Here is a 288,358-nt window from a genome sequence, read left to right on the forward strand (position 1 = left end):
TTTATTTAAGGGGTAACATTATTCTAGAGCCAGAAAAAGAGACCTATATCTTTGATGATTTATTTTGAGAAAATGAAATATAGACTAGGATTTCTTTTTGGAGGAATTATTAATTATACATATTGAAGTGTGGAAATTTTTTTTTTAATTATATAACAAAATGGCGGCGGTAAATTTTATATTCAAAATCAGGGTGTCTAATGGTCAGGGAAAAGTCAGGGAAAAGTGAGGGAATTTTTTTCTCAATCCTTGTTAAACACCCTGAAAATCGACAATTTTTTTACGGCCAGAAAGGTTTCTTGAAAAGTTTAAGTCCTGGAACAAAAAGTAAAGAAATTTTACAAACTAAATACTATAAACTTTGGAACTACATACAGATTTTTTAATTTGATGTAAACTTTATTTTTTATAAACAATTTACTTTTTGGGAGCGTTCACAAATGATGTCACGTTTTTTGGAGTAGGTACTAAACGTGACACAATGTATTTTTACATGTAAAATTGCATGAAATTGCGTGACAGGGGGGAGGGGGAGTCTAAAATCCCGAAAAATTGGATGACATCATTTGTGAACGCTCTCTTTATTCTTTGGCAAAAAATCGATTATTGTACTCAAAATGTGCGCCATTTTTACAAAAATTGATATATAAAAAGCCCTTATGCACTTCCAAAGTATATATTATATAGATTGATAGCGACCAGGGCCGAATTTATTTACAGGTGATTTTCCGTCGTTTGAGGGACAAGGAAGGATTTATCGGATTTGTGTGACCTTAGGACAAGGACAGGAATACCGGCGTCTCAGCTGACGAATTCGTTACAAGCAGATATGATATTATTTCATTCGTTTACCGGCGTGCTTTTGAGAATGTTCGTTTACGCGAAAGTGTGTAATTTCTTTGGTGGTTTTTAATAAAGAGGTGTTAGTTAATTTTGTGTTTTATTGTGGTGTTGTTAAGAGTATTTGAACCTCTTCCACAGGGAATATTTCTATTGGCGTCGCTGGTAAATTGTTTCACATTTTCTCTCTGTTTTTCAACGTCTAAGCATCAGCGTCGTCTTGGCGGGAAAGTTCCACATCTTTGAGGAAGTATTGTTTCGTTGGTGTTGTTGTTAGTCGAGTTGTTTGGGTAAAATTACAGGAAAGCGAACTAACGAACGGATTAGATGCTCGTATTAAAAATATTATTTTTAATTAAAATATCCGGTCGCAAGATCATGAAAACAAAGGTTTTCTGTTCCATTTTGTTATAAAATTTAAAATAAAAATTTTTTTCTACACTTCAATATGTATTTAACGAACCCTCCAAAAAGAAAACCTCTTCCTTTTTTCATTTTCCCAAAATAAATCATCAAAGATATAGGTCTCTTTTTCTGGCTCTAGAGTGATGTTACCCCTTAAATAAAACAATTTTTTTGAAGAAGAATAAAAGTTCTATATAAATGTTATAGTTTCTATAAAAGTTTAATAAAAATTATAATGTTGAATAATTTTAATTTCGTGTAATCCTGAAGAAGATGAAAATTCAACTTGTAAAATTGTTATTATTTATCCTATATTATCTAGTTGTCATTTATTTAAATGTTGAATTTTTCAAAAGGTAAGTTATTAAAATATTTATGTTATGCAAAACTTTATTTTCTCGAACCTTTATTAACTCAAATGACCATAAAATATATTTTTTAATATTATTTTATCAATGTTATTTGACAGAATGTTTACTGTAACAAATGTTAATTGCAAATAATGTTTTCCGGGATTTTTGGAAAATCTACGACAAAAAATACAAAATCAATGCTTTCCCCGCCTTAGATCCTCTTAAAATCTTTTTTAAATGGCTTCTGATATTAAAATAAATAATTATCAAAAGAAAAAATTGCTTCCAAGTCAAAAAAATTAATTAAACAAAATAATTAAAATAAATTAACAATTTACTTGAAATTTCGGGATTTTCGGAAAATCTGTGACAAAAAAAATTCAAATTCACTGCATTCCCTGCCTTACATCCTCTTGAAATTTTTTTAAAATGGTTTCTGACATTAAAATAAATAATCGTCAAAAGAAAAAAATTGCTTTCAAGGCAAAGAAACAATAATTTTGTTTTTAGTTGAAATTTCGAGATTTTTGAAAAACTGTCACAAAATTACTGGCCGGAGGTTTAGACTCAGCTGTGTTATGCAGCAAAACGTCCGGCTAGACAGTATCCGGACGAATTTATTGCGTCCGGCTAACAGTATCCGGACAAATTTTTTTATCCGGCTAGTCGGACGTATAGACGCAGGGTATAAAATATTCAAAAATTAAAAAAAGTCATAAGGAAAAAATTAAGTTTGATTATATTGAAATTACAGAATTTTTTCTTAGAATTTTGAAATTATATAATTTGACAAATGGAACCTTGAACAATATTGCAATTGCGGAAGCTACACCAGCGTAACCACATCCGATAATAACAATTTTGACACGTTGACCCGGGAGAATTTGCTCATGTTGTCTGTTTAGTAAAACTGTTGTTGTGTTTCCGGTATTTTCAGTTAATTTCTTCTTCACATCACCCATAATTTTTTATTTAAAAAATATATTTATTTCAAGAACAATTTAAATTTTATATTTAAATTAACAAAATTTTGTTTCATAAATACTTATTAACCCTAATTAATTAAATTTCATATTTTATTATTTCTCACCATTTATGTTGGTTATATTGTCAATCTGACAGTAACTACAAAATTTTGTTTTTTTTCCTCTGAAAAAAGAAGTCGAATAATTTTGAAATTCTCTATTTGTAAAGGAAAGGAAAATTTTTGTATATTTAAAAAATTTTACAATTTTTTCAAATGGAATGTTTAGTAGAATAATTAAAATTATTACCTAATTAATTAATTACTGCGCACCACAATTATTTATTTATTAAAACCAATACATTAGAAAATTTCCCAGAACAATTTTCCAATAAAAAATTTTCTTTTTATGAAATTTTTACCAGAATAATTAAAATTATTATCTCATTAATTAATTACTGCATATACCAATTATTCAGAAAACTTTTTGCACACAAAAATTTTTACGTTTTCAAAAACGATTAATTCGAAAATTGTTTACCAGTAAACAGTAAATTTTTTTCATGAGAAAAAGATTTATTTAAAAACAACGGGGATTTTTTTTCGAGAAAAAGATGAGTTGTATGAAGATTATGTACAACCAAAAAAAAAATAAATAAAGAAATCGACAAGCTTTCCGGCTCCGTGGTAAAGGCCGTTAGCATGTTAATTTTATAGCTTCATTACGCACTTGTGTTTTTCATTATACACTTAATTCTAATGAAGTGAGATAAGTGAGGCTACCAACCAAGTTTTGCGTAAACCCCATTTACGTATAATGGTTCTCTCTCCCTCTCTGCTTTTTTTTTTCTTTTAAGATAATTAGAATATCTTCGATTCCCGCATTTTCTCAGATGCCGGAAAAGAATAAAAAATTATCCAATAACGAGCAACCTCAAACACCATAGGAAATTGTTCCATAAAAACAAATTTTTATCGACAAAATGTAATTTTCAAGTGATAACATCTCTCGGCCAAGATTTCATTTGAATTCAAATTAATTAGAGATTTTTAAGCGAGACATTATTTTTTATTTCTACTACAGAAAAATGAGAAACAAAAAAACAGCCGAGTGATTATAAAAATACATTGGCGACGAATTTTTTTCTTTTCAGAAATATATGCGATAAATGTCCTATTATTTTATTTCAAGAAATTTTAAACCATACAATTTTTTTATTTTTAAAATTCTGTAAATAATAAAATAAATTAAATTTTTTTTATTTCAATTTTTCGTTAAATGAAGGTAAATTTAATTAATTCATTTTATCAATTTCATTAATTTTATTAATGAAATAAATAATTTTTTATTTGTTTATAATAAAATTTGTATTTTTTCACGTTTAATTTAATTTAATTTTCAGAAATAAAATTTAAAAATCGGGAGAATATTTTCAAAATAATAAAATATATACTCAAAAGTAGTGGGTATGATTTACATAAATTTTAAAAAAGATGTAAAAAGCGAAAAAGGAAAAATATAAAAATAAAGGTTATAAAAATAGTAGGAAATAGAGAAACAATATTTTTTTTGCTCGCAAAAGGAAAATCATCCCTCTGCTTGTTCCACAAGAATGACTTCCGATTCGTCTTCTTGTAGAATTCCACATTCTCTAATGGTAGAGCGAATTTCATCGGCGCATTTTTGTAGAGCATTTTTCTCCTCGTCCGACAATTTTTGTTTAACAGTCTGAAGAATTCCTTCCCTTCCAATCACGCAAGGTATTGACATAAAAATATCCTTGTCCGTTCCGTGGGCGCAACTCTAATGAAAAATTATTATTAGAAAAAAATCCAATAACCATAATTATTTATTGTTGTCGTTTAAACAATTAAAAAAAGTAAATAAATAAGTGAATAATGAAAAAATAAAAAAAAATACTACACGGAAAAAAAAAGTACGTGAATTTTTCATTGACTCGGTACTTGACTTTTGGATACGACACAAAATACTAAAAACAGTCTAGTACTTTTGCATGAGAGTTTCAAAAGCAGTCAATGAAAATTTCTAGTACCTTGCTTGAGAATTTCATTGACTTTCAAAAAAACTGTAAAATAAAAAAAATAATTTCCACTTGTTCACACCGTTTTTCTGAAATTCACTCATTCATTCACATATTTGGATAATTAATCACACAAACAAAGAACAATTATTGTATCACTTTTCGACGTTCGTCAACACTTATGAACTAACCTATAACACACACATATATTCGCGTATAACTTAAATATAAACACACACTTAACACTTAAAAGTACGTATCGAATTGTTCTTATATACCACATGGTGACATTTTTCACGACTTCTGAGATATGCTATTTCACTGAAAACTGAGACTTACATAACATTCTGTTTTGTGAGAAACACAAAACAAAAAATATTTTTTTGAAAGTCAATTCTTGAAGACAAATATATATTAACACTATTTGTTTTTCATAAAATAATAGTATATTCACATCTGAAATTAACACAAATGGAAACAGACGATCAGCTGGCATTTACCTTGGGTAGAAACGCGCAACGCACACTGCGCATGCTCTACAGAATTTTCAAGCGCAGTCAACTAATCTTTCACGTACTTTATAAAACTGAACAAATGACTTTTCGTTAAAATTTAAAAAACACTGTTGCCCATACTAGTACTAAAATAACTCTAGGACTTTTCTATATTTTCTAATAAAAAGTATATGATACAGCCTTGTACTTTGTGTTCTATCCAAAAGTCAAGCACTTTCAAGGAAGGATTCACGTACTTTTTTTTTCCGTGTAAATAAATAAATAAATCTTAATAAAAAAAGAACAATAAATCGACAAAAATGAAAAGCGAATTAAAATAAAAAAAAATAAATAAATACATTTAGAGCAAAGAGAAACAAAAATAACAAAATCGTATAAAAGTAAAAAAATTAATAACCTTAATATACGTGGAAGCCGGAAGTACGACTCGGGTATTTCTGAGAATTGCATCGACAATTTCAGCAGTGCAGAAACCGAGTCCCCATGAATTTGGTCCTTTCAAACCCTTTTGTTGATTAAGTGTACTGCCACTATATTATAAAGTCACAAAAAAAACAAAAAAAAAAAAATAAAAAGAAATATTAAAAAAGAAGAAACAAAAACCGGAATAACTGGAATGTTCACAGAGACTCAATGGCTTAATTTCACTTTCTTACATATATTGTATATGTGTATAAAATAAAAAATGACTAACCACTCATTCACCGTGGTGCCGATCTCGTACCATTTTTCAGGGTCATCCTTTTCACCCATCTTTGGATTAATGTCCCGCAGCTTCATACCGGCTACATTAACGCTCGACCACACAGGAACTATAATTTACAATAATCGCAGAAATTTATTGAAGGAATAAATTAAAAAGAACATCTCACTGTATGGCCTTTCCAAAAGGATAAAATTAATTGGCCAATGTTTTCCCCAAAAAATTACCACCTGTGAGACTTTATCTGTTTAAATATCTGATTAAATTAGACGCACTTTTTTCTTTTACTTTACACTAAATTCAAATCTAATACTTTTTCAAATATTTCAAATTTCAATATTTTTAAAGGATCAATGGAATATTATTTTTAATATTCGAAATAATTATTATTATCTAGTCCCTGAAAATTGAAGTATATAATAAAAATTCTGCTACTATTTCAGTGGATATTTTTGCTTTCGATTTTTTTTTTGAATATTCTCAGAGAATATTTATAAAATATTCCAAACGAATATTTATGTAAAATACTTGAAAAGAATATTTCTATAAAATGTCGCAAAATCCTCAAAACTACGTCAAACACAAAGTCCCATTTCCTTTTTCCGCTAGAGGAAGGAACAATATCAACCATATTGCGACCGGATCGAATTTTAAAGTATCAAACCAATTTTTTTTTCTTGTTAATTTTTTTTTTGCTATTTAATATCTGCACACAATGTAACCTTATGCTCTTTTGCATCGCACGAGGACAACAACTCTCAAATGGCACATATATGTATCGGAGAGAACCAGAAGCAAAACTTCATTACATTTATGACAGGAAATTAATGGACTTGGCTTTATGAAATTTATTGAAGTTATTTGCGCTTGTATTATAACTAATTTATCCGATTGGCTCTGCAAAAGTGCATGTCTCAAAATTGCGTTCATATATACAATATATATAGGTAACATATAATTGAAATCTGTGAAACAAGTGATTTACACTAATTGGCCGCGGAAGCGATAATAATTTTACACTAAACGGTAGTAATATCAACTAGTGTTTAATATAACTTCATTTCATCATTTACTTCCATCACTGAAACTCATTTATTAATACAAGTATTTTTTCTTTATTAGTTTTTGGGAACATTCATTAATCATAAAAAAAGGAAAAACCGTTTCTCCTCTACCGTTGGAATTATCCAATTTAACTTTTGCTTATTATTATTATTATTATTACCTATTATTATTATTTGTATAAGAATTATTTTTTAATAAAAAAAATTAAGGAAAAAACAATTATTGTAATAATTATTTTTTAGTAAAAGAAATTAAGGATAAAATGATTATTAATAACTAGCCAAAAAAACGCGCGAGAGTAGTTTCTCATTCCCCAGTAGCACGTACACCTAGAGAAATGATTTATTTGATTTAAATAAAATTTATTTCAAACAAATAAAAAAGGATATTTGTCACAGAACCAACTAAACTTTTATTTAGCTCAAATAATATTTTTTATTTGAATTAATATATTTCGTTTAAATATCCATTTTTATTTAAATGAAAAAAATTTTATATTTTCTTTAAATATATTTTATATTTAGAGCAAATAAAAAACATTTTTCATTTTAATACATAAATCCTGTAAGCATTCTGAAATATTAAAATTCACTTATAACCTTCAAATAAATTTAACAATCACAATCACTAATGGAACTTTTAATATTCATTAAAATAAATGTTTATTTTTATAAGAATATTTGTTAAATAAAGTCAGATTTTCTTATTGTTAGTCATTTTACTTTACTTTTTCACTTCATATGTAAAAGTCCACTGTCACATTGTTCTCACAAAATCTCAAATAAGACACTAAAATGTAAATGAAATCACATACAAATCTGTTACTTTGTACTAATTAAAATTTTCACTTAAAAAGAAAAATTCTGTACTTAAATTAATTAAATTTGTTAACTATTTATGATGAATAAACCTCTTATACTTATACGCGTTAAACTGTAAAAAGCAAAACATCTTATTGTTTTACTATAGCAATGCAATATGCGCAGGCGTCTACTTATAAGTCAAACAAACATTTATTTGAATCAAATATATTTTTTATTTGCTACAAATATACTATTTCATAAACTGCAAATATATTTCTTTATTTTAGATTAATTAGTGCATTTATTTGAAATAAATATTAGTTTATTTATTTTAAATAAAATATTTATTTGCAACAAATAAATTTTTCTTAAATATATACACTTTTAGTTAAAATAAATAACTTTTTTCTATGGGCGTAATATTACAGCAATATTGAGAATACTGCCTTAACATTACCAATATTGTCTCAATGTTGCTGGAATGTTCCCAACATTACGTGCTACTGGGGTTCTGATTTCAATATAGATAATTACACTGAAAAAAATGATATTGTCGATTCCCTAGTAGAAATTTGTCCTATAGTTATTATAAAGGAACTGTCCAGTCGCGCTTGAAATTGTCTAGTTAATTTACAAGCCAACTGGCTAATAACTGGAATGGAGTGTCACGCTTTTTTCATCAAGTTATTATCTAGCCCAACTTTATAAATTCTGGTCAACGGTTCTGTAGAAAAACTAGACAAATTAATTCTTTTGAAATACTGAAAATTTGTTTAATATTAAGATTTACTGTAGTTAACACATTTATTTCATGCAATTAATATAAAATTTCTATTTAGCACCAAAGAAATTCAATAAAAAATATTTTTGGAAAATTTCTGTATGCATTATAATATATACATAATAAATGGAATAGAATAAAAAATTATATAATATTTTATAATTTTCTAACTAATAAGTGAATTATCGTAACTAAAATACGAAAAAGAGAGAAATGATTAAGAGAAAGAAAAAATATACAAAAGAGAAAAAATATATAAGAAAGAGAAAATAAAAAAATGAAAAAATATAAAAGAAGAGAAAAATGTACAAAAAGAGAAAATAAAAAAAAATATATACAAAAAGGGAAAAAAATATAAAGAGCAAAAAAAATATTAATTTTCCTTTACCAGAATGCTTTCCTTGGGCCCCAATATTCATACAGTTAATAGAGTTGTTTGCCAAGCCAAATTTCTGAGCCAAATGATATTGAAATCTGACACTGTCTATTAGGGTCCCAGTGCCGAGGATTCGACAGTGTGGAAATTTCGACAGCTTCCAGGCAATATAGGACATAACTTCAATCGGCTGTGTCACCACTACAATCACTGTTTTTGGACACCATTTCGCTACTCCCGGAATGATTTTCTTAAATATTTGCCAATTTTTTTCCACATTTGGCTCGTCGCCCGGCGCCGGATCGCCTACTGCGATAATCACCACTGCTGATTCTTTGATCATCCCAATCTCTGCAACCATCATGAATCATTTGAGCTTCTGCTGTATTACAGCATAATCAAATCGTAAGTCAGAAATGAATTCTTAATTATCAAAATATGCCCGAGTGCAAAATTATTTTTACTTTTTTTTCTTACCATTTTTGTATTTTTACATTTTTATTTTCTTATTCTTACAAAGAATTTGTTTTAATATTTTCAAAGCTCCGATGGAATATATATTTTTTTTGCAGAAAAATTTGAAAAGTACGGCAAATTATTATATTTTCAAATGAATGTTCCGCGAGTAATTTGAATAAAAAAATAATTTGTGCCGCCAAAAGGGAAATAAATGTGCAAAAAAAATTGTTTCTCGCATGCAAAATTTTATTTACAATGTAGAAGTATTAACAATTTCTTTTTTCAGTAAAAAAAAAGAACTTTTATGCCCAGCTGTAGGTGTGAAATATTAGTACCTTATTATATCGGTGAGAAATCACGAGAAACAGGAAGAAAGGGACAATTTGAAATTTTATGTTTACGGATTTTCCGTCTAGTTTATAAAACAAAACACTAGGGAGAGAAAAGAAGAAGAAGAAAGAGAGAGAAAGAGTGGGAGGAGAGAATATATAAAAAAGCGTGTAAAATAGCTTCCGAGAAGAACCTGCTTTAAAAAATTAGCCTCGAAAATTACACCACACACATCCTTTTTCTCACACGGCCGGATATAATCTGCGATTGATCTTGAAAACATTATTTAAAAAATTTTTTTCCTTCTAACTTTCGGAAGCTTTAATCACACTTTTGTTTGACATTTTACGATCGTATATACGCGCACATTGAATTGAGAGAGAAACCCCCCCCCCCTTCCCCCCTCAGCTAAAAGGTGTTGACTAACATTTTAATTTCTCTGGAAAAACTTGTTCCTTTCCATAGTATAAAAATACTCGACTCTTGTTTTGCGGATGAGATTTCTATCAATTTTTAAATCGTAAAAAAGTCACCGAATCTGTTTTTTTATGGATGTTGATCTTGAGAAAGATACAATTTTTTTTTCTTTTAAAATGATTAAGAAATTTTTGTTCTCGTTGACAGGGAACAATATTTATTTCATAAACACTCGGGGCAAATGTTTGTGAATTTATTTTAAATTATTATCAGATTTGAAGGAAGAGAGATCGATAAATTTTTCTTTTCGTTAATTAATTGAAATGTCTTAATTATTTATTTATTGTAGTTATTTATTATTTTTTAATTTAATTTTAATTTATTTGTAGAAATTAATTTTGTTTTTTTATGAAAATTATAATTTTAATTTTTAATTTTTATAGTGCAAAGAACAAAAAAAAGATAGATGATAAATAAATTATTTTTTGAGCTACAAAAACAGAAAGAATAAACAGTTAGATTAATGTTCTAACAATATTCTTGATTTAAGGTAAAAAATAAGATAATTCGAATACGATAATTAATATAGGAACAAAGAGTTTATAACTGTAAGTAAAAATATATATAGTTGATATGCTTTCTACTTTTTAAATTACTTTTTAATGAGGCTCAACAATATAACCGTCTTGTCTTATCCTCTTTATGTTCCACTTTTGAAAATTAGAAAAAAATATTTTTTATTAAGTTAACAATCTTCATTTTTTTATCATTTTCCAAAATTTGTCATGGATTGAGAAATTTTTTTAATCTCCAAATACGGAAAAATTATTCTGTTGTAAATTCTTTAACTTAAAAGTTCATTAATCACATGATTAATTAATCTTCTTAATGAATAATTATATTTTTTGATAAAATAAATAATCAAGAAAATAATAATTTTGCCGAGAAAAATTAAAAATCAGTGAGATAAAAATTCACACAAGTTTTTGATGAAACAATGCGCAAAAAAAAGAACACATGCGGAAACGCCCTAGTAGAAATTTGTCATGGAGCCACTCGATTGTTCAAGTTACTGGACAGTTTTTGTCACGGACGCTGATTCTAAGCGGACTAGTAAATAACTGTAAAGTTACTGACCAACGCTCTTCGTCAAAGATTCAAGTTGAATTTGATATCGGCTAGACATAACTTCTGTCTAGTTTTTATAATGTTACTTTAAAGTAGGGAAGACTGGGGTAAACCCGCTCACTTTTTTTCAGATCGGCTAAAATCTAGGAAATTATTCTCTAAATCCAAGTTAATTTATATCATTTGAAAGCTTATGATTTCTACTAAAAAAATAAAAAAGAGTTTTTGATTTATCTTTTTTAGTTTTACTTAGAGAAACTTTTTAATAAACATATACCAAATTTCGAAATCACAATTTTCCAGGGTAAACCCGCTCACTTTATCTTTTCAAGACGGAACAGTTTTATTTTTTAAATATTAAAGTTCATCTTATTCCCGTCTTAAGTATAATTTATTATTGATAATTTATGAGTTATATAAACAATTCTATAAACAACAAATTGGTTTAATAAATAATGAACATAGATTTCATGAATTACAACTATGGATTTAAATAGTGTTATATTTTATTAAGAGAAAGTGAAATGTAGTTACAATTTTGGTTTTAATAAGTCATAAATTGTGTTATTGTTGAAATATAATACGTGAAATTATTTTATTCTAAATTTTAAATTTAAAACTAAGTGAGCGGCTTTACCCCGACTTCAGGTGAGCGACTTTAACCCGAGTGTATTCCTCACATTTCAGAATAAATTTAATTAAATCTTTTTAAAATAAGACAAAACTATATATGTACTTCGATGAAGGACATCCAATAGCAACAAAAAAATTTGCCAGATAAATTAAGACTCAAAAATAATGATCGAAAAACTTAAAAATCCAAAATACGTTTTTCTTCAGACACCTCTAAAAACATTTGATGGTCTCTGATTCTGTGTTGAATTCATGAAACTAAACGAAAGTTCGTTAATATAAGTTGAATGTTAAGTACTATTCACAGTACCAATATCTCCATCTTAAGTTGAGTTCATAGCGTAAAATCGCTAGTGAGCGGGTTTACCCCAGTCTCCCCTACTCCTAGAAATTATAGTTCTAAGTTTGTCGTGTCGGTGCAATAATGTCTAATAACTAGACAGCTCGACTGATTATTTGCTAGAGATAAATTTGTTCTTATTCTTTCCAATATTTTAAAACTTTTCATTTTAATTTGTTATTAATTAAAAATATAATTAATTTATTATTATAAATTAATAATATTAATTAATAAAATTAATTAATAATATTAATAATTAATAAAATTAATTAATAATATTAATAATTAATAAAATAAATTAATAATATTAATTAATAAAATAAATTAATAATATTAATTAATAAAATTAATTAATAAATATTTACAATCATTTATAATAAATATAAAAATAATAAAATTGAGCGGCCGGATCGTAGAAGGTCCGTTTTCGAAATATTTTGGAAAAACTGTTTTTTTGAAAACTGTAAATTTAATGACATTTTTCACTTCAACTCGCGATATTTCAGACAATTTTAAAAATTTTTCAATGAAACAAAAATGAAAATACGTCTTAAGGTATTCTACGAATGATAAAAAAAGAAAAAAGTGGTTTTCTTTATAAACAAAATTGTTATTAATTTTTTTCTTTATTAATGTAAAAATCACGAACTACAATCTTCACGGCTCTCGTTTAACGGGCGAATTTTGAGTAACAGAGAACTTTCAGTGAGAAAGTTGTTCATTATGATCCAAAAAAGTTTTCTGGAAAATAACAAGGTTAATAATTAATTAGTGTCGAAATGGTAAATGTTTAAAGTTGCTAGCGACCAAACGCATAGCACGCGCCACTGGCCATAACCTATGAAACAACACTCCCAAGCAACTATGGCGAGTGACGCGTGCTATGCGTTTGGTCGCTAGCAACTTTAAACATTTACCATTTCGACACTAATTAATTATTAACCTTGTTATTTTCCAGAAAACTTTTTTGGATCATAATGAACAACTTTCTCACTGAAAGTTCTCTGTTACTCAAAATTCGCCCGTTAAACGAGAGCCGTGAAGATTGTAGTTCGTGATTTTTACATTAATAAAGAAAAAAATTAATAACAATTTTCTTTATAAAGAAAACCACTTTTTTCTTTTTTTATCATTCGTAGAATACCTTAAGACGTATTTTCATTTTTGTTTCATTGAAAAATGTTTAAAATTTATTGTCTGAAATATCGCGAGTTGAAGTGAAAAATGTAATTAAATTTACAGTTTTCAAAAAAACAGTTTTTCTAAAATATTTCGAAAACGGTAATAGATAGAAAAAAATTTCATAAGAAAAAAAGATGCGGAATGAAATTTTCTATAAGGATGTGTATTTAAAATATTTAAATTCAGAAGTTGAATTTTGAGTGTTCAGGGGACTTAGATTTCGCTCGAGAAAAATTTACGTGCCCTTCTACGATCCGGCCGCTCAATTAGTTAAAAATTAATTTTTTTAAATTCCATTTTAGTTTAATTATAATTTACTATTAATTAAAAATTTAATGAATTTATTCTTATTAATTAATAATTAATTAATCATATTAAATAATAAAATTAATTAATAAATATTTATAATAATTTATAATAAATTAATAAAAATAATTAAGAATTTAATTACAGTTATCAATTTATTTATTAATTGTTAACGTTGCAAATTAAATTACTAAAAAGTTATAATAATTAAAAAATCATCTAAAATGTTTTATTACATAGAAAATATTAAAAGTATATACCAATGCTTAAAATCTCTAGTTACGGCACTGAACTGAAACATATGTGCAGTGGTTATTAATTCTCAGTATCCATTGCGTTGAACGGCCGAGTGCGTTAAGCGGTGCGACTTTAGTCCAGCGGGACCCGGGTTCGCTCCCCGTTACCCCCCAAGATTTTTTCGGTGAAATTGCGTTATCGTTTTAAGGTTTATATAGATTATAATTGTTTATACTAATAAAAACTATTTGTTTCACACTGAGACAAAAGAGGGCGCGTTACAGCACATTTTCGATTCATGTTGCGCGACTCAACCCTGAATTTTTCTACACACTTTCTGGGGCGTGCAGCACGCCCCCAAGAGCGTGTAATACGCTTCATGCTGATTCCACACTTACCCAGCGATCCGCTTTTCCGTGGCGCTTTGCGTGAGATAGAAAAAGACAGAGACTATCTCTATCTTTTTCTGTCTCACGCGAAGCGCCACGGAAAAGCGGAGCGACTGGGTAAGTGTGGAATCAGCATCAAGGAGAGTCCAGAATAGAGTCGAACGCGCTGATACCCAGGCGGAAATTTCCAACCGGCGCGGATCCTAGCCCGTACTGACGCCGGTGTAACTGTACTGGCTCGGAACCGCCTGCCAATCGAATGTGAACGGGCATTCTACCGAATAGTGACTAGGCCAGGAACGCGCTGGCAACCGGCTCGGAACTGGCATTCTATCGCCCGCTGACCGGCCGGGAGAAGCCGTTCCGTGTATAATTCAACCGGCTGGGACCTGGCACTCTACCGACCGTGGATTTTTCATTCAATAGCCAGCCGAGCGCTGGCATTCTACCGACTGACAACCGGATCGGATCCAAATGATAATTTCAACAAATATCAATAAAAAAAATAATAATTAATTGCAAAAGATAAATACTAATGACAATTCATTGACAGTTCACTTTACACATTTTTTTTATTTTTTTATACACTTAAACGCAATTTTTTATTACATACACATTTGAAAAATCCTAACGCTTGGAGGTACGAACCTACGCCTAACCGAATATTTACGCACCGAAATCTCGCACGCTAACCACTATGCTACGCTCGTATGGGACTCTCAAATCTTAAATACTCTCAAGTGTCACAAGCTGAAATAAAACTTGTCGAATAACTACGCGTCAATGCTACAGCTATATTTTTATTATTATATAATATATTAAATAATTGTATCTCAATATAATAATATTGAACATAATAATATTAATAATTTTAATTAATATCACAATAATAATAAATTTATTATTATTGAGATATTATTAATTAACATTAATATTATTGAGAATTAATAATAAATTATTAACATGAATATTAATATTTATTAATATTTATTAATATTAATAATTTATTATTAATTCTCAATAATATTAATTAATAATATCTCAATAATAATAAATTTATATTAATAGTATAAATTTATTTATAATAATTATAAAGTATAAGTGCACAACAAATTTTTTTAATCGTTTAATTTTGAAAAAAGTCTCAATAAATAATTACTTAATATTTTGATTAAATTCATTTATTAATTAATCATTATTTTCTAAAATAATGCAATTAATTATTGTAATAATTATTTAGTTATGACACATTTATTGAAAATAAATTTATAATCTGATTTATAATGTGACAATAAATGACGACATCGGCAGTCGGATCCGGCCCAGCACCGAGCCAGTACAGACTTAACATATCCGTCATTCTTCCGACGCCGCAGAAGAATAAGATCCGCCGGCGGAAGAAATCCAGTACCGAGCCGGTACTGACAATAGTGGGAAGACGGTTCCGACAGTCGGAGCATAACACTGTGTGACAAAATAAAAAAAGTTGCCTGCACTTTTATAGAGACCTAGTATAAGTTGTAGGTCTAGTAAAACTATGAACAATGATGTGTGAGAAATTTCCCAAACACCCCCAAAATTTAATTTTAGGGGCAAAAAACCGTTTTTTGCGTATTCATGTAAAGAATTACTCGTAACTTCCGTAATTTTCAACCGATTTTTAAAATTGTTCTTTTATTTAAAAGGGGATAAGCACACCTTTTTAACCGTGTATTGCTCGTTTACTCAAAGTAAAAATTGACAAATCCACAGTTAAAAATATTTGCTATTTATCGATTTTCATTCCATTTTTTTATCTTTAACGAGGTATTTAGAATAATATTCGAATTTACAGATTCTTTTCATAATAATTTCTTAAAAGTATACTTAATTCTGCGTAAAATGAGTATTTTTTGAAAACATTTTAATACAAATTGAGGGAGATACGTGAATTTAAAGATTTAAAAATTTTTTCTCCAAAGTTATAAATATTTCAATTTTGCTGTGAAATTTACATCAGGGCACTTTAAATTTTGTGTTCACTAAATTTAATTGATTAACTAAAACGGCATGCATGTCAAACTTGTTTTTGATAGATTTAAATAAAGACAGAGTCCGTATCGAGAGGGAGAGTCCGGTTAAATTTTAACTTTTCTATATTTATATTGTTTAAGTGTGTCAATGTTTTTCAAACATTATTTAGGATTCAAATCTATTCTATATTATCAAAATTAATAAAATTATTCAGTATTGCGAAAAAAGCATATGAAAAGTTTGACAATAAAAAATAATTTAAAAATCTGGTAGAAGTTCAAATTTATATTTTTCGAAATTTTAAGGCATTCTTATATAAATTGTCAAATAATTATCTGTTATTCTTTATTTGAAGATTATAGAATAGATTTTAATCCTAAATAAAGTTTGAAAAACATTAGACACACTTAAATAATATAAATATAGAAAAATTAAAATTTAACCGGACCCCCCTCTAAATACGGATTCTGTCTTTATTTAAATCTATTAAAAACAAGTTTGACATGCATACCGTTTTAGATAATCAATTAAATTTAGTGAACACAAAATTTAAAATGCCCTGGTGTAAATTTCACAGCAAAATTGAAATATTTGTAACTTTGAAGAAAAAATTTTAAAATCTTTAAATTCACGTATCTCCCTCAATTTGTATTAAAATGTTTTCAAAAAATACTCATTTTACGCAGAATTAAGTATACTTTTAAGAAATTATTATGAAAAGAATCTGTAAATTCGAATATTATTCTAAAAACCTCGTTAAAGTTGAAAAAATGGAATGAAAATCGATAAATCGCAAATATTTTCAACTGTGGATTTGTCAATTTTTACTTTGAGTAAACGAGCAATACACGGTTAAAAAGGTGTGCTTTTCCCCTTTCAAATAAAAGAACAATTTTGAAAATCGGTTGAAAATTACGGAAGTTACGAGTAATTCTTTACATGAATACGCAAAAAACGGTTTTTGCCCCTAAAATTAAATTTTGGGGGTGTTTGGGAAATTTCAAACATACTACACGGAGAGAAAAAACAAGGCTTTTCCCTGTGACTTCAATTCATGCCTTTTTTCAGGTAGCAGTTTCACCGGATTTCCCGATGAATTTCTTGCGTTTAGCGGTTATGCCATGCCTTAGCCCCTATTGGCCTTAGCTGGTTGCAAGAATCTCACCGGGAAAACCCGTGAGCGTCCTGCATTTTTACTGTGATAATTTTCACGCGTTAAATGCATATTTTTTCATAGGGAAAAGCCTTGTTTTTTCTCTCCGTGTACTTGTTTCAGTTTTTCAAGATGAACAAGTTAGAATAGGTCCGATTTAAAGTGCCATTTTAATGTCACACAGTGTAATCTGTACCGCGCCGGTTGCTTTTTCAGATCCGAATCGGTACAGACCGTCGGTACTTGCGGTCTGTACGGGCGCGGATCCCAGCCGGTTGTAAATTCCGACATTCGTCCGACTTTTCCGCCTGGGTAGTAACGCGCTCGTCCATATGGAATACATAGGAGGAGCGCGTTAGTATCAGCGCGTTCATACCGACGTCGACTCTATTCTGGACTCTCCTTCAAATACAGCTCGCCTCGACTCAGGGGTCCGCTGCACGCCCCAGAAAAGTGTCTAGCAGAACACAGGGTTGAGTCGCGCAACATGAATCGAAAATGTGCTGCAACGCGCCCTCTTTTTTCTCAGTGCAGTGTTATTGTTAATAATAGTGCATTAAAAAAATGAAAGTTGTTTGAAAACAGTATATATTTAGGATATTCGAATTTAGAATTTTTTTTAATTGAATTAAAAATCAAAAAGTAATGTAGAAAATTACATGTAATAATTTACTATTTATATTATTTTTGTATAATAATTCAACTAATTAATTAAAAATTATAAAATATTATATATGTAATTTTTTATTCTATTCCATTTATTATGTATATATTATAATGGATACAGAAATTTTCCAAAAATATTTTTTATTGAATTTCTTTGGTGCTAAATAGAAATTTTATATTAATTGCATGAAATAAATATGTTAACTACAGTAAATCCTAATATTAAACAAATTTTCAGTATTTTAAAAGAATTAATTTGTCTAGTTTTTCTACAGAACCGTTGACCAGAATTTATAAAGTTGGGCTAGATAATAACTTGATGAAAAAAGGGTGACACTCCATTCCAGTTATTAGCCAGTTGGCTTGTAAAGTAACTAGACAATTTCAAGCGCGACTGGACAGTTCCTTTATAATAACTAGGACAAATTTCTACTAGGGCGTTATACACGGAGAAAATTTATTCCTGAAATTTTACTGAATTTAGTTCGGTAAAACTGGGATGAAGTGTCAAAACAGTAATTTTTCAAGAACTAGACTGTAAAAGAAATTGCATTGAAAAATAATGTAAAAATCATAAAGCTCACGATACATGTATTAGCGCTTCACTTACAGTTCGGTAAAACGTAAGCCAAGTGCTCGCTACATTCATATTTATTGAATAGTTCGGTAAAACGTAAGATAAAGTCTTCGGTAAAACTGACGAGTTGCAATTTACTGAAAGGTCGGTAAAACTTGAAGAACAAAAATAAAAAATAATGTTACTTCAGTAGATCTATATTAATACTGCCGTAACTCTCAATTTACCTACTTTAATCACTACCTAAACCCCCTACAATTGTTTACGAACAAATACTAATTGATACACCTGCCTACAGTACATTCTAAACGCATACACTAATACACACATCGCACGCTTTACATTAATGCTTCAGAAAGTTTCAACTGTCCTTATATATTAATCTCAATTTTATTTCACCGCTTGTGAGAAAGATTCAAATTAATAAACTATCGTTGTACAAAATTAAAAATTATTTATATTAATGAATCATTTCTAACTATATTCAAGGTCAATTTATGAAATATTTTTAAATTATGTTTTTATTATTATAAAGAAAAATGTTTAAATTTGTATTTAATGGAATAAAACAATAATTTATGAAAATCCTTATTATTCTCAAATTTTTATGTTTAAAATTAAAAATATACATATTAAAAGTGCAAGTTGGAAATTATTAAATTAATTAATAGAAAATTAATCTTTCTGAAATATTAAATAATAATTGTGAGGTATTAAAAAGCGAAAAGGAAATAAGCAAGTAAGCAAATAAGGAATAAAGTAAGCAAGAAGGAAATAAGCAAGTAAGAAAGTAAGCAAATAAGAAAGTAAGTAATCAAGAAGGAAATGAGCAAGTAAGCAAAGTAAGCAAGGAGGAAATAAGCAAAGTAAGCAAGAAGGAAATAAGAAAGTAAGCAAGCAAGCATATAAGGAAGTAAGTAAGCAAAAAGGAAACAAGCAAGTACACGGAAAAAAAAAGTACGTGAAATTTTCATTGACTCGGTACTTGACTTTTGGATACGACACAAAATACTAAAAACAGTCTAGTACTTTTGCATGAGAGTTTCAAAAGCAGTCAATGAAAATTTCTAGTACCTTGCTTGAGAATTTCATTGACTTTCAAAAAAATTGTAAAATAAAAAAAATAATTTCCACTTGTTCACACAGTTTTTCTGAAATTCACTCATTCATTCACATATTTTGATAATTAATCACACAAACAAAGAACAATTATTGTATCACTTTTCGACGTTCGTCAACACTTATGAACTAACCTATAACACACACATATATTCGCGTATAACTTAAATATAAACACACACTTAACACTTAAAAGTACGTATCAAATTGTTCTTATATACCACATGGTGAAATTTTTCACGACTTCTGAGACATGCTATTTCACTGAAAACTGAGACTTACATAACATTCTGTTTTGTGAGAAACACAAAACAAAAAATATTTTTTTGAAAGTCAATTCTTGAAGACAAATATATATTAACACTATTTGTTTTTCATAAAATAATAGTATATTCACATCTGAAATTAACACAAACGGAAACAGACGATCAGCTGGCATTTACCTTGGGTAGAAACGCGCAACGCACACTGCGCATGCTCTACAGAATTTTCAAGCGCAGTCAACTAATCTTTCACGTACTTTATAAAACTGAACAAATGACTTTTCGTTAAAATGTAAAAAACACTGTTGCCCATACTAGTACTAGAATAACTCTAGGACTTTTCTATATTTTCTAATAAAAAGTATATGGAACAGCCTTGTATTTTGTGTCCTATCCAAAATTCAAGCACTTTCAAGGAAGGATTCACGTACTTTTTTTTCCGTGTAAGCAAGAAGGAAATTAGGAAGTAAGCAAATAAGTAGGTAAGCAAGTAAGCAAGAAAGAAATAAGTAAGTAAGTATGCAAATAAGAAAGTAAGCTAGTAAGCAAGCAAGTTATTTCCTTTTTGCTTACTTGCTTACCTACTTATTTACTTACTTACATACTTACTTATATGTTTAATTGATAACTTATTTATTTCCTTTTTGCTTACTTACTTATGTTTACTTGCTTACTTACTTGCTTACTTACTTACTATTATTCATGTTTAATTAAAATGAATAAATTATATGTTAAAAAAATAAGTATGTTATTGCTATTTTATATTTTCTTTTTATATGATTTGAAAGCATTTATTACATATTTGGCAATTAATAAGTGTTTAAAATAATTAATTAATTGAATTTTAATTTAAATAATAATAAAATGATTATTAATTAAGTCTAAATAAGTTGGAAAAATCAACTATTAGTGTGAAAGTCTTTCATTTGACTGCGGGACACTTGAAATAAATTATTTTAATCCAGAAAACTAAAACTTTAGGCAAGTCAAGGAAGTTTTACCGAACTATTCCTGAAAACTAACACTTTCGGCAAGTCAAGAAAGTTTTACCGAACTATTCCTGAAACGTTAGTGCCCATCAAGGAGGTATTTATTTAATTTACATTAAACGTTCAGTTTCAATTTTTTTTCAACTTTTACAGTACTAGTTCTTAAGAAATAAAGATATCACATTAGATTTTAAATATTGTTACCGAAAAAATAATATAAAAATTATTAAAAATTACGATTATGCTACTATATCCCAACTTTATTGAAAAATTCGGTAAAATATAAGGAACAAATTTTCTCCGTGTACAAGACAAGGAATTATATTCACGTGTAAAAATTTTTTTTTCGAAAAGAAGCGAATACGAAAGTTTTCAACACAGATGTTCCATGTGACTTTTGTACGAAATAATGTCGGCATGGTAAATGGCGCTTACATCCTTTAATAGTTCCTCCACCCTTGCATATAATCTTTCGCATGAATATTTAATATTTTTCATCGGTCAGTGAATCACAAATGCTTTCGAGCGTTTTTTTTTACTTGGGTCGTGGGTTGGTCTAACCCTAACGCAAGTGGCGGCGATTCAACATCGCGATAAATAAATACTCGAAATTTACGAACCAGCCCGGAAAAAGCGACGGAAACATCCGCCGTCCGCGTGCCTGCACGCGGCTCAACAACTCCAAGATGTAAGGAGATGATTAAAAGGATTTCGAGTCCTTCACATACGACTCTTTTCTCTCTCTCTCTCTCTTTTCTCTACTTTACGATCTACCCTCATTCTCCCACACTCTCACTCTGCAGCCAAATTTTTATTTTTTTTGGATACCCTCGTTGACAGGGAATTCGCGCATAAATTGCAAAAAAAATGACGCAGGCAAAAAAGAAAAAGAGAAGTTCGATCACTGAATTTATCGTTGATCTAGAAAAAAGTAGCGGGCCATCAGTCACAATTTATCAATTTGAGATTTCTGGAGTCTCGTAAGTCCAGAATGAAATGTGAGACAATGAATTCCAGTTGAACGCGCTTCTACCCAGGAGGAAAAGTCGGACGAATGTCGGATTATACAACCGCCTGGGATCCACGCCCGTACGGACCGCCAGCACCGATGGTCTGTACCGATTCGGATCCTAAAATGCAACCGGCGCGGAACAGATTAGGCTCCGACTTTTGGATCCGCCTTTCTACTTTCGTCAGTACTGGCGCGGTACTGGATTTGTTCCGCCTGCAGATTTCATTCTTCTACGCGCGTCGGAAGAATGACGGATGTTAGGTCTGTACTGGCTCGGTGCTGGGGCGGATCCGACTGCGGATCTCGTCATTTATTGTTATAGTTTACATTATCAGTATAATCATAAATTTATTTTATTATTATAATTAATTATTACAATAACTAATTGCATTTATTATAATATTATTATTAGTTAACCAATAAATAAATTAATAGTATTCATGCAAAGGAAGAATATAAGAAACTTAATTTTTTCATTATATATATAAAAATCCAACTTTATTAATGTGCAATTAAATAAATAATTTTTAATAAATAATATATTAATTTGAAAGAAGTAAAATATATTTAACTTGAAAGAAAATGTGATCAATATATTATAATGCCTACAATAAATAACATATTAAATACAATATATAAAAAAGAGATTATTATTAATTAATTTATTATTAATTAATTAATAATCTCTTTTTAATTTAAACAATATATTAAGTTATTATTTATTGACACTTTGCTGCAAATTAAATAATTAAAAAAATGTGTTGTGCATTAAAATTTTATTCAATTTAATACTATTACTTATATGTTATAAATTGTTTTGCAGTGAAGTTATGTTCATATTATTCGATATATTATGTAATAAAATATTAAAAAACATAATAATAAAAATAACATTTTTTTTTAAACGAAATATTGAAATATTCATAAATACACATTCAGTAAAGTATTGAAAATATACCGGTATTACATCAGTTCGTATTTCCAAATTGCCTATTGCCGCGTAGTATTTTTACAATTTTTATTTTAGCTAGTGAGACTTGAAAGCATTTAAGGTTTGAGAGTTCCATGCGAGCGTAGCATAGTGGTTAGCGTGCGAGATTTCGGTGCGTAAATATTCGGTTAGGCGTAGGTTCGTACCCCCAAGCGTTAGGATTTTTCAAATGTGTATGTAATAAAAAATTGCGTTTAAGTGTATAAAGAAATAAAAAAATGTGTAAAGTGAACTGTCAATGAATTGTCATCCGTATTTATCTTTTGCAATTAATTATTATTTTTTATTAATATTTGTTGAAATTATCATTTTGATCCGAGCCGGTTGTCAGGCGGTAGAATGCCAGCATTGCCAGCGCACATCTGGCTAGGAAATGAAAGATCCGCAGTCGGTACAGTGCCGGGTCCCAGCCGGTTGAATTATACACGGAACGGCTTCTCCCGGCCGGTCAGCGGGCGGTAGAATGCCAGTTCCGAGACGGATGGCCAGCCAGCTCCTGGCCAAGTCATCTTTTGGTAGAATACCAGTTCTCGGGCGGTAGGCAGGCGGTTCCCAGCCAGTACCACTACTCCGGCGTCGGTACAGGCGAGGATCCGCGCCGGTTGGAAATTTCCCACTGGGTACAAGCAGATTCTATAGTTCAGATCTTTGGTTTTTAAAAATTGCCATTTTGACATTCATATTTTGATTCAAAAAAAGGGAAGAAAAATAAAAAAAGTAGGTGAAAAGAACGCTTTTTTCTCCTTTTTTAGGGTTCCGTACACCGTAGGTGAGACTCTTGCGTCCGTAGCCAAATCGTGCACCCCCCCCCCTAGTGGCTAAACTATTTAACCTGAAGAGCTCAAATTTGGTCCAGATATGTCACAGGTCTCCTCAGAGGTGGGCAGGTTATTCTAAAATGTAACGCTACAAACTTGGTGGGGAGTTGTTCTAAATGACTTCCAGATTCCAAATTTTCAAACCGATAAATCGTACCTGATCCTCTTTTCGAATCATCTTTTTTACAGATAGTCGGAAACTTAAAAATGTATTATCTTAATGTGGGAGCTTTGATTCAGAAGACTGCTGATTTTTCGTTATTAAAAATTTTATAGACCAAGATTTTATAGATAATTATGTTCATGATTTTGAGAAAAATGGGGATAGGGGAGAGTGGGGCAAGACGGGGTACTCAAGGTTTAAACCGCAAAAAAACGAAAATTTTCGAATACATATTTTATTATTTTATTTAATAACCATCTTTGGGAATCAGTCTTTAGTAATAAAGAAGAACAAAGGCCATCTGTTTCTTAAAAAATCATAAAATTAATAATATGAAAAAAATTGCAAATCTCCCCATCTTGACCCACCGGCGCGGTACTAAAAAAGCAACCTATTTCTGTCGACAAATTTTACAAGTAAAGGTTGCATCTTCATCTTCGTCATCGACACTAGCACAACTGCACAAAGCCCATTGGCCGCAGACAGAACAAGCAGCCCAGCCTTAATTTGAGTCTAAATAATAACCATTACAATTTATAGAGACAAGGTGTATTTTCCACTTTACCATCTCTAATTATTAATTTAACCTGACAAGCTTTTTTTTTCTTTTTGGTCACTCTTATTTTATTCAGTCTTGATTTAAGTAGTTTTCTTAACTTCCCTTATTTCTCTTTTCTTTTGCTTCATTTGTGTACCCCATTTTGCCCCACTCTTCCCTACCCTATCTTGCCTGCACCTACGAAATTGAATAAAATGATTAATTACTACAATTTACGATTCAACAAAGAAAAAAACATATGCTTCCCTTTTTCTGTAACCCTTGCCAGTTATAAAATTTTTTATGTAGTTCATTAACCGTTATTATTAAATAATAAACACCTCCTAAAAAAAGTGAAAAATTCACAAGAAAATCGTCGAAAACAGTTTTTTAGTAAAACAGGTAAAAGATTTGTTCTCATGGCTTTTAGGTTTTGTAAACAAAAAACTATCGTCTCGGTGCAGTATTATGTAAAATATAATCGCGATTGGTTAATTCGTTTGTGAAATAGGGCCGGTACCCCGTCTTGCCCCACTCTCCCCTATAAGTCCCAAAAATCACTTTTTAGTTTTTGTAAATACAACTGTTTTAAAAAATGATTGGATTGGTTTAAAATTTGTTACTCGCGGGGTTTCGGGGTCGCTGATTGCGAATATGATTTCAAAATAAAAAAATCTGTGGACAAATTCCTAATCAGCGACCCCGAAATCCCGCGAGTAACGAGTTTCAGGCAAATTGAATCGATTTTTAAAAGTCGATCGCCATATTGGATCAAACATTTTGAGTTTTAAAAATCTGACGTCATATTCGTAATCAGCGATCCCGAAAACCCCCAAGTAACAAATTCTTAGCGAATCCAATCATTTTTTAAAATAGTTGTATTTAGGTCAATTTGTATGCAGGACAACTGTTAAAAAATCAATTTTGACAGTTAATTTAGTTTGCTGTTGGCAATATCGCTATATTTTCGAAAAGTAGAGGGTTTAAGCTTTAATTTAACTCATATGACAAGTCTCTAGCACGTCGGATTTACCTAGTAGAAATTTTCAAAAACTACTAAGAAATGATTTTTGGGTATTTTACCCCCAATTTTCTCAAAATCCTGACGTGATGGGAGGTTTTTGTTAAATGTTAATTCGGATTTAGCGCACCAAAAGCTTCGGTAAATGACTTCTCGATCTCAGACAACGGAAATTTTTATTTTTTTGCAGGCTTCTGAAATTATATATATATATATGTTACCGGCAAAGTATGTAATCAGGCATTTTATAAAATACCTAGGCAGTATATAAAATGCCTGTCTGTCTCAGGCAATGTGTATAAAAAAAAGATTTTCTATACATTGCCTAGGCATTATATAAAATGCCCACTAGACTTTAGGCAAAGTATAAAATTTAGTTTTATTTCAAATAATATACATTTTTCTGTTATAAAAATATTAACTTTCTTTTGTAATTTATTTGTTACAACACGGCATACTTGAATGACATTTCGACTGACACTGGACCTTATTTTTTATGCATAAATATTTGTTGCTTTGACAGTTTTTTACAAGAACATTTTACAAAACCTTGGCCTGTTCCTTTTTCTCGGTAGCTTTAACATTATTAACATCACTTATCAACTGCTTATACCGTTCGTCTGATAAAAATATACTGTTTTTTGCCATTGCATTTTTAATTTTAGAAAATTCGGAAAAAATCTATCCCTTGTCACTGAAACATTTCCTATTTCTGCACTCATTTTAAGTTCAAATTTATGTTTCTGCGACTGATTACCTCAAAATGTGAGAATTGACTGACAAAATTTGTATTTTCTGTTAATTAAGTATTATTCTTAAGAGTTAGAAATATTGAACTTCATTGTATAAAATTACTCACTGCTAACATGCAGCTATGTAAACATAGCTAAAATACTTATTGTTATATACTTATTATTTTCTATTTGTAATAGAAAAATCGTGGAAAGTGTTTATAGAAAAAGGTAGACGTTTCAAGCTGCTGAGACTATTATATACTTTACCTTATGCTCGATGGGCATTTTATAAAATACCTAGGAATTTTATAAAATGCCTAGGCAATATATGAAAAAATAATTTAATTATATACATTGCCTGAAATGGACAGGCTTTTTATATACTGCCTAGGCATTTTATAAAATGCCTGGATTTCATACTTTGCCGGTAACATATATATATATTCATATATGTAGCACTTTAACATGTGACAGACGTGTCCAAATTCAAAATATCAAAAAGTTTCTTGAAGAAGAGACAATTCGGAACCATAATTGTCTGTAAAAACTTTGTCTAAAAAATTTTTAGTAACGAAAAATCAGCAGTCTTCTGAATCAAAGCTTCCACATTGAGATAATAAATTTTTCAAGTTTCCGACTATCTGTATAAGAGATAATTCGAAAAGAGGATCAGGTACGATTTATCGGTTTGAAAATTTGGAATCTGAAAGTCATTTAGAACAACTCCCCACCAAGTTTGTAGCGTTACATTTTAGAATAACCTGCCCACCTCTGAGGAGACTTGTGATGTATTTTCACTCGTATAGATTACAGGAAAAATATAGCGAATGTGATTGGAGGTGATGGTCATAGCGTTGTCAAGGAAAAACTAAAAAAAATTTTTTTCCTAATTTTTACATTATTTGACCTATTGAGCTGAAAATTGGTATACTAGTGTATTATTACAGTCTGACAACAACAAAATTATTTTAAAAACTTTTTTAAAAAAAATTTTCTTTAGTTAAAACACGTGGAATTAAATATTTTAAGGAATAAGAGTGAAATTTTAAGAGAATAAATGAGAGATTGTTTTCTCCTTTTAATTTCTTAACTAAAAATAAAAAAAATTGGACAAGTGCGAGTCAAAATCCTAATTATCTTTATAAATAACAAAATTCTTCCTCACTCTCTAAATCTGAATCAGTGAAATTTGACTGAGAATCAGTGACTCTATTCTCGCGATTTGAATCAGTGGAATTTCACTGAAAAACAGTTAAAAATAACTGAAATTTCAGTCATTTTCCACTAATTCGCCAATTAAAAAACTACTGAAAATTTCTGTCACACATATTGAAAATTTCAGTTATTTTTTAATTGGCCAATCAGTGAAAAATGACTAAAATTTTAATCATTTTTAACTGATCTTCAGTGAAACTTCACTGATTTAAATCGCGAGAATAGAGTCACTGATTCTCAGTCAAATTTCACTGATACAGATGTAGAGAGCAAAGTTAAATTATTTTCAAAAATGTCAACATAAAATTCTTGTCCTAATTTTAATTATTTTCAAAAATTTTTCTCATTTCAATGATTTTTAATATCTACTATTTTAATAAAATTTCCCAAAAGGAATTTAATTATTTAAAAAATATTTTAATAAAATTGTACGCAAACATTTCATTATTTTCATAAATAATAAAAATTTCACAGGAATTCAATTATCTACAAATTTTTAATAAATTTCTTCGTAATAATTCAATTATATTTTCATAAAAAATAATTTAAAATTGTAAAAAATAATAATTGAATTGAAATGAAGAAAATAATCATGAAAAAATTACAGTCACAATATTGTTATAATATAAAATAATGATTTTATCACTCGGTCATCTTTAATTGTCATAAAACATGAAGAAATCGTTCACTCCGAGTCTTCAACTCGAAGCAATCGATATAACAATAATTTTAAAAGTTGTTTAATTTCAAAAACATTTGAATTTGAAATAATATTTAAGAAAATTTTTTCCCTTTATTTTGGGACTATTCAAGTATTACGTAAGCATTTAAGGGGGTGGGGGGGGGTCTAGCTATTGCTTATTTTCATTAGAAAAAATGGCGCTAATGCATATAAAAAATCTTACGATGGGGGAGGGGAGGTCTAAAAACCTAAAAAATATGCTTACGTAATACTTGAATGGCCCCTTTAAAAATTTTTAAAAAGTTTCAATTTCATTTTCAATTAAAATTTCTAATTGACAAATAGAAATCATAAACATTATTTTCCTTTTTTATAAAAAAACTTTGAATTTTATTAAAGCAATTGTAATTACACACAAAAAAAAATATGGTAAATTTGACTACCTTTTTACTATTTCCTGTATAGTTTCTATAGGCGCCCGTAACATTATTTAGTAAAATGAACTATGACAGAATAGTTAGTCTAACTGTAAAATATAGTAATAAATACCATTTTTACAGTAAATTTAACTACTAAAACAGTTATCTTAACTATTTGTTGTTAGTCATACTAACTGCTTCATTTAGTTGCAGTAACTAAATTCTCATAGTTCCTATAGGCGCCCGTAACAAATTGTAGTTGTAACAACTGTAAAAAATAGTTAAATTAACTATTTAAAGTAGTAAAATGAAATTATTTATTTGTTTTTTATTATTATTGAGGTCCATTTTTTTACATTTTCTCTTACCTATTTTTGTTCATATATAATTTATATATTAAATTCTTATACACCTAACAGAGAAAAATCCCCAAACGCCGGGGATTGAACGCACGACCCTAACATTCGCAAACCGATAACCTAACCACCTAACCACGCTCGCACGCTACGATGACTGACATTTTACTTTAGGACATTCTTCTTAGATTCAGTCATAATAACTACTCCGTTTAGTTGCAGTAACTAATTTTTTAAGCTCAAAGACTTAGTTGAAATGTAGCCAGCATATGATTTTAAATGACTCAACGATAGTGCAGTAGTTAAAAGTTCTGTTGAAAATAGTTATTTTCAGAATTTCTGTAGTAAAATTATCCACTTTTTACTAGTTATAAAAAATTAAAGTTACTATTTTCATATAGAAAAAATAACATAAAAATTGTTACTTTTATGACTTTTGTAGTTATAAAAATAAATGTTTCTTACCACCATAGAGATAAATTATTAAAAGCTAGTAAGAATTGGTTCTTTTAACTACATTAAACACAAAAATAACAAATTCCAGCGGTTGTTCTTACTCTTTGGAACAGTAAATTTTAATTTATTTTGCAAATAGCAAGAAATGGATATTTCTACTACAGAAATTCCGAAAATAACTATTTTTAACAGTACTTTTAACTACTGCACTATTGTTGAGTTATTCACAATCATAACGTGTAGTAGTAATTTTAACTACATAAAACCTACTATTCAATTTTAGTTCCACTAACTATGGAAGTTTAGTTAAAATGCTGCTGAATATGGTAGTTTTAACTATATTTTTTTAACTGCACATATGTGGATGCTTTTACCACTCACGTTTTTTCTCTGTAGAAAAAAATGATCTTTTCAACTGCATAAATAGTAAAAATAACTATTTTCAACAATTGATTTTACTATATGAAAACAGTAAATTTCTTTCTTTCTCTGCAACTAGTAAGAAATAGTTGTTTTAACTACATAAATCATAAAAGTAACAACTTTCAGAGGTTGTATTTACTGTATAAAAACAGTAAGTCTCATTTTGTTTGCAACTAATACAAAATAGTTATTTTTGCTACCACAATAGTAAAATTAACTATTTTTAACAGTAGTTTTTACTACTACAGTATAGTTGAGCCATTTACAAGCATCTGTTAGTTATTTCAACTACGTAAAGTAGTTATTTTAACTACATAAAACCAACTACTTCATTTTGGTTCCACTAACTGAGGAAGTGTAGTTAAAATGCTGCTGAATATGGTAGTTTTAACTACTTTTTTTCTAACTACACAAATGTGGTTGTTTTTACCATTCGCATTTTTTTCTGTGTAAAAAATAGAAATAATATGCAAATTATTTCGCCTTATGAAAATTGAGAATTTTCTACAAAAATATTAAGAAACGGGAAAATGTACTGTTTTTCTCGCACCAAGAAAAGAATCAGTTTGTGAACAATATTCTTATTGAGAAATAAAAATTATGCATAAAATGGGTATATTTCCTACTTCTTAATCAAAATTTTTTAACATTTAACAATTTTCTAGTATTTTTTATAAATAAAAAGGAGAATAATTTGCATAATAATTTAGATCAGTCAAACAAAATTTTTTATAAAAAAATTATGTAAAAAACACAATTTATTTGTTAAGGGAGCGTTTACAAATGATGTCACGCAATTTTTGGATATTTTCGACCCCCCCCCCCTCCCCCTTGTCACGCAATTTTTGCAATTTTACATGAGAAAAATACATTGTGTCACGTTTAGTAAGACCCCCCCCTACCCCAATAGCGTGACATCATTTGTGAACGCTTCCTAATAATTTTTAAAAAATTTTTTAATTTCAAATATTATTTTATTATAAATAATGAAACAATACCTGCATATTTTCGATTTGTCAAACAATATTTTTTAAAGAAAAAAAAAACAAAAGCATACACAAAAACTAATTTCAAAGTGTGGACAGACAGAATTAATCAAATACGAAAATTAGTAGATATAGTTAATTAATAGGAGTTAAAAATAAATTTTTTTTGGTTAAATTGCACATTTTGATGATAGGGGAGACTGGGGCGAAAAGTTAAATTGTGAAAACAGTTAAAATTCATTATCTTTAGAACGGAAATAGTTAGAGCATTGCAATTTTAACTGTAGAAGGGTGTTATCACCCTAAATAAATGTCCGGAGTTATGTGACATTTTGCTAATTTTTGTGGTGTCCATATTTAAATTTTTTTTTCACCCTACTCTTGAAAATTTTTTCGTAAAAGAAAATATCAACTTTTAAGTATATTTTTTGCATTTATTCTCACCGCGATTTTTTTACTTCATTATTTGGGGCCCTGAAGAGATACCTAAAGGTATTTGCTAAATATCTTTAGTCAGATTTTTTATATTTGTTGTTAAAACCAAAAACGCACCCTGGGGCGAAGTGTTAAATAATGGGTGGGAAGAAAAGTTGAATGTATTTTTACATGTTATTAAAAAATTTTTTTTTAGTTTTCGTTTTTTTGGGTTTACTTGTTTAAAAATGATTTATTTGACATTAGGCAAGTACTCTATCAAAAAACAAGACCGCTCACGTGAAATAAACCAAAAAATTTTTTTTTTTTGAAATTTCAATTTATTAACTTTATAACTATTCTAAAGCTTTTGTTAAGTAAACAAAGATCTTTTCTTAACTAAATTACTTGTTTACGTATACTTTAACTTATCTACTACTTAACACCTATCAGAAAATAGTTTTAGTAGGCTAAAAATACAATTTAACTTTTTGCCCCAGCCATTTAACTTTTCGCCCCAGTCTCCCCTAATAGCAATAATTATTAATAATAATTACAATTAAGTTAATTAAATTAATAAGGGGCCATTCAAGTATTACGTAAGCATATTTTTGAGGTTTTTAGACCCCCCCTCCCCCATCGTAAGATTTTTTATATGCATTAGCGTGGAAGGGAAGAGGGAGGAATTTAAATAAAAGAGGGAAAAAAATGTCTCGTACGAGAAAAACAATTGATTTGCACGAACATTTCATACTCACAGCTTACTTAGAACGGTAAATGCATACCTTTGGTCCCGATAACTAAAGGATTTCCTAGGAAGATACTAGCATGTCTTATGTCCTCAGCCTCAGCCTCAACCTTCTCCTTGTTCTTGTCCACCAAAACGATCTCACTCGCTATTCTCTGTTCAACATTTTATTATACATCATGATCAACAACATTTGCCAACACACAAATATACTGTTAACTATGAATATTTCTCTAAAATTAAATTTATTTTGCAACGAAATAGACCAAAAAAATATTTTACAAAATATATTTTCGCAACGATAAAGATTGGAATATTCCAATTAATTTTTCCGAATATTCGAATAAATACCTAGTTGAAAAATAGTAGGAAAAATATTACAAATTTTTAAAATAGTTTTTCCAGGAATATTTGCAAATATTTGAAATTATAATGTTCAATGAGATTTTTAGAGCATATTGCAAATTCAAATTCAAGAAATACTGAATAATATTTTGAAAAATATATTTAGTTTTTTTTGCTTTTTGGAAATTCAAAATTGCTTTTCGTGGTAAATATAAAAATATTCTTGTATATTATATGAAAAAAAGCATGGAATGTGTTCTTTCCTGATGAATATATGCACAAGATTTTGTATTAAATTACCCTCATCAAAATAGCAATGGCGCAAGCCATTCCCACGTTTCCGGCACCAATGATGGAAACCTTAAGTTTGTGTGGGTAAGTTTCACATGGTCCTAATTGCGAACTTATTAATGCATTCTTTGTCGTCGTTGTCACAGTCTCAGAGTGTGCAATCTAAAAGGAGAAAAAAATAGAACAAGAAGACATTAAATTCATATGGCGAGTTTTAATTTTGCTTTAGAAACTGGAAACTTGAAAAAAAAATTATTTCTATTAAAATTTGGAAATATTTATTCCTATGGTAACTTGGGAATATTTATTCCTTCAGAAATTAATGAATATTTATTCCTTTAGAAATTAATGAATATTAATTCCCATTTTCCTTAGAAATTATTTTAGAATATTAATTATCCTTGAAAATTGTGGAATATTTATTATATTTCAAAAAATCAAGGAATATTTATATACTAAGTAATAATAAAATAATATTAGAAACTAAATCAATAATAAATAGAATAAAAAATATTAAATGAATAAAAAACAAAATAGTAATAATTTATTTATATAGAATATTTGTTAATAATAATAATAATAATAATAAGTAGCTGATTTCTCACCCACTTCTTTAAATAAAATTATCAATTTTAAAAATAATAGAACGTAAAAATTTTTAATTCAATTTTTTTTAAAAAAAATAAAATATGAATTGGAATATATGCTTTTAACTTTTAATATTATTATAATTATAATAATCATATATTCTGACATAGAGAATTCAGGAAAAAGTCACGAATTTTTATTAAAAGTACTAAAAAATATTTAATTTTTAGAATTCATAAGAAAATTCTGAATTTTTGTATATTTTTTCTTGACTCATAAACTATAAAATTACCACGAATTCTAATGGGTGATTTGCACGTAACTGTAATATTTGACAGGGTCACAGAAAACACATTCAAAATAAAAAATTTTTGCTTTGGTATGGATACATTTCACAGGTATATATAAAACCTATTCGCAACCACAAATATGTACAAATAGATATTATAATTTTTGATGAATTGCGGAATTCCCTCCAAAATTTCAGCTCCGTGGCGTGTCCGTGTTTTTTAAAATTTTAAGTTAAAATTCAGAAATTTTATTGAAAACGCCGAAACTGGAAACGAGAATTTTTGTAATATGAATTATGTATATCGTTCCGGTACAAAAGGTCCAAACTAAAAGATCCAAACTAAAAGATCCAAAAAATTAAAAATCCAAAAGTACAAAAAGTCCAAACAAAAAAAAATATATTTTTTATTGACATATCTTTATGTTATTTGACCTCAGGAGTTCAAAAATGATATTTTTAAAAAATGTCATTCCGTATGTGTTTTAGACGCATTTTTTGGGCCCGAATTGAATATTTTTCGTCCATATTAACCGGAGGTATTAAACTTTTAAAAATCTAAAACTTTGGAAACACCATTTACATATTTAAAGAATTATACATATTTTGGACAATTTGCAATTTTGGACTTTTTGTACTCTTGTATTTTTTGTACTTTGGATAAATAAATTTTTGGACCTTATGGATTGGACCTTTTGTCTTGGATCTTTTGGATTGGATCTTTTGTACCCCAATCATGTATATATATAGGTAAACAATTTGTACATATAATGCATCTTCTAATACTTCTTATAAAATTATAAAATGTAAAATAGTTTTGTCCACAAATTTTTTCAATTTTGTAATAAGATTTTTTTCCCTATAATTTAACTGTTTATGGCACATTTTAATGTTATCTGAGAATTACAATCTAAAATAAGATCCATTAGCAACAAATATCAGTAAAAAAAAAGGTTCAAAAATTGGAAGTTCTACACTCAAAATCAATTTTTTTGTAAAAATGTGAAGGTCACAAAAAAAGTGATCAGTACCGTGGTATTACTATTCTTTTAATCTAAACACTCTCTGTTGAAATTATTACGATTTTTTGAAGATTACAATATAGAAACAAATTATCTGCCCAAAGAAAAGAATTATTTTGCAGAATTGTCGGAGTTAGGTTAGTTTAAATGTCAAATTTCAGCTCCGTGGTGTCACATAAAATATCAGCTCCGTGGCGTACAGTGTGAAGGTGCAAATTCATGGATCAACAGTTGCTACAATAATACATATTATAGAAAAGGACAGACATAGTTGAAATAGTTTTAAAACTAATTTGAAAAACTTATAAATATTAATTAAAGTTAATTTTTTGCCGTTATGTTCCTCACCGGTTGAAGTTTTAATCGTTTTAAGGATTTTAATTAAATTATTTTTGGTTTTTTGACAAAGAAGTTCTTTTTAATAATTTAATTTATTAAATATACCTCGTACATAAAGTAGCCCCAGTTGACGGCAGTATTATTCAATGCATATCCCAGGCGGAAAAGTCGGACGAATGTCGGAATTTACAACCGGCTGGGATCCGCGCCCGTACAGACCGCAAGTACCGACGGTCTGTACCGATTCGGATCTGAAAAAGCAACCGGCGCGGTACAGATTATGCTCCGACTGTCGGAACCGTCTTCCCACTATTGTCAGTACCGGCTCGGTACTGGATTTCTTCCGCCGGCGGATCTTATTCTTCTGCGGCGTCGGAAGAATGACGGATATGTTTAGTCTGTACTGGCTCGGTGCTGGGCCGGATCCGACTGCGGATGTCGTCATTTATTGTCACATTATAAATCACATTATAAATTTATTTTCAATAAATGTGTCATAACTAAATAATTATTACAATAATTAATTGCATTATTTTAGAAAATAATGATTAATTAATAAATGAATTTAATCAAAATATTAAGTAATTATTTATTGAGACTTTTTTCAAAATTAAACAATTAAAAAAATTTGTTGTGCACTTATACTTTATAATTATTATAAATAAATTTATACTATTAATATAAATTTATTATTATTGAGATATTATTAATTAATATTATTGAGAATTAATAATAAATTATTAATATTAATAAATATTAATATTCATGTTAATAATTTATTATTAATTCTCAATAATATTAATGTTAATTAATAATATCTCAATGATAATAAATTTATTATTATTGTGATATTAATTAAAATTATTAATATTATTATGTTCAATATTATTATATTGAGATATAATTATTTAATATATTATATAATAATAAAAATATAGCTGTAGCATTGACGCGTAGTTATTCGACAAGTTTTATTTCAGCTTGTGACACTTGAGAGTATTTAAGATTTGAGAGTCCCATGCGAGCGTAGCATAGTGGTTAGCGTGCGAGATTTCGGTGCGTAAATATTCGGTTAGGCGTAGGTTCGTACCTCCAAGCGTTAGGATTTTTCAAATGTGTATGTAATAAAAAATTGCGTTTAAGTGTATAAAAAACTAAAAAAAATGTGTAAAGTGAACTGTCAATGAATTGTCATTAGTATTTATCTTTTGCAATTAATTATTATTTTTTTTATTGATATTTGTTGAAATTATCATTTGGATCCGATCCGGTTGTCAGTCGGTAGAATGCCAGCGCTCGGCTGGCTATTAAATGAAAAATCCGCGGTCGGTAGAGTGCCAGATCCCAGCCGGTTGAATTATACACGGAACGGCTTCTCCCGGCCGGTCAGCGGGCGGTAGAATGCCAGTTCCGAGCCGGTTGCCAGCGCGCTCCTGGCCTAGTCACTATTCGGTAGAATGCCCGTTCACATTCGATTGGCAGGCGGTTCCGAGCCAGTACAGTTACACCGGCGTCAGTACGGGCTAGGACCCGCGCCGGTTGGAAATTTCCGCCTGGGAAGGGTGGTCAGCTCCGTGGCAGCAAATTTTCGAAAATTTGTTATAATTTTTTTATAATTATAGCTGTAGTAAAACCGTTCAAATTACAACTATATTATGCCCTAATGATGAGGAAAAGTGATATTTAACATTAAAAAAACAAATTTTTTTTTCTTTTAAAACTGATCTTAAAATTGCACAGTTACGTGAAAATCACCCTAATACAAAACCTTCAATTTTTTCAATTTCTGACAACAATTTTTTTTAAATAACTTAAATATTGAACAACTATCATAAAATAAATAAAATATTTAATGAATAATTTTACTTAAATATTTCAAAATTAATTCAATTTTAAAAGAGTTGCGTTTACAATTTTCATAAATAAATGAACTTCAAACGGTTTCAATTTGAAATTTTATAAAATTTTAATGTTGAATGAATTTAATTAGAAATTTTAATCAACTTAAATTTTTGAAAAATTTAATAATTCAAAACCTTCTGAAATTAGTTAAATTTGTCAATATGTATTTAAATAATTATTAAAAATAATGGATTCATAGAAGAATTTTAGTTGAAAACACTAAAAAAATTGTATTTTGAAGAAGTCCTCTATATTATATTAAGTTAAAGAATGACCGACCGACCGACTCACACCTCTTTCTATTCTGTCTAACATCTATTAGAATACTTCACTCACAAACATGTTCAAAAAACATATATAACATATATATGTATATCTTTTAAAAACAATATTAACACAAATGTATACATATTCACAAATCACGCATGCGCAGTAATGTTATATCAATGTCAGGCATGCGCAGTAGTGTTCTGTCAATGTCACGCATGCGCAGTAGGGTGTCCCAAAAAAATAAAAAGTTTTTTTTTATTGGGTCTCATCCCCTAAAAATCTTTCAATTTGTGTAAAAATAAGAACACAATATTTGGAAATAAAAAATTTTAATATTAACCCGTGGTTCAGAGCCTTTGGACCATAAAAGCGTTAAAAATTTAGTGTTTTTTCATTTTTAACATAAATATAAATGTAAAAATATAATGATTAGGGTGTCATTGTAAAGATAATTAAATTACCTTTCGATCCATATGTCATAGTATAAGATTCAATGAAAATTAAGAGTGTTACAGTTGATTAAAGATCAAATTTCATGAAAATTTTGATGATTTTTAGACACTTAAGTAACTAGTACTTTCTTCACATTAAACAGTAAAAAATATTTAGATTTTAATTTTTTTATTGAGAGTCTGTAACATTACAAAAATCCGTAATTTAATCGTCGATTAAATTCGTCTCAAAATCCGTTACCCGATTTTGAGACGAATTCGATCGACTTTTATGAAGTTCTCCGACATTTTGAAATTTGAAAAACTGACATTGGACTCTAAATCAGCGACTTCAGTATTTTTTTATCACTGATTTTAGTAAATTTAGTGGTTATATCTAAATTTATTGTTTCAATTTTTGCTCCAAATGTTGAAGGAATGATAAGAATAAAAAAAATAGTTTCGTTCACTAAATCTAGTGTATAATTGTCATTTTCAATCAAATCGAGGTCCACAAGGGCTAAAAATTTTCGTAATGTTACAGACTCTCAATAAAAAAATTAAAACCTAAATATTTTTTACTGTTTAATGTAAAAAAGTACAAGTTACTTGAGTGTCTAAAAAATAAAAATCATCAAAATTTTCATGAAATTTAATCTTTAATCGACTGTAACACTCTTAATTTTCATTGAATCTTATACTATGACATATGGATCAAAAGGTAATTTAATTATCTTTACAATGACACCCTGTTCATTATATTTTGACATTTATATTTATGTTAAAAATGAAAAAACACTACATTTTTAGCGTTTTTATGGTTCAAAGGCTCTGAACCACGGGTTAATATTAAAATTTTTTATTTCCAAATATTGTGTTCTTATTTTTACACAATTTGAAAGAATTTTAGGGGATGAGACCCAATAAAAAAAAAACTTTTTATTTTTTTGGGACACCCTAATGCGCAGTAATGTTCTGCCAATGTTACGCATGCGCAGTAGTGCTCTATCAATGTCAGGCATGCGCAGTAGTGTTCTATCAATATTAGGCATGCGCAGTAGTGTTCTATCAATGTAACGCATGCGCAGTAGTGTTATATCAGTGTTAGGCATGCGCAGTAGTGTTCTATGGATATCAGGCATGGGCAGTGGGGTTCTATGAATATCAGGCATGCGCAGTAGTTTTCTATGAATATCAAGCATGCGCGCAAATCACCCACACATGTATACTCACACAGATACACTAATCAGAAGTACAACTATATTGTCTAGACTTGCACAAACCCAAAGTCTAGACAAATTTGTCGTAACAATATTGTTACAATATTGGTGACGGTGACGTGCGTAAGAATGTAACATTGTGTCACGTTTAGTAGAGACCCTCCACCCTCCCCCAAAAAACGTTACATCATTTATGAACGCTCCCTTGCAAATATCTTGCAAAGTATTAAAAATTTTGTAAAACTTTTTGGCACACTTATTTAGGACCCTACCCAACGGGAAGTTGCCAATGGTAACGATTGGTTCAATAATGGGCCATGCTTGGTGCCCAATGGTTTTTTCTTGGCAAAACAATTGGCAACCATCATTGGACCATCAATGGTTTAAACTTGGGATGATCACGCTACTGCCAATGATCGGTAGCCAAGCATCGGGCCAATATTAGTTTCCAAGGAATTGCCAAGGAAACAAAATCGATTTTCAAAAGCTTGATTTTTTATTGGCAGCCAACAAAAAACCAAGGTTTTGAAAATTGATTTTTTTCAATTATTAATTAAAATTTATTTTTAAAAAATAAAATTTTCAAAATTTTATTTAAAAAAAATATATTTTTTAAAAATATATATTTTTTAAATTAATAGAACATATTAATTTAATTTTTCACCTCTGGTAAAACAAAGGTGAAAGACTGATAAAAATTCCCTCACCGTATCTCACAGTGGAGGGATGACTGTGAATGTCTTTGCGAGAGAGGAGCAGGTACTTATAGAGCCAGTGAAACAGGTCACAAGCGAGAAGAAATCACTAGTATGCACTCTGGCGGCGCTTGTCGGAAGTGGCGCAACGTTGGTGGCCAAGCGCTGTGTCGATAATGTCAGGATATGCATGCGCGCCAGAAAACAGTTCCGACAAGCGCCGCCAGAGTGCATGCCAGTGATTTCTTCTCGCTTGTGACCTGTTTCACTGGCTCTATAAGTACCTGCTCCTCTCTCGCAAAGACATTCACAGTCATCCCTCCACTGTAAGATACGGTGAGGGAATTTTTATCAGTCTTTCACCTTTGTTTTACCTTGGTTTTATGTTGGCTGCCAATAAAAAATCAAGCTTTTGAAAATCGATTTTGTTTCCTTGGCAATTCCTTGGCAACTAATATTGGCCCAATGCTTGGCTACCGATCATTGGCAGTAGCGTGATCATCCCAAGTTTAAACCATTGGTGGTCCAATGATGGTTGCCATTAATGTTCTAATAATGGAACGGAGTTCGCCAAGCATGGCCCATTATTGAACCAATCGTTTACTTCCCATTGGGTAGAGATGCACGACGAGACTCTGTCCTTTCATAAAAGAAAAGAGATGAAAATATAACATCAATTGTTTTCATTGTTTTTCTCGCGAGATTCTCGGTTTTTCGAGACGAGACTCGCTCGCAATGCATCACTACCATTGGGTAAACACTATCAAATTACAAAGTACCCATGTAGCACGGAATATAACCTTAAATTAAAGGGAATATTGCATTTCATATTTGGAATATTCCAGTGAATGTTCCAGAGATCTTCAAGTAATATTAAAATGTCCGCCGCACAGGAATATTCCAAGATAACATTTGGGGAATGTTCCACGGTAATATCGAAGTAATATTCCAGGATGATGTTGAAGGAATGTTCCACCGTAATATTAATGGAGTATTCCAAGGTGATGTTGAGGGAATGTTCCCAGATAATATCCCAGTAAAAAAAATTCGATACACGGACCGCGGAGTTCGTATACCAGCTCGGTAGCTTGTATGAGAAATATGAAAAATCTCGCATACGAGCCTTTTCCGTAATGAGAAGTGTATAGATGCTTGTATACGAGGTGACTTTTAAAGCATTTTTATTAATGTAACACTATTTTAAAGTAAATGTAGATAATAGAAATGAATTATCTCATCTAAAACAAAGCTAAATTCATAAGGGAAATGAAGTTTTAAGAAAAAAAGAATAATTTTGTTCAAAAAATTTATTTACACTGAAAAAAGGTTAAAATTTGATAATTCCTTGTTACTCTTACTTACCGACATTAGATATTTCTCGGATGCGGTAAGCACGATTTTGTATTAAATTTAATTATTTTATATAAGAACATTTATATAATAAATAAATAATAATATATTATTAATTAGTAATGAAGAAAAACTTATTTATTCTACCGCTAATACAAAATCGTGCTTACTGCATCCGAGAAATATCTAATGTCGGTAAGTAAGAGTAACAAGGAATTATCAAATTCTAACCTTTTTTCAGTGTGAATAAATTTTTTGAACAAAATTATCCTTTTTTTCTTAAAACTTCATTTCCCTTATGAATTTAGCTTTGTTTTAGATGAGATAATTCATTTCTATTATCTACATTTACTTTAAAATAGTGTTACATTAATAAAAATGCTTTAAAAGTCACCTCGTATACAAGCATCTATACACTTCTCATTACGGAAAAGGCTCGTATAATTTCACATATTTCTCATACGAGCTACCGAGCTCGTATACGAACTCCGCGGTCCGTGTATCGAATTTTTTTTACTGGGATGAAATATGTTGAAAACGAACATTGAATTCGTTTTTACTAAAGAAAGAAGAAAAAGAGAAAAAAAGTCAAATTTTTTCAAAGTACGAAATTTTTGAATAATTCCAGGGAATATTCTGGGAATATTCCCTTAATATTCATTCAACATTACCTTGGAATATTCCATTAATATTACGGTGGAACACTGCCTCAACATCATTCTGGAATATTACTTCGAAATTACCGTAGAACATTCCCTCAATGTTATTTTTGGAATATTCCTGTGGGGCAGACATTTTAATATTACTTTAAGATCCCTGGAACATTCCACTAGAATATTGCGAATATGAAATGTAACATTCTCTTCATTTTAAGGTTATATTCCGTGCTGCTTGGGTATAAGCAAAACCAAAATTTCGTCGGTGCATAGAGCCATGGAACGCCCCATATAGCATTTTAAGATGATTCACATTTTTGACAAGTTAAAACCTACGATATTGGCTGGTTTTAATAAAAAATTTAGGGGGAAATGGATCAAAAGTACTAAAAGATGGGCAAATATTATTTTTGAAATATCTTTTTTAGTAAAGACAAGGGAAAATGTTTTTTTTGAGTTTTCGTTCACTGAAAAAAAAGTTCATTGAATCAAGTAAATGCATTTTCTTGACCTAATTTACTTGAAACAAACCCATATTTTCTTATTAGAAGAAAATTTATTTTCTTGTGTCTTGTGTCAATCATTTTTTTATTTCCTTTAAAGCAACCGTTTATTTCATCCAACACCCACAGTCTTGAGCCAAGAAAATGGGAAGATTAATATAAGTTAATAATTGTTTCAACTCAATTAAAAATTATTTTGTTTCAAAGAAATATTATTATTAAGTTATCTGACAGTGGAAACGTGAAATAAATTAAACGAATAGCAGCACCGCACCTAGAAACCGTAAGAAATTAAGTTCCGCCATAATCATATACGTTATAGTTTGATGTAACGCATTTTTAAGATCACAAACCAAAAAAGAAGTCGCTCTTACAATGAGTAAAGTGATTCGGAAGTGTAAAAGTAGTGTAAAATTTAAGTTTTAAAAGGAAACTTATTTTTTTCCTACTACTTTGGACATTGAAATTGATTGTCTTAGTTTAATTAAGTGATAATTTTGACTCAAAAAAAAATTGTGGTGGCTGCCATAAAAAGTTGCATATCACCATGAGTGGACCACTGTTTATTACCATGAGTGGACTGTCTGTTTTTTATATTTTTAATGTCAGTTTACCATTTTTATGGAAATTAATTAACAATAAATAGGTTTGAAACTATGTTTTATGTTCTTTATTAATTTTTTTGGGATTTTGATGTGATATGTGCCAAAATTATTAAAAATGGTTTCACTTGTAAACATTTCGACACAATCATGGTCTGAAGCTGCATAAGCATAAATTTTGTTTCAATATATCAGAAATATTAAATACATTAAAGAATTTAGAATAGGGGAGACAAATTTATCTCTAGCAAATAATCAGTCGAGCTGTCTAGTTATTAGACATTATTGCATCGACACGACAAACTTAGAACTATAATTTCTAGGAGTAGGGGAGACTGGGGTAAACCCGCTCACTAGCGATTTTACGCTATGAACTCAACTTAAGATAGAGATATTGGTACTGTGAATAGTAACTTAACATTCAACTGATATTAACGAACTTTCGTTTAGTTTCATGAATTCAACACAGAATCAGAGACGATCAAATGTTTTTAGAGGTGTCAGAAAAAAACGTATTTTGGATTTTTAAGTTTTTCGATCATTATTTTTGAGTCTTAATTTATCTGGCAAATTTTTTTTGTTGCTATTGGATGTCCTTCATCGAAGTACATATATATAGTTTTGTCTTATTTTAAAAAGATTTAATTAAATTTATTCTGAAATGTGAGGAATACACTCGGGTTAAAGTCGCTCACCTGAAGTCGGGGTAAAGCCGCTCACTTAGTTTTAAATTTAAAATTTGGAATAAAATAATTTCACGTATTATATTTCAACAATAACACAATTTATGACTTATTAAAACCAAAATTGTAACTACATTTCACTTTCTCTTAATAAAATATAACACTATTTAAATCCATAGCTGTAATTCATGAAATCTATGTTCATTATTTATTAAACCAATTTGTTGTTTATAGAATTGTTTATATAACTCATAAATTATCAATAATAAATCATACTTAAGACGGGAATAAGACGAACTTTAATATTTAAAAAATAAAACTGTTCCGTCTTGAAAAGATAAAGTGAGCGGGTTTACCCTGGAAAATTGTGCACGGAAGGAAAAAGTCCGTCAATCATTAATAGACTAGTATATTACTTTGAGACGGGACACAAAATCATTGAATGGATAACATACTTTGAGTCACAATCAGTGAAGAGTTGCTTGCTAAAATTTAGAAAACTGTCATCAATATATAAAACTCGTTCACTAAAATTTAGAAAACTGTCTATTAAATTTTCTATGACTATCAAAAGCATTCAAAAAATTCAACTTCTTTCAGAATTATCCCTAATTTTAGACACTATTTGGTACAGAATGAACACATTTTTTTCGTTGCACAGTTCCGATATTTTATTTACACTCTTAGACGCTTTAGACCAACACATTTTCCAACACATTTTCGCACTTATAATAACTACACGTAGAAACGCACACTTATAACACTTTAAGTTTAGAAGCAAACTGTTCTTATATACCAAATAACAAAATTTTTCACAACTTGTGAGAAATGATTTTGCACTAATAACTACTTTTTAATTAGCGAGAAATATAAAAGAAAATACATTTTCATCGAGGTCAATTTCTAGACGCAATTCAACTGCAAATTGTTAGTTAAGTTAAATATTCACATTACACATAATAGTATATAGGGATATGTATAGCAGACAGCAAAAACACATGGACTATAGAGAAACCGGAAGAAATGCGCATCGGTACACTGCGCAACAATGCGCTAGTGAAGAGCGCCGATTTAGAATACGAGTCAACTAACGTTTCACAAACTTTCACTAATGATTCGTAAACATTCAAACAGCCATTGATAACAATTCAGCATTAAATCTAAAACAATTGGTCACATACTGGCATTCTAATCAATCCATGACTCGTTTTCAATCGTTAAGTAAAGTTAAGCAACCATCAACGGAAAAAGAGTCCCGTCTCAAAGTAATATACTAATCCATTAATGGTTGACGGACTTTTTCTTTCCGTGATGATTTCGAAATTTGGTATATGTTTATTAAAAAGTTTCTCTAAGTAAAACTAAAAAAGATAAATCAAAAACTCTTTTTTATTTTTTTAGTAGAAATCATAAGCTTTCAAATGATATAAATTAACTTGGATTTAGAGAATAATGTCCTAGATTTTAGCCGATCTGAAAAAAAGTGAGCGGGTTTACCCCAGTCTCCCCTAACTTTTACAATTTTTTAGGAGTGGAATGAATAGAATAGAAACCTCCGATTAATTTGCTTTCATAAAGAATTTTTTGGAAAAAAAAGCTTAGGCGGTCCACTCAAGGTGAAATTACCGTATATTTCTCTTGAATTAAAAAATTTAATTTTTTATTTGAATTAGTCATAAAATTCTTAAAACAAATCATTCTTTTGTTTCCTTTAACAAAGTTTTTACTTAATTCAACGCTCATATAATCTTGATTCAAGAAAATACGAAGGTTAACATAAGTAAATATTTGTTTCAAGTGATTAAAAATTACATTGAATTAATCCCATATTTAATTGAAGAAAGAAATTCATTTTCTTGTGTCAGGGCAGTTCCATATGAGAAGCAAATGGTAGATCACCGATTTTTCTTAAAGTTAGTAATTTTGTAGTACTTGGGGTACTAAATAACTGTTCCAAACAGTTTTGCAAAAAAAATTTTTTTTGCAAGATATTTAGATTTGAAAAATCGGAAACTGAAAAAAATGACTTTTTTTGAGCATTTTTATTTCGAAAACTATTGATTCTACAAGAAAAAGTCATTTATTCAAAATTGTAGGTAAAATGTCAATTTTTTATTTAAAATTTTTTATTTTTTTTTTTAAAGCAAAGGACATCATGGAATTTTTTAGAAAAATTATTTTCTCAAAATTTGAGTCTTCCTTAATAAGTGGTTAAAGGGCATAGCGGAGTAAGCATGCAAAATCTGCCCCCGCTCAAAAAAATTTGAAATTCTTGTTACATGTTGGCAACATTAAGATAAAATTTTTCACCAAATATTTTTTCAAAAAATGTATTTTTGTAAGAGTTATGGAGGGGGAAAGAAAAATCAAAAATTTGTTATTTCTCAAAAACCACTGGATCCATTTTAATAAAATTTATATGTGTTTTATAAATTCATAAGAGGAATTTAAAAAAAAAATTTCAAAAAGTTTTGCCCGAAAAAAAACCCAAAAAAAAATTTTTTACTTTTCAAAAAAAATATTTTTGGTCTTATTTTAGAGATACTACTTTGGAATTTTTACAGAAAATTGTCCTACATATGTACTTTTAAGAAATATTTTTGTCGATTTTTTTAATTGGGTACCACATAGTTAAAAAAATTAAAATCCTAGGTGGCGCATCATTCCGGCTAAAGCACAATGTACCAAGTCATTTTGAATTTTGAAAATTTAATATTACATTCGTACTAAGTGACCCCAGAAACGCATAATTACTAAATTTCAAGGAAATTTAAAAATAATCAGTTACTGGATACATTGTGCTGCAGCCGGAATGATGCGCCACCTAGGATTTTAATTTTTTTAACTATGTGGTACCCAATTAGAAAAATCGACAAAAATATTTCGTAAAAGAACACATTTAGGAGAATTTTCTGTACAAATTCCAAAGTAGTATCTCCAACATAAGACTAAAATTTTTTTTTTGAAAATTAAAAAAAAATTTTTTTGGGGTTTTTTTCAGTCAAAATTAAAAAAATTTTTTTTTAAATTCCTCTTATTAATTTATAAAACACATATAAATTTCATTAAAATCGATCTAGTGGTTTTCGAGAAAAAACAAATTTTTGATTTTTCTTTCCCCCTCCATAACTCTTACAAAAATACATTTTTTGAAAAAATATTTGGTGAAAAATTTTATCTTAATGTTGCCAACATGTAACAAGAAATTCAAATTTTTTTGAGCGGGGGCAGATTTTGCATGCTTACTCCGCTAGGCCCTTCTTAAAGAAGTGATTTTTGATGTTTTTGAGAAAAAAATTTTTGAAGTTTGCGCTACGAGTTTTTGTGCGTTGCGCTAACTAAGCAGCGCCTATATCAGTGTATTTTAAAAGATGATATGACCTTTACTGCTCGCCCCTAATACATTTATTAATTATATACGTATATATTATTATTATAAACAGTTTAACAATATATTTTTAACTTTTTTATAAACATTATTTTCCTTTTTTAACCCATTAATGCCCATGCACTGAGAAAACTGGAGGATTGGACTAAACATTTGGAGGGACTAATTGTTCATATTTGAGAGTTTACTATTGGAAAACAATCTAAATACTTATTCAAATACACCATTGACAGATATTCGTGCCATTTCTCTTGTAGGGAAAATGAGTTTATAACAGAAGGACAAATTAACCATCTTGAGACATCCCTTCCTTATCCGGCGCGAAATGAATAAATATGGCAACCTAACCCCCAAAATTAAATACATAAAATGTCAGAAAAATAATTTCGCGCGCATCAGATCGTACACATTTTCTGCGCAACTTTTAACCCTCAGATATAATGGGAGAGAATATACAAGTAGATTTCCATTATCAATTCAAAAGGGTATAGCGGAATAAGAATGGAAAATCTGCCTTTGCTCCAAAAAAGTTTAAATTATCACTAAAAGTTGGTACTAATGAGATAAAAATTTCCACCAAATATTTTTTTAAAAAATGCATTTTTACAGGAGCTATGGAGGGGGAAAGCAAAATCAAAAAATTGATTTTTCTCGAAAACGGCTCAACCGATTTTAATTTTAAAAATATGTTTTTTTGTAGAATCAAAAGACGAATTATAACAAAAATACTCGAAAAATTTTTGCCCAAAAAACCCGGAAAATTTTTTTTTGAAATTTTGAAAATTTTTTTTAACAGGGTTATTGCAGAGGTACCACTTTTGAAATGTGACAAAAATATCTCTTAAAGTGTCTACTTTAACATATAATTTTTTTAGATTTTTAAATTTGGTGTGAAATATTGAAAAAAATTGACAACCGAGAACTTCATTGTAGCATGTGCGTAATTTGGCTTAAGAAATAAAATAGTTTTTATAAACCATTCCATAAAAATCAATCTGCATAGTCATAATAAAGTAGACACTTTTAGAGACACTTTTGTCACATTTCAAAAGTGATACCTCTGCAATAAGCCTGTTAAAAAATTTTTTCAAAATTTCAAAAATTTTTTTTCCGGGTTTTTTTGGGCAAAAATTTTTTGAGTCTTTTTTTTATAATTCGTCTTTTGATTCTATAAAAAAACATATTTTTAAAATTAAAATCGGTTGAGCCGTTTTCGAGAAAAATCAATTTTTTGATTTTGCTTTCCCCCTCCATAACTCCTGTAAAAATGTATTTTTTCAAAAAATATTTGGTGGAAATTTTCATCTCATTAGTACCAACTTTTAGTAATAATTAAAACTTTTTTGGAGCAAAGGTAGATTTTCCATTCTTATTCCGCTATAGAGTAGAAGGGGGTAATGTAGTGCACTGGCTTTACTGACTAAACGAATGAATGGAATTAATTGTCGTTGGTATGGTAGGTTTAAAGTATCAAAGTATATTAATGTATATCATTTTGGCTTTATTGTGCTTCTCCTAAAAGAAGTTGTGGCGTCACTTTAAAAACACTAGATTTCGAAACCATATTTCCGTTTTTTAGTGACTTGAAGAAAATGTAAGGCTCGTTAAAAAATTATCAGGAAAGTGCTTTTTCCATGTAAAATTGACTTCTGAACACAAATTTAGTATTGTTTTGACGTTTAATTTTGTTTTTATTGAGATATTGAAGTCAACGTGAAGAAAGTGCTTGAGGGCATTGTAGTGCACGGGGTTGGGGGCAATGTAGTGAAATTATACAGAGGACCATAAATATGTGTTATTTAACTATGTTTGCTTTTTGCAAATTTTTGCAGTTTTCTTTCAGTTTCAACTAACGCAGAAGCAAAGAAATCTCTAGTTTATAGTGCTGTCCACGAGACGAGATGATACCATGCAAAGTCTCGATCTTGTCTCGGTTTTTACATGCAAAGTCTCGTCTCGTGGGCATCACTGCTAGTTTATAGTTTTTTTAAGTTTCTTATGTTCCTACTATCATATCTAATAAAATAAAATCGTTTATAATATATTCTCTGCTTTTTATTTCACTAATAAAGTGGTGCACTACATTGCCCCCTTCTACTCTACCCCTTATTTTAGAAGGACTATTTAACTCTCTTCATAAGCAAAGGAAACATACACTTTTTGAACCTCTGAATTTGACTCCCCTAGTAGTAGAAAAATTTGGTGGCGCTAGCATGGTGCCACTCTTGCGTTCCATTGCGCTGTAGTGGCGCTGAAAGCATTTGAAACACTTTTTTAGTCTAGCGCCTTTCTCGCATTCTGCTCGCAGTGCTAGAATGAACATAACCTCACTTGCCAAAACTTTATTTGGCGAATTAAAAAATGATTCCTATGTCATTTCTTTTGCCGAATATAATTAAAAAAATTGTGTACATATAAAAAACATTTACTAATTATCTGCCTACAATGAAGTTTTAACGTATTTGAAGAGTTAATACACGTTTCGTTTAAGTTATGGTAAGATTTTAATTCAGAAAACGGCAACCTTTTCTTAATCCCAAGCCTAATCAAAATTTTGATCATTATTTGCTGTATAAAATTGTTTTTCAAATATGGAAATTTTAAGAATAAATTATTATTAAATTTCCATTAAAAATTATTTATTTCTTTACAGTAACAGTGTCAAAAATAGTTACACATGTTAAACATTGAAATTAAAATTTTTGAAATTAACCAATTTCTTTTATAATAATAATAAAAATTGCAAAAATTAAGTTCCTATTTAAAATCAGTAAATCTTTTCTGTCAGGTGAATTAAAAATAAAGAAAAAATAAATCCAGTTTGAGGTTATGTTTTCTAATTCAAATGGAGAAAAATTAATAATATATTTGATCCATCAAAAAGTATTTATTGTTACTCTTGGTGATAAATCGTTAGATTAATTACTTAAAATATATTTAAAAATTTTCTTGGAGGTTGAATAAAACATTCATATACTAAAAATTCTATTATAAATAAGTGTATAAATTAACGAATGAACAATAAATTTATAATGCAATATTAATTTATGTTTAAATTTAATACAATTACAAATATATAAATACTTACAATCCTTTAATATATATTGTTTTTAAATGCGACAATATTCTACAAGCAAAAATTTCCTTTTACTTTAAAAAAAAAAACAAACACCTTTGACACTTTATGCAACAGAAATTTGAGGTTATGTTGCATTCTAGCGGAAAGTGCTCGCGCCATGCAAGGCGCTAGAAGTCGTCGGCGAGAAAAACTACCATGCAAATTCCAGTGGTGGCGCTAGCATATATCTAGGCTTCCATTAAATTTTTCTACCTGGGCTCCAGTTTTCTCAGTGTGGGCGCAGGAACGCATATATAAAAAGTAACTATTGGGATCCTGGCATAGGGTCTAATAATAATTTTTGACGTTAAAAATTAAAAAAACATTTTTTTAAATAATTTGTTATAAACAAATGAAGAAAAACTGATTTTCATAAAAAACTGATAGCGCCATTCGATTCGACGCAAAAAACTACTACGAGAACGTATATTACATAATTTAAAAAAAAATTTTGTTGTAAAAATGTTATAAACAATTAGCCTGCATTTATACTGTATGAGGAAGAAAGATCGTTTTTGAAGTAAAAAATTTTTTTAAACAAAATTAGTTTAATTAGGAGAGTGTTTGACGTTAAAAATTTTTTAAACAAAATTTTTACCTGAAAAACGATCCTTTTACCTCATACAGTATAAATGCAGTCTAATTGTATATAACATTTTTACAACAATATGTCTTTTTTTTTTAAATTATGTAATATACGTTCTCGTAGTAGTTTTTTGCGTCCAATCGAATGGCGCAATCAGTTTTTTATGAAAATCAATTTTTCTTCATTTGTTTATAACAAATTGTTTAAAAAAATTTTTTTTTTAATTTTTAACGTCAAAAATTAATATTAGACCCTATGCCAGGATCCCAATAGTTACTTTTTATATATGCGTTCTTGTGCCCATGGGCATTAATGGGTTAAAAAAGGAAAATAATGTTTATAAAAAAGTTAAAAATATATTGTTAAACCCCAAGTGCGAAATGCCAAGACTGCAAAAACGGCCCATCATTGGTCAAGTAATGTCTGCCGAGAATTGGCAGTAGTTACTGGGCCATTACTGGTGTTCAAAACGTCCCATTGATGGGCCAATGATGGCGCCGATGGTCAGATTTTCAAATTTTTTAAGACTGGGTAAGCTCTCGGACCAATAATGGCACATTCACGGCAAAGTTGATCAATCTTTAATGGCAAAATTCAATTGCCAGTGATGTGACGAAGATCGGACCATTAATGGCACTTTAATGGCAAAAATTTTATGTCTTTGATGGCAAATTATAATTGCCAGAATTGGGGCGTAGCTTGGCTCAACAATGGCACATTCACGGCAAAGTTGATCAATCTTTAATGACAATATTCAATTGCCAGTGATGTGACGAAGATCGGCCGATTAATGGCACATTAGTGGCACTTTAATGGCAAAAATTTTGTGTCTTTGATGGCAAATTACAATTGCCAGAATTGGGACGTAGCTTGGCCCAGGAATGGCACATTAATGTCTATCATTTTGTATCTATGAAGGCAGATTATAATTGCCAACATTAGGACGTAGCTCGGCCCAATAATGGCACAGTATCGGCCAGTGTAGTGTAGCTTATAAGAACCCTTTTGCTTCCTCGACTTCACGTCAGAGTAGCAGAGTGGTCAGAGTGTTAGGCTGTGGTGCATCAGGTTCAGGTATCGATCCCCGCGAGCGGTAAGAATTTTTCAAATATTTGTAAGTTTGCATTTAATTTAGGGAAATAAGCTGTATAAATATTATAAATTAATTAGTTAATTAAATAACAAATATAATTTTTTTAATTTTGTCAATACTGGGGAGTAATGGCAGCCAATAATGGGCCATTAATGTTTACCGAGAATCAACGGATAATTGGCTGCCAACGGCCTACCGCGGTTAACCTCCCAACAGTCGGGCCACTATTGTCTGCCAAGAGTAGGCACTGACTATGCCGTCACTGGGCCAGTTTTGGGCCGTTTTTAATTTCGCACTTGGGACTGTTTATAATAATAATATATACGTATATAATTAATAAATGTATTAGGGACGAGTAGTAAAGGTCATATCATCTTTTAAAATACACTGATATAGGCGCTGCTTAGTTAGCGCAACGCACAAAAACTCGAAGCGCAAAATTCAAAAATTGTTTCCTCAAAAACATCAAACATCGCTTCTTTAAAAATTTAACCACTTATTAAGGAAGGTTCAAATTTTGAGAAAATAATTTTTCTAGAAAATTCCATGATGTCCTTTGCTTTTTTTTAACAATAAAAAATTATTGTTTAAACAAATTATTGAAAAATTAATTTTTCTTAACTTTTTTTTAATATTATAAAAATTGACATTTTCCCTACAATTTTGAATAAATGACTTTTTCTTGTAGAATCAATAGTTTTCAAAATAAAAATTCTCAAAAAAGTCATTTTTTCAGTTTCCAATTTTTCAAATCTAAATATCTTGCAAAAAAATTTTTTTTTTGCAAAACTGTTTTGCACAGTTATTTAGTACCCCAAGTACTACAAAATTACTAACTTTAAAAAAAATCGGTGATCCACCATTTGCTTTTCGTATGGAACTGCCCGTCAAGTAATTATTAGCATTGAACAGAATTCTTGAATTAACAATTCAGTATTTGGCGGAACTAAACATGTTATTATTTCAACCAAATATTTTACTTATCCGAAGTACTAAAAAGTATTGAATCTAGAATATTGTCTGGAGAATTCATGTTTCTTGAATCGAATCATTTTATTTATTTGCTTTGAAACTTTTTTTTACTTAACACAATGCCGGTGTTCTTGATCCAACAAAATATTTTTCTTCAAATGGTTATGCAACTTAAATATCAGTTTTTTAAAACTGTCCATTGAGGCTAGGATGGTATAGTGGTAGCTTTACATTTTAAAAATTGTATATTTTTCAATTTTTTACAAATTCGCTCATGCGATATCTTTTTTTTTCACTGAAGACACAAAATAATACAAAAAATGTAGCAATTTATTGTGACTAAAAAATAAAGAAACATTGTTAATAGAATTTTATATTAGGACGAAAACGAATCATCGACGAATCTACGGCAAATTTTGTCTGTTCGATAGGAAAAAAATACTTGTTTAATAACCAAGACATGTAAAAACATGTGATTACGACGCTCTTTTTTTTAATTGTTTATTGCGTTACGTTGTACCAATTTTATGGATGTTATAAAAATAAATCAAAAAAAAAAGGTATAGTGGTAGCGTGACGGCTTCTGGTGCGTGCAACCCGGGTTCAATTCCTCCGACCGTGGAAAATTTTCTTTCAAGGTATATTTGTTGTATTTGGGTCAGGCTTAGCCAAACGGATCGGATAAATTTAATTTTTTTTTAATGAAATATCTTTTATTCTCATCTTTATGTGACAAAAATAATGTCATAAAAAATTTAAAGCAAAAAAAAATTTTTGTTATAGTTATTAACAATTAAAGTTTTTAACAATATTACCCAGGTGCGATGTTTTGGTCGGCCCATAGTTGGGCCAACTTTTACAAAGTCGGACCAACTTCTCGTGCCAGAGGTTGGGCCAACCATACAGATGATAACGGTTCGCCGTCTAATGGCGACGATGGTTGGCCCGACAACTCATAAGGAAGTTGGCCCAACTTACATATGTTGCATATGTTGTGCCAACTATATACATTTCAATGGTTGGTCCAAAGACTGACGCCAAAGTATGCACAACTTTAGATGCGTAAGTTGGGCCAACCACAATTTTCAAAGTTTGGCCAACTTCAACAGGCAAAGGTAAAGAATTATTAAAAAACTAAATTATTTAAACAATTAACAGGTTATTATTAGCGGGAACATTAGATATAACCTTTACCTATTATTATTAAACACAATCTCATACATACATTTTCGAAAATATCTAACGCTCGCTGGGATCGAACACCTAACCTAACGCACCGAAGACTTATACACTGACCACTCCCAGGCGGAAAAGTCGGACGAATGTCGGAATTTACAACCGGCTGGGATCCGCGCCCGTACAGACCGCAAGTACCGACGGTCTGTACCGATTCGGATCTGAAAAAGCAACCGGCGCGGTACAGATTATGCTCCGACTGTCGGAACCGTCTTCCCACTATTGTCAGTACCGGCTCGGTACTGGATTTCTTCCGCCGGCGGATCTTATTCTTCTGCGGCGTCGGAAGAATGACGGATATGTTTAGTCTGTACTGGCTCGGTGCTGGGCCGGATCCGACTGCGGATGTCGTCATTTATTGTCACATTATAAATCACATTATAAATTTATTTTCAATAAATGTGTCATAACTAAATAATTATTACAATAATTAATTGCATTATGTTAGAAAATACAAAATAATGATTAATTAATAAATGAATTTAATCAAAATAGCGTGCGAGATTTCGGTGCGTAAATATTCGGTTAGGCGTAGGTTCGTACCTCCAAGCGTTAGGATTTTTCAAATGTGTATGTAATAAAAAATTGCGTTTAAGTGTATAAAAAAATGTGTAAAGTGAACTGTCAATGAATTGTCATTAGTATTTATCTTTTGCAATTAATTATTATTTTTTGTATTGATATTTGTTGAAATTATCATTTGGATCCGACCCGGTTGTCAGTCGGTAGAATGCCAGCGCTCAGCTGGCTATTAAATGAAAAATCCGCGGTCGGTAGAGTGCCAGATCCCAGCCGGTTGAATTATACACGGAACGGCTTCTCCCGGCCGGTCAGCGGGCGGTAGAATGCCAGTTCCGAGCCGGTTGCCAGCGCGTTCCTGGCCTAGTCACTATTCGGTAGAATGCCCGTTCACATTCGGTTGGCAGGCGGTTCCGAGCCAGTACAGTTACACCGGCGTCAGTACGGGCTAGGATCCGCGCCAGTTGGAAATTTCCGCCTGGGCTACGCTACGCTCACATGGGAGTGCATAACGCAAAATCAAAATGTATATTAAAGCTGCAACCGTCGGGCCAACCGTGGCCCAGAGTTCGGCCGACCAAGAAAGTTTAAGTCATTTAAACTGCATTTGACATAGTTTTGCCAACCGTCGGGCCAACCGTGGCCCAGAGTTCGGCCAACCAAGAAAGTTTAAGTCATTTAAACTGCATTTGACAAAGTTTTGCCAACCGTCGGGCCAACCGTGGCCCAGAGTTCGGCCGACCAAAATAATGTAAGTCAATTAAACTGCGTTTCACAAAGTTTTGCCAACCGTCGGGCCAACCGTGGCCCAGAGTTTGGCCGACCAAGAAAGTTTAAGTCAATGAAACTGCGTTTCTAGAGTTTTGCCAACCGTTGGGCCAACCGTGGCCCAGAGTTCAGTCGACCAAAAAACTATAAGTCAATTACACTGCTTTTCTTGAGTTTTGCCAACCGTCGGGCCAACCGTGGCCCAGAGTTCGACCAACCGAAACTGAAAGTCTTTTAAACTACGTTTGGATGAGTTGTGCCAAACTTTGTCGCCAAAGTTGGCCCGACGGTTGGTTAAACTCTGCATTTAATGGTTGGCTTGCAAAGTCGGGCCAACTGTGGGCACTAGTACTTGTCAAAGTTGGGCAAACTCTGGCAACCAAAACTTCGCTTGCCAAAGTTAGGCCAACCTTGGGCCAACCTTCAAACTCTGGCGGCCAACCTAAATTCGCACCTGGGTAAATGAAAATTTTTTTTTCTTGATTTCTTTTTAACCGATTTTAAAACAAAATCTAGATTTCAAAATTCTAGGCTTTTTCCAGTATTAATAAGTATTAATAAGTATTAATAAGAATTAAAGTTGCGCAAAATTAATTTGAAAATATTAAAGTCTTTCTTCTTTGAATTTTACTCGGGCCAATATGTAAAATTTAAATATTTATAAAAGCAATAATCAATAATAAAAGCAATCAGACCATTAACTTTATTTTAATGTGCATTCACATTTTTTTAGAATATTTTTAATGTATAAAAACATTATTAATCATCGTGAAGTAATTTTAACTTAAACGGAAGACAAAATTTAAACATTTTTATCACATATAAAACGGAGGTCAAAAAATTTTTTAAATGCACATAATGATAGAAAAAACATTGTATTTTCTGGCACTGTTTTTAAAAAATTTCTAAGAGTTTGAAAAAAACCATAAAAATTTAGTTTTCTTATAGAACTCCTATTGGAGACATGTTAAAAAGACTTTAAAGATGAAATTATTTTAGCCATTGTATAAATTTAGTTAAATAAAATTGTTTAATTTTTTTAATGATAAGTAAGTGCTAAATTTTTTCTATGAAAATGGTTAATAATATTATCAGAGAGTAGATTTTATAAAATTAATCGAGATATCAAAAATGTCACTTTCAGAAGAATCAGCCATAATTAGCCCATTGAAGTCATGTCTAAATTAAATAATTTTCATCTTCAAACTTTGTTCAAAATCTTGAACAAAAAGCAACTGGTAACAAAAAATTTTGACAATCGTAAAAAGATATAAAATCCTATTTTTCACAGTTTTAGTCAATAATTAAAAAGAAAAATTAAATTAATTTAATTTAGTCAATAATTAAAAAAAAATTAAATTAATTTAAAGAGAAGATAACATGGAAAAGGAAAATTGCATGTTAACATTTTTAAAGAAAAATAACATGTTGAATGAAATTTTTCTTAATATCTTTCATTAACCCAAAAAAATTCCAGAAATTCGTTCAAATTCCATGCTATTTCCAGGTTTTCCATACTCTTTTTCAATTTCCATGCTATTTCTAGGTTTTCCAGGTTGTGTGGCAACCATGTAAAAACAAAATAGGCGTTTTTTTCGTCTTAAAGCGTAGAATTTAGAAATATATTTTGTTTAAAAAAATTTTTATTTTTTATTGTTTTTGCTTCCTCATAGAGGAAGGATTGTATTAGCAAAATTTTCAATTGTGATTTTTTGACATATTTATAAATCTTTTTTCGTTATACCTAATCTTTTAGTACTTTATGTACGAATGGGCACTGCCCGTATAAATGTTCTAAATAAATAAAAAAAAAATTTCGACATATTTTGACCTCCGAAGTCCAAAAAACGGATTTTAAAGATATGTACCGATGTGTGTGTGTGTGTGTGTGCTAACATTACATTTGCCTCAATATCTCAGAACGAGAAAGAACTAAAGGCCTCAATTTCTTTTAAATTGTAGGTCTCCCCGGGGGACATAAAATGAGAGTATTTTCATCCCGATTCATAAAGTTTAACTATATTTTTCTTGCATTTTTCATTTTGTAAAAAAACGTTTTTTGGCCATAACTTAAAAAAAATGTTGCACCTATAAATGTTTTTCTTTAGTTTTGTTGAGTTTTTTCAGACGCATCTTTTGAGCCTTCATTGAACATTTTTCGTTTATATTAGCCAGAGATATTAAAGTTTTAAAAATCTAAATTTTTCGAAAATAACACTTTTTTGAAAATTTTGTTGAAAAATATAAAAGAAACTTTAAAAGTTTCATTACCAACTTGTAGAGCATTAAAAAAGGCTTCGAGTGACCTATTTTTAAACCTGATTCGGTCAAAAATTATGGAATTATTGGTATTTGAAAAATCAAAAATTGTGGAAAATATAATTTTGTCAACATTCTTGTTTATGATTGTGTAATTATTAAACTATTATAACCATCTTATAGAATATATAAAAACATATTTTTTGGACCAAGATTTAATGATTTTTAACTCTTTTATAAAAATTAATTCTTATATTTCAATTATTATTATTTCTATGAGAAAGCAAAGTGTTCATGAAATGAACACCAAAATTATAAAAATGTACCACTTGGCAGCGGTTTTTAAATTATTTAATTATAACATTATAATAAAAAACAGTCTTCTTCACGCTATACGTAAAATTAAAAAATACTATCGTATTCTGCATACATTTTTGAGTAATAAACAATTGAGAAAAAATGGCCCGCTAATAGAAATAAGTTATTTCTATAAAAATAAAAAAAAAAAAATAAAAAAAAAAAAATAAATAAAAAAAAAAAAAAAAAAAAAATGATAAAAATCATGATTTTTTAAAAAAAATCAAAACAATCCGATTTTTTTTATTTAAATCGGATTTTTTTGATTTAAATCATTTTTTTTAAATATTTAAAATATTTCATTATTTAAGTAGTTCCAAGGTGGCCACATGTCAGTAAAGTCAGTAAAGTCAGGGAAATGTCAGGGAAAAAAATATTTTGTCAGTAAAGTCAGAGAAATGTCAGGGAAAAAATATTTTGTCAGTAAAGTCAGGGAAATGTCAGGAAAAAAATTTTTTGTCAGTAAAGTCAGGGAAATGTCAGGAAAAATTTTTTTGTCAGGGCAATTAAAGAAGAAGGGAAATGTCAGGAAAAAAATTTTTTTGTTAGTAAAGTCAGGGAAATGTCAGGAAAAATTTTTTTGTCAGGGCAATTAAAGAAATTAAGACGGTCATGCAATACATTTTTTGCTCTAAACAAAAAAATTTTTGTCAGGTAAATTCGTTGTTATGTCAGTAGAATGTCAGGGAAATTGATAAAGTCAATCTTGCGGCCACCCTGAGTTCGTTTTTTTAATATTAAAAATGATAAAATTAATAATAAAATAGGGTAGATGGAAAATTTCATTTTAAGAATTCTCTGACACATCCTGACTAATTTTTCGGTTTCTCTGATTAATAAATTTTTAAATTATTTAATATTCAGCATTGATAATTAAAAATGTAATAATGCTTTTTAAGTTATAATTTTATTTATAAAGAAAAACATAAGATAATTAAAAATTGTTTGTTACAAAAAATATTAATGTGTTTAAAACTTTTATTATAAAAAAAGTTAATGCAAATTTACAATTAAAATCGTACTCAATAAGTTATATAACCGCCAATGCCCGTTTTCTCAAATATTATACAAAAGAGTCTAAATACAAAAACTAAATTGACATTTATCAAAGTTTTTAAATTTGTATTTTTTTTCGTTTAAAATTTCCTAACTTTTCCCTGAACAAAAAAATTCTATGATTTCCAGTTTTTCCCTAATTTGAGTCAAATAAACAAAACTAATAATTATGATATTCATTATATTATCTCTGAATGTATTCTTTTTTATTTTTTTTTAATATAAAACTTTAAACAAAAATACTAATTTTGCAAACTTTTCTGTTTCTAATGAAAGTTTGATTTAAATCATGATTTTAATGGCAAGATTTAAATCAAGATTTAAATCATGATTTAAATCAAGTTGATTTAAATCATTGCAGCCCTGGAAATAACAATATTAAATTATTTTTGTCGCCGTGTAAGCCGTTTTGATGGAGTTCGCTGCCGCTGCGCTGTTTTTGCGTTATACATCAAGTTTAAATTTAAGGTTCTTTTGTTTTTTTTTTAATGTTTGTCTGCGCTGCGATGGTAGTGAACACCATCAAAACGACTTACACGGCGACAAAAATAATTTAATATTGTTATTTCTATTAGCGGGCCATTTTTTTCTCAATTGTTTATTACTCAAAAATGTATGCAGAATACGATAGTATTTTTTAATTTTACGTATAGCGTAAAGAAGACTGTTTTTTATTATAATGTTATAAATAAATAATTTAAAAAACAATAGAAAATAAACATTTTTTTAAACAAAATATATTTTTAAATTCTATACGCTTTAAGACGAAAAAAACGCCTATTTTGTTTTTAAAATCGGTTAAAAAGAACTCAAGAAAAAAATATTTTCATTTAATATTGTTAAAAACTTTATTTGTTAATAACTATAACAAAAATTTTTTTTTGCTTTAAATTTTTTATGACATTATTTTCGTCACATAAAGATGAGAATAAAAGATATTTCATTAAAAAAAAATTTTTTGAATTTATCCGATCCGTTTGGCTAAGCCTGACCCATTTGTGTCAAGAATTATTTAAATGTAAATATATGTATATGTAAAATAACAATTATTTAATTATTTAAATAAAAAATATAAATGTTAATTAATTAAATAATAAAAATGTTTGACCTAAGTATTAGAAAAGATAGGATGGAGGTAATTCAAGTAAATAATTTACTTGTATTGAGAAAATATTTTTTTAATTGAAATCTATAAATATTCTCAAATCAAGAAAATATTTTCTCGGTCAGAGAACATATTTTCTTGATTTGCTACATAAATGATTTCGAATTAATATATTCTGCATTTCTTACGTGCTACTTAATTTCTTGCCCAGTGGGAAATTTGCAACCGGCGCGGATCCTCGCCTGTACCGACGCCGGAGTAGTGGTACTGGCTGGGAACCGCCTGCCTACCGCCCGAGAACTGGTATTCTACCAAAAGATGACTTGGCCAGGAGCTGGCTGGCCATCCATCCCGGAACTGGCATTCTACCGCCCGGTAACCGGCCGCGAAGAGCCGTTCCGTGTATAATTCAACCGGCTGGGACCCGGCACTGTACCGACTGCGGATCTTTCATTTCCTAGCCAGATGTGCGCTGGCAATGCTGGCATTCTACCGCCTGACAACCGGCTCGGATCAAAATGATAATTTCAACAAATATCAATAAAAAAATATTAATTAATTGCAAAAGATAAATACTGATAACAATTCATTGATAGTTCACTTTACACATTTTTTTATACACTTAACGGTATTTTTTTATATTCACATTTGAAAAATCCTAACGCTTGGGGGTACGAACCTACGCCTAACCGAATATTTACGCACCGAAATCACGCACGCTAACTAACGCCACTATGCTACGCTCGCATGGAACTCTCAAATCTTAAATGCTTTCAAGTCTCACTAGCTAAAATGAACATTGTAAAATTACTACGCGGCAATAGGTAATTTGGAAATACGAACTGATGTAATACCGGTATATTTTCAATACTTTACTGAATGTGTATTTATGAATATTTCAATATTTCGTTTAAAAAAAAGTGTTATATTTTTATTATTATGTTTTTTAATATTTTATTACATAATATAACGAATAATATGAACATAACTTCACTGCAAAACAATTTATAACATATAAGTAATAGTATTAAATTGAATAAAATTTTAATGCACAACACATTTTTTTAATTATTTAATTTGCAGAAAAGTGTCAATAAATAATTACTTAATATATTGTTTAAATTAAAAAGAGATTATTAATTAATTAATAATAAATTAATTAATAATAATCTCTTTTTTATATATTGTATTTAATATGTTATGTATTGTAGGCATTATAATATATTGATCACATTTTCTTTCAAGTTAAATATATTTTACTTCTTTCAAATTAATATATTATTTATTAAAAATTATTTATTTAATTGCACATTAATAAAGTTGGATTTTTATATATATAATGAAAAAATTAAGTTTCTTATATTCTTCCTTTGCATGAATACTATTAATTTATTTATTGGTTAACTAATAATAATATTATATAATAAATGCAATTAGTTATTGTAATAATTAATTATAATAATAAAATAAATTTATGATTATACTGATAATGTGAACTATAACAATAAATGACGAGATCCGCAGTCGGATCCGCCCCAGCACCGAGCCAGTACAGACCTAACATCCGTCATTCTTCCGACGCGCGTAGAAGAATGAAATCTGCAGGCGGAACAAATCCAGTACCGCGCCAGTACTGGCGAAAGTAGAAAGGCGGATCCAAAAGTCGGAGCCTAATCTGTTCCGCGCCGGTTGCATTTTAGGATCCGAATCGGTACAGACCATCGGTGCTGGCGGTCCGTACGGGCGCGGATCCCAGGCGGTTGTATAATCCGACATTCGTCCGACTTTTCCTCCTGGGTGATAGAACTCCATATTTTCTTGGATCTGTTCTTGTATCTGTTCTTCTCACAAAATAAATGTTTTCTTCATCTAAATCTTGAATTGCTTGAACGAACGTCACAAAAAATTGAATGAATAAAATAATTCAATGGACTATAATATATATTCTTAGAATAAGAAAATATTTTATTCATTTAATATATTTTATTCAAAACAAGTATGTAATCCCCGCTTTCTCGGCGCGTTTTTGAGACGCAAAGTATGCCTTTACTTCAAGCAGCAGTTTTACGGTCCTAGGACGGTAAAGACTACTTTCTCGTCCTAGGACCGTAAAACTACTACTTGAAGCAAAGCCATGCTTTCCCTCTCAAAACGCACCGAGTAACCGCGGATTACATTCTCGTTTTGTATAAAATGTCGTGTGTACCTCGGACGCACGCATTTCTCGTCCTCGTTGCACAATGTACTATTATATTTCGTACAAGTCGATTAACTTCTTGGTCGAGTTCCATATTTTCTTGAATCAAGAATATATGTTCTTCTCCCAAATATACTATGTCAAGAAAATCGTTTTCTTAAATCAATACTATAATAGTCTTGGCCGTATTCAATGCCACGATTTGCTTCAATAAAGAAAAATTTTCTTGGTTCAATACTGTACTATAGAGCCATAAAAATGTCGTGCCCTGTATGTTCATGGGCTCTATAGGGCCATCGGAAAAAAAGACATTTAAATGTTAACGAATCTGGCTAAAAATCTTTACTCGGGGGTTTTCGGGGTCGCTGAATCCAAATCCGTTGTCGAAAATTCAAAATTCAAAATGGCGGCTTTAAAATAGCGCTCAAAAAAATTTTAAGTTAACGAATCTGTTTGAAAATGCCTACTCGGGGGTTTTCGAGGTCGCTGATTCCAAATCCGTGGTCAAAAATTCAAAATTTAAGATGGCAGCTTTAAAAAGTCGACAAAAAAAATGTTTAAGTTAACGAATTCGTTAACTTTTCAATTTTTTTGGTCGATATTTTGAAGCCGCCATTTTGAATTTTGACTTTTCGACCACGGATTTTGAATCAGTGACCTCAAAAACATATAATATGACAATATCATGATTTATAAAAAAAAAAATTTTTTGAACACTTATGGCACAAAAACTTTATTTTCACTCGATTGTGAACGGGTTAAAATTCGTCGAAAAATTCTATTATTTAAAATTGTTAATAAAATTCTTTATAAGAATTAAATTTTAAGAAACATTCAATTATTCAATAAATAATTTACTTCTATATTTAAATAATTAAATTCTAGTAGAATTTTCTAATAAAAATTGATTTAAAAATTAATTTTAGTTTAAATTTTCAATATTAATAGAATATGAAAATAATTTTTAAGAAATTACAGTAACAATATTCTTAAAATATAAAATAATGATTTTAACACTCGATCCTCTTTAATTATTGTAAAACATGAAAAATGTTTTTCTTCCTAAAAGAAAAAAATGAGTTTGTAAACAATACTGTTATTGACAAATAAAAATTATGGATAAAATGGGTATATTTTCTACTTCTTAATCAAAATTTTTTAACAATTAAAAATTTTCTAGTATTTTTTATAAATAAAAAGGAGAATAATTTGCATAATAATTTAGATCAGTCAAACGAGATTTGTTATATAAAAAAGCATATAACAAACAAAATGGGTACCTATATTTTATTTTCAATATAAATATTTTTAAAAAATTTTTAAATAATTTACGATAAGATTTTAAAATTTTTTAAATAAAATTTCATTTTTAACAATGTATGTATCGATCAATTTTTTTCAAAATTTTTTGTAAGATACTAGCACTAAATTAACAATTTTTAAGCCTTGTCCGATCGTGGGCAAACGATGGGATCTATTTATTTAAAATTTTTTAATTTTTATATACACAGTGAAAAAAGTAAGTCTAACTTGTCATTTGACCAAATCACAATTTTACACAGAAAGAAGGTTAAGTTTGGAGAGACTCAGTCTGAAAACACATTTTCTGAAAACTACGCGTGAAAACAAAACTTTTCATTATAAAAACGTCCAATTTGATCAATTTTTGACCGAGTTATGAGCATTTAAAAAGAAAATTTACGTAAAAAACGTCATTTTTCAAAAATCTGTATCTCCTGAACCGCTTTATGAAAAAATTTGAAAAAAATCAAGGTAACTTATTTCAAAGAGTACTAAAAGAAAAAAAATGTTAAAAAAAATTTGAGATGCAAAAGCAAAATAATTTCTGATTTGGCCTGGAATGCCGCATTTATTATAAATGATTATAGTATTTTATTATAAATCATGAAACAATACCTGCATATTTTCGATTTGTCGAACAATATTTTTTAAAGAAAAAAATATCAAAAGCATACACAGAAACTAACTTCAAACTGCGGACAGAATGAATGGAAGAATACGGAGATTAATATATAGTAATAATAATTATTATTAATATGATTATTATAATTACAATAATTATAAAAGGAAAAACATATTTAAAAATGCAACAAAATAGGTTAAAACATAAATATTTATAATAAAAACATGTTTAGTGTCAAATTTGAAAAATAGAAATTAGTTCGTGAAAGTGGTGTAAAAACTAGTTTTCTCTGATTAAAATAAAAATGAGAAAAAAAAATACACGTTCATTTTAATATTGAAACTGATTAAAATTGACTTGTGTGAATCATTAGTTACATCAGTGTCAGGAAGTCCACAGTCGCTATCACTATTGAGTTTGGAATTTTCTGCTACTACATTTTTCGTCTCGTCAACCATGTTGTTTGAAATTCTCAAATTGGACGAATGCTCGATGACAGTTTTAAATCATTAAGGAGATCATTAATTCCCGTTTCACAAGACGGTTTTCAAAGCTTAGGAGAGAGAGAGAGGAGAAGCTTTATAATGACAGCTCCTCTTCTCTATATACCTTCAACTCCTCTCTCTGATCACTTAAAGCACCTTGAAGATAGGCTCTCATCGATCTAATACACACACTAATACCATATCTCTCTCTCTCTCTCTCTCTCTCTCTCTCTCTCTCTCTCTCTCTCTCTCTCTCTCTCTTTTTTTTTTAAATTCTGATGAATGATATTTTATTATATGTACATGTACACAACACTTGCAATTCATTCATAAATTCTTACCTCATTAGAAATAACAGATTGAAATTCATCGTTAATTAATTTTGCGTTTTTTTAAATTTAATTAATTTTGCTCACTGTGAAAAATTTTATAGGGAATTAAATAAATAAAAAATATTTAATTGCGAAATATTTTCTTTTTGCGTAATTAAATTGACGCATTGAAATTCGCATTGTAAGTCCGTATTCTATTTAGACAAATAAATAAAAAGCGAAAAAAATTTTTTTAATAAAAATATAGGTAGGAGAGACTGGGGCGAAAGGTTAAACTGTGGAAACAGTTAAAATTCGTTATCTTTCGAACGAAAATAGTTAGAGAAATTTTAATTATAGAAGGGTGTTATCACTCTAAATAAATGTCCAGAGTTATGTGACATTCTGTTCATTTTTGTGGTGTCTATATTTAAAGTTTGTTTTCACCCTACTTTTGAGAATTTTTTCGTAAAAGAAAATATCAACTTTTAAGTATATTTTTTACATTTATTCTCATCGCGATTTTCTTAGGTCCTTATTTGGGTCCCCTGAAGAGATTCCTTAAGATATTTGCTAAATATCTTTAGTCAGATTTTTTATATTTGTTGTTGAAGCCAAAAATGCACCCTGGGGCGAAAAGTTAAATGTATTTTTACATGTTAAAAATGTTTTTACATTTTTCGTTTTTTTTGGGTTTATTTGTTTAAAAATTATTTATTTGACATTGGGCAAGTACTCTGTCAAAAAACAAAACCGTTCACGTAAAATAAACCAAAAATAATTTTTTTTTTGAAATTTTAATTTTTTAACTTTATAACTGTTCTAAAGCTTTTGTTAAATAAACACATATATTTTATTAACTAAATTACTTGTTTACGTATACTTTAACTTATCTACTACTTAACACCTATCAGAAAATAGTTTTAGTAGGCTGGAAATAGAATTTAACATTTCGCCCCAGCATGGGGCAAAAAGTAAAAAAACAAAATTTTCAAAAATAGACAAAACGTGTATTTTATGCGAAAATATCAGAAACTTTTTTATTGAAAGTTGTAGAGGACAAGTTGCCCTACAATATTGATATATAAATATTTGCATCTAAGCGGATTATATTGTCTAAAAAAATCATTTATGCAAAATTTAACCTTTCGCCTCAGTCTCCCCTAAATAAACAAATTTAAATACATAAAAGAAAATAATGTAGGAAATTTATAATTAATAAATTTTATAAATAATATAATAATATAAATAATTGTAAATTTTTTAATTTACATTATAAAATAATATTTTCAATTAAAAATTTACTGTTCATTCATTAATTACTTTTTGAATGTTAATTTATACACTGAAAAAAATATATTTATGGTACTGCCATAAATATGTCCAATTCTCACATATTATGTTGGTGGATATGGAACAGCCATACGCAGTGTAGAACAGCCATATGTATGTGAGAGACAGTAATATATATGTGGAGAACAGCAATACTGTATTTTAAGAACAGAAATACAGTATTGCTGTTTCAGCTATACGTCCTAACCATACTCGTATGACAAAATCGACAATATCATTTTTTTCAGTGTAGAAACTAAATTTAGTTTTCAAATTTTAGTAAATTATTTACTCGAGAAAATTTAGTCCGAAATAGAAGAAAAACAAAACTTATAATTACTACTTAGATAAAAAATTTTTATTATAATATTCTAATTAAAAACGATTTTTTGGACGAAATAAAGAGAAATTTCAAAAGTAACGGTAAATTCATGAATGAATCAGTAACGAAAAATGAAAAAACGAAAATATTCATATGTATATAGATGTATATTATTAATATAATATTAAAAATTAAAATTTAATAAGATACAATTAAATTAATATCTACATGTTTAAAAGTATATTGTCAATGAAAACGGTACTTCAGAGATAGTTAGAAATAGATTTATCGTTATGGGAACCCAATTCCTTCTTGTTTCAACTGTCTATAACGAGTTTCCTTCTAATTTATTATTCTCAAAAAATCGTGTTCAACATTATCATGTATACCTTTGCTAAGATATATACATATGGGCAATTCCAGGTCAGATTTCAGTTCACATTTTAGATTTGACCAAAACAATTTTTTTTTCATTCTTTAGTGAAAAAAAATGGATACGTATTTTTTTATTTTTTTTTTGGTGCCCAAATTTCCGAATTACGAATTTTTGAAATTTTGACTTTTGAAAAGTAGTCATTTTTTAAATGGCCTACAACTTGAAAATTATTGAATTTACAAAAATTTCGTTAAGACAAAAAAAGTTCAATTTTTGTTCAACTTTTAAATGCTGTTAAAAAATTTTCTTTTTTTTAAATTTTTCTTAAAAAAATAAAAAAAATTTATAAACAAATTAATTTTTTTTAAATTTGGACGTTTAAAAAAAAATTTTTTTTTTAAAGAAAAACATAGCTGGCAATGATAAGAATAGTTTGCAAAATGTTTCAGAGTGGTCTTCTTGAATTTGATGGTTAAAATAAATTTTTAATTTTGGCGTGCAAGTTTTACGCGCGCTGCACTGTGCACGTTTTTTGAAATTTTTTGAAAAAAATTAAAATTTTTCAAAATCCATACGATTGATTATTTATTATCGTAAGAAAAGCATATAAAAAATTTGATAACGAAAAATTATAAAAAATGTGGAATTAGTTGAATTTTTTAAAAACTACTAGTAAACTTTGAACCATTCAAAAATGACCATTTTTAGGGGTATCAACATTTTTTTTACATTTTTTCAGTTACCTTAAATCATATTACACTATAGAAAATTAATAAAAGTAATTTTTAACTGATTTACAATTTTTATTTATTTTTTAAAAAATTTGATTTTTCAAAAAAATTAAAATTTTTGAAAAATACAAAATTTTTGAAAATCCATATGATTGATTGTTCAGAATTATGAAATAATTATATATCAAAATCGGCAATGACAATTAATAAAAATTACGAGAGAAATTCAAATTTTTATTTTTTGAAAATTTTGATATTTATTTAAAAATTTTTTTTAACTTATTAAATATTTTTAATTTTTTGAAGCATATTATAATTTAAAATACGAAAACTTGTTAGAAAAATTAATATTAACCACCTATAAACAACAAAAATTTAGATGAGTTGAAATTTCACCGGTCCCTCCCCTTAAGTTAGTAAAACGTGCACAGTGCATCGCGCGTAAAACTTGCACGCCGAAATTAAAAATTTATTTTAACTATCAAATTCAAGAAGACCACTCTGAAACATTTTGCAAACTATTCTTATCATTGCCAGCTATGTTTTTCTTAAAAAAAAATTTTTTTTTTAAAACGTCCAAATTTAAAAAAAATTAATTTGTTTATAAAAATTTTTTATTTTTTTAAGAAAAATTAAAAAAAAAAAAAAATTTTTTTAACAGCATTTAAAAGTTGAACAAAAACTGAACTTTTTTTGTCTTAACGAAATTTTTGTAAATCCAATAATTTTCAAGTTGTAGGCCATTTAAAAAATGTCTACTTTTCAAAAGTCAAAATTTCAAAAATTCGTAACTCGGAAATTTGGGCACCAAAAAAAAAAATAAAAAAATACGTATCCATTTTTTTTCACTGAAGAATGAAAAAAAATTGTTTTGGCCAAATTTAAAATGTGAACTGAAATCTGACGTGGAATTGCCCATATGTACAGAAAAAATATATTCAAGACTAAATTTGTCCCTGCGTATTTCATTATACGATTCAATTTTTGAAATGAAATATTTTCAACATTTTTTTTTTGTACTTTACTGTGGAATTATTATTAATAATAAATATTTATGGAAAATGTTTATAAGAAAAATGTATTATTTTGAAATTATTTATTTATTTATTTCTAGAGAAATTATTATTTATAATCAAATATTATAATAAAAATGTTTATTAATAAATAAATAATTAAATAATACCTATAAGAAAATATTTATTGATAAATATTCATTAGAAATATTTTAAGAAAAATATTTTCAATATTCCCAGAGAAATTATTTAGAATATTTCTAAAAATTATCTATAAAAATTATTTTTAAAAACTATTTCTTATATTAAATATCTATAAAAAATATTTATAATAGCTATTTATTAATAAATATTTATATAATTTGCTAATTGAAATTTTTCTTGTACTACAGATTATATAATTATAATTATAATTTTCTCACTCTAGAAAAATATTTATCTTTTTATTTATTTTTAATTGTTAATTATTTGTTTATTTAATTTTATAATTAAATTAAAAAACGAAAGAAACTTTATAATTGTAAAATTAATTGTAAAATAATATTTTGCTGAGTCTAGAAAAAATAAATAAGTTATAGAATAGAAAAAAATGTATATAATTAGCTAAAATAAAAAAAAGAATTATGTTCAAAAATTTGCGGGTCAAAAAATAAAAAGCAAGCGTTATAATTGAAAATTATTCGAAAAATGGCAAAAGTGAAGGATTTGCAATTAATAACTTCTAATTTCCGACATTTTTTCTTAATAACGGTTTTTAAATATAGGTCTCTGAATTTTTTTTTCCTGCTACAATATGCCACATATAGAGTATTTTCTGCATCTGTGAGTTTTATTTCAAATTAGCCGCAGGTAGGCTTCTGAGCATATACATATATAAGTATACGAATACATAACTCGGGTTTGGGTAACATATTGGTACAAAACAGTGCCTTAATGGTGGTCATACACGCCTTGAAAAATTGGTCTACCTGGCGTTCGGCATGGAGAAAAATGCTTCCATTGCCTTCCAGCATTTCTTCATTTTTTTTGTTTTGCTTTTTTTCTCTTTTTGAATACCGAAACTTTTGATGATAATATTTAAAAGACATGATGTCATATTTAATGCTATGCTGTTTTTTCTTGCAAAATGAGCGCACGTGTGCAAAAAATTAGTATCCATAATTTCCATTCTAATTAATGAGACGCATGCTTATTCCCGAAATCTTTTTTGACCAAAAAACTATTTGACATAAAACTACTTAACTTAAAATTCACATAATATGCACATTATTTGACATAAATTTCATTGTACACAAAAACCATTTAACATAAATATCATTTGTCATAGAATTCATTAAACAGAAATATTATGTTACATAAAACTCAGATAACTTAATTCACATTTGACATAAAAATTATGTAACATAAATTTCTATTGACATAAAAATCATTTAACATAAATTTCTTTTGCCATAAAATTCATTTAACGTAATTCTCATTTGACATAAATATCATTAGACATAAAATTAGCTTGACATAAATTTCATTTGACGTGAATATCATTCAACATAATTATTATTTAACGTAAAATTAAATTTATATAAATTTCATTTAGCATAAATTCCATTTAACATAATTCTCATTTGGCATAAAATTTACTTGACATAAATTTCATTTCGTATAAATCCCATTTAACATAATTTTCATTTGACATAAAGTTCACTTGATATAAATTTCATTTGACGGATAACTCATTACACATAATTCTCATTTGACAAAAAATTCAGTTGTTATAGATTTTATTTTACATAAAGATCATTTGACATGGAAATATAGGCGCGAATTTCAAAATTGGCGAATCACAATGTTGTTGATAATATCTAATTGGTTACTTTTAAAATTTGCGCCGATATTGTTATGTAAAATGTAATTTGTGTAAAATGATTTTTATGTCAAATGAGAATTTTGTTGAATGACTTTTATGACAAATGAGAATTGTGTTAAATGTCTTTTATGTCAAGTGAACTTTATGTCAAATGAAAATTATGTTAAATGGGATTTATACCAAATGAAATTTATGTCAAGTAAATTTTATGCCAAATGAGAATTATGTTAAATGGAATTTATGCTAAATGAAATTTATATAAATTTAATTTTACGTTAAATAATAATTATGTTAAATGATATTCACGTCTTGACATAAATGAAATTTATGTCAAGCTAATTTTATGTCTAATGATATTTATGTCAAATGAGAATTACGTTAAATGACATTTATGCCAAATGAAATTGATGTCAAATGAATTTTATAACAAATAAAATTTAAGTTAAATGAATTTTATGTCAAAAGAAATTTATGTTAAATGATTTTTATGTCAATAGAAATTTATGTTACATAATTTTTATGTCAAATGGGAATTAAGTTATTAGAGTTTTATGTAACATAATATTTTTATTTAATGAATTCTATGACAAATGATTTTCAAAATTATGTTTCACTATTTTTAAAAACATTGCTCTACGTTAATTATGTAATTTATTATTAAATATTTCAATTATTTGTTTGTAATAATAAATTAATATACTTAAATCTGTACACATAGTAACAAAACAATAATAACAACAATAATAATAATAATGATAAACTAATAATAATAACAATAAATAAAGAGTTTAAATTAGGGGAGACTGGGGCTAAATGTTAAATTTTGCAAAAACATTTTTTTCTAGGCAATAAATCCGCTTAGATGCAAATAATATGTATAGTTCAATATTGTAGAGTAACTTGTTCTCAACAACTTTCAATAAAAAAGTTTCTAATATTTTCGCGTAAAATACATGTTTTGTCCTTTTTTGAAAATTTTGTTTTTTTACCTTTTCGTCTCATGCTGGGGCTAAATGTTAAATTCTATTTCTAGCCTACTAGAGTGGTCTTCTTTTTTACCAAGTAGTTGCCTAATGTCAAATAAATAATTTTTAAACATAAAAACACGAAAAATTAAAAAAAAACATGGAAAAATGCACTTAACATTTAGCCCCAGGGTGCGTTTTTAACTTTAACAACAAATATACAAAATCTGACTAAAAATATTTAGCAAATTCCTTAAGGTACTTCTTCAGGGGAACAAAAAAAGTACCCAAATAAATTGTGATTAAGAATAAATTCAAAAAATATACTTAAAAGTTGGAATTTTCTTCTACGTAAAAATTTACAAATCTTCGGTTAAAACACAAATGTGTTATGAACACCACAAAAATAAACAGAATGTCACTCAACTACGGACATTTATTTAGAAAAGGTAAGAGCCTTCTACACTGAAAAAAAAAGTATTGAACCAAGAAAATTTTTCTTGGTTGAAGCAAATCGTGGGATTGAATACGGCCAAGACTATTATAAAGTATTGATTCAAGAAAACGATTTTCTTGACATAGGATATTTGGGAGAAGAACATATATTCTAGATCCAAGAAAATATGTAATTCGACCAAGAAGTTAGTCTTCTTATACGAAGTATGAAATGTATTAAATGAATAAAATATTTTCTTGTTCTAAGAATATATATAGTTAATTGAATTATTTTATTTGATTCATTCAATTTTTTGTAACGTTCGTTCAAGTAATTCAAGATTTAAATGAAGAAAACATTTATTTTGTGAGAAGAACAGATATTCTTGATCCAAGAAAATATGGAATTCGATCAAGAAATTAAGTAGCATGTAAGAAATGCAGAATATATTAATTCAAAATCATTTAGGGTAAATGCACTAGTAGTCGGACACTTAAGGATACAATCTTAAATTATGCTTTTTTCTTGAAATAGCAAATATCTACTGTGTTTATAAGCACATTATTAATTAAAGGAGTTCTTCAGGATTAAAAATCATATAAATTTGTTACAAATAGTTGAGTATTTAATAAAATATAAACATTTTAATAAAAAATTACGAATGCTTTAGTAGTCGGACACTTTTTCCCCTTGTTTCTATAGTCGGACATCTGTCAGATATTTTGGATTTATAAAGTAAAACAGATAATTTTTTAATTGTTATCTGCTGGAAAATGGAATTAAAGCAAATTAGAAGTTATTAATATAATATTTAAACCCTACAAGTTTTAATATTTATGATTAATTATCAACAAAACTTTGTGCCACTCATCGCGCTACTCGAAAATGGTTGTATCTATAGTCGGACACCATGATTTTTAAAACATTAAATAAAATATTTCTTGTTTAATTATTTTCGAAAATAACACTATTTTAATAAAATATAAACTTCACACAATCGTCTAGTATACTTTTTAAAGTAATTATCACAATGCATTATTATTTATTTGACAAAAAACACGAAAGTGTCCGACTACTAGTACTGTCCGACTATACCCGCACTTACCCTATGTATCAAATCAAGAAAGTATGTTCTCTGTCCAAGAAAATATTTTCTTGATTTGAGAAAATTTATAGATTTCAATCAAAAAAATACTTTCTCAATGCAAGTAAATTATTTACTTAAATTACCCCCCCCCCTACCCCCATCACATCTTTTCTAATACTTAGGTTAAACATTTTTATTATTTAATTAATTAACATTTATATTTTTTATTTAAATAATTAAATAATTGTTATTTTACATATATATTTACATTTAATTATTACTTAACACAAATACAACAAATATACCTTGAAAGAAAATTTTTCACGGTCGGAGGAATTGAACTCGGGTTGCACGCACCAGAAGCCGTCACGCTACCGCTATGCCATCCTAGCCTCAATGGACAGTTTTCAAAAACTGATATTTAAGTTGCATATACATTTGAAGAAAAATATTTTCTTGGATCAAGAATACCGGCATTGCGTTAAGTAAAAAAAAGTTTCAAAGCAAATAAATAAAATGATTCGATTCAAGAAACATAAATTCTCCACACAATACTTTATTATTTCGCTTAAGAACATGATATTCTAGATTCAATACTTTTTGGTACTTCGGAAAAGTAAAATATTTGGTTGAAATAATTACATATTGAGTTCTGACAAATACTAAATTGTTAATTCAATAATTCTGTTCAATGCTAATAATTACTTGACACAAGAAAATGAATTTCTTTCTTCAAATAAATATGGGATTAATTGAATATAATTTTTAATCAACTTGAAACAAATATTTACTTATATTAACCTTCGTATTTTCTTGAATCAGGATTATATGAGCGTTGAATTAAGTTAAAACTTTTTTAAAGGAAACAAAAGAATGATTTTATTCAAGATCTTACACTTAATTGAATTGAATAAATAAAATATTTCATTCCAGAAAATATAACATTCTCGCAAGAAATTAATGATTTTGAAACATGAGAATATAGAAATGCTTCAAGTAAAAGAAATGCTTAGATTAATTAATATTTCTTTGAAACAAAATAAATTTTAATTGAGTTGAAACAATTATTAACTCCCGTGTAGAAATTGCAATGTGGCACTGGTAGGGGCCGTATAAGTTTTCCCTTTTAATATTAGGGGCCGAATAAGGCAAATTGCTGGGGACCTCACCAGTTTCGTTACGCAAAAGGTAATAGGGCCCGACAGTGGAAAATTAATGTGGCCCCAAACAAGGGCCTAACAGGACCCCTATCAAAGCCCTACTAATTACAAATGACCGCCTACTTAAAAAACCCTGGTTTTTATTCATTTTTGACTATTTCTTGTAGTTCCAGGAGGCGTAAATAATTAGGAAGATGAGTAAATAATTATCATAAATTAATATCATAATTCTAACATTAATTATCATAGCTCCTGGAGGCCCCAATAAAAAACGTAGTTGAAACAACTATAAAAAACAATTAAATTAATTATATAAAGTAGGTAGTAAACTGAAATTATTTATTTATTTATTTATTTATGTTTAATAATTGTTTAATTTCGTTTTCTAACCTTTTTTCCTACGTACTTTTGTTTATTTTACCTCATATATTTATGTAATACAAATACATCTAACAGAGAAAAAATTCCTAAACGCCGGGAATTGAACCCACGACCCTAATATTCGCAAACCGATAATCTAACCACCTAACCACGCTCGCACGCTACAATGACTTCCTTAATACTTGAGGACATTTATGTTCACATTAATTATTAATTTACAAAAAATAATGTCTCTATCAGTAATTAAAACTTGTTACTCAAGGGTTTTTGGAGTCGCTGATTACGAATCTGAAGTCATTTTTTAGACATTCAAAATGGCGGATCCAATATGGCGGTCAAAATTCAAATTTGATCAGATTCGCATGACACTTGTTACTCGGGGGTTTTTGTCGTCGCTGATTAAGAATCTGATGTTACTTTTTAAAAATTCAAAATGGCGGATCCAGTATGGCGGTCAAAATTCAAATTTGATCAGATTCGCATGACACTTGTTACTCGGGGGTTTTTGTCGTCGCTGATTAAGAATCTGATGTTACTTTTTCAAAATTCAAAATGGCGGATCCAGTATGGCGGTCAAAATTCAAATTTGATCAGATTCGCATGAAACTTGTTACTCGGGGGTTTTTGTCGTCGCTGATTAAGAATCTGATGTCACTTTTACAAATTCAAAATGGCGGTTCCAATATGGCGGAAAAATTTTTAATTTGACGCAGTTTTCTTAAAAATTGTGACTCGGGGATTTTTAGGGTCGCTGACTACGAATCAGAAGTCACTTTTTACGAATTAAAAATGGCTGTTTCAATATGGCGGAAAAAATTCAAATTTGATCAGATTCACATAAAACTTGTTATTTGGGGTTTTTTGAGATCGCTATTTACAAATTTGAAGTCACTTTTAAGAAATTCTTGCTTTCACTAATCTATAATGTAAATAATTTATTATTTTTACAAGTTTTAAGCGAATTGGATCATATTTAAATATTTTATTATCTATTTTGGATCCGACATTTTGAATTTTTAAAAAGTGATATTAGATTCGTAATCAGCGACTCCAAAAACCCGTGAGTAACAAGTTTTTTGACAATCTATTTTGGATCCGACATTTTGAATTTTAAAAAGTAAAATCAGCTTCGTAATCAGCGACTCTAAAAACCCCCGGCTTACAAATATTATTCGAATCTGATCACATTTTTAATTTTGACCGCCATATTGGATCCGCCATTTTGAAATGTTTAAAAATGACTTCAGATTTGTAATCAGCGAGCCTTATTCCTCTGACTGGGACCGATGAAAGAGATTTACTTCGCGTGCCACATTAATAAACAAATTGTTTAAATAAACTAAAATGTTGCAAGGAGCTATTTTTTTAATTTTTTAAAAATATAAATTCATAATAATGAATAACTAATTAATAATTATAATATACTATAATATAATAATATATAGTAGTTGAATAAACTGAGACTAACAATTTGATTGTATAATAGTAGACGCAAAATAATAAAAAATAATTAATTAAACTTTTAATATTAGGGACCGTATTTGTTCTGTTTGGGACCCTTATAAGGGAATTACTTCGCGTGCCATATTATATTTGAAAATGTGGAATTCGGTCTCATCAATCGGGCCGTATTAGGCCCTGATAGGGAAAACGATATAATTTTTTGTTGGGGAAAACTGTTACGGGCCACAAAAGAGCCCTATTATTATCAGGGACTATAATGGCAATTTCTACACGGGCTTGTATTAATCTTTTCATTTTCTTGGCTCAAGACTATGGGTGTTGGATGAAATAAATAGTTGCTTTAAAGGAAATAAAAAAATTATTTGACTCAAGATACCAAATGACTTAAGGTAAATTACTTGACGTGAGAACATGATATTCTTGATTCGATACTTTTTCGAGACTTGGCGCATGTAAAACAGTTCGTTTGAAACAGTAAGATATTTACTTATGTCAAACCCATATTTTCTTATTTCAATAACTTTGATCAATGCTCAAAATTACTTGACACAAGAAAATAAATTTCTTCCAATAAGAAAATATGGGTTTGTTTCAAATAAATCAGGTCAAGAAAATGCATTTACTTGATTCAATGAACTTTTTTTTCAGTGTATAGTCAAAATTGCAATGCTCTAACTATTTCCGTTCGAAAGATAATGAATTTTAATTTTTTTGAGAGTTTAACATTTAGCCCCAGTCTCCCCTGTTTATAACAAAATTTTGTAAAAATATGCAGAATATTTTAGTGAAATTGGACTAAATAAAATAAAATTTTTAAAAGTATTAATTAATTTAATTACATATAAATTAATGTAAATATCCTTGCAGAAAAAAGTATAATCAACCTGCACTCTAAATCTGAATCAGTGAAAATTTCACTGATTTCAATTCAGTGACCCAGTTTTCTTTTATGAATCAGTGGAATTTCACTGACAATCAGTGGTTTTTACTGATTCTCAGTAAAATCCCACTGATGAATTAAAGAAAACTGGGCCACTGAATTGAAATCAGTGAAATTTTCACTGATTCAGATTTAGAGTGTGATCAGTGGGGTCCAGATGTGGCCCTGATGTGGTTTTTTTTAAATATTTATGTCTAAAATTATTTATTATTTTAATAATGGAAAAAAAATTTAATTTTAAAATAATAATAGGAAATTGTTTGTTTTTGTTTTTAAATATTATTTTTAATAATACAAAATTATTATTTAAACTCATATTTAAAAACAAAATATTTTTTTGTTATTAAAATCTATAGGTAATAATTTTATATTATTTAAAATAATATTTTTAAATAAAAACAAACAATTTTCTGTTATTAAAATGTATAAATAAGTTTTTAATGCGTGAGAAATAAGTATTAAAAAGATCCACATCAGGGCCTTATCAGGGCCACAACTGGGCCCCACTAATCAGGTTGGCTATACTTTTTTCTGCAAGGGTATTTACATTAATTTATGTAATTAAATTAATTAATACTTTTAAAAATTTTATTTTATTTTGATGGTAAAAATAATCCAATTTTAATAAGATATACTTCATATGTTCAGAAAATTTTTTTTATAAATAATTTAAAATCACAATATTTTGTTATTATTATTATTATTATTATTATTATTATTATTATTATTATTATTAATATTAATAATAATATTACTATTATTATTATTATTAAGTGTATAGCTTTAAATGTATTAATTTATTATTAAATAATACAGTCCGAACATTCAAATGGTACTTTGAGTTGAATAACTCCCAAGCTTGCGTGGCTGTGCGGTTAGTGTATTCGACTTGCGTCCTCGAGGTCTAGGGTTCGATTCCCAGTGCGTGCGATATTTTTCCGTTTTAGTTTTAAGTGTTTTTGTGTACAATGTATGTTAAGAATGTAAAGCGAAATGTAGATTTAAGGAATAATAATGATTTATTAATTATTAATTATAGTGATAGTAATAGTAATAATAAATTAATCAAAAACTTGGTTTGTTAAAATTAGTAAAAAAAAGTTGAATAAACTCAAAAAGTATTTTTTTTAAATTAAATGCAAGTAGAATAAATACAGAATAATTATTATTTGTAATGTTTTAACAAATAAATTAATTACTAATTAATTATTAGGGGAACATAGTCTAGGTCGGCCACCTTTTTGACTTTTGTTTATAACTTTTTTTTAAAAATGAATTTGGACAATTGAAGTATATGGTTGGAAAGTCCTGTTTAATAGGAACATTTTTTCTGTACAAAGTAAATTGACAGGTTTAAAAATGAAAAAGTTATAAAGATTTAAAAAAAAAAAAATTTGTAGTCCAGGTTAGCCATTACAGTCAAGGTCGGCCATGTTTAAAATTCAAAGGGCATTAATCGTTAAAAAATAAAATAACATGTTTGGAGTTACGGAAAATTGATTCTTTATTGTTTACAGTTTGTAACTTAATGAAATAACAAAATAATAACAATAAACAATATAAAAAAATAAATATAAATAAAAAAAAGTTTTGCACTAAAATATTAATAAAATTAAATAAAAATATTAATAAGATGATCAATTATATTATGAGTTATACAGAATTGCAGTTTTTGCAAATGAAGTAGCTCGTCCTCAACTTTGCGCATTTTAAACACATAGTGGCCGACCTTGACAGTAAGTAACATTACCGAATTGTTGTAAACAAAAAGAAATACGTTTCGGGATTCGATTTTTTACTTTGTTTTCCTTTCAACCATGAGTCCCACAAATTTTCTGCATACTTGCCTTGACGATTCAATTTGTTTTTTATCTTTTATTAATGGTTTTTCACATTATGCACAAAACTTTTTTTGAGCTTTTTTTGTACCGACGTCACAGAAAACACAATTTTCGATTTTCCGAAAATGTAATTGAACAAAAAGTTAGGTTTCACTAAGACAAGCTTCGACAAAAATGCGCGTAGGTGGCGCTAGTGAACTTGACAAAAAAACGCGAGTGGCCTACCTAGACAGTAGGCCAACCTTGACTACATTCCCCTACTTATTAATTAATAATTTATTTTTATTATTATTTATAATAGGTTTTAATAGTTTTTCTATTAATAGTAGGTTTAATTATTGTAGTTTTAATTTTCATAGTAGGTTTGTTTAAAATTAATAAATATTAAAACTAATATTTAAAAGAAAACATCGTTCCGTTATTAAAATGCATAAATAATTTGATACTTTTAGAAATGAATATTTAAAAAAATCAAATCAGGGCCAAATCAGGGCCACATCAGGGCCCTACTAGGGATCATCCTATCTGGCCCTGATCAGGTTAGGCGTTTCGTCCCAGGTGTGGCACGGATCGGATTGCCTGATCAGGGCCATATTTACCCCTATCAGGGCCTGATCGGCGCCATACCAAAATTTCTGCACGGGAAATTAGGTTAATATATAGAAAATTTATGTAGAATGGTTATGCTTAATCCAAAAAAAGTATTTCTCGGGGACTCTTGTCGAAGTGCGTAAGGCCAATAGGGCAGGAGTATAAACAATAAAAAAAAAAAAAGTTTTAATATCTCAGTATCATTCAGACTTACAATTATTGAATCAAAGATGAGAAAAAAATAGGGATACGTTAGAAGTAATAAATTGAATTAAAATAAATTAAACTAAATTTTTAATAATAGAATTAAATAACTTTACTTATTGCATTTAACATTTTACAAGTGGTAATTTTTTAATAATTTTTTATTCATAGTAAGAAGTATAATAGTATTTTAATAACCAAATTATTGTTTAAATTGAAGTTTAAATTTTGTTTATAATTTTAATTTGTTTAAATAATTTATTATATATTAAAATTAAACAATTATGTTTAATTATTATTAAATTTAATAAAAATAAAAAATGAATAACTGAAAAGTGAAATATTAATTTTTTTCAATAAATTTTTATTTATAAACATTCACAAACTTTTTTTATAATTTTTTTCAAGTTTATGTCAAAAAAGCAATGTTGGCAAAGAGCGTTGTGAACAATTTTTCTATACTCAGCCAGCACTTGCCGCCGTGGCTTATCCAAGCTTTGGCGAAACAAAAATTCTGTACTGCTCCAGCACTAATCCCCTGTGGAGTTAAAATTTTTTTACAGTATATAGAACTTTAGTAAGAAAAACCAAATGAACAAAAAAGTAAGAAACCAAAAAAGAAAACAAAGAACAAAACATAGAAGAAAAAAGGAAAAAACAAAAAAGGAGAAAACAAAAATACAAAAAAAAGAAATAAAAACAAAGCAGAAGAAAAAACGAGAAAAGGAAAAAACAAAAAAGGATAAAAAAAGAAGAAAAGACAAAAAAAGGAGAAAAGAACAAAATAAAAGAAAAATCAAATAGTATGGAAAAAATAAAAAAGGAGAAATTAAAAAAAAATTAAGATCAGAAAAGAACAAAATAAAACAAGGAGAAAACAAAGAAAAGAAGTAAAAACAAAAAAAGAAAAAACAAAAAATTGAGAAAATAAAAGAAAGAGAGGAAAACAAAGAAAAGAAGAAATAAGAAAATGCCAAAAAACCCAAAAGGACAAATTCCTCAGTTCTGATTGTAATTTTTTCTTGTCAATAAATACCAATAAAAGACAGGAAATTATTTTTAAAAACTATTTCCCAGGCGCGAAAGACCAATGCTGACGATGGATTGAAGATTTATTGAGCCTTGAACGCCCAGCCTGGGTAACCCAGTGTTGAAGCAGTCTTTATACCACTGTCACTCAATGTTGATTCAGCATTGGACACCAATGTTCGTTCCATGCTCGATTCAAGACTCGGTCAATCTTCGTGAGTGAAGCTCGAACATCTGATCTTAATTCAAGCCTGAATCAATCTTGACAGTTTATTTATTGACATGTGCACTTAAAAATATTAAATATAAATATTTATAAATTAATTAATATTAAAATATTTTTTATGATAATTTTGTATACTATTTAAAAATTATTATTATTATTAAGATATCAAGTGGTAAATAAATATTAATATTTATTTAGTGTATAATATTTATATTAATTATTAATTTATTAATAATAATAATAATAATAATAATAATTATTATTATTATTATTAGGTATTATTATTATTATTATTATTATTATAAGAATAATAATAATTATTATTATTATATTATTTATTATTAGATATTATTAATTATATAAGATTCATATAAATAAAGTTAAATTATATATTATTTTTTTTCTTGCTCAGTGTCAAATTATTGTTTTCAAAGTCCAAGAGTTTCGTTTGTCTGAAAAATTTTCAGTAAAAAAATGTTCATTAGTGTGTAATAAATATTTATGCCTAGTAGTTGTACACTAGGATCAACTGTTTAGTAAATATTATCAAAAAACTATTTTTTGTCAAACGCGTGCGACTAAATGCAAATAACCTTGAGACTTTAGCATTGCCAACTCAAGAGTTGAGTTGGTAATGCTGGAGTTTCAAGGTTATTTGTGTTTAGCTGCGCGTGTTTGCTAAAAAATATTTTTTTGATAATATTTACTAAACAGTTAATCCTAGTGTAAAAACTACTAAGCATAAATATTTATCACTACCTAATGAACATTTTTTTCACTAATAATTTTTCAGATAAACAGTCATAATTTTTCAAAGATAAATATCTTTGAAAATAATAATTTGACACTGTACAAGAAAAAAAATAATATATATAATTTAACTTATAAAATTATCATAAAAAATATTTTAATATTAAAAAATTTATAAATATTTATATTTAATATTGTTCAGTGCACACGGTAATAAAAAGAAAGTGAATATTCTATCAAGATTGACCGAGTCTTTAATCGAGCATGGGACGAACATTGGTGTCCCATGCTGAACAAATATTGAGTGACGCGCCGTATATACAGAATATACGGCGCTGGCATTGAAATAGTAGATTAGGCGAGGTGCCTTCCAGCCTTCTGTGGCCGAGCGGTTTAAATGCGTGCGTTGAGAACTTCCGGTATGCGTTAGGGGCGGGGTACGTGAGTTTCGATCCCACATGCGAGCGAATATTTTTCATTCTTTGTTTTAAGCGTTTATATATAATAATAAATTTGTGTGTTGTGCTGTGAATAAAAAATGTGAATATGTTTGTAAATAATATTAAAAAGTCTGCTGAAAAATCGAGAAAAAAATGTACCGATTAACAGAAAAATTGTTTTCTTTTACTAAAATTATTTTTTTAATATTACTATTTTAAATGACATTTACTGTTAGTAATATATTATTTATATGAAAATGATATAATTATTATAATAGTAACTTAATGCCATTAAATTAACAAACGCATATAATATGAATAAAAATAATAACAATAATATTCATTACTATTATAATAATAATAATAATTATTATTATTATTAATATTATTATTAATATTATATACAATTCATATATTCGTATTATATTGAATGGGCGCGAGAGACGCGTAAATTTGGGAACAGTGGAAGCAGCCTTGTTTCAGTCCTGCATTAGGGTTCCGCAGCATTGATTGAACATTGAACGCGAATCTTCAACAAGGACTGGAGCGTCAGTCTTAAATAAGTGTTACATTATAGCTAGAAACAACCTTCGTTCCGCCGTCCCACCAAGGCTTGATCAATGTTGACCAAGCCTCAACGAAGGTTCCGTAAAGCCTGAATCCACCGTCAGTTCTCACCTGGGTTGTTATTAAATATCTATAAAAATATTCATAATAGCTATTTATTAATAAATATTTATATAATTTGCTAATTGAAATTTTTCTTGTACTATAGATTATATAATTTTCTTACTCTAGAAAAATATTTATCTTTTTATTTATTTATAATTCTTAATTATTTGTTAATTTAGTTTTATAATAAAATTAGAAAACGAAAGAAACTTTATAATTATAAAATTAATTGTAAAATAATATTTTGCTCAGACAAAAGAAGAAGAAATAATAAAATAGGAGAGAAAATATAAATAGATGAAAACAAAAAGTCGAGAAAATAAAAGAAAAAGAGGAAAACAAAAAAAGAAGAAATAAGAAAATTCCAAAAAAACCAAAAAGGACAAATTCCTCAGTTCTGATTGTAATTTTTTCTTGTTAATAAATACGAATAAAAGACAGGAAATGAAAATACATGAAAAATAACCGCCGTGAATAAAATGAGAATGAAATTTTGGTAATTTCTTTATTTAAAACATTCTGGGCGTGAAAAAATAAGTACTTTAAACACCATAAGATGCAATTTCGAACTTGCTTTTTCAATTTTTTTTTATTGTTGTATCTCCATTTGCTTGAGATTCAGGCCAAAGAAATATTGGGAGAGTTATAGCGATCGATCTTCCAGGTGTCCAGCGGTTACAACATACACTTGCGCTCAACTGTTATGGACATTTTGCTCGGATACAATTTTTTTCCCTCTACATGATAAGGCGTACGCATTAATCATTGAAAGTTTTAAATATTCACGAAAGTCGTTTATTGATTCTGATTTCAAAATAATATTTTTTTGTTATTTCTTGATTTTTTTCTCTGTCAAACAACAAGACAGATTGAACAATTAAAATGTCTTTTTCTTTTAGAAGAAAAAGATATAAAAATTTTTCTTTTTTGTTATATATATATATATATATATGGGGCATTCCACGACAAATCAGAAATTATTTTGCTTTTGCATCTCAAATTTTTTTTTAACATTTTTTTTCTTTCAGTACTCTTTGAAATAAGTTACCTTGATTTTTTTCAAATTTTTTCATAAAGCGGTTCAGGAGATACAGATTTTTGAAAAATGACGTTCTTTCCCAATGGGAAATTTACAACTGGCGTAGTACTGCGCCAGCACTGGCAGCACTGGCGGCAAGGCTGAGAGCCAGCACTGGCATGGCACTGGGATGATAACGCCGTCCGGCGCTGCCGAAGTACTGTCTGTCAGTGCTGCCAGACAGCGCTGGCGCAGCATTGGACCAGTGCTGGCTGAGAATATTGCCGCAATAAATGCCGTATTGTTATTAATTAGTCGTAAATTCATAATTATAAATAATTTAACAGCAAAATGGTAAATAATATTAATAAATAGTTATTATTCATAAAATATTTCTCTTCTTAAAGAAATTGTATTAAAGATGGAGACTAGCAATGGATATAGTAAATGAAGTAGAAAAAAATTGTTTATAACATTTAAAAATTAAATAATAAACAATTACAGTAAGTGTGCATTAGATTTTCATATTTTAGTACCTAACGATTGGAACCTAGAAATATCGCAAACCTATGAAAATAAACCAAATTTCTGACGAGGGGAATCGAACCTACGACCTACGGACTAACAGACTAACGCTCTAACCACTATGCTAACGACACGTGTATACAGTAAAGTATTAATATCTCAGTATCATTCAGACATACAATTATTGAGTCAAAGATGAGAAAAAAATAGGGATACGTTAGAAATAATAAATTAAAATAAATTTTTAATAATTAAATTAAATTACTTTACTTATTGCATTTAACATTTTACGTAATTCTTAAATTACGTGGTAATTTTTTAATAATTTTTTATTCATAGTAAGAAGTATAATAGTATTTTAATAGGAACCAAATTATTATTGAGATTAAAGTTTAAATTTTGTTTATAATTTTAATTTGTTTAAATAATTTATTATTTACAAAATTAGAGAATTGTGTTAAATTGTTATTATTAAATTTAATAAGAATAAAAAATGAACAACTGAAAAGTAAAATATTAATTTTTTCAATAAATTTATGTTTATAAACATTCATAAACTTTTTTTATAATTTTTTTCAAGTTTATGTCAAAAAAGCAATGTTAGCAAAGATCGTCGTGAACAATTTTTCTATACTCAGCCAGCACTTGCCGCCGTGGCTTGTCCAAGCTTTGGCGAAACAAAAATTCTGTACTGCGCCAGCACTAATTGTCGAGGCTCGGCTAGAATACGCCAAACAATCGTCTGAGTACTAAGCCAGTGGTGAACATCGGCACTACACTGGCATTTCCCATTGGGTTACGTAAATTTTTTTTAATGCTTATACAAAGTAAGTTGATTGGTTTTAAAATGAAAAAGTTATAAAGATTTAAAAAAAAAATTTGTAGTCCAGGTTGGCCCTTACAGTCAAGGTCGGAAAATGTTTGAAATTCAAAGGGCATTACCGTTAAAAAATAAAATAACATTTTTAGCGTTATGAAAAATGTATCCTTTATTGTTTACAACTTGTTAAGAGTTACAAATACAAAAAACAAAAAAGTAAAACGTTATTGTTATAAAAAAACTAACTTAATGAAATAATAAATGAACAAAATTTACAGGATTTTTTTTTCTAATATCTTTGGCAAAATGTGTGAGTATGTGTGTGTACCAATGTTTTTTTGCATATTTATTAAAAGTATCTGTCAAATTCATGTATTGTACCCAGGTAGAAATTGACGACCGGGATGGTACCGGCCCGGTACAAACGGCGGATTATAAGTGCCGGGGCGGTACCGGCATAAGACCGTAATTTTTACCGGCTCGGTACCGGCAAATTGCCGGATGATAACTACGGCAGGTATCCGGCAACCGTACCGGGCCGGCACTAATAAATATCTGACGCAGTACCGGGCCGGCACTAATATTCAACCGGTGCGGTACCGGGCCAGTATTTGTATTTCTAATTTATTTTAATTCAATTTAAATTATTAAAAATAAATAAATAGTAATTATAAATAATAATAACCGCCCTATTCACCGGTTAAATACCGGGCCGGCACCAATAAGCAACCTACTCGGTATTAATATAATTGCCGGCACAACTAACTAATTAATTTATTATTAATAATTAAATTAATAAATTAATTAATAAATTAATTTTCAAATTTTTTTTCTTTTCTTTAATTCTTTTTCTGATAGTTTAACATTGGCAAACAACCGGGAGGACACTGGGTTAGTACTAATATTTTTGTCGGCAAAACTTCTGTGCCAGTAGAAAGCATTAAGTAAATTTTTGTGCTGGGCCGGTGCTGGGCCGGCACAAATATTATCACCAGCAAATCTCCTTCGGTGGTATAAAAACAGAAGTAAATTATAGTACCAGGCCGGTGATACGCCGGTGCTGGGCCGGTACAAATATTATCACCTGCAAATCTCCTTCAGCGGTATAAAAACAGAAGTAAATTATAGTACCGGGCCGGTGCTACGCCGGTGCTATGCCGGTACAAATATTATCACCGGCAAATCTCCTTCGGCGGTATAAAAACAGAAGTAAATTATAGTACCGGGCCGGTGCTGGGCCAGATATTTTTAATCAACCGGCCCGGTAAACACTACCAGTACCGGTAGAAATCCACATTTTCACAGGGCCGGTACTGGGCCAGTATTTATTTCATATCCGGCCCGGTACCTTTTTGCCGGTACCGGCATATGTCCGACTTTACAACCGGTTCGGTACCATGCCGGTCGTTAGTGCTGGCACACCTCCAACTTTTCTGCCTGGGTAAATGGTGGTCCGACCAAGAAGACTAGAGACAGGAGGACCAACTCGCCTGCATTTTCATAGAGATTCATAGATTCATTCTTGATTCTGTGACAAATGATTTTAAAAAGATTAAATGTAATGCCACAAAAAATAATGTATACAATTACAAACACAGAAAAAAACTGAACTCAAAATGAGTCGGAAAAGTGACTCATTATGAGCTGCAACAAAAATGATTAGGGCAGATGGCGCCACATTCTATGTCATTTAACATGGACTCATTTTGAGTTGCAACAAAAATGAGTCCAAGTTTTTTCTGTGAATGTAAAATCAGAAAGATAATAATTGATTAATCAGGAATTAATATAAGCCACATCCCAGGCGGAAATTTCCAACCGGCGCGGATCCTAGCCCGTACTGACGCCGGTGTAACTGTACTGGCTGGGAACCGCCTGCCAACCGAATGTGAACGGGCATTCTACCGAATAGTGACTAGGCCAGGAACGCGCTGGCAACCGGCTCGGAACTGGCATTCTACCGCCCGCTGACCGGCCGGGAGAAGCCGTTCCGTGTATAATTCAACCGGCTGGGACCTGGCACTCTACCGACCGTGGATTTTTCATTTAATAGCCAGCCGAGCTTAAATACTCTCAAGTGTCACAAGCTGAAATGAAACTTGTCGAATAACTACGCGTCAATGCTACAGCTATATTTTTATTATTATATAATATATTAAATAATTGTATCTCAATATAATAATATTGAACATAATAATATTAATAATTTTAATTAATATCACAATAATAATAAATTTATTATCATTGAGATATTATTAATTAACATTAATATTATTGAAAATTAATAATAAATTATTAACATGAATATTAATATTTATTAATATTTATTAATATTAATAATTTATTATTAATTCTCAATAATATTAATTAATAATATCTCAATAATAATAAATTTATATTAATAGTATAAATTTATTTATAATAATTATAAACTATAAGTGCACAACAAATTTTTTTAATTGTTTAATTTTGAAAAAACTCTTAATAAATAATTACTTAATATTTTGATTAAATTCATTTATTAATTAATTATTATTTTCTAAAATAATGCAATTAATTATTGTAATAATTATTTAGTTATGACACATTTATTAAAAATAAATTTATAATGTGATTTATAATGTGACAATAAATGAAGACATCCGCAGTCGGATCCGGCCCAGCACCGAGCCAGTACAGACTTAACATATCCGTCATTCTTCCGACGCCGCAGAAGAATAAGATCCGCCGGCGGAAGAAATCCAGTACCGAGCCGGTACTGACAATAGTGGGAAGACGGATCCGACAGTCGGAGCATAATCTGTACCGCGCCGGTTGCTTTTTCAGATCCGAATCGGTACAGACCGTCGGTACTTGCGGTCTGTACGGGCGCGGATTCCAGCCGGTGTTAGTGAAATAATAATACAAAGTACATTTGAACGATTCGCGGTTATTTTATTTTCAGTGGAGCCACCTAGTGCTCAATTTTAATTACGTTGAATGTTTCACAAAGTCGCGTACTGACGCTACCGACGTTGCCTCGTGCTCTTTTGTTCTTTTATATTTACATACTCATTCATTTAATATATCTGCTCTTTTCTTTCTAAAATAAATTGCTGTGTCGTTATTGTGTTTCCCTACGTCCTGCTCAACAGCCGGTTGTAAATTCCGACATTCGTCCGACTTTTCCGCCTGGGATAACTTATATTACAATAATATGTACAATTAATAAGTAACAAATCGAGAAACATTCCTCTTTTGGAGGTTATGATTAACCTCAAATACGATTCTATAACAGAAATAAATAAAATTACAGCAGTAATATAACTGTTAAATACACTTTTTACATTTTTTGTAAAAATTTTGTATTGAAAATATTAAGTACTTTTCTCTTTTAATAATAACCAAAAAGACTTAGTTTTTTATAATAAACAAACTTGCTGCTGTCAGATAGAATATATATATATACCCAAGTAGAAATGTAATACTGGCATAGTACTGATCTTGTACTGACTGCCAGTATTGCAGTACTGACTCCAGTACTAAGTCAGTACTGGGAAAACCCTGGCTGGTAACGCTGTCCAGTACTGATTTTTACCGGCGGTCAGTATAAGCTCCTTATTTAATTATTAAAGCATGGGGAGTAATTTATTGAATACTAATAATTATTATTAGTATTAATTATTATTAATTAATTATTAGAATTCCTTTTATTAAAATAAGTTTAAAAAAAATATTTTTCTTATTTTTTCATTATTTATTTAAATCTTATTTATTTAAATTAATGACTAAATTATTATTATTACTGGTTATTAATTATTCAAACTTATACTTTATGTAACACTGTTAGGAATTATACACAAAACACTTAAAACTAAGACGGAAAAATATCGCACGCACGGGGGACCGAACCCTAGACCTCGAGGACGCAAGTCGAATACACATACCGCATAGCCACGCAAGCTCGGGAGTTATCTCGCATAAACTTCCTTTTGAATTGTGGGACCGATATATACAGTGCTTTAATAATAAATCCACTGCATATTATATTTATTTCAAGAAAAATTATTATACATATATCTTTATATACATTTTATCAAGTCATTATGTAGTAATTAATAGATACATCATAATAATATGGTAAAAATTATTAATATAATTATTTATTTATTATTTATAATCTAATTATTTATTAAAATAATAATAAAAAAAAATTTATTTAAGAAAAATTTTTGTTAAATAAATAAATAAAAATATATATACAGCTTTAAAAAATAAAATTTTTTTTATTATTAATAATACGTAATAATTCTAAAAATAATTAATTAATAATAATTTATTATTATATTATTAAAATATATCTATTAGTTAATAATAAATTAATAAAATGTTTGATATTATTGTTGATGAATAATGTTTTTACAAATCTTTGCAAATATTTTAATTGTTAATAAATCAAAAGATGTTTAATGTTTAATTACATTATAACAAATTTTGATTGTTTTTTTAACTCCTTCGCAGTACTGATTTAGTGTTAAGCCAGTTTTCTGCCAGTACTGATTTTAGAACTTTTCTAACTCCGACATAGTACTGATTCGGTTTTGGAGTCAGTATACTCCCAGTACTGATCAGGTTCCGAAAGTCAGTACCGACGGTCAGTACTGAGTCAGTACCATGTCGGTGTTTAACTCCGTCCTAACTCCGGACATTTCTACTTGGGTATAGTTATGCATGGGTTGAATGCGCAGAAGACTAGTGCGCCTCTGGGTAGTACGCCCAGTCGTATACGTTAAAATCGGGACCATCGGAAATACTCGAGTTGATCCTCCTGTCTCTAGTCTTCTTGCTTGGGTCCGACCTTGACAAAATGCACCATTGTCGAATTGTTCTAACCAAGAAGAGATACGTTTCTGGATTCGATTTTTCACTTTGTTTTTTCTTCAACCATGAGTCCCACAATACTTCTGCGCATGCTTGCCTTAACGATTCCATGTTTTTTTTATATTTTATTAATGGTTTTTCACATGATGCACAAAACTTGTTTTCATCTTTTTTTGTACCGAGGTCATAAAAAACACTACATTTAATTTTCCGAAAATGTAATTGAACAAAAAGTTAGGTGTCACTAAAACAAGTTTCGCCATGCATGCGCGTAGGTGGCGCTAGTGAACTTGTCCAAAAAATCGCAAATGGCTTATCTAGACAGTGGTCCAACCTCGACTATACTCCCCTATATTGTTTATGCACGTGTTGTTTTACTGCTATTAGAATCTGAGGGAGGTGTGAAAAAAAATAAATAAGAAAAAATTAAATAACTAGAAATAAATGAAAAGAATAAAATAAATACAATTTTGGATATATTCTACTGAATTCTATTATGCAAAAATAAAAATAAATTAAAAACAAAATAAATAAAATATAAAACGTATAAAAAAATAGGTAAAAAAGCCCTGGAATATTGCTCTAAAAGAATTTCTTTTCTTCTTCTTCTTTTTGGATGGGGCTTAGTTTGGAGCACAGTGGTGCCATTACGGCAATCAACATTCACCGGCACACATTCAATTTAAAGTTTAATAATTATCAGAAAAAATGACGCATTTAAAGGTGGCTATTCATCAGCGTCCGATCGATATTGGCTTAAATGCGGTTTAGCGCGGCCAACAAGATACCAATCGCCAAGAACACCTGTCCTTGTTCAGAGTTATTGAATCGCGTCAAATAATATACGAGCTGCAATAATGTATATATATATATATATACTAGGGGGGCGTCGCCCCTCTGCGCGCCAACCCCCTATCTCTATTTTTATATTTATTTTAATTTTTATAAATTTAAAGTAATTTTTTTCTTAATATCAATGCATCTTAATAAATTGCATACAATACATGACAAAATACACATAGATTTTGACGTAATGTAACAATCGTTATGGACCTTTTTTTATCTATATGTCAAATATTAGATTAAACTTTGACATATATTTTGACCCATTTTAACCTATAGGTTAAAAAGGCGTCAAATTTTACATATAGATTTTGACGTATCATAGATACGTTTATTAACCTTTATTGTCCCTTTCTAAGTTGTAGTTAAATAAAAGTCAAATTACACATAGATTATGACGTAACTAAATAAGGGAGTAAAAATAAAACGTCAAAATTAGGTCAAAATGATAGGTGTAAGAGCAAACACAATTTTAAAATTACCTTACATTGTTAGGTCAGATGGCAAACTTCACCTCATCATTAAGTCCGCGCGCGGAAATTGTTTGACAAATTTTGACGTCTATGTCAAAGCTGCCCTCAAACTTGACCTAAATTTTGAGGGTAGCGGGAATTCTTTGTCAAATTTTGACGTCTGGGTCAAAACTGCCCTCAAAATTGACCTAAATTTTGAGGGTAGTGGAAATTGTTTGTCAATTTTTGATGCGTAGGTCAAAACTGCTCTTAAAATTGACCTAAATTTTGAGGGTAGCGGAAATTGTTTGTCAAATTTTGACGCCTAGGTCATAACTGCCCTCAAAATTACCTATATTAACGTAATGTGAGGCCGTTATTTATCCTCTTTTTGACCTACAGGTAAAAAAATAGGTCAAATTAGACATAGATTTTGACGTAATGTGAGGCCGTTATTTATCCTCTTTTTGACCTATAGGTCAAAAAATAGGTCAATTTTGACATAAGTTTTGACGACCCCTTTGGGATAGGGCGCCCTTACAGAATCTTGAAACAGCGGCGGCGATATCTTTTTATAAGATAGACAGATATATGAATAGTCCCGCTTTCGATTCTTATCTAATTCACACTAATCCCACGGTCACACAATTATTATTTTGAAACAATTTTATTCGCCGTGCAAAATTTTTCAGTTCAATATAAATATTCATTAAGTCGCGCAATAGTATTTCTATTTGTTTTAGTTTAATTTAATTGGGAAATTTCGTATTTCAATTTGAGATGAATTTTTTGAAATTTAATTCAATTAATTTACTTATATTCAATTCAATTAATTTATTTAGGGAGCGTTCACAAATGATGTCACGCAATTTTTTGAGATTTTCAACACCCCCCCCTCCCCCCTGTTACGCAATTTCATGCAATTTCACATGTGAAAAATACATTGAGTCACGTTTAGTAGAGACCCAAAAAGGTGACATCATTTATGAACGCTCCCTTATTAAATTCAATTAATAATTTAATTATTCAATTCATTCAATTAAATTAACTAAAGTTTATAATGAATAAACGCACTTGTCAAAACATTAATACTTGAAGTCGATTTATCGCATTTATGAGAAATGAAAAACGAATTTTTAGGTTAGACACTTGTGAATTGACTGACAGGGAAGTTAGTTTTTATATATGCTTTTGTTTTTGTTTTTTCTTTAAACAATATTCTTTGACAAATCGAAAATATGCAGGTATTTTTTCATGATTTATAATAAAATAAGATTCGAAATTAAAAAATTAAAAAAATATTATTAACAAATAAATCTTGTTTTTTCTATGATTTTTTATACAACGAAAAAAATCTCGATGGTATTATTAACTATGAAGGAGTTTACACCGTAAGCCTTAAATATAAGCCTCCGCGAGCATAAACGGATATGCCTCCATGAGGATATACTTGCGTCTGCGCAAAGTGTTTGCCTGCAGCTGTGTTGTGAAAGAGTTTGCCTTGAACACGTGTTCGCGCAGGCGCAAATATATGCTCCTGGAGGTATATCCGTTTATGCGGGCGGAGGCTTATATTTAAGGCTTACGGTGTAAACTTCTTCTATGACTCTATAGTTAATCTTATGCCCGGTTCCACCAACTCGTAGTTAAAGGTTCGATTAACTAACGGTCCGCTAAAGTTTAAGGCGCTGTTAAGTTGACTTTAACCGCCTATGCGTTCCACCAACATGTTATAAGCCATGGTTAACTATAAACGTATACTATGTTCGAAATAACAATACTTTCTCTATTATGATTGGTCAATTCTAACGAAAAGTGTACGTTTTCTAGATAGAATTTTGACTTTTTCCCTGATCCCTCTTTCAAAAATTGAAACAGCTAAAAATAAAATTTCTTACTGTACCAAACTTCTGTCTATTATTTTTAAAAATAACAATAAAATTCTTTAAAAATTTAATTAATTTTAATAGAATTTAGGAAATTAAAATTATTTTACAAACTTGCAATTACTTGTTTATAAAATTTCAATCATCTTCAATATAATTAATAATAACAAAATTGAAATATTTTTAAAACTTTAATTCTTACAATTTTAAATAAAATTTTTCGAGACTTTTATTAAAAAAAATTACCTAATTTAAATCATTTTAAAATTTACTAATTATAAAAATTGTAATTGCAACTTTTTGTACAAATGAATTCAATTATTTATAAATTATTAAATAAAAATTCTTTGAGACTTTGGTTTTTTTTAATTTCTAATTAAATTTTTTAACAAATTGTATTATTTTTATGTAATATTTTTAAGACAGTTTCACAAAGTTTCAATTAATTTAATAATTTTTTAATAAAATTATTTTAAAAACTCAATTAAAATTTCAATTCAATAATCATTAAATTAAATTAAAAAAACTGTATTTCATTAAACTGACCACGAGAAAACTGTACACTATTAGAAATTACAAATTTTAATGAAGAATTAAAATTATTTTCAACTGTATACAAGGGTATCCGGACAAGAAGTCCAATCAAAAAATTCCAAAGTAAATGAAATCCAAAAAAGTAAAAAAAAATTGTTACACTTTGGACTTATTTTTTGTCCTGATCAAAAAGTCCAAAGAAATTATAAATCCAATAAAAAAATTGAAATATAAAAATCTAAATGGTTGCCTTGAATAAAATTGTTCTTTTTTTGAGTTGCTCATTTCGCTGACTGTGAATCGAAAGTACATAATTTAATGATTTTATTTTTTAAATTTACTTGTATATAGTTTTCTCGTATGCATTTTAACTTATTTAGTTTTCCTATATACACTTGAATTGTTGGAAATTGATACCGCCCCAACAAATTTTGTATTATTTTTTAATAAAATTATTTTAAAAATTCAAATCTTTCAAAAATTAAATTAAAATTTACAATTTTATTCGAATTTTAAATAACATTATTTAAAATTTGTATTAATTTAAAGAAAATTTCAATTAATGTGTTTATTTTTTAATAGAATTTATTTAAAAAATTGAAGTATCTTTGAACAATTGAATTAAAATTTCTTTGTAATAAAATTTATTTGACTTTTCCCTTAATTTTACTGACTTATGGTTCATAAAATTTATTTTTCTAGCAACAAGAATTTCACTATCTGTCACTTTTCAAAACACTTTTTAGGTTAGGATACGTTAACCGGCTGTTAACACACGTTAACCGAGCTATTGTGTCCGGTTAGATTTAACATCGCATCGAGATAACGTTCCGTTAAAAAATGGTGAAACGCAAGTAGAAATTTGACGGTCCGTTAGGCTGGAGTCCCATGACAGCGTTTTGCGTTGCGTTTTGTAACTAGGCCATGAGTGTGAGAGAGATACAGATATATGTTTGCTCTATTTGCACTCATTGCCTAGTTACAAAACGCAACGCAAAACGCTACCATGGGACTCCAGCCTTAATGTCTTAATCGAGGTTGGTGGAACCGGGCATTAATCTAGTAAAAGTAAAGGCCAACGCAGAATAGATCTGTAACCGGAACCGCAATCGTAAGCGTAACCGTAAGAATGAGTTAAAGAAGGATAGGTATATTGTTTATCCTTCTCTAACTCATTCTTACGCTTACGGTTACGATTGCAGTTCCGGTTACAGATCTATTCTGCGTTGGCCTTAATAAGGATTCCTAATCATTATGGTTAGGATCGCTAGGTTGATTCAACAAATTCAAGCCTGGCAAAAACAACCCTGCAAATCCTAAAATCCTAGTCAAATTGACTAGGATTTTAGTAATTTTGTCTATTTCCATAATGCGCACGCGTCTGCTTCTGTTCTGACAGTGTTTACCTCTATATCTTTCGCGTCATTTATCGTGATTTCGTTAAACGATTTTTTATCATTACTCGCGTCTATTTTTTGTACATATAATGGAGTTCTTACATACATCAAAATTGCTGGTTTCTCGGAACCTCTGGAAATATAGATAGTCCATGTTTTAGAAAGTAAACTATTATTATTATTAACTATAATAATCGTCGTATTCATTCTGTCCAGTCTGTCCACACCTGAAGTTAGTCATGGTTATTTTTTTTATTCGTTTTGATAGAAAATAGAAATAAAATATAAAATAACAATTTTTTAAGAAAATTTATGCTTTTGTTTTTTATATGTTTTGATAGATAATATTACATTTCTTTATTTTGTTTTTATTTTTTTAATTTAATAATATTATTTTTATTTCTCAAATAATTCAAAAATATTTTTATTAATCTAAAAAAATTATTAATATTATTATATTATTTATTATTTCCTTTGATTCTAAAAAATTAGCATTTTGTAACAAACATTTTAGAAAATTAACAAATGTATATCCTGTAAAATGTTTTCTTTTTTAGGGTTCCGTACCCGGTAGGAACCCTATTGGAACGGTTACAAAAATGACCATGTACCCCCCCCCCCTAGAACTCACAGTTTTACACCTAGAGAGCTAAAAATTGGTACACGTATGTATTTTCACGCGTAGATTACAGGAAAAATATAGCGAACGTGATTGGGATTGATCTTCATAGAGTTTTCGTCGAAAAACATCAAATTTTGGCCATTTTTCGCAAAAAAAGGCATGTACCCGCCCCCCTAGCGCTCACAGTTTTTTACCTAGAAAGTTGAAAATTGGTATGCAAATGTATTTTCAAAAATGGATTAAAGGAAAAATATAGCGAACACATTTAGTATTGATCTTCATTCTGTTTTTATCGAAAAAGTCAAAAATTTTGAAAATTTCGAAAAAAATGCATGTACCCCCCCCTGGCGCCCACAGTTTTTTATCTGAAGAGCTGAAAATTGGCATACTTATTCGTTTTTACGCATAGATTACAGGAAAAATATAGCGGAAGTGATTAGAATTGATCTTCATGATGTTTTCATCGAAAAACTAAAATCTCTTTTTGAAAGCTCGAAAATTCTTTAACCGTTGCTGGTTCTCTTAATTCTTAGTCTAGTGGACTGGCGTTATACATTTTTATTTATTTTTTCGTGTAGATTTCAACAAACATACAGAGAAAATTATTGGAGTTCATCTTCATATTTTTTTTTTCGAAAAACTAAAATTTTTTTTCGTTTTAAAAAAAAAAAGTGTGTACTCTCCCTTTGGTTTTCACAATTCTTGGCCTATTGGACTATATTTTTGCTTATTTTATGAATTTTCATATGTAGATTTCAGGAAAAATACACCGAACATGATTGAATTTTATCTTCATATTTTTTTCAGTGAAAAAGTCAAAGTTTTGAAAAATTTCGTCAAAAATGCGTGTTATTTACTATAGCGCCCACAGTTTTTTACCTGAAGAGATGAAAATTCGTACACTTATGTATTTTTACGCGTAGATTACAGGAAAAATATAGCGGAAGTGTTTAGAATTGATATTCATGGTGTTTTCATCGAAAAACTGAAATCTCTTTTTGCAAGCTCGAAAATACTTTAACCCTTGCTGGTTCTCGCAATTCTTAATCTAGTGGATCGCCCTTATACATTTTTATTTATTTTTTCGTGTAGTTTTCAACCAACATACAGAAAAAATTATTGGAGTTCATCTTCATACTTTTTTTTTACGAAAAACTGAAAATTTTTTTTTGATTTTTAAAAAAAGTGTGTACCCCCCTTGGTTTTCACAAATTTTGATCTATTGGACTGCATTTTTTTTTTATTTTATATATTTTCATTTGCATATTTTAGGAAAAATATAGCAAACATGATCGGATTTGATTTTCAAATTTTTTTTAGCGAAAAACTCAAATTTTTAAAAAAATTTTAAAATAAGCGTGTATTTTACCCTAGCGCTCACCGTTTTTTACATAGAGAGATGAAAATTGGTACACTTATGTGTACGTATTTGCAGAAGAAATTACGTTATTATTATTATTATTATTGAAGCAAATGAAAGTATTTTTATAATTAAGAATAATACAATTATTATTAATATTATTATTAAGAATAATATAGTTATTATATTATTTACTATATTTGTAATTAAAATTACATAATATTAATAAATTGTTTTAATTTGTTCAAAATAATTTATTTAATTTCAATAACAGAAAATTTATTTGATTTTGTTTTATATTTAGTAATCATTATTAATTCACTATTTTTTAAAAATAATCTTTTAAAAAAATATTTAAAAATTAAATTTGTTTTTTTATTAATACAATCATTAAATATGATTTTGTTTATATTTTCAAAACAGAGTAACTTCAAATTGAATTGGAATTGATATATATTTATTTTTATAAGAAAGAAAATTAGAAGTTTTTATGGAGGGTACGGAACCCTAGGTTTTAGTACGAGTTCTACTCGCACTTGTCCGGTTTTTTTTTAATATGAAAAACTTTATTACTTAACAAAATTTTGACTTCTTCCTTGACTCTAAAGAATATTCTGATTCTCTCTAAAAATGATTAGATACTCCAAAAAATGTTCCATTACATTTATTTATGAATTTCTTTAATTCTAAAATTATTTGAAAACATCAATTACTGAAGTGTGTGTGAGTGTGAGTGAGTCAAACAGTGCATGCCATTTCTTTTTTTTCTTCGTGAATAAATGCTTATAACATGAAAAAAGTTTTTGAAATATTATACGTTTATTTTACCTTGTATTGTTAATTGTTATTTATTTAAAAAAAACAATTTCTTATAAAATGTGTACTTTCTAGTGAGAAATCTAGTAACATTAGTTTTTCTATGAACCGGAAAGGCCTAAGCACAACTGGTTCGGTTTCGGGAGACGGTTTCGGGATATGTAAGATTTACATATATTTTGAGGTTAGGAAGCCCATATCCCGAAACCGAACCAGTTGTGCTTAGACCTGAAGCCGTGAATATTTGTATGTTTAAAGGTACAATCACACTTTTCTGTTGAAATCCAGTTCACAGCAAGTTAAAAAGGTGTTTCTACAATAACCTGCAAATGCATTTATTTTGTTTGATACAAAATGATACATGTAAACATAACCTATTATATTTACATTATTATCCGTGAAATAAATTCTTTTTGTCCACATCAAAAGTTTGACTTTTGTTTTGTTTTTTTCTTGTTTAGAAAATACGGATGTATTTTTCATGATTTATAATAAAATAATATTTTAAATTGGGAAATTTTAAAAAATTATGATTCACAAATAAATGTTGTTTTTTGTACGATTTTTTATAACAAATTTTGTTTGAATGATCTGAATTATGCAAATTTTTTTATTTTTATTTATAAAAAATATAAGAAAATTGTTAAAAAATTATCATTAAGAAATAGGAGATGTATACAATATAAATTTTCATAAGAAAACAATTTGAATTACAATTGCTTTAATCAAATTCAAATTTTTTTAAAAATACTTATAAATTCTATTTGTCAATTGCAAATTTTTTGATTTTTATATAGGTATGAAGGAAAACATTTTACTTAAAAAAATGTTCTGTTACATTTCTTTACGAATTTCTTTAATTGTAAAATTATTCAAAAACAATCACTTCTTTTTTAAATATTTAATTATTATTATTTTTCCACAGGAATTAAGATTTTTAAAAATGTCAAATTCAAACTTTTTTGAAATTAAACAACGCTTATAAAAGTATTATTATTTTATGTGAAGAATATTGTTACTGTAACTTCTTAAAAATTATTTCTAGCATTTGAAATAAATTATTATTTTCTAGAATTTTTAACTAAAACTTTTGTCTAAATCAACAATTTTTAATAACTTTTGAAAAAGTTCTTTGAGAATTTTTAAATACATATTTGCTTTAAAATTCAATTTTAAGAAATTTCGATTATTCGGAAATTCTTCAATTGAATATATTAGAAACTAAAAACGATAAATAATTTTAAAAAATTCTATTAAACAAATTAAGAAAAATTAGTTCTATAGAATTCTTAATTAAAAATATGAAAAGTTTAATTTTTAAATTCACTTTTAAATCCATATTCATTAAAAAATTTCTAAGACAATTCAATTATTTAACTATAAAAATAAATATTTTATTAAACAATTGAATGTTTCTTAAAATTTTATTTTCTAAAAAATTTTATCAACAAATTTTTAAATAATTGAATTCTCTTCACAAATTTTAATCAAACTTTTTTAAGAATAATTGCATTTTTCGAGAAATTTGATGAATATTTATTGTATTAAAAATAATTGAAATTTTACCAAGCGTTTTATAAAAAGCTTTGAAAATAATTGAATTTTTGAGAAAAATTTTATTATTTATAATGTTAATCGAAATTTTGACAAAAATTTTTGTAAATTTTTAAACATAATTGAATTTCTGTGAAGAATTTTATTAAAATTATTTTGAAAAAATTAAATTCTTAAGCAAAGAATTGTATTAAAATTTTTGACAATAATTTTATTCTTTAAAGAAATTTAATTGAAAATTTATTGAAAATAATACTTAGATTCTAGTAAATAAATTGCAGTAAAGGTTATTAAAATAATTAAATGTCTGATAAATTTTAATAAAATTTTTAAGAATAATAACTTTTTTCGAGGAATTCTACTTTTTCTACTTGCTACGAAAATAGAAAAAACTTTGTTGATAGTAAAAAAATTTCCTGTTTGCAAAAATTTGGAATTTTCATATTTATTTCGATTAAGTTCATCGAATTTAAAAATTTTGCAAGAAAATCTTCGCATTTCTTTGTTCCTTCCTCAAACCTTTTGTAAAGTCTTCCTCTTTCTTGCTACGAAACTAGAAAAGTTTTTGTTGAGGGAGAAATACAAAAATTCTAAATATAGAAACACGGGAAATTTTTTTTTCCATCTTCGAAATTTTTTTTCAGTTTCGTAGCAAGTAGAAAAAGAGGTTTCAAAAGGTTTGAGAAAGGGGCAAAGAAATGTGAAGATTTTCTAAAAAAATTTTGAAAATTGATTAATTAAGCCAAAAAAAATGTGAAAATTCAAAATTTTTACAAACAGGAAATTTTTTTACTATCAACAAAGTTTTTTCTAGTTTCGTAGCAAGTAGAAAAGTCTTTAGATAAACTATAAGGGGTAAAAAAATTTTTAAAGACTAAAAATTTTTTCAAAAAAAAAAAAAAAAATTTTTTTTTGTCTAAGTTCATCAATTATTAAAAATTTTTCAGAAAATCTTCGAATTTCTTTGCTCCTATCTTAAACCTTTTATAAAGACTTTTTCTACTTTCTATGAAACTAGAAAAAACTTTGTTGATAGCAAAAAAAATTTCCTGTTTGTAAAAATTTAGAATTTTTATTTTTTTGGCCAAATTCATCAATTTTTAAAATTTTTTCAGAAAATTTTCGGATTTCTTTGCTTTTTCCTCAAACCTTTTAAAAATTCTTCTCTTCTCTCTTCTTAAAGACTGGGAAAATTTTTCTCTTTCAACACAGTTTTTGCAAGTTTCGTAGCAAGAAGAAGAAGACTTTACAAAAGGTTTGAGGAAAAAGCAAAGAAATCCGAAGATTTTCTGAAAAAATTTTGAAAATTGATTAATTTAGCCAAAAAAAATGTGAAAATTCAAAATTTTTACAAACAGGAAATTTTTTTCGCTATCAACAAAGATGTTTCTAGTTTTGTAGCAAGTAGAAAAAGTCTTTTGATAAAGTTTGAGGAAGAAGCACAGAAATGCAAAGATTTTCTAAAAAATTTTTTAAATTTATTGAACTTAGGTAAAAGAAAGTAGGAAAATTCCAAATTTATAAGACAGGGAATATTCTTTTCCATTATCAAAGGTTTTTCTAGTTTCAGTAGCAAGTTGGAGAAGATTTTTTTCGCTATCAACAAAGTTTTTTCTAGTTTTGTAGCATCTACCGAAAAGTCTTTACAAAAGGTTTGAGGAAAAAGCAAAGATATCCGAAGATTTACTAAAAAAATATTTAAATTCGTTGAACTTAGCCAAATAAAATAGGAAAATTCCAAATTTTTAAAGACAGGAAAAATTCTTCTCCATTATCAAAAGTTTTTCTACTTTCGTATCAAGTATAAAAAGATTTTTCAAAAGCTTTGAGGAGGAAGCAAAGAATTCCGAAGATTTTCTGAAAAAATTTTGAAAATTGATGAACTTAGCCAAAAAAATAAAAATTCTAAATTTTTACAAACAGTAAATTATTTTCGCTATCAAAAAAGATGTTTCTAGTTTCGTAGAAAGTAGAAAAAGTCTTTAGATAAAGTTTGAGAAAGGAGCAAAGAAATCCGACGATTTTCTGAAAAAATTTTGAAAATTGATGAACTTAGACAAAAAAGATACAAAAACCGGACAAGTGCGAGTAGAACTCGTACTACAACCGAGGGTTCCATACCTACGTTTAAAACTTCTACATTTTTGCTAAAAAAATATAAAGATCATCTCCAATATTTTTCGCTGTATTTGTTCTATAATCTACAGGTGAAAATAAATAAATAACCAATTTTCATCTCTTCAGATAAAAAACTGTGGGCGCTAGGGTAAAAAACACGCATTTTTGACGGAATTTTTAAAAACTTTGAGTTTTTTGCTAAAAAAAAATATGAAGATAAAATCCAATCATGTTCAGTTTATTTTTCCTGAAATCTACACATGAAAATTCATAAAATAAGCAAAACTATAGTCCAATAGGCCAATTGTGAAAACCAAAGGGGAGGGTACACACTTTTTTTTCTAAAACGAAATTTTTTTTTAGTTTTTCGCAAAAAAAATATGAAGATGAACTCCAATAATTTTTTCTGTATGTTTGTTGAAATCTAGACGAAAAAATAAATAAAAATGTATAACGCCAGTCCACTAGACTAAGAATTGAGAGAACCAGCATAGGTATAATTATTGTCAAAAATTGAAAAAAAAATTTAGGTTTTCGCTCAAAACGCAATGAAGATCAATTCTAATCATTTCCACTATAGGTTTCCTGTAATCTACACGTGAAAATACAAAAGTGTATCAATTTTCAGCTCTTTAGGTAAAAAACTGTAAGCGCTAGGGTGAAATACATATAATAATAAATACTACATATAATAATGATAATTTCATGATAATTTCTGCAGCGTCGGTCGGTAAGTATGTAGTTCGCTCAACGCTCCGTAGGAGGTGTTGTTTCAAATTCTCTCGCAACTAACATGAAACTTGAAAAGTATATAAGGAGGCAGCATTCTCACGAATATTTGTAGAATTTTATTCTGCCCGTCCTCTCCTATTTTTGCACTGATGGATGTGAGGTAAATAATTTTTAGACTCTGAACGAAAGGGTTATTCACATTTCGATGTGATAGAAAATAATAACCATTTCTATAAAATAATTAATTAAAAAAATTAATATTTTTAATAATAAATAATAATAATAAATGAAATAATTATTAAATAAATACATTTATTATTTAATAAAAGTTAATAAAAATTTTTTTTTATTAATGGCTTTTTAATGGCTTAATGGTTTTTTAATTATTGGCCCAATAATGGTTGCCAATTATTGGCATCGGCGTGGACATCCCACGATTTTACCATTAGTGGTCCATTATTGGGTGCCAATAATGGGACAATAATGGAATGGTGGCTCCCATTATTGGGCCATTAATGCGCCAATGGTCTTTTTCCCATTGGGTCCCCAAATTTTTTACAGTGTATGTAAAATTTCTTACTAGGGGTGAGAGGGGGGGGGGGTTAAAATTTAAAAAAAAATGTTTTACATTATTTATGGTTCACAAATTAATGAATTTTTCAAGTTTAATTCATTTTATTAATATTAATGGATAGATTAATATTGATGGATAAATTAATTAATATAGGTATTTGTAAAAATATTAATTAATTAATTAAATTAATTAGCGATAATGTTTTGTGGAAATTCCTGAGAAATACCGCACAGAATTGACAAAATTTTCTTCTTTGGACACGAAAAAAATAGATTAGATAATATTATTTTCTTAATTTAAACGATTAAATTCATTAATTAACCAATTGGGATTCGAAAATTTTTGTTAATTTACAAGAGAGGAAATGGAGGATTCGAGATTAGAATCATTCGGCTCGACTGTATGAAAAGATCCGGAAGGTAGAGGTCGTTCTTCCAGGAAGCTGAAGATATTAATCCAAATCGAATTGTGTTTGTGTGTGTGCTGGTGAAAATCAAGCAAGAGAACCAAGGGCGGTGGCTCCAATATATATATATAAGAAACGGACAATAGCTGCGCCGCGAAATGTATCGGACAAACAAATAGCCAATTAAAATTCCGGTTGCACTGCGAACATACTTGTATCAGCTGCAGAAGCAGCATTGCCAAGAGAGAGAGAGAGAGAGAGACCATTGTGAATCGACGGCATGCGCGAGTCCCAGATCGGTTACCTGTAAAAGCAAAGTGAGAGAGAAGAGAGAGAGAGAGAGAAAAGGAGAAATTGGTTGCACCCATTGGTGATTCTGGCTACTTAAGCAACTTCAGCTACTTTGCGAGATCTCTTGGACTTGTTTGCGAGAGCCACCAGGCGAAAATCTTATCCTCGGATCATCGTTACCGATGAATCGTGCGCGCAGCACGCGGTTGCTGATTTAAAACCTCATTGGTCGAGGCGTCTCGACGACGGAAATGAGTCCTCTTTCTCATAAACATATCGCATTGAGTGCGAGAATTTATACATATAAACAGCATACACACATAGCAGCAAAGAGGAAATTTACCACACCAGGTGATGCTAATCGTAACATGCAAATATGCTACCATTTCATCTTTTTGGATTTTTTTTTTAAAACCTCGAATTAAAAAATTAGTGTACATTAAATTATTACCAAATCTCAAAAAATTGAAATCAAAATGGTACCAAGTTGTATCAAATTGATACGAAATAGGAACAAATAGTCACAAAAATTGGGCTGATTTGAAAAACATTCCGGAAGTGAAGTACAACGAATACTTGATAGAAAAAAATACAAGTTGTTATTATAAACCAATACAGGTTGTGTTTATAATCTCGATTTAAAAGAAAGGATAATAAATAATTATACAAATAAAGAAACAAAGCAATAATTTTTGTTTTTTACTTTTCGACAACAAAGCATTGTTGAAATATTCACAATAATCAATGGCGTATATTCACAAGTCATGTGAAACTTTTACAGTATGTGATTGTCAAAAATTAACTAAAACGATAATTAAACATTTTTAAGGTGGTTAAAATTTTAATTTTGAAAACAATTTTCAAACAAAAGTATCGTTGAAATATTTTTTCGTATATTGGCATTGAGTTATTCTAATTAAGCGTATATATACCAGGAACATAATATACAAATTATCCAAATGACTTTTCTACGCCCTTGCTTTATTACACTAATTTTGCATGACTATAAGTCTTATTGTTATATACGAGTCACGATTGTCAGCTGAAACCGCGCGCCCGCATGAAATGTTTCTGCAACCGTTTTATAATATATACTTTCATCGGGATAAATTAATCGATGTACCCACATATGCAAAGTCGATCGATACAATAATATCATTTATATATAAACCTTTACCTATATAAATCATCCCCAATTGAAGGGAATATTCCATTTGCATTCCTGGATAATATTGGGAATATTCCGTTCACCCTTAAAGAATATTTCTCTGGAATATTCCATCCACTCTTTGAGAATATTTCTCGGAAATATCCCGAGTCGAAATTTAAACCCTACTTTCACCCTGAATTTTCAGGGTTTGTTGAGTGTTAGGAGTAGTAAAGTAGGGTCTAATTCTAATACAATTAGACCCTACTTTGACTCCCAAAACAGGCGGAAATTTGCCAATCTTCCATTTGGAGAAGTAAAGGCGGGTCTACTTCTAAGAAACCTATACCGTACTTTTAAACCTCGTAGACCCTACTGTCATACTCCTAGACCCTACATTCTAAAAGAAAATTTTAAATTATTTTTTAATGCATTACTTGAAACACTGCAAATGCAAAAAGTACTCCAAATTGATAAATACTGATGTGTTTCCACTTTTACTCATCCCAAGTGCTTCAATTGAATCTGAGCAAATCTTCAAATTTTTCTTTCTCTAATTGTAGGGTCTAGGTGTATGAAAGTAGGGTCTACGAGGTTTAAAAGTACGGTATAGGTTTCTTAGAATTAGACTCTCCTTCACTTCTCCAAATGGAAGATTGGCAAATTTCAGCCTGTTTTGGGAGTCAAAGGAGGGTCTAATTTTTAAAAATTGTATTGAAATCAGACCCTACTTTACGACTGCTAAACCTAAGTAAGCCTTACATTTTCAGAGGCTAAGTAGGGTCTAAATTTCGACTCGGGATTCCATACAAATTTTAGAAATATTGAAATGCCGACTTTCGAAATTTACCACTAGAATAATGTATTAATATTCCATTCACTGGAATATTTCATTGGAAGATTGAGAATATTCCATTCATAGTTTAGGAATATTAAAATTTTTGAAAATTATAAAGTAACCGACTTTTTGAATATTCCTTTTAAATAATTTATAGAAATAATAGTATTCTTAATAGAATACTCCAAAAACAGTACAGTAAAATATTCCTACTATTTATTTCAATTACAATATTTCATTAAAATATTCCTACAATATTGAATAAAATAATAGTAATTTATTCAAATAAAGTAATTAAATTATTATTGACTGAAAAAGTTGTATTCCTATGAAATATTCTATTAAAGGATTTTGAGTATTACTCTCTAAATATGAATCAGCGGAAAATCGCTGAGTGGATAGCTATAACTGCCGTCCAGAGGAAAAAGATACATAAGCGACATTTTTGAAAAAATTGAATTTTTGGTACACGGAAAAAAAAAGTACGTGAATCCTTCCTTGAAAGTGCTTGAATTTTGGATAGGACACAAAATACAAGGCTGTTCCATATACTTTTTATTAGAAAATATAGAAAAGTCCTAGAGTTATTCTAGTACTAGTATGGGCAACAGTGTTTTTTACATTTTAACGAAAAGTCATTTGTTCAGTTTTATAAAGTACGTGAAAGATTAGTTGACTGCGCTTGAAAATTCTGTAGAGCATGCGCAGTGTGCGTTGCGCGTTTCTACCCAAGGTAAATGCCAGCTGATCGTCTGTTTCCGTTTGTGTTAATTTCAGATGTGAATATACTATTATTTTATGAAAAACAAATAGTGTTAATATATATTTGTCTTCAAGAATTGACTTTCAAAAAAATATTTTTTGTTTTGTGTTTCTCACAAAACAGAATGTTATGTAAGTCTCAGTTTTCAGTGAAATAGCATGTCTCAGAAGTCGTGAAAAATTTCACCATGTGGTATATAAGAACAATTTGATACGTACTTTTAAGTGTTAAGTGTGTGTTTATATTTAAGTTATACGCGAATATATGTGTGTGTTATAGGTTAGTTCATAAGTGTTGACGAACGTCGAAAAGTGATACAATAATTGTTCTTTGTTTGTGTGATTAATTATCAAAATATGTGAATGAATGAGTGAATTTCAGAAAAACTGTGTGAACAAGTGGAAATTATTTTTTTTATTTTACAATTTTTTTGAAAGTCAATGAAATTCTCAAGCAAGGTACTAGAAATTTTCATTGACTGCTTTTGAAACTCTCATGCAAAAGTACTAGACTGTTTTTAGTATTTTGTGTCGTATCCAAAAGTCAAGTACCGAGTCAATGAAAATTTCACGTACTTTTTTTTCCGTGTATCATTGGATTCATAAAAAAAGCTGCATTTAACTGTGTAAAAAAGAATTAAAAAATTTAATTATTTATTGTAAAAAAAGATTGTTTAAAAATGACAAAAATGGAAAAAGTGACGAAATACAGAGTTAAAAGATACATAAAACACTTTGTGGGTTCATATTTCGGTAAACGACGCTGCATACGTCACCAACTTACAGGACAAAATGATACACAAAGTCGCTTATGTATCTTCTTACTCGGTAAAGGAGCCTGAGAGTGAGCTGACTTTACAGACTAAAAGAAGCGACTGTTTTTCGACTGTCTTTATGTATCTTTTTCCTCTGTAAAATGGTCTGACAGTGAGTCGAGTTTACAGAAGAAGAAAAGCGATAATGTTACTACACAGGCTTAGTTCTTTTACATTATGTCGCTTATGTATCTTTTTCCTCTGGACGGCACCGCTCAGCTCGAGTAAGTTTACCGAGAAATAAACATAAGCGACTTTGTGCTTTTATTCGTCTGTATTTATCACTACTAGAAACCCGTATGTCCATTTTACAACAGAAATTGTTTAAAAAATTAATTTTTTCTTACATAATGAGAAGCAGAATATTTTTTTATTAAATATTGATCAAAAATTTTTTTAAAAAAGTTAATTTCAATTATAGTTCCGGAGGCAAAAAGTTTTCTTTGATTTTCTCGGATTGATGGTAATGTCGCTTATGTATCTTTTTCTTTTGGAGGGCAGTATAAGTATGCAGCTGATTCAATCAGCGTATATATAGGCTAAAAAATCAGTGACTATTCGCTGATCCATTAGTGTATATACGCTGATTGAATCAGCTGCATACTTATAGCTACCCAATCAGCGACTTTCCGCTGATTCAAATTTAGAGAGTAAAATATCTGATTTTCGGAAAAAGTTGTAAATTTAAAAATATTCCGATAAAAATATTCCATAATATTTCTATAATATACATTTATAATATGTATTTCAATTACAATTCTCCAATGGAATATTCCTGTATTATTCCAGAGGAACATTCCAAAGAGTATAAAAGCTCTTATTGTAAAAATTTTGTGACAATTATGAACATGGCTTTTAAAACATTAAGTAAAAAAATTACAACAGAAAAATTAAATTTTTGGAATAGTGTAAAGAACATTAGATTACTGAATAAATTGTTAAGAAATGGATCTGTGTCATGTGGAGAAAAAAAAAAGATTTTGTCAACTATTGGACTATTGAAAGCAAATAGCAGAAAGTTTAAGAAATTAAGAAGAACAGGAACTGGTTTATTTAAAAAGGATGCGAGATGGATCAGGTGAGAAGAATTAGAGAATGCTTTTTAGAATCGAATTCGAACAGGTGTAGTTATTAATTTTAAACATAAAAATATAGACAGTCTTCTAAGTGATGCAAAGAAAATGATTATTTCTCGATTAAAAAATGCATTTAAAAAGATGGGAAACATGAAAGTTAATGTTGTTCTTGCGGCAAATTATACTGTTTTAAAAGAAGGTGAGGAAATTGGAGATACCTATTAAATATTTCAATACTAAAAATTCAAAAATTTTAGAATCAACAAACTTTGATGAATGGTCTGATCATAAAATTCGTGAAAAACTTTTTGTTAACATTGATGATTTTCAACAAAAAAAGTCAGGTTGGTCTTTAAATGAAATTATAAATTTAAGTGTTAATATAAATAAATATGTCCCTCTTGCGGCTGGGAACTCAACTTTTATAAGAATGCCAAAATTTATAATCGATAAAAGAGCTGTTAATAACCCATTAACGCCCAACTCGTGAAAATTCTTTTGTCATTTTCAAGCTACGTAATTATAAATAAAACGGTTGACAATTTATACCAGAGGTACATTTTCTAAAGGTTTCGAATGTGCTCTTTCCGATTCCGGTGTCAAAAATAAGTTTTGTCCAAACCAAAATTAAATATGGCGGTTTTAATGTCAAAAAACACAAAAAAAATTCATTTTTTCAAGTTTGACATTTTTTTTCACCTCGAAAAAGTGTAAGAATAAAATTCTATTTTCAACCATCAGGGCATAAAAATTATACACTTTCGAGAAAAGTCAAGTAGAATTTAAAATTTCAAGATGTCGGAGCAATATGGCGTCAAATCTAATGTAAAATTTAAAAAATTTGGACAATATTCTTTATATTGCCGAAAAGTCAATGAATTTGCCTGAATTTTGTTACTTGGGGGTTTTCGGTGTCGTTGATTACGAATATGAACTTTATTTTCAAAAATTCAAAATGGCGGATCCAATATGGCGGACGAGTTTTACAAAAATTCATCGAATTCACTTGAAACTTATCACTCGGGGGTTTTTGGGGTCGCTGTTTACGAATATGAAATTTATTTTCAAAATTTCAAAATGGCGGACAAGTAACTTCAAATTTCATTCTATTGGCTTAAATCTTGTAACTCGGGGGTTTGTAATCAGCGTCCCCAAAAACCCCTGAGTAACAGGTTTCAAGTGAATTTGATCAAGTTTAAAAAATTTGTCCGCCACATTAAATCCGCCATTTCGAATTTTTGGAAATTATGTTCATATTTGTAATCAGCGACACCAAAAACCCCCGAGTAACAAATTTCAGGTGAATTCATTGACTTTTCGGCAATATGAAGAATATTGCCCAAAATTTTTAAATTTTACTTCAGATTTGACGCCATATTGGTCCGCCATCTTGAAATTTTAAATTCTACTTTACTTTTCTCGAAAGTGTATAATTTTTATGCACCGATGGTTGAAAGTAGAATTTTTTTCTTACACTTTTTCGAGGTGAAAAAAAATGTCAAACTTGAAAAAATGAATTTTTTTGTGTTTTTTTACATTAAAACCACCATATTTAGTTTTGGTTTGGACAAAATTTATTTTTTGACACCGGAATCGGAAAGAGCACATCCAAAACCTTTAGAAAATGTACCTCTGGTATAAATTGTCAACAGTTTTATTTATAATTACGTAGCTTGAAAATGACCAAAGAATTTTCACGAGTTGGGCGTTAATGAGTTAATGTTAAAATTTTTGATAAATACACACTGTTTTTTATGGTCTATCATTGCACAACGTTTTTCAGCGAATGGTCACGTAGATTGTACAAGTTCATATCCTTACTTTAAAGATACTGATTTCAAGTTTGATAATTTTGAATTTCCTATTTCTCTCAGCGATATTCCAAAATTTGAAAAATTTAACAATTTGAGTATTAATTTATACGGAATTGATAAAACTAGTAAAAAGAATGAATTTGTTCCACTTTATTTAAGCAAAAACAAATCAAATGATCCTACTTATCACTTATTAATGATTGAGAATACTGAAATTGATTTGGTGGATGATGATGATGATAATTTTCAAAATAACGAAGTTTATCATTTTGCATTAATCAATAATTTATCTCGATTAGTAAATTCACAGATCTCAAAAAACAATCATAGAACGTTACTTTGTGATAGGTGTTTATGCCATTTTAAATATGAAAAATCGTTGAATAATCATAAAATGGATTGTGATAAAATAAACATGTGTCGAGTAATTTTACCTAAAGAAGAAGATAAAATTTAAAAATTACAGAAATAAAGAAAATGTTGCCTTTGTCATGTATGCTGACACTGAAAGTCTCTTGAAACCTATAGCAAGTACATACACACACCAACACATCAACTTATCAAAAACATATCCTGACAAGTTTTGCTTTCTATGTACATTGCAATTTTGATGAATCTCTTTCAGAATTTAAATCATATCGAGGTCCAGATTGTGTTGATTGGTTTATGACTGAATTAAAACAATTAGCTGAAAAAGCAAGTTCTTATTTTACAAATATTATTTTAATGAAAAATTTAACTATTTTACAACAAATTCAATTTAACACAGCAACAGTTTATCATATTTGTGAAAAACCTTTTGACAAAATTTCTTTAAATTACCTTACAAATTGCCATAAATTTCCATAAATTACCGCGAAAATTTCCATAAATTACCAAAATCCAAATTTTTAATAATAATTTAAATTTTACATATTTTTATGAATTATCGCAAAAATTTCCATAAATTTCCAAAAATTTCCATAAATTACCAAAATCCAAATTTTTACTAATAATTTAAATTTTACATATTTTTATGAATTATCGCAAAAATTTCCATAAATTTCCAAAAATTTCCATAAATTACCAAAATCCAAATTTTTACTAATAATTTAAATTTTACATATTTTTATAAATTATCGCAAAAATTTCCATAAATTTCCAAAAATTACCATAAATTTCCATAAATTACCATAAATTACCGAAATAATAATTTTTAAATGAGATTTATGATATAATATTGTTTAAATTACCGCAAAATTTTTTTTTGACAGAATGTGTCCAAACAGTGAATTAGTTAATTACTACACTTGTTTACAACAAAAATTATAAATAATTTTTCCGGCCCGCTATGGATTTTTCTTTCTAAAGCCTTTATCTTCAAAAAAATATATTGATATTAATCATAACGAAAAAAAAAATTTTTTTAATTTCATAAACCAAATCGTGCGCTACGCGGAGAATCACCCATATATTAGCTTAAAGTTAAACAATTTTTTTAACAATTCCACTGACTGGTTTATATTCAACGATGTGGTCATGCAAAACTAAGCGATAAGCTGAAGTATTGGCGGGAAAATTTTTTTTTGATTCAAACTCTAGACGGATATCAACTGGTCCACGTTTTAAAGACGCATTTTTTTTAACAATCCACGTCAACTAAAGGAGCGTATTGCAAAAATTCTTTTTTTGATAAAATTGGTTGAGACTCTTTACTATAATAAGAAGCTTGAAAATTTGTAAACATTTCATATAAAAAGTAGAGTACTAGTTTCTACCAATATTGAGATTCATGTTACCATAAGGATAACATTGTGAATTTAAAAATAATTTTACATCAGATAAATCACAATGATCAAAATAACTAGAGTTTTGAACTGTATTATTTTTTCTGTTTCTCTGAAACCCTAATACAATAAATCTAGGTTTTTCTAATTGACTTGATGTTTTTACGCTCCAAATATGCTTAGGAGTATTTGGTAATAATGGATATTCATACAATTCCCAAGTTCTAAAACTTATTGGAATAGATGGATCTTTTTCAATATATTTTAATAATTTAAATTTTCGAGCATCTGATAATTTTATGTATGGTAATAACCATTCAATTTTTTCAATAACAATTTTAAACCATTCTAAAGGTGCTACTTGCAACACTGCGTTAGCATGTGTTCTTGATCTGATTAAAATAAGCTCATGTTTAGCGTTAATAATGACTTTTTGGTAATTTTCAGCAAAACCAAAAATCTTACTCAGAGGAATACAAACATCAAAAAAACCTTGTGCATTTGTTAAGGTTGGTTCATTGGTAAATTCTAACCAGCCAACATTTTCAAGAAATTTATTTTGACTATCATCGAGAGAAATATAATTTTTCATTAAACTTGTGAGACCTACATTTTAATTTTTATCAATTTCTACACCATTAAGTTCATACTTTGCTTTTTCAAATAAATTACATATGACATTAGAAATTAAATTTGTACGCTCTAGAGCTGTTCCATCAGGTTTCACAAGTTTTCCAGTTATGTGAAAAACCGTGATGCGGATTTCATTACTATTGTTGTATGTTGATGAGGTGTATGGTTGTTGCGCATGAACTTCATAATGAGCAATAGATTCATAAAAAATTACTGGTGAATCAATATTTAAAATTCCCCCTTCTATAGCAAATAATAATACGTTGAAATACAAAGGCACAAATACAAGTAAAAATAACCTTAAATCTCTTTTTTACTCTCTTCCTTTTTTACAATCTTTAGACCGAGATTTTTCAGTAGTTGCAGGTTCTGAGGTGTTAATCTCTTCAAGATTCGCTGACGACTGATTTGCTTCTGGCATGATGTTTTAATTTTATAACCAAAACCAATTCTTTTTCTATTATTAAAAACAATAACCATTATTTTAAGGATTTAATATGAAGCCTTATTGTTATAGTTTCCCTTCGAAAATTAACTAAATTTCCGTCTTGGTCTACAATTCGCAACTGAATATAGTCTATTGTCTTGACAGCAACTATTTTATATCCTAGTGGAACAATAGTAAAAAATTCATCAATTGTATGCACTTTTTCACCATTGACTTCACCTGTTGTTATATTACATTCTACTCTTAATGAATTTATTTTAATGATTGATACTGGTTGATCAGACTCATGTAATTCTTGAATTTGCGAGGAGAAAATCCTAATAAACTACCTATAGAATCTTTGTAAAATTTATGTTTTCCAACATCAATGTTGACCAAGAGCATAATTTTTTAAATTAGACAACTCTATTGGTGGGAAAAATTGAGATTCTAAGATGGAAGAATTTCCAGTTAATGTTAAAATAAGTGAATCGTCCATGATGAAGTCAAATAATTAACTGACATTTAAACTAAGAATATCATTTATTTATATGCAGAGTATACAAATCTGGAATATTCAATTGTTTACATAAAAATTTAAGACATAAATGTCCGCATACATATGTATTATAGTTTTGATATCGTTTATGATTATATTTTATGCTACCAACACCAAAATATTTAACAAGATCCGAAGGTGGTCGAAGATTACCAAAGCTATCAAAATATATGATTTTATCTTTATTTTTCTTATATGCACTCTTCGAAAATATGGAATTTTAAAACGCTTTGCAAATTTTAGTAAATCTAAGTCTGTTAGCGCACGGTGAGGTAGCTTTACTTAAAGTTTTTTGACTTGCAACCTTGTCCTACTTTGTAGGGTTTTAAATGAAGGCCTAGTCCTGCTTTATATGGTATTAGAAAGAGACCTTTTCCGAAGGCAATAGATTCCATTGTTTGATTATGTCGCTTACATTCCTCTAGTTGACGTTTTGCAGAATGTGCATCATTTACAGCTTTTGCTATGCCAAAGGGGAAAGGGGAGCTTCTGCTCCCCCTGCTAGAGCCCCTGTTGCACTTAAATCCGCAAACAAGGGAATAAGAAAAGGTAAAATTCCTCCCACTTTAGAAGGTATCAGTAAAACTTGAGGTTTATTAATTTTTCGCCTGCCAACAGCATTTTTAACTGCCAAACGTGCACCTTCAAGTGCTGATTCAATAGTAGACTGTGCATTTGTATCTAATTTCATAGATTTTTTCGCTGCGGTTACAATCTTCCTCAACGTTGATTTTTTATTTTCCCTCTTTTTCTTCATGTTTTCTTTTGACTTGATTCCCATACCAAATTTTGATTTGATCTTCATTGCATTTGTTATTGCGTAAGCTGCAGCTCTTTCACTATACTGTGCGTCAGGAGCAAACTCACGATGTCAAGCTTAATCAGCAAGTACTCTATATCAGCTGCGTTTCTTGCTTCTACACTTCCCTATTTCTTGAATAAGAAATATCGTGCTGTTTACAAGCAGCGTCAAGAGCGTTGATTCCTTGATCACCTCGTGCTAATCTCTTCGCTAATTTTGTTCCTGGACCACAGTATTGATAGCCAGGTATATGAAGTTCGAAAGGTAATTTGTTGATAATTATATTCAAGACACCTCTACCTCGTCTTACTCTTTTCAAATTTTTCTCTAAACTAGTTTGTTTTTTATTTACACCCATATTTATATTATTTCGAGAAGAAAACTTTGTCAAGACTAAAGTGGAAATCTATATAACCAATATATTTATAGTTTTTTGTCAGTTGACTACAATCAGTCGACGTTTAATGATCTAGCAAAAATTATGACAGTAATAGTCAATTATTTCAGTTTCCTCCGACAGTAGGGCCTAACTGAAGTCCGCCGAAGTCGAACGTGGACCTTGCCCAAAGCATGAAAGAGTTAACCATCGACACCAAATCACAAACATCTTCCAAGAAATTAGACCCACATAAACGTCATTATTGGATTTGCATGCAAACGTTACAAGCGTCTACAGTGAACTGCCATTGAAATTATTATAAATCTTGTATTTATAGTTTTAACCTCAGTTATCGTAAGAATGGAGTTTGAAGTACAATCGATTAAATTGCTAGTCTACAATTTTGATACTCTTGTTCAAGATTGTAATAAGAAAACAGAAAATCGTCATGGTAATTTATTGCCAAATAGTGTGCGAGCAATATTTTGTCAAATTGTGGAAAGACAATTTACTTGCTCTTTTAATACATCCCAATGGATTACGATTTGAAAATGTTTATGCGTACTCAAAATCGTTATATAAACCAAAATACAAATTTTTAGAAAACATTTTGCAACCAGTAGAGAGTGTTGGCTACTTTCCATTTAATGAACATGTGGATGTTGTATAACCAAACAATGCGTTACCAAACTCAATATTTATATTTGATGACGTAGCATGTGAAAAACAAGATAATATTAAGGCCTTTTTTGCTATGGGAAGACACAAAGCTGTGGATTGCTTTTATTTATGTCAAACATATGCGCGCATTTCAAAGCATTTAATACGTGACAATTTTAATTTACTAGTTTTATTCAAACAAGATGAAATGAATCTTAGACATATTTATGATGATCATGTAAATACTGATATGACATTTATGGAATTTAAAAAACTTTGTAACTCTTGTTGGAAAAATAATCATGATTTTATAGTGATTGATAAAGATCGTGATATTAATGAAGGCAGATATAGAAAATGTTTTGATTGTTTTATAAAATTAAAGAAATGATATTCTTTATAAACAGTTTCAATTAAGACAGTGGTCTATAAACATGTCTTCTACATACTTGAAACATTTGCGAAAACAAAAAGATATTCTTGGTCAAATTGCGAAAGCCAGTGATGCTATTCAACGAAAGCATAGACTGATGAAATTGGGCAAGAAAGAAATTGAACAGACATTAAATAATAACTTTAAACCTATAGTGACACCAATTCAAAAATTAGTTGACGACATTAAAATTTTTAAACAAATTCGACCAGTAAAAATTGAAAGAGAGGGAGACCTTCCTTTAGAGTTTGAAGAGATCAAGAAGTTAAGAGAGAGAATGATTCATTTTTAAGAGATGACTTATCATTTGCAACAGCTGATGATGATGACGATAACGGTGATGATTATGATGATAATGATGGAGATGATAATGGAGATGAAGATAAATCAGAGAAAGATGGTGCTATTTTATATCTTCAAATGTTGGATGAAAAGGGAAAAGATTTAGATCCTTCATATGGAGTTCGTAAATTATCTAAAGGGCAATTAATTATTGGTAAATCAGGAATAAATTTTGAACAAAATGATATTAGTGTAGGTAATAAAACATATCCTGCAACGAAAGGTCTACTTGAGCTTTTATTAAAAAAAGTTCCAGAAGAAGCTGTTTTAAGTGTAGTTAATCGGGAAAATTATAAAAATATTGTAATATCCACTAATGCTCATAAAAAAGATTACAAAGCAGATGGCGCTGTTAGAGATAAAAAGTGTTTAAAATATCTAAACTATATAGCAGTACATTCTGGTGAAGGTACCCAGTAAAAAAAAACTAATTCAAATGAATTGAAACGAATTAACATTTTTGGTAGGCTCCAATTCGTATTTGTCACAAAGCGGGATTCACTCAAGCTCTTTGTATATTCAATTGAATTTAATTCAATATGTACCAATTTGTCCAAACGAATTCGCATTCGAAAGAAATGGCCAAGGAATGCATTGAATTCGTGCTAACGAATTGAAAAAAAATTAAAGGCTCAAAACTTGTCCAGTGAATTGGTACGGATAGAAGGTTCGGAAGTTCAATACAGTTTCACGAATTCAGGAAAATTGCATCATGGCTCCAATTCGTATTTGTCACAAAGCGGGATTCACGAAAGCTCTTTGTGAATTCTTTTTAATTCATTTCAATTAGTTTTCGTTTACTGGGTATAATTCCAGAATATGTGACTCAACAAGAAAATACAAAAATTGATTATGTTTATTGGGATGATCCTAATGAATTGGTTGATCGTCTAAGATTGCTCTTGGCATCTCAAGCAGCTGGAAATCCCAGTCATAATAATGAGATTATATCAATTATTGAAGAGTTGAGAGAAGCTCTGCCCTCCAAAAGAAAAAGATACATAAGCGACATTACCATCAATCCGAGAAAATCAAAGAAAACTTTTTGCCTCCGGAACTATAATTGAAATTAACTTTTTTAAAAAAATTTTTGATCAATATTTAATAAAAAAATATTCTGCTTCTCATTATGTAAGAAAAAATTAATTTTTTAAACAATTTCTATTGTAAAATGGACATACGGGTTTCTAGTAGTGATAAATACAGACGAATAAAAGCACAAAGTCGCTTATGTTTATTTCTCGGTAAACTTACTCGAGCTGAGCGGTGCCGTCCAGAGGAAAAAGATACATAAGCGACATAATGTAAAAGAACTAAGCCTGTGTAGTAACATTATCGCTTTTCTTCTTCTGTAAACTCGACTCACTGTCAGACCATTTTACAGAGGAAAAAGATACATAAAGACAGTCGAAAAACAGTCGCTTCTTTTAGTCTGTAAAGTCAGCTCACTCTCAGGCTCCTTTACCGAGTAAGAAGATACATAAGCGACTTTGTGTATCATTTTGTCCTGTAAGTTGGTGACGTATGCAGCGTCGTTTACCGAAATATGAACCCACAAAGTGTTTTATGTATCTTTTAACTCTGTATTTCGTCACTTTTTCCATTTTTGTCATTTTTAAACAATCTTTTTTTACAATAAATAATTAAATTTTTTAATTCTTTTTTACACAGTTAAATGCAGCTTTTTTTTATGAATCCAATGATACCAAAAATTCAATTTTTTCAAAAATGTCGCTTATGTATCTTTTTCCTCTGGACGGCAGAGCTGTAATTGTTTATTAATTAACAGTTTGTAGAAATTTTTATCATTTTTATTATGAGTAGCGACATATTCGGAGGTCAGTTTAAAAGCATAGAAACTTTAAATCGAGGTCTACCAGAGGGCTTGGTTTTATGTTAACTGCTGAAGGAGATCTTAATATTGAAAATAAGAGACTTTGTAACGTAGCTAATGCTGAGGGCAACGATGATACAGTAAACTTGAATACTGTAAACAAAGTTATTGAATCTAAAGCCAAAGCCATCTATGATGTAATCGGATCTGTGGGAAACGATATGAATGCCAATGTTGTAAAGATTTTAAAGTTAGAATATTCGATAAAAAAATATCTTGAAAATCTAAAAATCAGTATTGAAAGAAATATAGAGATGATGTCTACCAGCAAAGAGATTATTTTACAATTAGACTGTAGACTGCGCACACTTGAAGGTAATTAGCAGTGGAGAATCAAAAACTACAGTTGGTGAAAGAGTTACATAAACCAGCGAGAAAAAATTATAAGCGAAGAAATGTTGTCATTCGAGGTATTGACGAGACTTGGCAAGCTGATATTGTTGAAATGCAAACTTCTGCGAGAGAAAATAAAGATTACAAATACCTGTTAACCGTCATTGATAACATTTTCAAAGTTTGCCTGAGCTGTTCCACTAATGTCCAAAAAAGGTGAAGATGTGACTGCGGCAATGAAATCTATTTTAATTAAAAAACGCGTACCGAAAAATTTGCAAGTAGATAAAGGAAAAGAATTTAATAATTCACAGTTTGAAAATCTCATTAAAAATTATAACAATAATTTGTATTCTACTAATAGTAATTTGAAAGCGTCAATTTGTGAATGATTTAATTGTACCTTGAAGAATAAAATGTGGATGCAATTTAGTTTACGCGGTAATTACAAATGGATAGACATATTAAGTGATTTAGTAAATGCGTATAATAATAGTAATTATCGAACAATAAAAATTAAACCAATAGATGTAAATGCTCAAAATGAAAATAATTTGTTGTTAAATGTATTTAAAAAAGTTTTAGTAAACCGGCAATATAATATGAAATTTAAAGTTGGAGATAGAGTACGTATAAGGAAAGTTAATCATGTTTTTGAGAAAGGTTACACACCAAATTGGACTACAGAAATATTTACTATGAAGGAGTTTACACCGTAAGCCTTAAATATAAGCCTCCGCGCGCATAAACGGATATACCTCCAGGAGCATATATTTGCGCCTGCGCGAACACGTGGTCAAGGCAAACTCTTTCACAACACAGCTGCAGGCAAACACTTTGCGCAGACGCAAGTATATCCTCATGGAGGCATATCCGTTTATGCTCGCGGAGGCTTATATTTAAGGCTTACGGTGTAAACTCCTTCTATAAGTGATGTAAAAAATACTAATCCAATAACATATATCTTGAAGGATTATCAGAAAAATCCAATAAGTGGATGTTTTTACCAGCAAGAACTTTCTAAAGTTAAATATCCAGATATTTATTTAGTTGAAAAAATATTAAAAAAACGAGGATCTAATGTATTTGTAAAATGGTTGGGTTTTGATAATTCCCATAACAGTTGGATAAACGAATCTGCATTAGAATGTATTTGAGAAAGGTTTGAAATAAAAATAAATTGAATTATCATGATCTCAATATCCCCCCCCCCAAATTCTAGGAAGTGTGACGTCATATCCGGCTCAGCATCGTGGTTTGAATATTACCCCTCCATGGTTTGAGTCTAGGCTAAGTGGTTTGAGTCTGGGCTAAAAATGTCGGTAACATGTCGCTGCAAGAATCTGTGTCTAGAACCGGCCCTGTCTATCTACTATTGTCGAATTAAAATTTTTTTTTATAAATTATCAAGCTGAGTGCGTAGGACGAGTAAAATTTTCTCCCTATATATATACACACATTTATAAATGAAGCGTGCGTTAATAAATTAGAAGGCGGTCACGATTACAATTCAGTTTAAACTCAACCAATCTAGACCGGTCTCGAGGAGATCCTATAAGTTAATTTTACCCGCAGCATGCCACAACGCGATTATGAAAAGCAAATCAGGCCATTTTTGCCTTATATACACGCACCTTTAGAATAGTATATTAAGCAATAAGAGGATAAAGGCAGCCATTTCTTTACGGTGATTTTTGTGACACGAGTGGAGTGGACACACAGAAAAATAGTTGGATACAGTATACTATGTGTTGGATACCCCAGCTATTTTAGATAGTGTCTGGAGCGCGATCTATTTAGTTGGACAGGACAACCAATTTAATTGGATTCTTAGATGTTGGATGTACTATCCAATTCTGTTGGATGTACTATCCAATTCTGTTGGATGTACTATCCAATTCTGTTGGATGTACTATCCAATTCTGTTGGATGTACTATCCAATTCTGTTGGATAGGGGAGCCAATTTGTTTTGTGAACTGTCTATTTTTTTGTTATCCCTACTTTTAAGTTGGATAATGCAATTATTTTCTGATAGTGAAATAACCATTTATATTTTACATATTTAATTAAATTTACACATGAATATTAATAAAATTATTTGTTTATTTAATTTTACTAATTTAATTCTTATTGAATGTTTTAGATATAATTAAGATTTAAATATCATTAGTTATCACTGAAAATTAATTCTCTTTATGATTTTTTTACTTTAAAATTAACAAACATAACCTAAAAATTTTTTCCGCGTTAGGTATTCCTCATCGTAGAGCGGTTGTTCCTCATCACAAATAAATCAATTTATCAAAATCATATTCTCTTTAAGAGATAATAGTGTTTCATAATCTATAAGATTCTCTATAAAAGCGAAGACAGAATTTTACAAACTTTGATTTCAATTTTGCTACTTTATTATTTGACACTTTCACTTAATCACTTTCGTTTAACAATGTTATTAAATGTTCACAGTTTGTTGGCGCGATTATTTTAAAAAAAAATTCATCCTGTTTTTGTTCATTATAGTATTTTCGTCTTGACAGTTCACGTTTACGCACGAAATTGTCGGAATCGAGTCGCAACTTCTTGACAGCGCATGCGCATTATAGGAATCGGGACTTATAAATTTCAGTTGGCTGCTACATCCAACTCGTTGGAAACCGTATCCAACTAAATAGATATAATGACTAATCATAAGTATAAATTTAAAATTGTCACTAGAACCAATGCCGTTTGTTCATATATGATTTTACATAGATTTAACAGCTATAATTTCCTTCTATCCAATAAAAATTGGATGTATTATCCAACCTTTTTTCTGCGTGAGCAGACGACAGGGAGTAAAAGTCATTCACTTGTTCGACTTGTATGAAAATGGCGGCCGTTTTCTCCCTTGGGCAAGAAAAATGCATGTGAACAGCTAATTTTCTTGCCCTTGGGAGAACACGGCCGCCATTTTCATACGGTCGAAGAAATGAATGACTTTCCTCCCTGTCATCCGCTATCAGAAAGCGCCATTTTTGTGCATGTGGGATAAAAAATATATTATAAATCTCAATTATAAAATCTCGAAATTCTATGTTTAGAATGTGTTTTCATTTAACATATAGTATCATATAAGGAGAAGAGAGAATGGTTATTGAGAATGGTTAATCGAAAAATCCAAGATTGGAATTTATACAAGTGTGTTTATTAATTAAGTGGAAAAAATTTCTTCTCGTTTTCTTTTTTGGAGTTTTTAATTTTTTTTATATTTGGTCTTTAAGTATATATATTTATGTAGAAAATAACTGAAGGTGTTTACAATATCGAAAAACTTTAGAAGAGCAAGATCGTTCCCATTCATTACGAATAATTTTATTTCTATTTTTTTACTTTTTTGAATTTGATTATATTAATAACGTTTAATTAAGAATAACAATTTTACTATCAATTTTTTTTTACTTTGTAAATATAGTAAAAATATTTCATTAAAAACAATTCATACTTCGCACTCGATAATTAATTTTAAAAAAGTAGCAAAAAGTAGCCACCGAAAAATGAAACTTGACGACCAAAAAAACTCGTTTTAAATACTTCAAAAAACTGACAAACATTCCATTCCATATTGGGTCAAAATTTCTCAAACGGATCACCTAAAATTAAAAAAATTTCTTTTTGAACCAAAATATTTTTTTTTCACTTTTAATATGGTTAAGAAGAATCCCTGAAAATATTAAGCCAAACAAAAATTTTTTGTAAAAGTTATTAACAATTGAATTTTTTAGTACTGCTAAATAAACAAATTTTTTTCTCGAGTTCCAGTTGACGGATTGAAAAACTAAAATATGGGTTTTTTTTGTCTTGAATTGTACTATTTGAATATATTTTTTGTTTTTAATTTTTTACAATTTGTTGTGTACATTTGTTTATAAAATGTTAATAAACAAATACGTTCTTCTTTTTTATAAAAATTATTTTTTTTGCAGATAAATTTGTGTTTATTTAAGTAAGGTAGGTCGATTTTGGTAAAAAATGATTTTAAAGTTAATTATTATTGTTATTGACAATTATTATGAACAATATATAATCAAGATTCTTTGACATTTGTAAACATTTTAGGCATTTCTTAAACATAAAAATATGTTTATATTAAATTTCTTTCGACTAATTTTATGCAAATTCTAATTTAAATAATTGAATTCCTGAGAAATATTTATTATTCATGAAAATAATTGAATTCTTACAAGGATTTTTACAAATAATTTTTTAAATAATTGAATTCTGTTTGGAAATTTTATGAAAATAGAAGTATTAAAAATCATTGAATTGCAAAAAGTTTTTAAAAATAATTAAATTTTACAAAGTATTCTATTAAAATTTTTGACAATAATTGAATGTCTGTTTGGTAATTTATTAAAATTTTTTTGTCCTAATTGAACTCCTAAGAAGCATTTTATTATTTATGAAAATAATTGAATTCTTGCGAACGATTTGATTAGAATTTTTTAAAATAATTGAATTTCCAAGAAGAAATTCATTCCTTTTAAAAGTAATAAATAATAATAATTTTCGGGAATAATTTTGATATTTATCGACATTGAATTCTTGGTTAGAATTTTATCAAAATTTTTTTTTAAAAATTGAGTTTCCATGAAAAATGTTATTATTAGATAGTGAAAGTAATTAAATTATTGTAAAGAATTGTATACTTTTGTTAAATAATTGATTTTTTTGAAAATGCTATGAAAATAATTGAATTTTAGTTAAAATTTATCAATTCTTTTTAAGTAATTGAATTCTTTTGCGAAATTTTATGAAAATACTAGGGGAGTATAGTCGAGGTTGGACCACTGTCTAGGTAGGCCATTCGCGTTTTTTTGTCAAGTTCACTAGCGCCACCTACGCGCATGCTTGTCGAAGCTTGTCTTAGTAAAACCTAACTTTTTGTTTAATTACATTTTCGGAGGATCGAAAATTGTGTTTTCTGTGACGTCGGTACAAAAAAAGCTCAAAAAAAGTTTTGTGCATAATGTGAAAAACCATTAATAAAAGATAAAAAACAAATTGAATCGTCAAGGCAAGTATGCAGAAAATTTGTGGGACTCATGGTTGAAAGAAAAACAAAGTAAAAAATCGAATCCCGAAACGTATTTCTTTATGGTTACAACAATTCGGTAATGTTACTTACTGTCAAGGTCGGCCACTATGTGTTTAAAATGCGCAAACATGAGGACGAGCTACTTCATTTGCAAAAACTGCAATTCTGTATAACTCATAATATAATTGATCATCTTATTAATATTTTTATTTAATTTTATTAATATTTTAGTGAAATATTTTTTTTATTTATATTTATTTTTTTATATTGTTTATTTTTATTATTTTGTTATTTCATTAAGTTACAAACTGTAAACAAAAAAGAATCTATTTTCCGTAACTCCAAACATGTTATTTTATTTTTTAACGATTAATGCCCTTTGAATTTTAAACATGGCCGACCTTGACTGTAAGGACCAACCTCGACTACAAATTTTTTTTTTAAATCTTTATAACTTTTTCATTTTAAAACCAATCAATTTACTTTGTACAGAAAAGATGTTCCTATTAAACAGGACTTTCCAACCATATACTTCAATTGTCCAAATTCATTTTTAAAAAAAAGTATTAGCAAATTTGAAGTAGTGTAAATTCTCAAAAAAAAAAACAGAAATATTATAGTCTGGGAGCTGGCGACCAAATCAACTATCTCATTTCATTCCGGTTGAAAATTTGAGTATAGATTTCTCAAGACATGTAAATAACATAAAGGCACGTCTCGTAGGCTGGTGCTGTGGCAGGGGGCGACAGTAGGGGGTGAATAGGTGAAAAGTAACGTAAATTTTTCTCACTTCATACCAGGCGATTAAAACCTTCATAAATCGAAAGTTTACATTCAAACAAGTGTAAAAATACCCGTCTGGCAGTTCTGGGTTAGGACGAAGATTTTTGCACTTGTTTGGATGTAAACTGTCGATTTATGAAAGTTTTAAACAGTATGAAATGAGTTTGAATTTTACGATTTTTATACGCGTTCAATCCTTTGCTAGACAGCTACTGCATAACACTGTTAAAGAAAATATTAAGTTGAACTTGATTATTACTGCATAGAAGTCCTGTACAGTTATTTTCATGGCACTATCGAGGCGTTCCGAGAAATTATGTTCCAAAGTTTGTCGTGGCGTTAGCGCTACCGCCAGTTTCAGTAACTAAACAGTTGTGTATTGACATTTTCGAAATATTTTCTATAAAATAAATCTTTTGGTTTTACAGTTTATAGTTTTTATATTTTTAATTTTGTGCTTTTATTTTACTGTTGACAACTAAATAATAAATTTCTTAAATTATTTAATATTAAAATTTTGATTTAATAATAAAAATTTCTTTTAAATCAAAATTTAGTTTTAATGAAAATTCCTTTAGAAAAAAAACTTTTTTAAAATTCGCTTCAATTAATTAAGTTAATTAAAATAACTAATTTTTTAAATTCAGAATACAATTTTTTTTCAAGATTATATACTCTTATTATATGTATAAATATTAATTTAACAAACCTGTTACATACAAAAAGTTAGAATTGGTCCAATAAAATGTGGTTATGTTTTACATTGATGTATTGACGTTGACATATGTATAGCTCTCCGATCTGTATAACAGAACTGTCTATAATTAATGACAGTAGCCAGTAACAATTTATTACTAATTCCTTACGGAAAAAATAGACATAATTCTAGTTATACCCGCGAATTATTTCCTTCAGTGTATACACTGATGTATTTATGGAAAATTTCTACATAACAGATAACACTGTTCAGTTGCTGGACTGACGGTAAAGCTAACGCCACGACAAACTTTGAAACATAATTTCACGGAACGCCTAGACAGTACACTCAATAACATATATGCTTTCCTTCCGGTTTGGACAACTTTTTGAAAAGTGGTGTGCCTTCTATAAGAATGTTTTAAGTCTATGGACTTAAACCACAGACTTAAGCCATAGACTTAAAAAATTCTTATAGAAGGCACACCACTTTTCAAAAAGTTGTCCAAACCGGAGAGACAGCATATATGTTATTGAGTGTACCATGAAAATAACTGGACAGACAGAACTTCTATACAGTAATAATCAATAAGTTCAACTTTAGAGTGTTCCCACAAAGCACAGACATTTTCTGCAAGTTTGCTGCAAGTTTTCCATGCAAATTTCGCCAGTTTGCATTGAAAGTTTGCAGCAAACTTGCATAAATATAAAAATGTCACCCACTTGGCAAGTTTGCAGCAAACTTGCGCCAAATAGCAAAAACTTAAATGTATGCGCAGTAGTTTACTATGACATCTAGAGCTGCGCACTATTTTTTAGTCATCTTCTCTACTGGGAAGGCATCGTTCATCAAAATATATGCAATTTGAAAAAAAAAATTTTTTTTAATTTTTTAGGTATTTTAGAAAGTTTGCTGCAAATTTTCCTCAAGTTTTCATTGCAAACTTGTCAAGAGGGTGACATTTTTATTTGTAGGCAAGTTTGCTGCAAACTTCGACGCAAACTTGCGAACTTTGCATGGAAAACTTGCAGAAAAATACTGTGTTTTGTGGGTTATGCAGTAGCTGTCCAGTAATTCGCCAGTTGAGCTAGAAAAGATGAAAAAGGGAACTGCTTTACCTGCCGGTAGAGTATGGTTCTTATTTTTCCGGAATCGTCCATCGACTAGAACGGCCGTGATGCGTAAGCGTGCGTTTAGGTATTTCGTCCCAGTGTGACCCGATTTCGCTCCCCGATACCGCTAGATATTTTTCGTTTGAACTGAATTAGTTCTTCATATTAGGGTTTACTTATAAGTTTGTAGTGTGATAAAATAATAATATTTATTTCAGTGTTGTGCTTAATTCAAGGAAAAAGTGAATGTTGTTTAATGTAAAAAATGACATGTGTACAAGAATCAGTAATGTTTATAATTTTTTTTTAATTATGTAGTTATTTAACAATAATTGTACAGATAATTTATTATAAATCATTTATTATACGGAACAATAGATACACCAACAGTAAAAATATAGTTTTGTAAAATTTTAATTTAATTAATAAAATTTGTCGACAAAAAAATTTAACGTTATATTTTCAAATTTGTACGTGTTTAATACGAAACGTCAATATAAAGAAAGTTTTGACATTTCCAAGTGAATTATTTTGTATAGTTTTTCTACAGGACTGATGATCAGAAACTGTAAAATTTAACTGGACAATAACTTAAAGAAATTAGCGTGACATCACTTTATAGTTTTTAGCCAGTTTAACTGTAAAGTGCCTCGAAATTTGCCAGTGGAACTGTCCAGTGCCCTTAAGGCTATGTCCAAGTTGTGAAATGTAAACAAACCAAAAGGTTACTACACCAGCACTAAAAACGCAATTTTGCGACAGCCAATTCTCCTACAAAAAATAACATTTTTACACTCTCTTTACGAAAATGGAAAATTAGAGTATCAAAGTTTCCAAAAAAATCATTTTTGAATATAAGCAATTAGTAAAATAACTAATTATAATGAGCTGTAAAATGGCATTTTTGACGCATCGCGAAAAATAAACTGTTTGAGTATATCAACCGCACTGACGATGAAGAAGTCTCATGTCAGCGATTGGACCTTCAACATGTGGAAGGGTAAATTTTTCCCTTTCCTCCTTGAAATTACAAGAGAAAGGGTAAAATCTTCTTCATCGTCCGTGCGGTTGATATAGTCAAACACTTTAATTTTTCGCGACGTGAACTCTGTTGCTCGCTGCGCGTGCGCAGACCGTACCAAGGTCGCAATGACATCACCATGCAAAAAGGCACATTTTGTTTTTGACTGAAACTCAGTGGTTTTCTCATTTTTTCAGTTATTCAAAGTTTAGTAACCAAATTCGATACTTTAGTTCGCCATTTCCATAAAGAAAATGTGAATTTATATTGATTTACGCAAATGCGAACAGCGAAAAAATGCCCCATTATAGACCGAATAGTGAAGCATTTTTTCGCGGTTCCCATTTGCGTAAATAAATATAAATTCATATTTTCTTTATTGAAATGGTGAACTAAAGTAACGAATTTGGTAACTAAACTTTGAATAACTGAAAAAATTAGAAAACCACTGAGTTTCAGTCAAAAAGAGAATGTGCCTTTTTGCATGGTGATGTCATTGCGACCTTGGTACGGTCTGCGCACGCGCAGCGAGCAACAGAGTTCACGTCGCGAAAAATTAAAGTGTTTGACTATATCAACCGCACGGACGATGAAAAAGATTTTACCCTTTCTCTTGTAATTTCAAGGAGGAAAGGGAAAAATTTCCCTTTCCACATGTTGAAGGTCCAATCGCTGACATGAGACTTCTTCATCGTCAGTGCGGTTGATATACTCAAACAGTTTATTTTTCGCGACGCGTCAAAAATGCCATTTTACAGCTCATTATAATTAGTTATTTTACTAATTGCTTTTTATTGCTTATATTCAAAAATGATTTTTTTGGAAACTTTGATACTCTAATTTTCCATTTTTGTAAAGAAAGTGTAAAAATGTTATTTTTTGTGGGAGAATTGGCTGTCGCAAAATTGCGTTTTTAGTGCTGGTGTAGTAACCTTTTAGTTTGTTTACATTTCACAACTTGGACATAGCCTTAAAGATACTATGACAAATTTCTACTTGGGAGGGTCCTTTGGTCCTAAAACGTCTGCCAAGCGAGACATCTATCCGATTGAGCTAATCTGTCGGTCAATAAATAATACTATTAATTAATAAAATTTAATAAAAATAAAAATTTTACTATTAACTTTTACTATATAATTTATTATAATAAAATATTATTTAATATTTTACTATATTTACAATATTGAAAAAGTTTAGTAGTAAAAACGATAAATGATATTATTAATTAATAAAAATTAATTAAGTAATAATAAAAATTATACTATCAATTTTTACTATATTTACTCCGTAAATAAATGTAATAAAAATATAGAAAAAATTTCAGCAAAACTAATTAAATAAAAAGAGAACAAGAATAAAAAGAAATTCATGAAAAAAATTCAGGACCATTGAATAATGAAATATTTTTAATAAAAAAGGGGGGTGAGGGGGAGGGGGAATAAAAAAATTCACATACGTGTGAGTTTATATTTATATATTGAGTGGTGTTGATCATCGATGAGGTCGAGAGATCTTTGTGGGCAGTACATACGACCCCCACGGCTCTTTGAAATATCGCAGGCGTTCCACATGGATATTTTTGACCCTTAGGGCCCAAGGAGGTGGTTATATGAAGGACTTTTGCGCGAGAAGAGAGAAGAATCTCTCTCCTCTTCATCTATAGTTTTATTACACTCGCATCATTCGTGAGGGGCGAGGCCTATGCACAATTGTTTATGCTCGTGTAACGCCCTATCGGAACGCATCGCGGACACACTCCGAGATACTTACCACGGAACGCGAAACAGGTCCATGCCCGTTAAAGAAGCTATATATGCGTACACGCGGTACGCATATTGCGCTAGCTCTTATCTTCTTTTCTCTCTTTCTTTCATTGTTTCTCTTTTCTTTTTTCTTATTTCTTTTTCTTCTCCTTTTTCATTTTCTTTCTATTTTCTTCTCCTTTTTTTCTTTTTCTTGTGCTTTTCCTTCCACTTTTTTATCCCTTTTCTCTTTTCTTCCTCCTTTTCATTTTTTTTCTTTTTCTACCTCTTCTCTTCTTTTTCTTCTCTTTTTCCTTCCTCTTTTTTTATTCCTTTTTTCTTTTCTTAATCCTTTTCATTTATTTTCTTCTTCTACCTCTTCTCCTATTTTTCTTCCTCTTGTCCTTTTCTTCTCCTTTTCCTCTTTTCCTCTTCTCCTCCCTCTTTCCCTTTTTCTTCCTCTATTCCTTTTTTTCCTCCTCTGCTCCTTTTTCTTCCTCTTTTTTCCTTTCCCTATTATTCTTCTCCTTTTTCTTCCTCTTTTATTTTTTTGAGCATCCCCATTTTTTTCTTCACCTTTACCATTTTTCTTCTAATACTCATTCTTCTCCACTTTTTTTCTTTTTTCTCTTCTTTTTCTTCTCCTTTTTCTTACTCTTTTATTTCCAACTCCCATTAAAATTTTATTATCCAAAAGAAATTATTTTTCAGATGAATTATTATTTTGATAATCATAAATTTTGCTTTTCGACATATTATTGTACAGAAATTTAAGTGTAGAGAATTGAGTATAGAAGAGAAGAAGAAAAATTACTCTGCGATTCCAAATTTGGTACAGCCTATAATAAATGATAATCGTTTGAAATAATGACTATCGTTTTGTTTTGAATCATTATTTCAGAATTAATGAAACTATTTCCACGTAGGTGCGCTGTATTATTCGATTCTTATCATTTATTCCATATAAAGAGTGTGCATTTAGGATTTTTAGTAATAAAAACAAAAATGACAAAAACAGTGCGCGCTTATAATGATCATCGCTCACACTGCAGAGACGAGCGGATAATTTTCAGCTGCTGTTACTACTTCTTAATAAAACTTTTAGTGACAATCATTTTCCATTGAGTAGTCGGTCATTAATTACAGCAAATCATAGAGAATTTTCTACCTCTGGTTATGATTATAATTAATACCAGACAGTAAGTTGAAGAGGTTGATAAAGGGAGAAAGAGAGATAGAGAAGAAGAAAAAGAGAGAAACTATGGACACGAGGGCGAAACGAGCGGATGATAAAATCGCAAAAGTCCTCTTGGCAATCTTGCCATTTGTAGACACCATATACTCATCTTTCTTTCTTCTTTATCTGCCGGTAATTTTTCTCCCCATCTCTTGTGTGTTCTCTCCTATACATACACACATATATATATATATATATATATTTATATATATATGTATTTTTTTTTCCTCTAAATCTTTCTCTCTTTTTTGATTGTATGTATATATGCGTATTTTGCTCTTTAGTTTCTACACTGGTTTATAGTTGTAGTGTATACTATGACCACCACAGTGCGAGAGAAAATTAATACTCGTGGTAGTGCTCGGCCATAAAGCTTCCCTGTGACGCAGTAATTACTTGGATGCTGCATTATAACCCACCCCACTGCGAGTATATGATACTTCATACGCGCCGTTTCTTTACGAGCTTCTGGCTCATGATAATAAAAGTTGCGATTGATGACAACTTAAAAACATGGAAAAAAATTTTTCGAGAGAATCTAACCATGTGAATTAATTGGAATGTTGAAAATTGTTTTTCATTTCTGTTCCTATCCTTTTTGAGATAGAGAAGGAGAAATTAATTTGCATTTTTTTTCTTTAATTATTTATTGCTATTATTATTTGTTAATATTTATTGATATTATTTTTTTGTTGTTATAAAGGGCCTCGGACTCACGCTTTTAATACTTTTTATTTCTAAATTCAGCCTCGAACTAAATTTAGAAATAAAAAACGTGTGTTTATTTATCTGTATTAAATAATTGTTATCTAAATCAATTGCCACTTTGATATACTATTCTTTCTTTCTAATATCAGTCCGAGAAATAGATAATAGAAAAAAACAATAAATAGTTAATAAATAAAGTAACTAATAACAAGTTGTATATTTTTGTTATAATTTTGGTGCTCATTTCATGAACAATATAGCATAGACACTTCGAAAAGTATAAGAGGTCCGCCTGAATATCAGTCGACTTCACCTAATATTCAGGCGGACTCGAGCAATACATAGGGCTCTCTGTTAGGATTTTAGCATCAAAGAATCTATGGAAAAAATATATGAAAAGTTTCGAGCATTAATCCTACCAAATTTCTCTCCGTGTAGAGATAATATAATCATAGAAATATATGAATAACTTTTTAAAATATGCACTGAGAAAACTGGAGAGTCAAATTCAGAGGTTCAAAAAGTGTATGTTTCCTTTGCTTATGAAGAGAGTTAAATAGTCCTTCTAAAATAAATTTTGAATTGATAATGGAAATCTACTTGTATATTCTCTCCCATTATATCTGAGGGTTAAAAGTTGCGCAGAAAATGTGTACGATCTGATGCGCGCGAAATTATTTTTCTGACATTTTATGTATTTAATTTAGGGGTTAGGTTGACATATTTATTCATTTCGCGCCGGATAAGGAAGGGATTTCTCAAGATGGTTAATTTGTCCCTCTGTTAGAGAAATGGCACGAATATATGTCAATGGTGAATTTGAACATTTAGATTGTTATCCAATAGCTAACTCTCAAATATGAACGATTTGTCCCTCCAGATGTTTAGTCCAATACTCCAGTTTTCTCAGTGTGGTAAAAGTGATTAAATCTTGGGTCAATCAATGTATTTTTAAATGCCCTACAAGATAGTTATTATAGTTTAAAATTTAAAGAACAGTTTTCAAACAAAAAAGTTGAGAAAATATCATTTTCCACAATTCTTGGTTTTTAAAATACCAATAATTTCGAAATTGAACCGCCAGATCGTAGAAGGGCATATAGCCCATTTGAATTACATTGGCTATATGCTCTTCTGCGATCCGGCGGTTCAATTTATGATCGAATTAGATTCAAAAATACGTCAATCAAAGCGTTTTTTAATGCTCTACAAGTTGTAACAATACTTTAAAGTTACTTCTACATTTTTCAACAAAATTTTCAAAAAACTCTACAAAAATTAAAAATCGAAAAAAATGCAGTTAAACTTTATGAATTAGGCTAAAAATACTTTTATATTATGTCCACACGTGAGACCTACACTGATAGAAATTTCTGTAATTTTACAGCAACTTTACAGTACAAACGTACTGTGAATTTACAGTTTTTGCTGTAATAACACATAAATGTAGTAAATTTCACAAAAATGTTGTAATTTTTACAGTAAAACCTTACAAATCCCAATGGGAAATTTACAACTGGCGTAGTACTGCGCCAGCACTGGCAGCACTGGCGGCAAGGCTGAGAGCCAGCACTGGCATGGCACTGGGATGATAACGCCGTCTGGCGCTGCCGAAGTACTGTCTGTCAGTGCTGCCAGACAGCGCTGGCGCAGCACTGGACTAGTGCTGGCTGAGAATATTGCCGCAATAAATGCCGTATTGCTATTAATTAGTCGTAAATTCATAATTATAAATAATTTAACAACAAAATGGTAAATAATATTAATAAATAGTTATTATTCATAAAATATTTCTCTTCTTAAAGAAATTGTATTAAAGATGGAGACTAACAATGGATATAGTAAATGAAGTAGAAAAAAATTGTTTATAACATTTAAAAATTAAATAATAAACAATTACAGTAAGTGTGCATTAGATTTTCATATTTTAGTACCTAACGATTGGAATCTAGAAATATCGCAAACCTATGAAAATAAACAAAATTGCTGACGAGGGGAATCGAACCGACGACCTACGGACTAACAGACTAACGCTCTAACCACTGTGCTAACGACACATGTGTACAGTAAAGTATTAATATCTCAGTATCATTCAGACATACAACTATTGAGTCAAAGATGAGAAAAAAATTGGGACACGTTAGAAATAATAAATTGAAATAAAATAAATTAAACTAAATTTTTAATAATTAAATTAAATTACTTTACTTATTGCATTTAACATTTTACGTAATTCTTAAATTACGTGGTAATTTTTTAATAATTTTTTTTTCATAGTAAAAGAAGTATAATAGTATTTTAATAGGAACCAAATTATTACTGAGATTAAAGTTTAAATTTTGTTTATAATTTTAATTTGTTTAAATAATTTATTATTTACAAAATTAGACAATTGTGTTAAATTGTTATTATTAAATTTAATAAGAATAAAAAATGAACAACCAAAAAGTAAAATATTAATTTTTTGAATAAATTTATATTTATAAACATTCATAAACTTTTTTTATAATTTTGTTCAAGTTTATGTCAAAAAAGCAATGTTGGCAAAGAGCGTTGTGAACAATTTTTCTATACTCAGCCAGCACTTGCCGCCGTGGCTTGTCCAAGCTTTGGCGAAACAAAAATTCTGTACTGCCCAAGCACTAATTGTCGAGGCTCGGCTAGACTACGCCGAACAATCGTCTGAGTACTAAGCCAGTGGTGAACATCGGCACTACACTGGCATTTCCCATTGGGATATAGCAAAATTTCATTGTATTTGAATAATTCACAGCAAAAAAAATTGTACTTTTTATTTACAGTAAATTGTTTGCGAAATCACAGTATAAAACTCAAAGAATTTTACAGATATTCATTTTGTGATTTCAGCTGAGGTTTTTTACATTATAACTAGCATTGACTGAATTTTAACCTTATAAGAATATGATTTTAAGTCCTAAAAGTATAGCTGAATCATTTTTTAAGCTTAAAAATAGTTTCAATAAAAACTATTTTTTAATTATATTGCATTTTAGTAGTGAATAATTTTAGACTGAAAAGAAGAATAGAGTATGGTACACATGTTTCTTATATTTGATACTGTAACAGATTTAGTTTATTTTTATTTTTTGTCTTATGCAAAATTTTAATTTAACTTTACTTTAGTTCGGAGATGTATAATTTTAATGAATATAACATTAATTTTTATAATTTGACAAAAAGATAATATTTTATTCCTTATTAATTTGCGATTATTACATTAAATTAATTCATTTTTAACTGTCGATCGAAGAAAAGTCATTCAACATTTATATAATAAATAATTTGATTATTATAATGACTATTTCGCGTCAGGACAATATATACATAATACTTTGCAAGAGACTTTCATAGCCTCCCTTTGTCGAGCGCGTCTAGGCGCAGCTCCCAAGGTTGATGGCTCCATAAAAGATAGACAACACTATATACGACTAAGGGTTCAAATCGTGGCGTCGCATTTCCGTAATAATGATAATAAAATTCTTACATTTTTACATTACATTACATTTCTGGTAACTTTTACTACTTTCGAAGTAAATTTTGCTACGTTCGAATAGTATATTTGACTACGTTCAAGAACATATTTGTAAAAAATTTGGAAAATTTACTTGAAACGTAGCAAAATTTACTCCGAAAGTAGTAAAAGTTACCAGAAATGTTTTACTATAAAAGTAGTAAAAGTTACTTTATATTTTTCTCCTTGAACATTTTCCCCTTTCTTACTATTTTTGAAGAAAATTCTCAACTTTCATAAAAGGAAATAATTTGGTTCACTTCATCTACCTATTTCTTAATTACAATTGCTTTAATAAAATTCAAAGTTTTTTTAAAATACAGGAAAAAAATGTTTATAAATTCTATTTGTGAATTACAAATTTTAGTAGAAAATGAAATTGAAATATTTAAAATTTTTTGAAAATAAAGGAAAAAATTTTACTCAAAAAAATGTTCTGTTAAGTTTATTGACAAATTTCTTTAATTGTAAAATTATTCGAAAACATCAATAAATGTTTTTTTAAATACACTGCAAGCCCGATCAGCGGTCACCCGATCAGTGGTCACTTGTTTACGTCGTTTGTTGATGGGGCGGGCGAGGGGCCACGAGGGAGTCGAAAAGTTGTGGCAGTAGCGTATACATTAAAGACGCTCTGGCCCCTTAAAAAAAAATTCAGTAGTCAAGTAATGGTAACCCATCATAAAACAGTTCGTACGGTCCTATATGTTTACGCCCGATCAGCGGTCGAGCACCCCCGGAGCTGACCGCTGATCGGGCTTGCAGTGTAAATATTTAATTATTCTTATTTTTCCACAGGAATCAAGACATTAATGATTGCTCCGAGTCGAAGACTCGGAGTGATCGATTTCTTCATGTTTTACTAGCGTCATATTCCTCGCTCGCTTGGAAGACATTTTACTTATTTATTTCCACTTACATAAATTTTTATTATTATACATTATTATTATAATATTTAATTTTTATTATTTATTTAATAGCATCTTTACTGTTAAATTATTATATATATATATATATAACTATAATTTATTTATTTATTTAAGTGCCAACGAACTTACAAAAATATAATTATATACAGGCAAACCTCGCTACGGCGGACTTCTATACGGCGGAAACTCGCCAGGTAGAAGTAGAAGGGATTATATCAGTGAGAGTTGTGACTGTGTGAGTGCCATGAAATTCAGGGCCGAAAAGTTTCGAATTGTAATTTTTATATGGATGTTCTTTTATTTAAATTATTTAATTTATATTTGATTTATAATTTTTGTTTATTTTGTGATATATTTTATATATATTATAAAAAATAAACATGAAAAATAATAAAATAAATAGAATTTCAAATCAAAGTAATTTTTAAAAAAATAATTATATTTAAAATTCATCGCAAAAATTAAATTAATTTTTATAAATAATAAAATTCTCCTGAGGAATTCAATTATTTTCAATACAATTTTAATAAACTTTAAAAATCAAAAATTTAAAATTACGTATTAACAGACACGATTATTTTAAAAAGTTGAAAAAATTCTTTGTATAAGGGAAAGTGGGGCAAACCGGACCCCCTAACGGTTTTTTTAAATCTTGTGACTAAACGAATCAACCGATTTCATTTTTCGACGGCTTGTTTGAAAGATCATTTAATTGCGCAACTTTTTCCCAGAGATACCTATACTATATCGTTTATCGTTTAGTTGCTGTGTTAACTTTAAAAAATTTTTGCAAACGGTCCGGTTTGCCCCACCCCCTGGGGTAAACCGGACCGTTTGGTTTTTTACTTATAATATTGCATTTACATAATCTACAATAATAAAAAACATAAAGAATCATGTAAATAATGGTTGTAGTAATGAAAATAATAATACGGGATTGAATTTTAATTAAATAAATGTGGACGTCCACATGAAAAGGGCCCATTTTGGCACTATTGGAGTTATCTACATGGGCGTAATCCTGGCAAAATTTGGAGAATTTTGAGTGGTCTTAGAACTTTTTTGGTTGAAAATTCGCTGAGTTACGGAATTTCAAAGTTCAGAACGCCAAAAACCTCATTTCGAGAAAAACGGAATTAAAGATTGCGATACCAACTAATTGTTGTATCTCTGGTTCTTCTTGGAAGTTATTCAGATAAGAATTGTTTCTAGTTCAGGGCACCTTGAAGATAAAAAACCAACAGGTTTTAAATTTTTAGAACCACCCCCTCCCCTTAATTAATTAATTAATTAATTTAAAAACCGACAATATGGGCCCTTTTCTAAAAAGGACAGTTTTTCTATTAAAAAACCATTTTTTTACAAGATAAATGATTAGGTACAATTTTATTGTGTTATTTGAAGAAAAAGAATAGATATTAAACTTATTTAAAAATTTTTGACAGTCTCTATTATGAAAAAATTGACGCAATATTAAAATTTTCATTTCGACAATTACGAAAAAAAGATTCTAACATCAATATCTCTGGTTCTTCTGGAAAGTTATTCAGATAAGAATTGTTTACAGTCCAGGGTACCTAAAAGATGAAAAACCAATAAGTTTAAAATTTTTAAAACCTTCCCCCCTCTTAATTTTGAAAAATTTCGTACTTAAGTACGAGAGACCGACAATATGGGCCCTTTTCTAAAAAGGACAGTTTTTCTATTAAAAAACCATTTTTTTACAGGATTAATGATTAGGTACAATTTTATTGTGTCATTTGAAGAAAAAGAATAGATATTGAACTTATTTAAAAAATTTTGACAGTCTCTGTTATGAAAACATTGACGAAATATACAAATTTCCATTTCGATAATTACGAAAAAAAGACTCTAACATCAATATCTCTGGTTCTTCTGAGAATTTATTCAGATAAGAATTGTTTACAGTCCAGGATACCTTAGAGATGAAAAATCAAGAGGTTTTAAATTTTTCTATACCTCCATTTTTAAAATACGGATTACTTTTGCAAATGACCGACAAAATGGGCCCTTTTCATTTTTCTAAAGAACCAATGAAATCAAACAGTTAAACCGGACCGAAATCGGTCCGGTTTGCCCCACAGGCCCATTTTGAGAATAAATGTTTGTCAAAAAGAAACGCTTTGCAAATTCATCAAAGTTTTTGGTGGTACCTAAATATTCCTGAGGTGTGTACCTTCAAAACCTAAGACCTAATATTTGGAAACATTACACGATTTCCTCAGAATTTCCTTAAGAAAAAATTCGTAAAAGTGTAGAAAAAACTAAAAAAAAAACTTTTGCTCCCTTCGTCGCACAAACGCAAGCTAAAATTGTCAGATTGAAAAAATAAGGTTTACTAAACATGGTTGTTTTAAATTTGTAAACAACACTTTTTCCAATTTCGCCATTTCGGAAATATTGAGGGGGGTCCGGTTTACCCACCGGTCCGGTTTGCCCCACTCTCTCCTAATTCAATTACTTTCAAAATTTTCAATTATAACTATTAAAGAAACTCCATTATTTTAAAAATGTTTAAAGATATTCTTCAAAAGAATTTAATTAGGATTTTTATAAATTTTAATTAAATTTTTCGCAAGAATTCGATTATTTTCATAAATAATAAAATTCTGCAAAGGAATTCAATTATTCTCAAATTTTTTGACAGAATTCTTTGCAAGAATTCAATGATTTTTAATACATATTTTGAAAAAGGTTATTAATTAGAGATGTGCAAAAAGCTCGAAAAGTCGAGCCGAGCCGAGCCGAAATTTTTTCGGGCCGAGCCGAGCCGAGCCCGAGCCGGCTCGATGTATCGAGTACTCGAAATTTTCGAGTACTCGAGTGACTTCGAGTACTCGAAAAATTCGAGTACTCGGGTAAATTCGAGTACTCGATTAAATTCGAGCACTCGAGTGAATTCGAGTACTCGAATTTTTCGAGTACTCGAATGGATTCGAGCTTTTGACTTACTAAAAAAACTATTAATAAGTAAAAAATTTCGAATTTTTTTGAATTACTGAATCAATATTTCTATTTGCTAAATATAATAAATGCGAAAATTCTATGAATTTTCTCTAGAACTCGAATTTACTCAGAGCTCGAAAAAATTCGAGTACTCGAATTCCCTCGAGTGCTCGAAAAATTCGAGTACTCGAATTAACTCAAGTACTCGAAACTATTCGAGCTTTTTACACAGCTCGGCTCGGCTCGAACTCGGCTCGAGCTCGAACTGATTAGGCTCGGCTCGGCTCGGCCCGAAAAATGAAAAGCTCGAAAAAGCTCGCTCGAGCCTCGAGCTTTTTGCACAACTCTATTATTAATAAATTATCATAACTTCTATTTCATATTTAAAGATCATATGATTTAAAATGGTTGATACATCCCTAAACGTTAACTCACTAATAGCATTTTAACGAACCTCTCTACGGCGAAATCGTCTAATTCCTTTCCGCCGTAGCGAGGTTTGCCTGTATATATAATTATAATTATTATAATATAATTATATAATATTAATTAAATTGATTTAATTAATTTTAAATTATTGTTATTATTATGAAATTTGTTTTTTTAAGTATTATTATTATTATTATTATTATTATTATTATTATTTATTTATTTTTTTTGTAGTCGGAAGTGGAAAATCTGCGAATTCAGATACCTGGGTAATGAATTCCAGGTTATGTGGGGGTGACCGCTCTTGTTCTGGTCTACCCACTAAAAACCACTCCCGTCTTAATTTGGGACACTTGATCTACCTGCGGAACTACCGTCAGGCCTTCAACTTCGCAAATGGTGGTCCCCTTGTCCTACTCCTTAACTGGGCCTTAATCCGCTCTAGCTTTGTGGGAACGTGGGTTAGAGGAAAACTAAATGATTTCCTCCCCCCCCCACACTCACACACAGCTGAGCACTGGACTCCTCCGGTCAACATTGTCTTCCGTCTCTTGCCGCTCTTGTTCTGGCATTATTTCCTCCTTGTCCTTGACAAAGTCTTCTTTGCTTCCTCGAGGGCAGTTCTGAAGACCTTGCAACCTCCTGATCCGGCGACATGCTGGATATTCTCCTTCTCGCCGAACTTTGCCTGGCATAAGAAGCAGCATGAGCTCTTCTTATAATCTGCTGCCTTATGGCCAGCTTCTCCGCACTTGAAGCACGCAGCTGACCTATCTACACCTTGGCAATCTCTACCTAGATGGCCATAGTCAAGGCACTTATGACACCTTGTGACCATAGTTCTGCTTCTTATCTTGCAGGAGACGAACCCAATCTTTATGTGCCCAATTTTCTCCAGCTTATCAGCGTCTTCCTGATTGGTGACCACGACAGCGAGCTTTACTCCTCGCTTGTTTGGTCCTAGAACCGTCACCTTTCTACTTCCTGCTGGTACCGTAGAAATTTTCTCCAGGGCACACAGTACGTCATCTTTTTCTGTAAGGGCATCCATATCGCGGATTTCCAACGTAGTTCGCCGGTCCGCCATCTGCACCTTACCCAGATCGCCGATCACATTTGTCACCTCTTCGGTGAACAACTTCTTGTTTGAAGACCCCCCAATTTTAATGAGCAGGTCTCCCTTTTTGGTGGGTAAAGTTCCCACAACCCTTGTCTGACTGGCCTCCAGGTCAGCCTCTTTTCGAACTTTCGCCAGCACTTCGGCGAAGGTAGCTCCTTCAGCCACTTTGACGACCACTGTGGCTCTTCCCTTCTTAACTGGATTTGGCTTTGGTGCCGGTTTGGTCTCGTTACCTTTGGACCTTCTAGAAGGTCCCTCCTCCCTCTTCTTTTTTGGGTCCTTCGTACTCTCAGGATCACTTCTCTTCCGCTTCTGAGACTCCAGGACAACGTTTTTAAGCATTACTGCATTAAAACGGTCACGTCTCATTCTTCGGTCCTTTCGTGCATCCTCTGACCAGGCTAACCCCTGGTAGAACTTCTCATCTTTTCTGGACGCTGCTGCGTGCTTCTCCTTCACATCCCGTATGAGCGATGTTATGCTTCTAAGTCCATCCTTAATTATCCTATTGACATTCTTCTGGACTTCGCAGGACTTCAGCATCTTGCTGACCTCTTCTTCCATTTCTAGAATGCTTGCTGCCTCTTCCGCCCGCAGCTTCACGCATTCATCTCGATGTTCATTGCAGCTAGCAATGTCAATCGCAGAAGCATTACTGAATACAGAAATGCAGCTGGCTTGACTCGTCACGCTGCTCGTACTCCCTCGTCTCTCCGCCCTGTCCACGATGATCTGTGGCACTCCCAACGCGTTGTTGCCCTCCTGCATCCTTGGGCCACTGGCCACCGTCCCCACGCTATGCGCTTGACGATCGGAACCAGTGAGGAATTTAGCCGTAGCATTACCCCGCAGGTACTCTTCCTCGTTTTTACAATCGCTCATGATGGATGTTTATTATTATTATTATTATTATTTTTTTTTGCTAAGGGAATTTTGGGAAATCTGCCTACAGATACCTTGGATTCCGCGCTCCAAGGTTATGTGGGGTTGGTATGATAAAACAAAAGGAAATAAAAAAAAGAAAAATAAATCTATAAAAAATTAAATTTAATACACTGGCGACCTACTACCAGCCCGACCCACTAAAACCCGTAACCCTTCTTCTGGAGCCCTTTACCCTCCCTAGGAACTGTCGTAAGACTTTAGCCTTCGAGGGTGGCGCTCCAACTCTGTCCTAATGCGACCTTCTTCTTCTCACTGCGGTTTTCCTGCGTCCGTAGTTAAAAAGATGATTAAAACTATTTCATGGTCTTAGCGGAATTTACAGCACGACAATAAAAAAAAACAAAAATTTTTAAGAAGTTTAAAAAGTCAAAAGATAAAATTACAAACGGATATATAAAAAAAAGAAAAAATAAACGCGTATAAAATATTAAAAACATAGAACTGTACAAAGATGAATAAAAAACACAAACAATTAAAAAATGTATAAGGACAAATAAATCACAAAATAAATTAATAAAAGACAAACGTACAAAATTAAAAGCTGTTTAAATTACGCTTTTTGGCGGCCGTCGAGATCCTTCCTCGACATAACCGAGATTATGAAGTTCTCGACTTGCCGCCAATTCTCTTCTGACTGGGTCATCAGCGATACCATGTTCTCCGGTGTAACTTGACTGTTTACACCTTCGAACATGGCCCGCCTCTCCAAGTCCCATTTTCTGCATGAGAAGAGGGTGTGCTCCGCGTTGTCCTCAGGGAACTGGCAATATGCACACACCTCGTCCTAGCGTAATTTAAAGCGACACAGGTACGAGTTAAAACACCCGTGACCTGTGAGCGCCTGAGTCACATAATAGGAAACCTGACCGTGTTTCCTATTTATCCAGGTGGCGAGTGCCGGAATAAGGCGATAAGTCCATCGACCTTTTTCCTCACCATCCCATCTTTCTTGCCATCTTTCTATGATCCTGTGCCTCGCTTCTTTGCTGATGAGGCCCTTGCTTGGTCTTATTTCCTCATCCAAGGAACTGCTTTCTTTAGAAAAGAGAAACATTTCTTCCCTTTCCCTCGCCAAAAGATCTGCTGGCGGGACACTTGCAAGGACCTGCACAGCACTCGTAGATACCGTCTTATATGCAGAGATGATACGCGTTGTTATCGATCTCTGCGCCGACAGTACCTTTTCACAGATGGTCACACATCTTTTACTTCTCAGGGATGGGGCCCACGCTGGTGCTGCATAGAGCATTTTAGCGTGGGCGACACTCGCCACCAGTCTCCGTTTTTGTTCACGGGGTCCGCCTACGTTCGGCATTAACCGTGAAAGATTAGCCGCACACTCGATCGCCTTATTTGACGCCGTAGCCATGTGGTGGTGGAAGTTTAACCTTCCATCCAACTCCACACCAAGATATTTAATTTGCTTACTCCACTTGACCTCGAATCCGTCTATCACGATTCGTGGGAGCTCATAACCACGTCTGTCTGTGATCAGCAGTGCTTCGGTCTTTTCCAGGGCCATTTCAAGACCTCTGGTATCCAGCTTTTTGCTAGTCGCAGACATTCGTTCACCAATGTCCCAAGAGCCTCCTCACTTTCGGCAGTGCACACGAACAACGCGTCGTCTGCAAAGCCGACGATCACCGCACCTTCGGGCAGATCCATTCGCAGAAAATCATCATAAGATACATTCCATACAAATGGACCCACCCTCGAGCCTTGAGGAGCCCCACGCTGCATCTCTTCCCTAAGAGTGCAGGTGTCTCCCTCATATATAACCCACCTGTCGCTAAGATAATTATCCATTATCCGCAACAAGTAGGGCGGCATGTTTTTCTTTTTCATCGACTCGATGAGATCTTTCCATCTGGCGGAATTGAACGCGTTGCGTATGTCAATTGCTACCAACGCGCAGAAGCTCTTCTTTTTCCCAGGTCCCAATTTGTTTTTTCCTGCTTTGGCTATGTCCACAACTGCCTGGATGGCATCAACTGTGGACTTGCCTTTACGGAAACCAAATTGGTGATCGGATAGACGATTCTCTTCGGTCAAGTGGCTTTGCATTCTTTGCAGAACCATATCTTCTAGAAGTTTACCCATCGTATCTAGCAGGCATATAGGCCTGTATGATGAGACTTTATCTATAGGTTTTTCACCTTTCCTCAGGAGGACTAACCTCTGTCGCTTCCAGTCGCGGAAGAACTCTCCTCTCTCAAGGCAAAGATTGAAGCATCGAAGCAAAATCTGGGGTGAAGTGTCGATTACCAACTTTAGGATCTCGTTACTTATCCCATCGATTCCAGGCGCCTTGCCAGTTTTTAATCTTTTGCCTGCTTTTTGTAGTTCACTAAGTGTGAAGAGTTCTTCCTCTTCGACTTTGCAAAAACTCCAGTCCCTTCTAAGGTTTTTTATTATTATTATTATTATTATAAAAGTTTTTGGAGACAAAAATTTTGTTTGGAAATATTACAATGTAAAACAAACATTAATTGAGGCCTTGGATCCAATAACTCGCCCGACGCTCGGAGACTCGCGCTAATGCCAGTCGGGTAGCAGTGAGTGGCCCAGAGGCGCTCACTGCTCACTGACTGGTAGTTGCGCGTTCCTCCGAGCGTCGGGCGAGTTATTGGATCCAAGGCCTCAATTTAATTTTTATAATTCTTACATTTAAAAATTTTTATTAGTTCCAATGTTTAAATGTGTTTTGTTGCGCATTTGAAAAAATCTTTTTTATCAGAAAAAAGTATTAAAATACATTTTCTTCGTTTACAGACAAGTGAAATATATTGATTTTCTTAAAATAAAAATAAATTTGTTATATGGGAGAAAAATAACTAAATTTTCTATTGTTTAAATAATGTTAATTTTTTTATAGCAAAATTAAACATTTTCAAATAATTATTTTCTATAAACCCTCGTTCGGTTGTATTTCAACTTATTTGTTTTTACTTATTTGATTTAAGTAAATATTTACTTGAGGGCAGTTCTATACGAAAAGCAAATGGTGGATCACCGATTTTTCTTAAATTTGGTCATTTTGTAGTATTTGGGATACTAAATAATTATGCCAAACAGTTTTTCAAAAAAAAATTTTTTTTGAAAGATATTTAGATTTGAAAAATTGGAAACTGAAAAAAATGACTTTTTTAAGAATTTTTATTTCGAAAATTATTGATTCTACAAGAAAAAGTCATTTATTCAAAATTGTAGAGAAAATGTCAATTTTTTATAATATTAAAAAAAAAGTTAAGAAAAATTAAATTTTTAATAATTTGTTTAAACAATAATTTTTTATTGTTAAAAATATATGCTAAGGACATCATGGAATTTCCTAAAAAAATTATTCTCACAAAATTTAAACCTTCCTTAATAAGTGGTTAAATTTTTAAAAACGTGCTTTTTGATGTTTTTGAGAAAAAAATTTTTGAAGTTTGCGCTACGAGTTTTTGTGCGTTGAGCTAACTAAGCAGCGCCTATATCAGTGTATTTTAAAAGATGATATGACCTTTACTGCTCGCCCCTATACATTTATTAATTATATACGTATATATTATTATTATAAACAGTTTAACAATATATTTTTAACTTTTTTATAAACATTATTTTCCTTTTTTAACCCATTAATGCCCATATGGGCACAGGAACGCAGATATAAAAAAAGTAATTATTGGGATCCTGGCATGGGGTCTAATGATATTTTTTGACGTTAAAAATTTTGTTTAAAAAATTTTTTTTAAACAATTTGATATAAACAAATGAAGAAAAATTGATTTTCCTAAAAAACTGATAGCGCCATTCGATAAAATATTAATTTGTAGTATCAAATAAATAGTTATTTGTAGCAAATTCGAATTATTTAAGTTCAAATGAATGGAATAATTGGATCTAATAAATATTGCTTTAAATCAATTAGGAAAATTACTTGATTCAGTAATGCATGGATTTTAATTCAAATAAATATTTATTTGCATCAATAAAATAATTTTTTTAAAATAACTAAATATTTATGGGACACTCCGCACGTCAACACGGACAGAGCTCTAAACAAAAATTGCTTTGATAGATTTAAACGTTCTAGGGCTTAAAAGATTTCTACATTCATGTACTTCAAGATGCTGATGGGCGTTTTTTGTAAATTTCCATTTCCGATGCCAATAGAGCTGTCAAAAGTCAAAAGGTCCAAAAATCTCAAAATACTTTTATGAATTAAAAGCAAAAAACGAGGTAAATTATTCTGTAACTCATTCTTTAACAGTTTTTTAAGGTCCCCGAATATAAATCTAAAGTTTTTTTTTAAATCTAAAATGTCGGATCCAATATCGCGGACAAAATTCAAATTTTATCAGATTCGATTAAAAGGTGTTACTCGGGGGCTTTTGGGGTCGCAGATTATGAATATGAAGTTACTTCGTAGAAATTGAAAATGATGAATCCAATATGGTGGACAAATTTTTAAATTTGATCAGATTTAATTAAAAAGTGTTACTCGGGGGTTTTTAGCGTATCTGATAGCGAATTTGAAGTCACTTTTAAAAAATTCTAGCTTCATACTGTTCTATGTATAATGTAAACAATTTGTTATTATTACAAACTTTAAGCGAAAAGTATCAAAATTGGACATTTTTTCATTCATATGGGATCCGCTATTTTCAATTTTTAAATTGTGATTGCAGATTCATAATCAGATACCTTAAAAACCCCCGAATAACACGTTTTAATTATATCTGATCAAATTAAAAAAATTTTCCACCTTATTGGATCCGCCATTTTTATTTCTAAAAAGTGATTTCATATTTGTAATCTGTGGCCCCATAAGCTTCCGAGTAACACGCTTTAAGGAAATCGGATCAAATTTGAAAATTTTTTCCGTCATTTTAAATTTTGAATTTTTTAAAAGTGACTTCAGATTCGTAATCAGCGACCCTAAAGGTACACTCTCACCTCTACTGCCTGCCTGCCTGCGCAGGCAGGCGCCATAAGAGTGAGAGAGAAAAAACATTTAATTTGAATTTTCTGACTCTCTTACTCTTATGTGTTACCATGTCAACCTGCAGGCAGGCAGGCAGTAGGAGCTGTGCTAGCGCCTTAAAAACCCCCGAGTAACAAGTTTTAATCGAATCTGTTTAAATTTGAATTTTGTCCGCCATATTGGATCCGCTATTTTGAATTTTAAAAAAAACTTTAGATTTATATTCGGGGACCCTAAAAACTGTTAAAGAATGAGTTACAAAATAATTTACCCCGTTTTTTGCTTTTAATTCATAAAAGTATTTTGAGATTTTTGGACCTTTTGACTTTTGACAGCTCTATTGGCATCGGAAATGAAAATTTACAAAAAACGCCCATCAGCATCTTGAAGTACATGAATGTAGAAATCTTTTAAGCCCTAGAACGTTTAAATCCATCAAAGCAATTTTTGATTAGAGCTAGGTCCGTGTTGACGTGGAATTTCCCTTATTTATATAAAAAAAATTCGTAATGGTGGATCCAATATGTCGGACAAAATTTTTAAATTTCAAACAAATATTATAAACAAAAAAAAACAAAGAACAGAAAGTGTAATGTAAAACCTTTGCAGCCTCCACGCGGCACATTCTGGGGTCATAATTCGTTTTATCAGCTAATGCAAAGGATATAGAATAGAGTACAAAATTTGATAAAAATCGGGATGAATTAAAAAAATTACGTCCCCCATTTTGAATTCATTATTTTTTATTTTAAAAGACAAATTTAAATTCAGCGACCCAAAATACCCCTAGATACTGAAATTGATAAAAATCCAAATGAATTTAAAAAATTATGTCCACTATTTTGAATTTTTAAAAATGAAGGTCAAATTTAAATTCAGCGACCTGAAAAACCCTTAGGTACTGAAATTGATAAAAATCCAAATGAATTAAAAAAATTATGTCCGCCATTTTGAATTTTTTAAAATTTAAGGTCAAATTCGAATTCACCGACTCCAAAAACCCTTATACACTAAATGTGACTTAAATTAAAAATAAATTTTCATAAATTTTACTTGTTTTTAAATTGTTATATATTATTTAAAAATAATAAATAATCATTTATTTATTACTTAATTTAGGATCATTGAAATCAATAGTGTGTTGATAATGATATAAAACAATTTATTTTATAATTTAGGTATATAAGAAATTGCATTTATTTTGCGCTAAGAAGTTTACTACCCAACGGTCGTTAACAGGCAACGGGTTAACAGAAAAATAATTTTTAAAATTCAAACATATTTTTTTACTAAATTTTTTTGAAAAATTTACATCATATCATATTTTATATTTTTTGTAGGATAGTTTTTTGTACAAAAAAATTATTTCAAATTGAATTTTTTGTGTATAACTTTGCCGACCTGTAATTTCTAAGAGAAAATTACACGTTAATGTCTACAAGTAATTCCCATTCTGTAGAAAATAACCTTTAAAGTAAGCCTAAGATCAATAAAAAGTGTTCATGTTTTTAGAAGTTATTTAAATTTTCGTACAACATTGAAAATAATGATTTTTTAAAAATATCCTACACAGAAATAGAATTGTTAAATCTCAATACTCAATAATCTAATTCTTTTCACTTATATTACAATTCAACACTTTTTATTTTGGAAATTTCATATTTTGGACATTTTGGGCTTTGGAAATTTTGTATTGTAGAAAAATAATTTTTAGATTGTGTGTGGATTAAAAAATTAAATTTTGAAGTTCTGAATGTTCTTCGCATGCTTTATAGTGATAGAACACTACTGCGCATGCGTAATAGTGATAGAACACTACTGCTCATGCGTTATAGTAATAGAACACTACTGATCATGCGTTATAGGCTGTTTTCGGCACTCGCCCCGAGTTAACTCCGGGTTAATGGTGATTAGTTAGGCCAACAGAATGTTTTTGATTGGATAATATTTAACTCGGGGTTAACCCTGGGTGAGTGCCGAAAACAGCCATTGTTGCGCATCCGTGATACAGATAGAACACTACTGCGCATACGTGATACAGACAGAACACTACTGCGCATGCGTTATAGTGATAGAACACTACTGCGTATGCGTTATAGTAATAGAACACTACTGCGCATGCGTAATATTGACAGAACACTACTGCGCATGTCTGACATTGGTAGAACACTACTGCGCATGCGTTATAGTTATAGAACACTACTGCGCATGTGTAACATTGTCCGAACACTACTGCGCATGCGTATATGTATGTACAATGAGTATATTTATATACGACACTGAATAAATGATAAATGATAAAAGTCGAACGACCGAACGAAGAAGTACGAAAATACACGAACGACGGACGACAAAACGACGACGAATATGTTAATATTATAGGAGATAATAATTAAAGATGACCGTGTAATAAAATCATTATTTTATATTACTAGCTCCTCCGACGGCCGCAAGCGGCCGTCTACGGTGCTAGTTTTTATATGTCCATTGTCCAAGTCCATTATTTCATTAATAATAATATTCAAATTTTTTTAGTTAATAATTTGCTTATTTATATTTGAAATGTTGACGTTTTTTTGACAATGCAAAATAAGATTTGTTATGTGTACTTTCTCTTAACAAAAATAAAATTTATATATTCGCGCTCTTTTTAAATAACATACGACTGCAGCGCCACCTTCACATGTACAAACAATTTTAAAAACACCCTTCTATTAAAATTTTACATTCTCATTGCCCATTCTTTACTTCGATACTTTTCGATACATTCGACCTTTCCACTCCATGTCTTTTTTAAGAAAGGATAAAAATATTGTTAGTCTAACTTCTTCAAAATTATTTTCTTCATTTCAATTATTATTTTCTAGAATTTTATTGACATTTTTGAAAATAATTGAACTTTGAGAAAAAATTTTGTTATTTATAAAAATAATTGGGATTTTGACGAAATTTTTTTTTTAATTTTGGAATATAATTGAATTTTATGTGAAGAATTTTATTACTTTTCAAAATAATTGAATTTCTGCAATTATTTGTAATTTCTCCAAAATTGAATATTTCACTGTTTTCAACAAAAATTTAAAATTAAAGTTTTTAAATTCTGTTATTTTTAAAATTGCTAATTTTATTTTAAAAAAATAAGCAAGAAGTTAGTTGCTATTTGAAAATAATTAATAAATGTAATAAACACTGGCATAAAATAAAGACTCGAAAAAAATTCCGCCTCATTCGTACATATAGATGAGTAGGAGGGGTTGAAAAATCCCTTCTTCTATATCTCAGATTCGCAAAAGTGGGCGTTTATTTCATATAAGATATATCTGTACCAAAAAAGAGAAAAAATATTAACAAGGTCAAAAATAGGATGGAAATAATGAATCAGGAGATGATATTCGTAAATCAGAAGGTCCGCGCCTAAAATAACAATATGAAAGGTCCGTCTATATATTCCATTTGCTGATTAGTTGAGTCAACTGATCAGAATTTTTTTCCTTTTTGAAAATAAAACAACAACGAACCGACGAGAGGTGTCAGCTTCATTATTGTCTTGCTCCTGATATTTTCGCCTCTACCTGCGCGCCTCTTCGATCAGATCATTAATAATCCTTCTGCGGCGGGAAAGATGAAACAATGGTTGAAGAGAAAGGAGAAGAAAAAATGTTTACTGAAATCAGAACGTAAAGTATTAATTTTTCATTGAAATATGGAGAGTATTTATATATATCTATCTATATTACAAAAAGATATCGCCGCCGCCGCTGTTTCAAGATTCTGTAAGGGCGCCCTATCCCAAAGGGGCCGTCAAAACTTATGTCAAAATTGACCAATTTTTTTACCTATAGGTCAAAAAGAGGATAACGGCCTCACATAACGTCAAAATCTATGTCTAATTTGACCTATTTTTTGACCTGTAGGTCAAAAAGAGGATAAATAACGGCCTCACATTACGTTAATATAGGTCAATTTTGAGGGAAGTTTTGACCTAGGCGTCAAAATTTGACAAAGAATTCAATTTTGAGGGCAGTTTTGACCTAGACGTCAAAATTTGACAAACAATTTCCGCTACCCTCAAAATTTAGGTGAATTTTAAGGGCAGTTTTGACCTACGCATCAAAAATTGACGAAGAATTCCCGCTACCCTCAAAATTTAGGTCAATTTTGAGGGCAGTTTTGAGCTAGACGTGAAAGTTTGACAAACAATTTCTGCTACCCTCAAAATTTAGGTCAATTTTGAGGGCAGTTTTGACCTACACATCAAAATTTGACAAAGAATTCCCGCTACCCTCAAAATTTAGGTCAAGTTTGAGGCCAGCTTTGACATAGACGTCAAAATTTGTCAAACAATTTCTGCGCGCAGACTTAATGATGAGGTGAAGTTTAGCATCTGACCTAACAATGTAAGGTAATTTTAAAATTGTGTTTGCTCTTACACCTATAATTTTGACTTAATTTTGACGTTTTATTTTTACTCCCTCATTTAGTTACGTCATAATCTATGTGTAATTTGACTTTTATTTAACTACAACTTAGAAAGGGACAATAAAGGTTAATAAACGTATCTATGATACATCAAAATCTATTTAAAATTTAACGTCTTTTTAACCTATAGGTTAAAATGGGTCAAAATATATGTCAAAGTTTAATCTAATTTTTGACATATAGATAAAAAAGGTCCATAACGATTGTTACATTACGTCAAAATCTATGTGTATTTTGTCATGTATTGTATGCAATTTATTGAGATGCATTGATATTAAGAAAAAATTACTTTAAATTTATAAAAATTAAAATAAATATAAAAATAGAGATAGGGGGTTGGCGCGCAGGGGGGCGAAGCCCCCCTATTATATATATATATATATATATATATATATATATATATATATATATATATATATATATATATATATATATATATATATATATATATATATAAGGATAAAGTATTTAAATTAATTTAGTTAAATATATAATTTAAAATAAAAATGTAATAATAATGAAATAAAAATCATGAAGATATAAGAGTAGAGGATGCTAGAGTTATGAAAAAGCATCAGGTCGATAGAAAGAGTCAGCTAGTTTAGCTAACGTCGCCTCTTTTGTCTTCGTTTCTTGACGCATGCGCCTTGGTGCGTTTATAGTCGCACATGCGCATTTGCTACTGGTAACAGTCGTGCGCATGCGTCTCTAGAGAGAAAGAGAGAGAGAGAGAGAGAGAAAGAAGAGAGGACGTTAACACTCTGTCTCCTTCTATCGATCTGACGCTATCGTCTATATTCGTACAGACTCGCTTTCTCTATTTTTCTATCTCGATGAATAATAATAAATAAATATAAAAGTGTTACATTGTTAATAAGACGAATTGCTCGAATAAAAGTACTTTATTTTAGAGATATAATATATACATGTGCTCGGCTCAAGGTAATCGTAAAAACTGAATATCATACATTCAACCATGACAACTTTCGACATCTACTGACATTAAATACAAGCATTTTGGAAAATAAAATGAAAACAAAAACGAAAGTGGGGAGTAAATTTAATTTCAATTTGAAAAATTAATATTCCCCTCGCATAGAGAGAAATTATATTCCTCACATGTGGTGAATATACGGTAACATAATCTAAAACTGTAATTCCCCTTGCTAATAAAACAACAAATAGTGTTAATGTACAAAAAGAATTATTAATCCTCTTTGGAAATGTGTGTGCGGATTTTAATACGAAAATCACACAGTAAAGAACCGTAAATGTTGGTCATTATAATATATATTTAGTTTCTGGATTTTATTAGACAGATTAATAAAGAAAAAAGAGAAGGAGAGACTATTCCCTTAAATTCTCAACTTCATAATTATAAATCGCACCTCGATGCGCGCCTAACCCTTAACTATATATTTATCAGCGCACAATATGCGGCAACTAAATAGCACTTTCAGAGAGCTATTACCTCTATTTCATAATCATTTTCCAAGTGACTAATTTGTGTTTGTCGAGTATTCTTTTTTCTCTTGTCGACCCCGCACGAGAACTGCGGGTATTCATTTTAAAAAAAGATTCTTTTTTTTGCGCACCACATGAACCGTACCGGTTCCTTCGGTACGCGGTCCCACTTTGCATTTATATGAGGGTTTTATACTACCGCGCGTGGCACCGTTGACGTAAATATGTATCTTTGGATGTAAGAGTATGAAAAAGAGAGAAAAGATGCATTAAAAGGGGGTTCGATAGGGGAGAGGATTTACGTAGACCGCGACAGACACGCGACAGAAGGCATATCATGTAAGTGTTTGTGCGAGAAAGACAGAGGAACCGCGAGAGGCAAGTAGATGAATTATGTTAAACGCCCGTTTAAATACATGTACGCCTAGGGGATATCTCGCTTAGTAAAGAGGCACCGCGGACCATTCGTCTTCTCAATTTTGCCTGTGCTGGATCGAAAATTCAAAAAAGAAAAATTCTTTTCCGGTACGTCGATTTTTTAAACTTTCTGATTCATTCAAATATTGAATAGGAAGAGTATTTAATTTTTTTTCTATATAGTATTATTATTTTTTCTTAGTACTTCTTGTAATAAAAATTATTAATTAACATTTTCATGATTAGTCCGCATGCAAAAGACCTAAAAATGCATCAGGTCGATAGAAAGAGTCGGCTAGTGTACCTAACGTCCCCTCTTTTGTCTTTGTTTCTTCACACATGCGCGCTGATTCTAAACAGACGTTCGTGCGCATGCGTCTCTAGAGAGAGAGAGAGAGAAGTGAGCGTGACTCTTTTCATTGACCTGACGCAGATTATTGATTAATAATAAAATTTGGTATAAAATCTATATTAATAATCGTTGTATTCCGGTAATCTGTTCGCAGTTTAAAGTTAGTTGTTATTTGCTTTTTTGTTTCTTAACTTTTTTAATAATTTTTTTCAATATTTTCAATTTTAAAATTAATGTATTAAAAATCATCGAATTATTGCAAAGAATTTTATCAAAAAATTTGATAACAATTGAATTCCTTTAAACCATTTTATTATTTATGCAAGTAATTAAATTCTTGTCAAGAATTTTGTTAAAAATTTAATGAAAATTTTAATTCAATTCTTTTTAAAAATTTCTTTAAAATTTTTTCAAAATAATGGAGTTTTATTGATACTTTTAATTTTAGGAAATATTTGAACTTTTTTGAGAAATATTATTAAAATTTTTTTTAAAAATCCAATTTTTTAATGGAATTTTATTAAAATTGTATTAAAAATAATTGAATTTTTTCGAAGAATTTATTAGAAATTTAGAAAATTATTGAATTATATTGAAATTTTTATAACAAATTAAGAAAAAAATTAAATTCTTTTGTGAAATTTTTTGAAAATAATTGAATTTTTGCAAAGAATTTTACTATTTATAAATATAATTGAATTATTTCAAAGAATTTATTAAAATTTTGGAAAATAATTGAATTCTTTTGAAATATTTTATATAACGAATTAAGAAAAAAATTGAAGTTTTTCGTGAAATTTTTTTGAAAATAATTGAAATTTTGCAAAGATTTTACTACTTTAAAAAAATAATTTAACTGTTTCGAAGAATTTATTCAAATTTTAGAAAATAATTAAATTCATTCGTGAAATTTTATTAAAATTTTGTTTAAAAATAATTGTATTTCTACAAATATTGTTACTATTTATAATTATAATTTAATTCTTACGAAGAATGTTATTATTTATAAAAATAATTTAATTCTTGCAAAGAATTTTTAAAAAAATTTTGAAATTATATGGGATTGTTCACAAATGATGTCACGTGTTTGGGGGGAGTCTCAACTAAACAGTTATAAAGTTAATAAACTAAAATTTCAAAAAATAAAAAAAATTTTGGTTTATTTCACGTGAGCGGTTTTGTTTTTTGACAGAGTACTTGCCTAATGACAAAAAATAGTTTTTGAACAAATAAACCCAAAAAAACAAAAAATGTAAAAAATATTTTTAACAACATATAAAAATACATTTAACTTTTCGCCCTAGGGTGCATTTTTGGCTTTAACAACAAATATAAAAAATCTGGCTAAAAATATTTAGCAAGTACCTTTACGTATCTTTTCAGGGGATCCAAATAAGGACCTGAAACAATCGCGATGAGAATAAATTCAAAAAATATACTTAAAAGTCGATATTTTCTTTTACGAAAAAATTTTCAAAAGTAGGGTGAAAAAAAATTTAAATATGGACACCACAAAAATGAACAGAATGTCACATAACTCCGGGCATTCATTTAGAGTGATAACACCCTTCTATAATTAAAATTGCAATGCTCTAACTATTTCTGTTCGAAAGATAATAAATTTTAACTGTTTTGACAGTTTAACCTTTCGCCCCAGTCTCCCCTATTATAAGAATATTCTTACTGTAACTTCTTCAACATTATTTTTTTTTATTTCAATTCAATTGTTATTTTCTAGAATTTTTAATTATTTTTTATGAAAATATAATTGAATTATTACGAAGAAATTTATAAAAAAAATTTGTAAATAATTGAATTCATGTGAAATTTTTATTATTTAAGGAAATAATTAAAAGTTTGCATACAATTTTATTAAAATGTTTTTTAATAATTAAATTCTTTTTAGGAAATATTATTAAAATATCCGTGTGGAAAAATATTAAGGCAGTCTAGAGTCCAATGATTTCCCGATTAGCAATCATCAAGTCCGTCTAATTCTAGACGGTCCATCAAGTCCCGAATCAGTGACTTAACAGATGGGCTTATTAGAAAAAATCTAAGTCAAATATGTCCGTCTAGTACGGTGTTATTAAGACCGTCTAGATTTGGTCTAGGATGTTATATGCGCATGCGTCGATGAATGCCCAGCTGTTAAGTAACATGGCGCCTAATGGCGTCGCGTCGTTTGGCGTCGTTAGATCAGTCAGCGTATGGTGCATTTTCTTTGTGAATTTTAGTATTCGTTGTGGTTTCTGTTTTACGTGAATAATAATGTGCTATGTTGTTGCTGTTTTCTGTATAATTTAATTTTAAATGTGCACTGAAAAAATAGATTTTGATGTGTTTCTATGTGTTTTGACTAGTCGGCTGAAGCTAGCAGTCGTACTCAGCATCAATGTTTAGGCGTCATCTATCAATATGCCTCTCCTTCAAATTTAGAAATACTTAATGATTTAAAAAACCATTGAGTATTGTTATTTGAGAATCAATATCCACTAAATAGCAAATTTAGTAAGTTTTTATTTATTAACCACTTGAGCGGCAGGGCGTCAGAATTGGCGTCAGCGTGCAAGTGACAGAAGCGGCAAAAATGCGAAAAAGGCGTCAAAATTTGACTACTATTTTCTCATTCTGTAAGGAGATTTATAATATCACAACAAAGTATTTTTCTTTCTTAAAGTGAAAGAACAGACCTGTAAGCAAAAAAAATGTTTTTTAAAATATTTAAATAAGTTTTCAAGGATCAAAGCTAACAATATTTAATAGTTTGATATTAGTGGCGTTTCAATTTCTACCACAAAAAGTCCAATTTTTCTTCACGAAATCGAAATATTTAAAAAAGCATTTTTTCGTTTAAAGATCTGCTCATTTACTTTAAAAAAGAAAAATACTTTGTTGTGATATTATAAATCTCCTTACAGAATGAGAAAATAGTAGTCAAATTTTGACGCCTTTTACGCATTTTTGCCGCTTCTGTCACTTGCACGCTGACGCCAATTCTGACGCACTGCCGCTCAAGTGGTTAATTACATTAATTAGTGGTTGACGCCTAAAGATTGGTGCTGAGTACGACTGCTAGTTTCATCCGGGTGTTTTAATTTGCAGTAAATTTTATTTTACAAAAAGACTACTATCCCCAATGCCAAAGATTGGGAGGGACACAAAGCCTTACGCTTAAAGAAAGTTGAAGTAAAAAATACAGAAAGTTAAAATATTTTGTTATACTTTTTATGTAAAAAAAAGTCATTAAAATTATTTCAAATATAATTAAGTCTTATCATTCTAAGAATAGTTGTCATAACATATAATGAGAAATTTTGAATAGACGTAGATAAGAATTTACTAGCACTGCTGATCAGACCAGAAACGCTGCGCTGGTCTATTCTAGACGATAGCGTGGAAGTTTCGTTTCAATTCTGAACAGCAAGTATTTTATTGACATTTTTGAAAATAATTGAACTTCGGGGAAGAATTTTATGAAACAAAAAAATTCGAAATGTTAATTAGTGAAACTAAATATTTATTAATAAAATAATTTATTAAGTTATTATTTATTAATAAATAATATTGAAGTATAATAAATAAAATAAATATCAAAAGGGTATTTTTAATTTGTAAGCCCGTTTAAATCAGGAAATAAATCAATATTCTAATTTATTTATTTACATCCCCGCAATAAAAAATTCCTTTTAGTTAAAATAACTAAAAAAATAACACCGAGATCATAAAATAAATTACAAAAATTCCGATAGTTTTATAGCAACTCATATATAAATAAAGCCGAGGTGAATTTCAATTTTATTAATGACGTATTAATTAAGATAATAAATTCAATAATACTTTATGTGGAATGTGATGGTGATGATGATGAGAATTAAAAAAACTAGAAAAACGGGTCATACGTTTATTTGATGTGTAACAGCACTGACCTTGAAATTGGTCGAGTACGCATACAAGTATATATAGAAAAAAGAAAATTATTAAACCAGTCCTACATATTTATTAAATTGAGAAAAATCATGCTAGGCCTATCTGTTTTATGTACTTTATTCTCGAAAAACATGTTGCACTGCGCGCACAACAGGTGGTATATCATATATGGGTGATTAAATTCAAAATGTCATTTTTGATCCTACTAACTTTGATTTTTCGATGTTGGATTTTGAACTTAACGATACTCTATTTTGGTTGACTAGAATATATGATGGACAAAAATAATAGTGGTCGAGCAGGTAGAAGCAAATTTTAATTTTCACCAGGTGAAAAACGATAGGCAGAAATGATAAGAAATTTTCTGTTTTCGTTTATTCTTTTCTCAAATAAATTCTTACAACTTTAAAAAGTTAAAATATTTCAAATTACAATAATGAATGTTTCAACATGACTTAAAAAATATTTGTAATGAGTTCTGCCATAAATTAATATACTTTTGAAGAGCAAAAAGACATATGAACATTGAGGGACACCACTGCATTTTTGAAAGATTTCACTAATAATTTTTTTTGAATAGTGAGAATAAAATCAGCTTATAAATTACAATCCAGTATCAAATCTTCATTAACTGCATATAAGGAGTAAATTTAACACAAATTTATTAAAATAAAATAATAAGCTGTAAGAAACAGAATTTTGAGGGGACACCACTGACAAGGGACTCCACTGACATTTTTCTTCATTTCTCATTTTCGAAAAAGAAAGACTTTATTTTTAAGTTAAAGTCGTTGCGGTTTTTAAAGTACGTGTAATAACTAAAAATGAGATACAATAATACATATTTAAAAAATATTAATATTATGAACAATTTTTTGATGGGGACACCACTGACATGGTGTGCTCGACAAAGTGTTACTTGCTTTCTGCCACCAACCGTACAAGTTATAGATGTGATAGAATGTTGTAATGTTTTTTCTTTAAGAAGCTACACATATCACCAATACTATTAACGCTTAATAAGGCAATTATCTGCACTAGGTTATTTAAATATCAGACATGATATTCAAAATTTGCGATAATTACTTAAAAATATGAAACTTACGGACAGGCGATTTTGATTTTTTTTAGCACTGGATCAAAATTATTCTGCTAACACAATTACTATATAAAAATATAGACTCTTAGCTGTAGAAAATAATTTTTCTGGTACTAAAAATGTGAGAATCAAAATTTTTATTATTAGGTAAAGTTCTGATTTCTTAAGTGCGGACAAGGGACACCACTGACATTTTGCTTCTAATTCTTCTGCCAAATTTTTCCAGAGAATGTCTACCCGTGTGGAAAAATTTTAGGGCGCTGACCAAGCGCTTAATAGACTGTCTAACGTCTTTCTAGACCCAGGGCAGACGGTCTTGTCGAGCGGCTGTTCAGAATTGAAACGAAACTTCCACGCTATCGTCTAGAATAGACCAGCGTTTCTGGTCTGATCAGCAGTGCTAGTAAATTCTAATCTACGTCTATTCAAAATTTCTCATTATATGTTATGACAACTATTCTTAGAATAATAAAACTTAATTATATTTGAAATAATTTTAATGACTTTTTTTTATATAAAAAGTATTAAAAAATATTTTAACTTTCTGTATTTTTCACTTCAACTTTCTTTAAGCGTAAGGCTTTGTGTCCCTCCCAATCTTTGGCATTGGAGATAGTAGTCTTTTTGTAAAATAAAATTTACTGCAAATCAAAACAGCCGGATGAAACTATCAGTCGTACTCAGCACCAATCTTTAGGCGTCAACCACTAATAATTAATGAAATTAATAAATAAAAACTTACTAAATTTGCTATTTAGTGAATATTGATTCTCAAATAACAATACTCGATGGTTTTTTAAATCATTAAGTATTACAAAATTTAAAGGAGAGGCATATTTGTAGATGACGCCTAAACATTGATGCTGAGTACGACTGCTAGCTTCAGCCGACTAATCAAAACACATAGAAACACATCAAAATCTATTTTTTCAGTGCACATTTAAAATTAAATTATACAGAAAACAACAACAACATAGCACATTATTATTCACGTAAAACAGAAACCACAACAAATACTATAATTCACAAACAAAATGCATCACACACTGACTGATCTAACGACGCCAAACGACGCGACGCCATTAGGCGCCATGTTACTTAACAGCTGGGCATTCATCGACGCATGCGCATATAACATCCTAGACCAAATCTAGACGGTCTTAATAACACCGTACTAGACGGACATATTTGACTTAGATTTTTTCTAATAAGCCAATCTGTTAAGTCACTGATTCGGGACTTGATGGACCGTCTAGAATTAGACGGACTTGATGATTGCTAATCGGGAAATCATTGGACTCTAGACTGCCACAATATTTTTCCACACGGGTAGCGACTAAGAATTATTAATTTAAGTAGAAGGAGTGATTAAGAAAATTAATTGACTTCAAAAACTTTTATATATGAACTAGTATTCCAAATTTTTGGGCAGGACATGAAAATGACATTTTAAATTTAATCACCCATATATGTTCGTTTAAACTTTAGAATGTATTTGTATATGACCACCAGGAAGAAAATAATTTCCTTAACATATATAATAGCCAATCACATTGTCACCAACGTTAGCCACCTTCTCTCGCCAATTCATATAATGATAATACTCTCCAAATATTCTCTCGGATTAAAGGAAAATAAAAAATTAAATAAAACTGATTTCATTACCAAATGTTTCATTGACCATTTTCTATTATTTTTGTTTCCTCACAGAATTATTCTTTTTCTATTAAATTTAAAAATATTAAAAGTCGTTAACATTCTCCTGATTGATAAAATATTAAAAGTTACAATATTAATTAGAATTAATTTATTTATTTGAAATATTAAAAATTACCATATTAATTAAAACAAAATAAATAGATACTAAATAAGGCCTCGGATCGAAGAACTCGACCGCCGCGCGGTTGCAAGGGATAATACCAGTCAGGTAGCAGTGTGGGGCCCGCCTAGGCGCTCACTGCTACCTGTCTCTGGCATGTTCTGTCTGGCCTCAAATGTTAAAAAATTGATTATAGAATTAAACAGTTTTTAATAATTCAAAAATTCAAGAGCAAAAAAAAAAGAAACGAATAAATTGAGAATATATAAGGCGCGAAGAATATAAATGTTAAGAATATGAGCAAAAGAAACTTGTTTTTATTATTGAATCGAGTAAATTTATTTTGCGTGAAGGAAGTTGAAAATAAGCGAAAAATCTCACCAAGAATTGAGTGAATAAAAGAGAGAGAAGGTGTTGAGGGGCGGGAGACGCCACTTTTACAACGGCGATTCGTCTGGTGATTTATACAGAATCATATCTTCATCTGAATGTCTTCATTTTTAGCGCACGACCACGTAACAATCCCCTTCCCTTCTTTTTCTTTCGTCCAAATCCCGTGAATCGCGGCTTTATTTTAAAACCTCCTTTTTGCCCCTGGGCCCACTGTGAATTGCGCTTTAATAATTCACTTTCGGTTATTAATTTCTTTTTTTTCTCCTTTCTTTACATTTTTTATTTTTTTTATTTCTAAATTTAGTCCGAGGCCTTCGCCTTTTTTAAAAAAAATATCAAAAGATAAATAAAATGTTGGTAATACTTGCAATTATTTCTGTTGAAAACAAAAGAAAGAAAAAAAAGAATTAAAAAAAATAAAATTTATTAAATTATTTCTGTTAAAAATGTTAGAAAAAAGAAGAGGATAAAAAAAAGAATTAATTTATTATGAAATTAGTTGCATGGGAATAAAATAGACAATGTATTATTTTGCAAATTGAACGACATGAAAAGAAAGCGTATATATATATATATATATTAAAACAGCATCTTGAATAATAATCAATCGCATATTTCAAAACATGCATATTTCGAATCATAAATTTCCCTATTGTCACAATAAGTCATTTTATATGTTCTTATGTCGAGTGAAGAATATTCAGTATGGAATTTATAGTAAAAAGAATTAGGAATAAATAATGAGGGAAAGAGGGAAATTTTTTGTGATTTTTATCAGTCCTTCCCTACCAGTTTAATTAATAATTATTTTTGCTTCCTCGTGAGGAAGCTTTGTAGTCGTTTAATTTACAAAGTTTTTAAAAATCCTTTAAACAAATTTTCTTCTATATAGGACTATGTTATATAAGACCCAGAACAATTGTCCGGATGTTTGTGTGTGTGGATCCCGTTTTTTGTGAACACGATAACTCAAAGAGGTTTTAACGAATTTGGTTAATTTGATTACCAGGTATATTTATTATGAAAATATCTCGAAATGGATTGATAGACTTTGAAAAATCCTCAAAAAATTTTTTTTTAAGTTCTAATCGATTGGTCTATACAAAGTATAAATATTGTATGAAAATTTATAGAGTTAATCACAATTAAAGCTGAAAATTTCGCATTTTTATCAAAAAATGAGTTCTTTCCGCAAAATTATGTTGCTGTATAAGAAAATCTTACTCAATTATTTCTAAAATCTTATTCTTTTCACCAAGACGGATCGATTGGTATATATAAAGTATATATTGTATTTAAATTTATAGAATTAAAACAAACTATTATAGACAAAAAATTTGCACTTTTAATAAAAATTCATTTTTTCTTAAAAATCATGTTGCTGTACAATAAAATGTTATTACTTATTGAAAAATAAATCAAAAATCTTATTCTTTGTATCAAGTTGAAGTGAAAAATTCACTTTTTTACTAAAATTTTTTTTGTTTATTTAGATTCATATTACTGTATAAGAAAATGTTATTCTTTCTATTAAGACGAATGAACTTTATTTTATAAATGTTAAATTGTATTAAAAATGATTTAAAATTTAAATATACTTGTCGTTAATGCTTCCTCCACGAGGAAGCAAATTTTTTTATTGGATGATCGTAAAGAGGAAGAAAAATGTTCATGTAATGAACATTTGGATTTACAACTTTTGTATTCATATCTAATTTTTACACTCGGCTGAGTCATTAATAACTATTATTTTAATCAATTATCATTTGACCAAAGGCCACAAAAAAATCCCAAATATTAATAGTAATTATTTTAGTTGATAATAACTACTGTAATTAATAGTTATTTTAAATCATAATTACTGTAATTCATAATTACTTCAATTCGCAATTATTGTAATTTATAATTATTTTAATTCACAATTATTATGATTTTAATTTTAATTTATCGTTTTTAAATTTGGCGCTAATATTTAGTTCAGTGACGCTTCCGCTAGGTGGCCAGAAAATACGTGGCTCCAACTTGAAATGAAGTAAACAGAAAACGATTCTATAGTATTACTAAAAACTAAACTAATATTGTATGAATAAATACAAAAAATACAATAAAATATAAATAAATGAGGGTCCCAATCAAAAAACCGGTTCTAATTTTTTTAAGCTCAAAATCATTGCCCTGTAAGTCGAAAATTAAACTATTTTTAATCCCAATTTTTTGAGAAACATTTTGGTAATCTTTATACAAATACGAAATGTTTTCAAGAAATTGAAATTTTAAATACTTTTTTTATTTAGAGGTCGAGAATTTTGAGTCTCAAAAACTTATAACCGGTTCTTTGATTGGGACCCTCAAATATAATAAAAATACAATAAAATATAATTAAATATACTAAAATATGTAATTAAATATACTAAAAAACACAATTAAATATACTAAAGAATACAATAGAATATAAATAAATACAATGAATAAAATAAATTTCATTTTTGATAGAAAATTATTTTATGACTCCCTCAAAAAGTTTCATGCTGGTATTAAATTTCGAGTGGTTCTTATAAACCAGCGGGTTTCCTCCCTTGATATTATAAGCTATATGTTACCACCATCTTCCTCTCCACTCCTTTTTCAAAGTTTGACCTGCGATTCTTGACACACAATCTTTTTCTCTCCTTGTTCTTCATGGCACTCCTTCGCGCGTATTATAACAAGATAACTTTTATGCTCGCATATTTGAGACTTCTGGTTACCACATTGTTCTTTCTTCCGTACAATAAAAAGGGAGAGAGACAAAGAGAAAGAGAGATAGATAAAGATGGAGATGACTTACTATAAATGTACGCTTACAAAAAAAAATTTCCTTCATCATTAATCTTACACACGAAAGGACGCGAGGAATTTTTATATTTTAATCAAGCTGCGAGCACGCGCGATAAGGATGTATAAAAGAGGAATTCTTCTGCTTGTTTTGAAAAACAAGATGTCAAATTTCTCACAGACAATGTTTTCTTATTTATTTTTTATTTTCTTTTTTACTTTTGCAATTTACTTTTTGTGAAGGAAAAATACTTTTCTTTGTATCTAGACTTAATTAGACAATGACTTTATTTAGCTATACTTCTCCTTAGCTATGAACAATTTGTTAATAAAATTAGTTTATTAATTTTGATTTCAAATATCCGGACACCTAGCGGAAGCGTTACTGAATTAAATATTGGCGCCAAATTTACAAACATTAGTTAATAAACTAAAAAAGAATTATAATATATTATAGTATGTGATATTATCAATTTTGGTTTAAAATGTAATATATTAAAATATTAATTTTTAAATTAAAATTAAAACGTACTTTCCGGACACCTAGCGGAAGCGTCACTGAATTAAATTATAATATAATATTATAATTAAGATTACAAATTATTACACTGTCAATTCGAAAGTATCAAATTGCAACGAATTGTTACAAAAAAATATCGATCAAATCATACATGATCTAAATTTTTTGTATCAATTTGATTGTTCATTTAATTTTTGTTTAAATAAACAAAAATAGTGGGAAAATAAAATTCAAACCAAAATATGCATTAATTTTCTGAGAAAATTCTATAGAAATAAAAAATTTTCAATTATATATATGAATCTTTGTAAATATCTCTCTCTATAAAATATAAATAAGCTAAAATCAAGCAAAGACCAGTAGTTTTACAACTGAGAGTTTACAATATATAATAAAAGTTATTACGATTGTTGGTAAATGTTAATTTTTACACGCGTTGCTGAACATCAGCGAATAAAATGTTATATAATTCATAAAGGAAAGAAAATTGTTTTAAAATATTGTTATATTTTCTTTATACCTCCTCCCAACATTAAATGCGCAAGCAAGGCAAATTATTTCTTTACAATTTTACCCGGTTCATGCCAATTTGATATGTCATAAACGGTAAACGGAAACAATCTCATAGAACATTTTATTCTTCTCTCCTCATTTTTATTTTATATTCTTTTTAATATCTCAAAATTTTACTCCAAGCAAAAAATTATACTGTTTTTAAATAAATAAATAAATTTTTGAATTTTATTCCAAGCGAAAAATTAAGCTAATTTGTATTAAATTATTTTAAATAAATAAATACATTTTTAAAATTTTATTCCTAGTGAAAAATTACACTGTTTTTATTAAATAACTGTAATTATTTTTTGCTATTATTACACAGTGAAACAATTTTAGAAACATTTTTTTGGGTTAAGACTTGACTATAATGGGATGAAAGTACTACCCCAGCAGAGTAAAACCCCTAAAGGGTTTTGAAAAATTAGTAGCCGTTTGATTTTTATTGTAATTTTAAGTTTTGATAATTCAGTAATTTATTGAATAATTGCTCTAATCAGCTTTTGGTCAGTATCTATTTTAGTTAAGGTGCGTGCATATTTTAAATATCTTTTGTAATAAATATTTACAAATAAATATAGTATATGTTTAAAATAATTTTAATCTACAACAAAATAATAAAAAAGTGATACTTCTTACTTCTGTAGTTATTTCGGTGATAAAAACCCCGTAATCGAATCAGCTTCCGATATAAATCGATATAATAATGTCACTTAAATTATATAAATTAGTCAATTATCAAAGCTTAAAATTACAATAAAAATCAAACGGCCGCTAATTTTTCAAAATCCTTTGGGAATCTTACTCTTCTGAGGTAGTACTTTCATCATTTATAGTCAAATCTTAACCCATTTTTTGGTGTTCCACTGTGTTATTATTATTATTAATATTATTTAGGGTTGCCACAGGTCAATGAATTTTAATAAAATTCTTGGGAAAATTCTAATTATTTTCAAAAACTTTCCTCAATTCAATGATTTTTAATATCTACTATTTTAATAAAATTTTTCAAAAGGATTCAATTATTTAAAAAAAAATCTTAATAAAATCCTATGCAAACATTGAATTATTTTCATAAATAATTAAAATTTCACCGTAATTCAATTATTATATTTACAATTTTTTATAAATTTCTTCTCAATAATTCAATTATTTTCATAAATAAAATTTTTTTACATGGATTCAGTTATTTTCATAAATAATAAAACTCATCGCAAGATTTCAATTATTTTTAATACAATTTTAATTTCAATTCTGTTGAAATTATTTGAATTTTTTAATATGTATTTAATATTATTTACAAAATTTTAACACAATTCTTCGAAGAAATCATTTATCTTGACAAATATCAAAAATTTTCCCAGAAATTCAATTGTTTTCAAGAATTTTAATTAAATTCTTTGCAAAATTCAATTATTTTCATAAAAAACAATATTAATCACAAGAATGAAATTATTTCAAAGAGTAATAAAATTCTTTTTAGAAATTCAATTATTTTTAGGATTTAAAAAAAATTCTCGTCATAATTTCAATTATTTTTATTAACAGCAAAATTCTTCGTTAAAATTCAATTATTTAAAAATTTCTTGAAAAAAATCTTTGAGAATTCAATTTTAACACATATTCAATTACAGTCAGGTCTCGCCAAGTGTCGTTTTCAGTAAGTGTCATGACTCACAAAGTGTCATCGTTCAAGACCCAACAAGTGTCACTTTTCCCACTTTTTTTTACCCTCTCCAATGCTAAAAATGGACTTCCCCAAACCGGTTTGCAACATAAACCAATGAAATGGCCACTTTTATTAAAGGGGCGTGGCTTAGGCCACTGACACTTACTGAGACAGACGGTCTCAAAAAATTCCCAGTGACGACACTTAGCGAGACCTGACTGTATTCAATAAATTATTTATTTTTGAATTTAAATAATTAAATTTTAGTAGAATTTTCTAATAAAAATTAATCTAAAAATAAATTTCCGAATAATATTATTATTTATGAAAATAATTGAATTCTTGCAACTAATTTTATTACTTCTTTTTTAAATAATTGAATTCTTTTGAGAAATTTTACTACTTGCAAAAATAATTGAATTTAAAAAGAATAGTTATTGATGTTTTCGAATAATTTAACAATTAAAGAAATTTGTAAATGTAATGGAACATTTTTTTGAGTACATATCTAATAATTTTTAGAGTGAATCAGAATATTCTTTAGGGTCAGGGAAAAAGAAAAAATTTTGTCTGGAAATCTGGGAAAAGTCAGGAAAAAACAAAATTAAATATTTGTGGCAACCTTGATTATTTATTATTATTTTAAATTTATTGTTATTATTATTGTAAATTGTTTATCATTATTATTTTATTTGTCCAATAATTTTGGTTGCATTTTAATAATAATGGAAATAGAAAAACATTCAAGTAAATGGTAAAAAATATCGATAATTAATAAAACAGAAAAATATATCGAATAATGAAATAGTAAAAAAAATTTTTTTTTAATATTTATAAAACAAAAAAATTATCAAGCAATACAATAATTTCTGGTGAATAAATATAAATAATATATAAATGTACAATAAGACTAAATCATTTTCTCAGCGAACTAATTACAGTTAACTGGCGGTTAACAAGGAATCTTGTTATTTAAGTCATTAAGGTTTATGCTTCTTTGAAAACTGTCCAGTGAAGTGGGTTCATGCGTAGTTTATGTTGGGAATTGTTGTATGCATACATATATACAGTTACATACGGGAAAAGAAGAAGAAAAGAAAAATAAGATTCTTTGGGGAGTTTTATACTAAAGGCGCTAAAGGGGCGCTGCACAGGCCAGTATTAAATGTCACTCAGAAGAATCGTAAAACAAACTGCAGTATGAACAGTCAACGCCCTTATCCTGCACCTTACAAATGTTTTTTTTCCTCATTTCTTTTTTCTCTCTGTTTTATTTGCTTATTATATATTTCCTTAAGACCGTTTATTGCATCAAGCGCGTCGTTGATTATCGCATCGTTTTATGTGAACGGAATTCGCATATATGGACAAATATGCATGTGATTGCCATTTACGGGAATCAACATGAAACACACCGAGCGCGCGCGCTATTGCTTCCGTATTCAATATTCAATTAAAATATTGCCATCCGTCGAATATTTGCGGGAGTTGGATTTTTTTCCTCGCGAAGTTTCTTTGGGAATTATTTTTTTTATTTGTATTTTTGTAAATTTTTCTATTTAAATGTTCTTCTGTTTTTTATTTAAAGGCCAAATTAAATAGAATACTACACTGAGAGAAATTCCTGGTTCATACAACCAGATTTTCGTGGTGAAAAACGTCTTTGACTACGATTCAAGTTATTCGAACATGACTGAACTTAGTTGTAACCAGGATCATGGTTGACACTGAAATATTGTGGATGGGAATGTAAAGCGATAACAGGCAACAATATGTTATCTATGATTAAGAGGTTAAAATTATATATTTTTTCATCTTCTTATTTTAGAATTTATTTTCACAATATTTATAAATATTGTAGTCCATCCTTTGTTTTCATAAAAATAATTTTAAAAATCGTCAAAAACATATAGGTTATATGAAATCATTAATAATTGCATTAATCTAATTAATTGTCAACAATACTGTCACTGAAATAAGTAAAAAGATTTGCACCAACAGCATATATATTCACTTTTACTTTACACAGTTTTGTTAATAAGAAGAAAGATGAAAAAACATAAAATACTTTAAAATAAAAGCTTGACGAGTGCATTCTTTGTTGTGTTAAAAGTCAAACTACACTGAAAGAATTTTGGGCAGGCTGCAGGCTTTACATGAGTGCCGCTAGCCTCAAGCTCGCAGTTAACCTCAAAAAGGCAAGAATCTACTCCCGAAAGGTAAGCAGCAACTCCTCAGGGGCAGCTGCTCACCTTTCGGGAGTAGATGCTCGCTTTTTTGAGGTGAGCTGCGAGCCCTGCGCAAGGGGCACTAATTTCGGACATGAAAAGCCAGCAGCCTGCGCCTAAAATTCTTTCAGTGTATATATCAGAAAGTATAAAGACGTACTGCGCTTGCTTCCGACTACTAAAATCTAACAAACTGCCTGGTTACTATAACCAGGCTTCATTTTCCTACAACTTTTCACTAAACTTGTGCTAACATGTGTTAGTAACTGCATTTCATTAACCACTTTTTTCTGGTTGTATTAACCTGGGTCCATTTCTCTCAGTGTATTTAATTATTTGAGGAGTAAGTTTTCAAAACCTGATAAATCCAAATTTTGTCATTTCGAGAAATTTAAACAAATGATAATTCACATTAATTTTATTACAAATTCAATAATTGACACATAAATTTAAAATCGAAAGTAATAATTCCCAATGCACACAGTGCTTGGGGACACGAACCCTCAATTTCACGGTTTGATCACATCCAGCTGATGCTCATTTTTTTCCTTCAATCCAATCGAATACGTTCTTTTTAAAAAAAAAAATGAAAGGAGGAGGGTGAATAACTTTCATTAAAAGTATGTGCAAATGCGCGTCATAGGGTCATAAAACCAATGAATACATTTGACCCAACGAACGCAGGAATCAATAATCTTTTCGGTTATACATTCAAGATAATCGCGCTCAACCTGAACGAATCGAATTTTCATTTTATCCCGAAAGAAAATTATCGTTATACGCATTTTTTAATAATATTCCCATACAATTTAAAAATTTTCCTTTTTCGTAAATTCATTTTTTTTAAATCTCCTTCCCAAAATTTCTATTCGCTTTCTCTGTAAATAATAAAAACTTCAATTTGATGAAATTCAAATTTACTTTGATAAAAGAATATTAAAGAAAAATATTTCTAAAATTTAAAGAGAAAAATATTCCGAAAAAAAATAATTCTTGTACAATTTTTTTGTGCGCGCGTATTTCACTTCCTTATTTAAATTCCCTGTACATTTCCGGCTATGGATGTGTGTTATTAAAAATTTCACGATATGATAACGATTGTCATAAAGAATATTTTTAAGCACGAAACATATATTGGATGCTGCGTCGATCTGCTGTATAGTTTACATACGAGTTTACATGAGCGTTTCCTGCTCGAAAACAAGCCGCACCTCGTGGATAATTCAGAAACGCAAAAGTTGCCTTTTTATTTTCTTATTTTCATTGTCATCATTTTTTGTCCCCTGTGTTCATATTTCCAAACAGAGAACTATAGAATTTTTTTTTAATTTATCACAAAAAAAAAGAAAGAAAATCTACAATTTGTTTATTAAATTAAAATTGTTTTATATTTATTTTATTTATTTAATTAATCAACTTTCACCTTTAATTTATTCGCTTTCTACGTTTATTAAATTTGCATTTCGCGCCAATGAATTTAATTCGATGACGCTTCCGATAGAGGGCAACGAAACTGTTTGCTCACAATTGAAATTAAATGACCATGAATTAAAAAAGTTAGGAATCTTTGATTCATATTTATATAATATTTTATTCTAGTTACATGGTATATAATTATATTGTCAATAATAATATAATTACTTCTAAATAATTAAATATTAATGAATAAAAAATTTATATTCATCTTTATTGTCTCTACTTTTATCTTTAACTTATTTTTACTTTGTTCGTTTTTTACTTTTATTAAATTTGAATTTCGCGTCAATAAATTTAATACGATGACGCTTCCGATAGAGGGCAACGAAACTGTTTGCTTACAATCGTAAAAAAGTGTCCATGAATTAAAAATATTAGGAATCACTGACTCGCCGTATTTACATAATATTGTATTGTAGTTAAATGATAAATAATTATATTGTTAATAATTATTACTTGTAAGTAATTAAAAATACTATTCAAAATGAAAAAAAAATCTCAAAATGAAAAATAAAGAACTGGAAATTGTTCCTTAGTTGAATCGATATTTCCAAGTTTTGAATATTTGGAAAAACAAACTGAGAATGTTCTCAACAAAAAAAATTAAGTAAAAAATGTATTGCCTCCTGTGAATCATGCATACGCGTAATAGTAACTAATGAAGAAGTGGCCACCAAGAAGTCATGAAATCTACCGATAAGGCATGCATGAAATTTTTCTCATAATGTCAGTAAGCGATAAGGAAGTCTTTCGAGCAAATTTATTCAAAAATACATTTCTCCTTTGTCACCTCACTGATGTGCGGTTAAAATTTGCCTAAATACTTTCCAGCTACGTAAAAAATTTTCTAATTACACTCGAATACACTAAAAACAATTTATTCTCACCTAACAAAAAAAAATTCCAATTGAGAAACAAAAAACTATTTTAAATTTAAAACCATAAAATATTTCAAATTAAAAATCAAAAAAATGGTTCAAATTCAAAAAAAGAAAACAAAAAAACAAGAGAAAAAAATTCTCTCAAAATGACGTAATCGTCGAAGAAAAAATTCTCCAAAATTATTGGAATTTCCTGAAAATTAAAACAATCGATAGATCGAAGAAGATTTATTTCACCTTTAAAAGCGCATATTTTTAAAAAAAGGTTTTCTTCCTTTTCCCTAATGGTATCAAAAAAAAGAAGGAAAGTCCTTAATTTTCGAAAAACATGCAAACGTATAGAGATAATTTCTAATTATAAAACTATTAACGGATGAAGTAAATTTACGTCTTTTTGTGAACCTATATATTTATTCGATATCGGTAGACTTTGATCTAATCGTGAAAGGTGGACCTTTAAAGAAAATTTAAAGGCGGAGAAAAGTACCTACTTGTAATCACATCAGAGACACTTAAAAACTAATCTTTCTCCTAAAAGGTGAAATTTTCTGAAGAAGAAATTTTTCTACACTATATGGGATGTGTGTAATAATTTTCTCCTTTTCGGATCAACATAAAACATCTCTTTCACATACACAAAAAAGTGGTTTCTTTACATACATAAAATTTTCGTCGTGGGGCGGTTTCAGATTAAAATGTCCGTTACTTCAGGGAGAGAGAGAAAATTTTCTAACTTCTTTCTCTCTCTCTTTTTTCCTCTCTCCGTGTTATAACACATCTCTCTCTCTATCTTTTTCTTACACTAATTTTTTATTTTTTAATTAATTTAAATTTTGTTAAACTAATTTTTTATTCTTTAATTAATTTTAATTTGTTTTCACTAATCTCTCCATTTTTTCATGAAAAGAAAAAAGAGATGTCCCTAATGTTCTCAACGTTCAAAAGAACGAAATTTACTTTTCTTCTTTCTTCAAATTAAAATTTTATTACAATAATTTTACGTCACGTATCAGAAAGATATTATCAATTCTAAATGTAGAACTTGTAGTTCTAAATGTAGAATTTCACTTTTTAATTCAAATTCAAATTTTTATTGCAATTTTAATGAAAAATTCATTTTTAACAAAAAAATTTGTTTATTTGAACGTTAAAAACTTGTGGATCAAGAAAAAGAGAGAGAAAAGTTATAACACGGAGAGAAAAAAAAGAGAGAAGAGATATAAAAGTGTGAGAGGGAGTAATAAGTATATACAAGACTGATGCAGAGCTCCGGCTGTTGATCGTATTTTATCTTATCTAAAGAATTCATTCATCTGCACGCCGGACATCGGTTCCACCTTCGTAAAGCTTGGTTGCATGTCCAAGCTCGGTGGTCGAAACCTTTAGAAAGGGAAAATTATTTCGCTTCTTGTCCGTGAAATATATATTGTATAAATCTTCGAGACATTTCATTGCTTTTCAAAATCTAATGATTCACACAAACATAAATTTTATAATTAATATTTTCAAAAAAAACCGTAAAAAATAAAAATCGGCTAATAAATAAAATCGAATAGAAATAATGCACTGATAAAGAAAGGAACAGGTAACTTTTTACTCTTACTTATTTCATAATTAATTCATTATTAATCATAATAATAGATAATTAATAGATATAGTTTAGCAATTAATTCATTATTAATTATATTTAACAAATCATTTAATAATTTATTAATAATTATATTTAATAAATAACTTAACAATTAATTCTTTATTGATTTTATTTTTTTTATTTATATCTACTTTCATTTTTATTTAATTATCTTTAAGTTATCTTTACTTAGTTCACTTTCTACTTTTGTTAAAATTAAATTTTGCGCTATTAAACTTAGTACTATGACGCTTCCGCTAGAGGGCTAAAAACTCAATGCTCACAATCGAACAACTTTTTTGCAATTCAAAAAATTTTATTTTGAGAATATTGTAAATAAATAATAATTTACGACTATTTGCAACTATTGCGAACAATTTATGACTCTTTTGATCCTTTTTTTATTTTTAAGTTCTTCTTCTCGGACTAAATTTAGAAATTAAAAAAAGTAATAATTATTATTGAAAAAAAGAAAAAGTAGGGGAAAGGCTTGCAAGTTGTCCGGCTTGCAGGTTGTCCCACTTGCGTTATTTTATATTGTAGAAATGCCATAATTAAAAACGCGACTGATATTGTTGTCACATGATTAATTATTATTTTTTATGATCTTTTGGAGCAAAAAGAAGCAATGAACATGTTATTATTAAACAAATTCTGAAATTGACTTGTGGAAAAATTGAAAAATTAAAAATGTAACTTTTTCATGTGCTTACAAATGAAATATTTTTTTGGATAATTGTAGTTACAATTTTTTTCTGAGTTGCTTTTTTAATCAATTTTAATAATCCAAAAGGAATTTTTAAAATATCATGAATTAATATTTTTTTTCATCGATTTAGAAATAGAGTTTTAAATTGCAGGTTTGTTTGCAGGTCCAAAATGCAAATCCGCAATGATAATTTGGAGTAAATTTACACGATTAGGGAGCGTTCATAAATGATGTCACGCAATTTCATGCAATTTCACATGTAAAAGACATTATAGAGACCCCCCCTAACCCCAAAAACGTGACATCATTTATAAATGCTCCCTTACCGAAATTTCATTTTTTTCACATATCTTGCTTTTCGTTTGATTTTCAATTGAAAAAAAAATTTTATTTTTCAAAAATATTTTTTATTTAAAACAAGTTTTATTTATTAATAAATTGTTTAAAAAATTTAAATTGAAATTAGTATGTTCAGAAACATTAAATGTAATTCAAATTTAATAAATTTATTGGGTTCAATAAATTGGGTCAAATTTGTAGCTTTTTAGGTCCTCTTTTTGATGGTATGTTCATTTAAATTATTATTCTTTTTTTAATGAGTTATGGGCAAAAAAGCTTAGGTATGGCAACTTGCAAGCCTTTCCCCTATAATAATAATAATAATAATAATAATAATAATAATAATAATAATAATAATAATTTTTTTTTGAATGAAAAATAGGCGTTGTTTGCTGTAGAAGGAAACACAATTCTGAGAGGATAAAACAAATATAATTCCCACAGAATTGAGTTTGCACTTTTGAATATCGTTAATTTTCCATTGGGAATTAACTACATCGGAGAATCAGCGTCAAAGTCACCTACTATTCGAAATGGTACGTTATCGACTTCACTACTGACACTAATTCGTCACGATCGAGCGCCCAGATAAATCGAAGCTCCTTCGTGAAACGAAAGAAAGTGAATCATGAAAATCTTTGCCATTTTAGAAATAGTTTATGTAATTTATAATAAGTAAATAAACAAGTAAATAAAGAAATAAATCCTTATATGAAATCAGTAGATATGCAAATTAGGTAAAGAGAGACATTCTAATGTTATTTACTTTCGAAAGAGGAAGAAAGCAATAGCGTTAGATTTTCTGCGTTATAAACAGAGACCGATAATGTTATTTAGTATCTAGAAAGAAGGAGACAGTAAGATATTTGAAAGATATATATATATATATATATATATATATATATATATATATATATATATATATATATATATATACTAGGATCTTTGAATAGTGCAGTTCTGAACAGTGCAGTCATTAGTGAGTTGAGTAGACAAGGGGTTTCGGGGGGTAAAGGGAAAGGGAATCTGTGACGTCAAATACAGTGCCGTCGCTCATTTGATTATTTAGTATCATTTAGTGGTGCCCGGTATTTAGTAGTGGGGGACCCTTAATTTTCTTGACACAGACCTGAATATTTTAGTTTTTGCTTGCTTCGAACAGTGCACAATATTCTCGACGACTGCACTATTGAAAGATCCTACTGTATATAAAATTTAAAGAGAAGCGAAAGGTCTTCTCAAGTACCTGGTCTGTTGTTTGAAGGGTTTCTTTCAACCAGTAGGCAGTCTATTGAGTGAGCAGAGAGAGAGAGAGAGAGAAACTATGAATTAGTGGTAAGCATGAGTTATTTTCCATGTAATTTTTCACATGGGATCTTACATAGGATCTCACGTGGTTTTTTTATTAATGATACAGAATGCCACAGTTTATATACTTTCACCGCCAGGTGGCGAGAGCGACTTCTCCAGCTGTTAACATGATTTTTGAACACTATATAACTGAGAGTTTATAAATCAGAAGAAGTGTTTCAAATTATCGAATTTTTTTCTTACTGATGATTTGAAATGCTAATACAATTTATTATTTAATTTTTAATTAAATAAATTTAATCCTTTGGAAATTCTCACAATGTATCCCTAATGTAATCACATAGGGTAAGTGCGGGTATAGTCGGACAGTACTAGTAGTCGGACACTTTCATGTTTTTTGGCAAATAAATAATAATGCATTGTGATATTTACTTAAAAAAATATACTGGACGAATGTGTAAAGTTTATATTTTATGAAATTAGTGTTATTTTACAAAATAATTAAACAATAAATATTTTATTTAATATTTTAAAAATAGTGGTGTCCGACTATAGATACAACCATTTTCGAGTAGCGCAATGAGTAGCACAAAGTTTTGCTGATAATTAATCATAAATTTTAAAACTTATACGATTTAAATATTATATTAATAACTTCTAGTATGGTTTAATTCCATTTTCCAGCCGATAGCAATTAAAAAATTATCTGTTTTACTTTATAAATCAAAAATATCTGACAGATGTCCGACTATAGAAACAAGGAAAAAAAGTGTCCGACTACTAAAGCATTCGTAATTTTTCATTAAAATGTTTATATTTTATTAAATACTCAAGTATTTGTAACAAATTTACATGATTTTTAATTCTGAAGAACTCATTTAATTGATCATGTGCTTATAAACACAGTAGATATTTGCTATTTCAAGAAAAAAAGCATAATATAAGATCGTATCCTTAAGTGTCCGACTACTAGTGCATTTACCCTATAAAATCTTTTGTGAAATCCTATGTGAAATCTTATATATGTAACATGAAAACCAATATGAAATCCCATATGAAATCCTTTATGGAATCCTATATGTATTCTCACATAAGAATCCATGTGGATTTTTATGTAGATATACAAACTCAAATTCCCACATGAATTCCTGCTCCAAATCGTGTCCCAAATATACATGTGCTTTTACATGGGATCCCATGTAGATTCTTACGTGGGCTCTGAGATTTTATACAGATTTTTGTATAAGAACCCACGTAAGATCCCATGTAGGATCCCATGTAGTGATTTGGATCATTTTTTGAAAAAGTCGTCCGCCATCAATACGACGATAAAAATGGCGGATTTAATGATCCGCTATTTTGAATTTTTGAAAACCAATATCGGATTCGTAATCAGCGTCCCCAAAAACCCCCGATTATCAATTTCCAAGCAAATCTGATGGGTTTTTATATGTTTTTCATCCACCTCAAAAGGTGGTCGATATATCGACCACTGTGACTGAAAGGTTTAATATTTTTTTAATAAATCTTAAACAAGTACCCAGTTTTTTATTATAAAAAAGTTTATGTTGTTTTAAACAAAAAAAGAATATTTTTTATTTCAGTTCAAAATTAGAGTCTTGAAGTAAATGAGTAAAAATGAAAAATTTTAAAAAATTTTATATTGTAAATGTTTTGAAAAAGACCATTTTTGTTTTAGCTTGATACTTTTTTAACCAGAAATGGCTAAGCATTTAAGTTAGGCTAATACATAAAATTCTGTCATGTTTAGCTTTTTTATTTACATATTTACTTGTAGATTTTAATGTTAAATACTATTAGCATTAATTAATACTATTAACATTAATTGTATTAAAATAAACTGAATGCTTATTTCAGCTTTATCCAAAGAACATTAAAACATGTAAAGTATTTCCAAAATTATAATAATTTTTGTAATGAGCCAATTCCCTAATAATCAGAGAGAGAGAGAGAGAGAGAGTTTGATGATTGAGAGGGGAGAGTCAAATTCAAGAAATTAGAATTTCTTTTAATTAATAGTTGAGTTTCCGACACGATAAAAGTCGGACTCACGAATAATCCGGATCGGGGAATTGATCACTCCCTAAAATCAATCTTTTTATATTTGTTAATACACTTTTCCAGTAGACCTTAGTCTACATGTTTTTTGTGCTCTCCTCTCAAATCTGAGATTATTGTGAAGTTGACCTTCATTGGACGATTAGGATTTAACCTTTCATCAAGGATTTGGACTGTCCCACCAATTTGGACTTTACCATTAATTTGGACTTTACCATTTATTTAGGACTTGGTACCAACTGCCGTTTTTGGTCTTCGTTGCAGCGGAGTCATCTTTGAATTTGTAAATTGATATTTATTTTTTATATGTACTTTGTGTATGTGTGTGACGTATGTGAATGAATGTCGCGTATTTTAAAAGATTAGAAGATTTAGAAAGACGTATTGCAGTTATAAGAACTATAAAATTTTTATTGTCTTAATCTATAAATAAATTATCAGATTATTTGTTATGTTAAATTCAATTTATTTATAAAATGCCCCTGCAACATTCACCAACAAATCCCAATGCGTCACATTTTATTAAAACAAGACAAAGTCAAGAAATTTTTTAATGATTTTGGAAAGTTAATTAAATTTTACTTTTTAGTTTAATTTTTGAATACATATGTTGAGTTTTAGTGTCTTAGACGGGAAAAATGTTAATTAATACATTTTGCAAAATGAAAAAAATATTTATAACACTAAAATGTAGCATTTACACAATTTTTGCAGATAGTGTACAATTAATTAAAATTGATTTTATAAATGGTAATAAATCATTAATTAGAGAATAATTTAATCCCAACAAAAACATCTTTGATGTTTTAATATAATGGGTTTTGACCCAATAAGGAAAAAAAAATTTTTTTCCCAATAAGGGAAACTTTTTCAAAAAAAAATTTTATTATTAAAGTAATCTGGTGTTAAAGTTTTGGATCATTTTATTTTCATGTTATTATTACTTTGAAACAAATAAAGAAACCGCTGCCAAGTTGTATATTTTTTTATAATTTTGGTGCTCATTTCATGAACACTTTGCTTCCTCATGGAGAAAATAATAATAATAGGAAAATATATGAATAACTTTTTATAAATATGGTAAAAGTGATTGAATCTTGGGCCAATCAATGTATTTTTAAATACTCTACAATATAGTTATAATAGTTTAATAGTTAAACAAAACTTTTCAAACAAAAAAGTTAAGAAAATGTTATTTTCCACAATTTTTGGTTTTTAAAATACCAATAATTTCGAAATTTATTATCGAATTAGGTTCAAAAATAGGTCAATCGAATCGTTTTATAATGCTCTACAAGTTGGTAACGATAACTTTAAGATTAAGGGAAGTGTTCCGGTTGTGGGCACCCTTTTGTTTTTGCCTCATAACATTTGTCCATGTGCATATTATACAAATATATGTGTACGAATTTAAAGCTAGAGGTCTAAGGTTACTGTCAGTGAAGGAATTAAATTGATTCCTTTAAATAAAAAAGTTTTATTAGAAATTTAGTGAAATGGGAATTTTTTGACAAAAAAAATTTTGTACCCTGTTGTGGGCACCCTTGAAAAATCCGCTAAAAATGGAAAAATATTAAAGGAAACCAACACAAATAAAGAAGAAATGAAAGTTTCTTTATTTTAAGAGACTTTGCCGGGATAAAGAACAAAAATGATGACACGTTTTCACACTATGCTCATCGCTAACAAAAGCATAATGCTTGCATGTGAAGTAGCTAGTACGCATACCATAACGCACTTCTAATGCACTGAACGACTATATTCATCGCATTTAATGGAGTTTGCGGCTGTCACTTTCCTTGGCAGAAAGTTTAGATAGATGAGACAGTAGTCCTCATCATTGTCAGATGGTAGAGCCTCCTTAACATAAAGGTGCCCACAACCGGGAATGACAGTCATTTTTTAAAAAGACCAACACATTTTGTGATGCAGGATTTTGGTTAAACACGAAGGTAAATCACAAAATATAATGACAACACTGCAAAAAAAAAATTAAACCCTTCTTTTCTGAACGAATCTACACCCATATGTTGCTCTTCGAATACAATACAAAATTACTTTTTTATTTATTTAATGCAAATTTTCTTTATTATGCTCACAGCTATTACACAAATGCATATATTTGTTTCGTTATCAATACGAAAAGTCCGTATTGTCAACGAACACGACTTGTAATACTTATATCAGTAAAGTCTGCTTGCCGTCGAAGTTTACGTAGGGGTGCCCACAACCGGAGCGTGCCCACAACCGGCGCACTTCCCCTACTTCTACATTTTTTAACAAAATTTTTAAAAAAATATTTTTTTTCAAAATTTATGATTTTTAAAAGTTTAATATCTCCGGTTAATATGAACGAAAAATGTTCAATTAGGACTCAAAAGATGCGTTTAAAAAAACTTTACAAAATTAAGGAAAAACATTTATAGGTGTCCTAACATTTTTTTAAAGTTATGGGCAAAAAACGTTTTTTTGGAAAATTAAAAATCCAAAAAAAATTAAGTTAAACTTTATTAATCTATCACAAAGTACTCTCACTTTATGTCTGCAGGTGAGATCAACAATTTAAAAAAAAATTCAATTCAAAAGCTTCTCATGATTTTGAGATATTTATGAGAATGTATGTTTACATATGTAGTTTCTACTTGAACTAAAAAAATTCCAAAGAAATAGTGAAATTCGATAATTTTGAGTGATAAAAACAAAAAAATAATTTTTTTGAAAAAAAATAATGACTTTAACTGGTTCTCAAAATTGTTAAAAAAATTTTTTTCAAATTTTTTTTAGTTCAAGTAGAAGAGGGATTAATACTGAGTAAAACAAGCCATCATTCATTAAAATCGGTCTAGGCGTTTTCTGTCAATCCTGCCCACCAGTTAGTAAAATTCGTAAAAAGAGAAATTCGAGAAAACGCGCTTTAACTTTCGCGCTACCGACGGGCCACCCGGCGGGGGTGGCCAAGCAATTATTAATGATATAAATCTGCTCGAATTTTGCATTAAAAAAATCGCGATTTTAAGTCACTGAACAAAATTTTATCTACTTTCAAAAAATAAAAAAATTAAAATTTTTTTACATTTCCTCTAGTTTATTTATAACAATTCAACAATTGTTTAACTCAACGAAAAACATAAAAAATAATTTAGATTGGCCTCTAAAACTTTATTAACAGAAAAATAATTTTTAATAAACCGACATATTAGCTCAGTCGGATAGATGCCTCGCTTGGCGGTCGTTTAAGAACCAAGGGTAAGTACCCTTGGTTCGCGCCCATTTGGCTTAGTATTTTTCCGGCACGTGAGACAATCTGAGCGGGAGGTTTGACATCGAGGTATAATGATGTGCACCGTCGATTATTGTCCGGTACACACCATGAGAACTCGACTGTCGATAAACCGGTTGTACTCAGGAGAGGTTTTTCTACAGTTTCCCTCTCCACTGGCGAGAAAACCCATAAGGGCGAATCTCTTAAAAAGGACAAATGACACATTCAAGACATTTTTCTAAAAATTATTTAAAATTAATAAAAATAATGGCCGCCATATGATAGTATTTAACACGATTTAATCAGGTCATATGAGAAAAAAAATTTATATTATCTGAAATATCCATATTCATATGGTGCAAAAACTCCATTCCGTTACCGTGCATGAAGCTAATTTTACTTAAAGAATGAATATTACTTCCCATTTAAAATCTAATTTCATCTCTTGTTTAGTAATATTTATTAATTATTCTTTATTTTACTTAAATCCGGAAAAGATAAGGCAAAATATTTCAAATTCTATTTTCTAGAATTAAATTAGTTTTGTGCGCCATTGAAAACTCCATTCCGTTACCGGTCACAAATATAAAAATTAAAGATAAACAAACATGTTAGGGGAGCAATACAGAGGTAAATAGTATTTAGAATACTAGTGTGATTGAAGATCAGTGCGAATTAGGATGAAAGAAAAGAAAATATTCCGTATAAATGAGATTTTCAGTTGAGTAGTCGGCATCGACAGAAAGAAAACTCCATTCCGTTACCGCAGTAAATTCTAAATTTTTATAATTAAATGATAAATATTATTATTAATTTATAAAATATTCCTATACTTAAATAAAATATAGCAAAGACTATTGATTGTTTGTTAATAAAATTTTATCTTTCTACATTAGAATCAATATATTTCGAAGCTATCGAAATTAACAAAACTCCATTCCGTTACCGCTAGTGGCTTTTATTTTTTTTTTGATAAGTAAATGAAAATTTTTATTAATAATTCTTTGAATAATTTTTTATTTTTATAAAACTTAACGACATTTAACGTTTTAATTCAAAGTTTAGAAAATTTTTTAATATATAAGTAATCAATTTAAGCGTCGTCCAAGGGAGCAAAAACTCCATTCCGTAACCGACAGTACTTTTTTCGTTTTTTGCTAAATAAATGATAAATAAATTTAAATCTCATTTCTCGGGGGTTTTTGGAGCCACTGATTACGAAGTTAATGTTAGTTTTTTAAAATTCAAAATGGCGGATCCAAAATGGCGGACGAAATATTTTAGAATTTAGTGAAATAGCTTAAATTTCGTTACTCGGGGGTTTTTGGGGTCGCTGTTTACGAATTTAATGTTAGTTTTTTAAAATTCAAAATGGCAGACGAAATATTTTAGAATTTAGTAAAATGGCTTAAATTTCGTTACTCGGGGTTTTTTGGGGTCGCTGATTACGAATTTAATGTTAGTTTTTTAAAATTCAAAGTGTCGGACGAAATATTGAAAAATTAATTGGATTAGCTTCAAAATAAATTCTAAATAAAATTCGTTATCTTCACCCTCGAAAACCTCCAAGTATCAAATTTCAAGCTAATCCAATTAATTTTTCAACATTTTATCTGCCATATTCCAATATGAGAAAAAAAAATTCAGAATGGCAGATCCATCTGCCATTCTGAATTTAAAACAAAAATAACATCAGATTTGTAATCAGCGACCCCAAAAACCCCTAATCAACAAATTTCAAAGAAATAAAATTAATTTTTTAAAATTTGACCGCCATATAGGATCCGCCATTTATAATTTTTGAATTATGACCGCAAATTCGTAATCAGCGACCCCAAAAACCCCCGAGTAACATGTTTTAAGATTCACTCATTGTATTTGCGACAAAAAATGAAACAATTATTTTACAATAAACAATTATTTTTTAAACAATAATGTTTATAAAGATCGTAACCACATATTTTAGAGACTTACTATAGTCCTCCTCTTCACATAGGAATAGTCATTTTAATTTTTTTGAAACTTTTTTTTTTAATTACAATTTAGAATTTGTTCTTTTTGAGAGATTCACCCATAAACAAATAAATAAAATAATTTTCAAAATATAAACATATGTTTTTATTAAATTAAGATTTAATTTAAGGTTACATTAAGGTTTTATTTTGTGGGCGCGCAACGCGCGCCCTTTTGGTTCTATAGTAAATGAATAAATTAACAAATAAATATGTAACTACATAAATAAACAATATTTGAAAAATTAAAACAATGAAGAAGAGGGGAATTTGAAATGTAATAATTAGGAAAAATATATCATTTGTAAGCTCATGAAAAAATCACATTTTTAATTTTTCAATTTTTCCACAAGTCAATTTCAGAATTTGTTTAACAAGAACATTTTTATTGGTTCTTTTTGATCCAAAAGATCATAAAAATTAATAACTAATCATTTGACAACAAATGATGCAAGCCGGACAACTTGCAAGCCTTTCCCCTATAATTATAAATTATTATTATTATTATAAATAGAAGTGCAGGTTGAAAATTTCGGATGCCATTCCGATGAGGGATTAGCGACATTTGATCTGACTAATGTGGAAAATAAATAGCAATTACTTTATAATTAAGCGAACTGACTGCATTGTAAATAGCGTCCTCGTGTAACATTGCAACCTGAGACTGCCTTGCTGCTCATTTATAAGATGTAAAACCGACATCGATCAAGTGCGGTCCAGACCAAATGGAATATATAAATACATGAGCGAATCTGTCTAAGACACTGCGTGCTCCTTTTGCGACACAGAAGTACTGTCCGCAATTTTTTCCGCCTTCTTTCCTTTTTTTCTCTCCTTTTCTTCGATATAAACGCTTTTTACTTTCATTAAATTTGAATTTCGTGCCTATGAATTTAATACTATGATGCTTCCGCTAGAGGGCAACAAAAAATTATTATTTAATTATTAAATTATTATTTAGGGGAATGTAGTCGAGGTCGGCCCACCTTTTGACTTTTGTTTGTAACTTTTTTTTAAAAATGAATTTGGACAATTGAAGTATATTGTTGGAAAGTCCCGTTTAATAGGAACATTTTTTCTGTACAAAGTAAATTGACTGGTTTTAAAATGAAAAAGTTATAAAGATTTTAAATAAAAAAAATTTGCAGTCCAGGTTGGTCCTCACAGTCAAGGTCGGTCCATGTTTAAAATTCAAAGGGCATTAATTGTTAAAAAATAAAATATTCATTGTAACTTAATGAAATAATAAAAATAAACAATATATAAAAAAAATATAAATAAAAAAAAAAATTTGCACTGAAATATTAATAAAATTAAATAAAAATATTAATAAGATTATCAATTATATTATGAGTTATTCAGAATTGCAGTTTTTGCAAATGAAGTAGCTCGTCCTCATGTTTGCGCATTTTAAACACATAGTGGCCGACCTTGACAGTAAGTAACATTACCGAATTGTTGTAACCATAAAGAAATACGTTTCGGGATTCGATTTTTTACTTTGTTTTTCTTTCAACCATGAGTCCCAAAAATTTTCTGCATACTTGCCTTGACGATTCAATTTGTTTTTTATCTTTTATTAATGGTTTTTCACATTATGCACAAAACTTTTTTTGAGCTTTCTTTGTATCGACGTCACAGAAAACACAATTTTCGATTCTCCGAAAATGTAATTGAACAAAAAGTTAGGTTCCACTACACTGCAAAAACTGGTATCTCACTCGTGTCTTAAAATGAGTTGTTTCAAGTGTTTAAACTATTGAGATACAAAATCTGTCTTATAGTGAGACATTTAATTTCATCTCGTGTCTCATTTTAAGACATTAAAGGTAACTCAATGCGTATAAGACACGTAAAACGACTTCTTAGTGTGAGACGGATACTTGAAACACATTTCGTGTCTCAAAATGCATTGCTAAATGTGTAAGACACTTTGAAACGTCTTAAAATGAGACACATATCTGTTTCAAATATGTGGACTAAGACATCTTATGTGTTTCAAATATGGGACAAAACGTCTCAAAATGAGACACTTGTTTTTGCAGTGTAAGACAAGCTTTGACAAGCAAGCGCGTGGGTGGCGCTAGTGAATTGTCCAAAAAATCGCGTATGGCCTACCTAGACAGTGGTCCAACCTCGACTATACTCCCCTAATTATGAGCAATTGCTCATAATTAAAATGACGTGGCCATGAATAAAAATGTTGGGAATCTTGGACGCGTATGTTCATATTTTATTCTAGTTACATGGTAAATAATTATATTGCTTATAATAATTATTACTTATAATTAAATAACAATAAATAAATAATTTACATTTATCTTTATTTTTCTCTACTTTTATCTTTAACTTATCTTTACTTAGTTCGCTTTCTTATTTTATTAAATTTGAATTTCGCGCCAACCCTAGTAGAAAAATTTGGTGGCGCTAGCATGGTGCCACTCTTGCGTTCCATTGCGCTGTAGTGGCGCTGAAAGCATTTGAAACACTTTTTTAGTCTAGCGCCTTTCTCGCATTCTGCTCGCAGTGCTAGAATGAACATAACCTCACCTGCCAAAACTTTATTTCGCGAATTAAAGATGATTCTTATGTCATTTCTTTTGACGAATATAATTAAAAAAATTGTGTACATGGGACATTCCACGTCAACACGGACAGAGCTCTAAACAAAAATTGCTTTGATGGATTTAAACGTTCTAGGGCTTAAAAGATTTCTACGTTCATGTACTTTAAGATGCCGATGGGCGTTTTTTGCAAAATTCAATTTCCGATGCCAATAGAACTGTCAAAAGTTAAAAGGTCCAAAAATCTCAAAATACTTTTATGAATTAAAAGCAAAAAACGAGGTAAATTATTCTGTAACTCATTCTTTATCAGTTTTTAAGGTTCCCGAATATAAATCTAAAGTTTTTTTTGAAAAATCCAAAATGTCGAATTCAATATGGCGGACAAAATTCAAATTTGATCAGATTTGATTAAAACATGTTACTCGGGGGTTTTTAGGGTCGCTGATTACGAATCTAAAGTCACTTTTCAAAAATTCAAAATGGCGGATCCAATATGGCGGAAAAAATTTTCAAATTTGATCCGATTCCCTTAAAACGTGTTACTCGGGGGCTTTTGGGGTCGCAGATTATGAATATGAAGTTACTTTGTGTTTGAGACTTCAAATTCATAATCAGATACGCTAAAAACCACCGAGTAACACTTTTTAATTAAATCTGATCAAATTAAAAAATTTGATCCGCCATTTTGAATTTCTACAAAGTAACTTCATATTTATAATCTGCGACCCCAAAAGCCCCCGAGTAACACGTTCTAAAGGAATCAGATCAAATTTGAAAATTTTTTCTGCCATATTGGATCCGCCATTTTGAATTTTTAAAAAGTGACTTCAGATTCGTATTCAGCGACCCTAAAAACCCCCGAGTTACAATTTTTAATCGAATCTGATCAAATTTGAATTTTGTCCGCCATATTGAATTCGCCATTTTGGATTTTAAAAAAAAAACTTTAGATTTATATTCGGAAACCCTAAAAACTGATAAAGAATGAGTTACAGAATTATTTACCTCGTTTTTTGCTTTTAATTCATAAAAGTATTTTGAGATTTTTGGACCTTTTGACTTTTGACAGTTCTATTGGCATCGGAAATGGAATTTCTCAAAAAACGCCCATCGGCATCTTAAAGTACATGAACGTAGAAATCTTTTAAGCCCTAGAACGTTTAAATCCATCAAAGCAATTTTTGTTTAGAGCTCTGTCTGTGTTGACGTGGAATGTCCCACATATAAAAAACATTTACTAATTATCTGCCTGCAATGAAATTCAAACGTATTTGAAGATAAATACACATTTCGTTTAAAGTTATGGTAATAGATTTTAATTCAGAAAACGGTAACCTATTCTTAATCCCAAGCGTAATCAAAATTTTGATCATTATTTGCTGTATAAAATTGTTTTTAAATATGGAAATTTTAAGAATAAATTATTATTAAATTTCCATAAAAAATTATTTATTTCTTCACAGTAACAGTGTCAAAAATAGTTACACATGTTAAACATTGAAATTAAAATTTTTGAAATTAACCAATTCTTTTATAATAATAATAATAATAATAATAATAATAATAATAATAATAATAATAATAATAATAATAATAATAATAATAATAATAATAATAATAATAATAATAATAATAATAATAATAATAATAATAATAATAATAATAATAATAATAATAATAATAATAATAATAATAATAATAATAATAATAATAATAATAATAATAATAATAATAATAATAATAATAATAATAATAATAATAATAATAATAATAATAATAATAATAATAATAATAATAATAATAATAATAATAATAATAATAATAATAATAATAATAATTGAAAAAATTAAGTTCCTATTTAAAATCAGTAAATCTTTTCTGTCAGGTCAATTAAAAATAAAGAAAAAATAAATCTAGTTTGAGGTTATGTTTTCTAATTCGAATGGAGAGAAATTAATAATATATTTGATCCATCAAAAAGTATTTATTGTTATTCTTGGTGATAAATCGTTAGATTAATTACTTAAAATATATTAAAAAATTTTCTTGGAGGTTGAATAAAGCTTCATATACTAAAAATTCATTTATAAATAAGAATAAGTGTATAAATTAACGAATGAACAAGAAATTTATAATGCAACCCTGGCGGGTTGGGCTACCGTAAATCTACCCAAGTTATGGTAGATTTAAGGTAGGTTTTGGGTAGACTTAAAAAATTGCTATTATTCAATGAAATATTATAAAATAAATTATTGGGAATAATAAAGTAACATTTGTAGATTAAATTTTTAAATTATATTATGTAAATTAAACAATTATAAATAAATTATTGATATGTAAAAGTGACAAAGTAGTTTCCAGTGAATATAGTGGGTTTTAAATAGCATATTTAGTGAATAATGAAAAGAAAAAAATTAGGAAAACTTATTTAATTTAACAAAAGTAATCACTAAAGCATTTATTTATTACATATTTAGGGCAAATTAATGTTTACTTATTGAATAATTATAGTTTAAAGTTGGAGATGTCAGTTCTACCGTGAGATGTATGCGTGTGTGTGTGAAGCAATGATAATATACTACTTGATATATCGCCGCGCATTTCTCACGACAGATGGCGGGACTGACATTTGAACTCCTCTGTTTTATCCACATTCAAAACAAGAAATAGGAAAACCAACTTTCCAAGATGAATTTTATTTAAAGCAATTCTAAAAATTGTATATTGAAATTAACCTTTTTTTAATTTAATCAATTTCAATGACAATTATTAGTATATTTAATAAAATATAAAAAATAAAAAAGCAGAAAATAAATAATTATACTAAGAAAGATAAAATATGCAATTTTTTCCCATTTTTCTAAAATTAATAGAAAATTTACTTTTTAGACCAATTAAAATGAGATTCTAACTCCTCCTACTTTAAAAAAGCAATTTTTTATTCGTTGGTCCAACATTACAAAAAGGGAGTGAATATTCAATTTTTAAAAAGTTACATTATTAGTCTTAACCCATTAAGAAAAAAAGATGTCTGGCCAATAAAAATAAACTCCTCCTATTTTCAAAATGCAATTTTTGATTTGTTAGTTGAGTGAAATTAATATTTGAAAAATAAAACATAAATAATACCAACCCCCAAAGAAAAAATGGATGATTTAGACCAATGAAAATAATAAACAAACTCCTCCCATTTTCAAAATCAATTTTTCTATTTGTTAGTTTAGTTAAACAAAATGGAGAAAAAATTAATATTTAAAAAATAAATCATATATTTCTGTTCTATTGAAGAACTCTTGTTCTTTAAGAAGGAGGAGTTTAAATTTTATTTTAGTTGGTCTAAAACATTCTTTTTTTCTTTTGGGGGTTGGAATTATATGTTTTATTTCTTAAATATTAATTTTTTCTCCATTTTGTTTAGCTCAACCAATGAATAGAAAGAAAGGTTTCTTTAAGAAGGAGGAGTTTAAATTTTATTTTAATTGGTCTAAATTATTCATTTTTCTTTTTGGGGGTTGGAATTATATGATTTACTTTTTAAATATTAATTTTTCTCCATTTTGCTTAACTGAACCCATAAATAAATATATCTGTAGGAGGAGTTTGATTTTTTTATTGGCTAATAGCAGTCTCTTTTTTCGTAAGGGGTTGGGACTAAATTTTATATTTTTTAGAGTTTAATATTTTCTCCATTTTGTTTTATTGAAGCAACAAATAGAAAAAAAGGTTTCTTTAAGAAGGAGGAGTTAAAATTCTATTTTAATTGGTCTAGAACATTTATTTTTTTGGGGGGTTGGAATAGTATGTTTTAAATTAAAATATTTAATTTTTTCTCCATTTTGTTTAGCTTAACCAACAATTGAAAAAAAGCTTTGATTAATAAGGAGGAGTTTAAATTTTATTTTACTTGGTCTAGAACATTCATTTTTTCTTTGGGGGTTGGAATTATATGTTTTATTTCTTAAATAATAAATTTTTCTCCATTTTGTTTAACTGAACCAATGAATAAAAATATAGGAGGAGTTTGATTTTTTTATTGGCTAATATCATTTTTTTCGTGAGTGGGTTCAGACTTATATTTTTTAAAGTTTAATATTTTCTCCATTTTGTTCTATTGAACCCACGAATAAAAAATAGTTTTTATTAAGAGGGAGGAGTTTAAATATTAATTTAATGGGCCTTAAACATCCATTTTATCTTTTGGGGGTTGGGACTAAATTTTATATTTTTTAAATATTACTTTTTTCTCCATTTTGTTTAACTCAACCAACAAATAGAAAAAAAGGTTTCTTTAAGAAGGAGGAGTTTAAATTTTATTTTAATTGGTCTAAATCATCCATTTTTCCTTTTGGGGGTTGGAACTATATATGATTTATTTTTTAAATATTAATTTTTTCTCCATTTTGTTTAACTAAACTAACAAATAGAAAAATTGATTTTGAAAATGGGAGGAGTTTGTTTATTATTTTCATTGGTCTAAATCATCCATTTTTTCTTTGGGGGTTGGTATTATTTATGTTTTATTTTTCAAATATTAATTTCACTCAACTAACAAATCAAAAATTGCATTTTGAAAATAGGAGGAGTTTATTTTTATTGGCCAGACATCTTTTTTTCTTAATGGGTTAAGACTAATAATGTAACTTTTTAAAAATTGAATATTCACTCCCTTTTTGTAATGTTGGACCAACGAATAAAAAATTGCTTTTTTAAAGTAGGAGGAGTTAGAATCTCATTTTAATTGGTCTAAAAAGTAAATTTTCTATTAATTTTAGAAAAATGAGAAAAAATTGCATATTTTATCTTTCTTAGTATAATTATTTATTTTCTGCTTTTTTATTTTTTATATTTTATTAAATATACTAATAATTGTCATTGAAATTGATTAAATTAAAAAAAGGTTAATTTCAAAATAAAATTTTTAGAATTGCTTTAAATAAAATTCATCTTGGAAAGTTGGTTTTCCTATTTCTTGTTTTGAATGTGGATAAAACAGAGGAGTTCAAATGTCAGTCCCGCCATCTGTCGTGAGAAATGCGCGGCGATATATCAAGTAGTATATTATTATCATTGCTTCACACACACACGCATACATCTCACGGTAGAACTGACATCTCCAACTTTAAACTATAATTATTCAATAAGTAAACATTAATTTGCCCTAAATATGTAATAAATAAATGCTTTAGTGATTACTTTTGTTAAATTAAATAAGTTTTCCTAATTTTTTTCTTTTCATTATTCACTAAATATGCTATTTAAAACCCACTATATTCACTGGAAACTACTTTGTCACTTTTACATATCAATAATTTATTTATAATTGTTTAATTTACATAATATAATTTAAAAATTTAATCTACAAATGTTACTTTATTATTCCCAATAATTTATTTTATAATATTTCATTGAATAATAGCAATTTTTTAAGTCTACCCAAAACCTACCTTAAATCTACCATAACTTGGGTAGATTTACGGTAGCCCAACCCGCCAGGGAATATTAATTTATATTTAAATTTAATACAATTACAAATATATAAATACTTAGAATCCTTTACTATTATTGTTTTTAAATGCCACAATATTCTACAAGCAAACATTTACTTTCACTTTAAAAATAAAAGCAAACACCTTTGACAGTTTATGCAACAGAAATTTGAGGTTATGTTGCATTCTAGCGGAAAGTGCTCGCGCCATTCAAGGCGCTAGAAGACGTCGTCGAGATAAACTGCCATGCAAATTCCAGTGGTGGCGCTAGCATATATCTAGGCTTCCATTAAATTTTTCTACCTGGGAATGAATTTAGTACTATGACGCTTCCGCTAGAGGGAAAAACTTATTGATCACAATGGAAATGAAGTGAAGTTACTTAGGATTTATTTTTATTAATCATTTTACTTTACAATAGTTAGGATTGATAAATAATTATATTGTGCACGGAAAAAATCTTGGGTGACGTGCAATCCCAATCGTCGGAAAGTGGGGGAACTATAGTTTGGATGTGCTACGTTCTCAATTCGGGAAATCTACGTTCCCATGTTGGTGGCGCTGAACACCCAAGATTTGAGACTCAAAACCTTGGGACTGCAATAGCCGCATCTTGGGCGTTCAGCACGCCCAAGTTGGAAATGCAGCTCCTCCAAACTAAAGTCGTATCGCATTCGTACATTTTCGGTCTACTTGGAACGGCACGTCACCCAAGATTTTTTCCGTGTGAGTAATAATTACTATTTACTCCAAACTGTCGAGTAAAAAAATGTATTGAAATATAAAATATATTTAGAGAAGACGATTTTTAACCCGTTGCCTGTTTGCGACCCAACATTGGGTCGTGAAAGTTTTAGCAAAAAATAGAAATTTGTTATTTAAATTATAAAATAAATTCTTTTATATCATTATTCACATACTATAGGTATCAATGATACTAGAAAAAGTAATAAATAAATAATTGTTTATTATTTTTAAGTAATATAACAATTTAAAAGATTTTGATGGACATTTTGGGGCACTAAAATGAATATTTTTCCAAACAGTGAAGGGGTTAATATACATAATTTGCACTATTTCAAGGGACGGTTTAACAGCTATAGTGGAAATCTTGTTCAAAATTTAAAAAAAAGTTCTTGTTCAAATTAAAAAATAAAAAGTGTCTGCAGTTGTTTTAAGGGACGACATACAGTAGCGGTTTATCATACTCTTATGAACGATTTTTCTCTCAACAACGAAAGAAGAGATTCGATGGCGAAAGATTAAGCAATCGTTATAGTATCTTGTCGATAAGAATATGCGCCGCCTTGAAAATAAGAAACGTTCGCACGACTTAATCTTATTATTATACGAGAATATAAAAAAGATCGTGTAAAGGAAAAAAGTGGAAAGAGAGAGAGAGAGGGGACAAAACGAATCGATTCGAAATTCAAAAGCACGCGAGAGCATCGTAAATAAAATACGGATGCCGAGCGGCGAAAACGAAAACTGGTTTACGAGGCAGGAGGCACACTATACTATATATATAAGCTTCTGCTATTCTCGATCATTCCGATTATCTGGGATGATCGCTACCTGAGAGAAGATCTCGCGACTTTTATTAACATTCATTTTTGTATTTTTATCTAATATTATTTTTAATTTACGAATATTATTAATAAATAGAAATCAAACTTTTCGGTGAAAATATTTTCTTTGAAGTTCGCCTTATTGGCATTGCCGAAGGATAAAGTCTTGCCATAGCCTTAAAGGAGAGAAAAAGTGAGAGAGATAAAACAAGAGAGAAAGCAACGCGTGAAAGGATTGCCGATCTTGCGATCAATAGTTCATTACGAGAAACAAAAATTTGCCCGACAATAGAGCCGCGATCTTCTCGAGCATCCGAGTACAATCAGCCTAACTATACACATTGGCACAAGGTAAAAAAGCGAGGAGAATATTTAACCTCAGAGTGAGACAGAGAAAGAGAGAAAAAAGAGCGAGAGAGGAAAAGTACATACGGGATGAGAGCATGGGTGTCCATAAGTGGTTACGCAAGCAACGAGGGCTATTCACTTTTTTGCATTAAGTCCATTATGGGGTATATCCCGTGGCATTGAACCTCCTTGTGATTGGCCATTATCTATTCCGCCAATTTTCTCCTCGGTATTCATATTTCCAAACAGAGAACTAAAGAAATTTGTTGCTATTTTTTACAAAAAAATGAAAGAAAGAGAATCTACAATTTATGTATTCAATTAAAATTGTTTTAAATTTATATTTTAATATTTATATTAATAATATTATAATAATAATATAATATAAATATAATAATATAATAATAATATTTATATTATATTATATTATTGCTTCCTCATAGAGGAAGGATTGTATTAGCAAAATTTTCGATTGTGATTTTTTGACATATTTATTTAAACTTTTTTTCATTATTATATACATTATGCTAATTTTCATTAATTTTTATTTTTAAATTTTCCTTTACAGATTTTTTATTCTTCAAAAATTGTAACAATATACTTAAAATAAATGAATTATTTTTCAATTAAATTTTACAAAATTTCAAATATGCAAAAAGATTTTTATTATAGATATATTTCAACAATTTAATTATGTCTTAACCCGTTGACTGTCGCTGACGCATATATGCGCAAAACTAAACTGGCCAAAAGTGGTTCATGACGCATATATGCGCAACTTAAAAAAGGTGATTAAAAACTTTAAAAACTTCTTAAATGTTCCTGAAACCGGTTACTCGGGGGTTTTCGAGGTCGCTGATTACGAATATGATATTCGTTTTCCAAAATTCAAAATGGCGGATCCAATATGGTGGACAACAAAATACAAAATTGATCAGATTGACTTGAAACGTAATACTCGGGAGTTTTTGGGGTCGCTGATTACGAATCTGACATCAGTTTTTCGAAATTCAAAATAGCGGATCCAAGATGGCGGAAATTTTTTCAAAATTCGTCGAATTTGCTTGAAACTTGTTACTCGGGGGTTTTTAAGGGTCGCTGATTACGAATCTAACATTAGTTTTTCAAAATTCAAAATGGCGGATCCAATATGGCGGACGACAAAATAAAAAATTAATTATAATAGCTTGAAATTGAATACTCGGGGGTTTTTAGGGTCGCTGATTACGAATCTATCATTATTTTTTCAGGGTATTTATCGAAATTTGATTTCACCAAAAATTATCATTCTGATATCAGATTAACCAGTTTCAAACAAATTCAATAAATTTTAAAAAAATTTCCGCCATAATGAACCAGATATTTTGAATTTTAAAAAACTAATTTCAGATTCGTAATCAGCGACCCTGAAAATCCCAAAGTATTTAGTTTCAATCCAATCTGATCAATTTTTTATTTCGTTGTCCGCCATATTGAATCCGCCATTTTGAATTTCGAAAAACTGATGTCAGATTCGTAATCAGCGACCCCAGAAACCTTAGGGTACCAAGTTTCATAAAAATCTATTAAAAATTTTTTCAACACACTTTTGGCCCAAACAGTGGAAATCTCGTTGACAGCCAAGGGGTTAAAAATGATTCAAAATCAATTTTTGAATGATTTGTTTATAGTTACTCTTCGCATTATCAAAATCAAAATAACTTGCACTTTTTTACTAAAAATTGTAGTATTTTGATGCAACGTTTGAAGGAAAAGACAAAAAAGTCGCAATTTTTTGAAGTAAGTTGGAAAAAGTCCCAATTTTCTTAATTTCCCTGAAAAAATTTTTTCCTGACATTTCCCTGACTATGGTATTGATATAATATTATAATAATTATAAAAAATAAAGTGTTTAATTAAATTATAGTGTTTATTTATTATTTTAATGATTAACCCATTAACACCAGAAATAAGAAAATTCTTTTTGCGCAATTTCAACCTAGACTTTTATGAATAAAACGGATCATGTTTTATACCGCAAGTATGTTTCTTATAGGTATTGAGTGTGCTCTTTTCGATTCCGCTATAAAAAAAAGAAATTCATTCAACCCAAAAATTAAATATGGCAGTTCTAATTTCAAAGACACAAAAAATTTCAATTTTTTCAAGTTTTATAATTTTTTTATCCATTAACACCTTCACAGTGTATGACGTCTATAGATTCATTTCTCATCCACAGGGGCACAACAATTGTATACTTTTAAGAAACGTAAATTAGAATTTAAAATTTCAAGATGGCAGACCAAATGTGGCGTTAAATATGAAGGAAACTTTGAAAGGGTTTTGGTCACTATTTTTCAAAATACCAAAATGTAATTAAATTCGCCTAAATTTTCTTACTCGCAGACTTTTGGGGTCGCTGATTATGAATTCAATGATATTTTTAAGAAATTCAAAATGTCGGATCCAATATGTCGGACAAAATTTTTTAGAATTTATGCAATTGACCTTAATTTTGTCACTCGGGGGTTTTCAGGGTCGCTGATTACGAATACATTGTTTGTTTTCAAAAATTAAAAGTGGCTAATATAATATGGGAAAGAGAAATTAAAAAAATTTTCTATCCACGTTCGCTGGTCGTGAGTCGGCGCAAGTGCTAAAACAGAAGTCGATTGTCAGTGAGCGCTCCTAGGATATTTACAGCTACCTGTCTGGTGTTAGAACTCCCGAGTAACAGCATTAAGGTCAAGTACATAAATTTAAAAGAAAATTCCGCCATATTGGATCCGCCATTTTAAATATATGAAAACTTACATTAAATTCGTAATCAACGACCCTAAAAACCACCGAGTGACAAAATTAAAGTCAATTGCATAAAGTAAAATTTTTTGTTCCATATTGGATGGGGGGGCAAAAATTGGTGAAAAATTGTCCTCTTGGTTTATGGACGGCCCCTAAGCTTATACCACGGCTTATATCATGACTATTTTTAGTTTTCGTGTTTTATGTTTTTTTAATATTCTTCAAAAAAATTTGTAATCTTTTTCTAATATTTCATAAGAAAAAAGAAACATATTTTAAAGTCTTGGTCACAATTTTATATACACACAATGAAATAAGGTCTTGAGTATCATAAAACAAAAGTAGAAATATCGCACGAGCGTAGCTTTGCTAGTAATATTATAATCTTAACCCGTTGAATGTCGCTGACGCATATATGCGTAAAACTAAACTGGCCAAAAGTGTTCATGACGCATATATGCGCAATTTAAAAAAGGTGATTAAAAACTTCTTGAATGTTCCTGAAACCGGTTACTCGGGGGTTTTCAAGGTCGCTGATTACGAATATGACGTTCGTTTTCCAAAATTCAAAATGGCGGATCCAATATGGCGGACAACGAAATAAAAAATTGATCAGATTGACTTAAAACGTAATTACTCGGAGGTTTTTGGGGTCGCTGATTACAAATCTGACATCAGTTTTTCGAAATTTAAAATGGCGGATCCAAGATTGCGGAAATTTTTTCAAAATTCGTCGAATTTGCTTGAAACTTGTTACTCGGGGGTTTTAAGGGTCGCTGATTACGAATCTAACATTAGTTTTCCAAAATTCAAAATGGCGGATTCAATATGGCGGACAACGAAATAAAAAGTTGATCAGAATGGCTTGAAACTGAATACTCGGGGGTTTTTAGGGTCGCTGAATACGAAACTGACATTAGTTTGTCAGGGTATTTATCGAAATTTGATTTCACTAAAAATTATCATACTGATGTCAGATTAACCAGTTTCAAACAAATTCAATGAATTTAAAAAAATTTTTCGCCATATTGAACCAGATATTTGGAATTTTGAAAAACTAATGTCAGATTCGTATTCAGCGACCCTAAAAACCCCCGAGTATTCAGTTTCAAGCCAATCTGATCAATTTTTTATTTCGTTGTCCGCCATTTTGAATTTTGGAAAACTAATGTTAGATTCTTAATCAGCGACCCTTAAAACCCCCGAGTAACAAGTTTCAAGCAAATTCGCCGAATTTTTGAAAAAATGTTCGCCATCTTGGATCCGCCATTTTGAATTTCGAAAAACTGATGTCAGATTCGTAATCAGCGACCCCAGAGACCTTAGGGTACCAAGTTTCATAAAAATCCATTGAAAATTTTTTAAACACACTTTTGGCCCAAACAGTGGAAATCTCGACTTCAGGCTACGATCGGTGCGCATGACAGTAGTGACGTCATCACACACACAGGTCTATAGTAGTAGTGGTACGGATTACTACTTTTTCGAGGAAAAAGTTCGCTCTTCAATAGTAAAAGTTGTTTCTTGCAGAAGTAATCTTTATTTTCCGAGTATTAATTATTAGAATTTCTACGAGTAATATTTACAACATATCGAATGTAAAAAGTAATACAAAATTTAATAAAATCTGCAATGACGATGTAAAAATTAAAATTCTTAAAGCACTTTTTAAAAGTGACTAATGTAATAATTACTATTAGTAATTTTGACTACCAGAAATAGTAATATTTACTTCATGCAAAGTACATTTTACTATGAATAGTAATTTTTAATATAAAAGTAGAATTATTACTATTCCGTAGAAACTATTACTAGAAACTCAGCATCATTTTTCTCCGTGTAGGAAGGATCACGGAAGTAGGTAAATGTCCACGAATATAGAATATTTCCTAGGTAAGTTTAAGGAATGTTCATGAGGAATATTTTATTAGCATACCTGAATAATATTCAGGGTATATTAAAAACCAATAATTAAGGAATAATCACTTTAAAGCGACGTACAAGTTAAAAATCTTGAATTTTAAAAAAAGGCCACTATGCAAATAAAAGTAGAGGTTACAAGCTTTAATTTAAGCCTTATTTGGTTTATTTGGTTGAAATTAAAAATGGACAGATAGGGGGTAAAATTTGACAAAAAATGCCCCAATTATTTATTTATTTCTCTTATTTATCTCTATTGTATCTTCAATTATTTAATTTGTCTTTACATAATTCGCTATTTATTTTCATTGAATTTGAATTTTGCGCCAATAAATTTAATTCCATGACGCCTCCATCAGAGGGCAACAAAACTCATTGCTCACAATCAAAATAAAGTGGCCTGACTTAAAAACGATAGGAATCTTTTACTCGTAATTATATATTTCATTTTTGTTATAAAATAAATAATTATATTGTTAATAATAATTATTACTTATAAGTAATTGAATAAAATGAACGTAAATTATTTATTTACTATTATCTCTATTTTTGTTTTTATTTATTTTTTAAGTTACATTTACTTATTTTACTTTCTACTTTTATTAAATTTATTAATTTCGCGCTAGTGAATTTAATTCTATGACTCTTTCGCTAGAGGGCCACGAAATAATAATAAATTTGCACACAATCGAAATGAAAAAAAGATTAATTTAAAAAGTTAGGAAACTCGTCTTATTTAAACAATCTTTTATTCTATTTACGCAATAAATAATAAATATATTATTAATAATAATTATAAATTCCTTATTCAGCTATCTACTTTTATTAAATTTGAATTACGCGCCATTGAATTTAATACTATGACGCTTCCGATAGAGGGCGAAGAAAGGAGCATGGCTCACAATCGAAATGAATTTAGATGTGAATAAAAAGGTAAATTGAAAATTAAATTAAAAAATTATTAAAAATTAAATTATCAATTAAATTAAAAATTGAATTTTAAATTAAAATTAAAAAATAAATTCATTTTTCTAGAAATAAATAAAATAAGTCGAATTTAAAATGATGTACATTTAAGAGAGATTATTAATAATGAAAACTCGGAGTTATATATCATTAATTATTATTAATTGATATACACATACCTGTATATTAATTCTGATATAAATGTCTTCATGAGGAGAAAATAAACTGACTTCACGAGATAAATAATCGAACAACTCAATAATATTATACACACGCATATACGTACGAATAATTGCGTGTACAATAAAAGTAAAAAAAATCTATAGGATACAAGCGACACTAAACTGACGTAATATGATGCATAATTACTGAAACTGATTTCTCATAAAATATCCTTACAATCAATATAACAACAACGCTTTCTTTTACCTTATTAAAATCTTACGTAATTTTTTGCATATACTTCCCCGCAAGGACATTAATTATAAACAAACAAAACCCCACACATGTCGTATTAACCTGAGCTAAAAAAATCATATTAAAAAAAAATACAATTTTGTAACAACAAATTTTTCTGTTCACATATGTATTATGAATTTCTTTATTTGTGCACCGCGCAGACAATTGGACTAGAACGTTTTAAAATCAATATTCGAAAAACTAATGATTTCTTTTTTATTATATACGTAATGTATTTATTATGTATATATGTTCTGTATTGAAATGTAGTAAATAGTCACTTATTGTTACTTACATTGGCAGTGAATAATCAGTAATCGTTTAATCAAAAAAGAGAAAAAAAATAAGAAGGAAAAGGTCGAAGGAGATTCGATGTAGATTCACAGCGCGTAACGGTTCGCATATAACTGACTTGGCGACTTGTCTTATATACCATAGAAACTGATATAATCCGATATCGATTCTACGAATGCAAGAGAGTTGGAAGCCTAGGTCAATGCATTTTATTCACAAGTAAACATATAGTAACGAATGGACCTATCAGTGACGATGGTCAGATCATCTTATTTTGCAATCGGTTTTATCTCTTCACACGGTTCTTCTAACATTATATACATGTACGAGTAGGCATTTCCTATAAACTACAAGTTTTAGAAATGGTGGGATTTTTTTGTTGTTTTATTTTCCCAAGGGAAAATAAGTGGAATGGAACGATTCATTAATAATGTAAATTTCTCACTTAGTTAACTTAGGAAAAAGTATATTTTTTATTGCTATTTTTTATTCATTATGGGTTGTTTCACAAAATAAAGAAAAAAAGGAATAAATATAAAAAAATAAATAAAAAAGTAATTTATTCTTTTGGTTTTTATTTATCTCTAATTAATTTTTATTTATTTATCTTCAAGTTAAATTTACTAACTTCGATTTTTACTTTTAAAAAATTTGAATTTCGCGCCATTGAAATTAATTCTATGACGCTTCCTCTAGAGGGCAAAAAACTCTTTGCTGACATTCGAAATGAAGAGACGATTAATTTATTTAATTCTGTACTATTTATTTAATGTATTTTACTTATCTCTACTTTTATTTTTACTTGTTTTTCTTTAAGTTATCTTATTCTTAAGTCATCTACTTCGCTTTCTTTAATTAAGTTTAAATTTCGCGCCAACGAATTTAATACTCTGGGTGTTTACGAGATTCTCGCCCCAAGGCGACCAAAGGTTCTCAAAGTCACTTTTATTGTTCTTTATTTATATGAAAACAAACGATAATAAAAGTGACTTTGAGAACCTTTGGTCGCCTCGGGGCGCCCTAGGGCGAGCATCTCGTAAACACCCTATGACGCTTCTGCTAGAGGGAAAATATTTGAAAAGTGTATTTTTTATAGGTATTTTTATTCATTATGAGTAGTTTCACGAAGTAAGAAGATACAGAAGTAAATATAAATAAAGAAATAAAGAAAAATACATAAAAAATAAATGAAAATTTAAATAAATAAGTAAATAAATAAACTAAAAAATGAATAGGGGAGAGTAGGGCAAACCGGCCATACTAATGGTTTTTTTACTCTTGTGACTAAACGAATCAACCGATTTCATTTTTCGATGGCTTGTTTAAAAGATCATTTAATTGCGCAACTTTTTCCTAGAGGTACCTATACTTTATCTTTTATTGTTTAGTTGCTGTGTTAACTTTAAAAAAATTTGCAAACTGGCCGGTTTGACCCACCCCCTGGGGTAAACCGGCCATCACCTAGGTTTTTTATCTATGATATTGCATTTGTATAATCTACAATAACAACAAACATAAAGAATCATGTGAACATTGGTTGTAATAATGTAAATAATAATACAGGATTAAATTTTAATTTAATAAATAATTTTTTTTAACCCTCCATCCGTCGCAGGTGAGAGAAATTCTCACCCTCATAAATTAGTCCAAACTTGTTCTAAAATGCCAATTTTTTTTTGAATGTTCATTAGAATTTCTAAACAACCTATTGGCAGTAAAATTAACTTTTATTTTCTGTTAATTATTTAAATAAAAAATTAATGACAAATGAAATCGAGTATACGCGGTCAGTCGCATGGTGAGAAGTTCCCTCACTTCGCGTCAAAAATCCTCGACATTTGCTGCTTTTAAATTCAATAACAAAGAAATTAAAATATAAAAAAACACAAAAATTGTTTTAATGTAAAGAAGAAGAGTGTTGTGAAAGGTAATGAGAATATGAAATTATAATTTCTTGTATTTTAAAAGTTATAAATAAAAAAAGAAACTGGGTGAGGGAAATTCTCTCCATGCGACGGATGGAGGGTTAATAACAAAACAAAAATGTTTGAAATTATCAGGGAAATAATATTAAAGGGTCTAATTCTCATTGGGAAATAATTATTTTTCATTGAAAGTAAATATTTTAATGAAAAAATCATTCTAATTAATAATAATTTTCGTGAAACTCTGATACAATAAAAATATCCTATGGCCGGTTTGCTCTACAAGCCCATTTTGAGAATTAGTATTTGTTTAAAAAAAACGCTTTGCAAATTCATCAAAGTTTTTGGTGGTAAATATTCCTGAGGTGTGTACCTTAAAAACCTAAGACCTAATATTTGGAAATATTACACGATTGCCTCAGAATTTCCTTAAGAAAAAATTCGTAAAAGTGTAGAAAAGAACTAAAAAAAACTTTTGCTCCCAGCATTACACAAACAAAAGTAAAAAATGTTAAATTGAAAAAATAAGGTATACTTCAAATTTCTACATACAGTCAGGTCTCGCCAAGTGTTGTCACTTGGAATTTTTCAAAACCGTCTGTCTCAGTAAGTGTCACTGACCTAAGCCACGCCCCTACAGAATGGAAGTGGTAATTTCAGGGTCGTACATTTACAGTACCGGTCAAAATTGTACGTCCACCCATTTTTAGGGGAATGACAAAAATTTTTAAACATTAAATTTATGAAAATTAAAATTTTTTTCTTAGAAAATGCAGGTTGTCAAACTTGGACCAAATAAATTCAAAAAATTTAAAAAAATCTTATTAACAAAAAAATAATTTTTAAAATTCAAACATATTTTTTTTATTACATTATCTTGAAAAATCTACACCATATCATGTCATGAATCGCAGATTAATATCCGAAACAATTTCTTTCATACATTCCTCCATGGATTGTATTGTTAATAAATGTTGTTCTGGGCATTCGAAACGTTTTTCATACCGTCTTAAAATTTAAAAAACTCTTAAAAGCTTCGTTAGCTTCAGTCATAATGTTGTCTTTCTTCCTAGCATAGTCTTCTTCTTCTTCATCTTCTTCATCTTCCTTTTCTCCAACTTCTTCTTCTCCTTCATTTTTAAATGTAGAATCATTGAATTGAATGGTGAAAAAAATAAATTTAATTTAAATCTTTGTCTAAGAAATTATATGCCTAATAGTAAATAATTAAATTGCTTCCTCATAGAGGAAGGATAGTATTAGCAAAATTTTCAATTGTGATTTTTTGACATATTTATAAATCTTTTTTCGTTATACCTAATCTTTTAGTACTTTATGTACGAATGGGCACTGCCCGTATAAATGTTCTAAATAAATAAAAAAAAAATTTCGACATATTTTGACCTCCGAAGTCCAAAAAACGGATTTTAAAAATTTGTCCCGATGTGTGTGTGTACTAACATTACATTTGCCTCAATATCTCAGAACGAGAAAGAGATAAAGGCCTCAATTTTTTTTAAATTGTAGGTCTTCCCGGGGGAGATAAAATGAGAGTATTTTCATCCCGATTCATAAAGTTTAACTATATTTTTTTTGCATTTTTCATATGTAAAAAAACGTTTTTTGTCCATAACTTAAAAAAAATGTTAGGGCACCTATAAATGTTTTTTTTAGTTTTGTAGAGTTTTTTCAGACGCATCTTTTGAGCCTTCATTGAACATTTTTCGTTTATATTAGCCAAAGATATTAAAGTTTTAAAAATCTAAATTTTTCAAAAATAACACTTTTTTGAAAATTTTGTTGAAAAATATAAAAGAAACTTTAAAAGTTTCATTACCAACTTGTAGAGCATTAAAAAAGGCTTCGATTGACCTATTTTTGAACCTGATTCGGTCAAAAATTATCGAATTATTGGTATTTGAAAAATCAAAAATTGTGGAAAATATAATTTTGTCAACATTCTTGTTTATGATTGTGTAATTATTAAACTATTATAACCATCTTATAGAATATATAAAAATATATTTTTTGGACCAAGATTTAATGATTTTTAACTCTTTTATAAAAATTAATTCTTATATTTCAATTATTATTATTTCTATGAGGAAGCAAAGTGTTCATGAAATGAACATTAAAATTATAAAAATGTACCACTTGGCAGCGGTTTTTTCCCCTTGATATATTTGTTGGATATCCAATTGGTGCCAACCAGGATCATTTTCGTCAACATTTATCCAATTATTAAGATTATTTAACGAACATTGTTTTAATCCTGGAATTCGTTGTAAAAGAGGTAAAAGTTCATTTGAAGTAACTCCGCATTCCAAGGTTATGTGGGGTTGGTATAACAAAAAAAAGAAAAGGAAAGATAAAATAAGTAAAATAATAAAATTTAATAAACTGGCGACCTACTGCCAGCCCCGACCCACTAAAACCCGTAACCCTTCTTTTGGAGCCCTTTATCCACCCTCGGAACTGTCGCAAGACTTTAGCCTTCGAGGGTGGCGCTCCGACTCTGTCGCTCATGCGACTCTGTTCTCTCTCTGCGGTTCTTCTGCGTCAATAGTTAAAATCAAAAACCATTCCAATGTCAAAGAATAAAGGAACAAATGTTAAAAAGCATTAAAAAGATTAAAAGGCTAAAAGATAAAATTGTAAACGTACATAAAAACAAAATTTGTTTTTATGTCCGTTTAATAGATTAATATTTAATATTAATCTATTAAAAATAAAATGTAAAAAGGACAGTATAAAAACTACAAAAAATAATCAAAGTAAATAAAATAAACAATTAAAAACTATTCGCTCCTTTTAACACTTCTCATTTACTTTTAGTCCTTGCAAGAGTCTTTTTCGCCTCCTCAAGGGCCGACCTGAAGACTCCGCATCCTCCGCTGCCTGCAATATGGGTGGTTGACACCTTATTGCCAAACTTTTCAGTGCACAAAAAGCAGCTTGCGTTCTTTTTGCAGTTGGAGAACCTGTGACCGGCCTCACCGCACTTAAAGCACGCAGCCGATCTGTCCTCCTTCTGACATTTGGCTCCAATATGGCCGTATCCCAGGCATCGATGACACCGGACGACCATTACTCTTCTTCTGATTGGGCAACACATAAAACCAATTTTTACGTGTCCCAATTTCTTCAGCCTGTTCGCCTCTTCCAGATTGGTGACTACAACCGCGAGCTTCATCCCTCGGCGGTTGGGTCCTAAGACCGTCACTCTCCTGTTTCCTGGCTTACCCATTGCTTCAGACAACACTTGTTGCACCTCAGCTTCTTGGGTAAGGCAATCCAAATCACGGATCTCGAGTGTAACTCTTCGATCCAATGACTGCACCTTACCCATGCTTCCAACCGCTTTGGTGACCTCGGCGGTGAAAGCGTCCTTGTCGGAGTCTCCTCTGAACTTAATCAGAAGGTCCCCCTTGTTTGTAGCTTTTGCTGCTACTATTCTCGTATGGCTGTCCTCCGGGTTAACCTCTTTGCGAAGCTTACCTAGAACGTCAGCATACGTCAATCCTTGACCGACTCGGATTAGAACTGTGGATCTTTTTGACCCAATTCTTTCCAATTGAGGAATCTTTGGATCTGGTACTTCCGTTTCCATTGGAGGAGCTTCCTCCTTCTTCCTCTTATCGGTTTTGGTTTGAGTCTCTTCTGGACTGTCACCCTCTCTCTTCCGTTTCTGAGCATCTCTTATGATGCTTTTGAGATTACGCCTATATGAACGCTCTCTCTCTTCCTTACGGTCCTTGCGGTTACACTCGGCACCGCTCAGAACGCATGCCAAATCGACGTCCGACTCATCGGCCGCGACATGCTTTGCTTTTGCTTCCTTCAGCAGGACTTCGATGACTTTAAGTCCATCTTTTACCGTCTTCTTGACACCCCTCTGAATGTCGCAAGACTCCATCATCTTTGCGACCTCCAAATCTAATTTGTCGAGACAAGTCGCCTCCTCCTTTCTGAGCCGCAAGCATATCTCGCGACTCTCTTCTATTGCCTCGTCGTCCACTTCCGAGTGGATAGCGCTGCGTACGGTCTTTCCGCTACTGCAACTTGACACACTCAGAAGGCTCGACGCGCTTCCTTTTCTCCTTCTTTATTTTTCCACGATGTTCTGTGGTTCTAACCTTTCCACGATCACACGTGGTACTGCAAGAAATTGTGCGCCCCCACAATCCGCGCGCACTTGAGCATCAGTCCTGGGACCGATGGTGAGATTTCCCGTTTCCGGCCTGCTCACATGGGGTACCTTCTCTGAATTTTCTGAATCCATTTTTTCTTGCTGTTTAGTTGCCCTTTAGTGAAAAGCCCCGCCACCACGACAAGGTCTACCGAACATATCCATGATGCCAGTCGTGTCTGGCAGCGAACCCACTTCTCCCAACTCATCAATGAAATCAATCATGTATCAATCACTTGTATTTAAGTTCATTACGAAATTTGAAATATTAATTATTTATAGGTAAAAAATTTTAAAAATTTAAAAAAAAAAAAAAAAATTTTTTAAATTTTAAATTTTAAAAATAAAATAAGATTGCTAAAATATTGGTTAACATTTAATATAATAGTTTTACATAACGAAAACTAAATATTTCTTAATTAATAATATTAAAAAAAATTAAATTAAATTAATTTATTATAAATATTAAATTATTATTATCATTATTAAAATAAATTAAATTAAATTTATTTATTATAAATTTATAATTTTTAATAAATAATTATAAATAATTAATAAATTTTTTAAATTTATAATATAAATTGAAAATGGGTTTTCGAGAGTTCAGGGAGCTTATGCTGTGAGCCGGCTCTGGCGAAGTCGATTTTTAGCAATGAAGAGGGTACAGAAAAGTGGGGAAAGTGACACTTATCGGGTCTCGAACGATGACACTTTGTGAGTCGTGACAATTACTGAAAACGACACTTGGCGAGACCTGACTGTAGCACTTTTGACAATTTCGCCATTTCGGAGATATTGACACCTGGCCGGTTTGCCCGACTCTCCTCTAAATATAATAAATAAAAAAATTTATTTAAATAAAAATACTTCTTCTATGAGGAAGCAAAAGATTTTTCGAAAATTAAAAGTATTTTCAAGTGTCAGGAAATAATTTCCAGAATTAGGATTGAAAAAAAAGATTTTTTACACTTCAGCCTTATACTGTTATTCTATCAATCAGATGTTAACAAGGTTAAAGTTCACAAACAGCCATTACTTGATGTTCATATATAACAATTCAGTAAAATAGATATACCTACAGGAGGAATTTCTCTGAAATAAAATGCGTCGATATCGGGAATTCTCATCTAACTATTAATCAAAGTGTATAGAGGGAAGGATAAAATACGCACTCCTTGCAAGAGTTAGATTTAGAATAAAAGACTTATTGGCTGAATGAGTGCAAGTTGACGTTTGTGGAAGAATATCTCTTTTCTCTCTCTCTCTCTCTCTCTCTCTCTCTCTCTCTCTCTACTCTTATCGAGTGTATGTAACATCAAGAGTAATGCGAATTCCAGACCGTGTTCGATATATTATTCAAGTTTCTATATCGTACATGTATAGAGAAGAAGTAGAGGAAGAAGAAAAGAAGAAGAAGGAAAAAAAAGACACTTCGGAAGGTCGTTCTGTTTCACTTGGGGGTGTATTGCGGTGTATACACTCCTAACCCAGATGATATCGCGACTAGATATACAACGCAAGACTTTATGGCACATTATAGGTATATATACTTGTATGTATTTATACGGGGTGTAATTCATGATGAAAGCACATTTTACGATCGTGCCCGGTCTTATATTTTAAGATGAGCGCCATTGGCAAGGAGAGACCCTCTCTCTCTCTTTCTTTAGACAGACGATTTTCTTTATTTCGCTTTCTTTCCCCTATGAAAAACATTTATATTTATTTATTTTGCTCTCTACTTTTATTAAATTTGAATTTCGCGCCAATGAGTTTAATGCTATGACGCCTCTGACAGAGGGCGAGCATTTGAAAAGTGTTCAATGACTTTAATACTATGACGCTTCCAACAGAGGGCGAACATTTGAAAAGTGTATTCTATATACATAGGTATTTATCAAAAATTGTTTATTATTTTTAATTAATTTAAAAATAAAAAAGCAAACACTACGTCACACATCACTTTCATAATTTTGTTCAAAATAGAATATTTTATTTTTAGAAAAAAATTGAGAGAAACTATAGAGATATTCCTGTGGAATATTGAGGAAATATTCCGGTGGAAAACTGAAAAAGTTTAAAATGGATATTCCAGTGAAAAATAAATAAATATTTACCTACAACTAGTCAAGTTATCAAATAAATTATTTGATGCAATTAATAAATTTTATTCGAATTATCAATAAAATTGTATTGAAAATAATTTTTTTTCAATACAAAAATTGTATCACTCTTTCCTCTCGTATTACTTCTTATCTCCAATCATCGATAAAAAATTAAAAAAGAACAGATTTTTATACACATTTATATAACAGCAAAAGTGTCAATATAACTGTCACCATCGTTTTTTGTATCGACAAATTTCTGTTTTAATTTTTTTTTCTTTGTACTCAGGAATGATCGTATCTGAATAAAACCCTTTTTATTTTGTATATAGTACATATATACACTTTTTATGAGCAAAAGTGGTCTTAAAAAGATCGTAAAAATTTTCGGTTACACATACAACTGAAAAAGTTGTCTTTTATTGACATTTCCCGTCGACAGTAGTAGTACATTATATATTCTCTCTTTTCATTTCCCTAACGAAATTCAATTATGCAAGTACAAGCTGAACAAAACCTTTTTACAACTTATTAAATGTCATTATTTTTTTATAGTTCATAAACAGACGTTTTGATTTCTTTTTTTCTTTCGTTGCTTTATTATTATTGACAATTACGTCTTCTTTTAATTTTCGATTTCCAATTATATTTTTCGTTATTTATTAATAAAATGTTACATAATAATAAAAACGTTTTTGTTAAAAGCGTTTTTTAATAATCCTTAATATGAAACGAGTAGATATGTAAATTAGGTAAAGAGAGACATTTTTATTTATATTGCCTTTAGAGAAAGAGAGAAACCAGAGCCGGCGTTACTGGCGCCGCACAGTGGGACAAAACTGCAATTTACTGTTCATAATAGTCTAGAGCCTTAATTTTTAACCGATTTTACTGAACTTTGTTTTAAATGAAAGATTATTAAATTTGGAAGAGATTTGTCAAGGCTAAATTTTAAATTTCAATTTGTTTATATTTATATTTTTATTGCAAACTTTAACAAAAGCATTTATTTTTAAGAAAAAATTATCTCCAGCATCTATAATCGAATGGCACGTGCTAAAAACTTTTTAGAAACACCTAGACTACTCTGTAAATTGTAAAAAATTTGTACAGGTAAATAATCGAATGTTATAAACAATTTATATTAACAAATAATTAAGTTTACAACAAATTGTTAATGTGCACAAACGCTTTGATAGATTTTGATGAAATTGTATACTTAAGGGTTTTTGGGGTCGCTGATTACCAATCCAATGTTATTTTTTCAAAATTCAAAATTACATATAATAACATTAATTACATATAATAACTTAGTAACAAATTCAATATAGCGGACATGCGCAGAAGTGCAATTTAGAAGTGATTGTTGCGCAGTAGTCTACTTTAGTAGTTATTGCTGCGCAGTAATGTACTACCACACTTAGACATGCGCAGTAGTCTAATTTAGTATTAATTGATGCGCAGGAGTGTAATGTAGAATTAATTGATGCGCAGTAGTCTAATTTAGTATTAATTGATGCGCAGTAATGTAATTTAGTATTAATTGATGCGCAATAGTCTAGTTTAGTATTAATTGCTGCGCAATAGTGCAATTTACTATTTATTGCTGTGCAGTATATTAGACCTACATACGGCGCAGCAATAAATACAAAATTACACTATTGCGCAGCAATTTATACTAGATTAGACTACTGCGCAGCAATAAATACCAAGTTACACTACTGCGCATGTCCAAGTGTAGTGGTAGGCTACTGCGCAGCAATAAGTACTAATTTGCACTACTGCGCATTTCCAAGTGTGGGGCACTTCTGCGCATGTCCGCCATATTGAATTTGTTACTAAGTTACCTAAGTTATTAAATGTAATGTAATTACATAAATTACGTAAGACATTTAGGGGGTATGAGGGTCTGCAAATTCTTACGAACAATAAAAAATGGCGCTAATGTATGTAAAATATCTAACATGAGGGGGGGGGGTAAATTAAAAAAAAATTATCTTATGTAATTTATGGATGGCCCCCAATATTATTTTGTAATTTTGTATAATATGATTGTCCATATGTCATTTAATTGATTCGGCTATTTATGTACTGCGACACGATACTTTTCTTCTGTGACGGTCCCTGGTTTAGAGTAATAATATTTTTTAAATTTGCTAATAAATTTAATATATATTGATAGATTTAAACATACTTTAAAGTGTACAAATTAATCACAATTTGTAAAGAATTATTACTTTTATATTATTTAGTATCAAAATAAGTATAAACACTGAGAGAAATGGATAGTCAGATTTTGATGTTAAAAAGATGATGTTACACGATACTATCATTATGCTACTGCCAACCATCACAGATGCTAAAAAAAATATAGTTATGCTACCCCGTACTACCAAGATGTTACTCCTGATGATATTGATGGTAACGGTGACTATCTAGATAGCTGTCTGTATACGTAGCATTAAAGATGGTCACCCTTACCACAATTATGTTACCTACTACTATAAATTTCTCTCCGTGAATGAATAAAATTGTCAAAACAAGACTATAAAAATTTTCAGTAAATTTTATAACCTTTATTAAAAAACGTATATAAAATCAATTTAAAAATTAACGTATAAAACATAATTTAAATTTGATTTTTATCATATTATCGACGCGATTTTGTATTCTTAAAAATGTGACGTCATATTTGCAATCAGCGACCCAAAAAAAACCCGAGTAACAGTTTTTAGACAAATAATTATATCGATTTTCAAAAAAAGCATCCGCCATATTGGATCCGCCATTTTGAATTTTGAAAAACCAACATTGGATTCGTGATCAGCGACCCCAAAAACCCTTAAGTATACAATTTTATCAAAATCTATCAAAGCGTTTGTTCACATTAACAATTTGTTGTAAACTTAATTATTTGTTAATATAAATTGTTTATAACATTCGAATATTTAGCTGTACAAATTTTTTACAATTTACAGAGTAGTCTAGGTGTGTTTCTAAAAAGTTTTTAGCACGTGCCATTCGATTATAGAGGCTGGAGATAACTTTTTCTTAAAAATAAATGCTTTTGTTAATCTTTGCAATAAAAATATAAATATAAACAAATTAAAATTTAAAATTCGGCCTCGACAAATCTCTTCCAAATTTAATAATCTTTCATTTAAAATAAAGTTCAGTAAAATCGGTTAAAAAATGAAGGCTCTAGACTATTATATGAATAGTAAATTGCAGTTTGGTCCCACTGTGCGCCGCTACCCAGACGTTACCTTTTGTGTTTCAATTATAAAAGTATATACATATGTCGTAGGCAAATAGAAGAATCCGTCATTTAGCTAAACGCCTAGACAGTTAGCTTATCGGCGCCGAATAGACGAACGAGCTTCAATATTACTATCATTCGTCTATTCGCCTCAAGGGATCAGGCAATTAGCTATCTGGCTAGGCATTTAGCTATTCGACAAACGCAGTTTAGGCCAATAGAAGAAAATTATATATTTAATGAAATTTTCATATATTGAAATATTGGAACGCTTTATTTACAAGTTTTTCCATTGCTATAAAATTAAAATAGGGGAGACTGGGGTAAACCCGCTCACTTTTTTTCAGATCGGCTAAAATCTAGGAAATTATTCTCTAAATCCAAGTTAATTTATATCATTTGAAAGCTTATGATTTCTACTAAAAAAATTAAAAAGAGTTTTTGATTTATATTTTTTAGTTTTACTTAGAGAAACTTTTTAATAAACATATACCAAATTTCGAAATCACAATTTTTCAGGGTAAACCCGCTCACCTTATCTTTTCAAGACGGAAGAGTTTTATTTTTTAAATATTAAAGTTCGTCTTATTCCCGTCTTAAGTATGAATTATTATTGATAATTTATGAGTTTTATAAACAATTCTATAAACAACAAATTGGTTTAATAAATAATGAACATAGATTTCATGAATTACAACTATGGATTTAAATAGTGTTATATTTTATTAAGAGAAAGTGAAATGTAGTTACAATTTTGGTTTTAATAAGTCAGAAATTGTGTTATTGTTGAAATATAATACGTGAAATTATTTTATTCTAAATTTTAAATTTAAAACTAAGTGAGCGGCTTTACCCCGACTTCACGTGAGCGACTTTACCCCGAGTGTATTCCTCACATTTCAGAATAAATTTAATTAAATCTTTTTAAAATAAGACAAAACTATATATGTACTTCGAAGAAGGACATCCAATAGCAACAAAAAAAATTTGCCAGATAAATTAAGACTCAAAAATAATGATCGAAAAACTTAAAAATCCAAAATACGTTTTTTTCTGACACCTCTAAAAACATTTGATCGTCTCTGATTCTATGTTGAGTTCATGAAACTAAACGAAAGTTGGTTAATGTAAGTTGAATGTCAAGTACTATTCACAGTACCAATATCTTCATCTTAAGTTGAGTTCATGGCGTAAAATCGCTAGTGAGCGGGTTTACCCTGTGAGCGGGTTTACCCCAGTCTCCCCTACTTATTGATTATAATTTATTACAATTATTATTATTAAAATTATTTATATTATTATTATTTTTCTGTTACTATTCTTTCTAATTATTATTATTCCTAATTAAATTAATTATAACTGTGAGCAGCAGCAAAACAGTCTATCAGAGTGGAGGGCAGGGATTTAGGAAATGTAATAAATAAAAACGACCACAAACGGAATTTTTAAATTAATAATTATTCAAATATTTTCTTTTAAAAGAGTGAACAATTTTGTGTAATCAGTGTAAGTTTTATTAATTTATTGTAAACGGCTTTTGAGTTAATTTTTTTAAAATGTTGTAATACTTTGTTAATAAAAAAATAACAAACATTTTAAATTTCAAAAAAACGGTTGAAAGTGTTTTTTTTGTTGTGAACTACAGATTTTTATAAAAGTTTTAATATTTTAGAAAATCAATTAAATTTTTTTAACACAGTTGAGCTGGTCTGACCCTATAGCAATGGAAAAACTTGTAAATAAAGTGTTCCAATATTTCAATATATGAAAATTTCATTAAATATATAATTTTCTTCTATTGGCCTAAACTGCGTTTGTCGAATAGCTAAATGCCTACCCAGATAGATAATTGCCTGATCCCTTGAGGCGAATAGACGAATGATAGTAATATTGAAGCTCGTTCGTCTATTCTGCGCCGATAAGCTAACTGTCTAGGCGTTTAGCTAAATGACGGATTCTTCTATTTGCCTACGACATATATATATACTTTTATCTATAGTTTTCCTTGCGATAAAGGAAGAATAAAAATATTGTTACGTGGGTCCCTCATTTACAAAGGCTATTGTTCAAGGGTTCGTATTGTGGTAATCCTTCGTAGGGTCTAATACAGGTCTAATATATATATATATATATATATATATATATATATATATATATATATATATTAGGGTGACCGTTATTTTGCGAAAGTTGGAATTTCTTAGTTCGCCGGGCAGAATTTGCTTTAGAATGTGAAAAAAATGAGCTATGCAAAAAAACAGCCCAATTGATCAATATTAACCCGTGCCACCGAAGGGTTAAAGTTTAAATGGGGTTTAACATAGGATGTCAATCTTTTTAAAATGACAGTTTTCGTGTGAATTTAGACAGTTTTTGTGTTTAGTTTAGTAAATCAAACAAAATTTTGCTCATATAAAAGTATTTTAAGAACAATAAAGTCAAACTAAATAGCAATATGTAATATTGACAGTTGACAGCTGTCAATTAAACTGTCAAACTTTTAAAAACGAGAGTTTTTGACAGTTTTTATATTAAATTACTTAGATAAAAATATTTTCAGAGTATTGAGGTAAACCTTAATAGAATTATGTAAGTTTGACAGTTGACAACTGTCAATTAAGATGTCAAACTTTTAAAACGGAGACTTTTTACATTAAATTACTTGTATACAAGTGTTTTTAAGCACACAATCTTTTAAACATAAACTTATTATAAGCTAATATACTTATATCTTAAACTTATAAGATTATATACGATAACAAAAAAGCTCCTTCTCAAAAGCCTGTCAGCTTAATTGACAGCTGTCAACTGTGAAGAATTCATATTGCTAATATAATTAACCTCAGTGTGCTTTAAAACACTTGTATACAAGTAATTTAATGTAAAAAGTCTCCGTTTTAAAAGTTTGACATCTTAATTGACAGTTGTCAACTGTCAAACTTACATAATTCTATTAAGGTTTACCTCAATACCCTGAAAATATTTTTATCTAAGTAATTTAATATAAAAATTGTCAAAAACTCTCGTTTTTAAAAGTTTGACAGTTTAATTGACAGCTATCAACTGTCAATATTACATATTGCTATTTAGTTTTACTTTATTGTTCTTAAAATACTTTTATATGAGCAAAATTTTGTTTGATTTACTAAACTAAACACAAAAACTGTCTAAATTCACACGAAAACTGTCATTTTAAAAAGATTGACAGCTTTTTTGACAGCTGGAAGCTGTCAAAACTTTTTTTTGACATCTGATTCGTGTTCAGCACATCCAAAACCATAAATATATATGTCGACAAGGCAAAAGATTAATTAAAAAAAAAGTTCTCATACAAAATGTAAAAAAGTGCACTAATCCTATGTTAAACCCCATTTAAACTTTAACCCTTCGGTGGCACGGGTTAATATTGATCAATTGGGCTGTTTTTTTGCATAGCTCATTTTTTTCACATTCTAAAGCAAATTCTGCCCGGCGAACTAAGAAATTCCAACTTTCGCAAAATAACGGTCACCCTAATATATATATATATATATATATATAAAATTTTTACAAATGAGAATGATATTAGGTAGAAGTCAGGAATTAAAATAAGTTGTACGGTTTAAGGAGTTAATAAATAATAAGATTCTAATTATTATTGTGTAGTGGAAAAAATTAAATAACATAATATTACTTAAAAATGATAATTATGAATTATTTAATTTATATTAATTTAAAAAGTAGTTTTTAAAAATTTTAAAATAATAAATTAAATTAAAATTTGAAGTTTATTTCATTTTTTTATTATTTTCCAGCAAAACATTTTTAAAAAAAAGGAAATACTAAAGTAACTTATAAATATAAAAGAAAAAGAAAAAAATTTAATAATAATAAAGTTAAAAAATTCTTATTTTGTTAGAAAATTCTTAATTAAAAATATATATACATATATATATATATATATATATATATATATATATATATATATATATATGTTTTAATAAATTGTTTTAAAAGAAAAAAAATCAAAATTGAAATATGATACCTTTGTTTTCGCTGATTTGAACTCTTGACGATTTCTTTTTTTATTAATTTTCTCATTTTCCTTTTGATAAATCTGAACAACACCATCAACATCTTCGTCGTCGATTATATTGTTTCTTCTAAATTTCCTTTTCTTAACGTGCTTTTCGAAATTATTTTCATTTTCTAAATTTTCACTACTGTCTGATCCGGTATCTGTATTTACAACTTTTCGTTTCGATTTATTACTTTTCCTCTTCCGTTCTTTTGTCAATTTGATCTTTTCCAAATGGGAAACCTTAGTATAATCATTATTTAATGATTTATATTTTTTTCCGAACGTTCAATTCCTATTACAGGTTTTTTTGGATTCGGCTCTACGATTGGAATTAGGGTCACTAGTTTATTCTCCGACAAATTTTCAGCTTGATTTGCAGCATTTAAATTTAATTTCAATAGCGGTTCTTTGCAGTCTTAATATACGTACTCTGCAATATAATCACGTTTCCTAAAAAAAATAAAATTCTTGTTTGTAATAATTTAACAATTTTTTTAATTAAATATAATTTTAATAAAATATAGATGAATACTTACAATTGCCTGTTAACGATTGTAATAATACTTATCGTAAGTATCTTTCGATAAATTAAATAACCAATTCGCGAATTGGGTAGCCTGTAGGTGAATAAAATTTATTTAATAACATAACGGGACATGCCCTTTCGTACATTACGTACTTCCTAATTCTAAGAGTTACATTTGTAACATATAAAAACAGATACATTATGAAGGTTGGCGCTTCAAAAGTTTAAGTTCGGTATAGATGTAAATACCGTTGTAGTATAATAATGAAAATGAAGTAATATAATTAGATAATATAATTAGATACACTCAGAAAAAAATTTGTTCGAAACAACCAAATTTTGGTTGAATCAACCAAATAAATGCATTGCTATACAGTCAACCAAACATTTGTTTGATTCAACCAAAAAATTTCTTCCAATACGTTTATTTGTATTAACCAAATGCTTATTACACTTAACTAAAAAATTTTATTTAATATATGTAACTAAAAAATTTGTTTATTTCAAGAGAAAATATTTGTTTGATTCAAATAAATAGTTTTAGTAAACGTATTTGGTTCATTTAAATAAATATTTTTGTTTACTTAATTTTGTTATTTACCTTCCTCCAACAATATCCGAATTTCCTAACTTAATACTTTCCAGCACATATCATTGGCTAATTTATAATTTATTATATAATTATTGATATTTTAAAATTATACATATAATAAATCATAAATTAACCAATAACATGTATACTAGAAAACATTAAATTAGGAAACCCAAACATTACTAGAGGAAAACAAATAACAATTAAGTAAAATATTATATATGTATTTCTTCATATAAACAAAATTACTTAATTATAAAAAAACATTTGAAATATTACATTAAACATATTATAATTATGATTTTTATACGTGCACTCAGAAAAAAATTTATTCGAAACAACAAACTGAAAACTTCACAAAACCTTTTTGTAAATATTCTTCTCACTGGTACAAATTATAAATATGCAGTAAGTCAATGAACACAATGTATTTAATATTTATTTAACCGACACTTATAATTTTTTTTCTTTGATTTACCGATTTAACAAATAAATTTGACGCGAACGCGGACTGTAGACAAGTGAGATCGTCATTTTTAAATTCACACATGTACTTTTTGAGACAAGCAAATATGTTTGTTTGACTCAAATTGTAAATCGACTTGGCTCTTGTTTTTTGATTCGTGTAATAACTGTCAAAAAATCATTTATTATTGTAACAAACTATAATTAAAAAATGTTATTATTATAAATTTTATTTAATTATATTAATATAAATTAATTTATTATAAATTTTATATAAGGGGAAATCTCACGAAATGGGGACTTTTTGATGTAAAAAAATTTATTTTTCAAATTAGTGGCACATTTTTTTTACCATAAATTATTATTCTTCGACTAAATAGAAGTATATTTTAACCGGCGTAATTCATATTTATTAATTGCTACTTTATTTAAACTATTTTTTTCATATTTATGGTTATGAGTGCAGGTAAAACGTATTTATCTTCAAGAATTTATTATATTTTACAACCCTTCAAAAAACATTTTCCTTTATCTACCTAAACATACATTTATCAAAAATCTACACGCGATATAGTTCAAATATATTTTTTCCTAAAATGGCACTATAATTGACTAAGTAACATTATCTCGTACAAAAATTATTCAATATCAACCACAAATATTATTTTTAGGGGTAAGCATTTTGCACACATATTAATTAACACTAAACCAAGATATTACACTCATAATCGCGATATAGTATTAGCAAATGTATAAAAATGTGGGTTAGCAATATGGAAGCTTTTTGTGGCACATATATCTCAGAACCCAATTTGTCCCCATTTCGTGAGATTTCCCCATAAAACATTTAATTATTTTTTCTTTTTTTTAATTTATTTTATTATTTCTTCCAGGAATACATTTTTTTATTCAATCAATTAAATAATAGATTTCACAATTTTTCCAGGAATACATTTTGTTACTTATAAAAATTAAAAAATTAATTTTTAGTATTTTGTGAAAAATATATATTTTTTTAAAATTTATTTAAAAAAATGAAATAATTGATATTTAAATTCATCTAGGAATACATTTTTTTAAAAATATTTATTTAAACAAATTAATTATTTGCTTTTTCAATATAAAAAAGAAAAATTGTTATAAAAATTAAATTTTTAATTGTTTTTAAAACTAATTAATTATACTTATAAGACATTTAAAAAAAAATATTAAGATAAAGTATAATTAAAAAATTTTATTATTATAAACTTTTTATAATTATATTAGTTTAAATTAATGTATTATAATTTTATTATATAACATTTAATTATTTTTAGGGTTCCGTACACCTACGGTGTATCGGCGGACCCCTATTGGTGAGACTTTTATGTCCGTAGCCAAATCGTGCCCCCCCCTAGCGGCTAAACTATTTGACCTAAAGAGCTCAAATTTGGTCCAGATATGTATTTTCACTCGTAGATTACAGGAAAAATATAGCGAGCGAATGTGATTGGACGTGATGTTCATGGCGTTGTCAAGGAAATAACAAGATTTTTGGCCAAAAATGCATAAAAAGTGACCATTCCCCCCCTTCTTAACAAATGATTTTAATATATTTTTTTAATTGTTTATTTTAATTCTACCAATTACCGATAAATGTTGCAAGTATTGTTTTATAATATTTGTGTACGGAACCCGCCATTGCAGTGCGAGTACAACTCGCACTTGTCCAATTTTTCTTCTTTTTCTTTAATTTATTTTCTTTTTTTTCATGAAATACTTTTTAAACAAAAAATTAAATAATTGACTTTTCAAATTTTTTTAAAAATACATTTTCTTATTTATAAAAATAAAAAATTATCACAATTATTCTAGGAAAACAATTTTTAAAAATAAAATAATTAAAAAAATCAAATAATTGATATTCAAATTCATTCAGGAATACAAATTTTTTAAAACTTTTATTTAAACAAATCAATTATTTCCTTTTTTTAATATAAAAAAGAAAGATGCTTATAGAAATAAAAAATTTTAATTGTTTTTAAAACTTATTAATTATACCCGTGCAGAAAAATGGTGAGGGCCCCCGGCGGGGCCCTCGTGGATTACCCTCATGCCATGTGGAACCCGTAGGTGCAATCCACGCGGAGCCCTCGAAGGCGTGACATGCTTTCCCTCATGGGTGCCCTCGAGGAAAATCCTCATGGATTCCATATGGATTTTCCACGCGGTGCCCTCGTGGATTTCATAAAATGCTCTCAACTTTATTTTCAATTAAATTAATAAATTAATTATTCATTAATAACAAATTAGTCCAATTATTGATAAAGAACATTCTTATTTAACAATTTTTACTTTTTTTAATTAAATCGTGACAAAAAAAAAATCTGACGGACGCGGGAATTGAGGCTACGACCTACTGACTACCAGACAACACTCTTACCACTATGCTACGGGACCTACTTAAAAATTATTGCTTTATTGTAGGTGACTTGCTGACTTGCTTTTGATGATTCAATAAATTATTTATTGACACTAATACACCATGACAAATAATTAAATAGTTTAATAATAATAATAACAATATTAATAATAAAATAATAGACCATAAATATTCATAAATTAATATTTTCATAATTTCAAAAAAAAAATGTAAAAACATTAGTGTTAAAAACGCGTTTTTCATAGTTTAAAACATTAAAAACATTAATTATTTTATGTAAAAAAAATTTTTTGTTTGGACTTAGAAATTTTTGGTATAATCAATGATGTGGGCGATCCATTCGGGCCCCTCGCGTGGGCCCTCAAGGATTTGCCCTCATGTGAGTTTTATATTTTTTAAAAAGTAACATTAAATATTTGTTAAAAACGTGTTTTTCAATGTTTAAAATGATTGTAAACAATAATTTTTTGTTGTAAAAAATATTCGTTGTTTGGACTTAGAAAAATTGTTGAGCAGGGCATTCATAATGGCTAAGAGCAGGGGCCCTGCTGGTACCCTCGTAAATTTCCATAACTTTGTGATAGGATTTCTGAAAAAAAAAACACTTAATGTTTATTTCAGGTGCTTTGAAATGTAATTTAATGCATTCTTAACTAAAGTTTTTCAATAAAAAAAATTTTTTTTTAAATGTTTTTAAATTAAATTTTTAAATTAAATTTTTTTTTTTAAACTTAGATAAATTTTTGAGCAGGGCAACCGTAAGGGCAAAGAACGGGGCCCCTGCTGGTGCCCTCGTGGATTTTTCCTTATGGATCTTGCACGTGGGCCCCCAACGGAAGCCTTGGAGCTGTGGGGCTCGAACGTGGCTTTTTTCACACGGGTACCTATAAGAAATTTTTTTAATTACATATAAATTACTAAAAAAAAAATTTTTTTTTAAATTGTATTTTAAAAATTTTTTTATATACTTACTACAACACAGCAAAACGAATAGCTATTAGGAAGCAGAATTCATAATTTGTTGTTCTTTGACAACTTCTCGCGTTTCCCATTTTGTTAATATATTTTCCCAACGATAGTATTTTAGATTCCGTTAAATGACCATTGATATTTAAAACAGTGTTTAAAATGTCTTTTAAAACCTCAACATTATTCGTATGAACGAACTCAACGGTTTGTAGGTATTCCCACAAAAGAACACTCTTACTGGGATTACGATGAAAATAATTTTCATCGTAATCGGCATTTTTGTCTAAATCATTCATTTTTACTTTTAATTTTGCATTTAAATTTAATAATTAATTGAAACAATTTATTGGAAAATAACCGCACACACAAGGTACCATCGAAAATAGAAGAAAAGAGAGAGAAAATATTTTAGGTTAGATTAGTTTAGGTTACAACTGAAGTCAAATGAAATTCCATTATTTCTTTGTTTTCCAGTATGTAATTTAAAATAAACATTTTAATTTGCAGAGATTATTAAATTTTTTTAATAAAGTAATAAATTACTTATTTAAAAATAAATCGAACATAGAAGAAAAAAGAGAGAAAATATTTTAGGTTAGATTAGTTTAGGTTACAACTGAAGTCAAATGAAATTCCATTATTTCTTTGTTTTCCAGTATGTAATTTAAAATAAACATTTTAATTTGCAGAGATTATTAAATTTTTTTTAATAAAGTAATAAATTAATTATTTAAAAATAATATATAAATAATTTAAAACTTGAATTTTAATTTTCAATTTATTAAAAATTGTTTTACTTAAAATTTGTAAATTTACTAAATTTAAATAAATTAAAAAAAATGGATTTTTAAATTAAAAATTGTATTGCTGGTAAACATTAAACATTAAATTTTTTTAAGGAAAAAATTAATTATAAAATAATGCAATATTATATAGTAGTGATCATAATGAATTTTTTTTTATTTTAATTTTATTTCTTAATATTAAAATTTCTTAAATTGTTTTTCATTATTTTCCTCAAAAACAATTTTTTATAATAAATTTAATTTTTCATCAAAATACAATTATAATATGTATTTTAAAATTATACATAAATATAACAAATATTATTTAATTAATAATAGAATAATTATTTTTTTGAAAAAATAATTTGAATTATTTATAATAAAATATAATTAGAAATAAATACAAATATTCCTGAGAATATAGTCCCTGATAATGAAATAATTGTTACTAAAGGTATGAAAAGCGCTTTAATATTATTACTTAATGGAATTATATCAGCTGATTTACTTTCAGATACACGGGTATTTAGAGTTGGTTTGATTCATCAGCTACAGCGAAAACCACGCCCCCTAAAAGTCGTGTGTGTGACAGAAGAGAGCGCTCGTGTCATATATCGCCTTCTACTAGATGCAAAAAAAGCGGGAAACATGCTGCTCTGAAGGAGATTTGGTTTTCACTCGATCGTACCAAGAGTTAGCTGGAGGAAATTGCTGGGTTAAGGAAACAATTATAAACACGTCGTCAGAATGGAGAAACCAACCTGAAACTGCTCTATCGACATGGATGTCCAACGATAACTCACACATCGAAAGATTAGACGTCAACGGACTTGAATTGGTAGTAGCGGACAGTGTTCCTTTTTCTCTTTTAGACACTCTTCATCTCATGTTTGTAAATATAGATGTGGTGATAGGTTGACTGCTTCGTTTTATTATCAAATTGTTCGTGGCCTTCGCACTAAATTACGTGACCTACATACTACATTGCACACACTTTCATATGACATTTATACACTCACAGAAACATGGTTAAGAGATGATATCTCAAATCCTTAGTTGGTTTTGATGTGTTTAGATGTGATCGAAGCGTGAACACCAATGATAAATTTGTCGGTGGAGGTGGTTTGATTGCTGCCAAAAGTTCATTATGTTGTGCAAAAGTGGAAACTGGTAATAATTCTTTAGAGCATATTTTTGTTAAAATTAAAATAAATAACTGTCAAGTGATTTTAGGGACTTTTTACATACCTCAGGCTAATAATGAAAAATACTATGCTTTGTGTGGTATTTTAGAGGTCTTATTTATCCAATACCCTTCTGCCACTTTTATAATTATGGGTGATCTAAATATGCCTTTCGCGGAGTGGAATATAAATTTTAATCAAGGACCTAGCTGTACATATAAACCAGGTACTTTTCGTCTACAACGACAAATGGTTGATTTACTTTCGGAAACTTTAGATTATTTAAATTTAAAACAGATTAATGTTATTGATAACGAATACGGTTCTATTCTTGATGTAGTCTTTGTTAAAAGTGATAATTATGAATTAACTGTAGCATTTGACATACTTATTTCGCCTGACAGTTTTCATCCTCCAATTATACTAAATTCTAAGCATGTTAACAGAAATGATTTCTTATCGCGTAATACTAATGTTAATACTAAATATGATTTTCAGAATGCGAATATTGCAACTATTAATACTTTTCTTTTGGAAGTTGATTGGAGTTGTTTAATGTCGGCAGTGAGTGTAAATGAGGCAGTAAATATTTTTTATTATTATTTATATTTATCTTCTAAACTTTTTGTTAAAAAAAAATTTATACATATATTTATGCTTATATTGTTTATTCTTTTTAAGAGATATATGTATATTTATGTATGGTTTTCACGATAAGATTGTACAACTTCTCGTTACCCATTTATGATCCACTTTAGATCGCGGGATCTCATGTTGTAAATAAATAAATAAATAACCCTAAATTCTTTTGGAAACACGTAAATTTACTTCGTAAAGAAACTCGTATACCCACTTTTATGTACTTGGACAATAACTATGCTAACGATAACGAATACATTTCTAACTTATTTGCTAAGTTTTTTAACTCTGTATATGAAACAGACACAGCAACTGACCTTACTGTTGACACGCTATCTGACTCTGTTGACCTTGGATCAATTTGTATTACTAAAGAAATTGTTTTGAATAAAATTAAAAAACTTAATGTTAACAAGGGAGCGGGTTCAGATGGCGTTCCACCTGCTTTGATAGTGCCATGTTGTTCATAATTGGTCGAACCTTTATTTATTCTTTTTTCAAGGTCTATATCTGACAAAGTGTTTCCACAAGAATGGAAAAAGGGTATAGTTGTACCGGTGTATAAAGATGACGATAAAAATAATATACAAAATTATCGTCCTATAACTACTCTTAATGTCTTTTCGAAAATATTTGAAAGTATAGTTTACGACGAATTGTATCGAGCTGTGTCACATGTTATTATTGATGAGCAGCATGGTTTTGTCAAGGGTAAATCAACTGGTACTAACTTGTGTATGGGACGTTCCAGGCCAAATCGGAATTGATTTTGCTTTTACATATCAAAATTTTTTTTAACATTTTTTTTCTTTTAGTACTCTTTGAAATGAGCTACCTTGATTTTTTTTCAAATTTTTTCATAAAGCGGTTCAGGAGATACAGATTTTTGAAAAATGACGTTTTTTACGGAAATTTTTTTTTAAATGCTTAACTTAACCTTTTTTCTGTGTAAAATTGTGATTTGGTCAAATGACAAGTTAGGCCTACCGTTTTCATTGTGTATATAAAAATTAAAAATTTTTAAATAAATAGGATCCATCGTTTGCCCACGATCGGACAAGGCTTAAAAATTGTTAATTTAGTGCTAGTTTCTTACAAAAAATTTTGAAAAAAATTGATCAATACATACATTGTTAAAAATCAAATTTTATTTTAATAATTTAAAAATTTTATCGTAAATTATTTTAAAAAATTTTAAAAATAATTTTATTAAAAACTACGCGTGAAAACAAAACTTTTCATAAATAAAACGTCCAATTTGATCAATTTTTGATTGAGTTATAAGCATTTAAAAAAATTTCCTTAAAAAACGTTATTTTTCAAAAATCTGTATCTCCTGAACCGCTTTATGAAAAAATTTGAAAAACATCAAGGTAGCTTATTTTAAAGAGTACTAAAGAAAAATAATTTGAGATGCAAAAGCAAAATAATTTCCGATTTGGCCTGGAATGCCCCGTATATTTATTGATTTTCTGACAACTTCAATCGAATCGGGATCGCAGGTTGATGTAATCTATACTGAATTTTCTAAGGCTTTTGATAAGGTTAATCATAATATTCTTTTGACTAAATTAAAAATGATGGGTATTCATTCTTCCCTTCTTCACTGGTTTGATAGTAACTTTCGCAATAGACCACTAGTGGTAAGGGTTAATGATGCTTACTCATATGAATTTATGGCTACCTCAGGTGTACCGCAGGGTTCAAATCTTGGTCCGCTTTTATATTTAATTGATATTAATAACATCAAGAATATTTTTCAGTTTTGTTTCTTTTTACTTTTTGCGGATGACCTAAAACTTTTCATGATTATAAATAGTGTAGATGATTGTTTAAACTTGCAGGAGGATTTGAACCATCTTAATGATTGGTGCAAGCAAAATAATGTTTTTTAAACCCTTCTAAGTGTCCTACTATGACTTTTTCTAAGAAAAAGAAACACAATAAACAGGTTTTTTCCTTTTGAGAGTATATCAAGTGCGAGATTTGGGAGTTACGCTGTGTAGTGACCTTTCTTTTGATACATACATTACTAACATTGTCAGTAAGGCTATTAAATTTCTTAGTTTTATTAAGCGTAACGCGTTAAATTTTAAAAACATAAATTGTTTAAAAAGCCTATATTATGCATTTGTTATGTCACCTATGATGTTTGTGTCACAGGTTTGGTCACCTTACTACAGTATACACACATTGAGATTGGAATGTGTGCAAAATCGTTTCTTGCGTATTGCTGCAAAGCAATTAAATCTACCTTTCGATTTCGATTTACATGATTATGACACTCTACGAGCACAACTGAACTTACCTAAAATTGAGAATAGATTTTTATATAATGACCTTTTGTTTTTGTTCAAAATTATTAATAATATTAGTCAATGTCCTTCTATTCTTAAAACAATTAATTTCTCTGCTCCTAATAGGTTGTTAAGATATAATTCGCCTTTTGTTGTTAATTTTCGTAGAACTAATTATGGTTATTACTCAGTTTTTGAAAGGCTTCATAGAGACGCTAAAGTACATAATGATAAAATTGATCTTTTTGGCATCTCTCTGTCATCTTTTAGAACCTCATTGCGCTAATTGTTATTGTCTATGGACAGCACTAGATAGATGTGTTATTGGTGTGCGGTGTGTTGTGTATGAGCGTAGGAGTATAATCTAAAATTATAGGTATTATTTATAATAATTTTTTTCGAAATTTTTTTTTTCCTGTTAAATGTAAATAAAAATTAAATAATCATCTAATAATGATTTACATTGTTATTTTTTAATTTTTAAAAACTATTTTTAAAATTAATACAATTATTACAAATAAAATAATATCTGAAAAACATTATAATCTAAAATTATATTATTTATAGTAATTTTTTTGAAAAAATGTTTTCCTGGAAAATATAAATAAAAATTAAATAATCAGCTAATAATGATTTAAGTTGTTATTTATTGATTATTAAAAACTATTTTTAAAATTAATACAAATAAAATAATATCTAAATATCATTAGTTTATAATACTATATTATTTAAAGTAATTTTTTGAAAAAATGTTTTCCTGAAAAATGTAATTAAAAATTAAATAATTCTCTAATAATGATTTAAATTTTTATTTTTTGATTTTTAAAAACTATTTTTAAAATTAATACAAATGAAATAATATCTAAATATCATTATTTTATAATATTATATTATTTATAGTAACTAGCAGAGCTACGCGCGCGCGATATTTCTGTTCTTGTCTTATGATACTCAAGACCTTATTTTATTGTGTGTATATAAAAATGTGACTAAGACTTTATGATCCGTTTTTTTCTTCTTCTGTAATATTGGAAAAAGATTACAAATTTTTTTGAAAAATTTAAAAAAAAACATAAACCACGAAAACCAAAAATTAAATTTAACACACTGAGCAGTTTCACGACATAAATATAATAATATTTTGTTATTTTTCTAATTTTTTTCTTAAATTGTCAGTTTTCTAGAAAACTGTATTACAGTCAACTCTATGAATAGTGCCGCAAAATTGCACAGCGTTTACGACTTTTCTTGGAACTGTAGTACCTCCACTGTTTGTATATTTCTCTCTTAGGGAAAACTCGAAATTCAGAAGCCGTGCTAGAGTCGCTAAAGTAGGGATAGAGCTCGAGCGAGAAACAGGAGAAGTGGCACTATTGATAGCGGCACTATTGGTAGAGTTGACTGTATTTCAAGAATTCGTTATTAGCGAAAAAACTTTGAAAGTCAGTTACATAACATTCCTTTTTATAAACTCGTATAAACTATGCTATATTGTAAAATGTTTATAAAACGTTAAGGCAATTACAGATCTTCTTTAAGATGATAAGGAGGTTCTGTCGCAAATAGAATTAACTTTACCAATTTGTTGAAATTAGTACCACTGTTAGATAAAGGTTTTAAAAAAATGTAGTTAAATTTTTGATACCTGTTGGTACTTGTGAAAAAAATTATCAGCGTCTTTGTTTTTAACTTTTAACATTGAGTTTTGTGAGAATTGAGTACATTTTCAAACATATTTGCTCACCACAAAGTACTTAACATTAAGAAATTAATGAAACATTTTTCAATTCGAGACAGATATATTGATTAAACATCTGTTAAAAAATAGTGTCATTAGGTACCTGTGAGAGTTGCCGATGAGAGTCCCCGATGTCCCGAAATTTTGCCAAAGTCGTAATCACCTTTGCGCCCATGATGCGAACATAATTTTTTGTCCTAACTGCATGGAAAGTATGGCATAGAGGGCACGCACGATTAAACGCTCATATTAGTTAAAAATTAAGCTCTATATAAACATTATATCGAATGAAGTCTATAATGATAGAAGTTTTAAAATAGAAATAAAAAACAATGTATTCTGGAAACATAGTATTTATTTAGAACGTAGTAATTAATAATTAAACAAAACTGAAACAAGAACTTTTAAAATTGACAATTTTGATAAACGAAATGGGAACAAAACCAAATGTCTCATTATTTTTTTAGAGAAAATAAAAAAAAATTGCAAATTTTTATAGACAAAATAAAACAAGTTGAAAATGTTTGCAGTTTTATAGTCAACACAAAAAGAAAGTCGAAAATGTCGCATTTTAATGAAGAAAATCGAATAATTAACAAGCGGGCGGTAAAGTATTTTCCGCCCGCTCGGAGGTAGGCGAAGCGGGCGGAAAATACTTTACCGCCCGCTGACGTCATACAAGCGGGCGCAAAATACTTTTCCGCCCGCTTCCCCCACTCCCGGGCGTAATGTGTTACTTTGCGCCCCACAGTGGGCCAGGATCGTCGAATTTTGGCCAAAAATACAATTTTTCAACTTTCAAATATGCACAAAAGAATTTATCCACAGTATTTAATAGTAAATAAGGAATTTATTGCATAAAGGATTTGTTAAATAATAAAAAATTGTGTCTTCTAGAACTATTTAAAGTTTAACATTTAAGATAAAATAATGAAATGTTTTTGATTGAAATACTTAATATATCTAGAAATAAATTAATTATTTTTGTATAAGTACTTATTTTTTCTCATCAACAGATATATTGAAGTAAAAATACCTAAATTTACTTTAAAAAAATAAAATTTATTAAAATGTAGCTCCATTGAAGTTAACAAATAGTGGATTTTTCAATCGAGTGCCGACTTTCAGTTAGTCGAGCTCCTCCGAGCCGCATAATATTTGGGAAAAAAAGTTATAGAACGATTACTTAGCATGTCTACTTTGACGCCAATATGTGCCATTTTGCGCCTTTTCATATTTTTTCAAAATAACAACTATATTGCAATAAACATATAAATATATGCAATAAATATATAAAGACAATTTTCGAAATTAATCAATTATAGTGAACAGTGGTATTTAACGGTTTTTTGTGCCGCTGATTACGAATCTGATGTCAGATTTCAAAAATTCAAAATGGCGGATCCAATATGGCGGACATAAAAATTTTAAAATCCATAAATTTGAATTAAACATAGGTATCTATGGGTTCTTTGGGTCGCTGATTACGAATCTGAAGTCAGATTTCAAAAATTCAAAATGGCGGATCCAATATGGCGGACATAAAAATTTTAAAATCAATAAATTTGAATTAAACATAGGTATCTATGGGTTTTTTGGGTCGCTGATTACGAATCTGATGTCAGATTTCAAAAAATCAAAATGGCGGTCATAAAAAATTTTAAATTAATCAATTTCAATGAAACATAGTAAGGCACTCATAATACGGTAAAAATAAACGTTGGCCCATACTGACGTTGCGTCTGTATATTTGATATAATACGGTAAAGCGACATTACTGATAGCACATCAAAGGCAGGTAAGTTCTAAAGCAACATTTCTGGATAATATTTTCATTAAATTTTTTGTCAGGTAAGTGATCTTTCTTTTTACATTTTATTATGTTTTTTGAATGAAATTCAAATAACATGACGACATTTACAAAACGTGAAATTTTAAAAAACATTACAGACGGTGATAAAGATTCTGCTGTGCACTATATTTTAAATAAATTAAATATTGACATAGAAACTCTTGAATCTGATGATCTTAATACCTTAAGAAGATCTGTTACAACATTGTTAAGTAGGAAAAAAGATAAACTTGCTGCTGCAAATAGAAAAACTGAAAGATTCGAAAAACAAAGCAAGGAGTGGCTAGATTCTACATTTGTTGTTCCTAATTTAAGGGAAAAATGTCAAACATTCTCTAGAAAACGTGGGCGTCCAACTGTTGATTACTCTGATATGTCGAATCGATCTAAACGACGAGAGATTGCGAATATAAGTAATTATCTCAAAAATGACCCATTTAAGATTCTACAGGCAGGATGTTATGCTGCAAAGAAAAATAAAATGCTTGATTTAAAAGGAATTCTCAATAAGATTGTATCGAATCACGAAAATATTGCTGACATGAAGCAATCCTTGCAGGCTTGTAAGATTAGAGTTAAGTCTGCAGAAGAAGCTCTTTCTTTTCTTTTAGATAATAATCTTTCGAAGGAAGTGTATACAAATCTACGTTTAGCGACAAAATCAAGCGGTGCTGACATATGGCCACCTTACAATGTTGTAAGAGAAGCTAAAATCAATTGCAGACCACCAGAAGAATACATTCATGTTAGTGAAAATGAAGTTCACTGTGATCTTCAAGCACTTTTGCATCATACTGCTTCTAGAATTGTCAACATGCAAAAAGAAGTAATAATCCAAAGTGCACGAAATGTTAAAAGCACTAATATTAATGCTGTATTTATTTTTAGTTGGGGGTTTGATGGAAGTACGGGATTTTCATCTTACAAACAACGGTTCTCTAATTCCAATGAAGAAAATGGTTCAAACATTAGTGATTCGAGCTTATTTGCTACAACGTGCATCCCACTAAGATTAATTACATCGACTGGAATAATATTGTGGAATAATTCAACAACTCAATCTGTCAGGTTTTGTCGACCTATTTCTCTTAAGTGGCTTAAAGAAACAAAAGAAACCACTCTGGCACAAAAAAAATTCATAGACGATCAATTTGAAGAACTAGAATCATTTGAAATTAAAGTAGAAGATTGTTGCCTTCAGGTTCATTTCTCCTTGCATTTAACTCTAATCGACGGTAAAGTTTTAAATGCAATCACTGGTACTAAATCAGCACAGTCTTGCCCAATTTGCCATGCTACTCCCACACAATTCAATGATCTCACAAAAGACATAACAAATGATTTTATGGCGAATGCTAATGCATTGCAGTATGGAATCAGTCCATTGCATGCATGGATAAGATTATTTGAATTGTGTGTGAATATCTCAAAGAAACTTGAAATTAAAAAGTGGCAAGCAAGAAGTACAACGGATAAGGAAATATGTGCGCGTCGAAAAACCAAACTTCAAGATGTTTTGTGGAACAGACTTGGGTTAAAGGTAGATATACCTAAAGCTGGAGGAAGTGGCTCTACAAACGATGGCAACACAGCTCGTCGTGCCTTTCAAAACCCGGAGCTATTTGCAGAATGTTTGGGTCTTAATCCAATGTTGATTCGTAATTTTTCGACAATTTTGATTGCTTTATCTTGTCATCTACCAATAGATCCAGATAAATTTGATGAACTCTGCGATTTAACTACTAATCTTTATGTTCAAGATTACGCTTGGTATTACATGAGCGCTACACTACATAAAATCCTAAAGCATGGTGGTACGATAATTAGGACTAGTGTGTTACCAGTCGGTATGCTTGCGGAAGAGGCATCAGAATCGCGAAATAAAAACTACAAAAATTTTAGAGAAAGTCACAGTCGAAAATTTAGTCGTGAAGCTACTCTAGAAGATGTTTTCCTTCGATCAATGGACACATCTGATCCATATATTTCCACCTTGAGCCTTCGAACAAGATTAAATAAAAAGAAAAAGTTACCTCTTCCAGTAGAAGTAGCTGCATTGCTTAAATCTCCAGAAATTTCTAGTGGGAACTTTAATTATGAAAATGAAAATGATGATGATGATGCTGATGATGATGATGATAGTAGCGACCTTACAGGCCTCAACCAATTCTATGCAAATTTGGACAATTTAGAAATTAGCAATGATGAATCAGATTAACTAAGCTGCTTTGAAGCACTTTTATTTTTCTTACATTAAAAACAGTTATCAGCGCAAAAAATGAAAAAAGAGTAAAAAATTTAAAAAAAAATTAAAAAAATAAAAAAACCAAAAAAATAAAAAAACCAAAAAAATTAAAAAAATTTTAAAAATCTAAAAAAAAATACAAAATGGGATCTTTACCTGTAACCTCCTCGTGGTAGATTCTGGAAACTACAGTACGTTTTATTTTTGTAGGCTAATAACAGGAAAATTTTGTTTATTTTCTTAATTTTATACACACTAGTTTTGTAATCACCAAACTTAAAAACTCCCAAGCAACAAATTGTAGGCGAATCTCATCCAATCTAAAATCCACTTGAATTCTTACATCAGATTCGTAATCAGCGACCGAAAAAACCCATAGATACCTATGTTTAATTCAAATTTATTGATTTTAAAATTTTATGTCTGCCATATTGGATCCGCCATTTTGAATTTTTGAAATCTGACATCAGATTCGTAATCAGCGACCCAAAAAACCCATAGATACCTATGTTTAATTCAAATTTATTGATTTTAAAATTTTATGTCCGCCATATTGGATCCGCCATTTTGAATTTTTGAAATCTGACATCAGATTCGTAATTAGCGACCCAAAGAACCCATAGATACCTATGTTTAATTCAAATTTATTGATTTTAAAATTTTATGTCCGCCATATTGGATCCGCCATTTTGAATTTTTGAAATCTGACTTCAGATTCGTAATCAGCGACCCAAAAAACCTTTAGATACTTATGCTTCATTGAAATTGATTCATATAAAAAAATTTATGTCCGCCATATTGGATCCGCCATTTTGAATTTTTGAAATCTGACTTCAGATTCGTAATCAGCGACCCCAAAAACTGTAGGTAGCATACTTTTTATTCGTAAATATCTTGTATTTTTTAAAATAATGATTTTTGGCCAAAAATCGACGATCCTGGCCCACTGTGCGCCCGCCTTAAGTGCCCGAAATGACATACTTTCCGTGCAGGTAGGACAAAAAAATATTTCATGTTTTATACAGTATATTGAACAGTTGTTTAAACGTCTGGCAACATTGCAAACAATTTTCTACTCAAAACTAAATGTAATCAACTCATACCAAACATTTGCAACAAGACTAAAGAAATACGGTGTTGCGGGACGTTTCAAAATACCAAGCAAGTCAAATTACAAAATAGTGGTTTTTGTTTCGATTAGTTCAGTCAAGCAATAGAAAAACTTTATATAAATTCATTACACATTAGAAGAATTAGTTTATTGAAGTATTCTTCCTTCTTTGTCAAAACATTGACACCGAGATTTATTGATAGTCATGATATAAGCCAAGTTATAAGGTTAGGGTTTGTCCATAAACCACGAGGACAATTTTTGATTAATTTTTTATCCCCCCCCCATCCAATATGGAACACAAATTTTTAATTTATGCAACTGATCTTAATTTTGTTACTCGAGATTTCTAATACCAGTCAGGAATGTAAAAATGTTCTAGGAGCGCTCACTTTGAAATTTTGAAAACAAACATCATATTCGTAATCAGCGACCCTAAAAACCACCGAGTGACAAAATAAAGATCAATTGCATAAAGTAAAAATTTTGTTCCATATTGGATCCGCCATTTTGATATATGGGAAACTAAAATCGAAATCGTAATCAGCGAATTTTGTTACATTTTGGTATTTTGAAAAATACTTTGAAAAATACTTTGCCTCTATAGACGTCATGCACTGTGAAGGGGTTAATGGGTAAAAAATTATCAAACTTGAAAAAATGAAATTTTTTTTGTGTTTTTGAAATTTAAACAGCCATATTTAATTTTTGGGTTAAACAAAATTTTTTTTTCACACCGGAATCGAAAAGAGCACACTCAATACCTATAAGAAACATACTTGCGGTATAAAATAATGATCCGTTTTATTCATAAAAGAATAGGTTGAAATTGCGCAAAGAATTTTCTTATTTTGGCGATAATGGGTTAATCATTAAAATAATATTATAATATTAGGGGAAAGTGGGGCAAACCGGCTAGGTGTCAATATCACTGATATGGCGAAATTGTCAAGTGTTGTTTAGAATTTGGAAACAACCATGAGTAGTATACCTTTTTTTTTTTTTTGCTTAGTGACTTTTGGGAAATCTGCCTACAGATACCTTGGATTCCGCACTCCAAGGTTATGTGGGGTTGGTGTGATAAAACAAAAGAAGATAAAAAAAGAAAAATAAATATATAAAATAGTAAATTTAATTAACTGGCGATCTACTGCCAGCCCGACCCACTAAAACCCGTAACCCTTCTTCTGGAGCCCTTTACCCTCCCTCGGAACTGTCGTTAGACTTTAGCCTTCGAGGGTGGCGCTCCAACTCTGTCGCTAATGCGACCTTCTGCTTTTCTCTGCGGTTAACCTGCGTCCATAGTTAAAAAGAAATTTTTTAACTATTTCAAAGTATAAGCGGAATTTACAGCACAACAATAAAAAAGCAAATTCTAAAAAGTGTAAAAAGTCAAAAGATAAAATTACAAACGGATATATAAAAAAAAGAAAAAATAAACGCGTATAAAATATTGAAAACATAAAACTGTACAAAGATGAATAAAAAACACAAACAATTAAAAAATGTATAAGGACAAATAAATCACAAAATAAATTAATAAAAAACAAACGTACAAAATTAAAAGCTGTTTAAATTACGCTTGTTGGCGGCCGTCGAGATCCTTTCTCGACATAACCGAGATTATGAAGTTCTCGACTTGCCGCCAATTCTCTTCCGACTGGGTCATCAGCGATACCATGTTCTCCGGTGTAACTTGACTATTTACACCTTCGAACATGGCCCGCCTCTCCAAGTCCCATTTTCTGCATGAGAAGAGGGTGTGCTCCGCGTTGTCCTCAGGGAACTGGCAATATGCACACACCTCGTCCTTGCGTAATTTAAAGCGACACAGGTACGAGTTAAAACACCCGTGACCTGTAAGCGCCTGAGTCAAATAATAGGAAACCTGACAGTGTTTCCTATTTATCCAGGTGGCGAGTGCCGGGATAAGGCGATAAGTCTATCGACCTTTTTCCTCACCATCCCATCTTTCTTGCCATCTTTCTATGAGCCTGTGCCTCGCTTCTTTGCGGATCCGGTCCTTGCTTGGTCTTATTTCCTCATCTAAGGAACTGCTTTCTTTAGAAAAGAGAAACATTTCTTCCCTTTCCCTCGCCAAAAGATCTGCTGGCGGGACACTTGCAAGGACCTGCACAGCACTCGTAGATACCGTCTTATATGCAGAGATGATACGCGTTGTTATCGATCTCTGCGCAGACAGTACCTTTTCACAGATGGTTACACATCTTTTACTCCTTAGGGATGGGACCCACGCTGGTGCTGCATAGAGCATTTTAGCGTGGGCGACACTCGCCACCAGTCTCCGTTTTTGTTCACGGGGTCCGCCAACATTTGGCATTAGCCGTGAAAGATTAGCCGCACACTCGATCGCCTTATTTGACGCCGTAGCCATGTGGTGGTGGAAGTTTAACCTTCCATCCAACTCCACACCAAGATATTTAATTTGTTGACTCCACTTGACCTCGAATCCGTCTATCACGATTCGTGGAAGCTTATAACCACGTCTGTCTGTGACTAGCAGTGCCTCGGTCTTTTCCAGAGCCATTTCAAGACCTCTGGTATCCAGCCAGCTTTTTGCAAGTCGCAGACATTCGTTCACCAATGTCCCAAGAGCCTCCTCACTTTCGGCAGTGTACACGAACAACGCGTCGTCCGCAAAGCCGATGATCACCGCACCTTCGGGCAGATCCATTCGCAGAAAATCATCATAAGATACATTCCATACAAATGGACCCACCCTTAAGCCTTGAGGAGCCCCACGCTGCATCTCTTCCCTGAGAGTGCAGGTGTCTTCCTCATATATAACCCACCTGTCGCTAAGATAATTATCCATTATCCGCAACAAGTAGGGCGGCATGTTTTTCTTTTTCATCGACTCGATGAGATTTTTCCATCTTGCGGAATTAAACGCGTTGCGTATATCAATTGCTACCAATGCGCAGAAGCTCTTTTTTTTTCCAGGTCCCAACTTGTTTTTTCCTGCTTTGGCTATGTCCACAACTGCCTGGATGGCATCAACTGTGGACTTGCCTTTACGGAAACCAAATTGGTGATCGGATAGACTATTCTCTCCGGTCAAGTGGCTTTGCATTCTCTGCAGAACCATATCCTCTAGAAGTTTACCCATCGTATCCAACAGGCATATAGGCCTGTACGATGAAACCTTATCTAGAGGTTTTTCACCTTTCCTTAGGAGGACTAACCTCTGTCGCTTCCAGTCGCGGAAGAACTCTCCTCTCTCAAGGCAAAGATTGAAGCATCGAAGCAGAATCTGGGGTGAAGTGTTGATTACCAACTTTAGGATCTCGTTACTTATCCCATCGATTCCAGGCGCCTTGCCTGTTTTCAATCTTTTGCCTGCTTTTTGCAGTTCACTAAGTTTAGCTTAGGCTCTATCGACCTACTAAAACCAACTCCCTATTTCCAGGACTCTATTTCCACTTGCGGAACTACCTAATGGCTTTACTTCGCAAGTGGAAGTCCTCTCTCTTACTCCTCTCTGTCCTTTGTTAAAAAAGCAATCTTTCCATTAACCACCGGGGGGAAGTCGCGGGAGTGGGAGGAGGAACGAGAATTAGTTCCTCCTCCCCCTCCCGCGATTCGTCCCCAGTGATTACCCCAGGTTAACCTCTTCTTCCGTCCACATCTTTTGTCTTCATTACCGAAGTAATGAAGAACTCGATGTGGCGCCAAGAGTCCGCGCTTTGGAGCATAGTTGAGACCATGTCATCAGCGGTGAATTGAGTTTTCACTGCGTCAAACATAACCCGTCTTAGCTCACTCCATTGCCCGCAGGAGAAGAGAGTGTGTTCCGCGTCGTCTATTTCAACGCCGCAATACACACATTTCGCCTCTTCTCTGATCTTAAATCTATGAAGGTACTGACCAAAGCAGCCGTGACCAGTCATCGCCTGCGTAAAGTAATAGCCAACCTCACCGTGCTTTCTTTCTAACCAGGTGGCGAGGTGGGGAATCAGGCGGTATGTCCACCTTCCTTTGGATTCCCCATCCCATCTTGCCTGTCTGCACAGAGAGCAATCTGTCCAAGATGGCGTGGGTCTTAAGGGCGTCAGCCCATACAGGGGCAGCATAAAGCTGCTTTGCTAGGCCCACGGTCGCCACCAAGCGCCGCTTCTTTTCCCTGGGACCACCAATGTTGAGCATTAACCTAGATAGTTTACCCATACATTCGGCGGCCTTGAGTGCTGTGATGTTTACGTGAGGACCGAAGCTTAACCTTCGGTCCAACGTCACTCCCAGGTACTTAAGTTGATTTCCCCATGAGACTTCAGTTCCACCTATTTTCACCTTTGGGGCTTCAAAAACTCGCCGGACTGTAACAAGCAGAGCCTCGGTCTTCTCTAAAGCCATTTGCAGGCCATGACGAGCCAACCAACGCTCTACTCGTCGCAGTCCTTCATCGAGTTTTATCTCGAGGAATTTGGTTTCCTGCGCTGTACACACAAGAAGTACGTCATCCGCAAAGGCTTTCAGGATCGTGTCTTCGGGCAGCTGCATTCTCAGAAGATCGTCGTACATGACGTTCCATATGAATGGACCCACCTTAGACCCCTGTGGTGCCCCGCAGGTCATCTCTTCCTTGAGATGGAACACATTGCCTTCGTACATGACCCATCTGTCACTGAGATAGATGTCTATCATTCGCAACAGATAAGTCGGCACTCCTTTGCGTCTCATTGACTCAATGCAGATGTCTCATCTCGCGGAATTGAAGGCATTCCGGATGTCGATGGAAACAAGAGCACAGAAACCCTTCCTCTTCCCCTGATTGACTTCCTTTGCCAGTTTAACAACAGAGAGTATTGCATCAACTGTTGACCGGCCTTTCCGGAAGCCAAACTGGTTCTCTGATAGGCTATTTTCGCCTACCAGGATTCCCTGAAGTCTTTCTAGAACCATCCCCTCTAGAAGTTTGCCTATCGTGTCCAATAAACAAATTGGTCTGAACGATGAGACTTTATCCAGAGGTTTATCGCCTTTCCTAAGGAGAACCAACTTTTGCACTTTCCAGTTATTGAGGAACTCTTCGGCTTTTAAACACGCATTAAAGACGTTGAGAAGTAACTCTGGATATACCGCGACGACCTCTTTTAGGATCTCGCTTGGTATTCCATCCCTGCCTGGCTCCTTGCCATTTTTCAACGCCCTTGCCGCCTTTTTTAGTTCTTCAAGCGTGAAGAGCTCCTCCATCTGTACTACGCAAGTATAGTCCTCCCTGGGGCTCGGTTCCACATGGGGAAACAGCGCTCTTATGATTTTTTGGACTCAAATCGGATTGCCTAGACCCGGGGTTTTTTGTCTTAAAACTAATTTCTTAGTAACAATTTTAAACGCCAAACCCCATGGATCATTCTCGGTCTTCCCGATTAGTTCCTTCCAGCACTTTCGTTGGCTACTCCTTATAGCCCGCTTGAAGATTCGCCTGGCTTTATGCCAATCTTCTTGCAGCGTGAGGTCTCCCTTCGAGTGGGTATATTTCCTTCTCGCTGCATTGCATTCTCTCCTTAAGCGGGCTAATTCATCGCTCCACCAGTACAGAGCACCCTTCCTAGCTTTTGTTTGGTGCCGGCGAGGCATAGAGTGGTTGCAAGCATCCACTATTATTTGCCTCGCCTCTCGCACTATGCCCTTTACAGAAGTTGGCTGCCTATGCCAGTTGAGTCTCTTAATAAGGCAAGCCTCAACTAAGGACTTTGCCAACTTCTCCCTATCGAGTCTCCTAAGGTTCCAGGAGGGTTTCTTTGGTCCATTTGTGGGCAATTGTACCCTCCCATATTCTCCTCGGAGACTGAAAACTCAATGTACTGGTGGTCGCTCATGGTAACCTGATCCAATACCTTCCAATTTCTGATTCTACGGGCCAGGTGGGGAGTTGCAAATGTCAGGTCAAGAATTGACCCTGACGCTCCCCGCCTAAAAGTGAGCTCTTTTCCCCGGTTTATCACCACCAGGTCATTCGCAGAGACCATATCGGTGACCAAGATTCCCCTCCTGTCCTGACGGGTCTCTTCCCACTCGGGGGACTTACTATTGAAATCCCCCGCAATGAGGACATCCCCGTCGAAAGCTCTTATGCTTTCTTCAAGAGAGCGAATCTCGGCATCGAACTTTTTAAGGGGGTCGTTTGGGGAGAAGTAGCAGCTGTAGATACGAACACCCGCCACCTCTACCCAAACAAAGCCCTTATCTGTCTCCAGGAAATCACCAATAGCGATGTCCGGGTTACACACTTGTATTCCGGACCTTCCTGATGCGTCCTGGAACCAGACAGAGAATTCTGGCTTTCTACACTGCTCACTAAAGATCAGTATATCAGCCTTCCTCTGTCTAGCAGTCTGCATCAGAAGGTCCAGCGCGGCTCTTCCCCTTCCGAGGTTAACCTGGAGAACCCCGTATTTTGTCTTTTAGACCTGAGAGGATTCCCCAATAAACTGGTCCAGACCACCATACTTCCAACAAGCATCTCTTCTGTCTGGGCCAGTGCAGCCAAGTGCCAAGTGGCCGTAGCACAGGCATCTGAAACACCTGTCTACTTCCACTCTGACTCGGACTCTGCAATTGACCCAGCCGATTCTGACCTTTCCGGTCTTTAATAGCAACTCCGCGTCCGCATCTGGCAGACGCAGAATCGCCATCTGCGTACCTCCATACCGGGTGGCTAGTTGGCAAGGCGTTTCCAACTCAGGCTTGCCCAGACAACCCCGTATTGCCTTCTGTACGTCTGCCACGACTATAGTCTCATCGAGGTCTACGATTTCTAGTGACCTCGAGACAGAGCAGAGGTGCTTTTCCATCCAGGGCAGTGGTCAGCGCACTGCTGAATCCAGTGAGATCCTGTCCCTTCTTAAGAACCAGGAGGATTTCTGTCTTCCTGGATCTTCGGACCGACAGGATCTCGACTTTGTTTTCATCAGGGCTGACGTTTGAGAACATATCGTCCAATATCCCATCATAATCTTTTCCTTCCCCTACGCTTATTCTAATTGCGTCTGTCTCCCTTTTCTTTCTCTTTCGGGAGGGTTTTTTTGTTTCCCCCTTAGGGTCATCCCCAGTCCTTTCTTTTATTTTTTTCTTTTTCCCCTGGACTTTTTTCCAAGGCCCGCCATCAGCTTGAGTGGCTGTCCGAGCCTCCTCAGCGTTGGCTTCCTCAGCTGTCTGATGGGGAGACACGGACGCCTTCCCTTTCTTCGACTTTCTTTCTTTTGGCGTAATTGAGGCCCCCCTCTTCTTTCTATCAGAGGTGGGGGTTCCCCCGGTAGTTCCTCCTACGCGTCTGACTTGTCGTCTCGCTATGAGAGGAGGAGGATAATTTTCTAATTTTTTAGTAAATTCTCTTCCCTCTTCCATTAGGTCCCTGGCGATGCCAACGAGGCTCTCGCCATAATGGAATGCCTCCACTGCACTATCCTTGACCGGCTTCGGATTGTTCCTTAAAATCCCCTCTTTTACGATTCGAAGAGACTTAAACAATTCCTCCGACACTTCGGACTGCCTCTCCATGAGTCGAAGCATGGTCTTCCATCCCTCAACCCATAGGGATGCTGGAACCGCTTTACTACTGAGGGCAGAGGCTTCTGCAACCTCCGTCTCCATTTTTGGGTCACCGTTATGGTCAGAAGGACCAGTGTGCTGTTGGCCACCCCCAAAATCCGTGGGCCTTGCGTCGACCACCGGGGCTTTCACCCGATCGGAATCGAAGGCAGGATTACCCTCTGTCGAGGTACCTGCTTGGGGTATAATGTTATTTACATCACACATTTCCATTTTAAACTTGAAAAAGAAGATTGACTTATATGGGTGTGATTAGTGTATCGTGTGTATTGTGTTATGATTAATGTGTAGGTGTTGTAATTGTGTGTAACCCATATATGTGTTAGAATAGTGTACATTTGTTGTGTACTGTGTCTGACGGAATAGAACGACCATGCACATCCCCCGTCTCTCATGCGTATCTCACATTCACGGAGGTAGCGCGTTTATAGCACCCCCCCACACACAGAAAAAAGGAAGAAACCTCCGCAAAGTGTTCCTCTTTCATTCCACATACACTTTCATACATCAGTTTCAATTCCATTGAGACAAACCGGATACCGCTAAGGCTGGCCTATTGGACAGACTTCCCGGATCCACAGTGTCATCAATAGAAAAGAGACTGCCCAATCGTGGAAGCGGCCGTCTATAGGCTACTCTGGTTCCGCATTTAGGGCAGGGGCCGTTTATAGGCTACTCTCCTGCCCACATGTACTCCTTCATACACATTCGTGGAAGCGGCCGTTCATAGGCTACTCTGCTTCCCATTCATGGAAGGGGCCGTTTATAGGCTACTGTCCTTCCCATTCATGCTCCGAACATACCGAACACTTTGGTTCGGATTCTCCTTCGCCCAAACAAAGGGATAAACGCGTTTATAGCGCACCCTACGTTCATACTGTACCATATTCACACAGACGAGGAATATACACGGACGCATCAGTCCGACAAACTACCCTCCTCCTCCTCCAAACTACTTCACCCATGTACACGCATATACGTAAAAAAAATACATAAATGAGTATAAATGCGTATAGAAGATGGAGTTTCGGGCTTGGGACACGGTTCTAAGCGGAGTTATTATTATTATTATTATTATTATTATTATTATTATTATTATTATTATTATTATTATTATTATTATTATTATTATTATTATTATTATTATTATATTATATATATTATTAATTATAATGATAATGTTATATTACCAGAACATATTATTCAAAAAGGGAATAGGTACACAAAATTTAAAATAAAATTTAATCCTTTAAAGATAAAATGTTTTTAATAACTATGTGTGTATCTTTAGAGTAATATTAGAAACTTTTCAGTGTAAAAACATTTCCATTTTAAATAGCAGAAAGAAAAGGGGCGTGCGTAGAGCGCAAAAATAGTGACTAGTAATATTAATATTAATTAAATTTGTTTATTATAATTTTAATTTTATATAAACAATTAATCAAAAATAGTAATTAATAGTAAATAATAATAATAATCATTTTTATTACAAAATCTTTTTATTACAAAATAATTAAAAAATAATAACAAAAATAATAAAAATAATAATGTTGAACGTATATTTTTTTATTATAATTATTAATTTATTTATTAATTTTTTAATTAGTTTAATTAATTTTTTTATAATTGTTAAGGAAAATTTTGTGGTAGTGCTACAAGAAACTAAATTTAAAACCAAAAAAGAAATCTCTTCCGTTTTGTTAAGGAAACGAAACCGTCAATTTTTGGTGTGATCAGTGATTTTAAGTTTGCGGTTGCAAAAAGAAAAAAAGATTGAAAAAAATTTGATGCGAAAGATACAGGCAAAACATTTCAACATGTAAGACTACGTGTACACTTTCTTACTCTTTCTCTTCTCCCCTTTTCTCTCTTTCTTGATCTCGAATGAAAGAATATCGACAAGATGTTATATGCCGGAAAACCACTATAACCACGAGACACGGTGGTTGCAATTCTAACGATCTTAACCTCATAATGCGAACCAAGCCACACCATTACTTTCTGACACGTACCGACTATTTTATGACCCTGTATAAGCTGTTGATACTTTATGATGCGTCTATTTCAAAACACTATTTATATATTATGTATATAGGTACAATATTCAACTTTCATTAATTCATCCTTCTTTTTAGGAATAAAATAATGTAACTTGTCGTCGAGAATATTTTTTTTTCTACATAAATAATGAATACGGAACAAAAAAATAATTATGTAATAAGAATACTTATTTAGCCCGTTTTCTACTTTTATTAAATTTGAATTTCGCACCAATAAATTTAATACACTGACGCCTGCGCTACAGGGCAAAAAAACTTATTGCTCACAATCAAAATAAAGTTGCCATGAATTAAAAAAGTGAAGAATCTTGGGCTTGTATTTTCAAATTTTATTCTATTTACACAAATAATAGTTATATTGTTAATAATAATTATTTATTTATTGGTTACATACTTGGCTATACAAGTGTTTTTACATTTTTCGTAATTGTCCTAACAAATTTTCTTATTATTAAACTTAATACTAAATTTTGCGTCTACAGAACGTCTTGAAATTAGGAGCACTCGCATTTGCATGGACCACCCGTCTAATGGGTTTTCTCGCCAGTGGAGAGGGAAACTGTAGAAAACCTCTCCGAGTACAACCGGTTTATCGTCAGTTGAGTTCTAATGGTGTGTACCGGACAATAATCGACGATGCACATCATTATGCCTCGACGTCAAACCTCCCGCTCAGATTATCTCACGTGCTGGAAAAATACCAAACCAAATGGGCGCGAACCAAGTACCCTTGGTTCTAAAACGTCCGCCAAGCGAGGCATCTATCCGATTGAGCTAATCTGTCAGTTGGTTAATAATAATTATTACTTACAAGTAATTAAACAATATTAAATAATTTATATTTTATTTATGTTTAACTTATTTATACTAAATTCGCTTTTTACTGTTATTAAATTAAAATTTCGCGTTTTTGAACTTAGTACTATGACGCTTCCGATACACTATAAAAAATTTAGAGAGTTAACGGACTCGGGAGTTGGGAGTTAAATTTTTCGAGTTAAAAATCAACTCCAAAAGAGAGTTAATTTCTAACTCCCTTCATTCAACACCCGCGCGAGTTATTTTTTCCATGGGGAGTTAGCATTTGAGTGTTAAATTTTAACTCTCTTTATTTAACTCCCCTGGCTTTAACTCTTCAATGGGTGCGACTTTTATAGAATCCCCTAGGGAGTTGAAATTTAACTCCATTTTTTTACAGTGTAGTGGGCAAGGGAAGACACATTACTCACAATCGAAATAAAGTGGTCATGAATTAAAAAAGTTAGAAATCTTTGACTCGTATTTACCTAATATTTTATTCTAGTTACATGGTAAATAATTACATTGTTGATAATAATTATTACTTGTAAATAATTAAATTCTTCAATTTCAATTTCTTTAATTCTAAATGTCTATCTTTATTTTCTCTACTTTTATTCTTACTTGTTTATCTTCTATTTATCTTTACTTATTTCGCTTTTTACTTTTAATAAATTTGAATTTCGCGCCAATGAATTTAATACTATGACACTTCCGCTAGAGGGCTAAAAACTCAATGCTCACAATCGAAATAAAGTGGCCACGAATTAAAGAAAATTAGGAAACGTCGAGTCTTCGTATTTACAGAATGTTTTATTCTGTTTATACAAATAATAGGTATATTGTTAATAATAATTATTATTTATAAGTAATAAAATAATAATAAATAAATAATTTATATTCATCTTTATTTTTCTCTATTTTTATCTTTAACTTATTTTTACTTATTAAATTTAAATTTAGCGCTTATGACTTTCAAACAATGACGCTTCCGCTAGAAGGCAACAAAATTCATTCCTCACAATCGAAAAAAATAATTATATAGTTAATAATAATTATTACTAATATCTTTGGGTGTACTTCCGATTAGCGGTTACCTCCGATTATTCCACAACTTAATATACTTACGTAATTTTGTGCCCTGATTACAAATATCATAGTAAAAATTGGCGCAAATTAGAATTTTATGGTAAAAACCATAAAAAAACACCATAAACTTGTGTTTTTAGCGTATAATTAGCAAAAAACGCAAAATTTTGCAAAATGTTCTTTACAAAAGTTTTAGATCTGACCAAAATACACATTTTTTGTTCTTATCATTATTTGCTAAAATCTGTTATTTTGCGAGAAAAATGGAAAAAACCATAAATACCATAAAAACTATGGTTAAAATGAACTTTCACTTAGAAAGACATACAATTGTAACAAAATAAGGATTCTTTACGTAATTTTGATGCGCTAATTACGAAAATGATTGTTAAAATTGGCGAAAATTCGAATTTTATGGTACAAAACCATAAAAACACCATAAAATTGTGTTTTTTCCGTATAACTCGCAGAAAACGCAAAATGTTCTCTTACTTCATAAATACAAAAAGGGAGTCAAATTGACTTTCTATTTGGTACTAGAAGGTACCGAACCCAGACCAAATCCCCCTACAACTAATAATGATCATGATAATGATTGTGACCTTGAAAAAGGCCGATTGGTTTAACTTTTTCACCAAATGTTGTTAACAAATGTTTTAGATCTGACCAATATACACATTTTTTGTTGTTATCATTATTTGTTAAAAACTGTTATTTTGCGACAAAAATGTAAAACCATGAAATACCATAAAAACCATGGTTAAAATAAACTTTCACTTAAAAAGACATACAATTGTAACAAAATAAGGTTTCTTTACGTATTTTGATGCGCTAATTACGAAAATGATTGTTAAAATTGGCGAAAATTCGAATTTTATGGTACAAAACCATAAAAACACCATAAAATTGTGTTTTTTCCGTATAACTCGCAGAAAACGCAAAATGTTCTCTTACTTCATGAATACAAAAAGGGAGTCAAATTGACTTTCTATTTGGTACTAGAAGGTACCGAACCCAGACCAAATCCCCCTACAACGTGACCTTTAAAAAAGCTCTTTTAAGGGCCCCTGGAGCGAACACTACAAAGGCGGGCGAAGCCCGCCTTTGCTCATGTTCTTTTACTTCCTGAATACAGAAAGGGAGTCAAATTGACTTTCTTTTTGGTACTAGAAGGTACAGAACCCAGACCCAATCCCCCTACAACGTGACCTTTCAAAAAGCTCTTTTAAGGGCCCCTGGAGCGAACACTACAAAGGCGGGCGAAGCCCGCCTTAGCTCATGTTCTTTTACTTCCTGAATACAGAAAGGGAGTCAAATTGACTTTCTTTTTGGTACTAGAAGGTACCGAACCCAGACCCAATCCCCCTACAACGTGACCTTTTAAAAAGCTCTTTTAAGGGCCCCTGGAGCGAACACTACAAAGGCGGGCGAAGCCCGCCTTAGCTCATGTTCTTTTACTTCCTGAATACAGAAAGGGAGTCAAATTGACTTTCTTTTTGGTACTAGAAGGTACAGAACCCAGACCCAATCCCCCTACAACGTGACCTTTCAAAAAGCTCTTTTAAGGGCCCCTGGAGCGAACACTACAAAGGCGGGCGAAGCCCGCCTTTGCTCATGTTCTTTTACTTCCTGAATACAGAAAGGGAGTTAAATTGACTTTCTTTTTGGTACTAGAAGGTACAGAACCCAGACCCAATCCCCCTACAACGTGACCTTTCAAAAAGCTCTTTTAAGGGCCCCTGGAGCGAACACTACAAAGGCTGGCGAAGCCCGCCTTAGCTCATGTTCTTTTACTTCCTGAATACAGAAAGGGAGTCAAATTGACTTTCGTTTTGGTACTAGAAGGTACCGAACCCAGACCCAATCCCCCTACAACGTGACCTTTCAAAAAGCTCTTTTAAGGGCCCCTGGAGCGAACATTAGTTCATGTTTTTTTACTTCCTGAATACAGAAAGGGAGTCAAATTGACTTTCTATTTGGTGAAAAAGTTAAACCAATCGGCCTTTTTCAAGGCCACGAAACCATATAACTTGAAAAAGTTAAACCAGTCGGCCTTTTTCAAGGCCACGAAACCATATAACTTGAAAAAGTTAAATCAATCGGCCTTTTTTAAGGCCACAATCATTATCATGATCATTATTATCACCATATTCATATTAGGCACATGAAATCGCATAAGTACTCATATTATAAAGGAAATATCTTTCTGATTAGTTGTTATGGTATTTTATGGTTTTTTACATTTTTCTCGCAAAATAACAGATTTTAGCAAATAATGATAACAACAAAAAATGTGTATTTTGGTCAGATCTAAAACTTTTGTAAAGAACATTTTGCAGAGTTTTGCGTTTTTTGCGAATTATATGCAAAAACACAATTTTATGGTGTTTTTTATGGTTTTTACCATAAAATTCTAATTTGCGCCAATTTTCACTATGATTTTCGTAATCAGGGCACAAAATTACGTAAGTATACCAATTTGTAGAAGAATCGGAGGTAACCGCTAATCGGAAGTATATCCATATCTTTTCGCATTGCAAAATTTTTGCACGAGTGAGTGATCAAAATTATTCCTCTCTCTCTCTTAGCATCGAGTCTCGATCAATCAATCATTGGGGAAATTTATTCCTCTTTGTATAATAGGCAGAGAGAGAGAGAGAGGGGGGGGGGGGCAAAACAAAAGTAATTCTTTCATATCTCGCAGATATTTGAACCAGATGCCAAAAAGGAAGTTATATCGCGACGGGAGACGTTGCGTTGCGCTACAGGCGCCCCGGGAGTGAAGACGTTTCAAGTAATTGGACCCGTTGCGCGGAATACATGGGGCCCCGAAATCAGGCCCCAGGCACCACGATTCACAACGGACACGAATAAGCGTGTCCCGGTAACGGTGACCCGTGTATTGCGCGCACACGGTATATTGTATGCCGGTAAACCGACGGTGTCGGCGAGAAGCTACTGATTACAGACTGCCTCCAGCTTCTTTCTCTCATCCCTCCCTTCAAGCCTTATGCTCGGTACACATGTTACTTGGCGCGTATAATAGGGCCCAATTCCCGAATTTCCTTTTTACTCCGAGTACTCGATCTCTTCTTGCTGTTTTATTATATGGCGAGTCTTTCTTTTTCATTTGCGAGTCCCTGTTATTTTTTTTCTTGAAGAAATAATTTTTTCTACAGGAATAAATTTTACTCCAAAGTGCATTAACTCCTTTACAATAATAAATTTTGTGGTGGAAAGAAAATATTTAAAAAAGCCCCTGTAGAAAAATTTGGATGTTAACGCACTGTGTTTTATGCCCTCTATCGGAAGCCACATAGTACTAAGTCCATTGGCGCGAAAATTAAATTTAATAATAGCACAGGACCACAAAATTTTTTTTGAAGGAAGTATTGACCGGACCATGTTTTTTATATGTTTTTTGGATCGCTGAATTCGAATCCGAACTCAGTTTTCCGCTATTACGTCAATTTTCTTCAAAATGGCGGATCCAATATGGCTGACGAATTTTTAAAAAAATTTATCAGATGTACTTGAAACTTATGTTACTTGGGGGTTTTTGGGGTCGCTGAAAAAAAATATCACCTTAGTTTAAAAACATTCACAGTGGCAGATCCAATATGGCTAACGAATTTTCTAAAAATTTATCAGATTTAGAATTTCTAAAAACTAAGGTGAAATTCGTATTCAGCGATCCCAAAAACCCCCGAGTATAACGTTTCAGGTAAATCCAATAAATTTTTAAAAAATTGGTTAGCCATATTGCATCCGCCATTTCGAATTTTTGAAAAGTAAGGTGAAATTCGTATTAGCAACCCCAAAAACCCCCGAGTAATAAGTTTCAGGCGAATTGGGTGAATTTAAAAAAAAATTGACGCCATATTGGATTCGCCATCTTAAATTTTTAATATTTACGAGATTTTTTGATTGTTTAACATTATATAATATTTTTCAAGTGCGTTAAAGTTGTTTTATAATAGATTTTTCTGCTTATTTTTATTTATATCTTGTTTAAAGTCAGTTTTACTAATTTACTCTCACAATTCGAGTTAGTAAAAATAATTATACTTTGAATAGTGACTGATCTTTTGCTTCTAGATTTGTAAATTTGACTAATAAATTGGTATAGAACTTACTATTTGAAAAGAAAAATTTAGAGAGTTCTTTTAAAATATTATATTCAACTAAAAATATTTTAGCTAAAAGTATTTTAACTAAAAATATTCTTAAGCAAAAATATTTTAGCTTAAAGTATTTTAACTAAAAATATTCTTAAGTAAAACTATTTTGAACTAAATATATTTCATGTTTTCTCTCTAAATTCGAATTAGTAAACATGTTTACTAATTTAAATTAATGCCTCATTTTTTCCTATTCAATTAGTAAAATTAACTAATAAATAGTAATTATTACTAATTTCCTAGTACAATTTACGAATGAATAGTAAGTTCTACTTATTTTCTAGTAGAATTTACTAATAATAGTAATTTTTACTATTTTTCTAGTAAAATTTACTAATTGAAAAGCAAATAATCAGTTACTAATTCAAATTACTAAACATTAGAGATGAGTAATTTAATTTAATTTTAATTAATTTAATTTATATTTTTTATATTTCTAAAAAATCTATATTTTTAAAATAGGGAGAGAGGGGGAGACAGTATTCAAAATGCAAAAATAAAAAAAATCAAGAATACATTATACTAAAGAAAATGAAAAAAATAAAGTTCATTTTGTTCTGGAATTAATAGCCATTTTATTGCGAATTGGCCATATATGAAAAGAATATAAAAGAGGACACGTTGTAGTTAGGGTGAAAAAAAAATTTACTCTGAAATGTTTGAATCGTTAAAAAAGTCACATACAAAGTACAAACACAAAGTGAGGATTTTCTACACAGGACCAAGTCAAACACACAAAAGTAGTCCAATCCGATTTTGGTCGACAAGAAAGAACAATTTAATAAAATCAATATTAATTGCTGGCCAATGCTGATGATGTTCGATGTTTGCAACGTTTCGCGTCCTCGTTGAATATTCAACTTTTGCGTATCGGTAAAAAGCTGTTTATATTGGCGCGCGTTGCATTCAACTTATTTTTTGCCCATAGGGTGATGACGATGGGGAGAGAGAGAGCATTTTAAACGAAGAACAAGTTCGTTCCCGATGATCGGTGGTCTTCTGTCACATTTTCTCTCTCTCGCTCTCGCTGTATTTATCTCTCTTGCTTTCTTTCTCTCTTCCTCCCCCCAAAGAGGGAGATAAACTTTCAGGGAGAGATATTGCTTTCCGGTGGTCGGAATCGTCGACTTGATGAGAGAAAGAAAAGGAAAAAGAGAGAGAAAGAGAGAGAAGAGGCGGACAGAACCAGATCTTTGATTAATTAATAATGTCGCGGTCATTTTCATTTCGTAAGAAGTGCAGTCGCATCGTTTCGAGAGAGAGCGAGAACAAGAGAGAGAAGAAAGAGAGACGATTCTTGATCGAGCGTGTCTCGAATTTTTCCCCCCACTCTCTTTTAAGGGGATGGATTGGAATTTTTTTTTGAGCTTCTGTATATCGGATTGGCACGCGAAAAACGGGGGCACACGAGAAGGGGCTCTTAAAACAGTATATAACAAAAGCGAGCCATTAATTAATAAAGTCGCGATGTCATTCGCATTTTATCGACGCTCGTAAATAAAGAAGCATTATTACTGCATTTGTTTTAGGAAAAAAATGTAACCTTCTCTTTTCAAAACAATAATTTTTGTCGCCGCATTGGCATTTCGATTTTGTATTTTATAATCACAATTTTCTTTTTTTTATCTAAAAAGTAAGTATAGTAGTTTGTTTTGTACTTTATAACAAGTATTGTTTCTCTCTCTTTTTTTCTCTTTTAACGACATGTATATGAGAGACATTCTTTTATACAAAAACAGTTGATTAGGAAATGTTAATTAAAGTCTTGCGGATTGAGACTTATTTGGATTTAAACATCAAAATGTTTCGCGCGAGAACTCTTGTAGTAAATAAAATATATGGGTCAAAATAAGTGAAACCGGCCACTTGAAAAATTTTTATCTCCAATTTTCAAGTTATCTTTGATTTTTGGTAGATATATGAGTACACTTTGTTACGGCCGAACTCCGTAACTTTTTATATTGTTAATACCTTTTTTAATTATATTTAAACTAAAATTACATGCAACAATTACACGCAACATGAGATTTTGTTAAACATCACAAAAACATTTACACAAAATACAACCCTTTGTAATTTCACAAAAGGGACATTCTTCTTTTTGAATATTTAAATCTAAAGTATTTTAATCGGATAAAAATCTAATTTTATATAAATAATAGATTTAATGGAATTTAACATTCCTTTAAGTTTCACAATTTGAAGTGAAAAACCTAAGAATAAAACACGATATTTCTTAATAGATTCCTTTTCTTAGACAAACAGTTTATTGACCCTTTTGAGGAATAGTTAGAAAATATGAAAAGTAAATTGCTCAATATAAGGAGTGGTGCATCTAAGTCACTGAACTCGGATCGCGCCACTGCCTAAATCTGCAAGCTTGCAGAATTGGCTTGGCAACAGTTAAGTGCAATAAACTTAACATACGATTTCCCCACTAAATTGTCTTTCAATAAAATTGATTGACACTGGGAAATCTGGGCAGTTTAAGCCAGGCCGTTGTAGCCGGCAGTTAGCCCGGGCAGTTTGGGCCCGCAGTTTAGTCCAGGTCGTAGTCACCTGTAGTTGTAGCTGGCAGTTTTGGCCAGGCAATTCTAAGTCCGGCAATTGACCGTGTTCAATTAAATTTTGTAATCCCTGAGCAAGGGATTTCCTTAGAAGTTAACGGGTTTAATAAAAAGTTTGATCAGAAAAGTGAATTTGAATTGAGAATAAAAATATAAAGAAATAAAAAGTAAAGAAAGGTTGAATTTAAAAGTTATATTGAGAATAATAAAAGTGACAAGTGAAAAAGTAAAAACATTAAAAGAAAATATTGAAAATAAAGTGAGTAAAAATAATTATAAAGAATTTGTAAAGGAAAATAAAATAATTAAAGAATTGTAAAAGAATATTGAATATAAAGTGAATTGAAAAATAAATATAAAGAATTTGTGAAAGAGATATAAAATATAAAGTAAAAGAATCAAAAGAGAATATTGAAAAAGTCTTGTATCAGCAAGAATAAAATAAAAAGTAATTTTATTAAAAGAATATTAATTTAAATATATTTTTAAAGACAGCCTTTTTTTACGGGGTTTAGGTCTTTTTTTTGTGCAATAAAAGGAATATTAAGGTTCAAGACGAAATATCAATCTAGTGAACCTAGATTGGGTATTTCTTTAGTTTTTCGGAGATACAACGCGAAATTTACGAAGTCAGAACGTGTCATTGGATTAATATTTCAAGGAGATCGAATTACTGAGTAGTGAGTAAAAGACTTACACCACATAACACACACTACAAGTTCATTCACACATATATAAAGTTCTTTCTTTACACACATAAAAATTAGATTACTTGTATTAGGGACTTCTTGAGTAAAATATATAATTCATGGTTTACATCTTAATTTTGCATTTTAATTTAAGCATCCTAATTAATTTTCCTATCTTCTCATTTTTCTTCAGAGTAGGGTTCTCAACCTCTTAGTTGAATCAATAACTAAGTAGAGGGGGAATCCACTACCTTTACAATTTCTTTGTCCGAAGGACACGTGAGTTAAAGTTTTAAAAATTAATCTTTTAAAATTAAATTTTAAAATCCTACTTTAACACACTTTATCCCCCTAAAATATTTTTCAAAAAAAAATGATTTTTGAAGTAATCAGGTATTGAAGTTTTAGGTCATTTTATTTTCATTTTATTATTACTTTGAAACAAATAAAGATAATTAAGTAAATTTTTTTTTAAATTAAAGCTTAAAGTCTATACTTTAAGGATGAAATAAAGCGATTGCTAAAAAATAAAAATTTATAATTGTTATTAACAATTCTTTTAAACAATTGCAAATTGAAGAATGTTCTCAATGTTTTTGAAAGATTAAATTACGATATACTGATGCGCAAAACTATAAGGATTCATTTAAAAATAAGAAAAATGAGTAACCTCCAATATTATAGAAATTATGTAAATTTTTCTGACAAAATGCAGGCGAAAATTGACTCAAGTTCCTGGAAAAAGATAAAATTGCAAACGAATAAATAAGATCTTCTTTTGTTTTGTTAGAAACTTCACGCTTTCAAGCGGATTTTTAAGATTAAAAATCGATTTTCGCCTGCATTTTGGCAGAAAAATCTACACAATTTCTATAATATTGGAGGTTACTGTTTTTTTTTAATGAATCCTTATAGATTTGTGCATCAATATATCGTAATTTAATCTTTCAAAAACATTGAGAACATTCTTCAATTTGCAATTGTTTAAAAGAATTGTTAATAACAATTATATATTTTCATTTTTTAGCAATCGCTTTATTTCATCTTTAAAGTATAGACTTTAAGCTTTAATTTAAAAAAAAATTACTTAATTATCTTTGTTTGTTTCAAAGTAATAATAAAATGAAAATAAAATGACCTAAAACTTCAATACCTGATTACTTCAAAAATAAATTTTTTTAAAAAATATTTTAGGGGGAAAAAGTGTACTCATATATCTACCAAAAATCAAAGTTAACTTGAAAATTGGAGATAAAAATTTTTCAAGTGGCCGATTTCACTTATTTTGACCCATATACATATAGGCGCAGCTTTTATACATATATTTACCACAGTGAAAGTTTCCAATGAGAAGTATCGATACTTATAGGATCTTGATGCAATGTCTACTAATGACTTCATGATTGTTGCCCGCAGATGTAAAAAACATATTTATTATTTTTTGATTGATTAGATTATTTAATGATTGTTTCTATCACTTTTAAAGAACCATTTTCCAGTTGTGAAAAATTATATCCTATGTGGTTCTGTGTGTGAAATTGTCTCTAATGGGAAATTTTATATATGTATTGTGTACTATAAATCAATTTTTGTAATGATCATTAATATTAACTTCAGGTAATTACAGAAACAATAACAAAAAACATAATAATCTACTACAAAAAAAAGAAAAAGTGGAATACTTTCTCATTATGCTGAAAAAGTACATGAAAAGAATGTACAAAAAAGAATATTTGAATTACGATAACAAAGTAATAAATTTAATGGCAATATAATAAAATAATAACAACAAAAATAATAATAATAACCCGTGTAGAAATTGCCATATTTAGGCCATAACATGGTATGAAACACCTTCCCAGATCGGGCCCAAGCCTGGCCAGACTATCTGTAGGCAGATTACCCAAAAGTCCCTAAGCAAAAAAAAATTATAATAATAACCCGATCTAAGGGAGATCCCTTGCTGAAAGAGGCTTTCAAGAAGGCGAAAAAGAACCTCAAGAAAGAGATCCGCAAGTCGCGACGCCGTAGCTGGAAGGACCTAATCGAGAAAGTCGATAAGGACCCATGGGGTCTGGCTTTTAAAATCGTTACTAAGAAATTAGCGACGAGGCAAAAGACCCCCGGACTGGACAATCCCGATTGGGTCAGAAAGATAATAAATTCTTTGTTTCCTCCTGCAGAGCCATACCTTAGAAGGGACTGGAGTTTTTGCAAAGTCAAAGAGGAAGAACTCTTCACACTTAGTGAACTACAAAAAGCAGGCAAAAGATTGAAAACAGGCAAGGCCCCTGGAATCGATGGGATTAGTAACGAGATCCTAAAGTTGGTTATCGACACTTCACCCCAGATTCTGCTTCGATGCTTCAATCTTTGCCTTAAAAGAGGAGAGTTCTCCCGCGACTGGAAGCGACAGAGGTTAGTCCTCCTGAGGAAAGGTGAAAAACCTCTAGATAAAGTCCCATCATACAGGCCTATATGCCTGCTAGATACGATGGGTAAACTTCTAGAGGTTATGGTTCTGCAGAGAATGCAAAACAACTTGACCGGAGAGAATAGTCTATCGGATCACCAATTTGGCTTCCGTAAAGGCAAATCCACAGTTAATGCTATCCAGGCAGTTGTGGACATAGCCAAAGCAGGAAAAAACAAATTGGGACCTGGAAAAAGGAAGAGCTTCTGCGCGTTGGTAGCAATTGACATACGCAACGCGTTTAATTCCGCAAGATGGAAAGATCTCATCGAGTCGATGAAAAAGAAAAACATGCCTCCCTACTTGATGCGGATAATGGATAATTATCGTAGCGACAGGTGGGTTATATATGAGGGAGACACCTGCACTCTCAAGGAAGAGATGCAGTGTGGGGCTCCTCAAGGCTCGAGGGTGGATCCATTTGTATGGAATGTATCTTACGATGATTTTCTGCGAATGCATCTACCTGAAGGTGCGGTAATCATCGGCTTTGCGGACGACGCGTTGTTCGTGTGCACTGCCGAAAGTGAGGAGGCTCTTGGGACATTGGTGAACGAATGTCTGCGACTAGCAAAAAGCTGGCTGGATACCAGAGGTCTTAAAATGGCCCTTGAAAATACCGAGGCACTGCTGGTCACAGACAGACGTGGTTATGAGCTCCCACGAATCGTGATAGACGGATTCGAGGTCAAGTGGAGTAAGCAAATTAAATATCTTGGTGTGGAGTTGAATGGAAGGTTAAACTTCCACCACAACATGGCTACGGCGTCAAATAAGGCGATCGAGTGTGCGGCTAATCTTTCACGGTTAATGCCAAACGTAGGCGGACCCCGTGAGCAAAAAAAAAAAAGACTGGTGGCGAGTGTCGCCCATGCTAAAATGCTCTATGCAGCACCAGCGTGGGCCCCATCCCTGAGGAGTAAAAGATGTGTTACCATCTGTGAAAAGATACTGTCAGCGCAGAGATCGATAACTACGCGTATCATCTCTGCATATAAGACGGTATCTACGAGTGCTGTGCAGGTCCTTGCAAGTGTCCCGCCAGCAGATCTTTTGGCGAGGGAAAGGGAAGAAATGTTTCTCTTTTCTAAAGAAAGAAGTTCCTTAGATGAGGAAATAAGACCAAGCAAGGGCCTGATCCGCAAAGAAGCGAGGCACAGGCTCATAGAAAGATGGCAAGAAAGATGGGATAGTGAGGAAAAAGGTCGATGGACTTATCGCCTTATTCCGACACTCGCCACCTGGATCAATAGGAAACACGGTCAGGTTTCTTATTATTTGACTTAGGCGCTCACAGGACACGGGTGTTTTAACTAGTACCTGTGTCGCTTTGAATTACGCGAGGACGCGGTGTGTGCATATTGCCAGTTCCCTGCGGACAACGCGGAGCACACCCTCTTCTCATGCAGAAAATGGGACATGGAGAGGCGGGCCATGTTCGAAGGTGTAAACAGTTAAGTTACACCGGAGAACATGGTATCGCTGATGACACAGTCAGAAGAGAATTGGCGGCAAGTCGAGAACTTCATAATCTTGGTTATGTCGAGGAAGGATCTCGACGGCCGCCAAAAAAACGTAATTTAAACAGCTTTCAAATTTGTTTGTTTGATTCTTATTAATTTATTTTGTGATTTATTTGTCCTTATACATTTTTTAATTTGTTTTGTTTTGATTTTTTTATTCGTTTTTGTACAGTTTTGTCTTTTCAACGTTATATACCTGTTTCCTTTTTTTTCTTTTCTTTTCTTTTTTATATCTGTTTACGATTTTATCTTTTGACTTTGAACACTTCTTAAATAATTTTGTTTTTTTTATTATTGTTCTGCTGTAAATTCCGCTTAGACTATGAAATAGTTTTAATCATTTTTTTAACTACGAACGCAGGAAAACCGCAAAGAGAAGAATAAGGTCGCATTAGCGACAGAGTTGGAGCGCCTCCCTCGAAGGCTAAAGTCTTACGACAGATCCGAGGGAGGGTAAAGGGCTCCAGAAGAATGGTTACGGGTTTTAGTGGGTCGGGCTGGTAGTAGGTCGCCAGTTTATTAAATTTATTATAACATTTATTTATTTATCTTTTTTTTAATATTTCCTTTTGTTTCATTTTACCAACCCCACATAACCTTGGAGTGCGGAATCCAAGGTATCTGTAGGCAGATTTCCCAAAATTCCCTAAGCAAAAAATAATAATAATAATAAAAAAAATAATAATAATAATAGTCCATCGACCCAAGGAAGCGCCCTAGAGAGTATGAAGGTCCGGAGACTGATTTTACTGTGACCACTCCCTAGGGTAAGAGGGTTAAGAGCAAAGAGACCAAGGCTATGGAGACGGAGGTGAGTAAGGCTGCTTCGGCCAGGGTTGCTTCTTATTCGGAGGCAACTGTGGAAAATAAGCCTGAAAACGAAAAAGACTTCGAAACCGTCTGCAATAGGAAACAGGAGGCCCGTAAGAGAAAGGCCTTGAAGAAAGCAGAAGAGAGGGAGAGACTTCAGAAGCGCCCCCCCAAAATTAGAACCACGGAGGCAATAATAATTTCGGCCCGGAATCCAGAGACCTACTATGATCTTATAAAACTGGCAACAACTTCGGTAAAGCCAGAGGAAACTGGCACCAAAATTGTGAAAATTAGGAGAACTCTTAAAAAGGAGGTTCTTGTTGTTGTCAAAAAGGGGGGTGAAACTTCAAAGTTCGCTGAGAATCCTACCTCCGTCCTCAGGACAAGGCCGAGGTTACGGCTCTTGTCAGTAAAAAGACCCTCGAAATTCGGAACTCGACGAAACAACTTCAGAGGCGGACGTTTTTACCGTCTTAAAGGAGAAGTTGCAAAAGCCCGAATTAGCTTTGACTTGACGACTTCTGACACGTTTTGGTGGTACGAAAGTGGCACTAGTACGCTTGAGTGAAACGGACAGCGAGAGTCTGCTTAAGCTAGGCAAAGTGCGTATTGGTTGGATAAACGCATCTATCTGAACGCACTTAGAAGTGACAAGATGTCAGAAGTGCCTAGCCTATGGATACGTGACCCGAATTTGCAAGGGCCCCGACAGAACAAAAAACTTTTGGAGATGCGGCGAAGCAGGACATTTCGCCAAGAGTTTTACTAGCGACAAGCCAAAGTGCATTACGTGTACAGATTTGGGAAAAACGGAAGTCAACCATATCCCTGGAAGAATTTCCTGCCCGGTTTACAAGGAGGAACTATAGAAACTTAAAAGGGCAAATCCCTAAAGCTCCTTCAAGTCAACCTACATACAAGCAAGGATGCACAGGTGCTCCTGATGCAAACAGCTAGGAAAAATGAGGTCGATATCCTGTTCTGCAGTGAGCAGTATCAAGGAAGCGACTTAGCACCTTGGTATCAGGATAAGGCGAAGAGAGCCGCCATCAAGCTGTGCAACCCAGAATTGCGGGTTGACAAGTTCTTGGAGACAAGCAGCGGGTTTGTGTGGATAGAGGTGGCTAATACGATCGCATTTTCTAATATATTTAGCCGCATAAGCGACTGGCGGGTCTCTGAGGAATATACAGCAAGTGACCACCAGTACATTGAGTTCTCAGTCTCATTGGAAGACACACGAGGAGGAAAAAGACAGGAAGCTCCTAGTCGCAAAATCATCTTGTGGAACATTAAGAAACTCGACAAGGAGAAGTTCAGCCGGTCCCTAGAAGAATCTATCTTAATTAAGGATTCTGGTTGGGTGAGGAGGCCGAGAAGTCTAAATGGAGAGGTGCGAGCGGTACGAAATATAATCGTCACCGCTTGCAATGCGTCGATGCCACGTCGCAAAGGGGCCTTTCCAAGGAAAAAATCCTTGCACTGGTGGTCAGAGAAGCTAGCCTCCTTGAAAAAGGAATGCCTCAAAGCAAGAAGGACATACACCCGATCTAAGGGAGATCCTTTGCTGAAGGAGGCTTTCAAGGAGGCAAAAAATAACCTCAAAAAAGGGATCCGCAAGTTGCGACGCCGTAGCTGGAGGGACCTAATCGAGGAAGTCGATAAGGACCCATGGAGTCTGGCTTTTAAAATCGAGACTTAGCGACAGGTGGGTTACATATGAGGGAGACACCTGCACTCTCAGGGAAGAGATGCAGCGTGGGGCTCCTCAAGGCTCGAGGGTGGGTCCATTTGTATGGAATGTATCTTATGATGATTTTCTGCGAATAGATCTGCCCGAAGGTGCGGTGATCGTCGGCTTTGCGAACGACGCGTTGTTCGTGTGCACTGCAGAAAGTGAGGAGGCTCTTGGGACATTGGTGAACGAATGTCTGCGACTAGCAAAAAGCTGGCTGGATACCAGAGGTCTTGAAATGGCCCTGGGAAAGACCGAGGCACTGCTGGTCACAGACAGACGTGGTTATGAGCTCCCACGAATCGTGATAGACGGATTCGAGGTCAAGTGGAGTAAGCAAATTAAATATCTTGGTGTGGAGTTAGATGGAAAGTTAAACGTCCACCACCACATGGCTACGGCGTCAAATAAGGCGATCGAATATGCGGCTAATCTTTCACGGTTAATACCAAATGTAGGCGGATCTCTGCATATAAGAGGGTATCTACGAGTGCTGTGCAGGTCCTTGCAAGTGTCCCGCCAGCAGATCTTTTGGCGAGGGAAAGGGAAGAAATGTTTTTCTTTTCTAAAGAAAGCAGTTCTTCGGATGAGGAATTAAGACCAAGCAAGGGCCTGATACGCAAAGAAGCGAGGCACAGGTTCATAGAAAGATGGCAAGAAAGATGGGATGGTGAGGAAAAAGGTCGATAGACTTATCGCCTTATCCCAGCACTCGACACCTGGATAAATAGGAAACACGGTCAGGTTTCCTATTATTTAACTCGTACCTGTGTCGCTTTAAATTACACGAGGACGAGGTGTGTGCATATTGCCAGTTCCCTGAAGACAACGCGGAGCACACCCTCTTCTCATGCAAGAAATGGGACTTGGAGAGGCGGGCCATGTTCGAAGGTGTAAACAGTCAAATTACACCGGAGAACATGGTATCGCTGATGACCCAGTCAGAAGAGAATTGGCGGCAAGTCGAGAACTTCATAATCTCGGTTATGTCGAGGAAAGATCTTGACGGCCGCCAAAAAGCGTAATTTAAACAGCTTTTAATTTGTTTGTTTTTTATTAATTTATTTTGTGTTTTTTTGTCCTTATACAATTTTAATTCATTATGTGATTTATTTGTCCTTATACATTTTTTTCTTTTTTAATTTGTTTTATGTTTGTATTTGTCTTTATACAGTTTTATGTTTTCAATATTATATACGCGTTTATTTTTTCTTTTTTTATATATCCGTTTACAATTTTATCTTTTGACTTTTTTACACTTAATTAAACATTTGTTTTTTTTTGTTATTGTTGTGCTCTTAATTCCGTTTTTATATCCAAATAGTTTTAAATTTTTAACTATTAACGCAGGATAACCGCAGAGAAAAGCAGAAAGTCGCATTAGCGACGGAGTTGGAGCGCCTCTCTCGAAGGCTAAAGTCTTACGACAGTTCCGAGGGAGGGTAAAAAGCTCCAAAAGAAGGGTTACGGGTTTTAGTGGGTCGGGCTGGCAGTAGGTCGCAAGTTTATTTAATTTACTATTTTATATATGGGGCAAAATTCCTCAATTGTCCTAACTTAAAATCGAAAGTCTTCAAATCGGGCTGATTTTTGCACAAACTTTAATACTATGGGAGAGAACTTTACCCATAAAATATTAAGATATTTTATTAAAAATTGTAGGGGGGAGAGGGGGTTAAAGTTTTTGGTAACGTGTGGACAGTGGATTCTTTTAGCTAATATAGCTAAAATACAGTAGAGTGGACAAAATTTTCACCTATATGTTTTCGAAAGGTTTTTTCCTCCTCTTTCGAATGGTGTAAAATTTTTTATTTTAATTAACAATTTAAGTAATTTTTTTTTAAATTAAAAATATTTTTCACTTTTTTTTAAAAAACGGCATTTTTTTCTCTTTTTTTGCTTTAAAATAAAGCTTAATATGTGTACTTTCCATAAATGATTCTGAAAAAATGACGTTTTTTTTCGTTTTCGAATTATTAATTAATTAATTAATAAAAATCAGTAAAAAATTACTAAAAAATTAAATATTTTTTAAGCAAGTAAACTTTTCTGAATTATGAGATTATCATCGTAAAGCTTACCTAATTCCGCATCCAACAAGTATAATTACACCTATTTTTACAAAAAATTGTTAAATAAATAAATAATTGAAAATTTATTTATTAATTTTTTGAAAAAAGGACATTTTTTCTTCTTTCTTGCTTTAAAATAAAGCTCAATATGTGTACTTTCAATACTCGATTAGGAAAAAGTGCCGTTTTCTTTTGTGTTTCGAATAATTAATTAATTAATTAATTAATTAATTAATTAATAATAGTAAGAAATTACTAAAAAATTAAATATTTTTCAAGCAAATAAACTTTGCTTAATTATGAGCTTATCATCGTAAAGCTTACAAAATTCCGCATCCAGCAAGCATAAACTAAACTGTTTTTTATAAATAATTGTTAAATAAATAAATAATTGATTATTTATTTATTCATTTTTGGAAAAATGACATTTTTTATTTTTATTCTTATTTCAAGCAAAGCTTAATATGTGTACTTTTAATACCCGATTAGGAAAAAATGACATTTTTCTTTTCGTATTATTTATTAATTAATTAATAAAAATTATTTTAAAAAATTATTATTTTTCAAAGAAATAAACTTTTCTTAATTTTGCGCTTGCAGACGTAAAGCTTACAAACTTCCGCACCCAACAAGTTTATTTTTAACTATTTTTTATAACCAATTTCAAAAAATTAATAAATAAATTTTCAATTATTTATTTATTTAACAATTATATTGTAAAAATAGGTGTAATTATACTTGTTGGATGCGGAATTAGGTAAGCTTTACGATGATAATCTCATAATTCAGAAAAGTTTACTTGCTTAAAAATTTTTTCATTTTTTAGTAATTTTTTACTGATTTTTATTAATTAATTAATTAATAATTCGAAAACAAAAAAAACGTCATTTTTTCAGAATCAGTTATGGAAAGTACATATATTAAGCTTTATTTTAAAGCAAAAAAAGAGAAAAAAAATGCCGTTTTTTAAAAAAAAGTGAAAAATATTTTTAATTTTGAAAAAAATTAGTTAAATTGTTAATTAAAAAAAAAAAATTTACACCATTCGAAAGAGGAGGAAAAAACCTTTCGAAAACATATAGGTCAAAATTTTGTCCACTCTACTGTATTTTAGCTATATTAGCTAAAAGAATCCACTGTCCACACGTTACCAAAAACTTTAACCCCCTCTCCCCCCTACAATTTTTAATAAAATATCTTAATATTTTATGGGTAAAGTTCTCTCCCATAGTATTAAAGTTTGTGCAAAAATCATCCCGATTTGAAGACTTTCGATTTTAAGTTAGGACAATTGAGGAATTTTGCCCCATATTTATTTTTCTTTTTCTTATATTCCCTTTTGTTCCATCATACCAACCCCACATAACCTTGGAGTGCGGAATCCAAGGTATCTGTACGCAGATTTCCCAAAAGTCGCTAAGCAAAAAAAAAAATAATAATAATTATAATAATAATAATAATAATAATGCGGTAATGATTATACTAAGGTGAGATAGCTATAAAGCGGTTTTTGTACTGGATTTCTAGCAACAAGGACCTGTGTTCGACTTATCATGATTTATGTTCTTTTTTAAAATAACAATAATACTAATAAAAATTGTTTAAAAATACATTAATTCTATTAATAATAATACTAAGAAGTATTATATAGAATATAAAAAATTATTATTTTTAAATATATTATTATTAAAGCAAATATATTTTTCAATTTATTAAAATAGAGATAAGAATTCGAAACACTACTGCGTGAAGATGTTCTCTCGAGTGAAAAGTTGCAGTGTCTCCGAAGAAATGCTGATTCATTGAAATTAAAAATGAACAAGGACCACCAAAGAATATACATATATACATATATGTGCCTGTTCTATAAGTCTGGAGACAATTAAAAAGACGATGGTACTTTAAGAGACTGGCAAATCTCGGTGATCATTGGTCAAAAAGAAAAAAAAATACAAAAATTTGAATGAAGCAACAAAGAAAGATTGAAATAATTAATGAAAAGACAAATATGAAATGGTGGAAAAATTCCTTAAAAATAAATGATGACAAACGGATATTACAAGAAATATTCATGAAATTATCATTCTAAATTAAAATTAAATTAAATTTTAAAAAAACTAAAATTAAATTTTATTTTTAATTAAAATTATTTATAATTATTTCCACAATTTTTGTATTTAAAATTTAGAATATTGTTAAAAACTTTAAAAGTTCTACTAGTTTATTTAGTTTTAAAAAAAATTTTGCCTACTTAATTTTTAGTCGAGAATTAATTAGACATTAATTAAGATATAATTAATTCGAATTCTATTTAAATTCAATTCGAATTTTGCGCTAATCGATATAATTCTATGACGCGTCCGCCAGATGGCGAGAGAACATTTCGCTGATTAACATCATAATAATAGTATAATTTGTAATACTACTATGGGACGCATGATTATTCCCCAAATGTCATTTTTCCGAAATGTCATTTTACCGAACTGCACTTTTGCGAATAGTCATTTTTGCGAGAAGCCAATTTTGCGAAATGTCACTTTTGCGAATTGTCATTTTTGCGAAAAGCTATTTTTGCGAATTGTCATTTTTGCGAATGGCCATTTTTACGAATTGTCAATTTTCCGAAAAGTGATTTTTGCGAGTCGCCATTTTTACGAATTGTCAATTTTCCGAAAAGTCATTTTTGCGAAAAATACAATAGTGAATTTATAGACCTACAAGTTTTCTATTGTATTTTTCGCAAAAATGACTTTTCGGAAATTTGACAATTCGTAAAAATGTCGATTCGCAAAATGACTTTTCAGAAAATTGACAATTCGTAAAAATGGCGATTCGCAAAAATGACAATTCGCAAAAATAACAATTCGTAAAAATAACTTTTCGCAAAAATGACTATTCGCAAAAATGACAATTCGTAAAAATGGCGATTCGCAAAAGTGACAATTCGCAAAAATGACATTTCTCAAAAATGACAATTCGCAAAAATGTCAATTCGCAAAAATGATTTTTCGCAAAAATGGCAATTCGTAAAAATGGTGATTCGCAAAAGTGACAATTCGCAAAAATGACATTTCTCAAAAATGACAATTCGCAAAAATGTCAATTCGCAAAAATGACTTTTCGAAAAAATTACAATTCGTAAAAATGGCGATTCGCAAAAATAACTTTTCGGAAAATTGACAATTCGTAAAAATGACAATTCGCAAAAATGTCAATTCGCAAAAATGACTTTTCGAAAAAATTACAATTCGTAAAAATGGCGATTCGCAAAAATAACTTTTCGGAAAATTGACAATTCGTAAAAATGACAATTCGCAAAAGTGGCATTTCGCAAAATTGGCTTTTCGCAAAAATGAGTATTCGCAAAAGTGCAGTTCGGTAAAATGACATTTCGGAAAAATGACATTTGGGGAATAATCATGCGCCCCTACTACTATTGCTAATAAATTAAAATTGTAAAGAATAATAAAAATTGTAAAAAAGAAGAAATTTAAATTGTAAAGAATAATAAAAAAATGTGAAAAACAAAAAAAAATTAAACAGTAAAATAAAATAAAAAGAAATAATAATAAAACACTAAAAATGTATATGTAAATGTTCAGCGTCGCACATAAACGGAATGATCGAAAGTGCAGACGTGAGAATGCCGTGTGAGGTAGGTCCAAATGCAAACGAGAGGAAGTTGAGGCAATATTCATGCTGACGGAATCGCACATTCGTGCACAGAACATTTATTATACATATGTATACCCATATGTAAAGAGAGAGATATATATAAAGACGAAAGTTACAAGAGAGAAAAAGAAGGAGAGAGAGAGAGCAAAGAAGTGAAGAGTTGAAGAGGAAAGAAAAGTGAGGTGGACTCGTGAGGAGGACGTGATGAATTCTCGCGATTAACACGTCACTGTGGAAGAGCGTGTTTAATCAGCGCGCGAGAAAACGCTACGGGGCGTCCGCATTCGGACCAATCGTGCACCCTCCGAGGACTTACCCCGTCATAAATAACGAGACCCTCTTCCCTTCCCTTCAACCCTTTCTTCTCCATTCAACTGTAACATGTCAAGAATGACAAGAATACTTAATTTTTTCAGTCACTTTCCACTATTCGTGATTAATCAAAACAAAACAAATTAACAAAAGAAGTGTTCAATTTACCCCCCTTGGGTAAAAATATTTCTTTTCCAAATTTTAATTAAATATAATAATAAAAAAATGAGTTTTAATTATCAAATTTTCACTAATGATGATTCGTTTAGTTTTAATAATTCACTAATTATTCGTTTGATTAATTAATTAACAAAAAAAACCATCTGCCTACGTGGACTTATCCCCACTCTAGCGCTTTTAAATGTGATTCCCATATAGTCCCCACCAGGCGACCGAATTGTCATTTTTTGTCAATTACAGTCACTTGCGTCGGTAGAGTGTTAAAAAGAAATGTAGTTGAATAATTTAGAATTTACTTGTTTTTTCGTTAAATACAATTTGAATTTCGCGCCAGTCTTTTTAATTCAGTGACGCGTCCGCCAGATGACAAGCATTGCGCAACGCCGTGCTTGCCATCTGGCGGACGCAGCGCCGGATCAAGGCCTTGGCGGGCCTGAAGCACATACAAATTTTGGGGCCCTGTTCATAACTTTTTGCATAACAGGATTATGTTCCAAATGATACTTATAAGTATCAAGAAAAAGGGGTTGAGTGTTTGTAATAAAGAATGAAGGAACCAAAAATAATCTCTTGTATTTTTTGTTAAATCAATATAATTTATATAACTTATTAGTTAAAGCTATTAACTTCAATAGTATTAAAGAGCATAAACAAACTAAAAACTGAGGAACGAAACAGTTGCAAGAATCGACTATATTTAATCAGCTCTGTATTTAAATGTACACTTTTCTGGCTTTTTTGAGGCAAAATCTTTTATGATATCATCATAATTTATTTCATCTAAACATTCATGTTCAATGTGCAGTACAGAAAGAGCATCCAGTCTGTTTTGACTCATTGTAAACCTCAAATATGTTTTTACTCGTTTCAAGGTAGAAAATGATCTTTCTGCAGATTCATTTGATAATGGAACTGTTAAAAAAATTTCAATAAGTGTAACAATGTTTGGAAACGTACTCCTAATGTTTTGCGCAAGATCTAATTGTTTATAAATTTCATCGACTTTTGTATTTTCACATAGAACTTTAAAATGCTTAAATTCTTGCTCTAAGTGATCCGGTTCAATATCATCATGATACGTTTCGCGTATTTTTGCTAATGATTCTTCAATTTGTTTTTCTTTATTCGTAAAGAAGCAATTGAAGCATTTTATTATTTCAAAATATGATGACAATCGACGTCTCAATTCTGCTGTCAACCCGTCACACATCACATAGAAAACATTAATTTTGAAGTTTTCCCGTCCTGTCAACAAAGTTTCATTTTGTCTACTTTCATCAAAGAAGGCTTTTCTTTTCCTATAATTCTCTTTTTTTCATTTTGAAATTGAACTTTATCAATATTCAATATTATTTTAATTTCATTTTCGATTTTATCAAAGGTACTTCTCATTTCCTCTATAAAAAGTAGTAATGATTCTAGAAGCTGTACGTCGTACGTTAAATTTAAATTTGGATTTTCCAGAGCTTTGCTAGTCGCATTAATCCGTTCAAGCAACTTGTTCCATATAATTGTTAGAAAGAAAGTTTTAAATATTTCCATATTTTTAACTAAACCTAAAGCTTTGCTGCGAGCAAGTGTTTTTTCATTCAATTCACTTGAAATATTAAACAAAACATTTTGAATCAAACTATATCAGGTTGTGAATTGCTGAGTGCATCTAAATTTATACAGATTTTTCCTATAAATAATGTTATTTTCCAACAAATTACATTTAAAATTAAGAGCAGAGGTGTTAATTCAGTAATCAGCAGAATAGTTAATAAATATCGCATCCCATGTTAAAAATATTGAATATTATTCAACGGGCCAGAGGAATGACGCGCAACCAAAGGACAAAATAAATTTTTTATCCCACATGCACAAAAATGGCGCTTTTAGATAGCTGACGACAGGGAGTAAAGTCACTCATTTGTTCGACCATATGAAAATGGCGTCCATTTTCTCCCATGTGCAAACATAACCGCTGATCCCATGCGTTATTTTTGCCCAAGGGAGAAAACGGCCGCCATTTTCATATAAGTCGAACAAGTGACTGACTTTTATTCCCTGTCGTCTGCTATCTGAAATCGACACTTTTGTGCATTAGGAATAAAAAATATCGTAAGTAACATGGGAATAAAGGCAGCCAATTTGTTTACGGTGATTTTTGTGACACGAGTGGAGGTCGTAGGCGCTCCGAGACCTCCACTCGTGTCACAAAAATCATCGTAAACAAATGGCTGCCTTTATACCCTTGTTGCTTAATATACTATTTTTTTTGTGAAAAACATAAAAGTCCGATTTTTTAATATTGTGTAAAAATGTTTTACAACCTTATATCTTTCAGAAAATATTGATTTTGCAGTGGTTTTTAAGTTATAATTATACTTTTTTTTAAGTGTTGAGGGAATGAAAAGTAGTCATAGGACACACGAATTAACCTAGGCGCCCTCGACCTCCACTCGTGTCACAAAAATCACCGTAAACAAATGGCTGACCCAAGAAGACTAGAGACAGGAGGTAAAACTTCGGTAGTGGGGGTATGGCAATGCTGAGTCGTTCAGCTGATGTATGGTCAGGCGTTTACTTTCAAAAAAAGTTTTCGCCGCAATAGACCACACGGACTTCTGCGCAGCTACACACGTAAACACAGGAAAATATATTCTATACAAATACAATATGAAATATAAGTGTTTATATTTTCAAACATCTTTTAGTTATTAAAAAAACGTTTTAAAAACAAAAAAATTTGTAAACTGTAGCATGAAGTGTATTAAAAGTTAACAAAAAGTAATAGTCATAGTGTTGTGTTTATCTTTCTTCTTGTTACAACTTTTCACACAGCACGTTTTCGGAATTTTTAACTATTTGAATAACACTTAATTTAATAATCACTCACATTATTTCTATATATCCGTTATGACACACATTGTCAATTGTGTCTCGATTGCACTTTAAAGTTAACCTCAAATTAAAATCATATTATACACATATGTAAAACATATGGTATACAAGAATTTGAATGTGTGAGTGATGTGCAGAAGCACCGCGCCGGCGACTTTTCGAAACGAAAAACGCCTGGTTAAAGAAAGGTTCTTGACTCATCCCCACTACCGAAGTTTCACCTCCTGTCTCTAGCCTTCTTGGGCTGACCCTTGTTGCTTAATATACTATTTTTTTGTGAATAACATAAAAGTCCGATATTTTAATATTGTGTAAAAATGTTTTACAACCTTATATCTTTCAGAAAATATTGATTTTGCAGTGATTTTTAAGTTATAATTATACTTTTTTTAAGTGTTGAGGGAATGAAAAGTAGTCATAGGACACACGAATTAACCTAGGTTTTTGAGTTAAAATTTATGAAAAAGTACATTAAATGATAAAAATATAAGTACATTCGTTTCTTGTGGGATTTTTATAAAAAATAGTAAACTAATGGAATTGACAATTTGATTAATTATTATAAATATTGAGAAAAACGTGAGGACATGCAAAATGAATATATTTGGAGAATCACCCATTAATTAATAATTACTCACGTTGAAATTTTATAATAGATGCAGACAGATGCAATAAAAATACAAGTGACGAAAGAGACAACAGCAAAATCAGTAATAGGGGAAACCGCATTGTTTTATTTCATCAATAACTACGTAGCTTGTTAATAAGTATTTGTTTACTTTTTGATTTAACCTTACTTCGGGGATCGGGGGATGTACCATATAGCATATGTTATTGTAGTGAGAACTCGCCGTGAACCTTAAGCTTTGATCACATGCATGTTCTGCACCAGGGGTGTGTAGTCACGATTCTTACAAAATTTTGGAGATGTATATGTATATGGTAGTAGGGGCTTTTGCCGAATGCGTTTTTCATCGAACACACTCACTTCACATCGTACAGTGGTTAGTCAGTAATAGAGTATCATCATGCTTGAGAGAAATATAATATGTCCAACATTTAAACATTATATTTCTCTCTAGCATGATGACACTCTATTATACTGACTAACCATTGTACGATATAAAGTGAGCGCTTTTCGGTTAAAGGCCAAAGAAGAATAGCTTCGCAGAAGTTGTTCGCGAACGCAAAGCATGAGATAGAAAAGGATGCAAGTAAAAAAAATGAAATAAAAAAAAATTATTAACAATTTTTTAAATTTTGTCCTCCACAGCGGACCCCATGGGGGTACGGGCCCTGAAGCACGTGCTTCATGGTTGTTCCGGCTCTGGGTGGACGCGTCACTGAATTAAATCGACTGGCGCGAAATTTAAAACACTGACTATTACACTCGCTCTAAAATCTAAGAATTCTTTTCTCGTGTTTATTAACAATTTTTAAATATATTAATTCGTCCAGTCAACGAAAATAGTTAAATTATACCAAATAAAAATAATACAAGAGGAGGGAAAGTGTTTTTAAAAAAATATAAAAAATTATTTTACAATTCAAAAGATAAAAGAAAAACAGTAAAAAATTTAATAAGATAGAGAAAAAGAGGGGGGACCAAAGGGTTTAATAATACAAAAATAATATATCGATTTACCGGATGAGATAAAATTCCCTTGGCACTTTTATTCGTGATTTTCTTGTTAAGTTGAGTCCAATTGGCTTGACAATCGAGTCTCTTATACTTAACACCTCTTTCTTTCTCTCTCTCTCTCTCTCTTTCTCTTTCGCCCTTTCTCGCTCTTTCTGGCGCGAAATGAAAGAGCAAGGGAGAGAGAGAGTTTCTTTGGAATGAAAGAGTAAGAGAGAGGGAGAGAGAGTCTCTCTCTGGAATGATGGAGGAAAGTGGACAAACCTTGGGGCGATCGTTAAAGGGGCGCGAGAAGATTCTGCGTGCGGACTGTGTAATATCAAATATATTGGATAATGATAAAGCCGCGAGCACGTTTTCCCCTCCGCAACGGTTGATTGGTTATTAGTTTTGGTTCTTACGATACGATCTTAATGGAAATACTTAGGTGGGAGGCGCTCCTTCGAGACATTCACTGCGATGATCTACACACACATACATTATACATACTCTTTTTCAGGTACAAAATTCTGCGGTTCACTGACATAATCTAACACTATTCGACGACTTACTGTTTTTATTTATATAATATAATATACCACATTCTCCTCCCTCTCGTAAACACCAATTTTTAATTCTCATTTTTCACACAAGCTACTTTTTTAATTTAGTATTTCATTAATTTGATTATTTTTTATTTATTATCATTTGTTAGTATTACTTATATTATATATATATATATGGGGCATTCTTTCTGAATTCGGCCAACCCCCTGCACACTTTATTTTTGAAGATAAAATGTTGTATGTATACTCAAAATTTTCGAAAGAAAGTTAAGTTTTTGATGCCGCATGGCGAATTTTATTTCCATTTAGGGGTTGGGAAGTATGTTCAAAAAATCGCCCAAAATACCCTAAAAATATGGCCAATTGAGTGAATAACAAAGAAAAATAAAGTAATCTTTTACAAATTCGTTGTAATCTTTCTTGTAAAAGAGAAAAACATTTTATTTATGTAGTTTTAACACTGTACCCTCAAAATAATAAAAACCACCCCTAAAAATCACCCCCTAAACATAGGTTTAAAAGAGTACCAATTTTTCTTTAAAAAATTGGTTAAAAAATAATAAATAACATTTATGAGGCTCGTGATTTAATCAGAATATATTTTAATCAAATTCAACCCCATAAAAATAATGACCAATGAACAAAAATCATCTCCTGTACATTATTTGGTCAATTTTTTGTAATTATTCTCATGAACATAAACATAACATTTTTTACAGATTCTATAAGTCGTGGAATTTTCTCACAATATATATTTTGTTTAACCTAAAAACTAATATTAATGAAAACAACCCCTAAAAGTCATCCCCCAATCATAATTTTCACAAATTTCCAATTATTCTTAAATAAATTGTGTACAAAAAATTTAAATGCGGTTTCTGAGGTCTAGAATTTGTTCTGAATATATTTCAATCAAATTCGCCCCTATAAAAATAATGACCAATGAACAAAAATCATCCCCTGTACATTAGTTGTCCAATTAGGTAATAATTCTCATGAACATAGACATAACATTTTTTTATACATTCTATAAGTTATGGAATTTTCTCACAATACATTATGTTTAAACTAAAAACTAATATTAATAAAAACAACCCCTAATCATAATTTTCACAAATTTCTAATTATTCTTAAATAAATTGTGTAATACAAAAAATTTAAATACGGTTTCTGAGGTCCAGAATTTGTTCTGACTATATTTCAATCAAATTCACCCCCATAAAAATAATGACCAATGAACAAAAATCATCCCTTGTACATTAGTTGCTAAATTTGTTTTAAATCAGTAAAAAATACAAATTTTTTAATAAAAAATTAAATTTTTAAAACTTTTTTTATTACTATGTGATACAACACATTTTAACATCACTATTTGAAACATAATGCAATGTCAAAGTTGTTAAAATAATATATATAATAATGATGCTATCACTCGGTCGATAAAATATTAAGATGATGAAAAAAATCGATCACTCCGAGTTAGGATAAAATCCTGACTCGGAGTGATCGATTTTTTTCATCATCTTAATATTGTTAAAATAATGTTTAGGGGATGATTTTTAAGGTTTTGTTTAGCTGTAACTTTCATTAGCGTATAAGTCGGAAAATTCCTATGGTATAAAGAATTAACAAAAAAATGTTATGTCGATTGGACAACTAATGTACAGGGGATGATTTTTGTTCGTTGGTCATTATTTTTATGGGGTTGAATTTGATTGAAATATATTCAGAACAAATTCTGGACCTCAGAAACCGTATTAAAATTTTTTGTACACAATTTATTTAAGAATAATTGGAAATTTGTGAAAATTATGATTAGGGGAAGATTTTTAGGGGTTGATTTTAATTAATATTAGTTTTAGTTTAAACATAATATATTGTGAGAAATTTTCATAACTTATAGAATGTACAAAAAAATGTTATGTCTATGTTGATGAGAATTATTACCAAATTTGGCAACTAATAATGTACAGGGGATGATTTTTGTTCATTGATCATTATTTTTATGGCGGCGAATTTGATTGAAATATATTCAGAACAAATTCTGGACCTCAGAAACCGTATTTAAATTTTTTGTACACAATTTATTTAAGAATAATTGGAAATTTCTAAAAATTATGATTAGGGGAAGATTTTTAGGGGTTGATTTTAATTAATATTAGTTTTAGTTTAAACATAATATATATTGTGAGAAAATTCCATGACTTATAGAATCTGTAAAAAAAATGTTATTTTTATGTTCATGATAATAATTACCAAAAATTGACCAAATAATGTACAGGAGATGATTTTTGTTCATTGGACATTATTTCTATGGGGGTGAATTTGATTAAAATATATTCTGATTAAATCAGAAGTCCCCAATGGGAAATGCCAGTGTAGTGCCGATGTTCACCACTGGCTTAGTACTCAGACGATTGTTCGGCGTAGTCTAGCCGAGCCTCGACAATTATTAGTGCTGGCGCAGTACAGAATTTTTGTTTCGCCAAAGCTTGAACAAGCCACGGCGGCAAGTGCTGGCTGAGTATAAAAAAATTGTTCACAACGCTCTTTGCCAACATTGCTTTTTTGACATAAACTTGAAAAAAATTATAAAAAACGTTTATGAATGTTTATAAATATAAATTTATTAAAAAAAATTAATATTTTACTTTTCAGTTGTTCATTTTTTATTTTTATTAAATTTAATAATAATAATTTAACATAATTGTCTAATTTTGTAAATAATAAATTATTTAAACAAATTAAAATTATAAACAAAATTCAAACTTTAATCTCAACAATAATTTGGTTCCTATTAAAATACTATTATTATACTTCTTACTATGAATAAAAAATTATTAAAAAATTACCACGTAATTTAAGAATTACGTAAAATGTTAAATGCAATAAGTAAAGTAATTTAACTTGATTATTAAAAATTTATTTTAATTTATTTTATTTCAATTTATTATTTCTAACGTATCCCTATTTTTTTCTCATCTTTGACTCAATAATTGTATGTCTGAATGATACTGAGATATTAATACTTTACTGTACACATGTGTCGTTAGCATAGTGGTTAGAGCGTTAGTCTGTTAGTCCGTAGGTCGTAGGTTCGATTCCCCTCGTCAGCAATTTTGTTTATTTTCATAGGTTTGCAATATTTCTAGATTCCAATCGTTAGGTACTAAAATATGAAAATCTAATGGACACTTACTGTAATTTTTTATTATTTAATTTTTAAATGTTATAAACAATTTTTTTCTACTTCATTTACTATATCCATTGTTAGTCTCCATCTTTAATACAATTTCTTTGAGAAGAGAAATATTTTATGAATAATATCTATTTATTAATATTATTTACCATTTTGTTGTTAAATTATTTATAATTATTAATTTACGACTAATTAATAACAATACGGCATTTATTGCGGCAATATTCTCAGCCAGCACTGGTCCAGTGCTGCGCCAGCGCTGTCTGGCAGCACTGGCAGGCAGTACTTCGCCAGCATTAGACAGCGTTATCATCCCAGAGTTATGCCAGTGCTGTCTGTCAGCGTAGCTGACAGTGCTGGCGCAGTACTCCGCTAGTTGTAAATTTCCCATTGGGTCTCATAAAAGTTAATTATTTTTTTAACCAATATTTAAAAGAAAAATTGGAACTTTTTTAAATCTATGTTTAGGGGGTGATTTTTAGGGGTGGTTTTTATTATTTTGAGGGTACACTGTTGAAACTACATAAATAAAATGTTTTTTATCCCACATGCACAAAAATGGCGCTTTCTGATAGCAGACGACAGGGAGGAAAGTCATTCATTTCTTTGACCGTATGAAAATGGCGGCCGTGTTCTCCCAAGGGCAAGAAAATTAGCTGTTCACATGCATTTTTCTTTCCCATGGGAGAAAACGGCCGCCATTTTCATACAAGTCGAACAAGTGAATGACTTTTACTCCCTGTCGTCTGCTATCTGAAATCGCCGCTTACTATTTCTCTTTTACAAGAAAGATTACAACGAATTTGTGAAAGATTACTTTATTTTTCTTTGCTATTTACTCAATTGGCCATATTTTTAGGGTAGTTTAGGCGATTTTTTGGGCATACTGCCCAACCCCTAAATGGAAATAAAATTCGCCATGCGGCATCAAAAACTTGACTTTCTTACGAAAATTTTGAGTATACATACATTTTATCTTCAATAATAAAGTGTGCACTATTTAATCTTCTTTATCATAATATATAATTTATTATTATTGAGAATATTTAACGTCCTTTGATATTTAATTATTGAAAATAAGAGGCGATTTATTATTTATTATTTTGGGTCAAATCATACCTAACAAATCAAAGTTGTCCCTCAGTTCTCCGATTTTTGTGAAACTTTGAGAAATTGTAAAGGAATATATGCAAATAAAAATTCCAATAAAGATTTTCGAAAATTTAAAAAATTTGTGGTTGTTCAGGGTTTTCAATTTTTTTTTTGAAATTTTGAAGACGCAATATCTCAGAGACATATGGATGGATTTTAATGATTTTTTCAGGGATTACTTATTATTTACAAACAATTAAAATGAAAAAAATTGCAAAAAATTTTTTTTTGTTTTAAATAAAAAATTTAAAAAATATTGTTTAAACAAATTTTTTGTTTATAAGCGTATCTTTAATTTTATTGTTATAGCGATATTTTGATTCCTTAGGATTTCACGAGTATTTTGACATAAAGAAATCGATGGAGACTCTTAAACTTTCGGAGATATTGTATTTTTTGTCTTTGCGCGCAGGGCCAAAAAGCGCACTGAAGCAAAGGCTCTGTGTACAAGGTAACGGTGAAAATTACCTAATACTCACGTAAATTTCAAACAAATTGAATTCTTTCTTTTTTAAATTAATTAGTAACATTTTATTAATAAATAAATAATAAATGAATAATATTTAAATAATAAATAATTAAATAAAAAATAAAACTCGTAAATTTCAATCGAATTGAATTCTTTCTTTTTTAAATCAATTAGTAATATTTTATGAATAAATAAATAATAAGTTATTATTAAATAAACAAATAATTTGTCTGCGTAAAATAAAATAAACAAATTAATGTAAATTAAAAAACAGTTCCTAGCAGAATATTTGACTACTTTTTAACTACTCTGCTTTGTTCAACAAGTCCTACATTAAATTAAAAAACCTGTTTTAATCATCAAAAAGTAGTTAAAATAAATCAGATAAATAGAAATAAAATAAAAAAGTAATATATGATTGAAAAGTAACATATGTTATTCGTTTACATAAAGCGAAGACCTAGTTCGCGAATCGAATAATTCTTTATATAAAGAGTGCGCATGCGTAGACTCGACTCGGATAACTTCGTTCAATCTCGTGACGCGATTGCGCGTCCGGAAGAGTAGATTTGTCAAAGATGGGTTTCTAAGAGTCTTATTTTTAAATCAGCATTCGTTCGAGCTCCCTCTATGTTTGTAACAAGTGATAATTGTAGAACTAGGTGTTTTTAATAGTCTTTTTCGTAGTTAAAAAGAAATTATAAATTTAAACCTAAGGGAAAAATTAAAAAGAAACGCAAAGAAACTTATTTACATTTACTTAAACCTAAAAAAACAGAAAACTCAAATCAAACAAACAAACCTTAAACCACAAAAATGACACTGAAAAACATGCAATAAAACCTGAAACTATGAAAAAGACTATTAAAAAGACCTAGTTCTACAATTATGACTTGCTACAAACATCGAAAGTGCTCGAACGAATGTCGATTAAGAAATGAGACTCTTAGAACCCCCTCTTTGACAAATCCACTCTTCCAGACGCGCAGTCGCGTTACGAGACTGAACGAAGTTATCCGAGTCGAGTCTACGCATGCGCGCTCTTCATATAAAGAATTACTCGATTCGCGAACTAGGTCTTCGCTTTATGTAAACGAATAAAATGTTACTTTTTCATTATATATTACTTTTTTATTTATCTGATTTAATTAAATTCTTTTTGATAATTAAAACCGGTTTTTTAATTTAATGTAGGACTTGTTGAACAAATCAGAGTAGTTAAAAAGTAGTCAAATAATCTACTAGGAACTGTATTTAATTTACATTAATTTGTTTATTTTATTTTACGCAGACAAATTATTTGTTTATTTATTAATAACTTATTATTTATTTATTCATAAAATATTACTAATTGATTTAAAAAAGATAGAATTCAATTCGATTGAAATTTACGAGTTTTATTTTTTATTTAATTATTAATTTTTTAAATATTATTCATTTATTATTTATTTATTAATAAAATGTTACTAATTGATTTAAAAAAGAAAGAATTCAATTCGTTTGAAATTTACGCGAGTATTAGGTAATTTTGACCATTACCTTGTACACAGAGCCTTTGCTTCAGTGCGCTTTTTGGCCCTGCGCGCAAAGACAAAAAATACAATATCTCTGAAAGTTTAATAGTCTCCATCGATTTCTTTATGTCAAAATACTCGTGAAATCCTAAGGAATCAAAATATCGCTATTAGAAAAAAATTAAAGATACGCTTATAAACAAAAAATTTGTTTAAACAATATTTTTTAAATTTTTTATTTAAAACAAAAAAAATTTTTTTGTAATTTTTTTCATTTTAATTGTTTGTAAATAATAAGTTATCCCTGAAAAAATCATTAAAATCCATCTATATGTCTCTGAGATATTGCGTTTTCAAAATTTCAAAAAAAAAATTTGAAAACCCTGAACAACCACAAATTTTCAAAATTTTCGAAAATCTTTTTTGGAATTTTTATTTGCATGTATTCCCCTACAATTTCTCAAAGTTTTACAAAAATCGGAGAACTGAGGGACAACTTTGATTTGTTAGGTATGATTTGACCCTTTTGCAATTTAGAATTCTCAGTTTATGTAATATTTAATTTTTCCAAATATAAATTTTTTTATCCCACATGCACAAAAATGGCGCTTTTAGATAGCTGACGACAGGGAGTAAAGTCACTCATTTGTTCGACCATATGAAAATGGCGTCCATTTTCTCCCATGTGCAAACATAACCGCTGATCCCATGCGTTATTTTTGCCCAAGGGAGAAAACGGCCGCCATTTTCATATAAGTCGAACAAGTGACTGACTTTTATTCCCTGTCGTCTGCTATCTGAAATCGACACTTTTGTGCATTAGGAATAAAAAATATCGTAAGTAACATGGGAATAAAGGCAGCTAATTTGTTTACGGTGATTTTTGTGACACGAGTGGAGGTCGTAGGCGCTCCGAGACCTCCACTCGTGTCACAAAAATCACCGTAAACAAATGGCTGCCTTTATACCCTTGTTGCTTAATATACTATTATATCTAATGTGTGTAGAAAAAAACCTGACTCTACCGGGGCGCAAACTCAGGTTCACAGTAAAGCATTTTACCACTGAGCTTCGGTACGCGTCTAAAATATTTTATATTATATACTATATTTTATTTATTATACTACTAATATATAACATATTTATATTATACATTTTTTATTATTACTGGTAATATTAATATCAATAACATTATTAATTTCATTTGTTTACAAAATTATTTATATTATATTAAATAAAAAATATTTGTTCAATTCAGTAACTATAGTAAATTACTTTTGACATTGAACTTGTAATATTTTACTATTAATAATATTGCATAATTATTATTAATTAATTAAAGTAACTAATTTACTATTCGAGTAATTAAATTATAGTTATAATATTTTATTAAATAAATATTTGTTATCTTAGCTGCGTGGTAGTATTCATGCTCTGTGACTCTATGCTCCTGGGCTTGAGACCCCAAGAGATCGTACAATTTTATTTCGGTGCTAGAAAAAAGGGACTTTTAATTTCTACTAACAACAACAATAATAATAAAAATAATACCTAATAATTAAAATTAAAATTTTTTCATTCATTAAAATATTTGAATTGATTGAATTAATAATTTCAAATCAGAGTCAAAATGATCAAGTATGTCAACAGAGGGTTAATAAACAAATTATAATATAATAAAATATTAATTAATTAATATAATAAATTTATATTCAAATTTTTTTTACAGCCATCATAAATAGTGGAAATTCTCTTTTAATCTGTTCGTAGAAAATTTTGTTTCTCAATAAAAATGAATAAGAACTGAGATGGGAGATTAAAAAGATACTCGCCACTTTTATAATGGTAACGAATAACAATTGAATAATAACTTGACGCTTTTTTTAACGATACAATGAAATCTTGATATATATACTATATATATATATATATATATATATATATATACTATATATATATATATATATATATATATATATATATATATATATATATATATATACAATATATAATTATACAATATACACAGAAAAAATGGATGGTAAAAAGTTACAAAGGTAATGGGTAAAAGTTGTTGGGGTAAAGGGTAAAAATTGTAGAGGGTAATATTGTGATGGGTAAAAATGTTACCAAAATATCACTAGAATAATAGACGACATTATTGAGAAAAATGAACAAATATTACACTTACGAAAGTCACAATTTTATAAGATATGTAAATATAACAATTTACTTCTAAAACCATTCACAATATATACAATTAATAGAAAATTAATCTTCTTCTTCCTTTGTTTATGACTTTTTGCTCGGCAATAGGCCAGATCTAGCAGAAAATTAATCATTACTATCGTTTGTAAATAAACAGGATTGAGAAACTAGAAACTAATATTTGTTGTTTCACAGCAGAGTTGGGTAGAATAAAATTTTTATAGAACTATTGAGATGTACATTTAACTACAAATTGAACGAATGTGAATTTATTTTTAGCGGAAAATAAAAAAATAAATTTAAAGTTTTTTTAATAAATACAAGGTTATATAAAGTATAAATAATAAATAAATTATAATATTAATATATAATAAACTTTCTAAATTTAAATTAGTAAAAATGTTTACTAATTTGAATTATTAACTGGCCTTTAGCATTTGAATTAGTACATTTTACTAATAAATTAGTATAAATTACTATTTATTAGTAAAATTTGCTAATTTAAAAGCAAAAAGAAAGTCAATAATTCAAATTAGTAAACATTTTAACTCGTTTTGTTTTAATTTATGGTAATTTGTATGTTTACATGTATATAAAATGTTAATATGAAACATGAAAATGGCAAACGATATTTGTATCCTTTTCTATCTCATTTGAAAATTACTCATTGCAATTTAAAGTTTTCATTATTCTATTTATGCCTTATTGAATTCTTTTTAAATTTATGAGGGAGCATTTACACCTTCGGTAAAAATTTCCAGAACGAAAAATTTTTCATTGGAGTAAGAGAGACAGACTGTGTATCTGACTCTCTTACTCCAATGCAAATTTTCCTTTCTGGACAATTTTTACAGAAGGTGTAAACTCTCCATGAATATACATACCTTAATATAAAGGATTTTCTACAATACGAAGAAATACAAGTCTAAGTGCTACAGGAATTCTATGTTATGAAAAGTTACTTTTTTGGTAGAAGGAATCCACTTCTATATATTTTTAAATAAAAATAAATTGTTTAAATAAAAATTTGCAAATAATAAAATAATTATTATTTCATAATATTAATTTAACAGTTACAAACTAGTAAACCAATTTGAATAAAAAGAGTAATATTTTTTAGATAATTGTAAAGTTTACATTTTTAAGGTTATGTCTAAAACTTGTAGTGTTTCTTATTGGTTTTGTTATAAGATAATTGTAAACATAAATTATATTCTTGTTATCGTTACTGTTTTCTGGGTAATATATATAGAATTTTTTCACGTTTCACGTCTGCGTCACGTGTTTCTTATTTTCTCTTTCTCGCGTTATTTTTACCATTTAGATACAACATTATGTCTTAGGGTGCAATCCCATTACAGCAGAATACGTCGACCGAAAACAGAAAATCATGAGTGCGAAAGAGATAGATAGATATTGTTGTTCTTTTCACTCTCATGATTTTCTGCTTTCGGTCGACGTATTCTGCATACATGGGATCGCACCCTTAAGCACAACTGTTTCGCGAACGCAAGCTATAAGTTAGAAAAGGACAGATTTATATTTGTGTCCTTTTCTATCTCATACATCTCGTACGCGAACGACTTTCGCGAACCTATTGTGCGTTGGACTTTAGGGCCAAAGCAAAATGAATACGGATACGGGAACAGGACATGCAAAAGAAAATGACAGAAGCTGTATGCATCCCTTTCTATCCAATGCCCTGTTCCCGTATCCGTATTCATACTGCGTTGGTCTTCGAAAGATTTCTATTTAACAGAGGGTTCTCATTGATTAAACATTTTCATCCTTTCTCTAACCTTTTTTCTGTGAAAGCACCTTAAGAATTATATAAGCGAATTTTTTTGTGACAGCATTGTTGCTTTACCTTTGGTTATAATAAGTGATCTATTTTTAATAAGACGTAAACAATTATTTGAAAAGAAAAGAAACTAAATTGTGTCAATTGTAGGTAAGTAATTTTTTGCTATTACTTAAAATTTTTTTCTTATTTGTAAATAAATAATCACTTTAAAATTGGTTTAGAAAAGTGAGGTTATAGATGTCATGACAATTCATTTTTTTAAATGTATTTTGTAATGAAATTAAAAATAGATAGTGAAATAAATAAAATATTAAATCTTTTGCATGATACTGCTTTACCGATTATCCGCTTTTCTCTTTATAAAAAAACAAAATATAATTTCAATTCCATATTTTTATGCAAAATTTTCCGGCAACTTTCGAATATGTTTAAATTTCGAAAATTGTTTTGTAGTTGAAACATTAAACTTTATCAAACAAAATTTATTTCTCCTTAAAAATCAATAACGAAAAAGTAAATTTATCTAGAACAATTATAATGAGATATACCTATTCAAAAAGTTCTGAAACTGTTTTATTCGTATTTTATAAAATAAATTTATTATATCTTTTTGATGTTAAATAATTTTATAAAAAGTTTATGTGTTGTACAATACTAAAGATTGTAGTAAATATTTCTTATTAATTGGCAGAAATCCCAAATATTTATATTATGCATTGCATAAGGTAAATTTTACATTACCCTCACAGCACCGGGATATTCAGGATATCCCAGAGACGTCCTGGGGATATCGATTTGTTTTCGGAAGTTTGGATATCTCTGGGATATCCTAGGGACGTCCATGGATATCCAGAGGATAATCCAGGGATATCCAAACTTCCGAAAACAAATCGATATCCCCAGGACGTCTCTGGGATATCCTGAATATCCCGGTGCTGTGAGGGTAAATAAAATAGTATAAATAGTTAATATATTCCTTGTATCCGAATCTTTATTTGATGAAAAATAGTAAAATAAAACATTTAAAAAATAATTAATAGTAGTGAATATATTAGACTTTAACATTATGATAGTATTTGTTTGAAAAGTTTTTTATTCCTTCGATTTGGATGTTTAAAGACAAAAAATAGTTTACAAAAAGTATTAACTAAATTAAATTATTAAATTACTTATGTTGAGTTGACATAGTGTTTACCTCTATTTGTATTTTACACAATTACCATAAAATTAATGTTTATTTTTATTGCAATTAATTTTGATTTTTTTTTGTCAAGTATAAAGATATATTAAACATATGGGGCATTCCACGTCAAGTCGGAAATCATTTTCCTTTTGCATCTCAATTTTTTTCAAATGTTTTTTTTCTTTCAGTGCTCGTTGAAATGAGCTACCATGATTTTTTACACATTTTTTCATAAAGCGATTTAAGAAATACAAATTTTTAAAAAATTACGTTTTTTATCTAAATTTTTTTGAAATGCTTATAACTCTGCCAAAAATTGGTCAAATTGGACGTTCTTTTAAAACAATTTTTTGTTTTTATACGTACTTTTTAATAAAAATAGGCAAAAATTTATTTTATAAAATTTACGATAAGATTTAAAAATTTCTTTAAAATATTTTATTTTTAACAATGTATGTAATGTATCTACCAATGTTTTGTAAGAAACTAGTACTAAATTAACAATTTTTAATCCTTGTCTGATTGTGGTCAAACGATGGGATCTATTTATTTTGAAATTTTTAATTTTTATATACGCAGTGGTAGCCAAATGTCTAACTTGCCATTTGACCAAATCACAATTTTACACAGTAAGAAGGTTAAGTTCATATTTTTATTAAAAACTATATGTGAAAACAAAAATTTTCTTTAAAAGAACGTCCAATTTGATCAATTTTTGGCAGAGTTATAAGCATTTCAAAAAATTTAACTAAAAAACTTAATTTTAAAAAAAATCTGTAACTCTTAAATCGCTTTAGAAAAAAATTTTTAAAGAAATCATGGCAGCTCATTTCAACGAACACTAAAAGAAAAAAAAATTTGAAAAAAATTTGAGACGCAAAAGGAAAATGATTTCCGACTTGGTGTGGAATGCCCCATATATTATGTCATATATAATAATTTTCGTTTGACAGAAAAAATATTCCAGTTATTTTTCCAATCAATTATGTTTAATTAAATATAAGAAGAAACAATCAAAGTTAATTATTAATATTAATTTTTAATTTTATCTCTTTTTAACTATTTACATTTATATTTACAGCAATGGACGAAAATCCCATACTTGAGGATCAGTTTAATGACGTTTCCGATGATGACAATTTTAGTGACGATTCAGATTACGAAGATGATCCTGATGATATTGATGATGTTCCAGACAATCCTGAGAAGGAAATTATTGGACAATACCTTTTATATTTACGAAGTAGTACTCGAGCAACAAATAAAGATGTCATCAATATTTTATCGAAAATGCAAGAAGTTGTAAGATGGTATCTTACTCATTACCTCAATGATGTCAGAACTACGCTTCAGGAGAGGCACAATTTACACTTGAATGACATTATAAATATTGAGGAAATTGTTAACAATATTAACTGCAGTCAAGGCCTTCACAGTATTCACAACCAAAATTTATATTTTCAAGAAAAATTCAATGTTGTAAAGCCTAATAGAATTGAGTTGGGTGAGAATTTTGTCCCTTATGGAACACCTACAATTTATGGCAATCAACCAATTAAAAGGAAGAAAGATGAATTCATTCACATTCCCATTAATAATGTTCTTACTAAATGGTTAGAAAATGGCTCATTCGGGAATGTTTTATTTAACCCAACACCAAATGAGGAAGGAGTTATTGAAACGTACATGGATGGAACCTACTTCAAAAACCATTCTTATAAGAGGCGAAGACCTGACTGCAAGTTCATTAAACTATACTACGATGAGGTCGATATGTGTGATGCTGTCGGTTCCAAATCATCTTCCAAAAATAAGCTCGGAATGTTTTACTGGATGGATGAAGACATATCTCCCGAGAATAGATCACAATTAAAATTTATCAATTTAGCAGGAGTTGTATCTAATCCTCACATCAATTCTTATGGAATGAACAGGATCCTTCAGTACATCGTTAACGATTTAAAACAATTTGAAAATGGCCTTCGTTTGTCAAACGGCGATATAATTTACGGAACTTTATCAGTTTTGATTGGTGATAATCTTGCAATACACCAGCTCTGTGGTTTTAGAGAGTCGTTTAGTGCACGTTATCCTTGCAGAATATGTAAAGCAATCATGGATCAAATAAAAACTATGTTCAGGGAAGATTCGACAATACTTCGCTCGTCCGAGGAGCATGACTTGCAAGTTCAGGCTATTGAAGCTGCTGTTGGGGAACAAAATAAAGCAGCACTGAGAACCGCATTTGGCATTAACAGGAGAAGTGTGCTAAATGAGATTGAAAATTTTCATGTTACACAATCGACGCCGCCCGATTTAACACACGATGATCTGTTGGGAATCTGTGTTATAACAACAAGATTATTTTTAAAAGAAATTTGTTGCACTTTACGTTTAATGACACTTGATGACTTAAACAAGAAAATAGCTGATTTTGATTATGGTTATTCAGAAAAGTCGTCAAAACCTTCACCAATTTCTGAAAGGCAATTGTTGGATGCTACTCAAAAAATGAAACAGACAGCATCGCAGATGGCACAGTTAGTGACAATGTTGCCATTAATAGTTTCGGACAAAGTCGTTCAGGGATGGGCTCCGCTAGACAATTACTTAAAAATGCTAGAGATTATTTTAATATCACACGCAGATAAAATAAAACATTCAATTTTGGGTTATTTGGAATGTTGCATTTCTGAATATCTCGAAACATTTCAAACGTGCTATAATAGAGATTTAATTCCAAAACAACATTTTCTATTGCATAGAGTAAGAGCGATTCTGAAATTTGGACCTTTGCAACAATACTCCACTATGAGAGCAGAAGCCAAACACCAATTCTTCAAACGAATTGCTCAGTGTATGCGAACCTACAAAAATTTACCGGTAACACTAGCTAACAAACACCAGCTGCATCAAGCATACATATTAAATGGGACTCTAGAGAGAGAGATTACTTTAGGCCCAACAAAATGGGTCCCTATTAATGTACTTCCTTATGCAGAGCTGTTTCCAGATGTAAGACGACTACAGACAACAAGATGGGTGCAAATAAATGGTATTAAGTATACTGCACTTAAGTGCTTTTTAGCTGTCGGATATAGTGAACAGAATATACCACAATTTGTAGCACTGCACGCCATCATTTTGAGAAACAACAATCCAATTTTCGTTTGTCGAAAAGTGACAACTGTTGAACATAATGTAAGGATAATGGCATACGAAATTGAAATTGAAGAAGATTTTGTGGCCTTATCAATTGAAGATTTGCTGACTGTTGACGTATTTCACGGACATCGATGGAATGAAACTCAGTACATTATACTGAAAAAAGCTTTGGGGAATTTACACTGACTTGTAAGTAATAAAAATAACTAATACAGTCAGTTATTTTTAATATGTTTTATGATTAATAAACTTTTATTTATTTTAAATTTGCAGATTTCAGCATCTTGAAGAATTCAGAATGGTATGGTTGAGATGCAGTTTTTCTAAATCGTCTTTTCTAATTTTTGATTTCCTAAAACACTTTTCTAATAAAGGTGAATTTCTGAAAATAATTTTTCAAATTAAGGTAATTTTTTAATATCTTTTTTCTAATAAAGGTCGTTTTCTGAAAATTTCTTCTTATAATAAAGGTGATTTAAAAAGAAATTTCTAACAATATTTAATTTTTGTAATGATAAAAAAATTTATGAAAATTTTGTAATTCTTTCAAAAACGTAATTGAGATTTCGTCAAAAAAATGTGATAAAAAATAGAAATTATGCAAATTTTAACAAGAAATTTTTAAATAATCACGTTAAAAATCGTTATTAACAAATAAAAATTATGGGAATAATTTTCCTAAAGATATTTCAAATTTTCTAAATTTAGCAAAGAAGAAGAAACTATTTGTCAATGTTTTTGTGTTCCACAAAAATAGTTTATGGATTTTTTTATACGTTTCTATTTGTATTCTGTATCATCTTTGATTGAAAAAATATTTTACATCGTAAAAAGAATAAATTATAGAAATAACAAACGGAGTTTGGTGTTGTATTTTCAAATTTGTATTCGTTTAAGAAGAACATCTGCAGAGTACCTTTATACCTTAGTTAAAAAGATATTACAAAAGAAATACAATAAATTGTCTCCAATTTTGAAACCTTACTAGCAACAATTTGGGTGCCGCTGACTTCTGGCTCACTTTTTTTTAAAAAAAATTGCAGGTTTTTAAAAATAATATAACGTAAAAATTTTTGTTATAAAAATAAAATATGTGAATTGGAATATATAGTTTTAATATTATTATAATTATAATAATCATATATTCTGACATAGCTAATTCAGGGAAAAGTCTGGAATTTCTATTAAAAGTTCTGAAAAAATTTAATTTTTAGAATTCATAGAAAAATTCTGAATATTTGTGACGTTTTAGTTTGACTCATAAACGTAATAAAATCCTTATCACATAATTTAATTACGTTCAAAATTTATAGAAAAATCTCGACGAAAAACCAATTATTATTTTTATAAATAGAAAAATTCTTCTTCAAAATTTCAATTATTTTCAAAAAATTTCCTCATTTCAATCATTTTTAATATCTACTATTGTAATAAAATTACCCATAAGAAAACAATTATTTAAGAACAATTTTAATAAAATTGTACGCAAACATTTAATTATTTTTATAAATAATAAAATTTCACAGGTATTCAAATATTTACAAATTTTTTGTTTCTTCTTAATAATTTCACTTATTTTCAGAAATAATAAAACTTATAGTTGTCTTTCAATTATTGTTAATAAAATTTTAATCCAATTCCTTGAAAAATGTAACTATTCCTAAAAATGTTATTCAAAATCGTAAAAAAATGAAATTATTTAAAAATTTGTTAACAAGATTCTTTATAAAAATTAAATTTTAAGAAACATTCAATTATTAAATAAATTATTTATTTTTGTATTTAAATAATTGAATTCTAATAGAATTTTCTAATAAATATGGATTTAAAAATGAATTTAAGTTTCAATTTTAAAAAATAATACAATATGAAAATAATTTTTAAAAAGTTAGAGTAACAATGTTCTTATAATATAAAATAATGATTTTAACACTCGATCCTCTTTAATTATTATCTTTACGTTTTATAACAATATTTTTAAAGTTGATTAATTTCAAAAAGATTTGAATTTGAAATTTTGATAAATCCTAATTCCTACTGTAAAATAATAATAATTAAATATTTAAAATGTTTAAAAATAAAATTATTGTTTTCAAATAATTTTGCAATTAAAGATATTCGTAAATAAATTTAACAGAACATTTTTTTCTATAAAATTTTTCCTTTATTTTCTAAAAATTCAAAAATTTTCAGTTTTATTTTCAATTGAATTTTCTAATTGCTAAATATAATTTATAAACATTTTATTCCTTTATTTAAGAAAAATTTTGAATTGTATTAAAACAATTGAAATTGAAAAATAGAATTGATGAAAATGATTTCCTTATGAAAATAGATAATTTTTTACAAAAATATTAAGAAACGGGAATATCTAATGTTTTTCTTCCCAAAAAAATAAGTTTATAATTTATTATTTTATTATAAATCATGAAAAAATTCCTGCATATGTTCCATTTTTTCAAACAATACTTTAAAAATGCATACACAGAAACTAACTTCAAACTGCGGACAGAATAAATGAAAGAATACGGATATTAATATAGTTAATAATAATAATATTTTGGTACGACTCATATTATAGTTTTTGACATTTAAAATAAGATAGTTTCTTATAATTTTTTACTTCAGACATAAATTGAATTTTATAATAGTCATATTGGTTATCATCATTTCTAATTCTTTTTAAAAAACAATCGTTATAAATGCTTTTGACTATATTGCTAGTTTAATTAAGGTTAACCTTAATTAACTTATAATTTAATGTTGAAACATACAAATCAACTGTTTCACAATTTTTTGCGATAGTGAAATATCAGTGAAACCACTGATATTTAATCTTCATTTCTATGTACAAAATTTATTACAAATTCACATTAAAAATAATTAAATAATTTACTATGCTGAAAGACATAAATTTGTTCCTTATAAATTATATAATTAATAGATAATCATTTCAGAATTGTTACAGAAGTACATTCCCAAAATAATTTACACTTTAGTGTTTCTAGAGTATGCATATACATTATATTTCATGTCGTGTACTCTTTCTGAAAATCTAGGCTGCTCCATACATATTTGTTGTCGTATCCAAATTAAACTTAGTATAAATATATAATATTATTTCTGAAAACAAATTTTTTATTTCATTAATGACATCATTATGTATTATATGTACTAAAATAGTCTTGCTGCAATAAACAATAATCATTTGAATAATTTTTTTTGTAATCTATACTTTTTCCTAGTACATGTAATATATATATATATATATATATATATATATATATACGTAATTTTGTGGACGAATTGATAGACGTTTTGTGATGCTCCATAAAGTAAATAAATTTTAATTTCTATTGTAACTTGAACTTAGTTTTTAAGATATGACAGGTTGTTGTTGACATTTGGTTACATAACCTATGCATTAAAACTTTAGGACTCAACGCACAACTGCTTTTAGGCCTTTCTTCAATAGACACACAATGGAGAGAGACGCATGATTTTCCCCTAAACGACAAATGGTCGAATGTTCAAATGGTCGAATACCAAGTAGTCGAATCGTTAACTGGTCGAATGCTAAAAACATCGAATGCTAAAAACGTCGAATGTTCAAAATATCGAATCGTCAATTTGTCGAATGATCAAAACGTCGAATTCTCAAATGGTCGAATGCTAAAAACATCGAATCGTCAAATGGTCGAATGCTCAAAAGGTCGAATCGTCAAATGGTCGAATGCTAAAAACATCGAATTCTCAAATGGTCGAATGTTCAAAACGTCGAATCGTCATTTAGTCGAATGCTAAAAACGTCGAATCGTCAAATAGTCGAATGTTCAAAAGGTCGAATCGTCAAATGGTCGAATACTCAAAAGGTCGAATCGTCAAATAGTCGAATGCTAAAAACGTCGAATTCTCAAATGGTCGAATGTTCAAAACGTCGAATTCTCAAATGGTCGAATGCTCAAAACGTCGAATCCTCAAATGGTCGAATGCTCAAAACGTCGAATTCTCAAATGGTCGAATGCTCAAAACGTCGAATCATCAAAAATTCGAAAAATTTGCTTGGTTTAAGTCAACATTAACTTAAACCAAGCAAATTTTTCGAATTTTTGACGATTCGACGTTTTGAGCATTCGACCATTTGACGATTCGACGTTTTTAGCATTCGACCATTTGAGCATTCGACCTTTTGAGCATTCGACCATTTGACGATTCGATGTTTTTAGCATTCGACCATTTGAAGATTCGACGTTTTTAGCATTCGACCAAATGACGATTCGACGTTTTGAACATTCGACCATTTGAGAATTCGATGTTTTTAGCATTCGACCATTTGACGATTCGACGTTTTGAACATTCGACTATTTGAGAATTCGATGTTTTTAGCATTCGACCATTTGAGCATTCGACCTTTTGAGCATTCGACCATTTGAGCATTCGACGTATTGAGCATTCGACCATTTGACGATTCGACGTTTTTAGCATTCGACCAAATGACGATTCGACGTTTTGAACATTCGATCAATTGATGAGTCGATGTTTTGAACATTCGACGTTTTGACTATTCGATGTTTCTAGCATTCGACCAGTTAACGATTCGACTACTTGGTATTCGACCATTTGAACATTCGACCACTTGGCGTTTAGGGGAAAATCATGCGTCTCAATGGAGATAGACCTTCAGGCGGTGTTCACATGCTTGCTCCCATGGCAGCGTTTTGCGTTGCGTTTTGTAACTACGCCATTAGTGCAAATATAGCCAACATATATCTCCATCTCTCTCATGCTGCATCTACATGGCAAAGGTAACGCAAGACGCAACGCGAAACGCACAAAAATACCATGCATTTCTAGCGCGTTTTGCGTTGCGTCTCGCGTTATCTTTACCATGTAGATACAACAACACACTCATGGCCTAGTTACAAAACGCAACGCAATACGCTGCCATGGGCCTCCAGCCTGAGGTCGCAGTCCCATGGCAGCGTTTTGCGTTGCGTTTTGTAACTAGGCAATGAGTGTGAGAGAGATGGAGATATATGTTTGCTATATTTGCACTCATGGCCTAGTTACAAAACGCAACGCAAAACGCTGCCATGGGACTTCACCCTGAGAGTGCGATCCCATGTGAGCAGCAGAATACATCGACCGAAGGCAGAAAATCATAAGAGTGAAAAGAACAACAATATCTACCTATCTCTTTCTCTTTTGCACTCAAGATTTTCTACTGTCGGTCGACACATTCTGATCACATAAGATCGCACCCTAAGGGAGCATTTACACCTTCGGTAAAATTTTCCAGAACGGAAAATTTTTCATTGGAGTAAGAGAGACAGACTGTGTATTTGACTCTCTTACTCCAATGCAAATATTCCTTTCTGAGCAATTTTTATAGAAGGTGTAAACCCTCCATGAGTGTTAAGCAGGTGATAAGGCCTAAGCAGAATAAGTTCGCGAACACAAAGCATGAGTTAGAAAAGGACAGAGATATATTTGTGTCCTTGTCTATCTCATGTGTCTCGTTCGCGAACCTATTGTGCGTTGGACTTTAAGGTACGGTCTCACCTCGGCTGCCTGACTGCAGGTCGTCATGGCAATACATTAGAGTAAGAGAGTCAGACAATTCAAATTGTGTTTTCTCTCCCTTACTCTAGTTGCGGCTACCTGCGCAGGCAGCCAAGTTGTGGCCGTGCCATAAGTAGGAGAAAAATATACGTGTATCTCTCTCTCCCTTATTATTCAATGCCGTAGCGTTCGAACCAGGAAGGAAGAGTAAGGAGACCGAACTCTGTGCAGATAGCGCTTTGAAAATGTCTGAGAAATATGCACGAAAAGTGCCAGGTTCGATTCGTTCTAGTCGACCACCAAATAAGTTGATCATGCGCATAAGCTGTGTTGTGTCTCTGTTTCTCGTAAAAATTGTGCGAGTGAGATGTAATATCTAATGTTTACATTTAGCCGGTCTTAGTGAGATACATATATAATACATTTCGTTTTAAAAATTATTTATTTATTTTATTTAAAAAAATGTCGTGTTGTGTGCCAGGATGTAAAGAAAGAAAAAGAGTCTAAAAACATTAGTCTCTTCTATCCTTCTACGGTATGTAAATATACTCTAGTTATAAACATAATTCTTCTTAACCATTTTCGCAAAATTTTTCCTTTTTTATAAATATATTATTAAATTATTTCGGAAATCTAAATAATATCACAATTACAAATAAATAAATTTGCTTTTCAAATTAACACAGTTTAAACTATGTAATATTTACCTTGACATAACCACACTTTTCATCTATGTCAACACTGAACTAAAGTTCAGTGTTGACATAGATGAAAAGTGTGGTTCAATGCGCATGATCGACTTATTTGGTGATCAACTAGAACACAGTGAGTCTGGCACTTTTCGTGCATATTTCTCAGACATTTGTAGAAGCAGAGTTCGGTCTCCTTACTCTTCCTTCCTGGTTCGAACACAAGCATGCAGCGCCTCACTTTTGCAAACGACTTTCGCGAAGCGATTGTGTATTGACCTTTACAAGACAAAACGCAAAAGAGAAAGAGGTAGCCATGTAGTTACCGTCTCGTGTCCCACCCTGAACAAAGTGACTAGAAGTGCATATTTAGTGTAAACAATTGAACAACAACGCTTGTGGATTCTGCTTGCTGTTTATATTATCTTTAAAAAAGGATTGTAAAGAAAAATTATTCCATGTAGATATTAAAATTTTAATAAGAAAAACAACACTACGAATTTAGCGAAAGATGCAGACTAATATTGACTCGAAGGGGGTAAAAAGAGGACGTTGCGAACAGTGTAACGAATGTCCAGAGTTTGAATGGCGACAAGATTCAAAGAGCTCCCGATGCGGTTATTGCGATTGTGTCCCAATTAGTCATAAGAGACATTCAGAATCCCTTGAGGAAGAAATTAACAATACTCATGATTTATCGGACAATTCTTTCATTGATCAAGGAATACACAATGAAAGTAGCGAAGAAAAAAACCTAGATGAAACTATTGAAGAAAATTCGGGATCAAACGTGCCTGAATCAGAAAATAATAGTGGAGACGAAGAAATTTTAGAAATGAATGAAACGGTAATAAAGAATAATTTATTGAAAAATTGTAGTTTTGACTGTAAAGAAGACTTTCGTAAACAACATTGTTACAATAGTTCCTACAATGAATTGTATAATAATTAGTACTGTTTTATTTGTTTTTTTATTTCAGACTGACATAAGTGTTTTCATGAGGATCGAATTACCAAAGGAAACGCAGGAATTAATAGATAAAAAGGAAAAACTAACAGAAAGTCAAAAATCATTAATAGTACGACTAATTTCGAAAAATATGATCGATGCAGGTTTCGATAATCCATGCGTTATCGAGGAAATGTCTATCCTGTTGACAGACAAATATCCGCAATATTTTGAATGTGCATATGGTGCGAAACATGTAAGTTTCTTCGTTTAAAAATTTGATAACCGTGGTAATATTTG

General features: G+C 30.1%; 3 protein-coding genes across 6 annotated transcripts in view; 2 read left to right on the forward strand and 1 right to left on the reverse strand.

Moving 5' to 3' along the window:
- Nucleotides 1–4,027: 4,027 nt before the first annotated feature.
- LOC122503436 (L-lactate dehydrogenase A chain-like) lies at nucleotides 4,028–212,534 on the reverse strand. 4 transcript variants are annotated; one of them, XM_043613978.1, is made up of 8 exons: nucleotides 212,492–212,534; nucleotides 148,681–148,826; nucleotides 32,670–32,822; nucleotides 32,062–32,179; nucleotides 8,860–9,198; nucleotides 5,814–5,931; nucleotides 5,517–5,649; nucleotides 4,028–4,366 (listed from the first exon to the last, which is right to left on the reverse strand). In XM_043613978.1, the coding sequence occupies exons 3-8, from the start codon at nucleotides 32,697–32,699 to the stop codon at nucleotides 4,151–4,153; spliced, it is 954 nt and encodes a 317-aa protein (XP_043469913.1). In that variant the 5' UTR covers nucleotides 32,700–32,822; nucleotides 148,681–148,826; nucleotides 212,492–212,534; the 3' UTR covers nucleotides 4,028–4,150. The 4 variants fall into 4 exon arrangements, with proteins under 4 accessions (XP_043469913.1, XP_043469911.1, XP_043469912.1 ...); XM_043613976.1 differs by lacking the exon at nucleotides 212,492–212,534 and adding an exon at nucleotides 196,991–197,100; XM_043613977.1 differs by lacking the exons at nucleotides 148,681–148,826; nucleotides 212,492–212,534 and adding an exon at nucleotides 196,991–197,106.
- A 64,062-nt stretch (nucleotides 212,535–276,596) lies between these two features.
- Nucleotides 276,597–281,250, forward strand: LOC122503450. Its single transcript, XM_043614000.1, has 3 exons — nucleotides 276,597–276,657; nucleotides 278,775–281,047; nucleotides 281,132–281,250. The coding sequence occupies exon 2, from the start codon at nucleotides 278,777–278,779 to the stop codon at nucleotides 281,042–281,044; it is 2,268 nt and encodes a 755-aa protein (XP_043469935.1). The 5' UTR covers nucleotides 276,597–276,657; nucleotides 278,775–278,776; the 3' UTR covers nucleotides 281,045–281,047; nucleotides 281,132–281,250.
- Nucleotides 281,251–285,976: 4,726 nt separating this feature from the next.
- LOC122503447 overlaps nucleotides 285,977–288,358 on the forward strand; it is a 4,330-nt gene continuing 1,948 nt past the window's right edge. The window contains exons 1-2 of the mRNA XM_043613997.1: nucleotides 285,977–287,956; nucleotides 288,090–288,314. Of these exons, the coding sequence (XP_043469932.1) occupies nucleotides 287,621–287,956; nucleotides 288,090–288,314 (561 nt within the window). The 5' untranslated portion in view covers nucleotides 285,977–287,620. The remainder of the gene's footprint in view (nucleotides 287,957–288,089; nucleotides 288,315–288,358) is intronic.

This window comes from Leptopilina heterotoma, unplaced genomic scaffold (genome assembly GCF_015476425.1).
Source record: "Leptopilina heterotoma isolate Lh14 unplaced genomic scaffold, ASM1547642v1 Lhet_262, whole genome shotgun sequence".
NCBI classification, from domain to species: Eukaryota; Metazoa; Arthropoda; class Insecta; order Hymenoptera; family Figitidae; genus Leptopilina; species Leptopilina heterotoma.

What these genes read in the sequence shown, in the direction of transcription:
- LOC122503436 (XM_043613975.1), bottom strand. Translation starts at nt 161,796, where the DNA reads ATGAAGAACAAGGAGAGAAAAAGATTGTGTGTCAAGAATCGCAGGTCA. An exon ending in GGCCCAAGGAAAGCATTCTG is followed by an intron (nt 5,932 to 8,859) that starts GTAAAGGAAAAT and finishes TGTAAATTATAG; the next exon opens with TTCCTGTGTGGTCGAGCGTT. An exon ending in GGCACCACGGTGAATGAGTG is followed by an intron (nt 5,650 to 5,813) that starts GTTAGTCATTTT and finishes TTTATAATATAG; the next exon opens with TGGCAGTACACTTAATCAAC.
- LOC122503450 (XM_043614000.1), top strand. Translation starts at nt 278,777, where the DNA reads ATGGACGAAAATCCCATACTTGAGGATCAGTTTAATGACGTTTCCGAT.